This window comes from Melanerpes formicivorus, unplaced genomic scaffold (genome assembly GCF_026170545.1).
Source record: "Melanerpes formicivorus ecotype bairdi unplaced genomic scaffold, bMelFor1.0.p_v2 SCAF_83, whole genome shotgun sequence".
Taxonomy (NCBI): Eukaryota; Metazoa; Chordata; class Aves; order Piciformes; family Picidae; genus Melanerpes; species Melanerpes formicivorus.
In genome coordinates, this window is record NW_027142435.1 from 908507 (window position 1) to 1151289 (window position 242783).

General features: G+C 63.9%; 15 protein-coding genes and 1 long non-coding RNA gene across 39 annotated transcripts; 8 read left to right on the forward strand and 8 right to left on the reverse strand.

Moving 5' to 3' along the window:
- Nucleotides 1–2141: 2141 nt before the first annotated feature.
- Nucleotides 2142–41502, reverse strand: LOC137454672 (uncharacterized). 9 transcript variants are annotated; one of them, XM_068164821.1, is made up of 9 exons: nt 36637–36923; nt 35644–35836; nt 34888–34940; nt 15390–15776; nt 8796–8925; nt 8637–8698; nt 7991–8087; nt 7269–7474; nt 2142–3036 (listed from the first exon to the last, which is right to left on the reverse strand). In XM_068164821.1, exons 4-9 carry the CDS (start codon nt 15434–15436, stop codon nt 2919–2921), a joined length of 660 nt encoding a protein of 219 aa, XP_068020922.1. In that variant the 5' UTR covers nt 15437–15776; nt 34888–34940; nt 35644–35836; nt 36637–36923; the 3' UTR covers nt 2142–2918. The 9 variants fall into 9 exon arrangements, 1 of the variants encoding a protein (XP_068020922.1); XR_010990663.1 differs by lacking the exon at nt 7991–8087; XR_010990660.1 differs by lacking the exon at nt 7991–8087 and having other exon boundaries at nt 8464–8698.
- A 1019-nt stretch (nt 41503–42521) lies between these two features.
- MEF2B (myocyte enhancer factor 2B) lies at nt 42522–54182 on the reverse strand. 2 transcript variants are annotated; one of them, XM_068164894.1, is made up of 9 exons: nt 54019–54182; nt 47111–47190; nt 46409–46612; nt 45910–46038; nt 45668–45827; nt 44536–44681; nt 44035–44146; nt 43844–43934; nt 42522–43406 (listed from the first exon to the last, which is right to left on the reverse strand). In XM_068164894.1, exons 2-9 carry the CDS (start codon nt 47162–47164, stop codon nt 43103–43105), a joined length of 1200 nt encoding a protein of 399 aa, XP_068020995.1. In that variant the 5' UTR covers nt 47165–47190; nt 54019–54182; the 3' UTR covers nt 42522–43102. The 2 variants fall into 2 exon arrangements, with proteins under 2 accessions (XP_068020995.1, XP_068020994.1); XM_068164893.1 differs by having other exon boundaries at nt 43844–43937.
- Nucleotides 54183–57449: 3267 nt separating this feature from the next.
- TMEM221 (transmembrane protein 221) lies at nt 57450–63117 on the forward strand. The gene is made up of 3 exons (XM_068164895.1): nt 57450–57964; nt 61362–61447; nt 62285–63117. Exons 1-3 carry the CDS (start codon nt 57654–57656, stop codon nt 62773–62775), a joined length of 888 nt encoding a protein of 295 aa, XP_068020996.1. The 5' UTR covers nt 57450–57653; the 3' UTR covers nt 62776–63117.
- A 473-nt stretch (nt 63118–63590) lies between these two features.
- On the reverse strand, nt 63591–68960 carry BORCS8 (BLOC-1 related complex subunit 8). 2 transcript variants are annotated; one of them, XM_068164899.1, is made up of 5 exons: nt 68861–68960; nt 67953–68137; nt 66672–66736; nt 65907–66014; nt 63591–64311 (listed from the first exon to the last, which is right to left on the reverse strand). In XM_068164899.1, the coding sequence occupies exons 1-5, from the start codon at nt 68895–68897 to the stop codon at nt 64269–64271; spliced, it is 438 nt and encodes a 145-aa protein (XP_068021000.1). In that variant the 5' UTR covers nt 68898–68960; the 3' UTR covers nt 63591–64268. The 2 variants fall into 2 exon arrangements, with proteins under 2 accessions (XP_068021000.1, XP_068021001.1); XM_068164900.1 differs by having other exon boundaries at nt 63593–64311; nt 67953–68065; nt 68861–68959.
- RFXANK (regulatory factor X associated ankyrin containing protein) lies at nt 68670–76165 on the forward strand. Of its 3 annotated transcripts, none has more exons than XM_068164898.1 (10): nt 68670–69263; nt 70507–70721; nt 70956–71036; nt 71676–71756; nt 72501–72566; nt 72950–73050; nt 74384–74509; nt 75196–75262; nt 75470–75550; nt 75845–76165. In XM_068164898.1, the coding sequence occupies exons 2-10, from the start codon at nt 70514–70516 to the stop codon at nt 75850–75852; spliced, it is 819 nt and encodes a 272-aa protein (XP_068020999.1). In that variant the 5' UTR covers nt 68670–69263; nt 70507–70513; the 3' UTR covers nt 75853–76165. The 3 variants fall into 3 exon arrangements, with proteins under 3 accessions (XP_068020999.1, XP_068020997.1, XP_068020998.1); XM_068164896.1 differs by having other exon boundaries at nt 75837–76164; XM_068164897.1 differs by lacking the exon at nt 68670–69263 and adding an exon at nt 69443–69544 and having other exon boundaries at nt 75837–76162.
- Nucleotides 76166–76609: 444 nt separating this feature from the next.
- Nucleotides 76610–78528, reverse strand: NR2C2AP (nuclear receptor 2C2 associated protein). Its single transcript, XM_068164901.1, has 6 exons — nt 78482–78528; nt 78207–78253; nt 77913–78003; nt 77724–77829; nt 77254–77322; nt 76610–76966 (listed from the first exon to the last, which is right to left on the reverse strand). Exons 2-6 carry the CDS (start codon nt 78245–78247, stop codon nt 76851–76853), a joined length of 423 nt encoding a protein of 140 aa, XP_068021002.1. The 5' UTR covers nt 78248–78253; nt 78482–78528; the 3' UTR covers nt 76610–76850.
- A 6589-nt stretch (nt 78529–85117) lies between these two features.
- On the forward strand, nt 85118–100554 carry NCAN (neurocan). 3 transcript variants are annotated; one of them, XM_068164890.1, is made up of 15 exons: nt 85118–85320; nt 91063–91142; nt 92254–92655; nt 93239–93413; nt 93502–93629; nt 94072–94365; nt 94695–95543; nt 95631–96842; nt 97287–97403; nt 97643–97756; nt 97994–98152; nt 98235–98317; nt 98412–98556; nt 99357–99539; nt 99662–100554. In XM_068164890.1, the coding sequence occupies exons 2-15, from the start codon at nt 91070–91072 to the stop codon at nt 99850–99852; spliced, it is 4125 nt and encodes a 1374-aa protein (XP_068020991.1). In that variant the 5' UTR covers nt 85118–85320; nt 91063–91069; the 3' UTR covers nt 99853–100554. The 3 variants fall into 3 exon arrangements, with proteins under 3 accessions (XP_068020991.1, XP_068020992.1, XP_068020993.1); XM_068164891.1 differs by having other exon boundaries at nt 85120–85320; nt 99658–100554; XM_068164892.1 differs by lacking the exon at nt 85118–85320 and having other exon boundaries at nt 90941–91142.
- Nucleotides 100555–101803: 1249 nt separating this feature from the next.
- Nucleotides 101804–107091, reverse strand: HAPLN4 (hyaluronan and proteoglycan link protein 4). 2 transcript variants are annotated; one of them, XM_068164826.1, is made up of 5 exons: nt 106960–107091; nt 106554–106671; nt 105741–106103; nt 104532–104834; nt 101804–103048 (listed from the first exon to the last, which is right to left on the reverse strand). In XM_068164826.1, exons 1-5 carry the CDS (start codon nt 106978–106980, stop codon nt 102708–102710), a joined length of 1146 nt encoding a protein of 381 aa, XP_068020927.1. In that variant the 5' UTR covers nt 106981–107091; the 3' UTR covers nt 101804–102707. The 2 variants fall into 2 exon arrangements, with proteins under 2 accessions (XP_068020927.1, XP_068020926.1); XM_068164825.1 differs by lacking the exons at nt 101804–103048; nt 106960–107091 and having other exon boundaries at nt 103915–104834; nt 106554–106752.
- A 1509-nt stretch (nt 107092–108600) lies between these two features.
- On the reverse strand, nt 108601–112842 carry TM6SF2 (transmembrane 6 superfamily member 2). 2 transcript variants are annotated; one of them, XM_068164824.1, is made up of 10 exons: nt 112709–112842; nt 111490–111593; nt 111279–111376; nt 110995–111098; nt 110493–110575; nt 110264–110388; nt 110057–110158; nt 109865–109957; nt 109656–109775; nt 108601–109304 (listed from the first exon to the last, which is right to left on the reverse strand). In XM_068164824.1, the coding sequence occupies exons 1-10, from the start codon at nt 112798–112800 to the stop codon at nt 109098–109100; spliced, it is 1128 nt and encodes a 375-aa protein (XP_068020925.1). In that variant the 5' UTR covers nt 112801–112842; the 3' UTR covers nt 108601–109097. The 2 variants fall into 2 exon arrangements, with proteins under 2 accessions (XP_068020925.1, XP_068020923.1); XM_068164822.1 differs by having other exon boundaries at nt 111490–111596; nt 112709–112841.
- Nucleotides 112843–115284: 2442 nt separating this feature from the next.
- On the reverse strand, nt 115285–137215 carry SUGP1 (SURP and G-patch domain containing 1). 2 transcript variants are annotated; one of them, XM_068165052.1, is made up of 14 exons: nt 137135–137215; nt 136498–136669; nt 134568–134671; nt 133711–133938; nt 132083–132206; nt 131137–131240; nt 128489–128612; nt 126867–127297; nt 122465–122571; nt 121117–121294; nt 120845–120951; nt 119867–120012; nt 117206–117335; nt 115285–116184 (listed from the first exon to the last, which is right to left on the reverse strand). In XM_068165052.1, exons 1-14 carry the CDS (start codon nt 137157–137159, stop codon nt 116158–116160), a joined length of 2007 nt encoding a protein of 668 aa, XP_068021153.1. In that variant the 5' UTR covers nt 137160–137215; the 3' UTR covers nt 115285–116157. The 2 variants fall into 2 exon arrangements, with proteins under 2 accessions (XP_068021153.1, XP_068021154.1); XM_068165053.1 differs by lacking the exon at nt 137135–137215 and having other exon boundaries at nt 132083–132261; nt 136498–136586.
- A 385-nt stretch (nt 137216–137600) lies between these two features.
- MAU2 (MAU2 sister chromatid cohesion factor) lies at nt 137601–157103 on the forward strand. Its single transcript, XM_068164914.1, is given in 20 exon segments — nt 137601–137639; nt 137641–138033; nt 138164–138181; nt 138784–138849; nt 140115–140210; nt 141100–141194; nt 142043–142070; nt 142161–142316; nt 143112–143258; nt 143954–144044; nt 144576–144679; nt 145694–145771; nt 146530–146595; nt 146972–147055; nt 148374–148423; nt 148897–148974; nt 149273–149384; nt 150699–150789; nt 151909–152036; nt 153642–157103. Coding segments are annotated over 20 exon segments (1995 nt in total). The 3' UTR covers nt 153717–157103.
- Nucleotides 155656–160363, reverse strand: LOC137454716 (uncharacterized). The gene is made up of 3 exons (XR_010990672.1): nt 160241–160363; nt 159011–159168; nt 155656–156771 (listed from the first exon to the last, which is right to left on the reverse strand). It is a non-coding gene; the product is annotated as an uncharacterized lncRNA (long non-coding RNA).
- A 1198-nt stretch (nt 160364–161561) lies between these two features.
- GATAD2A (GATA zinc finger domain containing 2A) lies at nt 161562–214498 on the forward strand. 6 transcript variants are annotated; one of them, XM_068165058.1, is made up of 12 exons: nt 161562–161640; nt 190694–190766; nt 197998–198269; nt 203741–203870; nt 204521–204652; nt 206285–206374; nt 208707–208838; nt 209807–209974; nt 210739–211015; nt 212074–212363; nt 212897–213077; nt 213757–214498. In XM_068165058.1, exons 3-12 carry the CDS (start codon nt 198007–198009, stop codon nt 213885–213887), a joined length of 1794 nt encoding a protein of 597 aa, XP_068021159.1. In that variant the 5' UTR covers nt 161562–161640; nt 190694–190766; nt 197998–198006; the 3' UTR covers nt 213888–214498. The 6 variants fall into 6 exon arrangements, with proteins under 6 accessions (XP_068021159.1, XP_068021158.1, XP_068021161.1 ...); XM_068165057.1 differs by lacking the exon at nt 161562–161640 and adding an exon at nt 174009–174220; XM_068165060.1 differs by lacking the exons at nt 161562–161640; nt 190694–190766 and adding an exon at nt 174009–174220.
- A 5932-nt stretch (nt 214499–220430) lies between these two features.
- Nucleotides 220431–222417, forward strand: NDUFA13 (NADH:ubiquinone oxidoreductase subunit A13). The gene is made up of 5 exons (XM_068165074.1): nt 220431–220568; nt 220705–220783; nt 221071–221142; nt 221226–221295; nt 222124–222417. The coding sequence occupies exons 1-5, from the start codon at nt 220475–220477 to the stop codon at nt 222241–222243; spliced, it is 435 nt and encodes a 144-aa protein (XP_068021175.1). The 5' UTR covers nt 220431–220474; the 3' UTR covers nt 222244–222417.
- A 692-nt stretch (nt 222418–223109) lies between these two features.
- Nucleotides 223110–231026, forward strand: YJEFN3 (YjeF N-terminal domain containing 3). 2 transcript variants are annotated; one of them, XM_068165070.1, is made up of 6 exons: nt 223110–223214; nt 226745–226853; nt 228374–228484; nt 228586–228699; nt 229576–229726; nt 230809–231026. In XM_068165070.1, the coding sequence occupies exons 1-6, from the start codon at nt 223168–223170 to the stop codon at nt 231021–231023; spliced, it is 747 nt and encodes a 248-aa protein (XP_068021171.1). In that variant the 5' UTR covers nt 223110–223167; the 3' UTR covers nt 231024–231026. The 2 variants fall into 2 exon arrangements, with proteins under 2 accessions (XP_068021171.1, XP_068021172.1); XM_068165071.1 differs by having other exon boundaries at nt 226748–226853.
- Nucleotides 231027–232052: 1026 nt separating this feature from the next.
- On the forward strand, nt 232053–238192 carry CILP2 (cartilage intermediate layer protein 2). The gene is made up of 9 exons (XM_068164787.1): nt 232053–232305; nt 233023–233121; nt 233385–233657; nt 233918–234100; nt 234306–234464; nt 234578–234838; nt 234972–235080; nt 235165–235322; nt 235420–238192. The coding sequence occupies exons 1-9, from the start codon at nt 232053–232055 to the stop codon at nt 237804–237806; spliced, it is 3882 nt and encodes a 1293-aa protein (XP_068020888.1). The 3' UTR covers nt 237807–238192.
- Nucleotides 238193–242783: the final 4591 nt, after the last annotated feature.

Below are 242783 nucleotides of genomic sequence, written 5' to 3' on the forward strand. Positions count from 1 at the left end.
AGCATCACGAGGGGGATCTGCAGGCACCTTGGCTGAGCTCGGAGTCATGTGGTGCTGTGACAGCCCTGCCCTGCAAGGAGCACCCTCTCGCCTTGCTGGGGTGCTGCAGGGGTGCTGGTAGGTGCCCCTGGTCCAGGCAGGGCGCTGGTGGCCCCGAGGGGTTGCCATGGATATCGATCTCCCAGGCGACAGGATGGTTTCCCACTAGATGTCGCTTCTGCCCGCGCCCCGAGCATCCCCCGGGGCTGGGGTGCCCAGAATTGGGGGGTACCACATCCCCCTCTCCACCGTAGGCACCCCTAGGGCAGCCTGAGGATTCAGCCCCCCTTATTGCCCCCAATGCCAGCCTTGACCAGCAGCCCCTCGGCCAACAGTGAGGAGGACTCAGCGAGTCTGATGCCAACAAATCCCTTAGCTCCCCAAAAGTGGCCCAGCCCTGGTTGCTCCCCGGCTAGGAGGCAATCCTGCCCATGTCCTGGGGTGTCCCCCCGGCCCAGTGCCCCCCAGCCCTTGCACTGGGAGGCAGCATTGGCTGCGGGGTCTGCACAAACTGGTGGCTCTGGAACGAATGCACAGCCCCAGGACCCTCACAGCCCCCACAGCGTCAGCTTTCAGACACAAAAAAAGGAGGGAAAAAGATGGATGCTTAGGGCTCTGCCCCCCCTCCAGCCCGGCTGCCCTCCCCCAGGACACAAAAGCCCTTTGAGGGCTGATTTTACACCGCGGCTGCCGAGCGCCCGAATTAGCATCAGCAAAAGCAGCTTCTCGCAGCCGGCGCTGTCGCTGCTGCAAAGTCAGGGAGTTAAGGATGTGTCCCTGTCCTGCACCCAGTGAGGAGGTGCCAGGCCCAGCGCGGTGCCCACACTCCCTGCGGGGACCCTTCCTTGGAGGGCTGCTGCTGGGCAGCCACTCGGTGCCCAGCGAGGCGCAGCCGATGCCCGGACACTCAACCCTGCGCGGGGGAACCCCGCGGGCACCGCGGCGCAGGGACGGATTTGGGGTCTTCCCCACCTCTGGGTGATGCTGGGGGGTGGGCAGCTGGCACGCTGGGAGCCGGGCCGTGCCCGTGCCCCCCCTGAGAAGTTTCCCATTTCGCACAAAGGCGGCGGCGGCGGCGGCGAGCATTGTCCGGGCTGCATCGCATTACCCAGGGCTGCCGGAGCAATCCCTTGTATTTCACCCTCCATTGAGCAGCTGCCTGTGTATATTTTCTGTGTTGCACTTTTAGCATGACAAAAGGAGAGGGCCTGTGAACTCCTTGCTCTTCAGACCTCTCCGACATGTCCCCTGAGCGGAGCCCCCCTCGGTTAGCATAACAAACTGCCACGTTCCCTCCGACCTGCTCCGGCTCCCCCCTCCCCGCCGCCCCCCGGCCCCCTTCCCCCGGGGTAATTTAATGTGGAGCTCAATATTTGGGCGTCTGGGTCGCTGGCGGGGGCTGGCGAGCGCGTGCTCGGAGGGGTTTGGAGGCTGGGGGGTTTCGGTGGGGATGTCCTCTGGATGCCTGCTCAGGTCCCCACGTCACCCACCCTGCGCTTAGCTGGTTGCCAGAGGCTGCGGTGGGACCTTACAGCCCTCCCCGGGGAAGACTCTGAGCCCCAGCTGCGCCCGAGGCCGGCTCCGTGGAGCCGCAGTCCCCAGCCCCGGTGGTGCCACTGTGCGTGGTCCCTCTTCTGCTCCTGGAGCTGCAGGGCTCCAGGCTCTGATTTTGCCTTGAAATTTCGACTTAAAGACGGAGAATTGGATCGGTGGGGCCGGAGCGAGTGCCAGAGGCAGCGGCGGCAGCCGGGGCTGGAGCAAGCAGTCAATGCGCTGGGAGCTGCATTGACCTCCCGAGTCCCTCCCGAGTCCCTCTTTCCCCAGCCTGTCCTACCCTGAACCTGGGCTGCTCCTGCCCCTCCCTCCCAGCCTAAAGAAGGGACAGGATATTGTCCCCTCCAGGTCTGGGACCCCTCTGGTCACCCCTGCCCTCCTCCGGCAGGGCAGCACGGGGATGGGGAGACGAAGGCTCAACCTGGGAAGGAAGCAGCCCAGGGAGCAGCTCAGGCAGGGCTCGGGGGGGTCCTGCAGGAGAGAGGCAGAACTGTGCTCAGACGAGAGCGGCGCAAGGCAGAGCAGGCTGGACACGGCCCGGGGGCTGTCAACACCTTTAATGCAGGGCTGGAACGCTGAGGGGACAGCAAAGGCTGAGGGACCTGGGGCTGAGAGCCCGGAGAAGAGCAGCCCCAGAGGGCATCTCAGCAATGCTCAGCAAGAGCTAAAGGGTGGGGGGCAAGAGGCTGGGGCCAGGCTCTGCTCAGTGGTGCCCAGGGACAGCACAAGGGGCAAGGGGCACAACCTGGAGCCCAGGAGGTTCCATGTGCACAGGAGGAGAAAGTTGTTTGGTGTGAGGCTGCTGGAGGCCTGGGGCAGGCTGCCCAGAGAGGTTGTGGAGTCTCCTGGTGTGCAGAGCTCCCAACCCCGCCCTGGGCACTGTGCCCCTGGGCAAGCTGCTGTGGGAGCCCTGCTGGGGCAGGGGCTTGGGCTGGGTGATCCCCAGAGGTCCCTTCCAGCCTCTCCATGCTGGGGTCCTGTGACTTCTCTTTCCTCTCCTCTCGGTAGGCTGCAGACTTCCTCCTCCCAGCCTCTCAGCTTGGTGGCAGCAGCTCTGTGTCCCTCAGCTTCCTGGGAGCTCATCTCGTGGTCTGTGCTCCACGGCTGGCACCGAGGTGTGGGGCACCCCCGGTGGGACCCCCTAGGCACTTGTGGCTTCAGCTTTGGGGCTGCTCCTATGGGGAAGGAGGAGCAAACCCTTCCCCCGGGGATGGGAGCAGCATCTGCGCAGATCCTTCCCAAGCTTCAGCCTTGGCTCCTCTCCAGCACCCCTGGGTGTCTGTCCATCTCCCCTGCTAACACCAGGAGCTGGGGTGAGGCCAGCCTCAGCCTGGGGAGAGCTGGACACGATGGCAGCTCCTCACTGCTGTCCTTGCTGCTGGTCTCTCTGGGGGGGTCTTGACGCCCCAGCTGTGGGGTGCAGTCAGCACAGCTGTGGGGTGCCTGTGGGGGGACACACACAGGGTTAGCCTGCAGCAGGTCTTTGCCATCCCATGGTGCTATGACCTTTAAGATCACTGACTCCAGCTCTTGACCCAGCCCTGCCAGGGCACCACCAACCCATGGCCCTCAGCACCACATCTCCACAGCTTTGAAGCCCCCCCAGGGGTGGGGACTCCACCACTGCCCTGGGCAGCCTGGGCCAGGCCTGGACAACCCTTTGGGGGAAGAAATTGTTCCTCATGGCCAACCCAAACCTCATTGCTCTTTTCCAGCCAAAACAATTCCATGATTCTCTTCCTCTGGGACGCTGCAAAGCTGCTGGGACACAGGGAGGATGCTCACTGAGGGAGGGTCCCCTGCAGACCCAGCCTTTCCCACCACAATCCCACGTCAAAGCCTCTCCCCAGGTCCCCCTCTCCCCTCTCGGGCGCTGACAATGCCCCATCTGTGTCCCAGCTCAAAGGAGCCTTGTCCAGGGGATGCAGATGCCCCAGATCCCCTCTCTGCAGCCAGCTGCCTGCCTTCCTTCTGGGATCAGGGGCACAAGCAGGGGCTGCCCACCCTCCCCAGGAGCTTGGGGTTCACTGTGCTGCTTTCTCTGCCTCTCTGCAGCCGAGGGGGGGCCCTGCCTGCCCCCAGCCCCACGGGGTGAGACCGCTCCAGACAAGCAGTGCTTGGCACAGGGATAACCAGGGTGGGGGCAAGGACCTCAGCAGCTCTTCCACAGCAAGGGGGAGGGGAAGGGCTGGATCCCTGCCACACACAGGGTGAATTTCACTGATAACCCGGGGGGGGGAGGGAGGGAGGGGGTTGGGCAGAACCCCCTGCTCCAAGCTGGGACTAAAGCAGGAGTGACCCCCAGGAGCCCTGGGACAATCTGTGGGCTCAGCACCTTTGGTGGGGGGACTGACCCCCACGAGATGTCTGCAACAGGGGGAATTGGGGTGCCCGGGGGGGGGGGCTGGGCTGTCTCCTCCTCCCCCAGCTGCCCTGCCCTCCCCAGGCTGGGAACAGCTTGAGTGTCCAGGCAGGGAATTCATTTAAATAAATTTCCATAGGGATTAATTTCCTTCTTCCCCAGCAGTGTCTGCCTCTGCATGGGAAAATCTGAGCCTGGTTTGGGGGAGCTGGGGGGAGGAGGGGGTGGGGGTGGGGGCCACCTTTCCCTCCCCTTCATCCCTCCAGCTCCAGATTCAGGAAGGTTTGGAGCCCATCCTCCCCCACGAAGGAGCCTGACCCCGTGGGTGCCCACTGCCAGAGATGCTGGTCCTGAGCAGGGGAAGTCATCAAGCACAGAGCCCCCAGAGCCCCCAGACCCCTCCACTTTCCAAACAGAGCTACAGGGAGCCCAGAGGTGATGCTGGGTGCCCTGAAATCTCCTCAGGGACAGAGATCTGGGCTGGGGATCCCTGGGGTTTGTCACAGCTGGGAGTCCCTCAGCAGCAGGAGCCTGGTCCTGGCCGTGCCCCACAGCAGGGTTTGCCCTGTGGTCACCTGGCCTGGGTCCTCCTGCACCCCAGACCTGCAGTTTGCTTTCTGGTGCCCCCCAGGCACAAACCCACAGAGGGGCTGGGATGAGGAGGAGGGAGGTGGCAGGAGCTTCTCCACCCACACTGGTGGCACAGAGAGGGGGGCATGGGGATGGCACCAGCAACCCTGCTGCCAGACATTCCCACACCATGGGATTGTTCAGCCCATGGGTGTCCCCCCCCCAGCTCTGCTCACCCCCAGCCTCCCCCACAGGGATATTGAGGGCTGGGATGGGAAAAGCACCCCTGGAGCAGCCCCAGGGTCTGGAGGCTTGGAAATCCCAGGAGGTTGCCTTTCTCAGGAGCCCCTGCACAGGGGGAGCCCTTGGAATGGGGAGAATCTGCAACCCCCCCTCGCCAAGTGAGCTCAGGAGCATCAGAATGACAGACACAGGGTTGGGTGGGTTTTTTTCCCTGGGATTTGGGGTTCAAAGCTGGATTCAAACAACAGCAGTAAATAAATCAGGGCTGGTGAACACTTGGAAACAAGCAGAGCTGTCAAATTTGGGAGGTTTTAAGGCTCCTTCAGGGCACAAATTGCTGCAAGAATTTGTTAGCACTGCAGCAAAATGGAAGTGTGGCATGGAGGAGAGATTCCCTCCTGCTCCTGGGGAGGGGGAGAAGGGCAAAGCCACCCAGGCCACATCAGCCAGGGGGCTTGCAGCCACAGGAATGCTGAGCTGGGGCTCGAGGGTGGAAAGGGAGGACCCTGGGTGATTCCTGGAGGGAATGCTCCTGGGGAAGGTCTGTGCCAGGAGCCTGCCATGGCCTGCAAGTGCAGACAGCAGAGCTGAATCCCTTGCTGGCTCTCCCTCAGCCAGCAACAAAGCCACTGCTGGGTCCAGCTCTCACTGAGAGCTTTTGACACCTAGAGCCAAAAGCTCTTTCCCTTTGGCTTTCCTGCAGGAAGCCCAATTCTGAAGTGGCTCACAGGCCCCTCTGGTGCAGCCAGCCTGCAGCAGGGCAGCCCCCACCAGGGGCTCAGACACCTACTCCTCCTCAGGCTTGGTGCTGCAGCAGCCAGCAGCAGCCAGCTCTGCCCCAGGGCCCTGCACATGGTCTCTGTGAGTTCCAGAGGGCTTGGAGATGTGGAGAAGCAAGGAAAAGCCTACAGCCCCTGGCCTGCAGCCCAGAATAGGCACCCCTGGCCCATCCCAGGGTGGGCAGCCCCCATGGGTGCTGAGGGTCTGGTCCATGGGGCAGCACCCAACTGAAAGGAGCTGAATGAAGGATTTAAGGCGAAGCTCAGCATCAGGATGGAGGTTCCTGCTCTTTGCCATGGAAACAGCGTTGCTAAGGGATTGCTCAAGAGGGAGTAACACAGGCTAAAAAGCTAAGTTCTGTGGCAGCAGGATTGAACCCCCAGCCCTGGGGCTGAGGGGGGCTGGGTGAGGGGGGGGGCTGCCCTGGCAGCAGTTGCCACAAGCAGCTGAAAGTTCTGCATCTATATGGAGGAACTTATGGCACAGTGAGGATTTGGCACAGGGCAGGGAGGGTTGGGGTGGGCACAGGCTCCCTGGGTTTGCTCCAGCACAGAGCCAGGGATGTCACCTGGCAGACACTGCAGGCATGAAGGGGAGTGTGGCCAGCAGGTCAAGGAAGGTTCTCCTTCCACTCTGCTCTGCTGTGGAGAGGCCACATCTGGACACCTGGATCCAGTTCAGGGCTCCCCAGCTCAAGGGATAGGGAACTACTGGGGAGAGTCCAGGGAAGGCTACAGAGCTGCTGAGGAGCCTGGAGCAGCTCTGTGGGGAGCAAGAGCTGAGAGCCCTGGGGATGAGAGCCTGGAGCAGAGCAGCCCCAGAGGGGAGCTGAGCAATGCTCAGCAAGAGCTGAAGGCTGGGGGGCAGGAGGCTGGGGCCAGACTCTGCTCAGTGGTGCTCAGGGACAGCACAAGGGGCAGAGAGCACAATCTGGCACCCAGGAGGTTCCACCTGAGCAGGAAAAAGTTGTTTGGTGTGAGGCTGCTGGAGGCCTGCAGCAGGCTGCCCAGAGAGGTTGTGGAGTCCCTGCAGAGCTTCCAACCCCCCCTGGGCACTGTGCTCCTGGGTAAGCTGCTGTGGGAGCCCTGCTGGAGCAGGGGCTTGGGCTGGGGGAGCTCCAGAGGTCCCTTCCAGCCCCTCCCTGCTGGGGTTCTGTGCCATGTTAACATCTTCACCCCAAGGGATTACAGACACCAGCACTGCCCTCTGGCAGCAGGTGCAATGTCAGGCTCTCCCTCACTGCCTCAGTTTCCCCTTCTGCAACACCACCGTGGTTGTCACCACCACGATCACCTTATCCTCCTGGCACCCTCCCCGGGCACCCTCCCCGGCACCCTCCCTGGCACCCTCCCTGGGCACCCTCCCCGGCACCCTCCCTGGCACCCTCCCCGGGCACCCTCCCCGGGCACCCTCCCGGGCACTCTCCCCGGCACCCTCCCCGGGCACCCTCCCCGGCACCCTCCCCGGGCACCCCCCGCATCGGGGGACACCCACTGAACATTATTCATTTTATGGGCATGGGGAGAGGGGCTGGGTGAGGAGGGGAGGCGCGGGGGGGGATAATACAGGCAGGGCCACCTCTGACCTTGACCCCCGTCCCGGCTCCCCGCGGCAGCTGGGCCGTCTCGCCTCCGCCGCAGCTCAATGGGAGCTTTGTCTGCGCCCGCCGGCCCCGCGCGGCTCCGTCGCCCCCAATAATATTTATGGAGTCGGCAGTCACCTTCTCCCCCCTGCTCCCTGCAGCTCAGCAACAGCCGGGCTCGGGCAGATCCAGGGAAGCTGGGGATTTATCGCCGGGGCTGTCGCTGCGCCCCGGCCCCGGCGGGCGCGGAGCTGCGGTCCTGCCCCTCGCAGTGCCTGGGAACGGAGGACACCTCCGGCCCCGGGCCGGGTCCTGTCGCAGCCCTCAAGCTTCGGAGGTCTTCCCTTTAAAAAAGGAGCAAACAAGTGGAGGGAATTGTCTCTCTTTCCCCAAATCCAAATCCCAAAGCTGCTCTCTTCCCAAACCAGCCTGAGCATGGGTCCTGTTCACAGCCCTCAGGCTTTGGCTCTTCCCCTTGAAACTCCCAAACGCTTTAAAGCAAACGGGTGGGGAAAGCTTCCTGCTTCTCCCACATCTTCCCAAGCTACTCTGCTCCCAAACCAGCTGTGAGGAGCTGGGAAAGGTGGTAGGAAGCAGCTACTGGTTCGGTGCACTGGGGTTTTGCTCGTTGTCCAACTCCTCCATCAATCCAAGCAACCAAAAGCTCTTTTCCAGAGCTCCAGCAAAGGACAGTTTAGAATCCTGCTGCTGGAGATGCTGGTCCCCTGCCCACGGAGGGATTTGGAGCCTGCCCTGAGCCACCAAAGCCTCTGGAAGCTCCCTCAGCATCCCAGGCTCCAAAGCAGAGGGTTTAAGCAAAGCTGCTGGTTCAGGAAGGGATGGAGCAAGGGAACCTTCACCTTTGGGGAAGAAAGAGGAGGACTGGTGGTGGTGAGGGACAACTCCTCCCAGGTGTGGATCCCTCTCCCTGCAGAGCTCTTTGAACTGTACTCAAACCTGTGAAGGAGAGGGACTCTGTGGGCAGGAAATTGGTCCAAATTGGACTGGTTTGGCTGTATCCTGATGCTCTAACTGAACAGGAACTGCTCAGGGGAGTTGGATGGGGTGAGAGCTTCCTGATGTGGATCAGACACTGAGTGATGGGGAATCTCTCCTGTCCTGCCCTGCTTCATGGGGGAAAGCCAGCCCAAGAAGGGGGAAGCCAGCCCAGGAAGGGGGAAGCCAGCCCAGGAAGGGGGAAACCAGCCCAGGAAGGGGGAAGCCAGCCCAGAACAGGGGAAAGCCAGCCCAGGAAGGGGGAAGCCAGCCCAGAACAGGGGGAAGCCAGCCCAGGAAGGGGGAAGCCAGACCAGGAAGGATCCAGGAAATCTGCCATCATCTGCTGAGAAATCCTCCAGTCTGAAGCGAGCCAGCCCATGGCTGAGTCCAGACTGGAGTGGAGCATCCCTCCAGCACCTACAGGTGCTGGCTGGGTGCTTCCTTCTGCTAGCTGAGCTGGGGAGTGAGAGGCAGGACGATGCTGGGCTCCTGGGCATGTCCACAAACCTTCCTGCATGGAAAATCCTCCTCTGGGGCTGTTCCACCCCAATGCTGCATTTTCCCTGGAGCTGGAGGGGAAATGGAGCATCCTGAGTCACAAACGCGGCACAGGAGAGAGGAGGAGGAGGAGGGAGGCTAGGGAAAGCAGAGCTGTGATTGCCATACCTTGAGCTCCTTTACAGCTGATCCACAGGGGAACAACCTTGGTCCCCCTGTTCCCATTGCACTGGCACAGCCTGGGGAAACAGGAGCGTCCCTCAGCACCACTCCGGATTGAACTGGGGCAGCTCTCAGCCTGTTTAAAAGAGAGAAGCGTTTTACTTTCCTCCTCCCGCACTGGCTATGGGTCAGAAGGTGCCACGGAGCATCCTGCCGATGCTGGATGCCGGCTGCGCCTGCACAGCCCGGAGCCGCCGCCGCTTCCCGGCGCCACGGCGCGGGGGCTGGCCCTGGCTGCGCCGCAGAGCATCTCCCTTCGGCTCATGCAGCTCATTCCCATTCTCATTCCCGTTCTCATTCCTATTCCCATTCCTTCCCCAGGGCTCCTTCAGGGAAATGCTGTCTGACACCAGCCCTTGAGCACCGGTGGCTGGAGATGGATCTGGAGTGTCACCTCCTGCCCCACCGCCGCCCTGCCCAGCCCCGCGGCGGATGCGGGGGAGACAGCAGAGCCTGGTGAGTGCAGGAGGATGGAAAAGGAAAGGTCCTGGCAGGGAAATAGAAATGGATTTGGGGGAAGCTGGAGCACCAGAGCTCCTTGTAGTGATAGCATGAGAAGGAATGGATTGAAACTTGAGGAGGGCAGATTGAGACTGGAGATGAGGAAGAAATTCTTGCCAGCGAGGGTGGGGAGACTCTGGCACAGGCTGCCCAGGGAGGCTGTGGATGTCCCTTCCCTGGAGGTGTTCAAGACCAGGCTGGATGAGGTCTGGAGTAACCTGGGCTGGTGGAGGTGTCGCTGCCCAGGGCAGGGGGTTGGAACTGGATGACCTTTGGAGTCCTTTCCAACCCAACCCACTCTGGGAATCAAGGAATCCACCAAAGCTTTTGTGTTGCTCCCCAGGCAGGACAGGAGCAGCCAGGTGCTGCAGGGATCACCACAACTGTCAGGATGGATTTTGGAGATGCCTTGGACACCCTGGCTTTAGCCCAGAGGGGAAATGGGAGTTTCCCATCCCTGGGGAGATGAGGCTGTCCCTGCAGCTGGGCTGCAGGAGGAAGCTGCAGGGCACTGCGCCATGCCCCAGCCACGAACGCCACCAGGCCACGAACCACCTCGCCCAGAGCTGAAGCCAGCAGGACAGGATGGGACCACAGCTCCTCAGCAGCCTCTCCCTCCCTCGCCCAGGGCGGAGGAGCTGCGGCTGGGAGCCGCTCCCCGCGGGCGGGTGGGCGCCGGAGGGTGGCTGCGTGCGGAGCGGCACCGCCGGCTTGCTGAGCTCGGCATAATTGTGGGCCAGGCGCGGCGCACATGCTGAGCGCCGTAATTACCAACCAGCCTCCGCTGCCAGGCCCTGCCCCCCCGCCACAACGGCAACTTGATTATGATTGTGGTGGCTAATTTTGTCTGGTGCATCCTGGGCATATGGGCCCCCACCTGCTCTGAATATGCAAACGCTGCTGATTTGCTCCTGGCCGCCGCTCCGAGCCGGGGCCGTGGGCAGGCAGGGAGGGGGGAACCTGCCCACAGCTGGGAACAAAGAAACCCCACGTGATGGCGTGGGCACAAAGAGCTGGCGGCACCAGAGCCGCACGTGGCATGGCAGGGCATGGCAGGGCATGATGTGATACGGTATGGCATGGCAGGAGGTGGTAGGGCACGGCGTGGCCTGGCCTGGTGTTGTTGCCCAGGAGGTGGTGGAGTCCCCAGCCCTGAAGGAGTTCAAGAACCATGTGGCCATGGCACCTGGGGCCACGGTTTAGTGGCCATGGTGGGGTTGGGATGATGACCTTAGAAGGCTTTTCCAACCAAAATGAGAACCTCCCTGCTCCACCCTGGTTTTCCCTCTTCACCACTGGACACATCCCTCCTCCTGCATCCCTCCTCCTGCATCCCTCCTCCTGCATCCCTCTTCCTGCATCCCTCTTCCTCCATCCCTCCTCCTGCATCCCACAACTCTCATCCCACATCCCTACATTCTGCATCCCTCATCCCACATCCCTACATCTCTCATCCCACATCCCTACATCCCACACCCCTACATTCTGCATCCCTCAGCCCCACATCCCTCTTCCCTCATCCCCTTCCCTGCCCCCAGGGCAGGTCGCAGTGTGCAGCCCTGCAGCCTTTGCTCAGCGATGCCTCTAAAAGCCTCCACCCGCGGGTGAGGGGCAGCTGAGGTGGTCCCATGTCTGCTGTCGGCAGGGGGGGATCTGGGGGGGCTCTGTGCCATGCTGATGGATAATTGGACAGGCAGACAGACTGACAAGGATCCAGATGGATGGATGGATGCCACGAGGAGCCGGTGACAGATAACTAGGCAGATGCTAATGGGCAGCACAAACAACAGCTCAGGCTCTGCTAATTCCCACTGTAATTTTTAAGCTCTCTCTCCATCCTCCCCCCCCTTCTCCCCCCACCCCCAATTCTATCCTCCCCCTCCCTCCTCCCCAGCTCCCACTGGTGCAGCCATCACTTGGAGCTGGGGGGGTTGTTTTTTCTGTGCTGCACAGAAATGGTTGGTGAGGGCTCTGAGGAACAAGGAGCAGCAGGGAGCTGAGGTGGGCACCGGGGGGGGGGGGCGGGGGGGGGAGGGAGGTGGGGAACCCCCTGGGGTTACCCCGGGGAGCAGCCAGAGCTGGGCTGGGTGGTTTGGGCATCTCCATCCCTGCTGCCCCCTCCCCGGCCCCGATTGGTTTCTCAATTAAAGAAAGCCACAAAAGGAGAAGCTTGCTGCCTGGCTTTGCCTCTGTTTGGGGTTTCTTGAGGCTGGGAGGAAAATTGTGAATGGAGGGGAGGAGGCTGAGGTGGCTCCGAGCCGCGGAGAGAGGCTGAGGAGACAAAAGAAAGCAGCTCCGCTCCTTCCCTTGCCGCGGGGGATCCACGTGGTGGGCGTGGGCAGGCTGGGGAAGTGGGAAGGGGAGAGGAATCCTGCGGGAGGGCTCTGGGCAGCACCCACACCAAGGTCTGCAGCCCCCTGCTCCCCGGCCTCCTGCCACCCCTGGGTGCTGCTCAGCCAGGGTGGGCACTGGGTCACCCACCATGGGTGCTGCTCGCTTCTGATGGGTGCTGGGCACCCGTGGGGGGTGCTGGCTCAACCCTGATGGGTGCTGCTCGCTCTTGATGGGTGCTGGGCACCCGTGGGGGGTGCTGGCTCAACCCTGATGGGTACTGCTCGCTCTTGATGGGTGCTGGGCACCCGTGGGGGGTGCTGGCTCCACACTGATGGGTGCTGCTCACTCTTGATGGGTGCTGGGCACCCGTGGAGGGTGCTGGCTCAACCCTGATGGGTACTGCTCGCTCTTGATGGGTGCTGCTCACCCACCACAGGTCCTGCTCACCCACCATGGGTGCTGCCAGCTGCAGTGGGTGCTGCTCACCTCTGAGGGGTGCTGCCAGCTGCTCTCCTGGGCCAGGCCCCTTAGCCAGGGCCCTGCTTAATGAGACCTGGGCTGCTCCAGGGCCTGGAGCCAGGGCCTGGAGCATCCTCCCCTGGGTACCAGGTCCACGACCTCCTGCTCCTGCTGCCTGGGCTCTTCTCTCTCCTCTCTGCTTTCTTTCCTGCCCTGCTCTCCGGATTTCCCTCTTCTTCCTCACCCTGTCTCTTTCCCTGCCCCTTGCCCTCTCTCCAGGGCATCTTCTCTCCCCTCTGCCATCCCCAAAAGGGATCCCCCATGGAGGAGAAAGCCACAATTCCTCCCTTATTTCACCCAAACTGAGGCCAAGGGGGCAGCTGGGGACAATCCCTGTCCCTCACTCAGGCACAGCAGCCTCGGGGACAGGGTGGCTGCAGTGGCTGCTGGGGGGGCACATCCTGCTCTGCTATGTAGGCCAGGGCCAGCTCAGGCAGGGAGCCCAGCCCTGGGGGTCCCCTGCTGAGCAGCCACCCAAGATCACACCCTGGGAGCCTCCTGCCCCCACCCCATATTAATACACCCCCACAGCACCACAGACACCCCCAAGTGTGCCTGTATCCCCCCCAGCCCTGTCCTGCTGTGGGGCTGCCACAGTTCACATTTTCCCCACTAATGATCCCAAATATTCCCATTTTTAAAGCAGCTGATTCCAGCCCTCAGCTGGGAAAGTGCCTGGGGGCTGCTCTGAGGACTTCCCAGCAGCATTCTCCATCTCCTTCCTGAGCTTTAGGAGGCAAGTGGGGAAATAAAGGAGAAATGTTTTCCTTCTAAACCCAGAGAGGTGCAGTGACAAACCCAGGGACAGGGCAGTGACAAACACCCCAGGGACAGGGCAGTGACAAACCCAGGGACAGGGCAGTGAGAAACACCCCAGAGACAGGGCAGTGAGAAACACCCCAGAGACAGGACAGTGACAAAGACCCCAGGGACAGGGCAGTGACAAAGACCCCAGGGGTAGTGCAGTGACAAAGACCCCAGGGTTGGTTCCCCCCTCCTTTTTTCCAGGTGTTTTCCACCATCCACCTCAGATGGAGAAGGACTCAGCAGTGCTGGCTGCGGGGCAGGGATGTGGGAATGGTGAAAGCTTTCATTCCCAGCTCCTTTTCCAGCTGTAGGTGCTGGAAGCTCCTCCAGCTCTTGGGTTCTTTTCCTTCCCATCCCCAAACACCCTGGGAGCCATCCCCAGACAGCTTCACCTGCCCCTGCTCAGCAGCCAAGGGCAGCACCTGGGGCACACCAGGACCTCCATGGCCCTTAACCACCTGGAATTAAGGGATAAGATTGGGAATGTGAGGGTCAGGCAGGCTGCAACTGCAACCCAGCCTTTGGGGAGCTCATTTGGGACCAATTTCTCGCTCCCCAGAGTCCTCCTTTGGGACAGCCACCCCCAGCCCTTGGCTATTGACTCCAGGCCCTCCTCAGCCTGTATCCATCAGGGTAAAAGGGATAATATTGGGAATGTGAGGATCAGAGAAGCTTAAAAATGGGATAGGGCTGGGCAGGGAAAGAGGGAGAAGCTTCAGACACAACCCAGCCTTTGGGGAGCTCCTTTGGGGGCAATTTCTTGCTCCCCAGATTTCTCCTCTTGGAAAGCTCCCCCCAGCCCTGCACCTGGCTCTTGGCTCCAGAGCCTCCTCTGGCTGCATCCTCTGGGGGGAAAAAGGATAGAATTGGGGCTGGGAAGATCAGAGAAGCTTAGAAAGGGAATCAGATTGGGAATGTGAGGCTCAGAGAAGCTCCAAGCACAGCACAGCCTTTGGGGAATTCCTTGTGGGGCAAACCCCCAGATCCCACTTTGCCCTCTGGGGAGCTGCCCTCACCCCCCCAGGAGCGTTTGGCTTTGGTGGGGGGAGGCCAAACGAGCGCAGGCAGAGGCATGGACACAGCTGCTGGGCCCAGAGAGAGGGATGGGCTCCTCGGGATGGGCAGCAGTGGGCGTGGGAGGGGCGGGGGTGGCAGTGCCTGGGCGAGGAGCAGTTGCATTAAGATGCAGGAGAGGCTCCTCGGGTGCAGGAGGCGGCGGGGGAAGGGTTAAGGGGCGGCGGCAGAGAGGGGCGAGAAGAAAGCCTGAAGAAAAGAAGGGACCTGGAAGCACCACCCGGGCGGGGGCTTGATGGCTTAATTACCATATTCAAATCTAATTAATTCCCCTTTGCATAAAAAGGCCACGGCGGGCGTGGGACCAGCCTTGCAGATGGCGTCTCAGGCTCAGCACCATTTTGGGGGCTGCCGGCCATCTTAGGGGGAGGAGGAGGAAGAGGAGGAGGAGGAAGAGAAGGAGGAGGATGGTTTCACCCACAGCACCAAGCATCTGCTGGGGGCACCCCCTGGGCATGGGGCTGGGGTGGCTGCTGGCACCGGCGAGCCCCATGGACCAGCACTGATTCGGCTTTGAGGAGGAAGAGGCCAGGAGAAAGCAGGGGGGGTGAGGGATGAAGCCAAAGTGGATGGGGAGGGGGGGGGTCAGCGCGGTGGGGCAGGCTGGATGCGGCTCTGCTCTAGTCCTTGCCCGTGGCAGGGGGCTTGGCACGGGATGAGCCTTGAGGTCCCTTCCAACCCTGCCAGTTCTGGGGCAATCCAGGGCTGTTGTGAGCCCTGAGCCCTCCCCTGGGGCTCTCCCTCCCATTCCCACGTCCCAGGGTACCCAAACGGGGTGGTGCCAGTCCCTGGGCGGGGGGGGATGGATGTGGGGAGGGATACTGGAGCGGGTGGGTGATGGGGAGCCCCTAAACCCCAGCATCAGCATGGCCCTGTGCCATGGGAGCATCCCAGGTGCAGAGGGTGAAGCCGTGGGGATGGAGCCCACATCCCCCCCGGGGGGAGAGAATCCCTCCCTGCTGAGCACATCCCAAACACTCTCCTGCACTGCTGCTGCTCTGGGGGGGAATGGGGAAAGAATTCCTCCTCTCCTCCTTGTGAAGCAAATCCCTGCCTGGAAAGCAGCCCTGAGAGCACAGGCTGCCAGTGGGCAGCCCTGCAGTGCCCCTCCTGCTGCCAGCCCCTCCTGCCCAAGGGGGAAGTTGTTTGTCCTGATGCTTTGGACGTCACAGGAGAGACCTTGGAGGGGTGAGGTGCACAGGGGGCTGTGGGGTGGCTCCTGGGGGGAGGTTAGTGTGGAGACCTCAGTGCCAGCAGGCTGGGCTGGTGGGAGGGAAGAGGAAAGCAAGAAAAGCCCAAACTTACCCCACCCAGCAGGTCCTTGAGCATCCTTGGAGGAGCAGAGGGAACATCTCTTGCTTGGCTGCACTGGCACTGCCCACGTCGTGGAGGGCTGGCACCAAACCAGCCTGTCCCCAGCAGCCACCTACGACTCTGCTGCTTCAAGCTCATCTTGGGAGCTGCCCCTGCCCAGCCCAGTGGCTCCCACCGGCAGCAAAGCCCAGTCCAAGGCATCCAGGGGCTCCTCCAGTCCTTCACTCCCAGGGTGAGGCTGCTGTGGGTGGTGGCCCCAGGGCTCTCTCTCTGCCAGCCTGGCTGCTGCCCTGCTCTCTGGCTGCTTCACCCCATCCCTGTCCCTCCTGACGGCTGCTGCTGGGCCACGGGGAGCAAAGCAAGGCAGGGATCTGTCTCCTGCAAAGAAAACAGGCAAAGCTGTCACCTCCACAGCACACTGAGCACCCCCAAAGCACACTGAGCACCAGCACAGCGCACTCAGCACCTCCAAAACACACTGAGCACCACCACAACTCACTGAGCACCACCACAGCACACTCAGCACCTCCACAGCACACTCAGCATCTCCATAGCACACTGAGCACCTCCACAGCACACTGAGCACCCCCAAAGCACACTGAGCACCTCCACAGCACACTGAGCACCTCCAAAGCACACTGAGCACCAGCACAGCGCACTCAGCACCTCCACAGCACACTGAGCACCAGCACAGCACACTGAGCACCTCCACAGCACATTGAGCACCTCCACAGCACACTCAGCACCTCCACAGCACACTGAGCACCTCCAAAGCACACTGAGCACCTCCACAGCACACTGAGCACCTCCACAGCACACTGAGCACCTCCACAGCACACTGAGCACCTCCAAAGCACACTGAGCACCTCCACAGCACATTGAGCACCTCCACAGCACACTCAGCACCAGCACAGCACACTCAGCACCAGCACAGCACACTGAGCACCTCCACAGCACACTCAGCACCTCCACAGCACACTCAGCACCTCCACAGCACACTGAGCACCTCCACAGCACACTCAGCACCACCACAACACACTGAGCATCTCCATAGCACACTGAGCACCACCACAACACACTCAGCACCTCCACAGCACGCTCAGCACCTCCACAGCACACTGAGCACCTCCAAAGCACACTGAGCACCAGCACAGCACACTGAGCACCTCCAAAGCACACTGAGCACCAGCACAGCACACTGAGCACCTCCAAAGCACACTCAGCACCAGCACAGCACACTCAGCACCTCCACAGCACACTGAGCACCTCCACAGCACACTGAGCACCTCCAAAGCACACTGAGCACCAGCACAGCACACTCAGCACCTCCACAGCACACTGAGCACCAGCACAGCACACTCAGCACCTCCACAGCACACTGAGCACCTCCACAGCACACTGAGCACCACCACAGCACTCTCAGCACCTCCACAGCACACTCAGCACCTCCACAGCACACTGAGCACCAGCACAGCACACTGAGCACCTCCAAAGCACACTGAGCACCACCACAACACACTGAGCACCTCCAAAGCACACTGAGCACCACCACAACACACTCAGCACCTCCACAGCACACTGAGCACCACCACAACACACTCAGCACCTCCACAGCACACTGAGCACCTCCAAAGCACACTCAGCACCTCCACAGCACACTGAGCACCAGCACAGCACACTCAGCACCTCCAAAGCACACTGAGCACCTCCACAGCACACTGAGCACCTCCACAGCACACTGAGCACCTCCAAAGCACACTCAGCACCTCCACAGCACACTGAGCACCACCAAACCCACATCAACCAAGACCACACCCACGCTGGTCAGCTCCAGAACCACCCCAGTGAGCATCCCACCCGATATCCCACCAAAGGTCACCTCCCCTCCCTGACCCAAACAGGAGTTACAGGGTGGCAGAGGGTTTGTGTCCCCCTTATCCAGCTCCAGCCCTTCCAGATCCCTCCTGGTCACCATTCCTGAGGATGGGATCAGCAAAACCTCCAGGAGATTCATCCTGGGGCTCTCTGTCCCAGCCCGTGGAAGGCTGCTGGGATAATCCCTGACTCCAGCAGAGCCAGAGCAGGATTCATCCCAACTGGGCTCTCATTTTGGCAGTCCTGAGCAGGTCTCTCTTCCTGCAGCATCCCCAGCTCCAGCACCTTGGATAACTCAGGCATGGGGCTGATATGTGGATGACAGCAACATCCTAGCTGCTCCGGGAGAGGAAATCCAGCCCTGGCAGCATCCAGCTGGGAGAAGCTCTGGAATGCAGCTCAGCCAAGCAGCCAGCTCAGGAACATGCTAAGGTCATGTGTGTGCCACACAGCCTCACAGCCTCCACGGGCAGCAAACCCTGCTGAAGGGACTTCCCATTCACCCCACAGGATGTGGAAGGCCTTTGGGTGCTGAAGTGCTGGGATCTGAGCTCAGCTCTGTGCCAGTGTCAGCATTTCATGGAAGCAGGGAATTGCTTCCCAGCGTTGTGGCTCTGCCCTTGCTGCCAGCTGCTCAGGGGACCTCTGCCAGCCCAGACTGGCCCCGAGGGCACCAAAGTGGAGACCCCCAGCCCCCACTGCGCCAGGAGTGAGCTGATCCCACCCTGGCTTCAGCGAGGCAGCGGCAGAGGCACTGCCAGCCCAGGCTCTGCATCCCACCGCTCCCACCCCGCTCGCGGGTGGCATTTGGAGGTGCCACCAAGCCCAGGGCAGGAGGTGGCATCTCCACAGCACGTTCCCGCCCTCCCCCTCCCCCCCTTCCTTCCCCAGGATATTTGGCTGCTGTTTTGGGGGCTGCACACGGGGTGAGCGCCTCCGGCAGCAGCACGCAGGGGGAATCCCGAAGGCAGGGCCCGGGTGAGGTGGGGCTGAGCCGGGAATAGCTGCCGGGATGGTTGGGATGGGATGGTTGGGGTGGCCTGCGGAGTAATTATCTCATTGGGCAACTAATACCCTTTCAGCGGGAGCGGGGTGGGGAGGCATTGTTCGGGCTGGGGGATTACATCAACCCGGCTGGAGCAGACAATGTCCTCCCCCTGGGAAGAGGCAGCTCAGCCCCAGGGGAGGGGAGGGAGGCAGAGGCTGAAGCTGTCTCAATTAGCGAGTGTCCCAGTGAGGAAGAGGGTGGTGGGGGCTCATGGAGAGCGGGGGGGGAGAAAGAAAGCATCATTAACCCTTCGTGCTCCTTCTGTGAGGGGACTCAGAGAGGTGGTGGAGTCTCCACCTCTGGCGTCATGGACACCATCCTGGGCACTCTGCTCTGGGAGATCCTGGACTGGATGATCTCCAGAGGTCCCTTTCAGCCCCCACCGTGCTGGGATTCTGTCACTTCATCCTTCACCCCTGAGGGGACAAGGGGCTGCCAGGAGGGCTGGATGTGTCCCCTCCTCCCTGTGATGCTGAGGAAAGCAACCGCCCAGAACTCCTCTGCTTTTGCTGCCTTTGTTTGGGTTTGGTTTTTTTCCCTCCCCCTTTTTGACAGCCCAGTCCCAGCCCCTGCCAGTGCCAGCCCCTGCCCGTGCCAGCCCCTGCCAGTGCCAGCCCCTGCCAGCCTCCCTGGGCAGCAGCAGCACCTTGGCCACTTTGTCCTTGTAGTGATTCAGAGAATCACAGAATTGGTTTGGTTGGAGAAGATCTCAGAGCTCATCGAATCCAACCTTCGACCCTACCCCGCCATGGCCACTGAACCCTGGCCCCAGGCACCACGGCCGCAGGTTTCTTCAGCACCTCCAGGGATGGGGACTCCACCACCTCCCTGGGCAGCCTGCCCCATGCCTCAGCACCCTTCCAGCCGGGCTGCAAGCAGGACATCTCCGTACCCCCGACCCCGAAAGAGCCACAGGAGTGACAACCTCCCCCCCCGCCCCCAGCAGCAGGGGCACAGCCAAGCCTTGGCACCCCTCTGAAACAGCAGCAGGGCCCCAGGGCCGGCGGGCAGCACCTCCTCGCTCTGGCTGCTGCGGGCTCAGGGCTGCTTTTGGTCGGGTTCATGACAAGTCAGGCGTGAGGCTGGCAGGCTGGTGGCAGCCTCCACGCCAGGCTCCTGGCGGAGCTGAGGGGCTGGCTCCACCTGGCCCTGGCCATCCGTGGGGTGGGCAGGGGCAGGGGCTCCCAGCTGCCATACATTTTTAAATAAATGAATAATACATGGCAGGGGTGATAAATAAATCACGGGCACACATCTGAACTTAGCCTCTGAGAAGCATCCTTCCAGTTCAAAAGGAGAGGGGTGCAGGGGAACGGGGGGAGGGGGGCTATGCATTTTGAATGGGCTGCCATCAAGTGTCAGGGCTTGGCAAGGGAGAGATGGAGCAAGAGGGAGGGGGGAAGGGATAAAACCAGCCCTGACACAACCCAGGGAGGGATGAACACGAAGGCTCTCGGCCACCCCAAGGGTGGCTTGGCTGGGAGCAGGCAGTGATGGTACCCAGGGCTGTGGATGGCCCTGTGCTGGGCATGGAGGGCAGAGTGTGAGCCAAATTCTTTGGGAGGAGGAGGATGGAGGGTGCCAGGGTAGGAGGTGAAGGAAGCCCCCAGGAAGGAGGAGCAGTGCATGGAAGGCCCCAGTCCTGTCAGCCCTGGCTGTGCTGAGGAGAATTCCTCATTCAGCACAGCAAAAGCAGCATTTGTGGCCCCATAAAGAGGTGGATGGCCCTGGAAGGTGGCCCTGGAAGGTGGATGGCCCTGGAAGGTGGATGGCCCTGGAAGGTGGCCCTGGAAGGTGGATGGCCCTGGAAGGTGGCCCAGACAAATAGAGGAGGTTTAGAGAAGTGGAAGGTATGAGCTGGGAGGTGAAGGGGAGAAAGATGCTCAAGGAAAGCTCAGCAGGGGCATAACAAAGCATCCCAAGCAGGGAGGAGGTGGCAAGGCAGAGGTGGGTGGGAGGTTGGTGACAAGGGGACCACATTGTCACCTCTTTGGAGGGAGAATCCAGAGACTCCATGCCAGAGGAGCTGGGAGGGGCTGGGATTAGCTCTGGGGCTGCTTCAGGTCCCTGCATGAGGCAGCTGACAGCATTGTGGCTACCCTGAAGTGTCCCTGCCACACACAGCCATGCACACTGGTGTCCCAGCCATGTGCAACCATGTCCCAGCCATGCACACAGGTGTCCCAGGACAGGGTCCTGCTGAAGCTCTCTCCCTGAAGCCCAAGAGCCACAGAAGCAACTTGAATTGCTCACCCAAAGAGCTGCTGCTGGCTCACATCACTAAGTGGCTGCTGATTTATTAGGCTGTGATTTAAGGCAGAAGGGTTTCAAATGAACTCAACCACCAAGCCCAGGCAGCAGAATAAACAAGGCCCTGATTTATTTGCTACCCATCTCTTGGCAGATGCCTTCCTGGGCCAGCAGCACCACAGGGGAAGGAGGAAGAGGGAACCACTGGGAAATGGGGAGACTGGGAGGGGAGCATCCCCTTCACCCCTGCACATCCCTCTGTGAGAGCTGCAGAGCAGCCCCACCTGCACCCTGCATCCCCCAGCAGCACAGAGCATCCCCCAGACCCTCTCTCCAGTGGTGGGGTGCATGGGATGGTGACAGCAAGAGCGGGGGCAGGTGTGCCCAAGCCCAGGCCTGCTGCTCCATGCAATGTCCCCTGGATCCTCTCCCAGCCCTGGGGCAGCAGGGGATGGTGACAGTGGCAGCAAGGACAGGAGCAGCACTGGAGCTGCAGAGCTCACTGAAAATTTCAGGCTTGGTGGTGGTGGTGGTGGGGAAGGTCTGAACCTGTCCCCAGCAAAGACCTCAGCTTCATCCTCCCACCAAGCAGCCCCCAGGCCACCCCCTCCCCGGCAGCGATCAGCCACACTCCCGCGAATGCACAGAGCTGAACTGGGGGGGGAATGGCGCTAGTTCATGCCCCCCACCCCACCCTCCCCTCCATCGTTCGCCACCATCTGAGCGCCGGGTGTCAAACCCCCGCCAGGTCCCATCTGCAGGCCCCGGCCACCGCCGGCGCATTCCTGCGAGCCAGCCCCGGCGCAGCAGCTGCTGGCCAGAGCCGGCGGCCACCACCACGGCGCAGCCAACTCCTCTTGACCTTACTGGTCAGGTGTTGGGTGGCTGCTGAGGGGGCGGGGGGCGGGGGTGGGGGGGATAGATACAAAAAACCCCTCCCCATCCAACCCCCTTCGGTGTCGCCAGCCGTCGCCGGGGCACGGGGAGGGGTTTAATGCAGCAGGGACCATAATGGGGCCGGCTGGGGGAGCGAGGGGCGAGGAGAAATTAGTGTCAGAGTGTGTGCGCCTTAAACAAACCTGCGGCGGGGTGACGGGAACGAGGGCACAGCCTGTGTCTGTGTTAGTGATGGGATCTGACCTCGCTGGGAGGGCTCCTTCCCTCGCTCCGCTCCTCTGGGCGTGGGAAAAAGGCCTGGGCTCTTTTCACAGCTGTTCTCGCTGCTGCACTGAGCTAATGGAGGGGCTGCCCAGCTCCCTCCTCCCTCCCCCCCCACCCCCCTCCCCGCCGCCTTTTCAGTCCTTCAGCAGGGGAAAGAAGAAGAAGAAGAAGAAAAAAACCCCGCACCAAAAACCCAACACACACAGGGGGGGGAGGAAAAAAGCCCCAAACCCCCAGCCCCAGCCCCAGCCCCTTTCAGAGTCCCTTAAAAACACACCGCATTGTTCCCTCCGGCAGCCCCTTCGGATGCCACTCCCCGGCGGCTCCCAGCCCCTGCTCGGCTCCACGTGCACACGCGTGTGCAAGCCCAGGCCTGCGTGGGAGCACACGTGTGCCCCCCCCCCCCCCGCGCTGGGTTGGGGTTGGGTGAGATTTCAGCCTCAAAGTTCCCTCTGGAAGGGTCTGGTTGGAGCTAGGGAGAGAGGAAATGTGGAGCACAACCAGAGGCTTTCCACAGCCTGGGCAGCCAAGATCAGAGAATCCCAGGGTGGGTTGGGTTGGAAGGGGGCTTCAAGATCAGCCAGTGCCAGCCCCCTGCCATGGGCAGGGACACCTCCCACCGGCCCAGGCTGCTCAAGGCCTCATCCAGCCTGGCCTTGAACAGCTCCAGGCAGTGGACATCCACAGCCTCCCTGAGCAGCCTGTGCCAGGCTCTCCCCAGCCTCACTGGCAACAATTTCTTCCTCACCTCCGGTCTCAATCTGCCCCTTCCAGTTCCAATCCATTCACTCAGCCCTAAAGTTCACACTGCAAGGGTCTGGTGGGGCTGGGGGCAGGGGGAAGCAACGTGGAACCAAAGAGGCTTTCCACACCCCAGGCAGCCAAGATGCTGTTGGTGCCTCCAGAGCAGACCCTGCCATCTCTCCAAGCTGGTGCTGATGCCACCAGTCCAAATCCATCCATCTCCCCAAGCTGCTGCTGCTGCTCCCGGTTCAGGCCCTCCCACCTCTCCCTTTTACCTTTATGCTTCAATTCTGCCATAAGAAGTGAGCCCAAATCAGCTCCTGTCCCTGACTCACAAACCCAGGGGCTCAGAGCAGGAGGGACGTGTGCCTGATGGCTGCACCCTCAGCCACGACCCAGCCATGGGCACTGATGGAGACCCTGAACGACTCAGCACCACCTTGGACCCTGCCCTGCTTTCCCAAGCAGCCTTTGACCCTCCAGGAGCAAACATTCCACCTTAAATCCCTGCCTGGCAGACAAAGCCATGGAATTCCCTGGGGATGGAGGTGTCTGGGGGCCCTCCCAGCCTGCTGCCCTCCCAACACCCATCCCGTGGGTGCCCCCAAAATTCCCCCCCAGCTCAGTGGGAAATCCAAGATTCCCAGAAGACAATAAAGAGCCACAGAAGGATCAGCCCTCGCCTGGCTTCCCGGGGAATTAGGGCAGAGAAAGTCTGGGCTCAGCCTCTCGGGGACGGCAGAGCCGGGGGGGGGCTGCTCCTCAAAGCTGGTGAGACACAAATCCAGCCCCCCCCAGCCCCCCCAGCCCCAACCACCTCCTCCTTTGTCAAGCCCCAGCCCCAGAATAACCTCAGGATCCTGCTTTTCATTCCAGATAAATCAACACATTGCTGCTGCCACGCAAACACCATTCCCAGAGGCTGGAAAACCCCGGGATGGAGGCAGCCCAGCCCACAGCAGGGAATTCTGGCAGCAGTTTGGGGGTTTGGGGGGAGCAGTTGGGGGTTGGGGGGAGCAGTTGTGGGTTTGGGGGAGCAGTTGGGGGGTTTCTGGGGCGGGGGGTGGGGAGCAGTTGGCTGTTTTCTTTTGGGAGCAGTGGGGGATTTTTTTCTGGGAGTGGCTGGGATTTTGGGGGGGAGCAGCTGGGATTTGGGGGCATCAGTTGGGATTATTTTGAGAGCAGCTTGGGGGTTTTCAGGGAGCTGTTGGAGATTTTGGGGGAGCAGTTGGGTTTTTTTGGGGGGGGAGCAGTTGGGATTTGGGGGGGAGAGAGCAGTTGGGGTTTTTTTGGGGAGCAGTTGGGATGGTGTTTGAGAGCAACTGTGGTTTTTGGGGGGAGAATTGGGGATTTTTAGGTCAGCTGCGGTGTTCTGGGGGGATTTTGGGGGGGGAGGGAGCAGCTGGGATGTTTTTTATGAGAGCAGCTGGGATTTTTGGGGGGAGCATTTGGGGGAGCAGCCAGGATTTTCGGGGAGCGGTCAGGATTTCTCGGGAGGCATCAGCGCCTGGTGCCGGCAGCAGGACAGACAGCAGGACAGCATCCTGGGGGCCCTCTCCTGCCTCCCCGCGTGTTTTTCCCGCTGACCTTTCCCGGCCGCTCTGACGAATCCCTTCTGACAAAGCCGGCACCGCCGCACACCTTCCGCCCTTGCTCCGCGCCCGGCGCGGGGACATCGCCACGGGCGAGTCCCTGTCACCGGCTATTAGGGCGAGAAGGTCTCCGCAGCCACCCTGCTCTTTCCGCATGAGCACCAGCGCCGGTGCCGGGCAAGGGGCGGGGGGTGGTGGTGGTAAGGGGAGGCCCTCTCGGCCCCCCCAGTGCCCCCCACTTCTGGACGCAAATCTGCTCCAGGAGCCCCACGCGGGGCCGTGGCGGCTGAGGATCAGCCCCCAGCGCTTTGAAGCCACCGGATGGAGACGGCGCTGCAGAGCCGTGACCTACATTCGGAGCCGCGGCTCTTCCCGCGGGTGGGTGATGCCCACGCGTGCCCGAAGCGAGGGGACTCAGCCAACCTTCTCCCCCCCCACACACACCCCAGAGCCCCCAGAAGGCTTTCCCCGCTCTGGGCGTGGGGAAGGGGAAAGGCTTCGTTGGATGCTGCTGGGCTGGAGCCATCCAACACCCACCTCGCTCCTCTGGCTTTTCAAACATTGCCTTTTCCTGACTGGTTTTGACTTCTCCACCCAGCGCAGCCGCGGAGTTTCCATAGAAACATGAAGATATTAAACTATAAATAATAATTTCTCCATTAAAAAAAAAAAAAAGGGAAAAAAGAAAGAAAGAAAAAGGAAATAAAAGGAGGGAAAGAAAAAGAGAGGAAGGCAGCAAAGCCTCAGCACACCGCAGGGGCTTGGGGCTGGGGGACAGAGCCCAAGGTCCCCAGGGGAATTTTGTGGGGAGATGTTGGGATTTTTGTTGAGGCTGAGGCAAGGAGGTTATCACTGCCCGGGGCTAGCAGCTGGGGTCTGGGGGAGCAGTGGAGAGGTCTGGGGGAGCAGTGGAGGGTCTGGGGGAGCAGCAAAGGGGTCTGGGGGAGCAGTGGAGAGGTCTGGAGGAGCAGTGGAGAGGTCTGAGGGAGCAGTGGAGGGGTCTGGGGGAGCAGTGGAGGGGTCTGGAGGGGCAGTGGAGGGTCTGGGGGAGCAGCAAAGGGGTCTGGGGGAGCAGTGGAGAGGTCTGGGGGAGCAGTGGAGAGGTCTGGGGGAGCAGTGGAGGGGTCTGGGGGAGCAGTGGAGAGGTCTGGGGGAGCAGTGGAGAGGTCTGGGGGAGCAGTGGAGGGGTCTGGGGGAGCAGTGGAGAGGTCTGGGGAAGCAGTGGAGAGGTCTGGGGGAGCAGTGGAGGGGTCTGGAGGAGCATTTGGGTTTTTTTCAGAGCAAATTGGAATTTTTTTGGGGGGGAGAAGCAGTTGGGAATTTTTTGGGAGCAGTTTGAGGTTTTCAGGGAGCAGTTTGAGGTTTTTTTGGGAGCAGATTGAGGTTTTTTTGGGAGCAGTTTGAGGTTTTTCTGGGAGCAGTTTGAGTTTCTTTGGGAGTAGTTTGAGGGTTTTTTGGGAGCAGTTTGAGTTTCTTTGGGAGCAGTTTGAGGGTTTTTTGGGAGCAGTTTGAGGTTCTTTGGGAGCAGGCAGGGTTTTTCTGAGGGCAGTTTGGATTTATTGATGCAATGGATTAATTCTGTGAGCACTTTGGATTTTTTTCGGGGACCTGTTGGCATTTTTTGGGGAGCAGCTCTCCCTGCTCGTAGCTTCTGATCTCAGCCCTGCCCCTCCCAAGCCTGCATCCAGCAGCACCCCTCCAGCACTGGAGGAGGACCAACTGCTCTCACTCTTCCTCCACCGCTTCCAGCACCTGGTTTAGCCAGGCTGGAGCTTTCAGGCTGACATCTATGGAAGTGAGGAGCCGAGGAGCCGGCCGGGACCCTCTCCAGCAGCTCCGGTAAATAAAGGGAAGCTTCCCCGGCGCGGTGACACCTGCCTGACGGGAGGGAATTGCTATTTACTGCTGCCCGGTCAATACTTGGCTTTAAAACGGCCTAAAGTTAAACACATCAGCGGTTTTCATTCCCTGCTGCCCCAGGGATCTGTTTTTGTCCGGAGCTTTTACCCTTTCTGTCGCTTTAAGTGATACTTTTGGTCAGAAAGGACTCTCTCTCTCTCTCTCTCTTTCTCCTTCCTCCCTCCCTTCCTCCCTTCCTCCCTCCCTTCCTCCCTTCCTTCCTTCCTCCCTTCCTCCCTTCCTTCCTCCCTTCCTCCCTTCCTCCCTTCCTCCCTTCCTCCCTTCCTTCCTTCCTCCCTCCCTCCCTCCCTCCCTCCCTCCCTCCCTTCCTTCCTTCCTTCCTTCCTTCCTTCCTTCCTTCCTTCCTTCCTTCCTTCCTTCCTTCCTTCCTTCCTTCCTTCCTTCCTTCCTTCCTTCCTTCCTTCCTTCCTTCCTTCCTTCCTCCCTTCCTTCCTCCCTCCCTCCCTCCCTTCCTCCCTTCCTCCCTTCTCTCAAGTTGGAAAATCATCAGCTTGTGGTGGGAAGAGAGAGAAAGGTTGGGGGCTGGGGGTTAACATGAGGATCCCCTCACCCAGAGATGGGTTTAGCAGCCCAGGCTGGAGCCACGACCTTTGCATGGTGCCAGCAGCTGGCATGGCTGTGGAGGTGGCTCCCAAAACCCAGCCCCAATTCAGAACCCTTGGCAGTGGGAGGCAACCTTAGGTGCTGATGTTTTCAGGGCTCCAGCAGGTGAGGTGCTGGCCCCAGCTGAGCTTGGTGGCAGCAGTGGGGAGGGGGAGGTGTAGCTGATTCTCAAACCCGGGGACAGACCCTGCCCCCCCGAGCTGGCAGAGCCAAGACAGGGCACGACACCAGCCTGGCATCCCGACAGCCAAGCTAGTCATGAGCTCCCTCTTCCCATCTCCATGGGGAGCACCCCATTGCCCCCAGCTCTCCCTGCTGTGCTCTTTTCCTGGTGCTGGGGCTCAGGTCCAAGCCACCAGCACCAAGCCCAGGGCTGAAAGCCAACCCCCCCTGCCCCCCCAAAGTAGCTGGGCAGAGCACCCAGGATTATCCCCAACGCAGCAGCCCCCGGGAACAAGATTGCAGCTTAGGGCCTAATGGAAAAGAGGAGAGAGATGGGATTAAAGGACAAATAATGACAATTTCCTGAGTGGGGCAGGGGAATGAGACAGGGATTAGCATCCTCTGTGCCAGCAGCCCCCAGGCCCTCTGGGCAGTCCTGGATCCACACTCAGCATCGCTCCCATGGTGGCATCATGAGGCCTTGGGCAACCTGCTCTGGTGCCAGCTGTCCCTGCTCGTAGTGGGGGGTTGGAACCAGGTGATCTTGGTTATGGTTGGACTCAGTGACCTTGAAGGTCTTTCCCAACCATAATGATTCTCTCATTCCATGATCCTATGACTCAAGGTCCCTTCCAACCCAACCCATCCTGTGACCAAACCCTGCAGGGATGAGCCCAGCTTGTCCCAAGCATGAAGCCGTATTCCCAGCACTGCATCCAGCCTAAGCACCAACCACATCCCAACCACTTCCCAAACACATCCCAACCACATCCTAACCACATCCTAACCACATCCCAACCACTTCCTAACCACATCCTAACCACTTCCCACCCACATCCCAACCACTTCCTAACCACATCCTAACCACTTCCCACCCACATCCCAACCCCTTCCCAACCCCTTCCCAACCACATCCCAACCCCTTCCCAACCACATCCTAACCACATTCCAACCCCTTCCCAACCACATCCTAACCACATCCCCCCCACATCCCTCTTCCCCCTCAGGCGGCCGGCGCAAGGCGAGGGCGACGGCGCAGATATTTGCCGAGTCGGCGATTTTTCCCTCCCCTTGCAGGTACTGGCTGGGAGGAATTTACCAAACATTCTGCAGGGAGCAAACCACTGCAAGGCCAAACTTCACTTGCAGGAGAAGCACAAACCCCCAGAATAAACCTGAAAGGCTTCTTTCTGTTGCCTTGGGTTGCAGGCGCGGCGCGGCGCAATTGGCTGCTGCCCGGGAATGGATTCAGTTGCTATGATACCAAGTTTGCTTTTAACGAACCCCAGAAAATTAATGGTATTCAGCAGATAAGTCCTTAAAGTGGAACCTATTTTAAGAAATTCTTGCTGAATGGTTTACAAGTAGTCAGGAGGGAGGGAAGGAGGGAGGGAGAAGGTTTCCCGAGCATGGCCGCAGCCTTTGCGGCTTCCCCTCCGCCCCGTGGGCTGCCCAGGCTGTGCGGTGTGGGTGCTTTGGGGTACAGCTCAGCCTGGGACTGTGAGCAGCAAGGGTAGGATTGGTGCACAGCGTCAGCTCATGGTGCTGTGCGTGGTGCATCCCTCCCATTGCTGCTTGGATGCTGCTTTTCATCCTCCCAGTTGTCCCCGCACAGCCTCAGTGCAGCTGAAATGCTGCCAGTGGCTTCCTCTGCTGAGCCACAGAACCAAGCCCGGGCAGGTCAGTGCCCCAAACCCTGCCCAAACCTGCTCAAACCCTGCCCAAACCCTGCCCAAACCCTGCTCAAACCCTGCTCAAATCCTGCCCAAACCCTGCTCAAACCCTGCCCAAACCCTGCCCAAACCCTGCTCAAACCCTGCTCAAATCCTGCCCAAACCCTGCTCAAACCCTGCTCAAACCCTACACAAACCCTGCTCACACCCTGCTCAAACCCTGCCCAAACCCTACACAAACCCTGCCCAAACCCTACACAAACCCTGCTCACACCCTGCTCAAATCCTGCCCAAACCCTGTCCAAATCCTTCTCAAACCCTGCTCAAAGCTTGATCAAACCCTGCTCAAACCCTACTCAAACCCTGCTCAAAGCTTACTCAAACTCTACACAAACCCTACTCAAACCCTGCCCAAACCCTGCCCAATCCCACACATATAGCCATGGGATTCATGTCTTGGAGAACCTGAGCTGCTCCAAGTGGGCATGGGAGACCTGCTCCAACACAAACCTGCCCTGCCTTGGAGGAGCTCAGGAGCCATCCCTTGGAGGAGCTCAGGGTAAAGGATCAAGGATTTGGGGAAGGTTTTCCTTCCTCCTGGTGCAGTGCTGCATTCCTCCAGCCCTGTGAGCACGGCATGGGGTGGCACTGGCTATGGGATGGGACACATGCCCTGCTCCAGGGACCTGAGTCTCCACCAGGGACACAAGCTGGTGGCTCCATCCACCACGGCAGCTCCACATTGTGCTGCAGCAAAGAATCTCCCCCAGCTCAGCATCACCATGCCTATAGCATCCCAGCTCCTGTCTCCATCCCTGAACCACAGACACTGCACAATGGACCATCTCCTCTTGATCCCACACCATATTTTGGGGTGCACAGAGGTCATTCCCACTTTATCCCACACCACATCTCAGATTCACCTCCTCCCTGCCTAGCAAAAGGCCAAAACTGACTTAGTCTAAGCTGGTGGTGCAGCAGGATCAGTGCCAAGGATCACAGAGACCCAGGAGGGAGGAAGGTGCACCTCAACCTCATGCACCCCAAATTCCTGCTCTGCTGCAGACCCCAGTAACATCAGGTGACAGAGAAGCTGCCAGCCTGTGCAGCAGGCAGGAAGCAGAGGGCAGGGAGAGGCTTCTGGAGTGAGGGAATATTGATTTCTGGAGCTGGGGCTCTTCCCCTTCTCCCAACCCAGCCAGGGAATGGCTGCACCAAAGACCTGAGCAGCGAGGAGGGGAGACCTGCCCTGGTGCCACCTCCTTGCTCGCACTGCTGGCCTGGCAATGTCAGGGCCTGATCCTGCAATGGTCCAAGCACATGGGTGCCTGGGGCCATCTGTGGAGCCTACTCACTGACCACTTCCCAACGGCCAAGAGCACACAGCTGGACTCTTGCAGCCATGGAAGGGCTTCCCTCGCTTCCTACCCCACTCTGCACCCCGAAACACTCCAGAATGCACCACTCCTTCCTTCCTTCCCTGAGCTTCCCAGGAATAACTGGGCACCACTCAGCCTTTGGGGGCTGGATCCTCTGCTCCTGCACGGCCCAGGAACGTGGAGCTCAGTGCCGCACCGCCAAGCCTCGGCGGGCATCACGGGCACCGAGAGGAGCCAAAGGGGAGGAGGGAGCTGGCTGCATGCAGCACCCCCAGTCCATGGGTTTGGGGAGCACAGGGAGGGTCTGTGGGGGAACTGGGGAGAAGGCTGAGATTGGAGCACCTTGGAGTGGCGTTCCCAAGTGCCCAGCTCCAAAGAACAAAGCTGCAAGCTCTCTGCAGGCGCAGAAGCACCGAGCGCCGATGATTTATTTCTCTTCCCCAGTAGAGAACCCGGCCTGGGGAAGGGGTTTGAGCTCAGCTCCAGTCTGCATCTGCTGATCTACTGAAGCAACTTCCCTTCTGCTTGGTTACAAAGAAGGTTTCTCAGGGGGGGTTATTTCTGAGCTGCCCCCATTTCATCGCTTCTCTGGCACACCCCGGCGCGAGCGAGCTGAACTGAGAACGTGGCAATGGAAACTGCGGCCAAAAAACCCCAAACCACTAAAAAACACCCTAAAAAAACCCCTGAAATCAAGGTTCTGAGGAACCCTGATGGTGCCCTGAGGAGCCCTGATGGTGGCCTGAGGAGCCCCAGCTTGGTCTCCATGCAGTCACCCCAGCACAGGCGCTAGCTCTGGGCCTCGCTGAAAACGACTCAAGACAAAACCCCTCTGCGATTTCCGAGCCACGTTTGGCTTCCAAGAGCTCTTCCCCCTTGCAAAGGCAGCTGGGACCAGTGCCCCGGGGAGGCTGGTGGCCACTGAGCCCTTCTCCTGCTGGGAGGGCAGGGCTCTTCTGCTGGAGAACAGCGAGTGGGTTTTTACATTCGGTTCTCTAGCTTTATGATATCACATACACTCATACAGCTAGATAACCAAAGAGAAAAACCAACCCAGGTCCTTCCCGAGCGGGCCCCGGCCCCGGCGTGTGCCCAGGGGTGTTCTGCTCCAGCGCTGGAGCCGCCCCCAGGGTGGCCACGATCCGTGCCCCCTTGCCACCAAGGCTAGAGGAACCCAAAGGTTTCGGTGGGAGAGAAGGAATCTGCTCCCAGCACCTTGAGACGTAAAATGCAGCCCCGGCGCTGCCCGAGTGCCCCACGGCTCAATGTCTGCACCCCAAAGGGGACCTGCAGCCTAATGGGGCCTCAGCCCCTCTCGGCCCCACCACGGCCCAGGGGCCATGGTCGGGCAGGATGCTTCCCCCAGGATCCATCCTGCGGCCCAAGGGATTTGCCTCCTTCGCAGCCCCAAATTCTCCCCAGACCCGCCCGGAGCCTGATCCCACTTCACATTTACTGTAAATCACTGGCACGGAACTGCTGAGTCATGAGAGTGGTTGGGGAAGGGAAGAGTCCAACCAAAAGCCCCCCTGGGGGGTTTCCACTGCACCCCCATTCTGCCTTCCTCATCCTCCTCTTCCTCCCGCAGCCGCTCCCCGCAGCCGGGCCCGCACCCCCGGGAGAGATCCAAACATATCCTGGGGCTCCAGGCCCTGAATCTCACCGCGGAGTCCACCCTGCATGCCCTGGGGTGGCCCCGTCCCTGTCCGCAGGGACCCTGCTCCCCGTCCGGGAGGCTGCGGGCACCGGCTGCGGGCACCGGGCGGGCCGCGGCGGGGGAAGCTGCCGAGGAGGCTCCGGTCGTGCGGCTGCTCGGGGGAAAACTCGGCGGAGCGGCTGCTGCCGACCCGCAGCGAGGGAAGGGGAGAGGACGCGGGATACGGGGAAGGAGACCCGGGAAGGGGTCCCGGGGATGGGTTCCGGCGATGGAGGGGGGGGTACCTGCTCGCCCCGATGGCGCCGGTGCTGCACGCTGTCGCCGTCGGCTCCGAGTCGCCGAATCCCTCCCAGGCTGACAGGGTGGGGAGGAGGCTCGGCCCGGGATGGAGGCTGGATGCTCCCGCTCGGTGCCAGTGCCGGTGCCGTGTCCCACTCCCTGGTGCCTCTAAAGTTGAGGCAGAGCCGGCGGCGGGGGGCTGGCTGGAGGGCGGGGGAGGGCGGGAGGAGGGACGGGGCGGCCGGCGGGGACAAAGCCCGAGCGGCGGGGCTGGGACAGCCCGGGCGTGGGGCCGGGGCAGGGGTCACCCCTCAACACCTCCTCCCCTTGGGGGGGGGGAGGGGGGAGTTGTGCCATTCGCCACGGCTGCCGCTGTCCCTGGGGGCCCGCCCGTCTGCTCACCCCGGGCCCCCCAGGACCCAGCCTCCCCCAGCAGCCGGCCCGCCCCGTCGGGGAGGCGGCGGTGCCCCGGGGGTAACCCCGCTCGGGCAGGGCTGCGGAGGAGCCAGCCCCCTCCCTCGGTAAGGGCTGAGTTAAGCCCGACGTGCCCAGGGAAGGGAAAAGCCCGGGGATAGGTGGTGGGGGCTGCCGGACTCTCCCGTCGGGGCTGCTCACGGGCCCCGGAAAGGGGAAATACACAACTGCTCGGGAGTAAAACCGGGATGGACCCACCTCCATCCCGGAGGGGAACGGGGTCCCCGACCTCGGCTCTGCCATCCGAAGGGGGACATGGGGCCCGGGACAAAGCTGGACCGCGGCTCGGGGGGCGGCGGGGCAGAGCCCGGGGCGCGGGCCGAAGTCCGGCTCCACGTCCCCCCCGTGCGGCCGGTCCCGGCCGGTCCTGTCCCGTCCCGGTGCAAAGGGACTTACTCCGCTCCCCCGGTAACAGCGGGACAACAGCGGCCAAAGGCGGGGGCGGCGAGGAAGCGGTGGCCTTTCCCCGGTACCTCCATCCGCCTCTACACCGGGAGCAGACCGGTGGGCACAGCCGTAACCCCCGCGTGCACACATCCACCCAGGGGTGCCTGGGCACCCCCAAACCCCGGTGCACGCCCAGGGCCGTTCACGCCAATGCCCGCACACTGCTGGTCACCCTCACACTGCCTCCCGCATGGCTCCGCACTCCCTCCACGTACACCCACGGCCCCGCACACCCCACGCAGGATCATCCTGGCTCTCCCCAGTATCTTGTACGCCCCTGCTGCCTCTCCACACCCCACATCACCACCCCAAACCTTGCCCGGTCCGCCGGGCTCCTCAGCCCTCCTGGGGCTGTCTCGTCGCATCTCGCTCTGGTGAAAAACGGCGGAAAACGAATCAACCAGGCGGGCACAGCACCAGCCCCGGGCACAGCACCGGCCCCGGGCACAGCACCGGCCCCAGGCATGACACGGGCCACGGCAACCAGCCCCGGGTCCGGGCATGACGACAGCCCTGGGCACAGCACCGGCCCCAGACACAGCATCGTGCCGGTGCCCCGGCTGTGAGCAGCAGGGCCGGGTGGGCAGCAGGGCCGGGTGGGCAGCAGGGCCCGGTTCCCGCTCACAACGCTCCCGGTTTCGGGAAGAAGGAACGGATCCGTCCCGGTCCCCGTTGCCCACACTCGCCCATTGCTATACACCCACCTACAGATACAGCACCTACGTCCCTGTCTGTGCTGTACCGAGACACCGGCGGAGATGCCAACCCGAAGCACCGGGAGCTCTCCAGGAGCTTTCTACCCCGTACCGGGAATCCCTAGGCTCGGGGAGCCCTTGGCAGGAGCCCCATTCGCTCACGGCTGCCTCGGCACGGCGGGGAGCGGGCGGAGGCTGCTCCCGCCGGCACCGGGCACCGGGAACCGGGGGCACCGGCCCCGCCGCTCTCCGTGGTGCTGAACCGCGGCCGACGCCGTGCCCCGGGGCTGGTCGTGGCGGTGTCTCCTCCGTCCTTCTCTTTCCAAACCACTGCTAATTAATCGTTATCATTGCTATTAATTATTGGTGTTATCATCCCTACGGTTCCCGGTGCTCCGGTGCACCGCGGCAGGGCCAACCGTTCCGAGCGGGAGGATGGTGCCAGTGAAGCCTCCAGGTGCCAAATGAACGGATCCTTTCCCCCGTAACACCCCCGGTAGCTGCCGCCTGCGCTTCCCCACCGTGGGTCCGCACCGAGCGTGGGCCGAATCGGTGCCGTTACCTCCGCTGCCGAATTATCTTTCTTGCCCGGCCCCGGCAGGCTCGGCCCCGCTGCCGTCCACACTGCCCTGGGCACAGTCAGTCCCGGTCCCTCTCCGTCCTCACGGTGAGTTCCGTTACCGAGTGCCAGGCAGGTTCGGCTGCGGTTCCACCCCAAAGGGTAAAATCCCAACAACGGTCGCAGCCCAAAAGCTCCGACCGGGTCAACGAACGGCACCGGCAGAGCTTCACCGCCGCCCCGGCAGCACCCTCCAGCCTGGGCCCGGTTCGGGGAAGGGTCAAAGGTTGTTTCCCCCTCTGCAGCATCCTCACCGGCCCCGTTAGCCCTCTGTCCCCGGGCCCGGTATGCACGCGCAGGGCCCAGTCGGGCCCCGGCAACCCGGTTTGCTGTGTCCGGTCGCCGGTGCCTTCATCCCGAGGCTCCCGGTCCCCGAGGGAGCGCGGGGCAGCTTTGGCAGTACCGACGCGGGAAAAGGAGGCGACCCACGCGTGTCCGCGGAGAAAGCTCTACGGGGGCCGCCTGGCTCAGTTCCTCCCTGGCACTTACCGAGCTGTCGCCCGCCTGTGCCCCTCGTCCCGGTGGCTGCGGGTGCTGGCACCGGCCCCGGGGCCTCTCGTGCCCCCGTTCTTCCCCTCGTGTGAATCAAATACCTTCACTGCAGCAGCCATGTTGGGCTCCGGTACGAGCACGGCGCTCACTGCAGGAGCCACCGGCCGCCTCGGCGGGAAGCAGCGCGGCTGGGCTCGGCTCTGAGCGGCGCGGCGGCCCCGCTTCCTATCAGAGAACCGGAGCCCGGCCAGCCGTCGGCCTCCCTTTCCCCATCGTAACGGGGGATGCCGCCGTGTGCCAGCTAACTTCACCCTGTTACCGGTAACGCCACTAACTGCGAGTCCCGCACCTGCCCCGGTAGAACCGGCCGCGTCTCTTTGGAAAAGAGGTTGGAGAGGGGGATGGGGAGCCGCGGTTACCTCCGCCGTGCCCGGTGTGCCGGTGTCCCCCAGTGCCGTCCGGTCGAGCCTACCTGGGGAGGGAAAGAGAGAGAAGAGACGTCAGGAGCAGCCGCCGCCATCGCTCCAACTTGGAGCAACTTTCCCGGCGAGGCTGGCAGCGGGGGCGGGGGGGGTGGGCGGCGCTGGAGCCCCTGCCCGGTCAGCCGGCACCGGTCCCACCGACGGGCAGGGCGTGGGATATCCTTAAACCCATCCCTTCCACCCGTGAAGCGGAGATGCCCACCCCCTCCCGCGCCCCGGCCCTGCCCGGGACACGGCCTCTGCTGCGGCGAAATAGATGAACGATGCCCTCCGATGAGGGGCAGCCCCACATCCAGAGTTTTTCTGTCTGTCTGTCCATCTTTAGCGGGCGAGGGGCGGCCTAGCTACCTCCGCACCGCGGCCATCGAAACATCCCCGGGCATCGGAGCGTCTCACCGGGCAGCCGCCGCCGCTCCCCGGGCAGCGAAGCCGCTCTCGGCCCTGCGCCCTTCTAAAAGCATTTTTCAGATGATTTCTTTTTCTCCCCCTTTCCCTCCTCCTCCCCCCCCAGAGAATTTTCTCCCCTCTTTTTCTTTTTTTTTCTCTTCCCGCCCCATTTATTTTTTTCCCTCTTTTATTTTTCCCCCTCATTTGCTCCCAGAATTAATTCCATTTAAACCACGACGACTCCTTTCCCTCCACATCCCCTCGCAGCTTAATTCAACCAGCACCGCTGAGCGCGGGGGTCCTGACCTTGAGGAAAAGGGCTCCCCGAACCCCCCTCTAAATCCAGCCGAATTCCTGCCGGCCTGGGAATATCGATGCGGGCGAAATCTGCAGATTTCACCGATTTTTGATGATTTTCTTTCCTCAGCCGCTGGCACCCAAAGGTGTTGTGGCAACAAAGAGCGGGAGGCTATTTGACGCTTCGATTTTTGGCCTGTTCCTGTGCAGAAATAGCCCCCCCAAAAAACCCCTTAACGCTTTGGGCATTATCTCCCCCAAACTGCTCCCATCCTGCCGCAGGAAATCTCAATTTACCGGGAATATTTATCCCCCCCACCCGCGCCCCGTCCCTGCTAAACCCGTCGGACGACGCAGACAGGCAGCACCCACTGAAATTAATAGCGAGGAGGGAGAGTGGAAATCAACCCACAGCCTCCTCAGCCCAATTTGGTTTCCCCTTCCTCGCACGGCAAAGATTTTCTTTTTCCTTCCCCCACTCGAGGGGGAAAAAAAAAACAAACCCAACGGCGTGGAGATGCCCGCGGTGCCCAGCCGGGCAGAGCCGGGCGAGCCAGCACTGCAGCCACCCCCCTGACTCTTGCAGATGGGCAAAACTCCTCATAAATCAAAAGCATTGATATTTTTTGATCCCGGCACGGCAGGTTCCGCCGCGGCCCTTTTGCGTGGGGGATTTTATTGATTTAGTTAACATTTCTCCCCCCCCCCCCCCCCCCCCCCCCGCTCGAGTTGGTTTTCAGTGGGGTTTTTCGGTTGGGTTTTTTTTTCCGTTGGGATTTTTTGGGTTGGTGAGGGTTGGGTTTGGGTTTTTTTTTTTGGATGGATACGACCTCGCACCGAAGGGAGATGCCCACACAACGCAGCACCCCTACACCTCCAGCTCCCTACTTCTCTTTTCTCTTTTCACCACCTTCCCCACCCCCTCAAAAACAAAATAACAGAATGATATCATGAATAAAGAAGAGCGGCAGAGAGGGAACCGCGGCGCCGGCAGCCCCTTACCTCGGGCACCAGGCAGGGCAGGGCTGTCCGTTCTTACCGGCCCGGGGGGCTCTAAATCCCGGGGGTGGCTTTTGTGAGTTGGTCGGAGTTTCCCCGGGCTGTCCCCTTTTGTGTCCCGTGGCCATCTAGAGGCCCTTGATTAATTAATTTCACACCGCGGACTCGGCGAGAGAATTTTCCCACCCAAATAAAAATAATAATAATAATAATAATAATGATTAAAAAACCCCCAAAACACACACACACACAAAAAAAACCCCAAACCAACCCCAAACAAAACCAAGTGACCGAAGAGATGTGAAACCCACCCCCCACACACCCCGGCCTTCCCTCCCCCCCCCAAAAAAAAAAAGAAGAGGGGGGAAAAAAAGAAGAAGAAAAGGAGTCAACATCAAGTTCAACAGCATGCGGGGAAGGGGAGAGGGGGGGTGTGAAAAAAACCAACACATACAACAACAACAACAACAAAAAAGAGGGGAAAAAGGAAAAAGGAAAAAAACAAAAAAGCAGCAGCGGAGCTTATTTCCATCACAATCGCGTCTCGAGCGGGGCCGGGCGGGGGGCGGCGGGCGGCGGCCCCCGCGCCCCCTCCGCGCGTTCCCAGGCTCCGAACAATCGCGCTCTGTTTGCTTCGCACATGCCGGCGTTTGGGCACGGAGGCTGCCTTGGGATAACAGGAATAATGAGGAATGGGGAGCGGAGGGGAAGGAGAGGGGGGCGGCGGGTGGGATAGAGGAGAGGGTTGGGGGGGGGGAAGTGATGAAGGGTTGGGGGGGGTGGAAATTGGGATGTGGGGGATTTTAAGGACGGAGGGCAGCGGAGGCTGAGCGCACCTGGGGGACCGGTCGGTACCGACCTGTTGAGTCCCAGCTCGGGAGAAGCCGGTGGAGTTTGTGGCGAGAAGTGGGATGGGAAATGGGAAACGAGGGGGGCGTGGGGGGGTCCCCCAAAGCTGGGAGGGGACGGAGTTGGGCCTTGACGTGGCGGGGTGATACTTTTCCCTAAGTTTGGAGCCTCCTGCACAGCCCCAGCCACGCATTTTCCCACAGCACAGGGGGAGCTAAGGGTGCTTGTCCCGGGGGAACGGAGGGTCTCTTCCCCTCGGGGGGAGCGGGGTGGGGGGGGTGGGGGGGCTGAAGCCCGGGGTGGCCGAGGCGGTGGAGGACGTGTCCTGCAACCCAAACAGCTCGGCTCCGCCGGGCATTGTCCCCACGGAGCCCGTGGCCATTGTTCCCGACGCTGCGGGAGCCAGAGGGAGGGCAGCTTTCCACGCCTCGCCCCCCCACTTCCCCCCCCAAACCTCCCCTCCACCCCCGACACTCACACCGGGCTGACGGGACCCACGGTCCCTTAATCCGGGGAGGGAGGCAAAAAACCCACAACAGCCTGAAAGGAAGAAAAAAACCCAAACCACCCCCGCCCCACTAAAAATAAGGCCCGGGAAGGGAACCGGGGGGCTGCGGGTGCTGGGTACCCTCCTTGCAGACCCGAGGGGCTGCGGGTGCTGGGTACCCTCCTTGCAGACTTCCTCCAAGTTGGGAGAAGCTGGAGCAGGGAGGAGCGAGGAAGCTGCCGGTGCCCGCACAGCCCGGCCCCACCGGCGGGCAGTGCCCGCTGCCCGCTGCCCCGGCCCGGGCAGTTGAGTGCGGGGCAGGGAAAGAGGAAACCAGAGGTGGAAAAGGGGAGGGAAGAGGGTGAGGGGGGGAAATTATTTACCTCCCTCCGCATATCTGCATCCATTAATGACTTAGCGTGAGCCGGGACACCGGCGACCACCGGGGTGGGGGCTGGAGGTGTAGGGGGGGAGAACGCGGTGCCCGGAGTCATCCAGGCGATGCCGGGGTTGCGTCTCCCGGAGAAAATCGGGAAGGAGAAGCAGGGGGTTGCGGGAAGCGGAGCAGCCCCCCGCCATCACGTTGCCTTTACGTGGGGTTAAACAGATAACGTCCACCGGGGGCTTTAACACCGGCAACCCTCCACACACTGAGCCCGGCTAGCCCCGACCCGCCGCCTCCGTGCCCTCGGCGAGGGGTTGGAGGGGGCCGGGTTGGATTCCACCCAAACATCCATTTTGTCCCTTTTGGAAATGGAGATGGGAGAGAGGAGGGGAAAAAAGGAAAAAAAAGAAAAGCCTTTTTTTTTCCTCTGCTTTCTCCATATTTTCCTACGTAAGGAATGACGTCCTGACGTCGGGAGCGGGATAGGTTAGCCCTGAGCTGGGGGGAATGCACCGGGATGGGGGGGGCAGAGGCGGGAGGGGGGGAGCGTGGGGGTGGTTCTAGCAGCACAACCTAAAAATAACGGAGATTTCATTATTAAAAAGAAAATAAAACAATAATGCTCAAGCCGGTGGCACCAAACCGGCAGCCAGGACGGATTTGGATCACCCTCCCCCACACCCCCAACCTCCCCGCCCCACGCCGCGCCCCCATCCGGCCCCGGGGACCGCGGGACCGTCAGAGCATCCCACGGATCCGGTGGGAAGGTGTCTGGGGTGGTGGTTGGGGGTCCTCCTTCCTTTCCCACCCTCCTTCTCCTGGCTAAGGCTGCGGCAGGATGCGGGGAGCGGGCAGGGGCACCCCCCGCCTCCTTCCCCGGTGCGGGATTATGCCGTGGAAATGAAGCAGAAATTGGCTATTTTTCAATTAAACCAAAAATTTCCTGTCCCCTACCCCCGGTATTAGCACCTCCAAGCTCGGAAACGACCGGGAACGGAACCGCCCTCTGCCCACACCGCTCCTCCGGTTCTCTGGGGTTTTCGGAGCGCGTTAAAATAAGGGGGGGATGCCGGACCCCTGCCTCCACCGAGCCGCGGGACCTGGCTGGCCCGAAGTGGCTGCAGCCCCCGGAGCCGTCGGGATGCTCCTCACACGCCGCGGAGCCGGGACCGGGCCGGTGCCCTGTGCCCCTGCGCTCCCACACCGCAGCCCCACCTGTCCCGGTTAGCGGCAGCCCCCGGGCCGGTGTTGCCGGGGCAGCCGCCGGCTCCCTGATGAGCTCCGATTGTGCATTTCTCCCTCAACGAATATATTCTCCCGGTGGGCCTGCAGGGGACCGGGACGTGCTGCCGCCGTTGCCCACCGCCCATCCCATCTAACCGGGGCTTCACGGGGCCCCGGACGGTCGCTTCTGGTCCCTTCCGTCCAGAATCTACACGTCGGGCACCCCAAATCCTAGGTCTGGTCCCGGGAATACCACCCCTGAGAGAGGGCTGCGACCCCCGCTCCCGGCGGCGGTGCGATCCCCGGGCTGCTCGTTCCCACCTTCCCCAGTTAAAGACTCTCGGGGCTGGGCCTGGCTCCTCCAGCCCCCAGGTGTCCGTCCCATTGCCCCCAAATCCGGCGAGGGGAGTTTGGGGAGGGGGAGTTATTTTGGCTCCCGGTACCGTTTTGATCAAAAATTCATTCGGAGGTGCTCGGCGCAGCGCCATGAATATTTCAGGGCCTTTGCTAAACAACAAAGTGGGGGTTTGGGGAGGATACACCGGAAGGAGGGGCAGCCCCCCTGTACCCCGTTTGGTCCCGGTTTATTGCGGCGGGGAGGCGAGTGGGGCCCGGACACCTCCGTCCCCTCGGGGTCGGGGCTGCGATCTCTCGTCCCCAGCCCGGGGCTCCGTCCTGCCCCGTTATAAGGCGTGAAACGGCTCTGGGAAAGCCGGGAGCGGAGATCGGCTCCCGGTTGGAGCGGGTGGCTCGACCCGTCCCGTCGGGTCGCTGCGGGGACAAGCAGCGTCCTTCCCAGGGGCCAAAGTGACAACCCGGAGCCGCTCCGGGGTTCCTCCGCGGTCACGCGTGGCAGTGGGGCTTTAAGGGACCACCCACGCCCGACTCCCAGAGCCCGGGACGGGCTCTGTGCTCTGCTGGGCGATGGCAGCGGGCGGACCCCATCCCTACCCGGGATGTACCCTCGGGGACATTCTGAAGGACGAGGACCATCAGCCCAGCGCCCTCTCCACCGGCTGGGATCCGGCGACACGGGGCTGCTTCCCCCCGGCTTTGAGAAGGGGTCGGTCCCCCCCAAACCAACCCACTCGCCTTTTCCCCAGCGCGGGGGTACCCTGGCTACCAAGTCCACAGCCCCCCCGAACCGGGGTGCAGAGCCCCAGCAGCGCATTCCCCCTCAGACCCCAGCTGCGGGAGAGGAACCGGCACCGACCAGGAAACAAAGCCCCACCTGCTCCACAGCCCCGAGCACCGGAGCCCAGCACCCTCCCGGAGCAGCGCAGCCCCCGGCCCTGCTGGGCCTGCAGGTAACTGGGGGCAACTCCCTGTCCAGCTGGGAAGGGGATGTGGAGCCACAGGGATGGGGAGGTGGCCCAGAGCCCTCCACAGCGGGCTGGGCCCCTGTGGGATGGACTGGGGGCCACCCGGAGCAGACGCAGATCGTCTCTCCCCGTTGTCATTCCCACTCCCCCCCGCAAAAAATAGTAAATCTGGGGGGCCGTGGGTGTCACCTTTGGGTCCAGAGGCTGTGGGGTCCCTCTGCCTCCACTGAGCTGGGAAGGTGCTCAGCGGATAGGCAGCGGCATGAAGATAGGGGCAGAGGGCAAGAGCAACCTCCCTGCATGACCGAAGTGGGGCTGGGGGCACCCCAAGGCACACGCCCCCTCCCCTAGTTTAAGCCATGCCGCAAGGGGGTGTTGCTGGACCTGCAGGGAGCTGGGGGGGGGATGCTCGGCTCCGGTCGGCTCCGCTGCTGCCCCCCCGCATCCCACCGGCCGCTTCCGGGCCCCTAGGGTGGGGATGTGACCGATCCCCCCCCAGAGCCCCAACCCCTCCCCGGGGGCTCACCTCACCCTGACATTTCCTGGCTCTCCCCTTCCATGCCAGCGGGTTGCCATAGCAAATCTAAATCTCACAAACAAAACGAGGAGGGGAAAAAAAGGCTGATTAGCATATATTCAAATGAGCCCTGCCATAATGCACACCATAAATCATGCAGTCATTGCTATTCAATCAGTGCCTCTTACCCCAGCCCCCAACACTTGCACCCTCTGCCTCGCCTCCCCTTGCCTTCTAAAGCCCCCCCCAGCCCCAGAGGTGACCCAGGAGGGGGTCCACCGGTCTGGGCTGCAGGGGGGATGTGGGCACCTAGGCCAAAGCCCCTAACCAGGGCAAACTCTGCCCAGGATTCCTCTCCCACCTGTGCTTTAATCCTGGGGCTTGGCCACCAGCACTGCCCTGCTGCCAGCACCACAAAGGGGCCCAGTTCAGTGCTGGTGAGCACCCAGCTGACCCCCCCAGACCCCCACCTGATCCCAGCCCATGGGTGCCCAAGTAGTGCTGGGGGGGAACCCTCACCCCCCAGAAAGCCGCAGGGGCTGCTGGCACTGCAAAGCCCTGGTTGCCCATTGCACCTCCCAGCAGCGTGGCCAAGACCTCAGCCATGGTCATGGCCACAGGCACGGCCATGGCCACACTCAGCACGCCCCAAGAGACTCTCCCCCGGGCCCAGCCTAACCCTCAGCTATGAGACTCAGCTCACCTGGGCCGGGCCCACGCCCCTAAATCACCGCTGCCCCTGCTCCCCCCTCCCCCCCGCTGATCTTAAGAGCACAGAAGGGTTGGTTTGTCCTCCTCCCGGCTCTAGCCTGCAGCACCGAGACCTTGTGAGCAGCTTTTTGGGGGTGTCACAGAGAGCTGGGGGGGGAAAGCAGCACGGCTGGACCCCAGGGGCCTGGCCAGAGCCGGGGGGGGGGGGGCAGGCTGTCACCTTCCTTGCTGGTTGGTGACACTGGAGAGAAGGCTCTGAGCCCGGGGGACAGTGAAGCTCAGAGGGAGTGGGGGGTCAGGGCTTGTGGCACTCCTCCCCCCGGGGACATTAATGATCTGTCACCTCCTTAGGTACCCCAAGAAGCTCACAGCAGACACCCCGACACCCCCAGTTCTTTATTGGTGAGAAGATAATAAATAGGGGAAAAAAGCCCCTGGGCTGGGGTCGGGGGGAGCAGCATCCCCCACCCCCAGCTGCCTCCCTCCCTCCCTCTGCCATCCCTCCCACCTCGCTGTGGGGTTCTGGCAGCTACACATGCCCACCCCCCCGCCCCCCATCCGCATAAAGCTGGGTGCAGGGGTGGGCTGGGGGGGCGCAGGCTGGACCCTGCCGGTGCTCTCAGTCCTGCTGCCACCCCGTGGCACTCCGCAGCCATTCCCGCGCTGGGAGCAGGCTGGGACAGACGCGACCGGGGCCTGGGGTAGCGCTCCTGGCCCCTGGGGTCCCGGCTTGGCAGGGCATTGCGGGGGGCTGAGCTGCGGGGATGGCATGTTGGGGGCATGGGGGTGAGGAGGGGGTTTGCCAGCGGATGCAGCCCCACGCTGTGGGACCAGGACCCCATCCCTGACATCCCCTCACCCCCAGCAGCATTGCAAGGGGCACAGGGGGCTTTGTGGGGGTCTGAGGATGGGGGTGAAGAGGGGGCTCCCCTCGTCCACCCCCCCGCCCCCAGCACCCTGCTGTCCTGTCCTTGCTATCTCTGCCAAGCGTCCATGGCCTGTGCCCGTCGTGTGGGCACCGGGACCCTCTGCTCCTCTGCCAGCGGCCGGGGGGTCCCCAGGGGGTAGGGGTACCCCTTGGCATAGTCGTCCCCTGGCTGGAGCTCTCCAGAGCCTCCTCGGGAGGCATCACTCAGGGGGGGCAGGCTGGCCAGGGGGTGCTGGGGGGTGCCCAGTCCCGGGGACACTCGCTCCGACTTGATGCTGATGGTTTGGTGCTGCGGGGAGGTGCTGGGGGCTGGGCTGGGCTCCTCGCTGGAGACAACTCTGCTGCCGACCCTGGGGTGAGAGGGGAGGAGGAGTGAGGCTGGGACTCCACACATCCCCCACTGGGGTGTGCAGAGTGGGCAGAGGCTGAGCTCACCCCCTGAGGGGGCTGAGACTCATCCCATGTGCCAGCTCTGAGCCAGCCAGGCACTGCCCATCTGGCTGCTGGGAGCCTGGTGTGTGGCTGGGGGGCACCTGGGGACCAGGTCCCCTGAGGAACCAGGCTGTAAAGGGCTCTGCCAACAGTGGGGGGGGGGGTCCTGGGGTGACCCATGCACCCCAGTTTTAGGGTGAAGCTGGACAGAGCCCAGCAGGGCAGGTGGGCAGCTGCACCTTGAGTGCTGGCAGCAGCCATGGCTGGGAGGTGGCACCCATGGGTGCAACAGCTCCCCAGAACAGGTCCATCCCCACGCCCAGTCCCTCACCCCAGAGCTGTGCCCCATCCTCACCCCAGTGCTGCCATGTCCCGGGGGTGCTGCCAGGCTGCTGGGCTGGGCTGCAGGAAGCCAGGGGCTGGGGGGGCCTCACCAGCCCCAAATTCTGCTGAGCAGGAGAACGAGAGTGAGCGGGGGGGGGGGGGGTGTCTGTGGGCAGGGTGGGGGTGTCCATGCTGTCCTGGGGCCAAGAGGTGAGGACTCACCTGCCTGGGATGGGGTGAGGAAGGAGAAGCCAGCGAGGCCATGGCCTGGGCTGCCAGAGCTGCCTGGGGTGAGCAGGGGGCTCAGGGGCTGCAGGCTGGGGTACAGAGGCCGCTGTGGGAGATCAGGGTGCCCCCCGTCAGGACTCCTGCTGCTGACCCTCTGGAAGCTGTCCCCAGCCCTTCCCACCCCCCCACGAGGACCTTCTCGTTGAATTTGGGGAGGAGATATCTGCATGGTCCTGGGGACACCGTCACACCCCTCACCACCACCCCTGCTGCCCCCTCCCACGGGGACACTGCTGGGGAGGGAGTGCCCAAGGCCACCAAACGTCCTGCTGGCAGGGACCCCACGGCCCAGGGTGTCTCAGCCCCCTGCCAGAGCACCAGGGACCCCCCAGGGACCCAGCCCCCGGAGCAGGAGCTGCAGATCTCGGGGGGCTATCAGCATCCAGCCTGGGCAGTGGGTGCTACGGGCCTGGTGCCCCGCTCCGTGGCACTCACCGCTGCGCTGGCACCGCTCCTGCCGCTTGCCAGGCTGCCGTGGCCCTCCCCGCGCCGAGCCTCCGCCCCCAGGTACAGCGGGGGAGGCGTCTTGGTGGCCAGGGCCCGGTTCAGGCTGCCGGTGGGGAACAGGGGGTAGCTGAGACCTGGATGGACAGAGGGACAGGGGAATGCCCGGGGTGGCCATGAGGGGTGCAGGGTGCTCTGGCCCTCGGGGGCATCCCCCTGGTGCCTGGGTGGCCGCCAATGCCAGCTCGGTGCCATGCTCCAGCAAACCCACACCCTGCTGGAAGCCTTCGGTGCACCTGGGCTGTGCTGGCCACAAGCTCCGAGAGGAAGTGATGGTGGTGGCCACCTCCAGCCCTGGGGCCAGGAGGCTACAAACCTCCCCAGATGGAACCTCCTGTGGGGAGCACCCTGGGCCTGGCTCCCCACAAAGCTGCTAGGACCTGCTGTGGGCATATCCAGCGTGCCCAGAGCCACCACCCCACTCCCATCCCAAGAGATGGGGCTGCTGCATGCCCACATCCCATGCTGGGAGCATCAAAAGGCCACCCCAAGACACCTCTCACCCACCCAGGAGGTTTCCACTGGTCAGTCCCCACCCCAGCACGGCACTGCCGCCAGCCCCAGCCTGGTGCCGTCCCACTCGGCAGGATGAGGCCCTCGTACCCAGCTCTGAGATGCCCCACAGGGAGGGAGCTGCAGGCAAGAGGAGCTCAGGGTGCTGGGACCAGCTGGGTTCTGGGTGCCAGCAGGGTGCAGGAAGCAGAGGGATGGTGGCAGGGGACGGTGTCCCCACAGCTGCAGCGGCGCTGCCAGCCCACGCAGCCGCCCCGGCCCCGCTCCTGGCAAGTCCCAGGAGGGGCTGTGAGAGGAGCTTTGCATGTGGCTGGGAAAATCCCCACGGGGCTGGCCAGGACTGGGTGCCCATGGCGGGGGTGGCATGGACAGGATGCCCATGGCAGGCGTGGGGTACTCACGGTGGGCACAGAGAGCCCATGGTGAGGACAAGAAGCCCACACAAGGACAGAGGGTTCACGGGGTGCAAGGATAGGGTGCCCGCGGTGGGAATGGGGTGCCCGCGGTGGGAATGGGTGCAAGCACCCCTGGGTGGTGAGTCCAGCCTTACCTGGGGGCAGTGGTGCCGGGGAGCGTCCCGGGGGCTTTGATGCCGGTTTGAAGGCAGGCAGGCGGCCCTGGCTCTGCGGGGAGCTGCTGGCACTGCCCAGGGACAGGTCGGTGCCCGGCGGGGAGCTGCTGTAGGCTGCTTCAGGCAGCGGCGCTGGGCTCTGCGGGGTGAAGCGGAGGTGAGACACAGGGAGGGGACCCCCGAGGACCCTTGGGGGACACTGTGGCACAGCAGCAACTCACATAAAACCTGGGCCGTGCCACCGACAGGTCCATGCCCTCGCTCAGCCTTCGAGCCTTCTCCCCAGGGTCCGGCCCCTCGTCCAGCTCCACCTCCTGGCTCTCCAGCCCCAGCCCCTTGCGCTTCAGGGTCTGCGGGGGGCAGGGTGGGGAATAGAGGATCAGAGAGTCAGAGAATCCCTGAATCAGAGGACCATAGAATCATAGCCTCAGAGAACCACAGAGCTGTCAGGGCTGGAAGGGACCTCTGGCATCCCCCAGTTCCAGCCCCCTGCTCTCCACCAGCGCAGGTTGCTCAGAGCCACATCCAGCCTGGCCTTAAACACTCCCAGGGATGAGGCTTCCACCACCTCTTTGGGCAGCCTGTCCCAGCGTCTCCCCATCCTTACACTGAAGACCTTGGTGCTGGGCTGGGGGTGCCCAGGAGCCTGCCCGTGCTGCCCCCTGCCCGGGCTGCCCCCTGCCCGGGCTGCCCCCTGCCCGGGCTGCCCCTGGGGGGTACCTGGAGGATGTCAGAGTTGGTCCTGCTCTCGTGGGGCTCGCTGTACTCGGTGTACTTGAGCAGGACCCTGTCCATGTCGCTGCTGGCGTACTGGAAGAGGCGGTTGGTGCTGTTGAAGATGATGAGGGCGATCTCGCAGTCGCACAGCACGCTCAGCTCGTAGGCCTTCTTCATCAGCCCGAACTTGCGCTTGGTGAAGGTCACCTGTGGGGCAGGGAAAGGGATGGGGGTGCTGCAGCCCACCCTGACCACCCCCTCGACCCCTTCCCTGCTGCATTGCCTCGGGCTGGAAGGGACCCTCGAAGGGCGTCTTGTCCGACCCCCCTGCGCTCAGCCAGAGCAGGCTGCCCTGGGACACAGCCAGTTTGACCTCCAAGGTCTCCAGGGCTGGGGTCTCCACCACGTCCATGGGCAGCCTGCTCCAGTGCTTTACCACTCTCCTTGTAAAGAGCTTCCTCCTTAAAGCACTTCCTCAGGGACATGGCCCCAAACCTTCCTCCTGGACCCCCAACCCCTCTCCAGCTCTGCAGGATGAAACCAACCCCAGGATACAGCTCCCAACCCTCCTCTTTTGGGCCCCCCAAGCCCTCTCCAGCTCTGGAGAACCCAGCACCCGTGAGGAAGGTTGGAGCAGAGCAGCTTTGCCTCCCGTGGTGGCCTGGTGCTCCCTGTGTCCCCCCCTTGCCCCCAGGCAGCTCTCACCTGCCGGTTCCTCTGATCCAATATTCTGCTGATTTGGATTTTTTTCCGACCCATTTTCCCCTTCTCCACCTGAGATGAGCCTGGGAGAGAGCAAGAAGCCCCTGAGCTGCTGGGGCTGGCCCAGGTGAGCATCCAGCCCAGCACCACACACAGCTCCTCCCCCCCTCCAGCAATGAAGGAGTTTCACTGCAAGGCACAGAGAGGAAGGGTTGGCTGTGGGGAGGGAATGTCAGCGGCCTCCTGGCGCTGTCAGCAGAGCTGCTGCAAAGTGGAAAGCCAAAGAAAAAGTGGAAATTCTGCTGGGGCACGTGGGGAAAAATCCCCTCAGCTCTGCCCAGCCTGCTCCACCACCCCAGCTCCAGCCCCCTCAGCCCAGCCCGGCCCCAGCACCTGCCTGAGCCGGCCGGCAAGCCTCAGCGCCACCGCGGTGCCAGCAGCCTCGCCGGGGGCAGGGCAGCAGCCTGGGCAGCGCCAAGTGCTCACCCGAAGCCGAGAGGGCTGCTCGGAGCCTGCCCCATGCTCTGCTGCTCTTCACCTTGGCGTGGGGAGGGTGGTTTTGAGGGAGCTGGGCTGGCCCTGGGGAGGGTCCCTGGGACCCAGGGGGCTGGGCCCAGCCTGGGGCTTGTTTGAATTTGCTTTGCTCTTGTGTTTTTTTTCCTTTCCTCTCAACCAACACCAAGAGACTAAATTTGACCTCCACCATTCGCAGGCCAGGAAGTGGCTGCCTGAGGAGAAGCAAAGCGAAACCACCCACCCCTGCCTGCCACCACAGCCAGTGCCAGGAAGGGCCAGGGGGCAGCAAGGACCCCCACATCTCACCCCACTTTCGGGGTGCCAGCACCCATCACAGCCTGCCACTGGGCTGTGACACCCACCTGTGACATCCCCCCCTGCTGCCACAGCAACCCAGCTCTTGCTCCTCTGGTCATGCCCCGGCTCCACTCACCCCCAATCCCACCCTGGGGCTCCCCAGAGCCTGGTACAGAGCTACAGAGCCTGGCACTGCTCCCAGTGGGACCCTCGCCCCCAGCCTCCCCACCCCAGCCTGGCTGCAGGCCTGAGCCAGCTTGGTCCCCGCGCCACGGCCACGGGGCAAGAGCTGAGCTGGGAGCACGCTGGGGCTGGGGGCTCCGTGCTGAGGCTCCCCCAGGGCCAGCAGGCACCCCCAGAGCCCTCCCAGGGCAGGGCTGCAGGCGGGGGGGCGCAGGCTGGGGAGCAGCCGGGCCCTCTGCTCCCGCGGTGCCCCAGCCTGCCCTGCTTCCCCCCTCTCGAGCACGCTGCCATTTGCCATCTTGCTCAGCTGCTATATTTAGCTGATCAAAACTAATTTTAATTTCTGGAAGGAAATTGCTGTGCTGTTCCCACGGCCTGGCTGCCACCCTGCCCCCCGGGCCCACGCACGGCACCAAGGTGCAGCCCTGCCGGGGGGCGCCAGCACCGCCCCGGCTCCCCCCCGGCCCCGGGGACAGCCAAAGGCTCCCTGGTGAGAAGGGAAAGCTTTGCCCAACCATTTCTGCTGCCCTGGGGCTGCTCCCCTGGCACTGGCACCTGTGGCATGGCAGCGGGGCAGGGCGTCCCCAGGTGGCTCAGCTCCCACTGCCCTCTCCCACCCTGCAAGCTTTAGTTTGGGGTGCAGAGAGAGGAGGTGCTCCTGGGGGGGCTCTGGCTCACTGCTGGATTTGGCCCTTTGGGGTCAGAGGCTGTGGGTTCCCATTTCCCTGTACAGCCTCAGCCCAGGGGGGATTCTTCAGGGTGCTGGGGATGGCAGGATGTGTCCCCCCCTACTCTGCAGTGGGCACAGGAAATGCTTGCCAAGGGTGCCCTCACCTCCAGCTTCTTGTATGCTGTGACAGCCAGATCCCTGCTCCAGCACCCCAGCTGCTACCAGGTGGAGAGCCCTGCACTGGGACTGATCCTGCAAGTCCCTGCCTGCCCCAGGGCCTGGCTGTGTCCCCTGCTGTGTGCTGCTCCATGACAGGGGACAAGAGACAGGGGACAGCAGCCACCCTTGAGTACCATCACTGCACTGAGCCTAGGAGGAGCCACATCTGCCCAGGCAGGGTGCTCAGGGGGGCCCAGACCCATGGAGTGATGCTGAGGGGGTCCTAAGGGGATACCAGCACCCGTGGGGTGATGCAGCGTGGGGGCCAGCCCCGAATAGCACCCAGGGGGTGGGAGGCAAGAGGAAGCAGCAGTCACAGCACCACTGGGGACGAGCTGAGCACTGCTGTGGCCAGGCCACCACCAAGGGTGCTGAGGTGACTCCTTCCTGTCCCTCCTCCCTGTCCCTGCCACCGGGGACAGTGCCGGAGGCCTGGTGCAACACCCGGGGTGGTTTCATCAGCTGCTTCCCCACGCAGCTCCTTGGGGCTCCTCTGCTTCTCCCAGGGCACCTCCTGGGCTGCTCACCCACCACAGCCACGTGGCACCCACGGGGACATGAGCAGGGCCTGGGCAGGGCCATTGCTGGCAGCAGCAGTGTGCCAGCTGCTGGGGGCTTGCTGGGCAGGGGTAGGATTTGGGCAGGGGAGGGGTGGTCTCCAAAAGCGGGGGGCAAGGGCAGCGATGTTCTCCGGGGGCGGGGAGCAATGGGAGGGAGGCTCACCAGGAGCAGGGTGCCAGGGGAGTGAAGCTCTCCGGCAATGGGTGCCAGGGGGCGATGCTCTCCAGGAGCATGGTACAAGGTGGCTGCCGTGGCAGGTCCTGCTGCCTCGGGCACCGCAGTGCGGCAGGGCCCGGGGCTGGGTTCCCCCCGGGCAGGTATTAAGGGCTGGGAAGGGAGGGGAGGATCTCACCCTGGGCTTTAATTGCTGCAGCAGGCGATGAGCTGATAGAGCAGCGCTGAGGCTGCAGGAGATTATCACAGCCAGCAGCCCTGGGCACTGCCACCTCCAGTGAGGTGGCATCCTCCCATCCTGTCCCCATGGCCAGGGCCAGCACGGGGGGAGCAGCCTGGCTCCCATCCAGTGAGAGCTCATGGCCCTGAGCAGGAGGGTGCAGAGCTGGGGTGCTGTCGCCCCACAGCCTCTCATCAGACCACAGATCAGAGGATGTTAGGGGTTGGAAGGGTCCTCTGGAGCTCATTCAGTCCAAGCCCCTGCCAGAGCAGGAGCACAGAACCCAGCCCAGGGCACACAGAACACATCCAGACAGGGCTGGGAAGGCTCCAGAGGAGACTCCACAACCTCTCTGGGCAGCCTGCTCCGGGGCTCTGGGAGCCTCACAGTGCAGAAGTTCCTCCCCACGCTGAGGTGGAGCCTCCCGTGCTGCAGTGTAGATCCATTGCCCCTGGGCCTGTCACAGGTACAGCTGAGCCTGTCCCTGTCCCCTTCCTCCTGACCCCCAGCCCTCAGATATTCCCAAGAAAGCTGGGGAGGGACTTTTGAGGGTGTCAGGGAGGGACAGGCCTGGGGGGGATGGAGCAAAACAGGAAGTGGGGAGATTCAGATTGGATGTTAGGAATAAACTCTTCCCCATGAGGGAGGTGAGAGCCTGGCACAGGTTGCCCAGGGAGGTGGTGGAAGCCTCATCCCTGCCAGGCTGGATGTGGCTCTGAGCAACCTGCTCTGGTGTGAGGTGTTGGAACTGGATGAGCCTTGAGGTCCCTTCCACCCCTGACAATTCTCAGTCTTCTCTCCTCCAGCTTCACCCCCACAAGGTCCCAGCTGGCACAAACAGCTCCTGCTGAGCCATGGCGCTGGGGGCTCAGCCACGGCCTGGCCGCAGGGATGAAGCAGCCCTTCAGCATCATCCCTGTGAAGGAATCAACTCAATTTCCTGCTAAGGAAAGAGCTCTTGAGCCTTACAAAACCTTCCAGGGAGGAAAAGTTTCTCTCTCCTGCCTGTGCTGGGCAGAGGCTCCAGTGCTGCCTGGCATCCTGCTGGTTTTCCCTGCCTCCCACTCAGGTTTATCTTTAGCCTGGGCTCTCTGCTCGCTTGCACGCACCCAACTCACTTCCACACCCTCACCCTCACCATCCCCTTTCAACAACAAGATATCACCCTTGGGCTTTCTGATCAACCCCCCTGGATCCTCTGCATCTTTTAAGAGTCATTTGTATCCCTCTGGAAGAAGCTTCCCCATCCCAGCTCCTAATTCACGACGAGAAGCCCCTGGGGAACGATGTGGTGCAGAGCCCCAGAGGGATGCTGGGAGGGTTCTGGCCTTCCCTTTGCCACCTTTCTATCCCTCTCCATCCCTGACTGATCCCAGAAATGTTAACTCCATCAAGTTCAGCCTCAAATAAAACAAAGCATGAAGGGTTATTAGGGGAGTGCTGGAGTGCCTCCAGGCCGCTCCAGGGTCCCAGCACTCCCCTAATAACCTCAGCTTAGGATCCCTGAGCCCCCCAATGTTTCAGCCACCCACTGCTGGCCTTCAGCATCTTCCCAGAAGTGTTTTGTTGCAGAAGAAGGGGGGGTGGGGGGTGGGGGGAAGGCCATGATTAAAGTGAAAGAGTTTCCATCCCAGCTTATTATTTTTTTTCTTCCTTAAGGGAAAGTCTGAGCCAGGAGAAGCCAAATCCCAAGGGGGAACCAATCCAGAGGTTGCAACGTTGGGGGACTGGGAAGGCTTAAAAGGGGTCTTTGAGGGCCACCCTGTATGGTGGGACCACATCCATCCCTGGCTGGTGCTGTCCTTCTCCATCTGCCCAGGTCTCAGGGGTCCCCTAGGGTGGGAGAAGCATCTGGAGGAAGGGAAAAAGTCGAAGCTGAGCAGTTTGTGCTGGGACCTCCTGCTTTTTATAGGTTGTTTAAACAACTAACCAGTAGGAACCAGAGCAGGGCTGCCAGGGGAGCGGGGAAGACGGCAGGAGGGTGTTGGGAAGCAGGGGAGAGGAGAATCTGGAGGGGATGGGGGCCCAAGAACACTTCGGGGTGCTGGGGCCAAGCACTAAGACTTCCTCCACCTCATGAGCATCACCCAAGAGCCAGCAGAACGCTTCGGGGGGTGGGAGTCATAAACCATCCAGCTCCCCCCATCACACACCATGCCTGCCCATGGCATTGCCCTCTGCCCATGGCATTGCCCTGTGCCCCTCCAGAGCCAAACCCAGGCTTTGGCTGGGCTCAGGCCACCACCCAGCCTCGGCTCCATCCCTCTGGGGGTGACACAGACCGAAAGTCCCCCAGGTCCCATGGCCTGGGGCCGTGGGGCGCAGCGTGGTGCTGGGTGGAGGCTTTTCAGTTCCCAAATGACTGTGTGGAAGTGAGGGGGGAGGGGGGTGAGGACTGAACCCCCCCCCAAACCCATGGCAGCTCCTGCCCCTGGGAAGATGGACAGACACATGGACCAGGGGCCAGACCACCTTTTGGCTTGGTGTTGGCAGTGCTGTTGGCTGCCAAGGGAAGGCTCAGGCTGTTCCCATGGGGCTGGGCTGCCCCACGCTGCAGCTGGGCACTTCTGTGGGCAGTGATGCCCCTCTGCTGCTGGAGGCTCAGCTGGGGGCAGCCAGAAGTTGCTGGCATCCGGCCTGAGCCCATCCCTGTGGCCTTAGGGCTTCGTGGCCACAGACCTGGCTTGCTCCTGACTATCCCAATGTAATCCTTGTGAAGAGGAAGGAATTCCAGAGCTCTCAAGCACACTGATTCCCTCACCCCAATCCTTCTGGGCCCCCCCCCACAGCAGCATGGCAGCCCCCATGGCAGCACAGATCTTCCTCCTAGGTGCCAGCAGGAATTCCCTTCCCTTTGCACCACTCAGAGGCCCCCAAATCCATTCTCCTTCCCCTCTGCTGCCCTGCCCAGCTCTCAGCACTGGGATATCATCAGGGATCCGAGTTTGGAGACAAGCAGGGAAATTTCACACCCCCAGCCAAACCTGGAGCCTGATCTACATCCCAACCCCACCCCCCCTTCCCCCCGAGCAACCCAGGTCTCCCTCACACATCACCCACGTGTGACGTGTCCAGCTGGCAGCCAGAGCCATGGCACAGGGCCAGGATCCGGCTCCCTGGGCGGGTCGCCCACGCTCCCTTCCCAACCGGTGCCCACTGGGATGCGAGCAAGGGGCCAGGGCCCCATCACCTCGCGGGGCACATCCCGGCCCTCCTGCTCCCCCGCCGGCTGCCAGGTTGATGCCCTCCCCGCAGGCTCCCAGCCCCAGAGCCAGCAGCTCTGGGAAACTTTTCTCTCCTTAAAAGAGCAAAGCCCCTGGGATGGAAGCCGCTGGAGGAGCCGTGGGGTCTCCGCGGGGGCAGTGAGGGAGGGAGCCCCGCGGGTGCTGGGGCACGCTGGAGCTGCCACATGCTGGGCAGAGCCGTGGACGTGCCACATCCCCGCCGGGCAGCGTTAGAGCTCCGTGTGCCGTGGGGTGCCAGACCGCTGTGCCACCCCCAGCAGAGCCGCGGGGACCCCAGGGCCGCCAGCAAGGTTAGTCCTGGCCCAGCCAACAGCCCCGCGCTGCCCTGCCTCAGTTTACCCCCTACACGCTGGGCTCGGCCCCAGCCCCAAAGGCCTCGGTGAGCCCCGGGGGTGGCGGAGGTGGGGAGGGGACAGCGGCGGGACAGGGCGGCTCCAGCCAGGCTGCATTTTGGGTTCAACCCGGGCGTTCCTCGCTGCTCAGACACCAGTAAAAATAACCTCCCCGAGCTAACCACAGGCTTTTTATAGCTAGCCCGGGACGGCGGGGCGGGGGACGGGGCTCTGCCGTACCCAGGCCAGCCCGTGGGGCGCCAGCTCGGCCGCACCGGCTTCACCCCGGGACAGACACTGCTCCCCAAACCCCGTGAGCCCCGACGGGGCGGCCGGTGGGATGCTCAGGGCTGTCCCTCCGTGGAGGGCACAGAGACGGGGCTAAGGGTGCACGGTCACCACTGTCCCCCCTCTGCGTTACCGGTGACACCGAAGAGTGGCCGTGTCCCGGTGCGCCCCCCGCCCCCCATCACCGCCCATCCCGGGACACTCACCTGGACAGCGACTCTTCCTCCTCGGCAGCTCCCCACCGGCCCGGCCGCAGGTTACCGGTGCTGCAGCGGAGCCGGCACAGCTCCGGTGCGGCCCCGGTGCTGTCCGGTGCCGGTGTCGGTGCCGGTTCGAGTCCCCCGGAGCAGCCGCTGCCCGCCGCCTGCCCGAGCACCGCCGGCTACATTTGCATAACCCAACCCACAACCGGATTATATTTGCATAACCACGCCCCGTTCATTCATATATTTGCATATATGTGCCAGGCTCTCTTACTATTGGCTGCAGACACAGTGGTTATTTACATAGCCACTCCCCCAGCAGGGCTGGGGAGAACTAGCGGGACTTGAGGGGACTGGGGTGCGAGGGATGGGGTGAGGCTGAGGGGAACCTGGGGGGATGAGGTTGGGGGGATTTGGGGTCAGGGATAGGAGTGAACCTGGGGGTGCCTGGGGGGTGGGATGGGGTGAGGCTGGGGACACTTGGAGGGCTGGGATAGAGGTGAAATTGAGAGGACTTGGGGGAGTGAAGTAGGGTAGAGGCTGGAGGGAGTTGTGGGGGACTTCAGGGGTGGGATAAGGGTAAAGGTGAGGGGACTTGAGAGGACTGAGATGGGGATAGGGCAGAGGAGGGCATGGGTGAGTTAGTGAGAATTTGGGGGGCTGGGATGGGGGTGAAGTTTGGGGGGGTTCAGGCTGAGATGGAGGGGTCCAGTGCTGTGTTTCCTGGCACCCTTCCCACTCCCAGCCTGGGGAGGGTGGAAGAAAAGTGCTGTGCCCTGGAGCATCTTGAGCAGGGACTGGAGGATGGAGGTGGCAGTGGGTCCTGTGGCCTGAAGCCTGTGAAGATGACACAAAGTGGTCTTTGCAGAGTGGAGGGAGGCAGGCACTGCACTGGCACACGGTGACAGGCACAGGGACAGCTTGGGCAACCTCACAGCAGAGCTGGAAGTCAGGGTTCTGGCTGGGGGGGTACAGAGTAGCCAGGTTCAGAAGCTGCTGGTTCTGTGCCTGGCTCCAAATCTGGCCCCAAATCCATCCCTGGAGAAGGCACTGCCCAGTTCATGCTCCTGCTCTGCTCCTGTCCTTGTGTGACCTCTGTCTGGGCCGGGACAAAGCCAAGGTGCAGCCACAGGGGTGGCCGTGACCATTCCTCTCTGCTCTGCTGTCCCCAGACCCATGCTCTGCTGGCTGCTGTGTGCCAGGGGCTGGGTGGCCATGCCGGGGGGGGTGGTGGGGGGGGGTGTCCTGCTTCCTCTGCATGGAGATGCTGCAGGGGTGCCCAAGAGCTGCTCCATGTGGGGTTCCCGCCGGGAGCATCCTTGTTTACAGCAGCCAGGGGGAACTGATGCAATTCCCAAGCTCCCCTTTCGTGAGCAGGACCTGGGCAGCAGCTGGGCAGGAGGTTGTGGAGGCCTCACTGGAAATCAGCTCCCACCCCAGCCCCGTGGTGGGGACACATCCAACCCTGGGCTTCCTGGGGGTCTGATCCCAGGTGGGCAGTGTGGGAAGAGGGGCTGGAGAGGCTGGGACAGTCCTGGAGAAGGCTCTTGGTGCAGGCTGGGCTGGCAGGAAGGAGAAGGCATCTTCCTTAGAGCTGCTTTTAATGCTCCTGATTTATGGAGTGCTTCAGAGTGCAATTAGCAGGCTGTTAATTAGCCCTGCTCATAATCCTAATTGATCCTGAGGAGGAGGTGGGAGGGAGGGCAGAAGACCCAAAGCATCTGCAGGGCAATGTCCTGGCAGCTGTGGAGTCAGAGTCAGTGTCCAGAGCCCACATCTTGACACGGGACAAGGATTGGGGTCACACAGGGTGGCCCTTTGCCAGCCCAGGGCATGGCACCTCCCTGCCCGGTGCCCTTCGCCTCGGGCTTCCCGGGGACCTGGCCAAAAGTTGCCTCTAGCAGCTGAACCTCCTCTGTGGGTGCAGGGGACACCCAGAGCCCCCAGGTCAGGATGTGCTCGGGCTGAGCTCTGCCCAGCTGCTCCCTGCAAGCTCCAGGTCGGCAGCTTGAAAGCTTTGAGCTCCCTCTTGAGGCCTTTCCTGCCCCCAGACCCGGGGGGTTTGGGGACCCAGAGCAGCTGAATGTCCCCCGGCACTCCGCACCGTGAGCGACACAGCCGGCAGGACGCGGCTGAGCCCTGGCACTCTCCCGGCCACAGGAGACTGTCACCAGGAGCTGCTCTGGGGACTCCGTGCCAAGCACCAGTGCCACGGCCCCGTGGACCGACTTTCCCCCCTAGACAAAAATGTGAGGGGGGTTGGAGCCAAGCCAGGAGCCAGCCCCGAGCTGCCTGCCAAGGCCAACACAGCAGCGTTCAAAATAGCGCCGTGTCCTGCAGGGCTCCGGCCGGGAGCGCAGGCTGCCAGCGGGCACCACCCACGCAGGACGGGGCAGGCTCTGCCCCACGGAAAGGCCAGCCCGTCCAGCTCCCACAGCCGGCCCTGGGCACGGGCCCAGCTGCTGATGCCACCGGGCCGGGCCCTGGGCACGGGCCCAGCTGCTGATGCCACCGGGCCGGGCCCTGGGCACGGGCACAGCTGCTGATGCCACCGGGCCGGGCCCTTGGCGTGGCGCTGGCGCGGCCCCCGGGAAGCCCCATCCCGATGTCCCCTTGGCCCACACGCAGGGAAATCGGGAGAGGAACTTGGGAAGGGGAGACTCTGCCTCAGTTTCCCCACTGCTGCCGAGGCACAGGGGCTTTCCCGAGCTACCAGGGGATCTGCAGAGCGAATATTCCTGCCTTAATCCTCCTTACTCCTCCCGGTTCCCAAGGGAGGGTCTGCTGGCAGGGCAGACCCCAGGGGGAAAGGCGCTGCAGCTTCCCAGGATATTTATAAGCCACGGGAAGCTGGAGACAGCCCCGAGGGCCGCTGGCTGACGGCAGCCCCTCGAGGGTCCCTTCTCAGCCGTGTGAGACTGAGAACATTTTGGGTGCCAAATGTGCCTCTCCCCGGGGAGAAGGAGGCAACAGGATGTCCCCTCCGCCGTGTCCCCTCCTCCCTGGGTTAGGCTGGGGGGGATCAATCCCAGGAGTTTGTCCAAGATGAGGAAAACCAGGACTGAGCCTGGGACCGGGGAGAGCCGAGGGGAGGGCGGGAGCCACCTCTCGCAGCAGCCTCAGCGTCCCTCTGTCCGTCCACCCTCCCGTCCCTCCGTCCATCGCTCCGAGCCCAGACCCACCCTGGTCCCGGTCTCTCTGTCAACCCCACTTCAAGTCCCCACCGACCCCAGGAGGCTCCCGGGGCCCCGTCGGGGGGTTGGATGCTGGGCGGAGCCTGGGGTGGGGGGGTCCCGGCCTCGGAGGAGCTGCCGCTCGGGCTGAGGCCCCTGCGGCGAGGGGCTGTACCGGGAGGCAGGACCGGCCCTCCCCGGTCCTCCCCGGTCTTCCCTGGTCGGGCAGAGGCGGAGAGAGGCGAAATTCCGACGGGACCGCAGCTCTCGCCGCGCCGAGCGGCGCTCCCGGCCCGGTGCCGGTTCCCGGCTCCCCATCGCGGGTGGACCGGGGACAAAGCAGACGCAACTTCGGCGGAGCGGGGCTGGTCTGCCAGCCCAGAACCCTCCCTAGTTCCTGCTGCCTCTTCATTTCCCGGTTCTCGGTGCCCCTCCCGGACCACGGTTCCCGGTACCGGCCCCGCCATGCCCGCCACCTACCCGCAGCGAGCCCTAACGGTACTTCTGCTCTTCGGGACCCTGGCCGCTGCCATGGCCCTGCTCGCCTCCAGCCTCATCTTCCAGCTGCCGTCGGGAAGGCCTGGCACAGGTTCCGGTGCTGGTTCTGGTCCCGGTACGGGGAGAGGAGCTTTACCGGAGCCTGCTGCCGCCGTGCTGCTGCCGGTGTCGGCCGTGCTGGCCGCGCTCTGCCTGGTACTCAACGTCAGCTGCCTCCTGCTCTGCCTCCTCCACGGCTACTTCAGCACCGAGCTGTGCCGCGGGCCCGGGCTCGACCGGTGAGAGCTGCGGGGACGCCGGAGGGACACCAGGGCTTGGGGGTGCAGGAGGGTTATAGGGGCACTGGGGCTTGATGGTGCCAGGGTAGGTGGGGGGCATCAGGACTTTAAGGTGCAGGGAGTCATGGTGGGCACTGGGGTGCAGGGGGTGCAGGGGGTTCTGGAGCCCCAGGGATGCTCAGAGGAGTCTTGGGCAGCAAGGTGCTGGGGGGAAGCAGGGACAGTGGGGTGCTGTGCAGGGTGGCATCACTATGGTCCCTCTCGGGGGGTATAGGAGCCTGTGGGGTCACACCAGCCCTGCCAGCCCAGCCCAGCTCTGGGGCCAAGCAGGAAAGTTGTGCTGGGCCTGGCCATGGTGCCCAGCAAGTTTGTCCCTTGGCAGGATGGGCTCTTGGGGTGGCTGCCAGGTGAGCACAGAGCCCTCAGGTCTGGGGCCATTAACCACCGACATGTGTTGACTTAATGATTAGCACCAGCAGGCACCTGCTGCTCCTGGGCTGTGCCAGCAACACTGTGGGCAGCAGGACCAGGGCAGGGATTGTCCCTCTGGACTCAGCACTGGGGAGGCCACACCTCGAATCCTGGGTTCAGTTTTGGGATCCTCACTTCAAGGAGGACATGGAGGGGCTGGAGCAGGTCCAGAGAAGGGTAATGAAGCTGAGGAGAGCAGGGCTGGGGAGGAGCAGCTGAGGGAGCTGGGGGTGTTCAGCCTGGAGAAGAGGAGGCTGAGGAAGACCTCATTGCTCTCTGCAGCTCCCTGAGACCCAGGTCAGGGTTGGACTCCTCTCCCAAGGAACAAGTGACAGGATGAGAGGAAGTGGCCTCAAGCTGCCCCAGGGGAGGTTTAGGTTGGACATTAGAAGAAACTTCTTCCCTGGAAGGGCTTTCAACAACTGGCCAGGCTGCCCAGGAGGTGGCTGAACCCCCACCCTTGGAGGTGTTTCAGAGCCCCAGAGCTGTGGTGCTGAGGGCCAGGGCTCAGCCCCAGCCTCGATGGTTAGAGAATGGTTGGAGTAGAGGATCTGAAAGGGCTTCTCCAACCCAAACAAAATCCACTCTGTGATTCTATTCCCAAAGCAATTCCTCTCTCCTTCCCCCATGGCCACCTGGGCTGGTTCCTCTTCCCCAGCGTCCTGGGTTGAAAGCAAACCAAAACCAACTTGAGAACAGTCAGATGCAGAAGCATCTCGGTGCCAAGAGGTCTGCACATGGAGATCCCTCTGTGTAGCTCACACCATGGGGCCAGTTTTGGGACCACACCGCTCTGACTTCAAGCCTAAACCCAATTGAAGAGGCAGTGATACTGTCTCAGCAGCTCCTCTTGTCCCTAATTAGACAACCCCAATCAATGCCCCCAGCTCTGCCTGGAGCAGGGTGGCTGCAGCTCAGCAGGGAGCAGCAGCAGCTCCTCTCAGCATCCTCCAAGCGAAGCCAGCACTCAGCTAATGAAGGACAACAAAAGGTTTCTCAGGACACAAAGATCCTCACAGCAAACTTTGCTCTCCTTCTTTGGTGGCAGTTTGGTTTCTGCTGGCAACCTGTGACAGCAAAGAAGTTCCTCTGGGCTGGAGAAGTTTCTCTTGAGAGCTGGGGTGGGTTTGTGGGCAGGGAAATGCTCAGGGCTTTGAAGCTGGGGGTGTGTGTCTGTGCCTCTGTGATTCTGTGTGTCTGTGTGTGTTCAACTTGCCCTGAGTGGGAAACAGCAGCAGCAGTAATCAGGGAGCCAGATGCAAAGTCACAGGCAGGGAGCTGGCAGTGCCAGGCGTGGGGCAGCCTCCTGTTCAAGGGCAGAGCCACCAGCCCTGCCCAGCTGCAGCCCCTGCTGGGAAGCTCTTCCCAAACAACATTTCTGAGCCCTGCTGCCCAGCCCCAGAGGCTGCTGCTGGCCTTGCTGCAGGGGCTCTGGGACCTGGGCTGGTCTCCTTCTGCCCAGGATCCCAAGCTGCTGCTTCCCCTGGCTGCTCCTCAGCTTCCCCGAGGCTTACTCCGTGCTGGGGAAGCAATGGCCTCAGGTTGCTCCGAGGGAGCTTTAGGTTGGACATTAGAAGAAACTTCTTCGGTGGGAGGGTTCCCAAGGACTGGGACAGGCTGCACAGGGAGGTGGTCGAGTGTCCATCCCTGGAGGTTGTGGGGAGAGGGGAGGCTGCTCCGGGGGCTGCCCCATGGCAGGGGATGCTGGCAGGACACAGCCTCTCTCCCGCGGGCCGTGGGGCACCGGTGGCTGCCATCTCCTCGTGGCCTGGCCCCACCGGGTGCCCATTTCATTAGGGGACCTGCTCACGTCCCGGGGACCTTTCCCACGTTGGGCTTGTCACACTGGATTAGGGCTGCGCTGCTCAGAGCCGCCCTCAATAGCCCGGGCCAGCTCCAAACAAAGTCCTCCTCCTGCCTGCTAATCCCCCTCGCGCTCAGGTAATTAATGAAACAAAGCTGCTGCTCTTCCCGGCCGCGGCGAGGAGCGGGAGCGGCTCCAGGGCTCCATTAACGGCTCCGGCAACGACAAACCCAGCCCGGGAGGAGGGGAGGGGGCCAGGCCATGCTCTGGGAGGTGTGGGGGCACAGCATCCTCAGCTGCTGAGTTCACTCCCTGCAGCAGCAGGAGCTTCTCTCCCGGCACTCACGTTCCCAACCCCCTGCTCACCTATCTGCTAACCTCCACCTTGGCCACCCTCTGCTGTGTCCCCACATGACCACATCCTGCCCTCCCAGTGAGCAGAAGCATCCTCTGGTGCCAGCAGCCTCCAAAGCCCAGCGAGGGCTGAGGTTTGCCAGGTCAATTTGGCTCCCAGGACGCCCAAGGAGAGCTGCTGGTGGCTTAGGGAAGAGCCTGTGGGTGGAAAGTGCCCGCAGCAGGCCGGTGCTGGGTGGGGAACAAAGGCCCTGCTGGGAAGGAGCTGAGCTTTTGACATGTTGGAAGCACAATTCAAGGACTAAGCCCCTTGCAGACAAAAGATTTGTAACCTGAGCTGAGCACAGAAATCCAAGCCCAAGGGTGAGGAGAGAACCTGACCTTGCTCCATTCAGTGCCCAGCACCTCCCTTGTTCTTTCTGGAGGGAGGAGATTGGGCTTGAGCCTCAGTTGTGTTCCTTTTGCTCTTCAGGGCTTGCAAATCACCTGCAAAGAGCCTCCAGCCCTTTGTTTTTCCTGAGCTCCTGCCCCTATCCCAGCAGGAAGGGCTGGGAATGTGAAGTGATCTCCAACCCTTCTGCTGCAGAGCTGGGAGACCGCAGCAGAGAGCTCCCAAGCTGAGCAGAGCTCTCTGGGCTGGAGGCCTGGCTCTGAAGCTCTCCTCTGCTCGAAGCCAGCCCTCAGCAGGGGCCAGAGCGTTGGTGCTGCTGCTGTGTGAGCCCAGGAGCAGGAGGCCTCACAGAGGTTGCCTTTCTCTGCCACTTGCAGGGCAGATTGGTTCCTCCTGGACAGCAGAGCCGTTCGCCACGCTGCCATCGGCCTCTTCTGCTGCGGGGTCTCAGTCTACCTCACAGGCAAGTTCCCCTCTCCCCCCTCCCCAGCCCAGCCTGGGCAGTGCTCTCACAAGCCAAACCATCCACCCTCTGCTGGCTGCTGGGGAGCTGCTGAGGTTCTCCTTCAGCATCAGGTTTGGTTTGCATGAACCTTCTCCAGCAGGCTGCAGCCTGCTCCAGAGGTACTCTGTTCGCAGGGGGTGGGACTGGAGCATCTCCAGAGGTCCCTTCCAACCTCCACCACGCTGAGACCCTCAGATGGCCTCAGGTTTGCAGGTCTAAAGCAAGGCTTTGGTCCTTCTGGTTGCTCAGAATCACGGAATGCCAGGTTGGAAGTGACCCCAAGGATCATCTGCTCCACCCAAGCTGATGGTGGAGCTGAGAGGAGCTGCCCCAGCACCCTGGCAAGCTGAGACTTCAAACTGCCCAGTGGAGGGGGAGTTCCCAGTCCCAGTTCCCACCACTTCCCAGTCTCAGGAAGAGTCCCATGGGAACATTTTCTTCTGGAGTCCGAGGGGAATGTCCCCAGCAGCTCCCTTTAGATGAGGCACAAGGAAGAAACTCTTCCCCAGGAGGGTGCTGAGGCACTGGCACAGGCTGCCCAGGGAAGTTGTGGAGGCTCCAGGCCTGGCAGTGCTCAAGGCCAGGCTGGATGTGGCTGTGAGGAACCTGCTCCGGTGGGAGGTGTCCCTGCCCACGGCAGGGGGGCTGGAACTGGCTGATCTTGAAGGCCCCTTCCAGCCCAGCCCAGCCGATGAAAGCCTTGTGCCCGGCGCCCCCTGTCCCTCCCGGGGGACTCCTCGTCGGGGAGGCTGCATCCTGCGCCGTGCTGGGACGTGTCCTGTGCTCCCCTTCCAGCCCTTGCCATCTACATGCTGCTGCTGTTCGAGCTGGAGGCTGGCATCGCCAGCGCCTGCATCCTCTCCTCGGGCATCGTCGTGCTGCTGCTCTCGGTGGCCCACGCCCTGCTGCGAGCCTCCCGCCGCGCCCGCCCCGAGCCCTCCCACACCCTCTACGAGAACGACTCCGCCCGGCACGGCGGCGACTCCGCCGGCGACCTCAACAACAAGGCCGTGGCCCCTGCCCGCCCCCGCCCCGAAATCCACCGGGAGTTCTCCTTCCCTCCTTTCCTGGAGCGCAGATCCCAGCTGGGCTCCGCAGCCAGCAGCAACCTCTCCTCCTCCGGGGAGAAGGAGAGCTGCAACCTGCCCAGGGCGCACAGGACGCTGGCGGCAGAGCCTGGGCTGCTGCAGGCGCAGGGCAAGCCCTGGAACGGAGTCACCCAGGAGATGAGGAACGTCCTGGCCAGGAAGCCTGGAGCCTCAGGCAAGGACTCCACGCTGGTGTGAGTGCCAGGGGCACTTGGGCGCCTCAGCCAGGGCAGGGGCAGGCACCCCCGGCCAGGGGCAAGGTTTGTCTCTCTCTCTGGAGTTCAACATAGGCTCCCTCCCCCCAGCAGGGCCCTGGCTGCTTTGCCACCCTCTCTGCTCCCCCCTGGGGGCTCTGCAGCCCCTGCTCAGTGTCCTTGGCTTCTTTTGCTGAAGAGACCTCACCTGCACTCCGTGCCAGGGCCCCCAGCCCCTCCTGCCCCTGGAGCTCACCCACTGCAGCCCCCTGCCCCAGCAGGGCTCCCCCAGCAGCCTGCCCAGGGGCACGGTGCCCGGGGGGGTTGGGAGCTCTGCACACCAGGAGACTCCACAGCCTCTCTGCTCCAGGCCTCCAGCAGCCTCACACCAAAGGAGTTTCTCCTCCTGCTCAGGTGGAACCTCCTGGGCTCCAGTTTGTGCCCAGTGCCCCTTGGCCTGTCCCTGGCCTGCCCCCAGCCTCCTGCCCCCCCAGGCCCTTCAGCTCTTGCTGATGGCAGCACCACGCTGGCTCCCTGCCCAGCTCCTCATCACCCAGCAACAGTGAAACACTGCAGGCTGTGCAGGGGGAGGCCCCTGCCTCAGCTGCCCCCTCAGCTCCTGTGCTGCCCCCCTGGCAGACCCCTGCCACCCCAAGCCCAGCCCAGCCCCTCTGCCAACAGCCTGGCACCGCTTTGAGCCCTGCAGCCTGGGCATACCCCTCAGCAGAACAGAGCTGGGGCTGCCAGGAGGGCTGGAGCTGTCTCATCCCTCTCCAAGTGCCCTCCCAGCACAGCTCTGCCTCTCCCTGCTGGAGGGGGGCTGAAGAAGTCCTTTTTTTGTTGCTTTATTTTGGTTTCCTTTCTTTCCTCACTTGAAAGGCTTCAGCTCTGCACAGCTCTGCTGTGCTCTGTGCCCTCTGAAGCAGGTGGAGCCAGCAGGCTCCAAGACCTCCCCCCCCACCCCCCCAGCCTGAGGCCAGCAGCAGGGGAAGGTCTGCAACAGAACTTTCTTGCTCTTTCTTCTCTTTTTTATTCTTGTTCTCCCTCCATCCAAGCTCAGCAACCCCTTGGCAGGCAGATGAAAAACTCTCCTTGCAGGGAACAAAGCTGAAGTGTGCCCATGGCAGCTCCATGGAGCCACCTCCAGAGCACTGCAAGCCAGCCCCAGGCCCTCTGAAGGCATTTCTGTGGCCAAGAGGCAGAGAGGGGAGAAAACAAAAAGCCAAACAAAACAAACCACCTCAGGAGCAGCTGAAAGGAGCTGGCAAGGACAAAGCCACCTCAGCTCCCCTCTGTGGGGAGGGACACAAGTGCTCCCCACAGGCAGTGCCCACCCCAGGGGCAGGGATTTGGCTGCTCCCTGGGAACAGAGAGGCAGGCAGCAGCCTGTGGCAGCTTCCCAGAGGGAGGAGGTTGGTTTCTTACTCCTCCCCGTGGCTGGAGGACACAGAACTGGGCTGGAGAAGGCAGCAGAGGATGGGCAGAGCCTGCCTGGAGTCAGGAACTGGCTGGAGGGTTCTTGGCTTGTGGAGCAGCAGTGCTGGGAGGAGAGAGAGAGAGAAGGCAGAGGCAGAGCTCAGGAAGGACTCCCCAGAGGTGAGGAAGCTGCCAGGAGAGCAGCTCAGACAAAGCAACCTTTGAGGAGTGCTGCCCAGGCCACAGAGCAGCAGCCAGCAGCCCCCCTGGGTGCTGAGGCAGCAAACCTCACAGCCACAGCACCACCAAAACCCCCAGGAATGCTGCTGGGCAGCACAGGGACCCTGGCAGGCAGCTGGGCACAGCTGGGAGCTGAAGCAGAGGTGGCCAAGGCAGAGGCACTCTGCAGACAGAGGCTCTCTGTCCCCTGAGCTGCCCCTGCCAGGGATGGGCAGCTGGGAATTCCTGCCCCCTGCCCAGGCAGCCTCCCACACTGATCCCATCCTCAGGAAGGACAAACAGCAGGCTTGGACACTGCTGGAGAGGTCTGCAAGGGATGGGTTGGGGTGGAAGGGATCAGCCAGCTCCAGCCCCTGCCATGGGCAGGGACCCTCCCACCAGCCCAGCTTGCTCCAGGCCTCATCCAGCCTGGCCCTGAACAGGCTTGGAGCCTCCCCAGCCTCTCTGGGCAGCCTGCTCCAGGGCCTCAGCACCCTCCTGGGGAAGAGTTTCCTCCTCCTGCCTCATCTCAGCCCAGCTCCAGCCTGCAGCCATCACTCCCTGCCCTGCCACTGCAGCTGGGCTGGAAGGGACCTGCCAGGCTCCCTGGGCAGGGACACTTGCCCCCAGCCCAGGCTGCTCAGGGCCTCACCAGACTCCAGATGCCTCTGAGGCAGCAGAGAGCTCTCCCAGACCAAACCTCCCTTTTGAGGCAAGGAAATAAAGGATTTCCCAGCTCCCCTCCTGTCCCCAGGAGTCTGCTTCCCAGGGAACAAGGCCAGGAGGTGAGGGGGAGGCTCCCAAACAACAGCCTGGAGTCAGCACTGCTGGGCACAGCTGCACTGGGCTGCTGCCACCAAAGCCTCTGCCAGGCAGGATGGTGACAGAGAACCCTGGGTTGGGAGCTCAGAGCTCATCTCCAACCTCCCCTCCATGGGCAGGGACAGCTCTCAGCTACTCAGCTGCTGAAGGCCTCATCCAGCCTGGCCCTGAGCACCCCCAGGCAGGAGGCAGCCACAGCCTCCCTGGGCAGCCTGGGCCAGGCTCTCACCACTGGTACTGAGGAACTTCCTCAGCTCCACTCCAACCCTGCTCTGCCTCAGCTCCAAACCCTTCCCCCTGGGCCTGGCTCCAGACCCCCTCAGCAAAAGTCTCTCTGCAGCCTTCCTGCAGGATCCCTTCAGGCAGCTCTGAGGTGCCCCTGGAGCCTTCTCCCCTGCAGGCTGCACAGCCCCAGCTCCCTCAGCCTGTGCTCAGAGCTGCTCCAGCCCTGGCAGCATCCTTGTGGCCTCCTCTGGCCTCACTCCTCAGCTCTGTGTCCTGCTGCTGCTGGGGAGAGCAGAGCTGGAGGTGAGGGCTGAGCAGAGCAGAGCCCAGGGGCAGAGTCCCCTCTGCTGCCCTCCCTGCAGCCCAGCACCCAGCTGCCTGCTGGGGCAGTGCTGGCCCCTGGGGAGCTGCTCAGCACCCATGGGTGCCAAGGTGCCAGCTGGCCCTGGTTACCTGCGGCCCTGGGCAGCGTTCAGCTGCTCCTTGGTGGCTGTGGCTTGCCTCAGCAGGCTGTCAATGCTCCTGAAGTACACACTGCTGTCAGCCATGCTCTTGATGGCACTGCAAGAGAGGAGGGCAGGGGGCAGAGACCTCAGCTTCAGCCTCTCCACACTCTGGGCTCAGTGTGGGAGAGCAGCAGAGCTGGGGGGGGGCTTGGGGCACTCCTCAGCAGGGATCTTGGAATCCAGCATGGGGAGGGTGGGAAGGGAGCTCTGGAGCCAGCCCAGCCCAGCCCCTGCCCCAGCAGGGCTCCCCCAGCAGCCTGGAGCTCCCCCAGCCCCAGCCCAGCCCCTGCCCCTGCAGGGCTCCCCCAGCAGCCTGGAGCTCCCCCAGCCCAGCCCCTGCCCCAGCAGGGCTCCCCCAGCAGCCTGGAGCTCCCCCAGCCCCAGCCCAGCCCCTGCAGGGCTCCCCCAGCAGCCTGGAGCTCCCCCAGCCCCAGCCCCTGCCCCTGCAGGGCTCCCCCAGCAGCCTGGAGCTCCCCCAGCCCCAGCCCCTGCCCCAGCAGGGCTCCCCCAGCAGCCTGGAGCTCCCCCAGCCCAGCCCAGCCCCTGCCCCTGCAGGGCTCCCCCAGCAGCCTGCCCAGGGGCACAGTGCCCAGGGGGGGTTGGGAGCTCTGCAGGGACTCCACAGCCTCTCTGGGCAGCCTGCTGGCAGGATCAGCTTTGTCTCCACCACAACCCTCCTCCTCCTCCTCCTCCTCCTCCTCCCATCCTGTACCTGCAGGCATACTCCACAGTGTAGATGGCTCCTTGGCTCTGCTCCTCCCAGCTCTGCATGTCAGACTAGGGAAGAAGGGAAGAGAGGAGAAGGGATGAGGAGGGCAGGCAGCACTGTCAGGAGCACTCTGGCCAGCCCCAGCCCCCAGGCAGCTGAGTTCTGAGGTTGCAGCTCAAGAGGAAACTGTTCAGAGGTCCTGAGGCAGCTCAGCCACTCTCTAGGAGCCATTCCCCTGGCAGCTAAGCTCTTCTGCTGGCTCCTGCTCAAGCCAGAGGGAATCCAAGGGCCTCCTCCTGGGGAGTGCAGGAGGTGAGGTAGGAGCTTGGGCTGGCTCCAGAATCCTTCCTCCTGTCAAAGCCTGCCCTGCTCAGGGAGCTTCACCACACAGCTCCCCAGCACAGGAGGCAAGCCCCAGCCTGCAGAGCTGCTCTGGAGCCCTGCAGCCTTCCCTGGAGCCTGAGCTCGCCCCAGAGGCTGACAAACCTCCACCTGAGGCCAGCTCCTCCTGTCCTGTCCCCTGCTGCCTCCAGCCTCCCCTCAGGGAGCTGCAGAGAGCAGTGAGGTCTCCCTCAGCCTCCTCTTCTCCAGGCTGAACACCCCCAGCCCCCTCAGCTGCTCCTCACCCCCAGACCCTTCCCCAGCCTCCTTGCCCTCCTCTGGGTCTGCTCCAGCCCCTCTGTGTCCTGCCTGGAGTGAGGAGCCCAGACCTGAGCCCAGTGCCCAGTCCAGGGGCACCATCCCTGCCCTGCCTGGGAGCAGAGCCCCACAGCTGGGGGAGCAGAGCCCCACAGCTGGGGGAGCAGAGCCCCACAGCTGGGGGAGCAGAGCCTCACAGCTGGGGGAGCAGAGCCTCACAGCTTGGCTCTCAAGTTCCTCTCCACAGGTAAATGTGCCTCATCCCTTCCAGCTGCCCTCAACCCCCTTCTCCAGCCCCCCTCACCTCCCCATCTCCAGCCCCCCTCACTCCCCCTTCTCCAGCCCCCCTCACCTCCCCATCTCCAGCCCCCCTCACCCCCCCTTCTCCAGCCCCCCTCACCCCCCCCTTCTCCAGCCCCCCTCACCCCCCCCTTCTCCAGCCCCCCTCACCTCCCCTTCTCCAGCCCCCCTCACCTCCCCTTCTCCAGCCCCTCCATCCCCTCCAGTCTGCCTTGCTCCCTCCAGCAGGGCTCCCACAGCACCTCCCACCCTGACAGCCAACTTCTTCCCCCCCCGAGGGAGGTGAAGTGGGGGCAGGTGAGTGCCTGTGTCCCAGGAGTGGGGGCAGGGGCAGGGGAGCCTCACCTTGTGCTGGGCAAGCTCTGGCAGGGACCTCCTGACGTGCTCCTGCAGGCGGTAGAGGGCCACGGAGGGCTCGTTGGCCAGCACGTAGATGCTCTCTGTGAACTTGTCTGTGACTGCACCGACAGCCAGCAGCGTTAGGGAGGCACAGGCAGAGGCAGCAGGCAGCTGGGGCTGGGAGGGCCTGGCTGTGTTCCCAGCGCAGCAGCGCAGAGGCCAAAGCAAAGCCCCAGCGGGTTGGGAGCATCAGCCTGGCACAAAGGATCCGAAAGCAAACTCCCCCCAGGCAGCTCTGAGTCCACTCTGCAGCCAGGGCTGGGAGCAGCCTCAGCTGTGCCCACCGCGGGGGGGCGCTGTGCCCATCGCTGAGGCTGTGCCCATCGCTGAGGCTGTGCCCATCGCTGAGGCTGTGCCCATCGCGGGGGGCTGGGGGCCGTGCCCATCGCTGAGGCTGTGCCCATCGCTGAGGCTGTGCCCATCGCGGGGGGGGCTGTGCCCCTCGCTTGGGGGGGCTGGGGGCCGTGCCCATCGCTGAGGCTGTGCCCATCGCGGGGGGGGGCTGTGCCCATCGCTTGGGGGGGGGCTGGGGGCCGTGCCCATCGCTGAGGCTGTGCCCATCGCGGGGGGGGCTGTGCCCATCGCTGAGGCTGTGCCCATCGCGGGGGGGGCTGGGGGCCGTGCCCATCGCTGAGGCCGTGCCCATCGCGGGGGGGGCTGGGGGCCGTGCCCATCGCTGGGTCCTTTCCGAGCGCAGCAGCCTGGCTGCCGCTCCTGGCCCAGCCGGCAGTGCCGGTCCCGGCCTGGAGGCTCTCTGCCTCCTCACCACTCGCGACTCCTGCCGCGGCTCCCTGCCCGCGCCCTGTCGCGACTCCCTGGCCCCTGTCGCGACCAGGCCCCGCCGCGGCTCCTACCTTTCTTCACCTTCAGCTGCATCTCAGGCTCCTCCATCCCTCCGCAGCCACTTCCGCTTCCGGCGGTGCGCCGCAGAAAGGGCCCCGGCCGAGCCCCGCCGCGGGGCGCCCCCGCAAACCGCCCCGGCTGGAAACACCGCCCGGGCCCCAACGTTCCCCCCTGCCGCTCCCCCGCGCCCGATACCGACCGCCCCCCAGCCCTGGGCTGTCCCCCCCGCCGGCCCGGGGTCAAGCCCACGCCGCGGGCAGGCACCGGAGGTGCGCGGGCTCGGCGCCCCCGGGCTCGGCACCCCCGGGCTCGGCGCCCCCGGGCTCCGGCCCCTGTGTCCCCGCCGCGGCCGGAGCCGCTCGCCGCCGGCGCGGAACGTGGAGCTCCGTGCGGGACGAGGACAAATGGAGGGAGGTTGGTTCTCGGGGACCCCCACCCCGCCCGTGGGGACTTGGTGCTCCATGGCCGCCCTGCCGCCGTCCCACGCCGCGGACTGTCGCTGTGGTGCTTGGCTTTCCGCCTCCCCCTGCCCCCCCCCCCCCCGCCGGCAGCGGGCAGGAGCAGCTGGGCTGAGCGGGGACGACCCCCGCCCCGTGCCCCCCATCCCCCTCGGGCAACCCCCAGCAGCACGGCTGAGCCCGGAGGAAGGGGAAGTGCTGGGGCAGGAGGCGGCCGTGCGCTGGGGGGTGCCGGGGGTGAGCTCACGCTCGGTGCCGGGGGGGGGGCCGGGGGGGTGCTGGGGGTGAGCCCACGCTCGGTGCCCGGGGCGGTGCCAGGGGGTGCCGGGGGTGAGCCCACGCTCGGTGCCGGGGGGGTGCCAGGGGGGGGCCGGGGGTGAGCCCACGCTCGGTGCCCGGAGGGTGCTGGGGGGGGTGCCGGGGGTGAGCTCACGCTCGGTGCCGGGGGGGGTACCAGGGGGTGCTGGGGGTGAGCCCACGCTCGGTGCCCGGGGCGGTGCCAGGGGGTGCCGGGGGTGAGCCCACGCTCGGTGCCGGGGGTGCCGGGGGGGGTGCTGGGGGTGAGCCCACGCTCGGTGCCCGGGGGGTGCCGGGGGGGGTGCTGGGGGTGAGCACACGCTCGGTGCCGGGGGGGGTGCCAGGGGGGGGCCGGGGGTGAGCCCACGCTCGGTGCCCGGGGGGTGCCAGGGGGGGGCCGGGGGTGAGCCCACGCTCGGTGCCCGGGGGGTGCCGGGGGGGAGCTCACGCTCGGTGCCCGGGGGGGTGCCAGGGGGTGCTGGGGGTGAGCTCACGCTCGGTGCCGGGGGGGGTGCCGGGGGGGTGCTGGGGGTGAGCTCACGCTCGGTGCCCGGGGGGTGCCGGGGGGGGCCGGGGTTGAACATCGGTCATCCCGGGAGTGCCGAGGCGGGCAGGGGTGGCTGGGAGCGGCTCGGGGGCGGGGGAGCTCCGGGGGGCTGGGGCTGTTCCCCCTCATCCAGCCGCGCTCGGTCGTGCTCGCGGTGGTCCCAGTGCGGCTCCACAGCCCTCCCATGATGGAAGCTTTTGCGCGGAGGGGGCAAAGGGGACCCCAAACTCCGCTTCCAGCGTGGAGGAGTTTGGGAGCCACAAGCGCTTGGTGCTGGGCGCCTCCCCCCTGCTTCCCTCTCTGTCCTGGGAGAGGTCTGCACTTCCCTCCCCTCCAACACCTCGTTTCGTGGCAGCTGCCCCATGGAAGGTGAGGAAGCAGCCACTCGTCCCGTGGAGACCCCCCCAAACCGTGAGGACACGCAGGAGCTCCCCGAGGGGGCTGAGAGTGGAGGTGAGGCAGCAGCAGGCACAGAGGAGCTGGCTGGGGGCAGGGACGCAGGGGACAGCAGTGCCCCCCCGGGCTGCCTGCGGCGGGACCAGGATGTGCCAGGCGTGGAGCCTGGCGACAGTGAGTGCTGGGGGGCCCAAGGGGGGAGGCCCAAGGGGGAGCACAGACGGGGCTGGGCTCCAGCTCCTGCCCCGGGCTCGTCCTGCCCCGGGCTCGTCCTGCCCCGGGCTCGTCCTGCCCCGGGCTCGGGCTGCAGGGGCTGCTGGCCGGCTCTGGCTGTGCCCCGGGGGGAGCCCAGCCCCTGCTCCCCAGCAGGCACAGCAGAGAGCCCTGAGGGCTGCGGTGCCTTTGCAGGGGGAGCAGCCTCGGGAGCAGCCTCGGGAGCAGCGCCCTCGGCGGACAGGCAGAGGAGCAGCCAGCCCTCGGTGCTGGACAGTGAGTGGTGCAGCCCTGCTGGGAGGCAGGCAGAGCTCACCTCGGGCTCTCACCCCAGGAAAGCAGCTCCAGAAAGGTCTTTTTGTGCTGCTGGTCTCCCCCACCAGGGGCAAGGCCAAGCCCAAAGCCACAGCCTGGTGCTGCCTTGTGCCAGCAGCCAGAGGTGGATGCAGCTCCATGCTGCCAAACCCTCCCCCTCTCATTAACCCTTGAATGACTTGTGGGGAACACTCTGAGATGTCCAAGTGGAGCTCCTCAAGGGTGGGAAACAGGAGGCTGACCTCCAGTGCCTCCCCCAAGCTGTCCTCTGCACTGCCTCTGTGCAGTTATGCCCTCAGTGCCAGGCCCCTGACTGCTGTGGTGCCCCAGAGGGGCTCTGCTCCTCCTTGGGCAGCTGTTTTGGGCTGGTTTGTCTTCTCTGCTCAGCTCTTGCTCAACCCTCAGCCCCCAGCCTCTTTACCTGCGAGGCAACAATTCCTTCTGTTGCAGGAATCAGTCCTTTTCCCCTGGGGGCAGGGGGGGGACTCCTCAGAACGGGTGCAGGAGAGCTGAGCTCTGCTCAGGCTCTTGGCCTCAGCTCAGTGTGGCTGCTCCTTGTGCACAGAGCAGTGCCCTGAGTGTCTGCTCTCCCTGGGGCAGGCTTCCCCCTGAAGCACTCCAACACTCTGACCAACAGGCAGCGAGGGAATGAGGTCTCAGCCCTGCCAGCCACGCTGGACAGTGAGTACCTTAGGCCCTGCCTCTCTGTGGGGTGCACTTGGGGTGCAGAGGGACAGCAGGATGGGAGCCTCCATCCCTCTCCTGCTGCCACGCTGCTCAGTGCCCACTGGGAGGGTCTCTCAAGCTGCTCCTTGTGCTGCTGCTCTCAGCACTCACTGCTGTACAGCAGGAGGTTGGGTTAACCATCTGAGGTTTTGGGGTTCAGCTGGGTGCTGGTCCCAGACCTGCAGCCCCCCAGGCCCCTGCAGGCAGTGGGTGCTGAGCTGGGGAAGGTTTCTGCATCAATGGGAGGCTGCACTTTGGATCCTGGGCTCAGTTTTGGGCTGCTCACTCCCAGGAGGACATGGAGGGGCTGGAGCAGGTCCAGAGAAGGGCAATGGAGCTGGGGAAGGGTCTGGAGAAGAGGGCTAGGGAGGAGCAGCTGAGGGAGCTCTGGGGCTGCTCAGCCTGGAGGAGAGGAGGCTGCAGCCAGGTGGGGTTGGGCTCTGCTCCCAAGGAACAGGATGAGAGGCAATGGCCTCAGGCTGCCCCAGGGGAGGTTCAGGTTGGCCATGAGGAGAAACTTCTTCCCTGGCAGAGTTCTCACAGCCTGGCCCAGGCTGCCCAGGGGGGAGGCTGAATCCCCAGCCCTGGAGGTGTGCAGGAGCTGTGTGGATGTGGTTTGATGGCCATGGTGGTGCTGGGCCAGCAGCTGGACTCAGTGACCCTGGAGGCCTTTTCCACTGACTTCTTCCTCCCCCCCAGCACTCTCCATCCACCAGCTGGCTGCCCAGGGGGAGCTCAGCCAGCTCGAGGAGCACCTTCGGAAAGGTACCCTGGGGCTCCCCCTCTCCCTGGGCCCCTGGCTCCCCCACCCCCAGGGCCCTTGGCTCCCCACCCCCCCCCCCCCCCGACCCTTGGCTCCCTCCCCTGGGCCCCTGGCTCCCTCCCCCCCAGACCCTTGGCTCCCTCCCCCCCAGACCCCTGGCTCCCTCCCCCCCAGACCCTTGGCTCCCTCCCCCCCAGACCCTTGGCTCCCTCCCCCCCAGACCCTTGGCTCCCTCCCCCCCAGACCCTTGGCTCCCTCCCGGGCCACGCAGGGACCTTTGGGAAGCCCTTGCCTCAGGCTCCCAGCCCCTGCTGCTTTGCTGGGAGCAGGGGGAGCGGAGGGGCCTTGCTGTGGCTGTTGAAGGGGTCCCCCCCCGCTGGTGCAGGTGAGAACCTGGTGAACAAGGCTGATGAGAGAGGCTTCACTCCCCTGCTGTGGGCTGCAGCCTTCGGCGAGATCGAGACCGTGCGGCACCTGCTGGAGTGGGTGAGGCCAGGGGCTCAGCCAGCACCTTGCTGACAGCAGACTTCCCCTCCAACCTCTGGGGCTGCCCAGCACCATCCTGGCACCATCCTTGGGCCACACTCCCCTGGTACCAAACAGGACACATTTGCAGAGTGCTGACAGCTCAGCTGCTGCTGGATGCTGCTCCCTGTGGGGCTGGAGCTGAGGCAGGGGCAGGGAGAGCTCTGTCTGGGGCTGGAGCTGAGGGGGGAGCAGGGAGAGCTCTGTCTGGGGCTGGGAGCTGAGGCAGGGGCAGGGAGAGCTCTGTCTGGGGCTGGGAGCTGAGGGGGGAGCAGGGAGAGCTCTGTCTGGGGCTGGGAGCTGAGGCAGGGGCAGGGAGAGCTCTGTCTGGGGCTGGGAGCTGAGGGGGGAGCAGGGAGAGCTCTCTCTGGGGCTGGGAGCTGAGGCAGGGGCAGGGAGAGCTCTGTCTGGGGCTGGGAGCTGAGGCAGGGGCAGGGAGAGCTCTGTCTGGGGCTGGGAGCTGAGGGGGGAGCAGGGAGAGCTCTCTCTGGGGCTGGGAGCTGAGGCAGGGGCAGGGAGAGCTCTGTCTGGGGCTGGGAGCTGAGGCAGGGGCAGGGAGAGCTCTGTCTGGGGCTGGGAGCTGAGGGGGGAGCAGGGAGAGCTCTCTCTGGGGCTGGGAGCTGAGGCAGGGGCAGGGAGAGCTCTGTCTGGGGCTGGAGCTGAGGGGGGAGCAGGGAGAGCTCTGTCTGGGGCTGGGAGCTGAGGCAGGGGCAGGGAGAGCTCTGTCTGGGGCTGGGAGCTGAGGCAGGGGCAGGGAGAGCTCTGTCTGGGGCTGGGAGCTGAGGCAGGGGCAGGGAGAGCTCTGTCTGGGGCTGGGAGCTGAGGCAGGGGCAGGGAGAGCTCTGTCTGGGGCTGGGAGCTGAGGGGGGAGCAGGGAGAGCTCTGTCTGGGGCTGGGAGCTGAGGGGGGAGCAGGGAGAGCTCTGTCTGGGGCTGGGAGCTGAGGGGGGAGCAGGGAGAGCTCTGGGGCTGGGAGCTGAGGGGGGAGCATGGAGAGCTCTGTCTGGCAGCCAGCAATAACTGTTTGGGTAATTAGCTCTCTGCTTATTGGCAGTTTGAGGCCAGGCTGCTCACTTGGGCCCTGCAAATGTGCTCAGCCAGGGCTGCTTGGCAGCTCAGGAACTCACTGCTGCTGGGCTGGCAGCTGAGCTCTGCCTGGGGGCCAGGTGGGGTTGGAATCTCCCCAGAGAAGGAAGACTCCACAAGCCCTCTGGGCAGCCTTTTGGGGCTGTGGAGTCTTCCTTCTCTGGGTTTTAGAACCCTTCACAGAAGCTTCTCCTCCTCCTCCCACCCAGGGGGCTGACCCCCATGCCCTGGCAAAGGAGAGGGAGAGTGCCCTGGCCCTGGCCAGCATGGGTGGCTACACTGACATTGTCACCATGCTGCTGGAGAGGAATGTGGACATCAACATCTATGACTGGGTGAGTGCCACCAGCAGCTTCAGAGCTCACCTAGGTCACCCCCTCCCACCTTGGCAGCCACCAGCAGGCTGCTCACAGCCCCCAGACAGCCTGGGCTGGGCTGGCTCCAGCCCTGGGGCAGCTCCCAGCCTCTCTGGGCAGCCTGGGCCAGGCTCTCCCCACCCTCAGGGTCAAACCTTTCTCCTTTCTCCCCACTCTGAATCTCCTTCTATCAGTTTCAAACCACCCTCCCTCCCACCCTTTGTCCTGTGCCCAGAGGCCCTGCTCAGGAGTCTGTCCCCAGCTCTTCTGATCTCCCCTGGCCACCAGAAGGTCTCCCTGGAGCCTTCCCCAGGCTGCACCACCCCAACTCTCTCAGCCTGGCCTCACAGCTGAGGTGCTCAGCCCTGGGATCCTTTGTGTAGCCTCCTCTGGCCCTGCTCCTGCTGGTGCTGAGGGCTCCAGGGCTGGGCTCAGCACCCAGGGCTGGGCTCAGCACCCCAGGGCTGGGCTCAGCACCCCAGGGCTGGGCTGGATGAGAGCTCAGAGCTCACTGTGCTGCAGGCAGAGAGCAAAGCACCCAAGCCTCACCCAGGAGGGGCTGGCACAGGGGTGCCAGTGGGCTGGAGACCCCCCAGGAGGAGGAGGTGGGTGGGCAGGGGCCAGGGGCGGGCAGCAGTGACCCCAGCTGCTGCCCTCCCCTGCAGAACGGTGGCACCCCCCTGCTCTACGCCGTGCGTGGCAACCACGTCAAGTGTGTGGAAGCTCTGCTAGGTACTGGGCTCCAGCTGGGGCTCCCCCCCAGCCCTGCCCCTGGCAGCCACCTCTGGGACAGCCCCTGGGGGGGCAGGCACTCAGCTTTCCTCCCCACCCCCAGGCTATGGAGGGCTGCCCAGCCAGGATGGGCAACTTCTGGGGTGTCCTCACCTCGAGGGGACCCCAGGGTGTGCCTTGCCCTGACCCCCACTGCCCTGCCTGCAGCTCGAGGTGCTGACCTGACCACAGAGGCAGATTCTGGCTACACCCCAATGGACCTGGCTGTGGCCCTGGGACACAAGAAAGGCAAGTGCCCTCCCCCCCAGCCTGGGAACCTCCAGGCAGTTCCCAGCCTCCAGCCTTGCCTGGGGCTCCTCCTGACCACCTCCTGCAGCTCCCTTGCTCTGCCAGGCAGAGAGCAGAGCCAGAGGGATCAAGAAGGCTCCTGCTGGCCTCTCTCCCCCTCCAAACCAGAGCTGTGCTGGCCCTGGGGAGCTGGGGGCATGGAGAAGGAGGTTCTGCAGCCCTGCCCCCAGCAGGGTGGGCTCAGGGGTTTGGCTTCCCTGGGTCTGACCTCTCTCCCCTCTGTCAGTCCAACAGGTGATTGAGAGCCACATCCTCAAACTGTTCCAGAGCAAGAAGCTGGAGTGACCCCAGCCTCAGCCCAGCCTCAGCCCAGCCTCAGCCCAGCCCTGCTCCTCTGGGACCAGCCTGCCCCACACCAGGCACTGACCCCAGGCTGCCAGCCAGGAGCAGGTGGAGGAAGCTGGCAACCAGCTGCCTGTGGTGGATCTGTGCCACTCCTGCAGGGTGGCACAGCCACAGTGCCCCCAGGGGCCCTGCCTGGGCTCCTGTGTGGGCAGCCAGGTGCTGCACTGTTGGAAGTAAACTCTGAAGCAGCCTCCTGCAGCCCTGTCCAGTGCCAGTGCCCAGCACCAGCTCCTGGGCCAACCAACCTCTCAAAGCCTTCCCCCCCCTCCCCAGGGCCCTGGTGCTCCTCCACAGAGCTCAGGGGAGAGGGAAGTTCTCTCTTATGCCCAGAAAGGTGCCAGGGCCTCCCAGCACACGGCCAGGGAAGCATCCAGAGGCAGGAGGGAAACCCAGCAGCAGGCATCCCCCTGGCAGCAGGGCACAGCATGGTCCAGCCCAGTGCTCCCCTCCTGTTCCAAACCCTGTGAGGGCACAAAAAGCCACTCCAGGAGGTCCAGGGGAGGGGTTAGGAAGGGTGGGAGCCAGCCAGAAGGCACAGCACAGGGAGAGGACACTGCTGCTGCTCCAGCTGCACAGCCAGGGCAAGCCCTGGGAGGCACAGTCCTGAGGTGCCACTCCCCCAGGGGGCAGCCAGGAAGCAGGGAGGGCACCAGGGAGGGCATCAGGGCATCATTTATTGCTGCTGCCACAGGCTGTGTCCCACCAGAGGCTTGGAAGCAGCTCCTGGATCTTGTGTCCCTCTGTCACTGCCCTCCCCCGGGCTGGGGGTCCCCTCTTGGTGCCTTGGGGTGCACTCTGGTGCTGCTGGCAGGGTTGGCTGGGCTGTTGCCCCTCTCCAGGGGGGTACACAGGGGATGGGGCAGTGTCCTCCCCAGCACTGTCCCTTGCTGCTGCCTTAGAGCTTCTCCCCCAGCAGGCCCAGGTGGTAGAGCACAATCCTGCCAAAGAAGTCAGTGCTGCTCTCAAAGGTGATCTTCAGCTTGTCCAGCACTGTCTCCTCCAGCTGGAATCTGTGGGGGGCCCATCAAGGAGCAAAGCAGGCAGGGGGGGGGCACCATGACACGGGGGGGGGCACCATGACACGGGGGGGGGGGCACCATGACACGGGGGGGGGGGCACCATGACACGGGGGGGGACCTGCTCCAAGAGGGCCCAGGTGGGGCTCAGACCCTGCTGGACCTCTGGGTTTGCTTCACCTCCCTTTGGTGGTGGCAAAGCTCAAATCACAGCTCTGCCACCACCCCCCTGCCCCTCCACCCCCAGCTCTGGACCCCCAGCCCAGGCCCCAGCAAAGGATATCTGCATGGCATTGGTGTCCTCAGGGTAGAGGTGTGAGATCTTCACCAGCTCCTCACCTGCTCTGCAGCCTGGGGAGCGTGGAGGCAGCTGCAGGAGGGCTGCAGTGCTGGGGGAGCCTCTGGTGGCTGCCCCAAGACCCCAGGGCTGGGAGCAGAGCTCCATGGGATGGACCTGCCTGCACCCCAAACCTGCTGGAGACCCCCAGGGCCTTGCTAGCCAAAGAGCCATGGAATGGGTTGGGTTGGAAGGAACCTTGAAGCTCAGCCAGCTCCAGCCCCCTGCCAGGGGCAGGGACCCCTCCCCCCGGCCCAGGCTGCTCAGGGCCTCACCCAGCCTGGCCCTGAACAGCTCCAGGGAGGGCACATCCCTCCTGCTCCAGCCCAGGGCCTCAGCCTTTCTCTCAGGTTGTGGGTGCAGGTAAACTGAGGCAGGGGAAGCCTCCTGCCGTGGCCCCAGCCCAGCTCCTCACCTTCCAGCGTGCACAGCCGGCTGGAGAATCCGCCCTGGAACTGGAGGTGGAGCTGCGAGACCTTGACGCTGCTGGGGAACTCCAGAGCCACCCACTGCGACGTGCCCTGCGGGCAGGGGGGGGCAGCGGGGCTGTGGCACAGCTCCTGGCCCCCGCCCCCCCCGCCCCCCGTGCCCCCTGTCCCCTGACCTGGTCGGAGTTCCAGCAGGTCTCCTCGCTGGCGTCGAACATGTGCTGCTTCCCGAAGCGCTTCCCGTCCCGGTTCAGCACGGAGCTCACCCTGCGGGGACAGGGACAGCGCCGCGGGACGCCGCCCGTGGGGACGGCCTCAGCCCCGGGGCGGGCACCTCGCTGCCCCCCGGGCCCCCGGGGCGGGCACCTCGCTGCCCCCCGGGCCCCCGGGGCGAGCACCTCGCTGCCCCCCGGGCCCCCGGGGCGGGCACCTCGCTGCCCCCCGGGCCCCCGGGGCGGGCAGGGACTCACCGCGTGGCCGTCCCGGCACAGATCAGCGGCTCCAGAGGCATCGCTGCCTGCGGAGAGAGGGAGGGCAGCCAGGGGCGGCAGCAGGGGGGCACCGGGGACCACCGAGCGGCACCGGGGACTCCCCGAACATCACCTGGGACCCCTGAGCTGCCCTGGGGACCCCTGAGCTGCCCTGGGGACCCCGGAGCAACACCGAGGATGCCTGAGAAGCGCTGGGACCGTCGGTAGCGCCCCCACCACCCCCATTCCGCTCCCGTCGGACCCCCCTCGCTCACCACCTTCCCGGTGCAGGAAGCAGCGGAAATGCTTCCCGGGACCGCCCCCAGCCCCGCCCCGCCCCGCCCCGCCTCCCCGGTGCCGGTGGCGGCGTGGGGGGACCGCCCGGCTTCCCCCCGCAGCCTCCTTCCCCAGCGCGGGTGAATGCAGCACCCTGCAGCCCCCCACCCCAACCCAAGCAGCACCCCTAGCCCAGCACCCCCGGGGGTCCCATTCTCCACAATTCCCCCCCCCGCTGCTCGACCCCCGCTCCGCACCTCCAGCAGCCTCCCCCCCCGGCCTTTGTAGGGTCCTGGGGATAAGGGTAGCCCCCTACACCCCCTGGCCCGTCTCCAGGGGGGTCCCCACCGGCTCTGGCGGAGGGGGGCTGGGTGTCCTCCCGGGCCAGCTCGGTAGGTGGCGCTGGCGGAGCGCGACTAGGAACAGCGCGGCGGGGAGCGGGGAAAGGGACCGCAGTGAGGGGCTGCGGGGACCCGGGCACAGCCTGGCAGCCCCCAGCATCCCGGTGTGCTCCAGCATCCCTCAGCATCCCACAGCATCCCGGTGTGCTCCAGCATCCCTCAGCATCCCTCAGCATCCCTCAGCATCCCGGTGCGCTCCAGCATCCCACAGCATCCCACAGCATCCCGGTGCGCTCCAGCATCCCTCAGCATCCCCCAGCATCCCGGTGCGCTCCAGCATCCCTCAGCATCCCGGTGTGCTCCAGCATCCCCCAGCATCCTGCTGTGCTCCACCATCCCTCAGCATTCCTCAGCATCCCGGTGTGCTCCAGCATCCCCCAGCACCCCTCAGCATCCCTCAGCACCCCGGTGTTCTCCAGCATCCCTCTGCACTCCAGCATTCCTGAGCATCCTTGTGTGCTTCAGAACCTTTGCCCAACCCGGCAGGACCACCCCCAGCCAGGGCTGAGCTGCCCCCCTTGGATGCAAAGGAGCTGTGGGGAGGGCCTGGGACACCTCTGTGGGGAGAAATCCCTCACGATGCCTCCCCCTCCCCCCCTAACACAGCACCTGCTTTAATTGGTCCTTCCGTGGCTCCCCCACAGCCCTGGCTCCCTGTGAAGCTGCCCCAGTGCCCCGGGATGTTGCCCAGCCCTCACCCCATGGTGGTCCTACCACATCCCCAGCTGCCCCCTCCCCATCCCCCTGCTCGGGGAGGTGATGGCACAGCAGAGCTCTGCAGCAACCCCCCCGGGGCAAATCTCCACGCCAGCAAAAATCAAAGCAGCCAAGATCTGCCCTCGGGGGGCTGGGCTGGCACAGGGCCGGCGCTGGGCACACGCGTGTGCCCCTGTGTGCACGCACACGTGCTGACATGCACCGCTGTGACATGCTTCATCTTCCTCCTCTTCTCCTCCTCCTCCCCCGCTGAGTTGCGCCTGAGGAATTGGGTCAAGAGCAGCAGGAGCCTCACTTGCCCCGCGGCTCAGCGCCTGCTGGGGAGGGGGCTGCCATCGGTACCACCGCCCCCCGCCTCACCGCCTGCCGCTGTCTGTCCTTGCCACACCGACCCCCCTGACCCCTGCCCGCCTTGGGGCCAGCACCGCAACCGCTGGGGGCTCTTCGGCCTCAGCATCTTCCTCGCTGTCGAGGAAGCAGGCGGGCGGCTAGCGCGGCCGGGAGCGGCTTGGCGATGGCGCTGGCTGCCGGCTGCCATCCAGCCAGGCACTCAGCCTCACTCCGGGGGGGGGTCCTTTGCGTTTTATCCAAGAGCTAATGGAGAAACCGGTGCCAAACCAGGCGCCGGCACCGGTCCAGACCCCCCGCTCTCCCGCCGGGATGCTGGCGCCGTGCCGTGCCGGCGGCTCAGGAAACGGCTCCCGGAGCCTTTTGGCGGGGGGGGGGGGTGCGGTGCTGGAGGGGTGAGGTTTGCTGAGCAACCCCCGGCTGGCACCGGGAAGCTGCTTCCGAAGGAGCAGAGGGTGCTGTGCCCCCCTCCCCCGTCCCTCGCTGTTAATTACTGGTGCTAATTGATCTCCACTTCCGCCTGTGCACCGGAGATCACCGGCACAGGGCCCTGCCTGTTCTCCGGGCTCTGCCTTTATCCTCGCTTCGTCTGGAGGGTCTGGGAGGGAGGGAGGGGGCAGGATTTGGCAGAGCGGGTAATTAGCGCTAAATAACAACGCTAATTAATGCTAAATAACGACGCGGTGGTGACACCTCCGAGCCGGGAAGGAGCCGCGCAGGGCGGCGATGGGCAGGTCCCTCTGGAAAGGGGATGGGTAACAGGGATGCAATTATCATCAGCTGCTAATTGCCCTGGGTGTGAACCAGAAACCAGAGGTTTGTCCCACCGAGGTGAGGGCTCTGGGTGGCTGCGGGGCCGGTGCCCCCCTCGGCAGTGCCACCCTGCTGGAGCTGTGGCACCTCGGCCGTGAGCAGGGGCCGGGGGTCGCTGTGCTGCTAACGAGCTTGGCTCTGCCGGCAGCTGCTGCTGGGTGCTCCCACGCAGGGGGGGAATCGCCACGCCGGCTAACAAACCTGTGCCCCACCGCCCCTGCTGCTGACTGGTGGCACTGCCAGGGAAGGGCTGACCCAGGCTGGGGTCCCTCGCATCCCCAGCCCAGCCCTGTGCCCACCCTGCCATCTGTTCCCCCCACACCGCCCACTGGAGCTGGTGGTGCATCGCGGGGCAGGGCGAGGACCTGCCTGTGGGCGCCGGGCTGGGGGCACTGCCGCCTGGGAGAGTCCCTGAAGGAAGGGCTGCGCTGGGTCGCGGCGTGTGGGGGTGGGGGCTGGCGGGTCTGGGTGCTGTGGGAGGGTGCCGGAGTGGGTCCGGCTGCCGGCAGGGGGAAGGGAAGGAGGCAGTTGCCATGGAAACAGAAAATAAAATCAATGCATCCTGCCAGGGCTGGGAGGGAAGCAGGGCCTGGCCCGGGCAGGGTCCCTGTGTCCTCAGGGGGGGGTGCTGCAGCCCCCAGCCCGGACCCCTCCAAGCCCAGCCCATGCCACAGGGTAGCTTTGGCGCTGGCCGAGAGCGGAATCAAACCACAGCCTGGGCAAAGAGGGCAGCATGGAGGGGAATCCGTGGTGCCAGATCTCAACCCATCCCCTCTGGACCAGACCCTGGGTCAGAGCATCCTGCCCCGCTCCAGCCCTGGCTTTGCACCAGCGGCTCTGCGGCTCACGCTGCCATGGAGCTGTCCGTCCGCCCATCCCTCCGTCCGTCTGTCCTCCCGCTGCCGGTCCCCGTGCCAGTGCCCCGAGCGCTGGCCCCAGCTGCGGTGGCAGAGTGCTCATTAATGAGGCTCTTTCCCCATGAATGTGGCAGCTCTCCTGGAACCAGCTCCATCAGGCGCCCGCGGACCTGAGCGGAATAACAAACGGCTGCCTTGGGGCACGGGATGGGGTCCCCTCCTGCACCCCCCCCGCAGGCACCCGGGGCCTGTGGCCTCGATCGCGCTACGGGGAGCCGGGGAGCCGGCGGGAAGGTCCCTGGCACCCCAGGAGCCTGGAGCTCAGCACCCGTGGGACGGCAGCCGCTCAGCACCCTGCTCACGGCAGCGCAGCGCCGGCTGCCAAAGCGGGCAGCACCGGAGCTCAGGAGGCTCCCAGCTTCACCACCCCACCAGACTGGGGCTGACAAAGGTGCTCCGCTGCCTGCTCTCACAGGGCCAACCCCTCCACCCTCTTCAGGGCTCTGCAGTGTCCCCACACCACGAGCTGGCCACAGCACCTCTCTGTTACGGCTTCTGATGAGAGCAAGACCTGGCTGAGATCTACCCAACCCCTGGCAGAAGGCTCCTGGTCCCTCTGCTGTCCCCTGCGCGGCTGGGGCCAACCCAGGGCCACGCTGGAGCCGTGATGACCTTTCCAGCCCCACGCTGGAGCTGGAGCCCCCCTGGGTCTCCCTGGGGGCAGCAGTTGGTGCCCACCTCTTCACGGTGGGTGCCCCTCATCATCCTCCTGCACCCCAGTTGCTGGCAGCCACCTCCCCGTGTCCCTGTCACAACAAAGGAAAACATCTCTGGCTGGAAGCTGCGGGAGGGTCGTCACGGCAACACTGCTGCAGGATTTCACCAGAAACCCAACGTTCTGCCTCAAAAAGGCTCTGAGTCCCTGCTCATCCCGGCAGATACCACTGCCAAACCCACCAGGGCTGGGGGACAAGAGGGTGGGACGAAGGCATGGAGGCACCCCAACAACTGCTGCTGCCCCGGGGGTCACCCAGCCTGTCCTCAGTGGGGCTGGGGATGTGGAGTGCAGCAGGGATGTGGCCTTGTGGGAGCAGCTCAAGGCAGAGCTGGGGGTGCCTTTGGGGTGATGCCACCAGGGTGGGCTGGATGTGGGAGTGTGGAGGGGACCCTGAGCCAGGCAAGGATGGGGCCATGGGGCCATGGGGCCATGGGGCCATGGGGACATGGGGACATGGGGACATGCCTCTGTGCTGGATCTCCCACCCAGGCAGAGGGGTGGCCATGGTGGTGTGTTGGGGCTCCAAACTGGGCCTGGGGGATGAGGGAACCTCATGAAGTCACCTCAGAGGAGTGACCACCCCCGGGACCAGCACTGGGGCTGCACACTGGTGCCAGCAGAGGAGCTGGGCAGCAGCCCTGCAGGGTGAGCTGTGGTCCCCAGGCCTGTGGGGGGAGGAGAGGGGTCTGTGAAATGCCCTCCCTGAGCCGTGCTGGTGGTGGCTGTCAGAACATTCACCTCCCATAACTCACCAAGGCAAAGGGCTGGTGGCCCTGGGAGGGGCACAAATGGGTGTCCAGGCTCCAGCTCGGTGGCCCATGGAGGGGGTGCTGGAAAGCCTCCTCCTGCTGCTGGGTGTGAGAAGGAGCTGGATGAATCCATCTGCTCCCTGCCCCCTGCATGATCTCTCAGGCAGATCAGACCCCACCAGCTCCGTGGATGAAGCTTAGGAGAAGCTGAGGAGCAAGAGGAAGGGTTTGGGAAGTAGCCAGCGTGGAGTGGAGGGGGGGGGTGGGAGGCTTGTTGGCCAGTTTCACCCAAAAGGGTGCTCAGCACCAAAAGACACCCAAAACACCCCCCCAAGGGGTGCCCAGGGCCATGGGGGAGTGTTTGGAGCTGGCTTCATCCCACCACAGGCAGGCAGAGGTCCTACCTCCACCACAAGCCACACTCATCTGTGCTGGACCATGGAGATGGTGCAGCACCCTCTATCCACCCAGCCACCCAGCCACCCAGCCAGCACCCATGGGTGCCATTTCCAAAGCTGGACTGATGGACTGATGGATGGAGGGATGGAGGGATGGAGGGATGGAGGGATGGAGGGATGGAGGGATGGATGGATGGAGGGATGGATGGAGGGAGGGATGGATGGATGGAGGGATGGGTGGAGGGAGGGATGGAGGGATGGGTGGATGGAGGGATGGAGGGATGGGTGGATGGAGGGATGGAGGCAACCTGCTCTGGTAGAAGATGTCTCTGCCCATGGGGTGGAACTGGATGATCTTTAAGGTCGCTTCCAAGCCAAGCCATCAAGTGACACCACCTGGTTCCACTTGGAGCAGGAAGAAGCTGGGATATCAAACTGCTGCCAGATCCCATGGGACCCTCTCCCCAATCCTTCTTGGCAAAGACCATGGAGTGGGGAGGAAGAAGGGGGAGGAGACACACACACAACCTTAACCCCTGCCACTGTGGGCACCTAGATGTGAGGCCAGGGCCACCAGCTGCAAGGGGCATAAAGAAAGGGGAAACAGAGGAGCTTCTGTGAGCTCAGGAAAGCTGAGGGTATTCCAAGAGGGATGAGGAGGGGGTCACAAAAGGCAGGAAACGCCAGGAAAAGTCTGGCACAATGGAGTCAGGAAATGAGAACTTTGCTCTCTGGACTCATCCTCCAGGAAAAAGAAAGGGAAAGGGGGGAGTGGGGGTGGGGGGGGAGTGGAGAAGGGTCCTTGCCAAGTGGGGGGAGACAGGATGGCATTCTCCATTCACCCCTGAGAAGGTGATGACCTCCCCACCCCAATGCTCAATCAGCTCAGGGGTGGGTTCCCCCTCATCTTTTGGGGGGGGTCGTTGCTGGTATTGAAGCTCCCTGGAGGTCTCACCTTGGAGTGGATTTTTTTTTTGGGGGGGTCAAGCCTTCATCCCTCTTCAGCATCTTCCAACCCCTCTGCACCCCCGGACGGCCCCGGTCGGGGCCGTCCGGGGGTGCAGAGGGGTTGGAAGATGCTCCCCTGGGTACCTCCCCCCTCCCCAGCCCTCTACCAAACCCCAGCTGCTGGAGGGGGGAGCTGGGGTGCGGTGGGGCCAGGGCGGTCCCGGTTTAGGGGGTGCGTGACCGCGGTTTGGGGGTAGGTGGCTTCGGTTTAGGGGGGCTGAGAGACCTAGGTTTGGGGAGGGGGTTGCAGCCTCAATTTAGGGGGGCGGGGGAGACGGACAGCCCCCGGTTTAGGGGTGAGCGACCCCGGTTTAGGCGTGGGGGGAGGGAGGCAGCCCTGGTTTGGGGGGTGGCGGATTCGATGTGGGGGGGGGGGAGGGCAACCCAGATTTAGGGAGGGGGTTGGCTACGGTTTAGAGGGGGGACGGCCCCCGTTGGGGGGGGGGGGGGCAGCGCATGCGCGGCCGCCCCTCGCCCTGCGCCGGGCAGCGCTGGGGGCGCGGAGCGGGCGCGGGTTCGCCGCCGCCGCCGCTGCAGGCAGGTGCGAGCGGGTGGCACCGGTAGCACCGGCGGGGGGGGCCGCGCCTGCCGCTAGCCGCGATTGGCCCGGCACGGCCCGGCTCGGCCCCCTCCGCGGGGGGAGGGGGTCTGGCCCGTTGAACCCCCCCCTTCAACCCTCCGAGCCCCGTTTTTAAGCCCCCGGTGCCGGCGGGGTGCTCGGGCTCCACCGGCGGCGATGACCCCCTGCGAGCCGTGAGAGCGGCCCCAGGTAGGACCCGCAGAGGCTCAGGGACCGGCTCCGGTACCGGCAGCGGCTCCGCCCGCGCCGCGCCCCCGCTGCGGTGCCCGGTGCCGGTGGGAGCGAACGGGGATGGGGAATGGGAACGGGAACGGGGATGCGGAACGGGGAACAGGGCTGGGGAACGCGGAGCAGGAACGGGGATGGGGACGGAGACGGGGAACGGGAACAGGGATGGGGACGGAGATGAGGAATGGGAACGGGGAACGGGAACGGGGGCTGAGGACAGCGGTACCGGTACGGCAGGGGTGGGATGGATCCGGGCTGGGGGACACGGTGGGGACGACGCAGCTGTCAGGGCTGGGGGGGACACCGGCATGAGGGACATGGGGATGGGGGACACCGGCATGAGGGGCACAGGGCTGAGGGACACTTGGGGGACCAGGAGGGACCAGCATGAGGACTGCTGGCCCTGGGGGGTTGTAAATGCTGTGTCCGGGGGCTGGGGGACTCTGAGGGGACTGGGGCTGGGGACAGTGGAGCAGGAGTGAGGTTGGAAGCACCGAGGAAGGTGGACAATGGGCCTGGGGACTGTGGAGGTGTGGGGACACCGGGACAGGGTGACACTGGAGCCACACGGACAAGGGACACTGGGGGAGGGGGGCAGGGGCTCTGAGGCTGACAGGGCTAGGGGACAATGGCACTGTGGCCAGTGGCACAGGCAGGGGGCTGGCAGGGGGCAGGCAGCATGGTGAAGGGAGAAGGGGCAAGAGGTGGCAGGAGGGCAGCAGGGGCTGGCAGGGGGCTGCCCACCAGGAACTCGTCCCCTGGGAGTGCCTTGGACCCCTCCCCTGCTTTGACCCCCCCCGGGTTCCCACTGGTGCTGCTGGTGATTCCCGGGCAGGGAGGGAGCTGGGAAGTTTGGCATCCCCGAGGTGCCCCTGGCTGCCAAGGTGCCAGGCAGGGCTGACAGCACAATGCAGGCTCAGCACTGTGGGCAGAATGAGGCCCAGTTGGCATTGCCCTGAGGCTGTGTTGGGTGAAGAGAGGGATACCAGAATGAATGGAGGGGTTCTGGGAGGGATGGAGGGGGACTGGGACAGGCAGAGGGATACTGGAATGTACAGCAGTGGGTGCAGGTACCAGAGAGGGGTTTGTGCCTGTTTGGGGGCTCCCCACTCCCACACACCAAGCTGGGGGGGCTCAGCAAGCCCAGCACCAGTGAGGAGGACGGTCCTGGGGGCCCAGCTCTGTGCCTGGCCCTCCAGCCCCCAGCCTTCTCCCCAGTTCTGCTGCCAGGCACTGGTGGTGCTGTGCTGGGGAGTCGCTCACCAGCCTGTGGCCAAACCACTCAGCCTGGGGGAGGATTTGCCAGGATGCTGCCCCAGCTTTGGGGACACTGAGGTTGGGACTGGGGGCAGTGGGGATGATGGGGATGGAGCTGGGGGGGGGGGGGTCAGGAGTGAGGTTGTAAGCACTGAGGCAGGTGGACAATGGGCCTGGGGACACTGGGGTCGTGGGGACTCCAGGACGGGGTGACCCTGGAGACAGCAGGAGAAGGTGGTTCCAGCTCCCTGTGGAGAGAGAGAAAGCAGGAAAAAAGAGGAAATAAAAGGAGAGGAAAGGGGGGGGGGGGGGGGGGGGGGGGGGAAGAAAAAGAAGGAGGAAAAAGGAAGGGAGGAAAAGAAGGAAAAAATAAAGGGAAAAGAAGAGGGGGGGAAGGGGGGGAAGGAAAAAGCAGAGGGAAAAAAATCGAAGCTGAAGGCTGCAGACTGTCTGCCTAATAAAAATCACACCCGGGAAGGGCCCATATTGGAGGGGATCACAGTTTGCCGAGGTGCTAATTTATTCTCCCCGGCTGGGGGGGGCGCGGGGAGCATCACGTTGCTGTGAGCTGGGAGCTGTGACGGCAGCGAGCTGTGCAGAATTCCTTTGTTGTGGGCAGAGAGGAGGGGACGCGGAGCTCGGCCCCGTCACAGGGCTCCCGCTGCAGCCATGCAGCTCCCCTGCCCCCCACCCCCACCCCCAGTGGGGGGGACCCTGGGTGGACACCCCCTTCCCTGCCCCGCTGGGGTGGTAAAGGCATCGTGGCGCTGGGAGGGAGGTGGGTGATGGGGGGCGGGGGGGGAGGGTTGGTTGGTGGGGTTAGGGCTGGGGGGTGTAGGACGAGCCCTGTGAGGGGGGCGCGGTGGGTGGGTGGGTGGGCACCGGAGGGCTCTGTGTGTGCTGGTGGCATTGGGGCCGAAGTGACCTGTGGGGACAGCAGCGGTCACAGGGGCTGCACCCTGGGTCCAGGGTAGCTTGGGGCACCCCCAGGGCTGAGGCAGCACGGGGCGGGGGGGGGGGGGGCACCCATGTCCTGCTGCATGCTGCCTGTGGGGGGGGTCAACCAGCATCCCCCCGCTCCCCTCTCAGCCATCCCAATCTGGTGCCCCCCACTCTATTGTCCCGAATGTCCCTTCTGCCCTGGGGGGACACCTGGGGGCCGCAGCCACCCCTGTCCCACCGCGGGGCTCAGGCCGGGGGAAGAGGAGACCCCGAAAGCGGCCGGGGCGTCCCGGCGCCCGGTGGGCTGTGAGGAACGGAGCTGGGTTTCAGCTGGAGCTAATCAGCAGCCCCGGATCTGCATATTCATGAGGCAGATGAATTATTCATGAGGTGACAGCTAGTGACAGATGTGAAAATGTTCGCCCGGCGGGGGGGGGGGGCGGCTGCGCCCCGGCGTTATTTTAGATTCCTCTCCTCTGCCGTTCCCCCACTTGGGGCTGGGGGACACGGGGGGACAGGGACACGGGGGACAGGGACATGCTCCTGCCTGGCACTGCTGCCTGGCACTGCTGACATCGCCGTGCCCTGCACTCATGGCATCGCCCTGGCTGCAGGGAGGGAAACCCCCACGCTGTGAAATTCATCCCCCTGGGCTCCCAGTGGCATTGGGCAGTGCCAGCTCCCAGTGCCACCCTCCACACCTCGCCGTCACCGCTTGGCACGGCTGAGCTTCCGTGGGGCCCCGGCCAGATCCTGACCCAGCGGAATGGTGCTGATGGTGCTTCCCCAGCCTGGCACAGAGGCTGGTGGTGCTTCCCCAGCCTGGCACAGGCTGGTGGTGCTGAGCCATGCTGGCAGCAGCATCCCCCTGCCTGCAGTGGGAAGCCAGGGCCGGTGCTGGCGGTGCCATGCGGCTGGGACTCAGCCGTGCCAGCCCGGGGCTGCCTCACCAGAGCTGCCGGAGCTGGGCTGTGGGTGCGTGGAGCAGCAGGAGGTGGGAGGGAGGTGGTCTCGGTGATGAAGGCAGCACCGAGGCCGTGGGGCTGATGCCTGGCACAGCGTGGGGGTCCTCGCGTGTGGAGGTGGCACCGGCAGGGCTGGTGGCTGCGGCGACGCTCGTCCTGACCTTGGGATAAACTTTGTGCTGGCTCAGCACAGCGCAGGGCTCGGCGGAGGCAGCAGCCGGGGTGCGTTCAGGGGCTGGGGGGGGCGGTAAGGGGCTGGGGGTCCGGTGAGGGGCAGGTGGGCAGAGAGCACGGCGAGGAACCTTCCTTTGTCACTGCGGTGCCAGCAGGGCCGCGCTTGGAGGGCAGAGGAGCCCCAAAGGATCATCAGGCTGGGGCTGTGTGTCCTGCCCCCGAGCTGGAGGGAGCCCAGGACCCCCCCAGCCCGCAGCCTTCAGTCCCCAAGGGGGCCGCGGGGGCTGCTGTCAGGCTCAGCCCTCCCCAGCGCGGCTCCTGCTCTGCTGCAACAGCAAAGCTGCAGAACTGCTGATGTCAGGGGAGGCGACGGAGCAGGGAGAGCTGCACAGCCCCGCGCCCCCCCGGCCCCAAGCACCCAGCTCCTTGCTGCCAGCAGCCACTCTCCTGGTGATGCCAACCTGGGGGGGGTCACCAGTGGGGTCGAGGACCACGGTCTCATCCCTCTCCCCACCCCTCTCCCCAGCCCTCTCCCCACCCCTCTCCCCAGCCCTCTCCCCCCGGCAGGCCCTGCACGCAGCTCCCCAGCAGGCTGCGAAGGTTGCTCGGTGGTTTTCAAGCCCAAAGAGCAACTTTCTTGTTTCACATTTAAATAAACTTGGGGCTGTTTGCTCAGCCAGGAGCTGCTCCCAGCTCAGCAGCTCAGGGTAAACAGCTGAGAGAGAGCTCCCAGGAGGGCTCCACTCTCTGGCTCCCTGGGAGCGCTCCTGGATCCCTTCAGCTCCTTCCCTCATCCCTCCATGCATCCTCCTCGTGGCCATGAGGATGAGGCCTTGAAGTTTGGAGCACTCTGCCCCAGGGCTGAGTGTTTTGGGTGTCCCAATTCCATACCCACCGCTCCCACCCTGACCCACCCCACCCCCCACCTACCCCCCCATCCTGACCCCACCCTCCCCACCCTGGCCCCACCCACTATCCCCACACTGGCCCCACCCACCATCCCCACCCTGACCCCACCCCCCCACTGCCCACCGTGTCCTGCTGTGGGCGCCTGGCAAAGCCCTGAGGGCAGGCAAGAAGCCCCCCCCGGATCCCTCCCAGGCTCTGGTGCTGGTGGTTTGTGCTGGGGTTGCTCCTGACCACCCCAGAGGTCAGAGTCAGGATTCCCACGGGGGGGAGCTGCAACCCCCCAAGTCCAACCATGCCAAGCAGTTTATTTCCCTGCTTCCTGCAGGAAGAGGTTTGGTGCTGCCGAGGCCGCGGGCTGGGGGAATTCCCTTCCTGGAACATCTCAGAGCAGGGAAGATGGAGCTGCCAGGGTCCTACTCCAGGGCTTTTGGGGCTCCCAGGGCTGGGCAAAGGCACCTCAGGAAATTCCCTGTGGCTGGGCTCAGGTCACCTCATCCTTCAGCAGCAGCTGGTTTAGGGGCAGGAAGCTCCACGGAGCTGCTGCAGGAGGGAAGGGACTGCAAACATTTTCCTCTCCAGAAGAAAGAAGACAACCCCCAGTGCCTGCCCCCCTCCCAGAGCCCTTTCCCCGCATGGAACACAGGCTGGGGGCGGGGGGGGTCCTCCTTTTTTTCTCACAGCTTTGCTCTTTCTTGGCTATTTTTGTCCCATAAAAGCAGAAGGGACAGAGCAAGGCATCAAGGGCTGGAAAATGGAGCAGCAGGGGTGGGGCTGAGCTGAAGCCTCAGCTCCAGGCAGCTGGGATAGGGATGGGAGGCTCCTGCTGTGTCCCCTGCCAAAGCTGAGTGCCCCCCAGTTTGCTGGGCTGGGGGCAGGGCTGGTGTCAGAGCTGGGGGCACCTGTGTGCTGCAGGGGGGGGGCAGCACACCCCAGTATGGGATCTGCTGCTGTGTGGAGGAGCCTGGGTTGGGTAGAAACCCAAAGAAAGCCCAAGAGGGGCTGGGGGGGGGGGGGGGGGGGGGGGAGTTGGGTGATGGCTGTGCCCATCCTGGGTGATGGATGTGGTGGGAGCCAGGTGATGGTTGGGGTGGGACCTGGGTGCTCCCAGCACCACCAGCTCCAGCCTGGGATGCTGTGGGGTGTCCCACCTCCAGTGGGTGCCAGGCTGTCACTGTGGGTGGCACTGGTGGCTGGGGGCACTGAGGGACACCTCAGTGGGGTGGCTGGGGGCCTGGTGGGTCAATGGGTGGCACAACAGCCTCCAGCCAAACCCAACATGAGCTTCATGCCAAGGGTGAAGCCAAACTCTCTCCAGGCTGGGGGCACCTCGCTGGGCAGGGCTCACCCTGCTGGGGGGAGGCTGGGGTGGGCCCGTGGTGGCCCCATGGCGATTTCTGTCCCCAGATAAGCAAGGAGTGGGTGAGCAACGCCCCCAGCCCCCTGCTGCTCCCTGCAGGTCAAGGATGGTCCATGTGATGGGGGATGCCGGCTGCTGGCTCCTGCTTGGGCTCTCCCTGCTCCCCATCGCTGCCCTGGGTAAGTAATTAGTGAGCAGCAGAGGCTGAGCTGTGAGCCGTGAGGAGCAGTGGGGGTCAGGCACACGGGGGAGGGCTCAAGCTGCAGCCCCCTCCCCTCCCTACTCTGGGCTGCAGAGGATTAGTGAGGGAGAAGGCCCCCAGGCGACCTTGGACCTCCCACCCTCTGTGCTGGGCTCCCTGTAGAGGCAAGGACCTTAAATCCTTAATCCTGCTGCCAGCACCCCCAGACTCCTCCCTGCCAGGCAGCTGAGCCCCCCCGGGGATTTGTCTCAGGGTGGGGGCATCTCAGCACCCTGCTGCATGCAGGGGGGGCTTTGGGATCCCCCCCAGTGCCCTCCTCATGTGTGTCCTGGTGAGCAAAGGGCTTGGGGTGCGATGGAGGATGGGGGGAAGGTGCCAGGGGGGGATTAGTGGCTGTCCCCCATGCCCAGCTGGCCGGGCTCTGCAGGGGGCACCCCCCGACCCACCCCAAGGCAGGGAGAGCTGCAGCACAGGGAGGGGGGCAGGGATGTGAGGCTGGTGGGATTTGCTGCAGTGGAATCCTGGGGCAGGATTAGTGCAGCAGGAGGAGGTCGTGGTGGCCACCATGCTGTATCCCAGCCCGGGGATGGCCACAGGGCAAGGATGGCACCAAGTGTTTGGGGAGGGGTGGGCAGTGATGATAGCCCCCAGGGGGGGACCCTTGGGGGCCGAGCAGTGGCAACAGCCTGGCAGTATCTGTGGAAGGGACTGGAGGAGTTGGGGCTGTTGAGCCTGGGGAAGAGAAGGCTCCAGGGAGACCTCAGAGCAGCTTCCAGTAGCTGAAGGGCTCCAGGAGAGCTGGGGAGGGACTCTGGACAGGGGCTGGGAGTGCCAGGAGGAGGGAGCTGGGAGAGGGGAGATTGAGGCTGGGGATGAGGGAGAAATTCTCTCCAGTGAGGGTGGGGAGACTCTGGCACAGGTTGCCCAGGGAGGCTGTGGCTGCCCGCTCCCTGGGGGTGTTCAGCACCAGGCTGGATGAGGCCTGGAGCAGCCTGGGCAGGTGGGAAGTGTCGCCGCCCACGGCAGGGGGCTGGAGCTGGCTGATCCCAATCCCTTCTGTGTCTCTCTGCCCCTGTGCTCTGCGGCAGGCTCGCAGGCCGATGGGAAGGTGATCCACATCAACAGGGTGCAGCACCAAGCCGTGCGAGTGGGGCTGGGGGAGCCTGTGGCCCTGCCCTGCCTCTTCTTACTCCACCCCTCCGCCTCGCTGGGGCCCAACGAGCCCCCAGACCCACCCCGAGTCAAATGGAGCAAGGTGCGCTCGGCCGACGGCCAGAGGGAGGACATCCCCATCCTGGTGGCCAAGGACAACGCCGTCAAGGTGGTGAAAGCCTACGAGGGCAGAGTGTCGCTGCCCGGCTACCCCCGGGACCGCTCCAACGCCACCCTGCTGCTGCGCTCCGCCCGGGCCAGCGACGCGGGGCTGTACCGCTGCGAGGTGGTGGCCGGCATCGAGGATGAGCAGGACCTGCTGCCCCTGGACGTGACGGGTGAGCCTGGCACCGCGCCGCGGGGCTGGCATTGCCGGCAGGGCTGCAGGGGCACCGCGGATGTCGTGGTGGGGGTGGCACGGGTGCCTGCGAGCCCTGCGCCCCCTGCGAGCCCTGCACCCTGCGTGCTTCATGTACCCTGACGAGCAAGTTGTGCACCCCACGTACCCCCTGCACCCCATGTACGTCATGCACCCCCTCCAAGCTATGCCAACTCAGCACCCATGCCCCCCATGCAAGCTCTGCATCTCGTACAGGCCCTGTACCCCCTGTACTTCATGCACCCCAGGTGAGCTGGGCACCCCATGCACCCTGTGCCAGCTGTGCACCTTGCACCCTGTACAAGCCTTGCACCCCATGCACCCCTGCAATTCTGCACCCCGTGTGCTCCATGCACCCTCTACAAGGTGTGCAAGCCCTGCACAGTGTGCCAGCTGTGCACACCATGGATGCCTTACCCCTCATGCCAGCCCTGCAGCCCATGCAATTCTGCACCCCCTGCACCCCTTGCTCCCCATGCACCCTCTCCGATCCCTGCAAGCCCTGTGCCCTGTGCCAGCTGTGCCACCCTCTGCCCTCCCAGGCGTCGTCTTCCACTACCGGCCCGCGGGTGCCCGCTACGCGCTGCCCTTCGCTGCCGCCCGCCGCGCCTGCCAGGACAACTCTGCCACCATCGCCTCCCCCCAGCACCTCCAGGCTGCCTTCGAGGACGGCTACGACAACTGCGACGCGGGCTGGCTGGCAGACCAGACCGTGAGGTGAGCCTGTGGCACGGGCTGGCGGCTGGGCACCCCCTCGGCGGGCACGGCCGTGGCGCTGAGTGCCCGCTGCGCCCCTCCGTGGCAGGTATCCAATCACCCTGTCCCGGCCTGGCTGCTATGGAGACCGCAACAGCCTGCCCGGAGTGCGCAGCTATGGGCGCAGAGAGCCCCAGGAGGAGTACGACGTCTACTGCTACGCCCGGGAGCTGCGAGGCAAGGGGTGCCAGGCTGGGTGGCTGGGTGGGTGCCCAGGGGCGCCAGGGTGATGGCTGTGGTCAGGAGCGTGGGTATCTCCATGCATGTCTCTAGCGTCAGGGCACAGGAGAGGAAATGGCCTGAAATTGTGCCAGGGGAGGGTTGGGTCTGAGATGAGGAAAAACTTCAGGGGTGCAAGAGTGGTCAGGGGGTGGCACAGGCTGCCCAGGGAGGTGGTGGAGTCCCCATCCCTGGAGGGGTTGAAGAAGCCTGTGGCCATGGCACTTGGGGCCAGGGTTTGGTGGCCATGGAGGGGTTGGGTTGCTGCTTGGACTGGGTGACTCCACCACCTCCCTGGGCTCCACAAAGAGACCTCCACGGAGCACCACTCAGCTCCAAGCCGTTGGGGTCACCACCTCCCGCCACTCCCCTGCCCCCAACGGGCTCTGCTCTCTCACAGGGACAGTGTTTTATGCCACCGTGCCAGGGCGATTCACCTGGCACGGAGCACGGAGGCACTGCCGAAGCCAGGGAGCTTCGCTTGCCACCACCGGGCAGCTCTACCTGGCCTGGCACGGTGGTCTGGACCAGTGTGACCCAGGCTGGCTGGCAGATGGCAGCGTTCGCTACCCCATCAGGACCCCCCGCAGGAAATGCGGCGGCGAAGCCTCGGGGGTCAGGACCCTCTACCAGTTCCCCAACCGCACTGGGTTCCCCCCTGCCGCCTCCAGGTTCGATGCCTACTGCTATAAAGGTAAGAGGGAGCAGCTGTGATGCCAGCACCGCCATCCCTCCCCCATCTCCGCCTCCCCCCGCCCAGCCCTGGCCCTTCCTCCCTCGGGAGCCGGTGGGCATGGCCGGGAAAATTGCTGCCGATGAATAATTAATTGGGGAATTAATGAGACAAATGAGGAGAGCTGCGCGGGGAAGGGAGCCCAGCTCCACACATCACCCTGGGATGGAGCGAGGCTGGGGGCTGCAGTGCCCGGTACCGAGCTCTGGGGTGGGATGTGCGCCCCTGCTCGTGCCCAGATGCCAGTCCTGCCCCTCGGTGCCCGGCTGATGCCTGTGGTCTCACCACAGCCGCGGGGCAGAGCAAGCAGGAGGAGCCTGTGCTGCCCATGCCCGACCCACCGGGCAGTGACAACGTCTTGGTGGAGCACGGAGAGGACCTGGGCACGTCGGGGGACACCCGGGACACCCCACGCGACCGCTACGGCCTCTTGCCACAGCCGGAGCCTGCAGGGCTGGGCGGGGACGAGGACGAGGACGAGCAGCTGCGGCTGGCGAGCGGCAGCCCCACAGCACCGCTTGGCGACCTCCCTGGGGCTGCACCCTCAGGAGCAGCTCACGGCCCGGGGGTAGGCGATGGCACCTCCCTGCCTCCCACCACCACCTCCTCTCCTGCATGGCCCCATGAGGACGAAGTTCTCAACGTGGTGGACCAAGCACCGGAGAGCTCCTGGCAGGATCCATCCAGCACCAGCCCAGCACAAATGGTGGAAGGTCTTGACCCTGAGGAGCCTCCAGCTGACCTCCTGCCACGGTCCTCCCAAAGCCCAGCTCAGGCGCGCGTCACCAGCTCACCACCAACACCTCCTGAGCTGGGGACAGTCCTCAGCACGGCAGCAGAGACGTCCAGCACGGCAGCTGCCGGCTCCCACCCCCCGCGCAGGAGCAGCTACCCTGGGCTCAATGGGCGATACTTCCAGCTGCTGAGCCGGGACCCACCGGTGGCGGCCAGAGACCCCACGGTGGCGGCCGGGGACCCGGTGGGGACAGTCACTCAGGCCCCCGTCGTGGCCCTGGAGCTGAAGGAGTCCGCAGCCAACACGGTGGAGACTTGGAGCATCCCCCGGGCTGGCACCAAGAGCCCGAGGCGGGCGGGCACCTTCTCGCCCTCCAACGCCGTGGAGGAGGAGATCGGCCCCGGTAAGCCATGCCCCAAAGCGGCCTGGGGGGGTCCTGGTGGGGGTCTGCACCAGCTCAGGAACCCCATGGCTGTGCCATCTCTTGCAGAGCTGATGGCACCGGCCGCCGCTCCGGTGTCGCCCTCGCCACAGGCGCCTGCCTGGGGGGACTCACCGCGGTGGAGCCCCCGCATAGCCCCCCGCGATCCTGAGGGACCTGCGCGGACGCCCCCTTCGCTGCCCCCATCCCTGCCTGCCCCCACGGCTCCCCACGGTACCCTCGGCCACCGGGATGTGGCCGCGGCCGAGGCTCAGCCTCACATCCCCAGCGCCCGTGGGGACTCCCCTCAGCCACCCGCGGATGCCACCGAGGACTTCTCCGGGGACGCCCCCTCCCAGCCGGGCAGCAGCTCCACCCCGCCACGGCCCCCGCTGCCCCCGCTGCCCCCGCTCCTGCTGGTGGCCGAGGGCCCTGAGGTGGCCTCGCAGCCCCGTGGTGACCACGGTGACAGCCGCGGGACCCCGGGCTCGCTGGAGAGGCAGAGGAAAGCGCTGACATTCTTCGACCCTGCCGAACCCTCCATGGGGCACCCCCCTACCCCCAGCCCCACCGAGACGGCTGCTCTCCAGCCCCAGGGAGGGCTGAGCCCCACAGCTCCCCACGGAGCAGCCGAGCCACCAGCTGAGCCCAGCCAAGAGCAGGCAGTGGGGGCTGGGGAGGCTGGGAATGGCCAAGCCAAGGCAAGTGGTGGAGCAGCCGAGTCCCCCCCGGCAGGGGATGTGCCCTCACCTTCGCCTCCCCCTATGGCCAGAGAGGTGACCTTCCAGGCCAGCACTGAGCAGCTGGCAGAGGTGGAGGCGATGGAGCTGGCAGCCGAGGAGGGGTCCACAGGCTTTGCCCCCATGGCCCCGCAGCCCACCAGCCTCTCTGTACCGGGGCTGGAGGCAGCAGAACATCTCCTGCCCCCCCAAGCCCCTCGCCAGCCCCTGGCCAGCCCTGGCCCCTCCAGTGTCCCGAGCCACCAAGATCCATCCACAGCCCCCGGTGAGGAAGATGCCTCTGGGGAGGCAAAGAGGGAAGAGCCCTCAGTGCCCCCCAGCTCGGCCACCCACAGCCCCTGGCCATCGCCCACCACCCCCTACCCATGGGTGTCGGAGTCCCCAGGCACAGGGCTGCTCTTCGAGCTCTCCACAGCGGCTGAACTGGGGGGGCTGGGGGTGTCCCCACTGCTGGATGCCGACAGCGGGAGCGGAGAGGAGCCAGGGATGGAGGAGAGGGAGCCGCTGGTCTGGGCGGGCACCAGCAACACCACCCAGCACGGTGAGCAGGGTGCCGCGGGCACCCGGAGCGGATGGGCACAGGCAGGAGTGGGCTGGGGGCGGGGAGGACCTCGAGGTTGACTTCCCCCCGAGTTCAAAAGGTTGTCACAGCCTGGTGCTGAGCCGGGGGGGCGGGGTTAGGGTGGAGGGGGTTTGTGGGGTGTCTCTGCTTCCATCTAAATTAATGTAGTAGTGGGGAGTTACCGGGGAGTGTGGTGGGCTGGGGGGGGTCTGGCAACGGGAGCTGGGAAAGCAGCCTCGGAAATGATTACTACTGCTACTATTATTATTATTATTATTATTAATATTAATAATTAACAACCATAATATTGATAAAATAACAATAATTATTTAATAATAAGTATTTAATAATAATAATAATAGCTGGAGAGGCGGCTGCGGGGGGGCACACATGGCACTCAGGGTGCCCACTCCCACCCTCCAGCTCCAGCGGACCCCTGCCAGAACAACCCCTGCCTGCACGGCGGGACCTGCCGGGCCAACGGCACCGTCTGCAGCTGCGCCTGCGCCCCGGGCTTCACCGGGGAGAACTGCGAGATCGGTGAGGCCCGGGAGCATCCCACGGGATGGGCGGGATCGGGCCCTGCCGGGGTGTGCCAGCGTGGCATGGGAGTGGGGCTGGCAATGGGGATCGAAGTCCTCTGCTTAATGTCTCCATCCTTGGTCCCCAATGATGTCTCCATCCTTGGTCACTGGCGCTGGGGCAGGCGGGGGGGGCGATGGGCTGAGGGGGTGGGTGGGAGTCTCAGGGTGCCCACAGCTCCCGTTGTGCCCCCGCAGACATCGATGACTGCCTGTCCAGCCCCTGCCAGAACGGTGCCACCTGCATCGATGAGGTCAACTCCTTCACCTGCCTCTGCCTGCCCAGCTACGGCGGCAGCCACTGCGAGAAAGGTGGGGACGGCGCCCCCCTCATACCCCCTGCCCCCCCGGGTGTGTCACCATGGGGTGGGTGAGACCTTCATGGGGACACTGCCCAGCTCCTGCCCCCTTGGGGATGAGCGCGGGGAGCTGGGGTGGGGGCGCAGGAGTCCACCCCTGCAATGGGGAGCTGCTCGAGGTGCTCCGGGGCTGGTCCCCTCTGATGTCCCCACTGTCCCCACGGGCTGGTCCCCTCTGATGTCCCCACAGACACGGAGGGCTGCGACCACAACTGGCACAAGTTCCAGGGCCACTGCTATCGGTACTTCGCCCGGCGGCGCTCCTGGGAGGAGGCGGAGCGGGACTGCCGCCGCCGCGCCGGACACCTCACCAGCATCCACTCGCAGGAGGAGCACAGCTTCATCACCGGTGCGGGCTGGGGGGGCGCGACACCCACCGCACAGCGCCCAGGGGTGCTCTTCGTGCCAGCCGTGGCTGCTTCTCTCCACAGGCTTCGGGCACGAGAACACCTGGATAGGGCTCAACGACCGCATCGTGGAGCAGGACTTCCAGTGGACCGACAACACCGGCCTGGTGAGGGGCTGGGGCGTGCGAGGCGGGGCTGGGCTCGGGGTGCAGGGCAAGGGGGGGGTCCAGGGGCTCTGACCCCTCTGCCCTGTGCCACCAGCAATACGAGAACTGGCGGGAGAACCAACCCGACAACTTCTTTGCTGGCGGTGAGGACTGCGTGGTGCTGGTGTCCCACGAGATCGGCAAGTGGAACGATGTGCCCTGCAACTACAACCTGCCCTACATCTGCAAGAAAGGCACAGGTACCGTCCGCCCCGGCCCCCCCAGCCGCATCCCTGTCCCCAGCCTGCAGCCCCTGGCATCCTCGTGCCACGGCCCCCACGATCTTCATCCCACAGCCCCTTACATCCCCCTCCTGCAACCCCCAGCCCCCCCAGCCGCACTCCACAGGCCTCATTGTCCCTATCCTGCAGTTCCCAGCATTCCCATCCGCATCCCACAGCCCTCACCATCCCCATCCCACATCCCAGAGCTCCTGGCATCCTCATCTCCATCCCACAGCCCCCAGCATTCCTATCCCACCATGCCCGACTCCTCCTCATCCTCAGGAAGCCTCTCCTCATCCAGGGGAGCTCCATCAGCTCATCCTTCATCCCCGTTTTCCTTTCCCCGCAGCCAGTTCTTCCCTCTCACGTTTTAATTTGTTTGATTTGCCACCATTACAAACCATTAAGCTCCCATCCCTTATCTGGGAAGCGACATTAACCTCCCGCTGCTCCTCGCCAGCCCGGAGCGTGCCTGCCTCTCCCCTGGCACCTTAACGAGGCGCTCGCCCTGGGGAGGTCATTAATTAACCGGTCCGGGGGAACACCTCACTGCCACCCCCACGGGCGGAAGGACCCTTCCTGAGGAACCCCAGGGTGCCAGCAGCAAGGTGTCCCCTGCTCCTTTCCTGCTTTGGGTCCCACTCGGTGCTTTGTCCTCTCTGCCGGCCCCGGGGAAGAGCTCATCCTGAAGAACCCCAGGGTGGCAGCAGCAAGGAGCCCCCTTGCCCCTTGCCGATGACAAAGCAGGTGACGAGGGTTTGTGTCCCCCCCCCCAGTGCTTTGTGGGCCCCCACCCGAGGTGCCGAACGCCTTCACGGTGGGGAAGAAGAAGGAGAAGTACCCCATCCACTCCAGCGTGCGCTACCAGTGCCAGGAGGGCTTCACCCAGCGCCACGTCCCCACCATCAAGTGCCACAGCACCGGCAAGTGGGACCGGCCCAAAATCCTCTGCACAAAACGTGAGTGGGGGCGGAGGGGTCTGGAGAGATGGGGGGAGGTGGGAGGGGGGGAGTGGAATCAAAACACCCCTGGTGAGTTCCTGACCCCCCTGGGTCCTCTCCCTTCCCCCCCTGTTAGCCAGGCGGTCGCACCGAGCGCGGCGGCACCACCACCACCGGCACAGCCACCCCCACCACCAGCACCACCACCACAAACCCCGCAAGGAGCGGCGAAAACACCGCAAGCGCCTCCGGCTGGACTGGATGGAGGAGGGCCACTACTTCTAGAGCCGGGGGACGAGGAAGCACAAAGGTCCCCGACGGGGTGTGGTGACATTTCCCACCCCCCTCCCGCCCCTCTCCTCCTCTTTTATAGCCCTTCCTCCCCACCCCCGTCCTTGGCTTTAGCTCCTAGGATTCCCGGCCCCGTAGGGAATAGGATCCGGAGGGGGCGGCTGCGTGTGCGTCCCCAGCCCTCCCTGCATGCCCCACGCTCAGCCCCCCCAAACGGGGGTCGAGCCCCCAGCCCCACACAGGGTTTCCCCTCCCTCATCCCTGCGTGGGGGCTGTTCCCCGGCTGGGCTCTGGTGCCCCCTCTCCAAACTGGGGGGTGTTAATCTGCCAGCCCCTCGCCTCCCACCTGGGCCATCCTCTCCTGCTGGCCCTGGGTGACTCTGGTTTTTTAGCAGCCCCCTCCCAACCCCACCGTCCGGCCCCGGCACCTGGGGCGTCCCTGTGGGGGGCACAGGGTGGGGACACGATGCCGCCGGGGCTGATGTCTCACCCTGCTGCCTCCTTGGGGGTTGGTTTCTCATTATTTTTTGCCCCCTCCCCTCCCTTTCGGTTGGTCGTGGGGTCCCCGTTGGAGTCGGTGTGTGTGTGTGTGTCCGGCGCTTCCTGATCTGCTGTTTGCGACGTGACTGCCGTGTCCCCAGCCCCCGCCCCCAGCCCCAGCCCCCCTCCCCTCCCCCCCCCCCCCATTTCTGACTCTGCCTTTCTGTACTGCTGGACATTTTAATAAATTTTTTTAACAGTTGAGAGGCTCCAACCCTGCTCTCCCCTTGGGGGGGCCCTTGCCTCGGCCAGGCAGTGCCACTGCTCTCCATGAGCCCCACGGAGGGGCTGGAGCAGGTCCAGAGAAGGGCAACGAAGCTGAGGAAGGGTCTGGAGAGCAGGGCTGGGGAGGAGCAGCTGAGGGAGCTGGGGGTGCTCAGCCTGGAGCAGAGGAGGCTGAGGAAGACCTCATTGCTCTCTGCAGCTCCCTGAGAGGAGGTTGGAGCCAGGTGGGGTTGGGCTCTGCTCCCCAGGAACAAGGGACAGGATAAGGGGAAATGGCCTCAGGCTGCCCCAGGGGAGGTTTAGGTTGGTCACAAGAAGAAACTTCTTCACTGGAAGGGTTCTCACAGCCTGGCACAGGCTGCCCAGGGGGGTGGCTGTATCCCCAGCCCTGGAGGGGTCTCAGAGCCCCAGAGCTGTGGTGCTGAGGGCCATGGCTCAGCCCCAGCCTTGGCAGAGTTGGAGTGGAGGATCTGAAAGGCCTTCTCCAACCCAAACCATTCCACGACTCCATCTGGTTCCTCTCACCACCACTCAATGAATGCTCAGCAAAGCTGATCCCTCCCCAGCCCTGGTGCTCATGAATCACCCTGGTGATGTCCCCAGAGGTGTCACCAGTGGGGAGCAGCGTGGCCACAGCTTCCCCTGCCAGCCCCACTCGGATGCTGATGAATTTATCCCTGGTGCTGCCTGTGTTCCATCAGGGGTGCAGGGGCTGCAGCCCCCATCCTGGCTGCCATCCATCAGAGTGTCAGCTCCTGGCACCCACAGTCCCCACTGTCCCCTCCTGGGTGTCCTGGCGGCCACAAGTGTCACATCCCAGCAGCTATTTATTGTCTCCAACGCTGGCAGGCACCGAAGGTGATGAATGGCCAGGACTCAGCTGCACCAGGCATGGAGGAACCCCCAGCCCCTTTGGCGTGGGGAACCCTGGGGTTGTGCCCTCCCCACGGTGGCTCCTGGTTGCTGCCAGCTCCGTGGTGCCCAGAGGTAGCTCTGCTGATGCTGCTCCTTGGATCTGCTCCTGATAGCTCCGAGAGGATGCTGCAGCTGGGCTGCTCCCAATGCACCCAGCTCCAGCTGTGAGGGTGGGCACAGGGGGGCCAGGGGGATGGGGAGCTCTGAAGGGCTTTCAGGGGCATGGCACAAAGTCTCTTAGGCACTCAAATGCCCCTTGAGGCTGGCACCAGCAAAGGAGACACAAGAGCCCAGCTCAGCTCTCAGAAGCAGCCGAAGCTTTTATTTCATCTACGTCCAGCTCAGGAGCGCCAGGGCTGCAGAAGCCTCAGGGTGGTGCCCAGCCAGGTGGGCACAGGGGATGGTGCCCACCCACCACCTTCCTGCCCATGGTGCTGGCAGCTTCTGCCCCAAGCCAAGCATGAAGGAGCTGCCCAAGCCCCTGGGGGTGCAGTGTGTGGCCCCTTGGCTCACCCAGCACCAGCCCCATGGGGTGGCAAGCAGCTGCATGCGGGTGCTGGAGGGGCTGTGGGTGCTCCCCCAGCCAGCCAGGTCGAATGAAGCCAAGCCTGGTGCCCCCATCCCTCACCCTAAAGCCTGCCCAGTGCCAAGGAGGGGGGTTGGGTATGAAGAGGAAGTCCATGGCAGGTCAGTCCCCCTGCAGAGACCTGCTGCCCCCACCATGCTGGTTGCCCACGGCAGCTCCTGGCGGGGGTTGGGGCTGCACGGCCCCGGGGAGAGCGCAGAGCTGCGGGGAGGACATCGAGGCGGGGGGAGGTCCTCAAGCCTGCTTAGCTCCGGGTGGGCTTTTAGCACATGCAAGCCGCTGATTGAGAAGCAAGAACTGGAGTAAACGGGGAGCCAGCCCTGGATCCGAGCGCAGGCTCCTGAAGTCCTTCCCCTCCCGCTGCCTCAGTTTCCCCAAGCGACCCCGGCCTCTGTCCACAGCCCGCGGCACCAGCGCCACAGCGGGCAGCACACTGGCACCACGGCGGCACCGCAGCGGGCACCTCTCCCAGTCCATCGCGGGGGCTGCCCGCAGCTCCCCACGCTGCCACGTCCCAGCAGGCAGCCACGCCGGGGAGCCCAGCACAGGGGCGAGGGTGGGATGACGTCCCCCCTACAACCAAGTCTGGGGGCGGGGGGGCATTGCTCCCGGTAGCGAGAGAGGGAGCCTCACACGCGATTGGGGTGCCCCCCGCCAGCCAAGCCCTTCTCTGGGGGGGTCTCCCCGGCCGCTTTGAAGCAGTAGACCCCGAAGAGCTTGTACTTCTTGTCGGGGAAGCCCAGGTTGCGCACGCCGGGCTCGGCGCCGCCGCAGCGGGCGCGGGGGTTGACGATGGGGTAGCGAATGCTGCCGTCCTCCAGCCAGCCTGCCTCGCAGCGGTCCAGCAGCTGCAGCTTCCAGGCGGCGTAGAGCTGCCCCACCTTGGCCACCGCCGCGCCGTTGTTCTTGCAGGCTTGCACCGCCTCCGGGTAGCTCAGCTTGCGGTAGGTCTTCAAGAAGTAGACTTTGCCTGGGGGGAGTGGAGGAGGGAGGGAAGGAGGACTCGAAGCAAGGCGGGGGGGGAGGGGTTGGTGTTGGGGGATGTGGATGAGGTGTCCGGGTGGTGACACCGAGTTGGGGTGGGGCTTGGCTGGATGGTAAGGAAAGGTCTACAGAGCAGTCTGGGTGGGTTGGGTTGGTTCACAGATGCAGAACATCATAGTTCTGGGTTGGGTTGGAAGGGACCTCAAAGATATCCAGTTCCAACCCTCCCTGCCACGGGCAGGGACAGCTCCTCCTAGCCCAGGATGCTCAAGGTCTCATCCAGCCAGATGTGGTTGGTGCTGGCACCTGGGGGGAGTGGGAGGTGTGTGGGATGTGGTGCAAGCCTTGTGAACTCTCCCCAGCACGTTTTGGGGGGCTGGGGTGATGGAGGGGATCAGCTGGGGAGGCTCTGGGGAGGCAGCACCGTGGTGAGGGCAGATGGATGGGGGCTGCACTGGTGGTTGGTGATGGCTCCTGGTGCTGATTCCAGCTGCTATTCATCCTGCTGCCACCATTAAACAAACATCAGCAGAGCCCCCCCCAGCCCCCAGGCTCTGCCAGCCAGGAGGAATTTACAGAGCCTGGAAGCCTTCCTGGCTCCCATCTGTCTTGTGTGGCCCTGGCCTCATCCATCACCCAGCACGCTGCCTGCTGCAGCTACCTACATCCCTCGCTCCTGCTGGGAGAGGATGGGGCTTGCTAAACCCAGGTGTCTCACCCCAAAAAGTGACGGGGCCAGATCCTGGTCCTTGCTAGAACCCCAGCTGGATGTGCTGGGGAGCCCAGGGCAGGGCCATGCAGCTGCATCCTGCTCCCCCTGGGTCACAGAGGGACAGAATGTCTGGGGTTGGAAGGGACCTCTGAAGGTCATCCAGAGCTGTGCCCTGCAGCCAGCAGGGACAGGTACAGACACAGCCCTGCAGGAGGTGGTGGAGTGGTCATGGTGCTGTGGGGTTAATGGTTGGACTTGATGATCATAGGATCATCATAGGATGGGTTGGGTTGGAAAGGACCTTAAAGCTCTTCCAGTTCCTACCCCCTGCCATGGGCAGGGCTCTCTCCCACTACATCAGGTTGCTGAAGGCCTCATCCAGCCTGGCCCTGAACACCTCCAGGGAGGAGGCAGCCACAGCTTCTCTGGACAATCTCTTCCAGTGCCTCACCACCTTCCCAGCAAAGAACTTCCTCCTTACCTCTGATCTCAATCTCCCTTCTTCCAGTGTGCAGCCATGACCTTGGAGATCTTTCCCAACCTTCAGGATTGATCCCCAGCTCCATCAGGCTGCTCAGAGCCCTGTCAAGCCTCACCTTGAGCACCTCCACGGACGTGGCCTCCACTACTTCCCTGAGCTGCCTCACAGTACAGAGCCTCTTGCTGTCCATCATCACGGGAACCTTTCTGACCTCCCCAAGCCCAAAGGGGAGAGCTCCATGCCTCAGCCTCGCCCCCCTGAGCCCCAGAGCCTTACCATTGAGGTTGGAGGTGAAGCAGAAGGCGTCGTAGTGCTCGCTCTCCTTGTGCCGGTAGCCGTAGTTGCGGACTCCCACCGGAGTGTCCTTGCGGCCGCACTCCTCCCGGGGCCGGGAGATTGGATACTGCACGGAGCCATCCTCCAGCCAGCCTGCGTTGCACCAGTCCATGCCCTCCAGCCAGGCCTGGTGCAGCTGGTCGTGGGAGGCCAGGATGCCATCCTGCTCCAGGCACGCCTGCTGGGCCTCGTGGAAGTTCAGGGTGTAGCGGCCCAGCCGTGGGTGGTAGGGGAAGATCACACCTTGGGGGGTGGAAAGAGGAAGGGCTGGGCTGTGGGGTGGCCTTTCTCCCATCCCATAATGATTGGGGTCACCAGCTCGAGGCACTGGGAGTGCCTGTGCCCTAGCAGCTGTGGGCTGGGGGGTGGCTGTAAAGCCTGGTGAGGACAAGCTGCCCTTGAGCCTGCTCAGGGAGTTTGGATGCCTCCAGGCTTGGCTCAGAACCACATCCTGGTGATCCCCACATGGGGACACCCAAAGTGGCAGAATCCCAGCAGGGAGGGGCTGGAAGGGACCTCTGGAGCTCACCCAGTCCAACCTCCCTGCTTCAGCAGGGCTCCCACAGCAGCTTGCCCAGGAGCACAGTGCCCAGGGGGGGTTGGAAGCTCTGCACACCAGGAGACTCCACAACCTCTCTGGGCAGCCTGCCCCAGGCCTCCAGCAGCCTCACACCAAAGGAGTTTCTCCTCCTGCTCAGATGGAACCTCCTGGGCTCCAGTTTGTGCCCGTTGCTCCTTGTCCTGTCACCACTGGAAGAAGCCTGATCCCGTGTCCCGTGTTGATCAGCTTTGCTCAGATCCCCCTCAGCCTCCTCTCCAGGCTCAGCAGCCCCAGGTCCCTCAGCCTTTGCTCTCCAGAGACATTCCAGCCCCCTCAGCATCTGTGTAGCCCTTTCCTGTTCCCTCTCCAGCAGTTCCCTGTCCTTCTTGACCTGGGAAGCCCAGAACTGGACCCAGTTCTCCAGACAAAACCTCACCAGGGCCAAGTATGGGGAAAGAAGAACCTCCCTTAACCCGAGGGCCACAGGCTCCATGCCCTGCAGGAGACCATCGACCCTCTCGGCCCCAGGGGCTCTGGCGTTCACCATCGACCCGGCCGCAGCTCATCCCCACCCCTCTCCATCCTGCCTGGCTCAGCCAGGCGGCTACCTTCCAGGTCCAGCTTGACCATGCCGGCGTCATCCTCCAGCTCGTTGGTGACCTCGCACTCGTAGCGGCCGTAGTCCTGCAGGGTGACGTTGCGGATGATGAGGGAGGCGTCCCCCAGGCCGTCCTCCTGCAGCGCCGTGCGCCCCCGGTAGCTGCCGAACGCCCTCCGAGCCTTCCCCAGCGCCACGAAGACGTCCACGAAGGCCATCGGCTCCGTCACTTTGGTCCACTTGAGGCGGATCTCGGCCGGGTCGTGGGCGGAGACGTCGTAGTGGTAGCGGCAGGGGAGGATGATGGTGCCGCCGCGGTGTGTCACCACCTTCCCCGGCGCCGTCTGCACCACCACGGCCCCGCTCTCACCCTCTGCCGGGGACACGGAGCTCAGGGCACTGCCTGTGCCCAGGGCTGGCTCCACCTCCATCCCAGTGAGACCCAACAGGCGGGCAGGACCCGCGGCGGGGGCAAAGCCGCGGGTGGTGCGGCTCGGGGACCACTTCTGTGGCAAATTTCTCTCTTTTGGGGACTTTGCAAACCCCGAGGAGGGTTGGGCAGCTTCTGGCCAGGGCAGGAAGGACGCCGTGGATGTCCCTCAGCCCCTGGTCGTGCTTTAATGGTTATGAAACCAAACAGCCTGAGGGCTGCAGGACAGATGCCCCAATCCCACCCTGCCCCATCCCACCCAACTGTCTTCTCCTGTCCCACCCCACCCTACCCCACCCCACCCCACCCAACTGTCTTCTCCTGTCCCATCCCACCCTACCCCATGCGGGGGTCCATGCCAGCCCCACACTGGGGACCCCCCACCCCACTCACCCATCACGTGCACCACCTTCTTCCTCCCGCGGGTGCTGGGCAGCGCATCCGAGGCCAGGACAGAGGCAAGGAGCAGCAGAGCTGCTGGGCCAGCGGCCCAGGGGCCTTGGGGACGCATCTGGGGGGGGAGGGGGCAGCAGAACCGCTGAGCATCCTCTGGACCCTCCAGGGAGGGACCCCACAACTCTGCCTGAGCCCCAGTTTCAAAAGCCCCGCCCTCCCCCCCCCCCCAGCAGTGGCGGTGGTGCCCACTCTGCACCCTATGGTGCTGTCACCCCTTGTGGGGGAGCCCCACGCCCCATTTCCCACCCCAGCCAGGGAGGGGGGGACCAGCAGCGCCGGGTCCTTGCCTGCTGCCCCAAGGACCGCCCCCCCCGGGCTGTGCCAAGGCTGAACTCCAGTTCACCTGCTCGGTTACAGCCCCCATGAATATTTCATGGCACCGCGGCGGGCTGGCTCTCCTGGCATGGTTCTGGCACCGCTGGCACAGCCGGAAACTGAGCTGATTGGGGGGGGTCGGATGTGGCTGCTGGACCCACCGCACAACACCCCATACCCCCCCCCCCCCCCCCGGGGACAGCCGGAGGGAAAGGTCTCCCCCGAGGGACCGTGACCCCCCCACCCCCAGCTGAGCTCCGTGTCCTCGGAGATGCCCCAGGACCCAGCCCAGGAGCCTGGATGTGCTCCCCCCGCCCTCAGCTGTGGCAATGAGACCCCCACACACCGCAGGGGGAGAAGGACAGCCACCCCTCGTCCTGTCCGTCCCCCCCGGGAGCACCGGGGACTGGGCAGGGGGCAGAGGGACTGGGTAGCCTCACCCGGGGGTCTCGGTGCCCGGTTGGGTGGCAGAGGGACAAGGGCAACGCAACCCCGGGGGTCTTGGTGCCCAGTTGGAGGAATTGGGAGCGGGACAGCCCCCTCTGGGGTCCCGGTGCCCTGTCGGTGGGTAGGGGGGCTGTGACAGACAGTTCGGGGGCCCGGTGCCCGGCCCCGGGGCAGAAGGATCGGAGCAACCTCCCCGGTGGTCCTGGTGCCCGGTCAGAGCGCAGAGGAACCGGGGCAGCCCGGCTGGGGGTCCCGGTACGCAGTTCGGGTCAGGGAAGCAAACCAGTCTCCCCGAGGGTCCCGGTGCCCGGTCGGGAGCGGAAGGGCCGGGGCTGTCCCCGCAGTGCCCGGTCGGGGCAGGGGGAGCGGAGCAGCCCCGGCCCCCCCGCGGTGCGGTGTTGCAGTGCGGGACACTGCGGCGGCAGCCCCGGAGCTGCGGGACGCCGGTGGCCGGGAAGCGGCAGCGCAGCGCAGGGCGGAGGAGAACCGGCCCGGCCGCCGCACCGGGAGCAGCCCCTGCCCGGGGTCCCGATCCCGAGGGGTGGGAACTGTCCCGACTCCCCCCGGTCGCAAGGCAGGGAACGGAGCCTCCGCAGCTCTCCCCACCCCCGCTCCGCACTTACCGTGTGTCCGCCGGTGCCAGCCCACGGGAGGGGCCCGGCCGCAGGAGCGCTCCGGTGCCGCCGGTACCGCCGGTGCTGCCGGTGCGGCTCCGCGCAGGGGGCGGCACCGGGAGCTCGGCCCGGCCCTACCCCGGTTCCCCGCGCTGCGCAGGGCCGTCGGCTCGCCAAGGTCACCGGTCCGCTCGGCGCTGGCCCCCGGTGCTCCCCGGTACTGCCGGGACCCCGGGACCCCGCGGAGTAAGAGAAGTTTTGCCGCTAAATCCCCCCCAGACCCCACAAGGGCAACCCCACCCTGCAGCCAGCACCCCCCCGTCCCACGTCACACCCACCCATGGGCACCCCCTGCCACCTTTGCCCACCGGCGGGCACCCTTGGCACACTCAGGGGCACCTCTTTCCCTGCCCACCCCTAGCAAGGGCAGCACAGGCAGCAGGAGACCCCCAACGCCCCCAGCCTCTGCACCCCAAAAGCCAGGAGGGGACAAAGCCAAGACGGGAGGAGGTCAGGAGCTGCCCCAGCCCCGGGCAGGGGGTGGGGGATGTGGAGGGGCTTGGGGCTCTGGCGTGGGGGTGACCCCCGAGCCGCAGCCGGGGCAGGGCTTCAGCAGCCACAACTTTGCTCCTTTATTTTGTAAACAGTTCTCCTGGCATGGTCACACTCGGGGGGGGGCGACCCCCACGGCCCCCAGAGACCTACTGGGGAAGGAGTCCACAGCTTCCACCCCCCCACCACCCCCCCCTTCCAACCAGTGAGCTCCATCCTCGCTCCCAGCCTGGGCACCATGGCTGCAGGGGGGCAGCCCCAGAGCACCCCCAGGGGCTTCTCCAGGCAGCCTCGAGGACCAGAGCATCCCTGGGGACATCTCTGCCAGCTGGGTCCCAGCTGCAGCAGGGAGATGGGGGCCAGGCAGCAGCCCCCTAGGTTGGGCAGGGCACTGCTGCCACTGCTGCCACTGCTGCCACTTGGCACCACTAATGTCACTGGTGCCACTGGTGTCACTTGGTACCACTGGTGTCACTGCTGCCACTGGTGCCACTGGTGTCACTTGGTACCACTGGTGTCACTGGTGCCACTGGTGTCACGGGTGCCACGGCTGTCACTGGTGTTTCTTGCTGAAGTGTGAGCTGGCAGGAGCGGAGGGCAGGAAGAACGCTGGGCAGAGCAGGCAGCGGAGGGCCAGGAGCTGAGGCACCAGGGCGTAGAGGAGGTTGGAGAGGAGGAAGCTGCCCCAGGCGTCCTCGGGGGTCTGGTAGGGGAAGGGGGTTCGGCCGTGCAGCGAGGAGCCCACGTGGGAGAACTGAGCCTGGGGACACAGGGCGAGGGGGTGGCACTGGGAGGATGCCCAGCGGTGCCCACCCAGGCACCAAAGGGTGTCCGGAGGAGCACAGCCCCGCGTCCTGCCTCTACCCCCGCAGGTCCTGCAGCCTATTTCTGTGCAGCCAATCCCTGGATCCGCTCAGATCCGCCGAGGCCAAAGCAATTAGCGGGCAGCGGGGGTGGGAGCTGCTCCACATGCTGCTGAGGGCGGGGGCGGATCTGTGTCCCCCCAAAGGCTCAGCCCTGTCCCCCCACTTGCTGGGCCCAACCCTGGGGTCCTCCCTGGACCGGCGGTGGGGTCCCGCTGTGGTCCCCCCAGGGATGGGTCACCGCCTACCTGCGCCACAGCGCCGGCGAACACCAAGCTCCAGTCGGGCAGCCAGGAGCAGCCAGGCAGCAGCAGTCCGTAGATGCAGAGGAAGAGGAAGGGGAGGAAGTAGAACAAGTAGATCAGCATCTGGGGGGACACAGACACACGCATGGAGAGGGTCACCCCAGCCCTGGCAGCGCCAGGGGGGCTCCAGCCCCATCTGAGCCCCCACTCACCTGCACTTTGGGGTAGGCGACAGGGTCCCGCAGGTAGGGCTCCTGCTGGTAGCCGTACTCGAAGCAGGAATCAGCCGGGCAGTCCAAAACCACCTGGAGATGTGGAGGTGGCCATGGGGCAGGTGCACCCGCACCCCCCCCCGGGACGCCCCCAGCCCCTGCAGGACCCTGGGGAGGGGTCCCAGCACGCACCATGCCCCTGAAGAAGGTGAAGGCAGCGGTGAGGAGCAGGAGCAGGAGGAGCAGCACGTCCAGGGGCCGCCGGTACAGACGCTTCCCTTGCTCCTCTGCAATCTGGGGAGGGGGCAAACCGCTGGATTTTGGGCCCTGCACCCCCTCGTACTGCCCCGGGATGGCTCCCAGCGCAGATCCCTGCCCCAGACCCAGCTCCCAGTTCACCTTCTCGGGGCTGAGGCCGGGCAGGACCTTGGGCTGCTGGAAGAGCTTCATCCCAGCCCAGATGGGGATGAGGAGGTAGGGCAGGTTGAGGAGGAAGCCAGGGCTGAGGTCGGAGCTGTATTTCCCTGGGGAAGGAGAGCACAGGGTGGGGGCACAGTGGGACAGAGGCAGCCTGGAGGGATCAGCAGGGGCTGGCTGTGGAGCTGGATCTCCTTCCACATTCCCATACCTAGCAGGTTCCCAAGGAGGAAGACCACGATGCTCATCAGCAGGGAGCCCAGCCAGAAGAGACCCAGGCTCCTGTAGCTCCTTCTGCAGGGGCAGTGGGGGTCAGGCAGCTCTGCAGGCTCAGAGCTCCTCCTCCTCAAATCTGGGGTCCTGCTCACCCATTTGGGACCCTCCCCACGAATGTGGGACCCTCCCCGTGAATTTGGGACCCTCCCCATGAATTTGGGACCCTCCCCGTGAATTTGGGACCCTTCCCATGAATTTGGGACCCTCCTCACGAATTTGGGACCCTTCCCATGAATTTGGGACCCTCCCCACGAATTTGGGACCCTCCCCACAAATTTGGGACCCTCCTCACCAATTCGGGTCCTTCCCCACAAAATTGGGACCCTCCTGGTGAATTCGGGACCCTCCTCACAATATTTGGGACCCTCCTCAGAAACCTGTGGCCCTCCCACCCCCGGGAGCCCCTCCTCGGCCTCCTGCCCCCCAGCCCTGCCCACCTGTGGCCGATGGCAGCGATCATGGCCAGGTAGAGGCCGTAGTGGACGATGCCATCCCAGTAGCAGATCATGATGCCGTGAGCTGTGCGCAGGTAGGGCTCACCCTGCCCGGCCACAAGAGAGGAGGCCACATAGGGGGGGGGGCAGGCACCTCCCCACGCCCCCTCCCCAGCGGCAGGCAGCTCCATGCGTGGTCCCTCTGCAGCAGAAGCAGAGCTGGGAGCTGGAGCAGCATCCCTGGGCGCATGGAGCTGGCCCAGGGGAAAGCCCAAGCCTGGAGGTACCTCTCTGACATAGACCTCCATGAAGCCAGAGATGAAGCCATCCTCCTCCAGAGAGACGATCAGGTCGACGACAGAGATGAAGGAGAGCACCACAAAGACTGGGGGACAGCCAAGCAGCTCTGGGCATGTCCTCCAGCTCTCCCCAGCTCCCAGATCTGTGCCCCCTGCCCCATGGTGGGATCGATCCTCACCCCCCGGGGGGGACACTCACCACAGAACAGAGGGTTCTGGAAGTGGCTCACTCCAGTCACAAAGAAGATGATGAAGAAGAGGATGATGAGCACCAGCAGCTCTGTCAGCACCAGTGCCAGGGGGCTGCTGCAGGACAGTTGGAGAGCTTCAAGCAGCTAGGCACAGCTGGGGGGGGGTGAAGCCTCATTTCCCCCCATCCCCTCTTTGCCCCCCTCCCCCTCCTTTTGAGAGGTCTCTGCTGGAGCAGCAGGAGCAGCAGGAGCAGGTCACAGTGCCCAGGGGAGGTTGGAGGCTCTGCAGAGAAGGAGGCTCCACAGCCTCTCTGGGCAGCCTGCTCCAGGCCTCCAGCAGCCTCACACCAAAGGTTTCTCCTCCTGCTCAGATGGAACCTCCTGGGCTCCACTTTGTGCCCCCTGGCCCTTGTCCTGTCCCTGGGCACCACTGACAAAAGCCTGGCCCCAGCCTCCTGCCCCCCAGCCTGGAAGCATTGCTCAGCACTGCTCAGATCTCCTCAGTCTGCCCTTCCCTACCCTCCCTGAAGAGGGGAGCCAGGAACCAGGGAGGTGCTCACTCACGCTGGGGGAGTGGGGCTGCCAGGGACCCCCCTGTGCCACACGTTGTGCAACGAGCCTGGGCACCCTCTGTGTGTGTCCAGTGCTGATAACAGGACCCAGCAGCCACCAAGGCAGCCAGGATCCACCACAGCAAAGTCCCAGCTCCCAGTGGCCTTCCCATGGGCTCAGCCAGGGCAGGAGAACTGGGACTGAGCCTCCTCCCCTGCCCCAGGCTGGACCCCAGGCCCAGCACAGCCTCAGCACTCTGCCCTGGACACCTCTCCCCCTCCCCAGGTCCAGGTGGGACCCAGGGGTCTGTCCTAGCTGGGATGGTTCCCATCCTCCTTGGACAGAGGCTTAAACTGGGTCAGATTGGATCCTTCACCCCAGCCTGAACCGGACCCAGCACCCAGAACAGCAAAGGACAGGACTCAGCATCCTGCCCCGGACACTGCTGCCCCCTCCCCAGGTCTGGGTAGGACCCAGAGGCCCACCTCGGGTGGGAGGGTTCCTCGGGCAGAGCCTTGTCCTGGGCCCGATTTGGTGCTCCCATCCCAGACTGGAGTCAGGATCCAGGACCCGAGCAGCACAGGACCCAGCAGCCTGCCCCGAGCTGGCCCTCAGCATCCCAGCCCCAGAGCTGTGTCCCAGGTCCCCAGAGCTTGGTCCCAGCCCCACACTCACTCGGCCAAGGCGGTCGCACTGTTGACACCGAAGGCCACGGGGATAGCGAGCAGGGAGGGGGCCAACACCCCCGGCACGGCCGGGAGCTGCATCCCCGGCCCCGCTGCCGCCGCCGCCGCCGCCGCCGGACTTTGGCCCCGACGGCAGCGGAGAGGCAGCGCCCTTAAAGCGCCAGGAGCAGCCGGGGGGAAGGTCCCGGGGGGTGTAAGCGGGAGCTGAATGCGTCCACCTCCATCCCAGGGTCTTTGCTGGTCCCCCGAACAGCCCCAGCGGCGCTGGGGGCTGTGGTGCAGGGGATAAAACCACTCCAGAAGGGGTTTGAAAGCTCAGGGAGGGACAGGGGGTTGGTGGTTGCCTTCCCCCCACAATCGACTGAGGAAACCTGAAGCCCTCAGAAGAGCCAGGGGGAGGACACAGCTCTGCAGATGTGAGAGAGGAAGAGCAAGGAGCAAAGCAGATGAGAGCCACCGGCTCAGCCCTGCCCTCGGGAACGGACTGGAGCCAGCGGAGCAGCAGCTTCCAGCTCCCTGTGTGCCGCTGGGAGCCCGGCGCTGCCCGGACCCCGGCGCTGCCCCGAGCGGCTCCCCTCACGCTCTCTGCTCAACACTTGGGCGGCTGAGGGCGATGAGAACCAGAGCAGCCCTGCAGGGAAGCACTGCGGGGTGCTGGCGGGTGAGAAGCTGGAGATGAGCCAGCAATGGGCAGCCACAGCCCAGAGAGCAGAGCAGAGCCTGGGCTGCGGCAGGAGCGGCGTGGCCAGAGCTGGAGAGAGGATCCTGCCCTCGGCTCAGACCTCACCTGCAGTGCTGTGGCCAGACGTGGGGCCCTCAACACGAGGAGGACAGAGAACTGATGGAGAGGGTCCAGAGGAGGCCACAAAGATGATCAGAGGGCTGCAGAACCTCCCCTCCCAGCCTGGAGAAGGGAAGGCTCTGGGGAGACCTGGGGGCAGCCTTCCAGTAGCCGAGGGAGCTCCAGGAGGGCTGGGCAGGAGCTGCTTCCAGGGGCAGGCAGCAGCAGGGCAAGGGATTGAAACTGGAGCAGGGGAGATGCAGGCTGGACAGGAGGGTGCTGGAGCACTGAAGAGGTTGCCCAGGGGGCAGTGTAGGCTCCCTGGAGTCGTTCAGCCTGCTCCCCTTGGCAGTGCCCTGCTGACTGCAGGGGCTTGGCCTGGCTGAGCTCTGAGGTCCCTTCCAGCTGGATGCATTTTGTGATTCTAGGATTTTCTTCCCCCTGGGCACACTGAGGACCTCCCCCTGCTGCTTAGCAGCCCCCAGCAGAGCTGCTCAACCTCTCCCCCTCCTCACAGCCCCTTCCCAGCAGTGCTGCTACGTCACCTCACTCTTTTGCCCTCTTGCTTCAGAGTCCAGGGCTGAGCCAGCAGCTCTGCCCTTTGCCCTGGGCTTGTTCCATGGAGCTCAGCTGCACCCTGTGTGCCTCAGCAGCACCCAGCTGGCTCAGCACCACGGAGGGGGTGCTCAGGAAGGGGTGCTCAGGAGGGGATGCTGAAGGGGAGCAAGCCTGTGAGCAAGCAGGGCTCAGTCCTGGGGCTTTGCAGCTGAGAAGCCACCCAGAAGCCAGCCCCTGGCAGAGGAGCAGCACAAAGAGCAGCTGGCACCCTGGGGAAGCAAAGGGGGAGCTGGGGGGAAGTGGTCTCTTGTCCCAAGGAAGGAGGGAGGGGAGAAGAGGCAATGGCCTTCACTTGCCCCAGGGGAGGCTGAGGTTGGGCTTAAGGAGAAACTTCTTGACTGGAAGGGTTGTTGAGGCCTGGCCCAGGCTGCCCAGGGAGGGGTAGGATCCCCAGCCCTGGGGGGCTGTCAAGGCCAGGGAGAGGTGGTGCTGAGCTGGCAGTGCTGAGCTGGCAGTGCTGGGTTAAGGCTTGGACTCAAAGATCTTAAAGGACTCCTCCACCCAGACCCAGTCCCTGATTGCCAGGGCAGGAGCTCTGCGCTGGAGCTGCTCAGTGCAGGGGGGTGCAAGGTGCTGACTCCTCCTGGTGCTGCTCACAGCAAAGCCCTCAGGCTCCAACTGCTTTTATTTGACCCTCTGTGGTTAAGAAGTTAACAACAGAGAGCCACAGCCCTGGGGGTTGGAGTGGGGAGGGGGAAACAAAGACAATGCAGCCCAACCACCCAGCCAGCTCCCCAGCCACTCACCCAGCTCCCCAGCCACCCACTCAGGCTCCCCAGCCACCCACCCAGGCTCCCCAGCCACTCACCCAGCTCCCCAGCCACCCACTCAGGCTCCCCAGCCACCCACCCAGGCTCCCCAGCCACCCAGCCAGCTCCCCAGCCACCCACCCAGGCTCCCCAGCCACCCAGCCAGGCCCTCAGCCACCCAGCCAGGCCCTCAGCCACCCAGCCAGGCTCCCCAGCCACCCAGCCAGCTCCCCAGCCACCCACCCAGGCCCCTCAGCCACCCACCCAGGCTCCCCAGCCACCCAGCCAGCTCCCCAGCCACCCAGCCAGCTCCCCAGCCACCCACCCAGGCCCTCAGCCACCCTCAGTTTGTCTCCTCTAAGCTGTCTGGAAGCAAAGAGCTCTCCAGCAGCCCCCAGCAAGCCCCAGGCTGGAGGCTAAGGAAGAAAGGACTTTTATTGTATTTACAGAGTGGAGGACTCCCCTGGGTGGCTGTAGAGGCTCTCCTGACCTTGGGCCTTGGCTAAGCTGTGCTGGAAGGCTTGGCCCTTCCTCACCCCCAGCCACACAGTGTCAGCCAGGCTCCTGCTTCCCTGGGAAGCTGAGGGTGAGCTTAGTGTTCAGGAAACCAAGAGGCTGCTGCCTCTGAAGGGGAAGGAAGCTCCCTCTGCCCCTCAGCCACGCTCCAGCCTGAGCCCCCACTCCTCTTCCCCAGGGCAGAGGTGAAGGAGGAGGCACTGGTGAAGGTCAGGCCTCAGTTGTGGCTCCACAGCAGCAGCCAGAAGCCAGTTCTTGAGGGAGCAACCAAGAGCCTGACTGAGCAACAGGCCCCAGAAGCTGGGGCTGAGCCAGGCCCTGGTTGTGTTTGTCATTAAAGACCCAAACAAAGCCCAGAGCAGCACAGACTGGAGGGGATCTGGGCAGGATCTGCTGCTGGGCAAAACCAACTGATAACAACTCCTGGGCTGCTCAGGAGCTGGCACTGAGCTGAAGACAAAGGAGGTCCCTGAACTGTCCCCACTGGGGTCTTTGGTGCTAGCTTTCCACTGGCACCGTGTCAAGAGCTGCCTCCTCCTCCCTGAGCACCACCCAGGCCCTGGTGGTGCCCCTGGAGTGTGCTGTGAGGGGAGGGCTTCTTGCTGGCCTCTCTCCTGGGTGGGAGGTGGCCTTGTGGCTTCCAGGTTGTCACAGCATGAGCAAAGGGAGAGGATGGTGATGGAGCTTGGGAACATCTCACAGGGAAAAGACAACTGCTGGGGAAGAGACTTTTGCCTTTTCTCTCGTTGTCCTCTTCCCCCCTCCAAAGCAGGCTCAGTAGTAAGGTCTCCTGGGGTTGTTCTGGGGGGAGCAAGCAGGAGAGAATGAGGCTCAGTGCTTTGTCCTGGCACAGCCACCAGCATCTGAGCTTCAGGAGCTGCCACAGCCACCAAAACCTGGCAGCTGGGGCAGAGAAACCTCAGCTCTGCCCACCACAACCAGAGCTGATCCAGCCTGGCCTGGAGCAGCCCCAGGCAGGGGGCAGCCCCAGCCCCCCTGGGCAGCCTGGGCCAGAGCCTCCCCAGCCTCACTCTCCAGAGCCTGGGCTGGGTGGGCAGAGGCTCTCCCAGCTCCCCCAGCCCCAGCCTGGGCTGGGTGGGCAGAGGCTCTCCCAGCTCCCCCAGCCCCAGCCTGGGCTGGGTGGGCAGAGGCTCTCCCAGCTCCCCCAGCCCCAGCCCTGCAGGCAGCAGGAACAGCCCCAGCCTGGGCTGGGTGGGCAGAGGCTCTCCCAGCTCCCCCAGCCCCAGCCTGGGCTGGGTGGGCAGAGGCTCTCCCAGCTCCCCCAGCCCCAGCCCTGCAGGCAGCAGGGGCAGCCCCAGCCTGGGCTGGGTGGGCAGAGGCTCTCCCAGCTCCCCCAGCCCCAGCCTGGGCTGGGTGGGCAGAGGCTCTCCCAGCTCCCCCAGCCCCAGCCCTGCAGGCAGCAGGGGCAGCCCCAGCCTGGGCTGGGTGGGCAGAGGCTCTCCCAGCTCCCCCAGCCCCAGCCTGGGCTGGGTGGGCAGAGGCTCTCCCAGCTCCCCCAGCCCCAGCCCTGCAGGCAGCAGGGGCAGCCCCAGCCTGGGCTGGGTGGGCAGAGGCTCTCCCAGCTCCCCCAGCCCCAGCCTGGGCTGGGTGGGCAGAGGCTCTCCCAGCTCCCCCAGCCCCAGCCCTCCCCTCAGCCTCCCTCTCTCCTCTCCCAGCTCCAATCCCTGGCTCCTCAGCCTGCCGCTGCCTTGGCCGAAGCCCCTGCCCGGCTGCCCAGGAGCCCCTTGAGGCCCTGGGGGCTGCCCTGAGGCGTGCTGGAGGCCTGGCTGAGGTGCTGGGGTGGGCAGCAGGCCTGGCTCACCAGGGGGTTGGGGCGGAAGCGGTAGGCCAGCATCATCCTCTTGCGGAAGGCTTCGTACTCATCGTCCTGCTTGGTCAGCTCCGCCGGGCGGTCGATGCCGAAGCCAGCCCCGTCCACCGAGGTGGTGCCCCTGGAGGGGAGCAAGCAGGCAGCCTGGGCACGGCCTGGGCACGGCCTGGGCACGGCCTGGGCACCGCCCCCAGCCCCCACCCCCCCCCGCGGGGCTCAGGCTCCGCCGCCCTGCGCAGCCCGGGCCAGGCCCTCACAACCCTTCCAGCCAAGAAGTTTCTCCTCATGTCCAACCCAAACCTCCCCCGGGGCAGCCTGAGGCCATTTCCTCTCATCCTGTCCCTTGCTCCTTCGGGGCAGAGCCCAACCCCCCCCTGGCTCCCAGGGAGCTGCAGAGAGCTCTCCCTCAGCCTCCTCCAGGCTGAGCAGCCCCAGAGCTCCCTCAGCTGCTCTCCCCCAGCCCTGCTCTCCAGACCCTTCCCCAGCTCTGTTGCCCTTCTCTGGACCTGCTCCAGCCCCTCCATGTCCTTCTTAGAGTGAGGGCCCCAACACTGAGCCCAGGATTCCAGCTGTGGCCTCCCCAGTGCTGAGTCCCTGCCCTGGCCCTGCTGGTCCTGAGCCAAGCACTGGGAGAGCTTCTCCTGCTCACCACCAGCACCTTGCTGCCTGCTGTGGGCAGAGCTGAGGAGCCAAGGCCTGGGGAGCAGCAGGCAGCAGCCCCCAGAGCTGCCTGAGGGCAGAGAGCTGAGCTCAGCCCTGTGCCTGGCTGCTGCTGGAGGCAGAGCAGCCAACATCCACTCACTTAACCTTTCCAGCTGCAGCCCCACTCTGGCTGCTGCCTGCTGCTGCCTGGCAGGCTGACCTTTGGCAGCCAAAGCCTGGAGGTGCTCCCCAGGCTGGCTGGAGGCACATGGAGCTGTCAGACAAGGAGCTGCCTCCCATTCCTTCACTCCAGAGCAGCCCCAGGGTGCAGCCAAGCCCCTTCCACCCAGCCTTGCACCTTCCCATCCCTGCCAAGAGCATCAGAGGAGTTTGGGTGGGGAGGGAAGGGCTCTTTAAAGGTCATCCACTCACAGTCACAGAGCTCTTTAGGCTGCAGAAGACCTTTCAGATCCCTGAGGCCAACCATTAACCCTCCCCTGCCAGGTCCACTGCTCCCTCAGGGCCCTCAGCACCACATCCCCACAGCTTCCCAAGCCCCCAGGCAGGATCCCAGCACTGCCCTGGGCAGCCCTTCCCAGGAAGGAATTGTCCAACCCTAACCAAGGCTGCTCTGCCATGCCCAGGGAGCATCACCTCTGTGCTGACCCCAGGACAGCCACCAGGCCCCAGGGTGAGCAGAGACCCCTTCAACCAGCCCACCCAGTGCAGCCAAAGCTGCAGCACAGCCCTTGGGAGGCCTGCAGAGAAGGCTCCAGGGGCAGCTCAGAGCTGCTGCCAGGGCCTGGAGGGAGCCTGCAGAGAGACTTCTCCTGAGGGGGCCTGGAGCCAGGCCCAGGGGAAGGGTTTGGAGCTGAGGCAGAGCAGGGTTAGAGTGGAGCTGAGGAAGAAGTTCTTCAGTGTGAGGCTGCTGAGAGCCTGGCCCAGGCTGCCCAGGGAGGCTGTGGCTGCCTCCTGCCTGGGGGTGCTCAGGGCCAGGCTGGATGAGGCCTGGAGCAGCCAAATGCAAGCTGAGAGCTGTCCCTGTCCCTGGCAGGGGGTTGCAGCAGATGATCTTTGAGGTCCCTCCCAGCCTGAGCCATTCTGTGGCTCTCAGCCCTTGGCTGCACAGCAGCTGCTTCCCCCCTGCTCTCTGCCAGCCTCTGCTTCACCACAGCAGCTTTTGCTCACAGCCCTTCTCTGACCCAGCAGGCAGGAGGTGCAGAGAGCTCTTGGTGAGGGGGAGGAGAGCTCTGGGGAGAGCCTCTCCCTGTGCACCACAGTCCCTGATGCCTAAGCAGGCTCCAAGGCTGAACAACAGTTCAGAGCCCCTTCCCATCCCCCAGTATTTGCTTCTGAGGCTGAGCATATGTCACCAGCAGCTGAGCCACCCAGGAGCTGCTCTGTTCTGGGGCAGAGCTCTCAGGAAGCTGCTTTGGGGCTTTTTTCCTTCCCCCTGACACAAAGGTGAAACCAAATCAGAGAAAGCTCAGTGCAGAAGGGAGGTCAGGGCCAGCTGCAGGCTCCCCCCAGAGCTCTGGGCTGGCCTGCAGCAGCCCTCAGCACACAGAGCTGGCAGCAGGCAGGCACTGATGGAGCTCCTGATGCTCAAGGCTTGTCCTTTACTGCCTAACTCAACCCAGGCCTTTGAAGGCTTTGGCTTAATCCTCACCTGCCCTGGGGGAGCTGAGCAGCAGGCAGAGCTTAGCTGCAGTGGGGAGGAGGCAGCTCCCAGCTGAGCCAACCATGCAGGCTCCCAAGCAAATGCTCCTGGCTCAGCTCACCCCAAGACACCAACCCAGGCCTTGCAGGGGAAGGGGGGGCAAGGGAACCCCAGGTGAAGCAGAAACCACTTCCCCCCTCCCCCACCCCTTGCTGTGCTGCTTCCATGCTCTGCCCAAGTGATGAATTGCAGCCATGCTCCCTGCAGCTGCTTCCAGCAGCCCAGCTCCAGGAGCATCATCAGTTACCAGCCCAGGAGGAGAGGACTCAGCTCAATAGACCTCTGCTTACTTGCTGACTGGGTTCTTAATCCCCTGCCCATCTGAGCCAAGGCCTTCTCCTTCCTTCCAGCCCATCTTCATCAGCATCTGGTAGCCAATGTTCTCCACAGTCAGCTTGAACTCTTTGTACTCAGAGTAGTCTGGCTCCCTCCCTTCCTGCAGGGACAGAGAGGGCTGGGGGTGAGGCTGGGTCTGCACCTGCCTGGGGGGCAGAGGAGGGGAAACCCAACCCAGCCTCAGCTACCCAAAGCTTGGAAGGTCCTGGGCAGCTAGGAGAGTGTTTGGCACTCCAGGCCTGCACCAGCACAGAGCATAGGTAAAGGATGGACTGGATGGGACCTTGAGCAGCTTGGCCTAGTGGGGGCTGCCCCTGCCCTGGCAGGGGGCTGGCAGCAGATGGTTTCTAAGGTTGCTCCCAGCCCAAACCATTCCATGCTGGCAGGGGGCTGGGAATGCTGCTGGGAGATTCAGCTGAGGAAGAAGCAGCTCCTGAGTGTAGAAGCTGCTCAGTGGCTCAGAGCTTCAGCCCCTCCTGCAGCCAGGATCTCCAGGGGACATCAGGCCCCACACTGCTCACAGCAAGACAGCAGGAGGGCTCTGCCAGCAGCCACAGGCTCTGCAGGTGAGGAAGAGCTGGCAGGCACCAAGTGCCCTGCTGAGGCTCTTGGAGGGTTTCTGCCTTTCTCCTCACTGCAATCACCTGGATAAAGCCTCAGACCTGCCTGGCACCAGCAACCACTTCTGGGGAAGAGGAGCAGCAAAGGGAGGGAGGGCTCAGACCCAGGGCCCCCAGGGGCTGCTCTCTCATTCTCCCAAGAGCCAACACCCAAAGCCCTGTGCCCTCCGGAAGGGAGAGAGCTCCCAGGGCAGGGGCAGCAGAGCAGCTAAGTGCTGTGGGAGGAGCTCAGCAGCTGGAGAGCCTTCCCCTCCCTGCCGTGGGCCGAGCCTGAGGCACTGCCACCACCCTGCCAAGTCCCTGCTGCTTCACCTTCAGTGCCTTGAATGTCTCCATGAACTTCTCCAGCTCATCAGGTGGAAGGAAGTCCCCAATGAAGTGCTTCCCTCTGCCCATCTGGGTCAGCTGCTCAGCCCACTCTGCCCAGGACACAGAGGAGAGAAGGCAGCCATGAGGCACAGCTCCCAGCCTGGGGCCAGAGCCCTCCTGGCACCAGAGTCACCATGCCCCCTCTCAGGGCAGCTGCCAGCCCAAGAGCATCCCCTCAGGCAGCCCTGGGCTGGGGCCCAGCAGCAGCCTCTCACCTCTGGTCTTGTCCATCTCCATGCGGCGCAGTTGGTGCTCCCAGGTGCCCAGCTCGCTGTCCACCTCCTCGTCGCTGTCGTAGCCGTGCTGGTGCTGCTGGATGGCCTTCTCCCACATCAGCTGCATCTCCTGCATGGCCCTCTTGTGCTTCATGATCATGTCATACATCTGCTGCATCTGGGGGGAGGAAGGAGGCAGCCCCGTGGCAGGCGGCGGAGCTCCGCGCTGCCCACCCCGGGGCGGCTGCCCCCAGGAGCTGCTGCCAGGAGCTGCCCCCAGGAGCTGCCCCCAGGAGCTGCTGCCAGGGCTGCCCCCAGGAGCTGCTGCCAGGGCTGCCCCCAGGAGCTGCCCCCAGGAGCTGCCAGCAGGAGCCCCCAGGGGCTGCCCCCAGTAGCTGCTGCCAGGGCTGCCCCCAGGAGACCCCTAGGAGCTGCCCCCAGGAGACCGCTAGGAGCTGCCAGGAGCTGCCCCCAGGAGACCCACAGGGGCTGCCCCCAGGAGCTGCCCCCAGGAGCTGCTGCCAGGAGCTGCCAGCAGGAGCCCCCAGGGGCTGCCCCCAGGAGCTGCTGCCAGGAGCTGCCCCCAGGAGCTGCCAGCAGGAGCCCCCAGGGGCTGCCCCCAGGAGCCCCCCAGGAGCTGCTGCCAGGAGCTGCTGCCAGGAGCCCCCCAGGGGCTGCCCCCAGGAGCCCCCCAGGAGCTGCTGCCAGGAGCTGCTGCCAGGAGCCCCCAGAGGCTGCCCCCAGGAGCTGCTGCCAGGAGCCCCCCAGGGGCTGCCCCCAGGAGCTGCCAGCAGGAGCCCCCAGGGGCTGCCCCCAGGAGCTGCTGCCAGGAGCTGCTGCCAGGAGCCCCCCAGGGGCTGCCCCCAGGAGCTGCTGCCAGGAGCTGCTGCCAGGAGCTGCTGCCAGGGCTGCCCCCAGGGGCTGCTTCCTGCACCACAGGCTCCTGCAGATCCACGTGGGGGTTGCTAATGCCAAACATCAGCCCCAGGCTTTGCCAGGAGCCTCTTCCCTTCTGCCAGAGCTCCTCTCAGCCTCTCCCTGCTGAGGGAATCTCCCTCCAGGACTCTCCCTCCCAGCAGACTCTGCAGCAGCAGGGAGCAGCTGAGTGGACCTCTGGCAGCAGATGTGACCCAAGAGACCTTACAGAGCTGGGGGGCAGTGTGGCAGGGCAGGAGCAGGCTGGCTGAGCCCCCTCCCCCCCCAAGCCCCCTGCTGGCTGCAGCCCCCCAGGCTGAGGCCTCCAGCCCAAGCCCAGGAGGTTCCTTTGCTGCCTCCAGCTCCATCCTCCCCCCTGGCCCAGCCACGCTGCACCACCAGCTGAAGGCAGAAACCACCTCAGGGACCTTACCTCCTGCTGCTCCTTCAGCTGCTTCTTCTGGGCATCAGAGAGCTCTGTCACCCCCACCAGGCCAACTGGCTTCCCCTTCTCATAGCCAAGCCCCTTGAGGTCCTGAACTGCACCAAGCACAGGTTAAAACACTTCAGCAGGAATCCAGGAGAGATGCTGAGGCCACAGGAAGCACACCTAGGGGTCCCCAGCTGGAGCTCTGCACTCATCTCAGGGCTCTAGCACTGAGAAACTCCCAGGAGCAACTCTCTGGGAGCAGGAGGGGCACAGGGGCACAGCTCCTGCAGCAGCCAGCTGAGGGAACTCCCTCACCACAGCCCAAGGCTCTGCCTGGAGCATGGAATCATGGAATGGGGTGGAAGGGACCTCAGAGCTCGTGGGCAGGGACACCCCCACCAGCCCAGCCCAGGCTGCTCAAGGCCTCATCCAGCCTGGCCCTGAACACCTCCAGGCTTGGAACTCCAAAGAGAAAGAAAAGGAGGAAGAGAGAGAGAGAGAGAGAGAGAGAGGGAGATGGAGAGCAGCACTGCTGAGGCTGCACAGAAAGGCTTCCAATGGAGGCTGCCTGCAGGCCTGGGTTGGTCTCTCTGGGGCAGGGCTGGCAGCTCCCCTCTGCAGCTCCCCTCTGCAGCTCCCCAGAGCCCAGACCCCAACAACTCAATGCTGGGGGGGGACTGAAAGCCACCCCCCAGGGGCAGCTGGGAGCAGGTCACACTTTGCAGCACAAGGAGCAGGATTCCTGCACTGGGATGGAGGTCCAGGCTCCAGGGGAGGGATGCTCCATTCATTATTCATTAGCTATTAATTATGAAGCCTGCCATTAACAGGCTCATTGTTCAGGGCACCCAGGGTCTGCACAGCAGTGCTAATGAAGCCCCAGGGCTCAGCTCCTCTCCTCCTCTCCACACTCAGGGCAATTGATCTGAGCACTCTCAGCTCCCCTCCTTCCCCTGCCTGCCAGCCCAGGCCTCCTGAACTCCAACCTGCCCAGGAGAGAGGGGGAGGGGAGGCAGCACATCCCCCCTCCCCCCCACACCTCAGCTCCAGCCTCTGCACACCCCCCCAGGCTCTGCAGGAAGAGTTATGTAAAGCACTGCAAGAGGTGTTCCAGGAGCAGAGGGAGCAGGGAGCAGGCTCAGGGCTGGGAGGGACACTGGGCAGCTCCCAAGAAAGAACTGATAGGAAATCAATGCCTTGATCAGGGCTGTGCCTGGGGAGGGCAGGCAGGCACCACCCCCTCCCCCAGAGAAGGGGCCTGGGCCTGAGGCACTCCAGCAGCAGGCAGGGAGTCACCCCTGGGCTGAGGGCATGGGAAAAGCTCTCTCTGAATGCAGGGAGGAAGCCTCTGCCCTTCACAGAGGTCAGCAGCTCGCTGGCTGCACTCTGAGCTGCACAGCCAGCCAGGCTAAGAGCCAGGCCCTGCCCTGGGGGCCCCAGCAGCTGGGCCCCTGCCAGCACAGGCGAGGCAGCACCTCAGGGGAGGAAGGTGAGGCTTGAAGCAGCCCCCCTGAGCTGCCAGAGAGCCAACTGCTGCTGTGGGTGCTGCTCCCTGGCAGCCTCCCTGCTGAGGGGGGCTCAGCAGGCACTGCAGGCACTCAGCTCTGCTGGGGGAGGCACTGCCGGGGGGGTTGGGCCCCAAATTGTGACAACAGAGGAGAAGCAAAGCTCCACCTCGAGTCCCCAGCTGGAGGTGGCAAAGTCTGCTCAGCAGTGACATCAGCCCAGGGATCTGCATGGAACTGGGCAGGAGAGCAGCTGCTGCCAGGGGCTAGCAGCAGGCACAGACTCTGCAGCAGGCAAGCAGCAGCCTCTCAGCCTCCTGCTCAGCAGGAGCAGGCCTGGGGAAGAGCCATTGATTCCTCTCCCTTTTTCCCTCCCCTGGAATGAGATCAGCTCTGCCAGAGGGTGAATGGTGCAGTCTGGCTGCAGCATTGGCAGGAGACTACCTGCAGGTTCATCCCTTTCCCACACCCCCCAGGAGGAGCCTGGAACCAGGGAGAGTCCTCTGAGGACAGCAGCAGAAGCCTCTCAGCCTCTCTTCTGCTTCACAGCCTGAAGATCTTCCTCAGTTAAAACTAATCCCAGCAGGGAGGGCTGGGAAGAGACCTCTGGAGCTCCCCCAGCCCAGCCCCTGCCCCTGCAGGGCTCCCCCAGCAGCCTGCCCAGGGGCACAGTGCCCAGGGGGGGTTGGGAGCTCTGCACACCAGGAGACTCCACAACCTCTCTGGGCAGCCTGCCCCAGGCCTCCAGCAGCCTCACAGCAAAGGAGTTTCTCCTCCTGCTCAGATGGAGCCTCCTGGGCTCCACTGTGTGTCCCTTGTGCTGTCCCTGGGCACCCCTGAGCAGGGCCTGGCCCCAGCCTCCTGCCCCCCACAGCTCCTTCAGCTCTCACTGAGCATTGCTCAGCTCCCTCTGGGGCTGCTCTGCTCCAGGCTCTCAGCCCCAGGGCTCTCAGCCTCTGCTCCTCCCAGAGCTGCTCCAGGCCCCTCAGCAGCTTCCTGGCTCTCCCCTGGGCTCCCTCCAGCAGTTCCCTGTGCCTCTGGGGAGCCCAGAGCTGGACTCAGCTGCCCAGCAGTGAGCTCAGCAGGGCAGAGCAGGGGGGGGAGGGCCTCCCTTGCTGGCCTCTCCTCTCCATGCTCCTGATTTTTCCTTAATGCAAATCAATTTTAATCAGCCCCAAACTAACTCAGTAAGAGGGTTCAGGAGCTCCTAATGACAGCCTGTAATTAGCCCAGAGTTCACTAATTGCTCTGCTCTCAGCTCAGTCCCTGCAGTACAGATGCAGCTCAGTGTTGTGCTACCAACACCTTTAAGAGGAGCTTTGTCCCTGCCCCCCAGGGTTCAACTTCTCCTCTCCAGGACTCTGATTTACTGCTGGGAGTAGATGGCAGGGGAGGGAAAAGCCTAAGCCAGAACAGCCCTCTGCTAATTCCCAAAGGGGTGCTGGGGATAAAGGACTGAAGAGCTAAATCCTTAGGTCCCCCAAAGCTCTCTGTGCCACTGCAGCCCTCCAGAGGAGCAAGGCTGGGCCCCAGAGCTCTCTGCACCTGCCAGGCTGGAGCTGCTCACTCTCAAACAGGGATCAGAGCATCTGCAGAGAGCAAGGCAGAAGAATCCTTCCCCTGCAGGGCCTGAGCAGGGCATTAGTGCTGGATCTGCTCTGCCCCTGCAGAGCCAGCCAGGCCCTGCCCCACCCAGGGCAGACTTCAGCAGGGAGCCTGCTGGAAGGAGCACAGGGACCCCCCCAGGCCCCAGCAGGAGGCAGGGGGAGGCAACCTGCTGCCTGTTTGGATGGCAGCTGCCCAGCTCCAGCCCTGCCTGCAAGGGCAGAAGCAGAGCTGCAGAGGGACAAAAGCCAGGAGAGGCTTCTGCAGCCTCCTGCCTCACCCTGAGCAGCAGCTCAAGGGCAGAGGGAGCTGCTCAGGCTCCCCTCTTGTCCTACCCATGGGAGATGTGGAGCCAAGGCCTCTGCAGGGGGCTGTGCTCAGGAGGTGGAGCTGCAGAGGAGCTCTCCTCAGCTACACCTCCAGTGCTGGACTGGGAGCCCCAGCCAGAGCTGCCCTGAGCACTGCCAAGGAGCTGCCTGCAGCACCTGGGGAGCAGCTGCTCCCCACTCAGCCTTCTGGGGGGCAGGGATGGAAGTGCTGCCCAGGAGTTGATCCCACCCTGGGGAAGGAGCACAGCTCAGCCCTGGCTGTTTGTTTTCTGACAGCCTCTCTTCCTCCAGTGAAAGAGCCCTGAGGAGTGGAGAGGCTGAGGCTGTAATGAGCTGGAGCACAGCAGGGCTCTGGAGGCAGCTGGGGAAGGATCAGACCCAGTCCCAGTGTCAGGCACACAAAGTGCTTGGAGCTTCCACAGGGCAGTGAGCTGCTAGGCCTGGCTGAGAGGCAGGGGGCTGGCAACCAGGGAGGTGACAGCAGGAGGGGAGGCTGCCTGGGGGCTGGCCCCACACTGGCAGGAGGGGAGGCTGCCTGGGGGCTGGCCCCACACTGGCAGGAGGGGAGGCTGCCTGGGGGCTGGCCCCACACTGGCAGGAGGGGAGGCTGCCTGGGGGCTGGCCCCACACTGGCAGGAGGGGAGGCTGCCTGGGGGCTGGCCCCACACAGGCAGGAGGGGAGGCTGCCTGGGGGCTGGCCCCACACAGGCAGGAGGGGAGGCTGCCTGGGGGCTGGCCCCACACTGGCAGCTGGGCTGAGGCACAAACAGCTGCCCAGGGAAACCAATTACCCCAGCCCCATGGCCCAGCTCCCCCAGCCCCACTCACTGCCCAGCTCCCCCAGCCCCATGGCCCAGCTCCCCCAGCCCCACTCACTGCCCAGCTCCCCCAGCCCCACTCACTGCCCAGCTCCCCCAGCCCCACTCACTGCCCAGCTCCCCCAGCCCAGCCCCCAGCCCCACTCACCTGAAAGAGGGGAGGGAGAATCCAGCTGCTGGACAAGCTGAGGGAGGGGCAGCTCCACCTTGTCCTCCTCTGGCCCCCACCTGCTCTTCCTCTTCTTTTTGGTGGTGCCTGCAGCAGGGGCTGGGGGGGCTGGGGGGGCTGGGGCAGCTGCTGTTTGCTCAGGGGGGGTCGTGCAGGACGCTGAGGGCGAGGGCAGGGCCGGGGGCACAGGGGAGGGCACAGGCAGAGGCGAGGGCAGGGGCAGAGCCGCAGCGGAGGGCAGGGGCACAGGGGGGCAGAGGGGTGCTGGGGAGGCCTCAGGGCTGCTCTTCCTCTTCAGGCTGGGCTCCCCAGCCGGGGGGGCACACCCGGGGCTGCCCTTGGCCTTCCGGAACTCCTCCAGCTTCTGCCGGTAGTATTTGTAGCCTCTGCTGTGCGGCTCCCGCAGAAACCTGCGGGGGAGAGGCAGCTGGGGGGGAGCCCGGGGGGGGGCAGCAGCCCGGGGGGAGGCAGCAGCCCGGGGGGAGGCAGCAGCCCGGGGGGAGGCAGCCCGGGGGAGGCAGCAGCCCGGGGGGGAGCCCGGGGGAGGCAGCAGCCCGGGGGGGAGCCCGGGGGGGAGCCCGGGGGGGGGCAGCAGCCCGGGCGGGGGGCAGCAGAACTCGCTCCGGGCCTCGGCTCCCGCAGCGCTGCCGGGCGCTGCCTTGCTCCGCGGCGCCACCCCGTGGCCGTGCCCCGCAGCGCAGGCTCCCAGCGCTGTCCCGGGGCAGGATCTCAGCCCCGGCCAAGCCACAGCCGGTCCCGGGGCCAGGCTGGGCTGCACAGCGTCCTGGGAGCTCTGCGGGAGTGCAGGCTCCTGCCCCAGCACCCACAGAACGCTTTGGGTTGGAGAACCCTTTCAGAGCATCCACTCCAACCATTCTCTAACCACCGAGGCTGGGGCTGAGCCCTGGCCCTCAGCACCACAGCTCTGGGGCTCTGAGACCCCTCCAGGGCTGGGGATTCAGCCACCCCCCTGGGCAGCCTGGGCCAGGCTGTGAGAACCCTTCCTGGGAAGGAGTTTCCTCTCAAGTCCAACCTAAAGCTCCCCTGGGGCAGCCTGAGGCCATTTCCTCTTGCCCCCTCACTTGTTCCTAGAGACCAACCCCCAGCTGCCTCCAGCCCCATGTCAGAGAGCTGCAGAGAGCCAGAGGGGCTCTCCCCAGCCTCCTTTTCTCCAGGCTGCACAACCCCCTCTTGCTCCTTCAGCTCTTGCTGAGCATTGCTCAGCTCCCCTCTGGGGCTGCTCTGCTCCAGGCTCTCAGCCTCTGCTCCTCCCTGAGCTGTCCCAGTCCCTTCATCATCCTCACAGCCCCTCTTGGACTCCCTCCAGCGTTTCCCTGTCTCAAACTGCCCCAGCACTGCCGGTGTGGCCTCAGCAGGGCAGAGCAGAGGGAGCTGAGACCCTGCCTGGCCCTGCTGGCCACTCTCCCCTGACACAAACCAACCCTCTCCCTCTCTGTGCCTCCCAGCCGCCCAGCAGGGCCCCGCAGGGGCAGGAACCCCCCAGAGCAGCCTGGGCACAGCCTGCTGAGAGCTTCCCCCCTCCAAAGCAGGCAGGGCCCCCTCCCCCAGGCTGTGCTGAGCAGCAGGGGCTCTGCCCTCACCTGAAAGCTGGGTTCTCTCTGGCATTCTGCAAGGCAATAGCTTCCACCTCGGGCCCCCCGTCGGCTATGAACCTGGCCAGGGCCTCGGCTGAGCTCTTGGTCTCTTCGTCCTCTGGGGGTGAAACTTTAAGCAGGCTGTCAGTACTGGGCCCAACTCACACAAGCAACAAAGCCTATCTGCCTCTAAGGACCCCGAGAGCAGAATAAGGGCAAAAGGTCGAGTTTCAGTCGGTTTGTGAGCAACACAGCAGCCAAACAACAGCCCAGAGGAGAGCTCAGAGCACAGATCAGGAGCTGGGCAGCAGGGGGGAGCCCTGCAGCACAGCAGCTGCCTGGGGGCCAGGGGCAGAGCACAGCAGATGAGGGCAAACCAAGCTTTGGCCTGCCAGAGTGGGCACTCAGCCCCTCCCCAGCCAGAGCAAGTCTGCTCCTCCCCCCCAGGCTCACATCTCAGCCCCTGCAGTTGCCTCCACGTCAAGGCTCTGCCACCCAGCAGCCCCAGCAGGCCCCAGGGGCAGCAGGAAGTCTGGCTCTGCACTCCCACTGCAGGGATCACACAACTCCCAGGGCTGGAAGGGACCTCAGGGCTCAGCCAGTCCCAACCCCCTGCCATGGGCAAGGACCCCTCACACTGCAGCAGGCTGCCCAGAGCCCCCCAGGCCTGGAGCTTGTGCCCTGCCCTCCTGCCCCCCCCCCCAGGCCTGGAGCTTGTGCCCTCCTGCCCCCCCAGGCCTGGAGCTTGTGCCCTCCTGCCCCCCAGGCCTGGAGCTTGTGCCCTGCCCTCCTGCCCCCCCCAGGCCTGGAGCTTGTGCCCTCCTGCCCCCCTAGGCCTGGAGCTTGTGCCCTGCCCTCCTGCCCCCCCAGGCCTGGAGCTTGTGCCCTCCTGCCCCCCCCAGGCCTGGAGCTTGTGCCCTCCTGCCCCCCCCCAGGCCTGGAGCTTGTGCCCTCCTGGCCCCCCCAGGCCTGGAGCTTGTGCCCTCCTGCCCCCCCAGGCCTGGAGCTTGTGCCCTCCTGGCCCCCCCAGGCCTGGAGCTTGTGCCCTCCTGCCCCCCCAGGCCTGGAGCTTGTGCCCTCCTGCCCCCCCAGGCCTGGAGCTTGTGCCCTCCTGCCCCCCCCAGGCCTGGAGCTTGTGCCCCCCTGCCCCCCCCCAGGCCTGGAGCTTGTGCCCTCCTGCCCCCCCAGGCCTGGAGCTTGTGCCCTCCTGCCCCCCAGGCCTGGAGCTTGTGCCCTCCTGGCCCCCCCAGGCCTGGAGCTTGTGCCCTGCCCTCCTGCCCCCCCAGGCCTGGAGCTTGTGCCCTCCTGCCCCCCCCCAGGCCTGGAGCTTGTGCCCTCCTGCCCCCCTAGGCCTGGAGCTTGTGCCCTCCTGCCCCCCAGGCCTGGAGCTTGTGCCCTCCTGCCCCCCAGGCCTGGAGCTTGTGCCCTCCTGCCCCCCCAGGCCTGGAGCTTGTGCCCTCCTGCCCCCCAGGCCTGGAGCTTGTGCCCTCCTGCCCCCCTAGGCCTGGAGCTTGTGCCCTCCTGCCCCCCAGGCCTGGAGCTTGTGCCCTGCCCTCCTGCCCCCCCCAGGCCTGGAGCTTGTGCCCTCCTGCCACCCCCCCTGCCACCCCCCCCGCTGCTGCCTGCTGCAGGGAGGGGCTGAGGGACAAAGGAAACCTCAGCCAGGAAGCCCCAGAGCTGAGCAGCAGCAGTGGCTCCTGCAAGCCCAAGGGCCTGGGGCAGGCTCTCAGCCATGCACTGAGAAGGAGCCAGGCAAATCTGCTCCTGACCACCTGGGATGCCCTTTGCTCCCTGTGCCACTGCCCCAGGGAGCTGGCACAGGAGCAGGGCACACCCTGAGCAGGTCACAGCTTGCCCTTGCCCCAGTGCTCCCCACCTGGGCACCGTGGAGACCCTGCCCAGGGCCCCAGCAGTCAGCTGCTGCTGGCAGCCAGCTCCTGCAGCCTGCTGATCCAGGATGTGAGCTGGCAGCTCTCAGCTGAGCTGCACCAAGGCTTCCTTCTCCCTTGCTGAGTGCTTCACCAGGGCCACACAGCAGCCCTGGGCTGGACTGGGAGCTCTAAGTGCCTGAGCTGTGGAGCTCACCTCCTGCCCCACAGCTCCCCAGAGCTCCCAGCAGCTGCCTGCTGCCAGAGCAGCCCCTGGAGCCGTTCCCCCCCCTGAACACAGCCTCTGCTGTGCCAGGGGCTGTGTGCCAGGCAGGAAGGGACAGCTGCAGACATGGAGTGGCAGCAGGAGTGGGGACTCAGCTCAGCAGAGCAGGCTCTGCTACTCAGCACAAGCCAAGGACACCACCTGGGAAGCAGCCCTTGGCCTGGATGCATCCTGAGGGCTGAAACACCTCCCAGAACTGCCCCAGGGCAGAGGCATTTGAGCTCACCTGCAGCCCCTGGGAGGAGTGGAAGTCTCTTTGAAGAGCCTCCCATGCCCTGGGGGGCAAGGTTCAGCTTGGTGCCATCCCCAGGGAGGCCTGGAGCCACCTCACCTCCTCCCCCCTCTCGTTTGCAGGCAGCACCTTGCCAGCCAGCCCCCTGCAGCCAGCTCCAGCCCAGCCTCACCAAGCAGCTCCAGGCTCAGCAACTCCAATTTCACTTCACTCAAGTCCAACTGCACCTAGGGAACGCTCACCACCGAGCCCAGCCCTCAGGAGTTACCTTTCTGGGAGGAGGAGGTCTGAGAGCTCTGAGTCTCCTTTCTGATCTCTGCCACTTTCTTTCTGTAGTAAAGGAACTCTCTGCTGTTCTTATCATGCAAAAACCTGGGGGGAGATGGAGAGGGGAAGAGAGTGGGAAGCAGGCAGCAGCAGCCCAAGCACCAACACACAGGAGGTGACCCCTGCCAGGCTCTGCTCCTGCTCAGGTGGAGCCTCCTGGGTGCCAGGCTGTGCCCCCTGCCCCTTGTGCTGGCCCTGGGCACCACTGAGCAGGGCCTGGCCCCAGCCTCCTGCCCCCCACAGCTCCTTCAGCTCCTGCTGAGCATTGCTCAGCTCCCTCTGGGGCTGCTCTGCTGCAGGCTCTCAGCCCCAGGGCTCTCAGCTGCTGCTCCCAGAGCTGCTCCAGGCCCTCAGCAGCTCTGCAGCCTCCCTTGGGCTCTCCCCAGCAGTTCCCTGCCCCTCTGGAGCTGGGGAGCCCAGAGCTGGCCCCAGGCCTGCAGCAGTGAGCTCAGCAGGGCCACAGAGCTCTCCCCAGCTGCTCCTAACCCCTGTGCCCTTCCCCTCAGCACCGCCACGGCCACCAGAGCCAGCACCACCAGAGCCAGCACTGCCACAGCCAGCACCAGCACAGCCACCAGAGCCAGCCCCAGCACTGCCACAGCCAGCACCAGCACTGCCAGCACCAGCACAGCCACCAGAGCCAGCCCCAGCACTGCCAGAGCCAGCACTGCCACAGCCACAGCCGGCACCGCTGCTCAGCCTTCCGCCCCGGACACAACAAGAGGAGACTCAGGGCAGCCCTGCCCAGGGCCTGGTTTGAGCAGCACTAAGTCACTTCACAGAAGGCTCAAAGCCCTCCAGCCAGCCCTAGAGCAAGCTGCAAGCCCCAGGCAGTGCCAGAGGCCAGGCAGGGCAGGGCAGGGCCGGGCAGGGTGCAGCACACTCACCCAAAGGCTGGGTTGTCCTTGTAGTCCTCCATTGCAAGCTTCTCCAGGGCTGGGCCCCCCTCAGCCACGAACCTGGCCAGCTTTTCCACCACCTGCCGAGTCTCCAGGTCCTCTGGGGGTAAAACTTTAAGCAGGCTGTCAGTACTGGGGCTCAACACACACCAAACAGCACAGGGACACTACTGCCACACACCAAGAGCAGAAGGGGGAATGGGAAGAGAGAGGATGAGATGTGGGACCCAGCCTCGGCAGCTGAGCTCACCACAGCCCCTGGGGCGCCCTCAGCACTGCTCAGCATCTGCTCTGCAGGCCTCCAACGAGGAGCAGCACAAGGGTTGGCCTCAGCACAGCCCAGGCTGCAGCCTCAAGGGCAGGAGGGTGTGAAAGGAGGCTGCAGTGAGGGGGGGTTGGGTTGGGTCTCCTCTGCTTGGGATCAGGCAAGAGGAGGAGAGGAAATGGCCTGAAACTGTGCCAGGGAAAGGTGAGGCTGGAGATGAGGAAGAGTTCCTTAGCTGCAGGAGTGCTCAGGCCTGGCACAGGCTGCCCAGGGAGGGGCTGGAGTCCCCAGCCCTGCAGGTGTGGCCATGGCCTGCTGGCCATGCTGGTGCTGGGCTGCAGCTTGGACTCCACCCCAGAGGCCTTCCCAGCCCAAGCACTTCCAGGACCCTCTGAGTTGCTCCTGGTGGTTGTGCTGCACACAGCAGCGTGGGGAGCAGCAGCAGGTTGGGCTCCACAGGCACATTACTCACTCAAGATGCCAGGCTGCAGGCCCAGGGCATGGCTCTGCACCCAGCTGAGGGAGAGACAGCTGCAGCCAGAGCCCAAGGGCAGAGCTCTTCTGATCGACCAAGCAAGCTCCACCCAGAGCAGCACAGATCTCCTCCACAGGGATCCAGAGACTGCTCAGGAGCTTGCCTTGACAATCCAGAGGAGAGAGAACTTCCTGGGCTCCAGACAGACCTGGTTTGGCCATGGGGAGGGAGCCAGCTGCCAGCTGAAGCCAGGCTGGGGCAGGAACAGTGCCCAGCACTCAGTCCTCAGTGCTCCTGGTGAGGCTTTGGAGAGGTTCCCCAGCGTCAGTTGGAGTCATGTAGTCCTCAGGGCCTCTGAGGAAGCTCTTGAGAGGTCCCCAGTGTCAGTTGGAGTCATTTAGGTCTCAGTGCTCCTGGTGAGGCTTTGGAGGCTCCCCCAGCATCAGTTGGTGCCATTCAGTTCTCAGAGCTTTCTGAGGAAGCTCTTCAGGGGTCCCCAGCATTATCTGATGCCACTTAGTTCTCAGTGCTCCTGGTGAGGCTTTGGAGGGGACCCTCAGCATTATTTGAAGTCATTTAGTCCTCAGTGCTTCTGATGAAGCTCTTGAAGGCTCCCCAGCATTATTTGGTGCCATTTAGTCCTCAGTGCTCCTGGTGAGGCTTTGGAGGGCTCCCCCAGCACTAATTAGCTCCCCAGCCCCCCCTCAGTTGCTGTCACAATGCAGAGATCTACTCCCAGGCTGCTCAGAGCACAGAGCAGCAACTCCCAACCCAGCCCTGCCCTGGGGGCCAGGACTGAGGGAACCCTCAGCCCACTCCCACTGGCTTCAAACAGCCTGAGAGCCCCAGAGGGGCCAGACCCAGGCTGCCACCTACCTTTAATCTCCAACCACTGCTCATAGTCCTCCTCCTCCTCCTCATCTGGGGACTGGAAGACGCTGAGGCGGTTTGCCACAGGGCTCTGCTTGGCGTGGGAGTAGTTCCTGGCCTGCTGCAGCATACTGCTGAGGACCTGCCCTGGCCTCTTCCCAAACAGCAAAGGTCTCTTCCCCACATGTGGTGCAGAAGCATTTGTTGAGTGGTTAGTGGAGCTTGGGGGAGGTTCTTAAGGAAGCAAAACAAAACAGAGAGAGAGAGAGAACTCCTGTGAGCCCTGAGCTGCTCCCAGCCCAGGCTGCAGCCCCCCCAGAGCTGCAGCAGGCTGCCAGTGGCAGGCTGAGCTTAAGGCACTGACTGGTCAGAGCTGCCAGGGCTTGGAAATGGCCTCCAGTTGCCCCAGGGGGGAGTTAGGGTGGCTAGGAGGAAAAGTTTCCTCACTCAAAGGGTTCCCAACTGCTGGAGCAGGCTGCCCAGGGAGGTGGTGGAGTCACCAACCCTAGGGGAGCCCAAGTGTGTGGCTATGGAAGCTGGGGCTGTGGCTTGGTGGCCACAGTGGTGCTGGGCTGATGCTTGGACTCCACCTCAGAGCTGCTTTCCAGCTCCATGACTTTTGCAGAGCCAGCAGGGAGATGCTTGGCTTCCCAGCACCCCTGGAGGGAAAGAGCAGAAACCTCCCTGCTGCAGCTCAGCCTCCAACCCCCAGCCCCAAGGGCTCACCGTGGCTTTGGGCCTCACTCCTCCTGGTAACAGCTGCCAGCAGGGGCTGCCTGGAGCCCACCCCCAGAGGCAGCTCACCCCCAGCTGCCTGCCAGCAGGAGCAGGAAGCCCTCCTGGGGCTTCAGAAGTCGACCTACCAGGAGCTGACTTCTCCTTCTGCAGCTTGAGAAACTGCTGGAGGAAGCTGCCATCGTTCACAAACTTGTTGGAGACACAGCCTTCACCCTCAGAGCCATCCTCCCTGGGAGGGAAAGGAGAGCAGGTGATGGTCCTCAGCCCCCTCCCCCAGCCCCCTCCCCCACAGGCACTGCTGCTGACCAGGCACCCAGAGATCTCCCTCCTCTGACACCTCCAAAACACCTCCCTGCTTGGGGCATTTCCCCTCTCTCCTCCTGGCTTCCTGCCTGCAGCCACTTCTGGTGCCTCTGCTCCACTGCCCTGCTTCCAGGGAGCCCAGGCAGGAGCTGAAGTGGAGCACTGGGCCAGCTCCTGGGAGTCCCAGTCACAACAGAGAGAGCAAAGCAGGAGTGCAGCAACCCCCCCTGCACACAGCCCTGCTGCTGGCAGCTCCCTGCCCGGCTCCAGCCACAACAAACCTGACCTGAGCCCAACCCCTGCAGCCTCCCCAGCGCCTGTGCCTGCAGAGCTCTGCCCAGCTCCTCCCTGCCCCAGCCTGCCTGCCCCCTGCACCTCCCCTGCCCCAGCCTGCCTGCCCCCTGCCCCAGCCAGCCTGCCTGCCCCCTGCCCCAGCCTGCCTGCCCCCTGCCCCAGCCAGCCTGCCTGCCCCCTGCCCCAGCCTGCCTGCCCCCTGCCCCCAGCCTGCCTGCCCCCTGCACCTCCCCTGCCCCAGCCTGCCTGCTCCCTGCCCCCTGCCCCAGCCAGCCTGCCCCCTGCCCCAGCCTGCCTGCCCCCTGCCCCCAGCCTGCCTGCCCCCTGCACCTCCCCTGCCCCAGCCTGCCTGCTCCCTGCCCCCTGCCCCAGCCTGCCTGCCCCCTGCCCCCAGCCTGCCTGCTCCCTGCCCCCTGCCCCAGCCTGCCTGCCCCCTGCCCCCAGCCTGCCTGCCCCCTGCCCCAGCCTGCCTGCCCCCTGCCCCAGCCTGCCTGCCCCCTGCCCCAGCCTGCCTGCCCCCTGCCCCAGCCTGCCTGCCCCCTGCCCCCAGCCTGCCTGCCCCCTGCCCCAGCCTGCCTGCTCCCTGCCCCCTGCCCCAGCCTGCCTGCCCCCTGCCCCCAGCCTGCCTGCTCCCTGCCCCCTGCCCCAGCCTGCCTGCCCCCTGCCCCCAGCCTGCCTGCCCCCTGCCCCAGCCTGCCTGCCCCCTGCCCCAGCCTGCCTGCCCCCTGCCCCAGCCTGCCTGCCCCCTGCCCCAGCCTGCCTGCCCCCTGCCCCAGCCTGCCTGCCCCCTGCCCCAGCCTGCCTGCCCCCTGCCCCAGCCTGCCTGCCCCCTGCCCCAGCCTGCCTGCCCCCTGCCCCCAGCCTGCCTGCCCCCTGCCCCAGCCTGCCTGCCCCCTGCCCCAGCCTGCCTGCCCCCTGCCCCAGCCTGCCTGCCCCCTGCCCCCAGCCTGCCTGCCCCCTGCCCCAGCCTGCCTGCCCCCTGCCCCAGCCAGCCTGCCCCCTGCCCCCTGCCCCAGCCAGCCTGCCCCCTGCCCCAGCCTGCCTGCCCCCTGCCCCAGCCAGCCTGCCCCCTGCCCCAGCCAGCCTGCCCCCTGCCCCAGCCTGCCTGCCCCCTGCCCCAGCCAGCCTGCCCCCTGCCCCCTGCCCCAGCCAGCCTGCCCCCTGCCCCAGCCTGCCTGCCCCCTGCCCCAGCCAGCCTGCCTGCCCCCTGCCCCAGCCAGCCTGCCTGCCCCCTGCACCTCCCCTGCCCCCTGCACCTCCCCTGCCCCCTGCACCTCCCCTGCCCCCTGCACCTCCCCTGCCCCAGCCTGCCTGCCCCCTGCACCTCCCCTGCCCCCTGCACCTCCCCTGCCCCAGCCTGCCTGCCCCCTGCACCTCCCCTGCCCCAGCCTGCCTGCCCCCTGCCCCCAGCCTGCCCCCTGCCCCAGCCTGCCCCCTGCCCGGGCGCCCCCCACGCACTCTCCGAGCAGAGGGAGCTGCTGGATGCTCAGGGAGTTCTGCCTGGCCTGCTGCTCCAGCCGCGCCTCGATCTCCCTCTTCTTCTGCGCTATCAGCTCCTCCTGGTGCCGAATGTTCACGTTGGTCTTGGCCGACTTGGGCTGCGTGACCCCGAACCAGCGGCTCTCCTTGCCTGGGGGCAAGCGGGGGGCTGGAAACCCGCACCCAGCCGCTCGGGGCCTCCCCGGACCCCCGCCCCGCCGCGTCCCGCACCACTGCCCCCGCCCCGCACCGCTGCCCCCCGCCCCGCCGCGTCCCGCATCGCTACCCGCGCTCCGCACCGCTGCCCCCCGCCGCGTCCCGCATCGCTCCCTCCGCACCGCTGCCCCCCGCATCGCTCCTCCCGCCCCGCCGCGTCCCGCACCGCTGCCCCCCGTTCCCCCTGCCGCGTCCCGCACCACTGACCACTGTCCCCCGCTCCCCCTGCACCGCTCCCCCCGCACCGCCGCCCCCCCCCACCGCCCCGCTGCCCCCCCGCCCACACCTCCCCCTCCCTGCGGGCGGGGAGCGGGCGGGAGCCCGCCGCTCATCCAGGCTGCTGCGCGGCCCCAGGGGGGCGCGGGGGCGGCGCGGGGGGGCTGGCCGGGACCGGCCGTACCTGGCGCATCCCTGGGGTTGTCCATTTTGGAGCTCCCGTCCCACAATGCACCGCGGGCGGCGCGCGGGCGGCGCCGGCGGCCCTGCCGCGCAGGCCTCTGGGAGCTGTAGTCGGACGGCGCCGAGCCGGGCGCCGCCTGCCGCCTCGCGCCGCGCCGAGGGCTGCTCCGGGGCGCTCAGGCCGGAGGGCCACGGGGAGGGCCGCGGGGAGGGCCGCGCTCCTTCCCCGGCTCCTTCCCCGGCTCCTTCCGCGACTCCTCCGCCGCACAGCCCGGCGGCGCCCGTCGGGGGCAGCTGACTACAACTCCCGCGGGGCTCCGCGCGCCCCCCCGCCTCGCCCGCGGCCGTTTCCCGTCGGCGCCCGAGGCGCGGCCCGGCGCGGCGGACTGCATGTCCCGGCGTGCCCCGCGCGCCGCCGCTCGCCCCCGCCCCGCCCCTCCCGCCCGTGTTGTCGCGGCGGCCCTGAGATGGCGGCGGTGGCGGCGGGCGCGGCGGGATCGGCGGCCGGCGCGGCCCCCCCCGCAGCAGCCGCCGCCCCAGCAGCAGCCGCAGCCGGCGCCGGGCGGCGCCGCGGGCTCCGGGGAGGCGGGGGGCGGCGGCGGCGGCGGCGGGGCCGGCGGCGGGGGGGGCGGCGGCGGCGGCGCCGGGCCCGCGCCGGGGTCGGGGTCGGGAGGCGGCGCGGCCGGGGGCGAGTCCTGGTACCTGGCGCTGCTGGGCCTGGCCGAGCACTTCCGCACGTCCAGCCCGCCCAAGGTGCGGCTCTGCGTGCACTGCCTGCAGGCCGTGCTGCCGCGCAAGCCCCCGGCCCGCATGGAGGCCCGCACGCACCTCCAGCTCGGCTCCGTGCTCTACCACCACACCCGCAACGGCGACCAGGCCCGCGGCCACCTGGAGAAGGCGGTGAGGGCCGGGGGGCAGCGGGGGGCAGAGGCGGGCGGGGGGCAGCGCCGGGGGGGGGGCGGTGGCGGGGCCGGGCCGGGCCGGGGGCCGCGCACTAACCTCCTCTGCTCTTCTCTCTCCTCTCTTGCAGTGGTTGATATCGCAGCAGGTATCCTTCCCCGGCCGCCCGCCGCAGCTGCGCAGCGCCCCGGCAGCGAGAGCCTGGCCCCGGGGCGGGCTGGGGGCTGGGACTGGGGGCTGGGGCAGGGGGCTGGGGCAGGGGGCTGGGGCTGGGACTGGGGGCTGGGGCAGGGGGCTGGGGCAGAGGGCAGGGGGCTGGGGCTGGGAGTGGGGGCTGGGGCAGGGGGCTGGGGCTGGGACTGGGGGCTGGGGCAGGGGGCTGGGGCAGAGGGCAGGGGGCTGGGGCTGGGAGTGGGGGCTGGGGCTGGGAGTGGGGGCTGGGGCTGGGGGCTGGGGCAGGGGGCTGGGGCTGGGACTGGGGGCTGGGGCAGGGGGCTGGGGCTGGGGCTGGGGCAGGGGGCTGGGTCAAGGGCAGGGGGCAGGGGGCTGGGGCCGGGGCCGGGGCCGGGGCAGGGGCAGGGGGCTGGGGGCTGGGGCAGGGGCCGGGGCCGGGGCCGGGGCTGCCCTCCCTCTCACATCCTCCCTGCCCGAGGTCGCCTCGGGGAGCGCTGCCCTGCGGGGGGGAGGGGCGGCAGAGCTGTTGCTCTCTCTCGGGCCCAGGTTTGTTTCTCCTTAACCCTGCTGCTCTAGATCCCCCAGTTCGAGGATGTTAAGTTCGAGGCAGCCAGCCTCCTCTCCGAGCTGTACTGCCAGGAGGTGAGTGCAGCCAGGCTGCCGCAGGCTGGGGGCCCGGGGGGGCTCTGGGGGGCTCTGGGGGGCTCGGGGGGCTCAGGGAGGGCTGCAGCAGTGTGAGCAGGGGGCAGGGAAGTGTCAGCAGCGAGGGCCTGGGGGGAAGTTGCTGCTGCAGCTTCAGTGCAGGCCTTGCACAGCAGAGGAAGTTTGCTTGGCCAAAGTGTTTCTCTAGCCCAGGCTGAGACAAAGGCTGACCTGGGGGGGGAGGGAAGCAGAGAGCTCTCCTCAGGCTTCTGTTGTGTTTCAAAGCTCTTTAACCTTTCCAAAGCCTTTTCACCTCCCTGGAGGTGCTGCAGGCCAGGCTGGATGTGGCCTGGAGCAACCTGGGCTCGGTGGGAGGTGTCCCTGCCCGGGGACCTGGCTGGTCCTGAGGGCCCCTCCCAACCTGACCCCTTCTCTCACCTCCCAAACTCCTCTTGGCTTCCTCTGGAGCAAAGCTTTGCTCTCCCTCTCTGAGGGCCTGGTAGGAGAGTGGCTCAGGGAGCTGAGTGAAGCCCCTGGGGCAGGAGCCTCTCCCTTCCTCCCTGCTTTGGTGCCTGCAGCCTGAGGAGCTGGGGGTGGGCAGCAGGCAGGAGCAGCTGGGGGGTGGCTGTGGGGGGTGGGCAGGGTGGGGTGGGCAGGCTGGCAGCAGGCTGGAGCAGCTGGGGGGTGGCTGGGGGGGTCAGCAGGCTGTGGTGGGCAGCAGGCTGGGGGGTGGCTGTGGGGTCAGCAGGCTGGGGGCTCAGCAGGCTGGGGGGTGGCTGGGGGCAGGCTGTGGGGTGGCTGGGGGCAGGCAGGCTGTGCTTAGCAGGCTGTGGTGGGGTGGCTGGGGGCAGGCTGTGCTCAGGCTGTGCTCAGCAGGCTGGGGGGTGGCTGTGGGGTGGCTGTGGTGGGCAGGCTGGGGGGTGGCTGGGGGGTGGCTGTGGGCAGGCTGGGGGCAGGCTGTGCTCAGGCTGTGCTCAGGCTGTGCTCAGCAGGCTGTGCTCAGCAGGCTGTGGTGGGCAGGCTGGGGGGTGGCTGTGTGCTCAGCAGGCTGGGGGCAGGCTGGGGGGTGGCTGGGGGCAGGCTGTGGGCAGGCTGGGGGCAGGCTGTGCTCAGCAGGCTGTAGTGGGGTGGCTGGGGGCAGGCTGGGGGGTGGCTGTGGGCAGGCTGGGGGCAGGCTGTGCTCAGGCTGTGCTCAGCAGGCTGTTGGCAGGCTGGGGGCAGGCTGTGCTCAGGCTGTGCTCAGCAGGCCGTGTGGCTCCTTGCAGAACTCGGTGGACACAGCCAAGCCGCTGCTGCGCAAGGCCATCCAGATCTCCCAGCAGACTCCCTACTGGCACTGCCGCCTGCTCTTCCAGCTCGCCGTGAGTCAGGGCTGGGGGGCAGCCTGGGCTGGGGGCAGCCTGGGCAGGGGCAGCCTGGGCAGGGGCAGCCTGGGCTGGGCCCAGGCACAGAGGGGCCAGCAGAGAGCTCTGCTTCCCTTAGAAAAGGCCTTTCCCTCCCCCTGCAGTCTGTGCTGCTAGGGAAGGTTGTGCTCTGAGGCAGCCATCCCTGGGGAGGCTGGGAGGGAGGGAGGGAGGAAGGATCCTTTCACTTTTCATCCCCCCAGGACTGCAGCATCTCTCCTCTGGCTGAGAGAGCTGGGGCTGTGCAGCCTGGGGAGGAGAAGGCTCCAGGGAGAGCTCAGAGCAGCTTCCAGTAGCTGAAGGGCTCCAGAGGAGCTGGGGAGGGACTCTGGACAAGGGCTGGGGGTGCCAGGCCCAGGGACAATGGCTTGGGGCTGGGAGAGGGCAGACTGAGAGTGGAGAGGAGGAAGAGATTCTCTCCAGTGAGGGTGGGGAGCCCCTGGCCCAGGCTGCCCAGGGAGGCTGTGGCTGTCCCCTCCCTGGAGGTGCTCAGGGCCAGGCTGGATGAGGCCCTGAGCAGCCTGGGCTGGGGGGAGGGGTCCCTGCCCGTGGCAGGGGGCGGGAGCTGGCTGAGCTGTGAGGTTCTCTCCACCCCAGCCCATCCTGTGGCTGTGGGTCAGAGGAGCTGTGGGTGCTGTGGGTGCTGTGGGGCTGGGCTGAGCCTCCTGCTCGGCAGTGCTGCAGCCTGGGCTGTGCCAGCTGCTCCTGCACAGGCAGCTCCCAGCAGGTGATGCCTGCAGCAGGCTGGCTGCTCACAGGCCGGGCCCAGGGGGGGTCAGGCTGGTCAGGGGGTGCTGCTGAGGCCCCCAGAGCAGGGGCTGAGCTGCTGTGCTGTCTGTCCCTGCAGCAGCTGCACACCCTGGAGAAGGATCTGGTGTCTGCCTGCGACCTGCTGGGCGTGGGGGCAGAGTACGCGCGGGTGGTGGGCTCGGAGTACACCAGGTGAGTGCCTGCCCTGCCCTGCCCTGCCCTGCCCTGCCCTGCCCTGCCCTGCCCTGCCCTGCCCTGCCCTGCCCTGCCCTGCCCTGCCCTGCCCTGCCCTGCCCCCCAGCTGCTTTGGCTTCCTCTCCACAGCTCCCCTGGGCCCCAGGATGGAAGGGAGCTCAGAGCTGCCCTGCCCCAGCCTCCCCACCGTGCCCAGGGACAGCTCTGAACTGCACTCAGCTGCTGCAGGCCTGCCCCAGCCTGGCCCTGAGCACCCCCAGGAGGAGGCAGCCACAGCCTCCCTGGGCAGCCTGGGCCAGAGGCTCAGCTCCCTGGGGCTGAAGAGCTTCTCCCCCAGCTCCAGTCCAGCCCTGCTCTGCCTCAGCCCCAGCCCCTGCCCCCTTGGCCTGGCTCAGACCCCCTCAGGAAGCCTCTGCAGCCTTCTGCAGGCCTGGGAGGGCAGCTCTGGGGGCTGTGCTCACTGGATGCTTTGGAAGCCAAAGTGCTGCTCCTGGCAGTTCCCTCAGAGCTTCTCCAGCTCTGTTTTTCCACTCTCTTAAACCCAACCTCATTCAGTGAGGCTCTGGAGAGTCTTCCTTCAAGCTGAGCTTCAGTGATTGTCCCAGCAAGTGTCTGCAGCAGCCAGCCCAGGCCTGGGCACAGAGCTGAGAGCTGAGCTTTGGGTTCCTGAGGCTGGGACTGAGCTGTTCCAGCAGGGCTTCCTGTGCTTCCTCTGCCTGGGGCCTGTGCTCTCTGCTCTGTCCTCCCCCAGGGGCAGGTTGGGGTCTGCTCCCCTCAGGGGTTTGAGGCCCAGCTGCAGTCTGAGTGACTTCCCTGGAGCCTGAGCTGGTTGTGTTCTGTTGCAGGGCTCTGTTCCTGCTGAGCAAGGGGATGGTAAGTTGGCTGTGCCTCTGAGCTGGGGCTGGGGCTCAGGGTGCCTGAGGTGTGGCCCCCAGTGATGTGTGCTGCTGTGGTGCCTTGCAGCTGCTGCTGATGGAGAGGAAGCTGCAGGAGGTGCATCCTCTGCTCACCCTCTGTGGGCAGATCGTGGAGAACTGGCAAGGCAACCCCATCCAGAAGGAGTCCCTGAGGGTCTTCTTCCTGGTGCTGCAGGTCACTCACTACCTGGATGCAGGGCAGGTGGGTGTGAGCTGGGCCTGCTGCCCCTGCCCCCTGCCCAGCCTTGGCAGGGCCCCCTCCCACCAGCACTGCTTGCTCAGGGCCTCATCCAGCCTGGAGCTGCTCTGGGCAGCCTGCTGCAGGGCCTCAGCAGCCCCCTGGGGGAGAGCTTCCTCCTGCTGCCTCACCTCAGGCCAGCTTCCTCCCCTCTGCAGCCTTCCCCCCTGCCCTGTCCCTGCTGGGCTCTGCACAGAGCCCCTCCCCAGCTCCCCTGCAGCTCCTCAGGCACTGGAAGCTGCTCTGAGGTCTCCCTGGAGCCTCCTCCAGGCTGCCCAGCCCCAGCCTGGGGCCTGGCCTCACTGCAGAGGTGCTCCAGCCCTGGGGTCTGCTCTGTGGCCTCCTCAGGAGCCCCTGGGGCTTGCTTGCCTTGGCTGGGAGCAGGGGGGCAGCAGCAGGGGTGTGCAGCAGGGGGGAGCAGCAGCAGGGGGTGCAGCAGGGGGCAGCAGCAGGGGGAGCAGCAGGGGCTGCAGGGGGGCAGCAGGGGGCTGCAGCAGGGGATGCAGCAGCAGGGGGGGGCAGCAGGGGCTAGAGGCTGTGCTGTGTGCTGTGTGCAGGTGAAGAGTGTGAAGCCCTGCCTGAAGCAGCTGCAGCAGGGGGGGCAGCAGCAGGGGGCAGCAGCAGCAGGGGGGAGGCAGCAGGGGGGGCAGCAGCAGGGGGGCAGCAGGGGCTGCAGGGGGGCAGCAGGGGGCTGCAGCAGGGGATGCAGCAGCAGGGGGGGCAGCAGGGGCTAGAGGCTGTGCTGTGTGCTGTGTGCAGGTGAAGAGTGTGAAGCCCTGCCTGAAGCAGCTGCAGCAGTGCATCCAAACCATCTCCACCCTGCATGATGATGAGATCCTGCCCAGCAACCCTGCTGACCTCTTCCACTGGCTGCCCAAGGAGCACATGTGTGTGCTGGTCTACCTGGTGAGCAGCTCCCCCCCTCTGCTTGGGCCCCAGGGAGGCCTGGAGGGGACCCCTGGAGCTCCCCCAGCCCAGCCCCTGCCCCTGCAGGGCTCCCCCAGTAGCCTGCCCAGGGGCACAGTGCCCGGGGGGGTTGGGAGCTCTGCACACCAGGAGACTCCACAGCCTCCCTGGGCAGCCTGCCCCAGGCCTCCAGCAGCCTCACACCAAAGGAGTTTCTCCTCCTGATCTGATGGAGCCTCCTGGGCTCCACCCTGTGCCCCCTGCCCCTTGGCCTGGCCCTGGGCACCCCTGAGCAGGGCCTGGCCCCAGCCTCCTGCCCCCCACAGCTCCTTCAGCTCCTGCTGAGCATTGCTCAGCTCCCTCTGGGGCTGCTCTGCTCCAGGCTCTCAGCCCCAGGGCTCTCAGCTGCTGCTCCCAGAGCTGCTCCAGGCCCTCAGCAGCTCTGCAGCCTCCCCTGGGCTCTCCCCAGCAGTTCCCTGGGCCTCTGGAGCTGGGGAGCCCAGAGCTGGCCCCAGGCCTGCAGCTGTGGCCTCACCCCCAGAGAGGGAAATCTCTGCCAGCTCCTGGCCTGAGCTCCCTCTCTTCCTCTGATTCCTCCTGGATGATCTCAGGGCTGCTTTGAGCAGCTGGGGAGCTGTGTGAGCCCCCAGGCCTGCAGGGTGACTGCAGGGGCTCTTTGCTGTGCTCTCTGGCAGGTGACAGTGATGCATTCCATGCAAGCAGGGTACCTGGAGAAGGCTCAGAAGTACACAGACAAAGCACTCATGCAGCTGGAGAAGCTCAAAAGTAAGGCTGAGGCTGAGGCACTCTGCTGCAGGCTCCCAGCTGCTGCTGCTGCCTCAGCCCAGGCCAGGAGCTCAGCAGCTGCCCTGAGCAGCCTGGCTCAGCCTGGGCTGTGCTGAGCCCAGAGCTCTGCTCTGCAGCTGGCAGGCAGGTGGCAGAGCAGGGCCTGGGGCAGTGGGGCTGTGGCTGCTCAGCTGCCCTGCCTCTGGATCCAGGTTTTGGTTCTCCCAACCCAAGCTGTGCTCCCCAGGGAGGCTTTCCTCAAGTGGTGCTCAGCCCTCCTGCCCCTGGCAGCTGGGGCCTGCTGCCTTGGGTGGGCTCTGGGGCTGTGCTTTGGGTTTAGCCTTCTGTCATCCTTCCTGTGGCTCCTGGCAGTGTGCAAGGCTGCTCTGGCAGCCAGCTCCTGCAGCAGGGCCACTGCTCAGCTCCCTGCTGAGCCCTGCTGAGCTCCCTGCAGCTGGGGGCAGGGAGGCTGCTTGGCCAGGGGCTTGCTGCTGCCTGCCCCTCCCTGAGCAGGGACCTTTGCCATTGCAGTGCTGGACTGCAGCCCCATCCTGTCCTCATTCCAAGTGATCCTGCTGGAGCACATCATCATGTGCAGGCTGGTCACAGGCCACAAAGCCACAGCCCTGCAGGAGGTAAGGAGGGGCTGGCAGCACTCCCAGCTCTGCAGGGGCAGCTCCTGGAGCAGGGCTGCTTGGGCCCCTGCTGGGGAGCACCCTTGGGCTCCAGGGGGATCCCAGCAGTGCTTAGCCACTGCCAGGCCTCAGTGCTCAGCACACTGAGACTCCAGAGCTGGGGAGTGAGCTCCTCTCAGAGCTGTGCTTGGGACACTCTGGGGTTGTGAGGGAGGCAGTGCTGGGCTGGGGGCTGCAGCTGGCAGCTTCCTCCTGCAGCCTGAGCCCCACAGGGGCTTCACTGCTCCCCAGCACAGCTTCCCAAGGCTTTGGGGCTCCCTCCCTCTCTGTTCTCCTCCTCTCCCAGGGTTCTGAGAGGAGGAGGAGGAGGAGGAGGAGGAGGGGGACACTTGGTGCCCAAACTCAGCTTGTCTCCTCTCCCCTCTCAGGCACTTTGAAGCCCTCCTCACTGCTCCTGTGTTTGTAGGCTGTTCTGTGCCTCACCTCAGTGTCTGCCTCCAGCTCTGCCCTCACTGGGGGGAAGCAGCTTCTGGCTCCTGAAGCCCTCCCAGGCACAGCCCTGGGCTGGGTTTTTCCTGCTGCTTGCAGCTCAGGTCCTGAGGCTCCCAGCAGAGCTTTGGGATCCTTGGCTGCTGCTGCTGCAAAGCCAAAGCAGCCCAAGGCAGGGTGAGGCAGCAGGGCCTGGAGCCTGGCTCTGCCTGGGAGCAGCAGGCTCTGAAGCCCTGAGGGGTGGGATGTGAGCAGGATTCCCCAGAGCTTTGGGCTGGAAGGGAGCTCAGAGATCCCCCAGCCCCAGGCAGGGGCAGGGACCCCTCCCAGCAGCACAGGCTGCTCAGGGCCTCACCCAGCCTGGCCTGGGGCAGCCCCAGCCCCCCTGGGCAGCCTGGGCCAGAGCCTCCCCAGCCTCACTCTCCAGACTTCCTTCCTCAGCCCCAGTCTCAATCTGCCCTCCTCAAGCTGAGAGCTTCACAGCATCAGATGCAGACCTTAAGGCAGCACTTTTTGCCCCAACAGATCTCCCAGGTCTGCCAGCTCTGCCAGCAGTCTCCCAGGCTCTTCTCCAACCATGCTGCCCAGCTGCACACTCTGTTAGTAAGTGTCCCCAGGCAGCAGTAAGCTTCTAACCCTCTGGAGGACCCTGCCCAAGGCTCCTGCTCCCAGCTTGTAAGTGCAGAGTAAGCAGAGAGGCAGCCAGGAGGATCTGCTGGGTAAGGGCTGTGTGAGCCAGGGGCAGCCCTGCTGGGGGCACTCACAGCCAGGGGGGCTCCAGGGAGCCCCAGCCTGGGCTGGGTGGGCAGAGGCTCCCCCAGGGACAGCCCCAGCCTGGGCTGGGTGGGCAGAGGCTCTCAGAGCTCCCCCAGCCCTGCAGGCAGCAGGGGCAGCCCCAGCCTGGGCTGGGTGGGCAGAGGCTCTCAGAGCTCCCCCAGCCCTGCAGCCAGCAGGGGCAGCCCCAGCCTGGGCTGGGTGGGCAGAGGCTCCCCCAGGGCCAGCCCCATCCTGGCCTGGGTGGGCAGAGGCTCCCCCAGGGGCAGCCCCAGCCTGGGCTGGGTGGGCAGAGGCTCTCCCAGCTCCCCCAGGGCCAGCCCCAGCCTGGGCTGGGTGGGCAGAGGCTCTCCCAGCTCCCCCAGGGCCAGCCCCAGCCTGGCCTGGGTGGGCAGAGGCTCCCCCAGGGGCAGCCCCAGCCTGGGCTGGGTGGGCAGAGGCTTTCAGCTCCCCCAGCCCCAGCCCTGCAGGCAGCAGGGGCAGCCCCAGCCAGAGCAGGTTGCTCAGAGCCCCAGGCAGCTGAGCTGGGCTGGCTCCAGGGGGGGCAGCCCCTCTGTGGGGCCTGAGGCATCTCCTCTCTCCTGCAGGGGCTCTACTGCATCTCTGTCAACTGCATGGACAATGCAGAAGCACAGTTCACTACGGCACTGAGGGTAAGAGCTGCTCCCAGGCAGGCTGGGGCTGGGCTGCTTGCAGCTCTGGGGCTCCCTGGAGGGTGGGAGGGGAGTCCCCAGCTGCCCTGGGTCAGTCCACAGCTCCCAGGGTGGGCTGGGTTGGGAGGGACCTTCAGGATCATCCAGCCCCAAGCCCCTGCCAGAGGCAGGGACCCTCCCCCAGCCCAGGGCCTCCCCAGCCTGGCCTTGGACACCCCAGGGGGGGCACTCCATGGCCTCTCTGGCCAAGCTGCTCCAGTCTCTCCCCTCCCTCTCTCCCCCTCAGCTCAGGAGGCTTTCAGGCTGCTCCCCAGGAGCTGAGCAGGCTCTGGGGGAGCTGCTGCAGGCCTTGACTGTGGCTCTGCTCCCTTCCCAGCTCACCACACACCAGGAGCTGTGGGCATTTATTGTGACAAACCTGGCCAGTGTCTACATCAGGGAAGGGAACAGGCACCAGGAGGTGAGTTGGGCTCTCCCCTGAGCTCCTGGGCACAGGAAGCTGCCTGAGCAGATCCAGCATGGAATGGGTTGGGAGGGGCCCCAAAGCTCCTCCAGCCCAAGCCCCTGCACTCAGCAGGGACATCTCCCCTGGAGCAGGCTGCTCAGAGCCTCCTTGAGCCTGGCCTGGAGTGTCCCCAGGGATGAGGCCTTGAGCACCTCCCTGAGCAGCCTGTGGCAGTGCTTCAGCAGCCTGCTGGTGCAGAACCTGCTCCTGAGAGCCAGCCCAAGGCCTCTCCTTTCAAACCTTTGCCCCTCAGCACCTCAGGCCTTTGCAGGCAGCTGCTCTGCAGCCTCCCTGCAGCTCCCTTCCACCACCCTGCCTCAGCCATTGGCTGCAGCCTCCCTCTCCAGGTGGTTCCTTGCGTGCCAAAGCCTCCCAGGCTGGAGCTGAGCCCCCAGGAATAGCTGTGTGGAGGTGGTGGTTGTGCTGCAGGCTCTGGCACTTCACCTTCTGGTGCTCTGCCTGAGCCCTCAGCAGAAGCTTCCCACAGCCAGGCCTAGAAGCTCCTTGTGGAGGAGCTGTGGCTGAACTCTTCCACCCAGGGAAGGCTTCAGCCCCACACAAGCTGTGCAGCAGCTGAGAGCAAAAGCATCACTGAAAACTTGGCCCTGGGGCTTGTCCTCACTTCAGCTTCTGCTTTTAGTGCCCTGCTGCACTGTTTGCTGCAGCAGCTGCAGAGCCTTGGGAGCCAGTGGTGGCAGAGTGCAGGAGCAGAAGGGCTGAGAGCTGCTCTAAACCTTCAGGCTCAGGCTCCAGTTGGGCTTGAAGGCTGCTGGGGCTGAGCAGCAAAGGAAAGCTGAGCTGGGGCTGAGCCCTGCTGGGCTGGGGCTGAGCTGGGGCTGTGCCCTGCTGTGCCCTGCTGAGCTGGGGCTGAGCCCTGCTGGGCTGGGGCTGAGCTGGGGCTGTGCCCTGCTGGGCTGGGGCTGAGCTGGGGCTGAGCCCTGCTGGGCTGGGGCTGAGCTGGGGCTGTGCCCTGCTGTGCCCTGCTGAGCTGGGGCTGTGCCCTGCTGTGCCCTGCTGGGCTGGGGCTGTGCCCTGCTGGGCTGGGGCTGGGCTAGGGCTGTGCCCTGCTGTGCCCTGCTGGGCTGGGGCTGTGCCCTGCTGGGCTGGGGCTGGGCTGGGGCTGTGCCCTGCTGGGCTGGGGCTGGGCTGGGGCTGTGCCCTGCTGTGCCCTGCTGAGCTGGGGCTGTGCCCTGCTGGGCTGTGCCCTGCTGAGCCCTCCTGGGCTGGGGCTGTGCCCTGGGCTGATGCTTTCTTCTCTCCTTCCTCTCTGCAGCTCTACAGCTTATTGGAAAGGATAAATCCAGACCATAATTTCCCTGTGAGGTGAGGACTGCAGACCCTATCCTGCTGCTCCAGCAGCCTCACACCAAAGGAGTTTCTCCTCCTGCTCAGGTGGAACCTCCTGGGTGCCACTTTGTGCCCCCTGCCTCTGGTGCTGTCCCTGGGCACCCCTGAGCAGGGCCTGGCCCCAGCCTCCTGCCCCCCACAGCTCCTTCAGCTCCTGCTGAGCATTGCTCAGCTCCCTCTGGGTGCTCTGCTCCAGCAGCTTCTTCCAAGGCAGAGGTTTTGGGCACTCATTAAATGCAGAGCTTGGAGATCTGCTGCTGGGGCAGGTCCCTGGGGGCCTGCAAGGTGCAGCCCCCCTCAGGGCTCTGCTCTCAGGCCCCTGCTCTCAGGGCCCTGCTCCCAGGCCCTGCTCCCAGGCCCTGCTCTCAGGGCTCTGCTCTCAGGGCCCTGCTCCCAGGCCCTGCTCCCAGGCCCTGCTCTCAGGCCCTGCTCTCTCTCCCTCCCTGCAGCTCTCACTGTCTCCGGGCAGCAGCCTTCTACATCCGAGGTCTCTTCTCCTTCTTTCAAGGAAGATACAATGAGGCCAAGTGAGTACAGAGCCCACAAACCAGAGACTGAACCAAGGGGCTTGAGAGGAGCAAGGAGCCCCTGGGGCTGCCCCTCCAGCCTGCCAGCCCTGCCCCTGCTGGGCCCAGCCCAAGCGCTGTGGTGCTGGGGGCAGAGCTCCGGGGCCGGCCTGGGGCAGCTCTGCTGGGGGCTGGGGGCTTTGCTGAAGCTCACCTTCCATCCCTCAGCACTGAGAGCTGCTGGGGGGGCTCAGGTGGCTCTCAGGGCTGTGTCTGAGGCGAGGCAGAGATTCCTCAGCCCCTTCTGCTCCCCTGGCAGACGATTCCTGCGGGAGACGCTGAAGATGTCCAACGCGGAGGACCTGAATCGCTTAACAGCCTGCTCCCTGGTGCTGCTGGGGCACATCTTCTATGTGCTGGGCAACCACAGGGTGAGTGCTGAGCACCCCCAGGGTGAGTGCAGCTCCCTGGTGCTGCTGGGGCACATCTTCTATGTGCTGGGCAACCACAGGGTGAGTGCAGAGCACCCCCAGGGTGAGTGCTGAGCACCCCCAGGGTGAGTGCAGCTCCCTGGTGCTGCTGGGGCACATCTTCTATGTGCTGGGCACCCCCAGGGTGAGTGCTGAGCACCCCCAGGGTGAGTGCTGAGCACCCCCAGGGTGAGTGCAGAGCACCCCCAGGGTGAGTGCTGAGCACCCCCAGGGTGAGTGCAGCTCCCTGGTGCTGCTGGGGCTCATCTTCTATGTGCTGGGCAACCACAGGGTGAGTGCTGACCACCCCCAGGGTGAGTGCTGAGCACCCCCAGGGTGAGTGCAGCCCCCTGCTGCTGCTGGCCCAGGGTGAGTGCAGCTCCCTGGTGCTGCTGGCCCAGGGTGAGTGCAGCTCCCTGCTGCTGCTGGCCCAGGGTGAGTGCAGCCCCCTGCTGCTGCTGGCCCAGGGTGAGTGCAGCTCCCTGCTGCTGCTGGCCCAGGGTGAGTGCAGCTCCCTGCTGCTGCTGGGGCACCACAGTCTGCCCCAGCTCTGCTCTTCCCCTCTCAATCCTCAACTTGCTGCTACAGAAGATGAATCACAGAGTGGTTTAGCTTGCAAGGGACCAGTCCCACTGTCCCTGCTGTGGGTGGGGACACCTCCCACTAGGTTAGGCCTCATCCAGCCTGGCCTGCAACACCCCCAGGCTTGGAGCCTCCCCAGCCTCTCTGGGCAGCCTGCTCCAGGGCCTCAGCAGCCTCCTGGGGAAGTTTCCTCCTCCTGTCTCATCTCAGTCCAGCTCCAGCCTGCAGCCATCACCTCCTGCCCTGGCACTGCAGGGCTTTGTGCTGAGTCCCTCTCTAGCTCCCTTCAAGCCCTGCAGGCTGCTCTCAGGCCTCCAGGCCTCTGTGTGCAATGATTTGGTTTGAGGGCTGCCTGCTGTGCCACCCGAGGCTGGCAGCCTGCTGACCTCCCTGGGTCCTTGGCTCTCCTGGAAGGGTTCCTCTGAGGCCTGGGGGCAGCTGGAGAGAGGAGAAGCTTCCTGCCTGGGGAGGGGCTGTGGCTGCAAGCTCCTTGGCTCTCAGGGATGAAATGTGTCATGGGCACAGATCCCTAGGCCAGAGCAAAGTCCCAGAGCCAGGATGTGTTTGAGTTGTGCCTCTGAGCCCTTGCAGCCATCCCCACAGCCCCCTCTGCCCCCCAGTTCCACACCTGGGGGCAGGGAGGGTTTGAAGCCCCCAGCAATCCCTCTGATTGTGCTCTCTGCCCCTGAGCAGGAAAGCAATAACATGGTGGTGCCAGCCATGCAGCTTGCAAGCAAGATCCCAGACATGTCTGTGCAGCTCTGGTCCTCAGCTCTCCTGAGAGGTAAGCCAGGGAAAGGCCCTGCAGCTCACAGGGCCTTGGAGCTGAAGGCTCTGGTGGTTGAGAGCAGCCAGGAGGCTGCTGCTGCTCACTCTGCTTCTGAAGAGATTCACAGGAGGGGCTGGGCTGGAAGGGAGCTCAGAGATCCCCCAGCTCCAGCCCCCTGCCAGGGGCAGGCACAGCTCCCCCAGCCCAGGCTGCTCAGGGCCTCATCCAGCCTGGCCCTGAGCCCCCCCAGGCAGGAGGCAGCCCCAGTCTGCCCTCTCCCAGCTTCAGTCCATTCCCTCAGTGAGCAACTGGAGCCAGAGCTGCTCCCAGGGGCTGCTCCCAAGGGCTGCTCCCAAGGGCTGCTCCCAGGGCTGCTCCCAGGGCTGCTCCCAGAGCTGCTCCCAGGGGCTGCTCCCAAGGGCTGCTCCCAAGGGCTGCTCCTAGGCCTCTCCCAGAGCTGCTCCCAAGGGCTGCTCTCAGGGCTGCTCTCAGGGCTGCTCCCAGGGGCTGCTCCCAAGGGCTGCTCCCAGAGCTGCTCCCAGGGGCTGCTCCCAGGCCTCTCCCAGAGCTGCTCCCAGGGGCTGCTCCCAGGGCTGCTCCCAGGGGCTGCTCCCAGAGCTGCTCCCAGGGGCTGCTCCCAAGGGCTGCTCCCAAGGGCTGCTCCTAGGCCTCTCCCAGAGCTGCTCCCAAGGGCTGCTCTCAGGGCTGCTCTCAGGGCTGCTCCCAGGGGCTGCTCCCAAGGGCTGCTCCCAGAGCTGCTCCCAGGGCTGCTCCCAGAGATGCTCCCAGGCCTCTCCCACTAGATGGTGCTGGGAGCTAACAGGACCAAGCTGCAGCTGCCCTGGGGCTTTTCTGGCTCCCTGCTCCCAGGGCTGCTCTAATCTGGGCTTGGGTAGGTGGAGACTGAAGTGAGCCCAAGGCTGCCACCAGAAGCCCCTGGGAGGGGGAGGCTTCCCTTGCCCTTGGCCCCCTGGCCCCTGCCTCTCTGGGGGCTGTGTGCCAGCAGGGCCTTGGCTGTGCAGCAGGCAGCAGCTGGGGGCAGAGGCTCTGCAGGCAGGAGCTGGGCAGCTGGCAGCAGCTCAGGGGGTGAGAGCTGAGGGCTCTGGGTGAGGTCACCACCTGCCTGCCTTGCAGACCTGAACAAAGCCTGTGGCAATGCCATGGATGCCCATGAGGCAGCCCAGATGCATCAGAACTTCTCCCAGCAGCTCCTCCAGGACCACATTGAGGCCTGCAGTCTTCCAGAGCACAATCTCATCACGGTAAGAGCCTCAGCCTGCAGCAGGGCAGCAGCCTGCAGGCCAGCCCCAGGGTGCTGTGCTTCCTCCTGCTGAGCAGCCCTGGCTCTCAGCTGCCAAAGTCCAGGCTGCTGGCTGGCCTGGGCTGCTACCAGCACAGGAAGTGGCTCACTGCATTCCCTCCCTCTGAGGCGTTCCTGGGGGGCAAGGGCTCTGTTCCTGGGGGGCAAGGGCTCTGTTCCTGGGGGGCAAGGGCTCTGTTCCCTGGGGGGCAAGGGCTCTGTTCCTGGGGGGGCAAGGGCTCTGTTCCCTGGGGGGGCCAAGGGCTCTGTCCCCTGGGGGGCCAAGGGCTCTGTTCCTGGGGGGGCAAGGGCTCTGTTCCTGGGGGCCAAGGGCTCTGTCCCCTGGGGGGCCAAGGGCTCTGTTCCTGGGGGGCAAGGGCTCTGTCCCTGGGGGGCAAGGGCTCTGTTCCCTGGGGGGCCAAGGGCTCTGTTCCTGGGGGCCAAGGGCTCTTGAAGCCTGTTCTTGGTACTCCAGGCCTTGCCTTTGGGCTGGCTTTGGGAGCAGCTCAGCACTTCAGCTGGGTGCCAGCTGCTGCCAGAGCCTGGCTGTGCTCCCAGGGTTGCTGTCTGGGTCACTCACTTTGCCTCCTGGGGGAGTGTTCTGGTTTGCCCTGCTGGGAGCAGCCTTCTGCTCTGTGCTCAGCCTTCAGCTGCCTCTGCTCATCCCACTGCTCTCTGGAGCTGCATTTTCACCCAGAGCAGCCTCTGCTGCCTGCAGAGCCCTGGGGTGCAGCTTGCTTGGGGCTTTCCTGCTGCCCTGCCCAGCAGCAGCATTCTGGGCTCTGGTGTGAAACTATGGGATGGTTTCCTCAGCTGCAGCTCAGCAAGAGCTTAAGACCACTTCCTGCTGGGGGCTGAGGTCATGTCCATGAGGGAGTGCAGGATGCTCTGAGCTCCCAGCATCACCTCTGGGGAGAGGAGAGGAGAGGCCCAGAGGAAGAGGCTGGCTGCTGGCTTCACCCCCCAGGAGGTCCCAGGGCTGGGGAGGGTTGGAGGTGTTTGGGGCTCAGCCCCTGCTGCCAGAGCTGCCCCAGCCAGGCCCTCCCTCCCCTGTCCTTGCCCTGCCTTTGTGTCTGGGCTGGATAAGGAGTCTGGAGGGGGGAAGGGGATTGAGAAGCCAAAGTGAATCCTGCTGCCTTGAGAAGAGTTTGGCCTAAGGGCAGAGGCAAATGCTGGAGCCAAGGGAGGAGTGAGGAGCTCTGGGAGCTGCAGCTCAGTGCTCCATGGCTCCAGCACAGCCCAAGCTGGGTCCCTGCTTCCTGCAGCTCTCCTTTCCCATGCTCAGACAGCTGGAAGCTTCCTGCCAGAGCAGGAGATGCTTTCCCTTGACTGCCACTCAGCCCAGGTCCAGCAGAGCAGGGAGCCAGGTTTGGAATGATTGGCACAGCCTGGAGAGCAGCACTGGCAGCCCCACACCCAAAGCAGAGGCAGAGCTGCCCCCACTGCTCCTGGGGGAAGCTTTGAGGCCTCTGGAGGTAGCCAGAGGAGGCAGCAGCCAGGCCAGAGGCTCTTCCTCCCCTCCCTGGGCAGCAGCTGTAGGATCCTCTTGCTCTTTGTTGTCTTGCAGTGGACAGATGGACCACCCCCTGTCCAGTTCCAGGCACAGAATGGACCCACCACCAGCTTGGCCAGCCTCCTGTGAGAGCAGGATCACTCAGCAGGACACTCTGGTTCCAAAACAAAACAAGTAAAGAGAAAAGAAGGAAAGGGAAGGAAAATGCCCAGAAAAAGAGAAAAAAACAAAAGAAAGAGGAAAAAAAAAGAGGAGGAACAGAAGTGCTCCTGCAGAAGCTTCCTGCAGAGGCAAGGCAGCAGAGGGCCTCTGCCAGAGAGGGCCCTGGAGGCAGAGAGGGTGCAGGAGGCCAGTGAACATTTCCTAGCCTTGAGGAGGGGGCAGCAGGGCCCTGGAGTGGCAGCTGCTGCTCTGCTGAGGTGTGAGGCTGCAGCTGCTGGCTGCAGTGTGCTGCAGAGCTGCAGTGGGCTGCAGAGTGCTGCAGTGTGCTGCTGCAGTGTGCTGCAGAGCTGCTGCAGTGGGCTGCAGAGCTGCAGTGGGCTGCAGAGCTGCAGTGTGCTGGGCTTGGCCTGCTTCCCTCAGGAGAGAACTGAGCCTGAGTCCCAAGGACACTTGGTCCTTACCTTGGTAGCTGCCTGCTTTTCCCCACTGGGCCCAGGAGGGGAAGAGGACTCCCCCAGTGCTCAGCACCACTTGGATCCTCAACACTTCTTCCCCCCCTTCCCAAGCCCCTCCCTGGAGTGGGACCTGAGCTGCATTCTGTGCCCCTCCACTCTGGGTGAGTCCTTGGCTCCAGTGAGGGATTGGAGCTGCCCTCAAGTTCTGCATTTTAGGCTTTCTGAGGTCATTTTCCTTCCTTCTTGTCTGCAAGTGGCTGCCAGTGCTGCCTGGGGGCAGGGGGCTCAGGGGGAGAGGGGGAGGCAGGAGCAGAGGGAGGGGCAGGCAGGAGCAGAGGGGTGAGAGCTGAGTGTGCCAGGCAGGGGCCTGCTGGTGCCCCCCAGCTGTGTGCTGCTGCCCCAGGAGCAGGCTGCACTCCCAGGGCAGTGTGTAGCAGGCAGCCACCCCCTCACCCCTCCCAGGGGTTCCCTTCTGCCTCCCCAGCCTGCTGCCCAGTGCCCCCTGGGGAAGGCAGAGCCAGCCCAGAGCAGCTCTCTCCACCTCTGGCTACTTTGCCATGGTGTCTACTGAAGGAGGAAAGTTCTCCTCCTCCTCCTCCTGTCCAGCCCCTGCCTGGGCCCAGCAGCTGGGGCCCAGCATGTTGTGTCCTGCTGCAGCCCCAGGCAGGGAAGGCAGCATCTGTGCCTTAACCATTTGTACAGTCCCAGCTGAAGCAGGGAGCTCAGGCCCAGGCCCAGCATAAGCCACAGGCTTATGAGGAAGCCTAAACTCTGGAGCCTTGCCCTGTGGCAGTCACCTTCCCCAAGTCCCCTGCCTCAGCTCTCCCCTTTGCCCCAGTTCTGATCTCCCCAGCTCTGCCTCCCCTGCAGCTGCCCCCCCAGAGCAGGAGAGCTGAGGCCCAGGCTGCTTGCTGCAGCAAAGGGGCAGAGTTGGTTCATCCCCTGCAGCTTCAGAGCCAGGAGCTGTGCCCTGGGAAGCCTGGGAGCTTCCTGGGGCTGAATAAAAGTCTTTTGCTCTCTTGGTAGCTCTGCATATTTCTCTCCCAGAGAAGGGGGAAGGGGAAAGGAATCTGCCAGAGCAAATCCCTCTGGAGAGCTTCCTGTGGCTGCCTCTGTGCAGGGAGAGAGGCAGCATCTGCCCCCCCAGGCCTGAGGCTTTGATGAGAGGCACAGAAGGAATCAGAGAAGGCTTTGGGTTGGAAGGGAGCTCAGGGATCTCCTCAGTCCCTCCCTCAGGGGTGACTCTGCCTCAGCCTTGGCCCCTGCCTGGCACTAGCTCAGACAGCTGCTGTGGTTCAGCTCCCTGCTGGCTGAAGCTGATGGGGCAGGGACCAAGGGGAGTCTGGGCCTGCCCTGCCAGGCAGTGCTGGGTTAGGTCCTGTCCTCACCCACCTGCTCTTGTCACCACCTCCAGGCCTTGGAGCTGGGGTAAGGAGAGGCCTGCTGCTGGGTTTGCAAGAGAAGAACTTTAATCCAGCTGAAATTCTGCCTTGGAACTCAACCCCAAACCCCCCAGGAAGCAAAGGCTGAGTTGGGAAGGAGGAGGTTGGTGGCAGCAGGCAGAGAGCCCCAGCCTGCAGCAGCTGCTCTGAGCTGGAGCTCCATGGCTGCAGGCAGGCTGCACCCTGCTGTCCCCTCCCAGGGGAGCTGCCAGGCTGGCAGCAGCAGGAGCCAGCTCCATGCCAGCACCTGGGTGCTGCCCCAGGGCTCTGCTTTGCTGAGGGGAGCTGGGGTCCTGCTCCCTCCCCTGGCCTGGCACAGAGCAGCTTGGGTGGAGGAGAGCTCAAGAGCTGCCCCCTGCTTGGGCTGTCAGAGGGTGCCAGGAGGGGCTGGGCTGGAGGGGAGCTCTGGAGCTCAGGCAGCAGGGACCCCCCCAGCCAGAGCAGGCTGCTCAGGGCCACATCCAGCCTGACCCCAGATGTCTCCAGGGCTGGGACCTCAGCACCCCCCAGGCAGGGAGGGACTTCCTGCTCAGGAGGGATGAGGAGAAGCTCCCCTGGGAAGGCTGATCCCCAGGGGCTGCTTTTAACTTCCCCTTCTGGTTTGTGGGGCAGCAGCAGCTCCTGGGCTGCTCCCCCCAGGAGCTCATTGAGTTGCTGGAACTCAGCCTCCCTTTTCAGGCCCCTCCTCTCAGCTCTCTCCTGAGAGTGCTCCTAGCAGTTGAGGAACCACCAGGGACTGAGTTGTCCTTCAGAGCCTCCCCAAGCCCTGCTCAGGTGACCCCAAGCATTCTCTGGGTTGTCTTCTGTCACCTGGGGCTGTTACCAAGGTGCCCATCACAGCTCTAAGGACTTGCTTCAAATGCTGGCCTGAAGTGCTGCTTCTCCAAGGCAACAGCAGACCCAGGCTGGGGAGCTGGGGGCTGGGCTGGGGTTGGGCAGTGGGCAGCAGGTGAGATGTCCCCCAGGGCCTGCTGAGGTCTCCTGACCTTACCTTGCTGCCCAGGGCCTGCAGAGCTGAAGGCTGTGTGGGCAGAGAGCTCTTGGCAGGGGCAGCTTCCTGGCTTCTCCTTGGGGATACTTCTGTGAGCTGCCTGCTGGCTGCCTCAGCTCCCTGCTGGCTCTGCCCTGGGGAGGGAAGGAAGCACTTGAGGGAAAGGTTCCATGGAGACCCTCCTGAGCAGGCCCCCTGCAGCAGCTGAGCTTGGCCTGCCAGGGGGAAGCAGCTGGGAGTTCCCCACCTGCCAGCTCCAGCTGGGCTCTGGCTGTGTGAGGACAGCACCCAGGCAGGGCCCTGCTGCCCCCTCCCCCAGGGAGTCCTGCTCCTTCCCCAGGCCCCCTGCAGAGTGCCCCCTGCCCAGGTGGTGACTTTTCTACCCCAGAGCCCCCTCCCCTGGTACCCTGTACAGAGCTTTTTAACACAACTTGTACATTAAATTATTTAATAGTTTTGCCTTTCAGTATCTTTTGTATGCAGCAGAGATTAAAAGGAGAACAACCCCCAGCTGAAATCCTTCCTGCTTCTGGGGGCTGGGCTGGGTGGAAGCTTGACCAGGAGGCACAGAGAGAGGTTCACAGCTGGGGAGTCCTCAGCCTGACTTGGCCTTGACCCCAGCTGAGTTCTAGTCCTTTCCTGTGGGCCCTTTGAGTTCTCTCTAGGAGCAAAGCAGTGGAAGCCTTCACCTCTACAGCAACAGAAGGTAAAGGGAGTGGAGAGAGAGGACAGCTTGGGGCTGGGGTTGGGGTTGGGTTGGGTTTTGTTGTTTGGGCTTTTTCCCCCTCTAATATTTTTCCAAGAGCAGCAAAAACTTAACCCAAGAAGCCTCTGAGCCCTGCTTGGAGATAGTGCAGAGGCTTCCCCCTGCTACAGCCTGAAGTGTTTGCCCTCTTGGATTCCATCTCTGGGAGGCCCACAGGAAATGGAGAGCACTGTGGTGGGACTTCAGCTAAACTTGGTCAAGTTTCTTCCCCCCTCCCCCCTGTCTGCACTCCCTGGGCTGCCAGCAGCAGAAGTGGAGTGATGGAAGTGGGGCCTCAGAGGCTGTGCTGGGGGCACAGCAGGAGGTGCCTGGGGGCCTTCAGCATCTTGATGTCACTTCTCATGTGCTGGAAGTAAAAGTGGTGCTGGAGGGAGGTCAGGGAGCAGAGAGGGGCAGGGGCTGGGAGGGACCCCTGGAGATCACCCAGGGCAGGTCCCACAGGAGCACATCCGGGGGGGGTTGGAAGCTCTGCAGGGAAGGAGCCTCCAAAACCTCTCTGGGCAGCCTGCTGCAGGCCTCCAGCAGCCTCACAGCAAAGCAGCTTCTCCTGTGCCACTGAAGTGCAGAGCTGAGTGACCTCCCTCCAGCAGGCTGCTGCTCTTCCCAGCAGAGGGGGGAGAGGGAAACTGCCAGAAGCTGGGAGGAAGCCACCTCCTCTCTCTGCTCTTCTGTCTCTTGCTGAGTCCATTCAGCTGTCTCCTGCAGCCAGCCTTGGCCAGGTCTGCAGGAGAGCTGTTGAGTGCTTGTGGTGCAGCCTGGTGCCCTCTGCCTGAGCTGCTGCCCAGGCTGGCACCAGGGGCTGGCACTGGGCTGGCACTGGGCTCCTGGCTGCTCCCTTTCTCTTTCCTCATTCTCTATATGAGAAGAATGTTTAAATAAAGCTGAGCTTCCACTGCTTCAGGCAGCTTGTGGCATGGCAACCCCTGCAGCTGCCCTGCAGGCAGGGACACCTCCTGGCACTGGAGCTGCTGCAGGCCCTGTCCTGCCTGTGGGGCAGGAAGGTGCTGGGGAGGGATCCTGGCCCTGCCTGCACCAGGAACCAGGATTTCCTGCTTAAAGACATCCACCTGAGCCCCAGGAGCTGGCTGAGGGGGCTGCCAGCCTGCTGGGAGCCTGGGGCCAGCCCCAGGGGGATGGTCACACACCTGGAGTGCTCTGCTCTGGGAGGCCTGGGGTCAGCCAAAGCTGTTGGGGATGGTCTCAGACACCTGGACTGCTCTCACTGGCCTGGGACAGAGCTTTCATTGCAGCTGTGCCCTCAGGGAGGCTGCTGAGAGCATTTGCTCCTCCTGGGGTAAGGGAGGTTGCTTTCTGCTGTCTCAGCCCCAACTTTCATGGCAGCTTCTCTGCAGCTTTGAAAGGAAGAGGAAAGCTGCTGAGCTCCCTCACCTGGAAGGGACACTGGGAAGAACTGAACATCCTAGGCCTTAGCAGCAGCAGACTCTCCCTTCCCAAAAGCTCCTCCAGGCCAAGCTGGTCCCTTGAACTTCATCACAGCAGCCAAGCAGGCTCTGTCCCAACCCTGGGTGGGAGCATTTTAACCCCAGCAGCAGCTTGTTTCCTGCCAAAGGTAGGACTGGGCTATGCTGACACCACAGCCTCCTTACCCTGCTCCTCTGCAGCTCCTTCCTCAGCAGAAAATTCACATCTGGTTGAAGTGGAACCATCATCATCATCATCACCTCCTGCCTCATCCAGCTGTTGCTGGGGCTGACTCTGGGATCTTCTCCTGGCACAGGATGGCCTTTGGTGGCAGAACTCTCCCCTGAAACACATCAGCAAGAGGTACAAAGAAGTTTGGTGCTTGCCCAAGAGATCTGGAGACACATCCAGAGTGGATCCTGTTTGTGTGTCACTGCCAGAGGCTTGCCAGCAGCTGCCAGAGGCTTGCCAGCAGCTGCCAAAGCCAAGGGAAGGCAGCCTGCTGCATGGCAGGTTTTGTCAAGTCCTTATTGGTTTATTCCTCCTGAACACTTAGTTCCAAGCATGAAAGAGGAGAGGGAAAAAGCTCTTCCAGTCCTTGCTAGGACTCCTTTGCAGCTGGCAAAGCTCTGCTGTCACCTTGCTGGCCAAGCCAGGACAAGGAAATAAAGTCATGGAAGAGGGTTCTGGGAATAACCTCAGCCAGCTCCAAGGTACTAAACTGCCCCTTGTGCTGGACCTGTGCTGAAGCTCCTGCTGAGGGAGCAGGGAGAGCTGCAGCCTCTGTGGGGATGAAAGCAGCACTTCAGAAGGATCCAGCCCCGAAGTTTTGCATGGCCTGAGGGGAAGCCAGGGGCTTTTAGTGCCTTGGGAGAGGCATCAGCTGCAGTAAGGACTGGCTGGGAGGGAGCTGTGCTTTTAACCCTTGGTGAGCTGGAGCTAAAACTGGCCTGGCCAAAGGTTCTTCATAACCAAAACAAACCCCAAAGCTTTGTGTTGGGTCTTACAAAGGAGACTGAGCTGGGAACAGAAACGGGGAACCTTTCACTCAGCTCTCCAGAGTTGTGTTGGAGCAGCCCTGGAAGCTGAGCAGGCTCCAGCAGCACAGAGTGAGGGAAGAGGCCTGGGTTCAGCTCTGCTGCTGCTGCCTCGTTGAATCATGCAGGTGGGAAAAGCCCTCTCGGATCATCAAGTCCAACCACCACGGCGGCCACTAAAGCACGGCCCCAGGTGCCAGGCCCGAGGTCTGCTGAGCAGCTGCAGGGATGGCGACTCCCTGGCAGCCTCTGCCCACCCTGGCAGCCGAGGAACCCTTCCTCCATGCACCCCCGCGCTGCCCTGAGCCGGCAGCTCAGATGGCATTGCTGGTACGGAGTGAGCTGCTCCGGGAGCCCTGCGGGTAAGAGCTGATTTACCAAAGCCTCCGCTCCCGGTCGTGCCCCGACCGAGCCGAACGCAGCGGCGGAGCTCCCCGCGGCTCAGGGGTTAACGAAGCTCTCCCCGGCTGCCGCGGGGCAGATCCTATCGGGGCCCTGTCGGAGGTGCGGCCGGCGGCTGGGGAAGGGCTGCGCACCCCTGACCCAGATCCGCGGGGGAAGCAGATGAGTCACCCCCCGCGGGCCGGGGCTTGTCCCGCCGCGGCCTGCCCCCGCTCCGCCCGCCGCGGCCCCGGGCACCGAGGCGGCCGCGGAGCGCCCGGGGGGGCGAGACCCGGCGCGGCGCTTCTGCCCCCTCGCCACGCTTCCCGCCTCACGACCCCGCCGCCGGCCCCTATCTGCAGCCCCAGGCCGGCCTGGGCGGGCGGATAAGGGCCTCCCGGCGCGGCCCCGGCCCCTCCCCGCGGGCAGCGCATCACCTCAGTCGGCCTCGGCGCGGCGCCGGCCGGAGAGGGCGGGCGGGGGCGGCCGGGCCCTGCCCGCCGTGGCGCTGGGGGGGCAGCGGAGCCCCGCTGCTCAGAGCCCGGCCCGGCCGGGCAGCGGGCCACGCCCCCTGTGCGCCCATTGGCTCCTGAGCCTCCACCCACCCGGCGATGCTCGGGGCTCATCGGTTGGGCAGCGCGTCAGTCTTAGCGCTGCCCCGCCTCTTTTCCTCACCACTTAGTAGGTGGGCGGGCCGAGGGCTGACCGTGCTTTGTGATTGGCTGAAGCGCGGACAACCCTAGTTTTTGATTGGTGCCCGGCGCCATCAGTCTTTCATTTAAAAAAACTTAATGATAATTAAAAAGCAAACAAACAAACAAAAAGAAACCTCGAGCCCGCTCCGCGCGCCCCCAGTGATAGGATCATTAGGAAAAAAACAAAGCAAACAGGTCGGGGCGGGAAAGGAGCAGCGGAGCGCGCGGGGGCGCAGAAAAAGTTGTGTTTGGGGCTTTTCTATTCCTCCAAATCTGCCTAGCAACCGCGGGGGGGGGCGAGGGGGGCGGGAGGGAGGGGAAACAAATTCCCCAAACCGCCACAAACCAACCAAAACCCGCGGCTCGCGCCAAGGTGACGGTTGGTGGCGCGCGCGCCACCCGCGTGTCCCCTCCCGTCTCCGTCCCCCCCCCCCAGGGGGAGTTCCCGCGCCCGGCGGCAGCGCGCGCACGGGGCGGGCACGAGGCGGGTCTCCCTGCGCGCGCAGCGCTTCCCCCCCCTCCCCCTACCCCCCCCCCCCAGGTCCCTCCTCCCTTCCCCCCCCCTTCCCCTCCTCCTCCCCCTCCCCCCCCCCCCTCCTGTCAGTGGCCACCTGAGGGAGCCGCCTCCCCTCCCCCCCCCGGCCCCAGTCCGGCCCGGGCCCCGCTGAGGAGGAGGAGGCGGCTCCGAGGGGGCTGAGGAGAGTGAGTGACACCGCCGCCCCCCCCCGGCCCCTGGGGACCCCGGGGAGGGGGGGGGTCGTGGCGAGGCTGGGACACGCGCACACCCCCAGCCCACCTCCCCCCCGAGGGGGCGAGCGGCTGAGGGGAAGGGGCGAGGAGGGGCGAGGAGGGGCGGGGAGTGGGGGTCGGGGGCACTGCGGGGTACGCCTGCGCCCCCCCCCCGCGGGCTGCGGGGCTCGCGGCGGGGCCGGCGGGGGGGGGGGGGGCAGGGCCCCGGCGGGGGCCGCGGTGGGAGAGCGGCCTGGGAGGGGCGGCCACAAAAGGGGGGGGGCGGGAGGGGGGGCTCCGTGTGTGGGGAAAGGTTCGGGGGGGGGTGCGGGGGGGCTGTGTAAGTACGAGGGGAGGGTGGGCACGGCCGAGGGGGTGCCAGGGAGGAGCGAGAGTGCATCCTGGGAGTTGCCCGATAGGCACAGCACAGCCGCCGGAGCATGGCAGCAGAGCCAGATTATGAGTCCCGGGGACTTGGGCGGGCGGGGGAGGGGAAGTGGGGGAGGGGAGGCAGCGACCGATGCTGAAGAGGAGGCATCCGGGACGCCGCCGGGGGGCTGGCCGGCCCCGGCCCGGCTGGCAGCGGGGGGAAGGCGCTGCGGGAGCGGGGCCGGGGGGCAGCGAAGGCAACCGGCAGCGCCCAGCCGCGGGGGGACGGGCACCGAAAAGTGGCAGCGAAGTTCTGAGCCGACAGAAGGGCCCCGAAAGCGCCCCCGGGGGGTCCGCTGGGGGAGGGGGGTCCGCGGCACCCCCGGGAATCAAAGCGGGAGGTGAGGGCAGGCAGGGTGAGGTCACTTCAAAACCGAGGGGACCTGCTGAGCAGGAACAGCCGCCCCGAAAAAGCAAACCGGAGCGACCCAAGCCCTGGCTGCCTGCTGGAGAGTGCCAGGTGGGCTGAATCCGCGGCAGGGCTCGGAGGTGGGTGGAGGTGGTTGAAGTGGGGCTGATGCCCCCCGGGAGGAGCCCTCCCTAGCCCCTGTGCCTAGAGGTGTGTGGAGGCTGTGTGTGCGCCGAGGAGGCTTCGTCTGCACCCGTCCGAAAGCCCCGCGATTGCCTTTGCCTCGCTGCCTGCTCCTCTCCTGGCAGTGCCTCAGCTGTCTCTGCGAGTTTTGGGGGTTGGGTGGTGTGGAGGCTTTTTTGTCTGGCTGGGGGCGGGGGGGATTTAGTTTGTACGCAAGACAAGCTCTGTTGAAAATAAAGTTATATCCTGTCTGTGGTCTGCCACCTTCTCCTCACCCCCCCAGCCATCTGCCATCTCACAGAGCCGAGCTGGAGGGCTTCTTCCAAAATCTTCATTCATTAGTAATTTCCTAGCTGCTGCCTTCCACTCTCTCTTTCTCCCCCCCCTCCCTCCTTGTCTTCGTGATTGTAAGCGGGGAGGAAGAGCTGAAGAGAGCTGGAAGGGAGCATTTGGCCCTCTGTGAGCTGTGCCACTTGCTGGGGGGGGGGGGGGAGGAAAAACTACATTGGTGGTTTGTTAAGGAGTTAAACTTGAGAAGGTTTTGAGTCTTCACAGCAAATGTAGGAGCCAGTTTCAAAGGAGAAATGGGTGAGGGGAGGAAAGGGAAGGGAAAGGTGCTGGAAGTAAAGGAATTAAGGGAAGGGAAGGGTAAGGGAAGTAAAGGAATTAAGGGAAGGGTGAGGGAAGTAAGGGAAGAAAAGGGAAAGGTGCTGGAAGTAAAGGAATTAAGGGAAGAAAAGGGAAGGGTGAGGGAAGTAAGGGAAGAAAAGGGAAAGGTGCTGGAAGTAAAGGAATTAAGGGAAGTAGGGGAAGAAAAGGGAAGGGTGAGGGAAGTAAAGGAATTAAGGAAAGGGAAGGGTAAGGGAAGAAAAGGGAAAGGTGAAAGCAGGCAAGAAAAAGGGTGAAAGAAATAAGGGAAGAGAAGAGTGAAAGGGAAGAGAAGGGAAGGATGAAGGAAGTAAGGGAAGCAAAAGAAGGGAAGGAGCTGAACTAAGGGAAGCAAAAGGTTTTGTTCCTGCTGTAGCTGCTCAGGAGGGAGTAGCAGAAGTGTTTCATTGGAGCTGGCTGAGTGCAAAGTGCTCCTGGACGCAAGGAAAATGCTCTGCAACCCTTCAGTACTTTTCATGACTGCACCAAGCACAAAGGTGCCTGGAGGACACTGTGTGGGTTTAGGGGGCAGCCCTCCCCTCAGCTGCAGGTTTGAGCCTTGCTTCCACCCTCAGTCTGAGTGGTCCAGATGACTTCTGTGAGTGAGCTTCCCAGGAGCTGAGCTTCCCAGGAGCTGAGCAGTGCCTTGCACCAGCCTGAGCACGCAGGCTGTGCCAGGAGGCACTGAGGCTTGCAGGGCTGCAGCAGCTGATGTCTGCTCAGGGAGAGCTGGGGCTGTGTACTCTGGGGGAGAGCAGCCTGAGCGGGGATCTCAGCACTGCTGATGAAGACCCAGAGGGTGGGAGTCAGGAGGATGGCACCAGGCTTCTGTCAGTGGTGCCCAGTGAGAGGACAAGGGGCAGCAGGCACAAGCTTGAACACCAGAAGCTCAGCTGAACACCAGGAGGAAGTTGTTGAATTTAAGGGTAGTGAAGCACTGGAGCAGGCTGCCCAGAGAGCTGGTGGAGTCACTCCAGACCCACCTGGATGTGCTGCTGTGTGATCCTCTCTAGCTGGCCCTTCCTTGGCAGGGGGGTGGCCTCAGTGATCTCCAGAGGTCCTTTCCATTCAGTGTGAGCACTCAAGTGGAGGCCAGCTTCCCTCTGTGTGTGCCCCTGCTCCCCCAACCCTGCTGTCCAAGGGGCTCCTGTGTGAAGGGAGCAAAGTGCTGCAGGCTGTTCCACGTCCCCCCCTTGGCTTCATTTGAAACACCTTCATCCCCAGTTGCCATGAGCAATTTCAGAGGGTCCTGCAAGAAGCAACTTGTCTGTGAGCAGAAAGCTCCATCCTCTACCCCCCACCCTCACAGGCAGAAGTTCTTTGCCCAGCTGCTGAGTGATGGAAGCTGGAGCAAATGAGAGGAAGATGGTCAGTGTGTGGTGGCAACCCCTTGGCTTTGGGTGCAGAAAGACCCCCCCCAGAGAGCTCCAGAGGCAGGAGCAGCCTTGGCTCCGTGACTGGCAGCATGACCTCCAGCAGGGTCTCTCCCTAGCTGTTGGGTTGCCCCAGCTTTTCAGTGCAGGTGCAGCAGGGCCCTGGGAATCCCAAAGCCTCTGCAGTGTTCCTGCAGCACTCGGTGTCTCCACAGAGCACCTGAGCCCCAGGCCAGTTGCCTTGGCCTCCCTCTGCAGACCAGTTAAAATAGCCTTCAACAATTGATTTATATAACTGGACTAGCTGGGGAAGTGAGAAATTTCCTTCCTCCTAGGATACAATGCCAAGGATGTCAAATCCCCAGAGGGGCTGATGATAAGAACTGGGCTGTCCTTGCTGTGCTGCTAGCAGAAAAGGAGATGGTTGCTCCTTGGAGCCCTGGGGCTGCTCCTCTGCCACTTCTCTCTCCTCCCTCCTGGTCACAGGTGGCCCTCCAGCCCCAGAGCAGGGCTTGGCACCTTGGTGATGAAGGACCAGCCTCTGACGGAGCAGCCTTCACTGATGAAGACCAGGGGGCTCCTGAGGTGCATGAAGTGTGGCCAGCAGCTTGAGGGAGGTTCTCCTCCCCCTCTGCTCTGCCCTAGTCAGGCCACAGCTGGAGTGCTGGGGCCAGTCCTGGGCTCCCCAGTTCAAGAGGGACAGAGAGAGCCCAGCAGAAGATACCAGGATGCTGAGAGCCTGGAGCAGAGCAGCCCCAGAGGGGAGCTGAGCAATGCTCAGTGAGAGCTAAGGGACCTGTGGGGGCCGAGAGGCTGGGGCCCAGTGGCAGGACCAGGGGCACAAACCGGACCCCAGGACTTCTGTCAGGCCAAAGCAAGAAGCTTTGTGAATCCCTTTCCCTTGAAATCTGCCTGGAATAAGGTAGCCCAGCAATGATCCCATCCATCCTAAATTTAGAAGGAGTCTAATTTTCAGCAGGAAAGCAGGTTACAGAGCTGACCTAGTACAGAGCTGTTGGGGGAAGAGAGGAGGCTTCATGGACCCCAAGTCAGCATGGGGCTGGGGAGAGCCTGCTGAGTTTTCTGTGCTGAGAAGAAACATCTCATGCCAGGAGCCCAGAGTTAGCAAACACAGGGAGGAAACACGGAGCAATGCTCCCAGTCCTCATGAAAGGAGAGAGGCTTCCCAGCTGCACTGACTGAAACCTGGCTGTGCTGCACAGACCTTTGGCTTCCCATCAGCCTTGCTGCCTGTGACATCATTTATGGGCAGGCTCCACCAGCATCTTCCAGCCACCCAGGCAGGCCCTGCAGTGCCAGGGGACACAGGGCTGGGGCAGCCACCCCTTGAGGAGCACCAGCCCCAGCCAGAGCAGGCTGAGCTGAGGCTCAACTGGCAAACCTGCATTCACCTCTGGGAGCTGTTGGAGGGCTGCAAGGATCCACTCCAGCGGCTCCATGGCCCTCTGGGGCTGGGGGCACCAACCTGGATGCAATGCAGCAGTAAGACTGAGCCAGGAAGCTGGAGAAGAAAAGGCTGCCTTTGGTTTGCAAAATCATCTCCCTTTGTCCTGGCCAGACCTAAGGGTGGAGTTTGTCCTGGTCCTGCAGTGGATGTTAGTGCCCAGGGTTTAGAGGATGGATCTTAGTGGAACCAGGCATTGCAATGCTCTGCACAGCACTGGAGAGCCTCCTGCTCAGCACCCTGCTCAGCACCCTGCTAAGCACAGTGGCATCATGCAGTGAATAAGGCTGAAGCAGATCCCAGCTGCTTGCCTGTCTCCATCTGCACTGGGTTTGTTCCTTAGCTGTGGCACAAGTCACCAGAACTGTGCTCTGGAGCCAGGGTCCTGCATTTTCACCCAGACTCTGGGGGTCTTGCATGGGCAGAGCAGAGGATTGATGCAGACCCCATCCCACCAGCTCTTGGCTCCTGTTAGCCCATCCTGAGGGATCTTCAGCCAGCCCTGGGCTGTTGAAGCACAGGGGAGGGTGGATGTCACAGCAGCCAGGCAGACAGATCTCTGATTGTGTGGCTTAATCTCCAGCAGGAATCTGTTCTGATGCTGGGTTGAGGGCATAAGCTACTGGGAATTGCTGAACTAGGGCTGAGGAATTTAGGTGGAGTTCTGCAGGCTGCAGCTCCAAAGCCACTCACCTCGTGGAAGGCATTCCCTGCCCCGAGACACTTCCTCTGCAGCTCTGAGCTGGGAAAACAAACCCTTCCTCAATCAGCCTTTTCTCTGCCCGCTTTGCCAACTGCTGCACACTGACTGGGGGTTTGTTCGGCTCTGATTAATGACGAAGTGCCATTAGCAGTGACACCCCCGAGGCGGCGACAGCCCCCCCGCCACGGCCCAGCCCTCTGCGAGGGACACAGCCCCTGCCCGAGAGCGCTGCTGAGCGCCGGCCCCTTCCGAGCTGACCACCTGCAAAGGCAGAGCTCAGCTGAGCAGCACCAGGCTGCCTCTGCAAGGCAAAGCCTTTGGTGCAGCTCCTGCAAGCAGCACCGCAGCAGGGAGGTCTCAGAGGCAGGGGGAGAGAGAGCAGAGTTTTAATCCTGGTGTCTACAGTGCTGCAGGACTTCCAGATCTGCTGCTTAAGCCCAGAATCCCAGCGGGGAGGGGCTGGGAGGGTCCTCTGGAGCTCCCCCAGCCCAGCCCCTGCTCCAGCAGGGCTCCCACAGCAGCCTGCCCAGGAGCACAGTGCCCAGGGGGGGTTGGAAGCTTTGCAGAGGAGACTCCACAACCTCTCTGGGCAGCCTGCTCCAGGCCTCCAGCAGCCTCACACCAAACAACTTTCTCCTCCTGTTCAGGTGGAACCTCCTGGGTTGCAGTCTGTGCCCCTTGTGCTGTCCCTGGGCACCACTGAGCAGAGCCTGGCCCCAGCCTCCTGCCCCCCACAGCTCCTTCAGCTCTCACTGAGCATTGCTCAGCTCCCTCTGGGGCTGCTCTGTTCCAGGCTCTCAGCCCCAGGGCTCTCAGCCTTTGCTCACAGCAGAGATGTTCCAGGCCACTCAGCAGCTTTGTGGCCTCTGCTGGACTCTCTCCAGCAGTTCCCTGTCTCTCTTGAACACCCAAAGCACACCCAGCAGCCTCTCTGGTGCCCTGAAGGACAAAAGCTGGGTTTGGAGAAGAGCTTTTGGTCATTCTTCTCCCACATTTGGTGAAAAGTAGCAGGTTTGTGAGGTAGTTTTTGTATTTCCAACCCCCCTTACCTCTAACTCTGGGGCAGGGAGGACCAAACCAGTCTCCAGCTGGAGGAGAAGGCATAAATGCTTTCCTTGTACTTCCCCACAGCAGTGGGGAGAGAGCTGCTCCCCTGTTGGGCTTCCAGAGTATCTGGACACAGGCACCCCATGCAAATTAGCAATTAACTCTCTTTTAATCAGGAGGCAACCAGAAAAGTTACAGACACTTGGAAGTGCTCAGCAGTGCCCTTCATGCCTAGAAGCACACAGGCTGGGAGCACCACAGCCCTGCAGCTCTGGGAGGTGAAGAGCTGGCAGTGAGGGACCTGGAACGCAGTAGGTGGGGGAGAGGTGAGAGGAAATTAGCATCTGAGTGCCCAGCCTGAACGGGGCACAGCCCTGATGGCATCCAGGAGGGATGGCAGAGTCCCCCCTGCTGCCAAGCAGCCCACAGGTGGGTAGGGAAGGATTCCATGCTGGAGAAGAGACTCTTGGACCAACATTTCTCTTGTGCATAAAATGATGAGGGAGGCTCCTCAGGGCTCCTGGAGTTCCTCTGCTTCCTGGGAGCTCCTGGATTCCTTTTGGTGCCTGGGAGCTCCTGGATTCCTTCTGGTGCCTGGGAGCTCCTGGATTCCTTTTGGTGCCTGGGAGCTCCTGGATTCCTTTGGGCTCCTGGGAGCTCCTGGATTCCTTTTGGTGCCTGGGAGCTCCTGGATTCCTTTTGGTTCCTGGGAGCTCCTGGAGTTCCTCTGCTTCCTGGGGGCTCCTGGATTCCTTTTGGTGCCTGGGAGCTCCTGGATTCCTTTGGGTTCCTGGGAGCTCCTGGAGTTCCTCTGCTTCCTGGGGGCTCCTGGATTCCTTTTGGTGCCTGGGAGCTCCTGGATTCCTTTGGGTTCCTGGGAGCTCCTGGAGTTCCTCTGCTTCCTGGGAGCTCCTGGATTCCTTTTGGTTCCTGGGAGCTCCTGGATTCCTTTGGGCTCCTGGGAGCTCCTGGATTCCTTCTGGTGCCTGGGCTCCTGGATTCCTTTTGGTGCCTGGGCTCCTGGATTCCTTTGGGTTCCTGGGAGCTCCTGGATTCCTTTTGGTTCCTGGGAGCTCCTGGAGTTCCTCTGCTTCCTGGGGGCTCCTGGATTCCTTTTGGTTCCTGGGAGCTCCTGGATTCCTTTGGGCTCCTGGGAGCTCCTGGATTCCTTCTGGTGCCTGGGCTCCTGGATTCCTTTTGGTGCCTGGGCTCCTGGATTCCTTTGGGTTCCTGGGAGCTCCTGGATTCCTTTTGGTGCCTGGGCTCCTGGATTCCTTTGGGTTCCTGGGGGCTCCTGGATTCCTTTGGGTTCCTGGGAGCGCCTGGAGTTCCTCTGCTTCCTGGGAGCTCCTGGATTCCTTTGGGTTCCTGGGAGCTCCTGGATTCCTTTTGGTGCCTGGGCTCCTGGATTCCTTTGGGTTCCTGGGAGCTCCTGGATTCCTTTTGGTGTGTCACAGGTGTGACAGTGAAGCAGAGGCTGGCAGGTCCAGATGAAAAAGCTGCTTGGGCCTATTCCATGACTGATCCAACCAGCAGGAGCTGATCTCTCTGTGGGTGTGCAGCCAGGGACTGGAACTCTGTGGAGTTTTCTACAACTAGTTAATTCTTTTAAGCAGGGTCAAGTGCTGATGAGCCACATGCCAGTGAGCAGCAAACAAGCCAGAGGTGCTTGTTTACAGCCAGGCCCTCCAGTAATGGCTCCCTGCTCTGACTCACTGCTCGCCAGCAGAACACCTTGTGTCCCAGGCTGCAGGTCAGAGGATGAACTGAGCCCAGGCAGGCTCTGCTGCTGGACCAGGGCAAGATCTTCTGTGGCAGGTCCCTGGCTACCAGCAGGGCTGGGTGAACTTTGTGCTCTCCCACTGCCGAGCAAAATCGATAGTCCATGAGGCACTGCTTGAAAGTGGAGCAAAGCTCCCGGAGTAGCCACTTCCAACCATCAAAGGGCTAATTAGGCACAGATAATGACCCACTGGAGGCCCCATCTCGGGCCAAGCAGGGCCTGGCTTGCATCCCCTGCTCTCCCCCTTGCCTCCAGAACTCAGCCTTGCCTTTCCTTCAGTTCCAGAAAGATTCATTTCCATTTTCATTCAGGGTCATTCACCTCACTGCTTAGATGGTGGAATTGTGCCTCCTTTCCCTCTTGCATCCTGGGCCAGACCCAGATGGGATGAGAGGGAATGGATTGAAGCTTGAGGAGGGGAGGTTGAGACTGGAGATGGGGAAGAAATTCTTGACAGGGTGGAGAGCCCCTGGCACAGGCTGCCCGGGGAGGCTGTGGCTGTCCCCTCCCTGGAGGGGCTCAGGGCCAGGCTGGATGAGGCCCTGAGCAGCCTGGGCTGGTGGGAGGGGTCCCTGCCCATGGCAGGGGGTTGGAACTGGATGATCTCTAAGGTTCCTTCCAACCCATTCTATGATTCCATGAATCCCACCACGACCCCCAGGTATCCTGGGCAAGCTGCTGTGGGTGTGCTTTACAGGGCTGTTGGACTGGGTGCTCTCCAGAGGTCCCTTCCAACCCTTCTCAGTGCATGATTTAGTCAGATCATTTCAGATCTGCAGCCAGCAGAGAAACCCCAAAGGCAGGCTGGGCAAGGTGCTGAGGTTTGCTTGCTGGTGTGCTTGTCCCTGTGTCAGCCTCCAGGTCAGCACACTCAGCCCTGAGCTCTCCTGCAGGCTGGCAGTCAGGTGAGCAGCACAGATAAGGGTGCTGGTGCCATGCAGCTCGCAGACACACTGCTGCTGAGCTCTTGGTCCTCTGGACCATCAAACCAACCTCAGAGCTGCCTCCTCTGCCTTCCCTGCAGCCTGTATCTGCCTCAGAACCCGTCTGGCCTGTTTGGTTGGCCAACATTAGCATGTTCCCATGCAGCCTGCATCTGCTGCTGGCTGCAGGGAGATGACCAAGTCTCCCAGATCTGCCTTGAGCTTTCCTCCTTCTTCTTTGACCTACATTCTGGTGAGCACTGAGACAAGGCTTAAGCACGTTCCTCATTCCTGCTTCAGGGACAGCTGGGATTGTGCCTGAGCTCTTTGGGGCTTTTTCCCTCTCTCTCAATACCAAATTTTGCTGTGGCTGCAGTAAAATTGAGCTTCCTGCTGCAGGCTGGGCTGGGTGGGGTGTTCCTGATGAGGGTAGGTAGTGGAGTGTCAAAACATCACAGAAGGGGTTGGGTTGGAAGGGACCTTGAAGATCAGCCAGCTCCAACCCCCTGCCACGGGCAGGGCCAGCTCCACCAGCCCAGGCTGCTCAGGGCCTCATCCAGCCTGGCCCTGAGCACCTGCAGGTGGATCCAGGAGGGCTGAGGTGCTTGGTGCACTTTGTGGGCTTCACGTCTGGGATGCACCTGGGAAACACTTCAGGAAGAACAGCTTCAGAGTTGGGCTTTGTGCCTCCAGCAGAGAGCTGCTTCTGTGAGGAGCTGGGGGGGCTGCAGCAGAGCCAGGGCTGTGTGGCAGCAGAGTCCCTGCGGTTTGCTGAGCCTGAGGGGCAGTCAAGCCCAGATGGGTTCTGAGGGCCACTGGCTGGTTGGATCTTTGTGGTTCACCTCTGTCAGGATGGAAAGGGCTGACACAAACAAGAGAGGAGCTGGGTGCTGTGTGCCACCAGCCCAGCTGGGACAGCTGCTGGGGACAGCTTCCCCCGGGAGCCAGCCGGGCGCTGAGCTGGGAGTGTCAGCAGCAGAGCACAGCTGCTGGCCTGCTCGGAGCACTGTCACCTTGGTGACACACCCCAGGCTGTGCCAGCCCCGGTGGAGGCAGCCAGCAGCCTTCCTGCTCCCTTCTGACCATGGGGAGGCTTTCCTCAGGGCCGCAGTGAGCAGTGGGGAGGTAGCAGCCTGCTGGTGCTGCTGCGCTGGGCACCGGCCGCCGCCTGGCCAGGGGGGCCTGGCAGCAGTGTGGCTGCTTGGCCTCTCTGCTTCTGAACTACTGGATTTGAATTCAAGTGGAGCTTTTAAGTGAGATTAAAATCCAATCATGCTAATGATAGAACATTGTCTCTTTTAATCAAGGTGTAACACAGGATTGCTTTGGTTGGGAAAGCCCTTTCAGATCCTCCACTCCAACCCTTCTCTAGCTCTGCCAAGGCTGGGGTTAAACCATGGCCCTCAGCACCACGGCTCTGGGGCTTTTAAGCCCCTCAAGGGATGGGGATTCAACCAGTTTTTTGTCATGTCCAACCTAAACTCCCCCTGGTGCAGCTTGAGGCCATTTCCTCTTGTTCTGTTGCTGGATGTTCTTCTGAAACACCTCCAGGGATGGGGATTCACACTGGTGCTGCTCAGATTCACTCTGGTGGTGCTCAAATTCGCTCTGGTGATGCTCAGATTCACTCTGGTGCTGCTCAGATTCAGATTCACTCTGGTGCTGCTCAGATTCACTCTGGTGCTGCTCAGATTCACTCTGGTGGTGCTCAGATTCACTCTGGTGGTGCTCAGCACCTGAGCAGGTAGTTAGGAGGTGCAGAGTCCCAGAAAGGGGACTAGTCAGATGAAAGGTGCACTGGCAGCTGGCTGTGGAGATTGTTTGGTGCTGTTCTAAATAGGAGAGGAGAGCATGGTGCAGCAATCCTCTCCTCCTGGCAAACCCTCTCCACCTGGCAGAGAAGTTTCTATACCCAAACAGGACTGAAATGCCATTTAGCAGCGACTCTTCCTGGTCTCTTGGCCTTGCTTGGCCCTAAGCAGTGTCAGCTTCACTTGTGTCTGAGCACAGGAGGAGCACCACCCCCAACATTCTTCCCCCAGCCCCAGCTCCTTCAGAATTTGGCAGATCCAGGTAGATTGATGAGGTTTTGCTCTGATTTGCTGGGCTTTCACAGGAGTAGCTTCACTTCAGCAGATGTTGTGAGCAGGTTCCCTCAGGCTCCCTCTGTGCTTCTAGGAACACCAAGCCCGTGGTCCTGATGGAGCCACCAAGGTGCCACCGAAACCACCTCAGCTCCTGCCTCTGTGCAGCAATTACAGCACGGATGCACCTTCCCGGTGACTGAATCATTGCTGCTCCACCCAAACCATCCCCCAGCAGCAGCTCCTCGCTCAGATTGGAACTTTGCCCCCCCAAAGGAGCCAATCTTTATTAAAAGAGGGGGGCTGGGGGGAGGGAAGCAGTCGCTGGTCGTCAGGCACAGCCCATTCTGAAGCCTTTGCTTATTTGATGCTTTAAGTCTGCGGGAGGATCTCTGTGCACTCTTGACTGACTGTAGACGGATGGTTCGGTTTCTAGCCTCACGGTTACCTGATCTATTTCGGCCGAGAGTTGGATTTCTGAGCATTTTAGGGTATTTTCAGGCTGTTTTCTGCCCCCTGCCCCGCCGGGAGCTGTCACTAGTAGGAGCTACCCTGAGCCTCTCGGCTGTGAGGAATTAGCTGTGTCTAAGTTTGGGCTGCTCAGAGCATCTCTCTCCTGAGCCTGTGGAGCTCAGATGGTCTCGCTCAGACTTGACCGTCTGCAAGAGCGATTCCAGCGTCCAGCCGAGCCTGTGGTTCGCCGCCGGCCGCCCACCACCCGCGATCGGCAGCCGGGTCTCCGAGTCTCGGTCTCTCTGCCCGGAATACGCCATCCGCCCCGGGCTGGCTCCGTGCTACTCTTTGCCCGGTATCTTTCGGCAGCCGGCAGCGGCGGAGCCCGGCAGCAGCCCGCTGCTATCCGTTTCCCTTCATCAGCGCCTGCAGACGCTCAGGAAGGAAAGCGATGCAGGGGTCCCTGGAACAATCCGTGTCAGCGGAAGGTCCTGCCGCCGGCCCGGCCCCGTCGCTCCCCCGGCAGCTCCCCTCCGCCCGCTCCGAGAACAATGCCCGCCCGGGCCGGGGCACGGAGGCCGCGGCGGGGCCGCTCCTGCCGCCGCCGCCGCCGCCGCTCCACGTGGCCCCGGAGCTTCGCTGCAGGACCCGCGGCCCCCGCCGGGGCGCCCCCCGCCCGCGGCTCAGCCAATCCCCGCCCGCCTGACATCGTGCCGCGACCCCCTCCGGCCAATGGTGCCCCGGGTCACAAACCTGCTCCACCATTGCCCGGAAGCGGCTCCGGGTCCCTGCGCGCTGCGGTGCGGCCGCCGCTGGCAGCCGCTGCTCCTCCTGCGCTCCTGCCGCCGGCCGCGGCCCCGCCGCTGCGCAGGACCGGCCGCCCCGTGGCTCGGGCCCCGCCGTGCGCATGCTCCGCCGAGTGACGCCGAGACTCCATGTGTGAGAAGCGCATTATTTGGCAAGGGGAGCCGCGGCCGGGAGGATTAGCTGGGGGATCCCTTGGCGGCGCGGAAAAGGGGGCGGCGAGGAGCGGGGAGAAACCGACCGGCGACCGGGAAAACGGCACCGGCGGCGCCCAGATGCGCGGGGATCGGCCGGGAGGTGCCGCGGCGTGTGAGTTCCTAGATTAAAAGTTCTCGTTGGGTTTATTGTCTTGGGGAGGGAGAGGCGGCGGCTGAGTTATTTGTGCCAGGGGATGCGGGCGAGCTCCCGGGGCAGTCCTGGCAGCGCTCGGTCCTGCGGGCACGGCGGGGCAGCCCTCGCCTGCTCCGGGACAAGTGCAAAGTCCAGCTCGCCGGCGGCGGGCGGACCGATGGGTTAATGCCTGCTCGGGAAGGAGTCGGTGCCCGTGCCCGGCGGGGGGGGGGGGGCGGGGGGGAGCGGGGCTCTGAACGTGCATCCTCGACGGTAAAGCCAAAAGTTTGGCGGCGCGGCGCTTCTCCCGAGCCCGGGGCCGAGCTCCCCGGCTCGCCACCGGCTTTTGTTCAGCAGCCTCCCAGGCGTTTGTTTCGGAAAGTTGTTGCGGGCTTTCCGCCGTGCTGCTTCCTCTTCCTCCTCCTCCTCCTCCGGGCCGGCTCCTGGCGAGGGCGCGGAGCTTGGGAGCACCCCCTCCTTGCCCGGGCTCTCGCTGCCCCCACGCCCGGCTGGCACCGAGGCGGCGGGACCGGCCCCGCGGGGGCCGCGCTGGGGGCTGAGCGGCCGCCCCGGGCAGCCCCCGCCCCGGGTAGCCCCCGCCGTGGCACTGGCCCGGCTGGCGGCCAGCCTGCGGCCGCTGTCACAATAAGAGTCCCCGCCCGCCCTTCCCGCGGCTCAAGGTGCACCGGGCTGCGGCCCCCGGTGCCGTGTCGGTAACGGGGTTATCGGCCCGGGGCTCGCCGGCTGACCCGCCCCGGGCCGCTCCGCTCCTGCACGTCCCCGCCAGAGGAAGCGGGCAGGATTTGCCCCCCGGTCGCGATAGTCCCCGGCGCTGCCCAGGCACGCATCGTGCGCCCGGTATCCGGGAACTGCTGCCGGATTGGCGGAGGAGCCGGGGCCCGGTGGCTGGAAACTGCCTGGTTCCCGGCTCTGGGCACACTTCCCTCTGCAGCGCAGCTGCTCGCCCTGCCTTTATGTTGTGTTGACCCGGAGGTTTTACTTTCACTTGGCCCTTTCTGCCCCCCCAGCCCTCCTCTCGCTGTACTTCATGCAGCAAAGCCCTGTCCCCAGGACAGCGGCTGGCGGCCAGCACACAGCACTGCCACGCTCCACGGCAGGCATGGCCCAATCCTGCTTTCTCCCAGCTTCTTTCGCAGGTGCTGGAGGTTCCTCTGCTCCCTGCCCGGCTGTGGCTGCGGCTGGCAGCTGAGGTGGCAGAGCTGCTTCTGGAGACAGCCACACAGGAAGTGAACCGAGAGGGGCCTTTGGGAATCCCAGCCCTGCCAGCAGGCAGGGAGCTGCCCAGCAGCAGCTGGAGAGGAGAGCAGAGCCCTGCTTGCCTCCAGACAGACCCCTGGCCAGCCTCGGGGGCAGGAGGAGCCCTGGCTGGGAAGAAGCAGGGCTGTGGGAGAGGTGCTGTTAGGTGATGCAGGACCCGAGGCAGGAGGGGGCAGAGTAAGGAATGAAGGGCTGTGCAGCACGTGGAGAGCTGTTGGTGCCTCTGGGCTCTGTGGTGGCCTTCTGGCAGTTGTGCTGCTCTGCAGACCCGGAGCTGGTGACCACCAGGCTGGTTCCACAGTGTCTTGGGACAGGGCCCCCTGGGATGGGGCAGCGATGCTGCACTGAATCCCTCTTCCATGGGAGGCTCCTGGCCCCCTGAGTGCTGTAAGGGGGGGACCATGCTGCCTGTGGAGGGTAGAGCTGGCTGCTGGTGGGGACCTGGCAGCCCTCAGAGTGTCACAGGCAGGGAGTGCTGTGTTCCTGGAGATCATGCTCCAGTGCTTGCCCCTCTGGCATAAGCTTTGGTGTGTCTGGATTGTCAGGCTCTGGACAAAGCCAGGAGTGTGATGTCCTGGAGGCAGTGAGGCTCTGTGGTTGAGTATCTCAGACAGGATCACAAAATGTGCTGCTCTGGGGGCTGGGAACTGTTCACTCTGGGCTCTTTTCCTCCCTTTGGCTATCAGGGGGGAAGCACAGCTCAGCATGTGACCCTTTGTGGGGGAGCAGCAGCCTGATGCTCTTCTGACTTCTCTTTGGAAGAAGCAAAGGTTCACAGATTCCCAGCAGGGGTTAGCTTGGAAGGGACCTCAGAGATCATCCAGTGCCAGCCCCCTGCCATGGGCAGGGACACCTCCCACCAGCACAGGCTGCTCAGGGCCTCATCCAGCCTGGCCTTGAACACCCCCAGGCAGGGCACAGCCACAGCCTCCCTGGGCAGCCTGGGCCAGAGCCTCCCCAGCCTCACTGCACAGAATTTCTTCCTCATCTCCAGTCTCAATTTCCCTTCCTCAGGCTTCAGTCCATTCCCTCTCATCCTGGCACTCCCAGCCCTTGTCAAGACTCCCTCCCCAGCTTTCTCAGCAGTTGTTAGGCTCTGGTTGGACTTTTGAGTGTGAGAAGGACCAAGTTCAGTGCTGGAGATACAAACCAGCCTGGTGAGTCTTGCTGGGGGAGGCTGAGTTGTACCTCTGCTCACCCTGCATCCAGCCATGGAGCAGGATGGATGGAGCCCAGAGGTGGAAGAGCAGAGGAGCAGCCAATGCCATCCCTGAGAGCATTACATAGTCATGAGGTGACATCAGGGGGTGGTGATGCAACCCTGCTGGCAGATGATGCACTGGCAGGGAGCTAATGCTGGAGCCTCCTGGAGCTGCCTTATGACTTCTGGGGGTAATTACAGGCTGGGAGTCACACATGGAGCTGGATCCAGTCACTGGTTCCAGTGCAGGTAGCACTGTGTGAGCTTTGTGGCAGGTGAGGGGAGGCTCTGGGGTCGCTTTTTGGCAGCACACAGGCAGCAGGCCCAGGGTTTGACCCTTGTAGGTCCTCTCTGCACAGCCTCAGGTTTGGACTGGACTTAGCCTTCTGCTGTCAAAGGAGCTGTAGTGGTGGAAGGGACTCTGGGCTTACTCTTTTATGGTCTTACACTTCTCTTCTGGGTGTGCTCTTCATGAGCCCTACCCATCCCTGGGGGCTGGGAGCATTCCTGAGTCACTGCCACTGGAGGGGGGGAAGGAGAAGGAAGGATGCTTGGGATAAAGGCAGGCAGCTTCTGAGGGCTTTGGGGTAGTGCTGGAAGAAGGATTTCTGCCATCAAGCCAGAAAGGATGATGCCACATTTGAGATCTTAAGCTTCCAGTGGTGCTCCTTGAAGTGGTGTCCATGGTGTGCAGTCCCTGGCCAGGCACCAACCAGCCCAGAGTCATAGAATTGTTTGGGTTGGAAGAGACCTTTGAGGTCACTGAGTCCAGCCTTCAGCCTAGCACCACCAGGGCCACTAAACCAAGTCCCCAGGTGCCATGGCCACCCATTTCTTCAACACCCCCAGGGATGGGGACTCCACCACCTCCCTGGGCAGCCTGTGCAGAGAAATTGTTCCTGAATCCAACCTAAACCTCCCCTGGTGCAGTTTCAGGTCATTCCCTCCTCTCTGTCCAAGGGGTTGGGAAGGATGGAGCTGGAGGGGGCTGCAGAGGTCAGCCCAGCTCAGGCTCCCTGCTTGGATGGAGCAGGCAGCCTCTGTCTGATGTCTGAGTGGCAAGTGCTGTTGTGCTGACTAAACTTGGGATGTTTTCCTTGGGCATGTTTTGAACCACAAGCTTCTAGATGCCATCTCTAGATGCTCCTCACTGATAGGAGCTCCTCTGTGCACTTGCACATCTGAAAAGCCAACCCTTTGGGCAGCAGAACCTGGGGGGAGGGCTTGGTGCAGATGTGAACTGTGAGCTCTGCCCAGGCTTGGATGCTTTGGCTTCTCGGTGCTGAGGTGTGTGACAGGCAGGGCTTTTGATCCTGCTCTGGGTGCTGCTCACAAAGCTGGAAAGCAGACTCCCAGGCTGTGCCTTCCCCTCTTGGGTTGAAATCCAACTGAAGTGAGACAGGGAGCTGCTGGGGAGAGCCCAGTGGGGGCTGGGAGGATGATGAAGGGACTGGAAGCTCTCTGCTGTGAGCCAAGGCCCTGGGGCTGCTGAGCCTGGAGAAGAGAAGGCTGAGAGGTGACCTGAGCAGTGCTCAGCAAGGGCTAAAGGGTGGGGGGCAGGAGCCTGGGGCTGGGCTTGATGAGTGGTGCCCAGGGACAGAGCAAGGGGCACAGACTGGCACCCAGGTTCCATCTGGGCAGGAGGAGAAACTCCTTTGGTGTGAGGCTGCTGGAGGCCTGGGGCAGGCTGCCCAGAGAGGCTGTGGAGTCTCCTGGTGTGCAGAGCTCCCAACCCCCCCTGGGCACTGTGCCCCTGGGCAGGCTGCTGGGGGAGCCCTGCAGGGGCAGGGGCTGGGCTGGGTGATCCCCAGGGGTCCTTTCCACCCCCAACCACTCTGCAGTGCCATGGGGAGGCCTTTGCTAAGGAAAACACTGACTTCCAGAGGAGGTTTCCTCCATCCCCTCCAAGGAGCCCAACCTCACAGCCCCCTTGCAGGCACTTCTGGCCTCCAGTTTCCCTTTCCTCACCACCACCCTCCCAGGCCTGGAGCCCTCTCCCTGCTGTACTGTTCCTGGAGCTGTGGCAGCTCAGATCTGGAGGATGTGTTTATAGGCCTGGGGAAGTAAGCAAGGTTTGCTTTAGTGTGTGGAGCTGTGGTGCTGGAGGGAGCTCAGCACAGGCTCTGTGGCCCACTCTGGGAAGTGCAGTGTGGTTAGCATAGCTCATTGATTGTGAGAGGGGAGGGCAAGGGGGGAGGAACAATGGTGTGTGAGCACTCAGCCCTCTGCCCCTGGCATCAGGCACCACAGCTGCCAAGGGAAGGATGTGCCTCTGGTGGCCTGGGGGACTCCAGAGCAGCCTTTCCCTGGATGGTTCCACCAGGCTGGCCCTGCCCTCCCTCTGCTGCTTGGTTGTGCTCTGTGCCCTTAAAGCTGAGGAGCTGGAGGCTGACACTTCCTCTGTGGGCATTCTGCTCACTTGTGCACCCAGGCTGGGCTGGATTGGTGCAAAGCCTTGGCTGGGGATCCTTTTGTAGCCTTCCTGGCCTTCTTTTCCCCTTCCTCTTGGCTCTGCATTCCCATGGCATCCCTTCTGGGGAACTGGACATCTGTTGGGTGTCCAACCCTGTCCTGGGCTGCAGCAAAAGCAGAGAGAGCAGCAAGATGAGGGAGGGGATTCTGTCCCTCTGCTCAGCTCTGGGGAGATCCCACCTGCAGCCTGTGTCCACTTCTTGTGCTGGGGGCACCAGGGCATGGAGCTGTTGGAGTGGATCCAGAGGAGGCCACAAAGATGCTCAGAGGGCTGAGACCATCCCTGTGGGGCCAGGCTGGGAGAGCTGGGGCTGTGCAGCCTGGAGAGGAGAAGGCTCCAGGGAGAGCTCAGAGCAGCTTCCAGTAGCTGAAGGGCTCCAGAGGAGCTGGGGAGGGACTCTGGACAAGGGCTGGGGGTGCCAGGCCCAGGGACAATGGCTTGGAGCTGGGAGGGGGCAGACTGAGAGTGGAGAGGAAGAAGGAATTCTCTCCAGTGAGGGTGGGGAGGCTCTGGCTCAGGCTGTCCCCTGCCTGGAGGTGTTCAGCACCAGGCTGGATGAGGCCTGGAGCAGCCTGGGCTGGTGGAGAGGTCCCTACCCCTGGCAGGGGGCTGGAGCTGGCTGAGCTTTGAGGTCCCTTCCACCCCAGCCCATTCTGTGTTGACTCTCCATTAGGGGTTCCTGCTTTACTCCTTGTGCACCCTCTGGGGTGGTTCAGGTCTCTGATCTGCTCTACCTGCTCAGCTCCATTCCCCCTCCCTGCCCCCTGCCCACCAGGACCTCCTTGTCAGCTGCACCCTCTCCCTTTTCAGGTGGGGGAAAGGAGGGAGCTGCCCCAGGCAAGGGAGGGACAGAGCAAAGGTTAAGGTTTATGAATGCAGTTTCCTCTGGTGCTCAGCACTCCTCCTCTTCCTCCCCCCTTGCCCCTGCCCCCATCCCTGCCTCTCAGTGCCCTTGGCTGTGCTCCTTGCTGTTTGACTTCTTGCTGTGTCAGGCCTCGAGGCTCTGCAGTGGGGCAGCAGCACACAGCTCTCCTCTGTGTCCCTGTGACCCCAGGAGATGTGGCTGCCATGGGGCAGGGAGGGGTTGTCCTGCACAGCTTTCCTACCTCTTCATTGCAGAGCTCCTGGAGCTGGGGCCCTGGAGCTGGGGCCCTGGAGCCTGCTGCCCTCTCTGCTCCTCTCCTGTGGCAGCTGGCTCACCTGGTGGGCACAGCTCACACAGTGCAGTGCAGAGGCTGCTTGGGGGGGGGAAGCCAACCTCTGGTGGGGCCATGTGGGCTGGATGGGATGAAGTCAAGGGGCAGCAGGGCAGTTCTGCCCACTGCTGCTTGTGTGAAGTCCTTGAGGAAGAAAATGTTAGAGTGGCACTGGGAGGCCATGGAGAGCCTTCCCTAGGTGAAGCTGGGGCAGCCTTCCCCTCCTTGGCTCTGCTCCCAGGAGGCTCTGGCAGCCCCAGCTTGCAGTGTGAGCACAGGATGGGGCTGGTCAGGAGCTGCTGGATCTCAGAGGGGGGGATGGGCAGCGCCCCTGCCTCAGTCCCCCTTGGAGATGGAGCTGCTCAGGACCTGCTGTGTGCTGTGGGGGCTTCTTGTCACCTTCCCCTTTGCTCCCCTGTCCTCTCTGGGGGAGAAGTTTCAGACTGCCTGGAGGGAATCACTTCAGGCTCTGCAGGCCTTGGCTGCCCCAGGGCTGGGAGCTGTGTTCACAGAGCTAGGGAATGGGCTGGCTTGGAAGGGACCTTGAAGCTCAGCCAGCTCCAGCCCCCTGCCATGGGCAGGGCCCCCTCCCACCAGCCCAGGCTGCTCAGGGCCTCATCCAGCCTGGCCCTGAACAGCTCCAGGGAGGTGTTGCAAAGGAATCATCCCAAGTGCAGTGTCCCAGCAACTCCTTTCACTTCCATCTTTGTCTGCCTTTGGCTTTTGTCTCTGCAATGGTTTAGGTCCTTGCCATCCCCTTTTCCAAGTGGCAGCTCCTGGGAGCCCAGATGAGGAGAGGGGCAGGGGAGTCAGCAGGCTCCCCTTGGGGTCTGCAGTGGCACTGTGCTGTGTTAGGAAGTGCAAGCAGCCTGCAAGGCTGGCAGAGGAGAGCTGACAGCCAGGGCCAGGCTCTGGGGGCCAGGCTGGGGGTGAAGGAGGGGCAGTGGTGGGGAGCTGGCAGCCCCTGCCCCAGGGGAAGCTGAGGCCTCACTCCAGCTCCTGTGCTCACAGTTCAGGGCTTGGTGTCTTTGGTCCTCCCAGGCCAGGAGAGTTGGAGCTCTCTGCAGATCCCTCAGCAGTGGTGAGCCCCTGCCAGGGGCAGGGTTGGCTCTGTGCCCCTTGTGCCCAGGTGTCCAGAACTCCTGGTGGGACCCCTGGCTTTTGGCTCTTCTTTTGATGAAGGCTCAGTTGCTGCTTCTCCTCCTGGACAGCCCTTGGACACCCATCAGACCATCTGGGTCCTCCCTCCACCTTCTGCTTTGGGCATGAATCAACTGATCTGCTGGTCCAGACCTGTCCTGAGGGTCCCTTCCCCTTTGGATGCCTCCTGTGGCTTGTTTTGAGCAGGGCCTTGAACTGAGTCATGGAAGTGGAGGCTTAAAGTGCTGCAGGCCTCCCAGGCTCCTCAGGTACCAGAGAGCCATTTCCCATCCACAGCCCTGAGTTTGTCTCAGCCTCTGCTGTTTGTATCCCTACCAAAGCCTTCATCTGACCTTCTCTTCACCCTGAGGTGAGCACTTCAGCCTCTCTTCATGCTCCTGCTGCTTTGTTTCCTCTCCTGCTCTCTCCCCTCCCTCCTTCCTCTGTTTTTTCTCTCCCCAAAGCACCACAAAGGATGGTTTGCAGTTTCCCTGGCTGGCTGTGGGGCTGGCTCTCCAGCTGAGGCAGTCTGAGGGCAGGTTTGCTTTCTCCAGCTGCTCTGGCTCTCAGTGGAAGCTTTGCTGCTGCCATGCTTGGAAGAAGAGCTGGTCTCCAGTTCCTCCAGCAGTCAGGGGGTGACTGAGGCCTTGAATGCAGTTTCCCTGCTCGTTTGCAGTGCCCTGTGGTGGACTCTGCTGCAGCCTGGGGGGGATCAGTGTGAGCTCCTCACATCTTCTGCTCTCGCTGTCTGATGCATCACCTTCTGACTGGGGCTGCATCCTGGGTGAGCACAGCTGGGACTAAACCAAAAAGCTGGACCCAGGCTGAGACAGGAGGTGAGGAGGAAATTGCTTGCAGTGAGGCTGGGGAGGCAGTGGAGCAGGTTGCCCAGGGGGGCTGAGAGTTGTGCCCCCTGGAGCTGTTCAAGGCCAGGCTGGATGAGGCCTCCCTGGAGGTGACCAGCAGTGGTTTGTCTCTTTGCTTGGCTTAATGCTGCAGCTCCTGAAGCCCTTCCAGACAGCAGAAATCAGTCAGAAAGTGGAATTGTTGGCTTCCAGGCTCCTGATTTCCCTGCTGCTGGAGCAGGAGCTGGTGCCCTGGTGGCTGTGCCCAGCCTGCTGGTTCTGAGCCCCCCCTGGGTGATCACGAGCTTGGGAATGCTTGCAAGAATTAGAGGAAGCAAACTGCAGGCATTCAGCTCTAATAGGATCTGGGCAAATCCTGGCCCCAGCAGAATTAGGGGCTGTGGCCATGTGTGTGTGCCCCCAGGCATGCTGAGCCACCCACTGAGCCCCACAGCCAGCACAGACTGACCCTTTGCTGGGCCTTGGTGTGAAGTGAAATGGCAGCAGTGGTGTCCTGCTCTGGGGGCATCCCCTGGCCCCCACAGCTCCTTCAGCTCTTGCTGAGCATTGATCAGGTCCTGTCAGCCTTCTCAAGCTCTCAGCCCCAGGGCTCTCAGCCTCTGCTCCTCACAGAGCTGCTCCAGGCCCCTCAGCAGCTTTGGAGCCTGCACTGGGCTCTCCAGCAGCTCCCTGTCCCTCTGGGCCTGGGGAGCCCAGAGCTGCCCTGGCTCTGTAATGCCCTGAGAGGAGGCTGCAGCCAGGTGGGCTTTGGTCTCCTCCCCAGCAAAAAGCCACAGAGAGGAAATGGCCTCAGGCTGCCCCAGGGGAGGTTTAGGTTGGACTCCTTCCCTGGAAGGGTTCTCACAGCCTGGCCCAGGCTGCCCAGGGGGGTGGCTGAATCCCCAGCCCTGGAGGGGTCTCAGAGCCCCAGAGCTGTGGTGCTGAGGGCCAGGGCTCAGCCCCAGCCTTGGCAGAGTCAGAGATTGGTTGGGCTGGAGGAGCTGGAAGACCTTTTCCACCCAAAATGATTCTGGGACTCAGTGTGAGGTGGGAGGTGTAGTGCTGGGGGGTCTGGCACCTGTGAGCTGGGTGGTGGGAAGAGCTCCACAGCTCTTCCCCTTCTGAAGGAGGTGAACTCTGTGCATGAGATCTTGCAGCAGCTGTCAGAGGCCTTGTGGTTGTGAGCAGACCCTGGTGTGCACTGCAGGAAGCTGGGCTCTGGGCACACCTCAGACTTGTTCCCTGCAGCCTTGAGTTCATCTGTTGCTGCAGAAGGCTCTTCAGAGTGCCCTGCTTGTTCTCCTCCCTGCAGCTGAGCTCTGCAGAGGGGGATGTGCCCATCCCTTCTGTGGGACTGCCTCGAACCCAGGAGCTGCTGGTCCAAGCAGCAGCCAGCACCTGGCAGTGGCAGAAGTGGCTTGGGGGCAGGAGCAGGAGACTCCTGCCAGCTGGGAGCTGCTGGGTCACTGAGTTCTGAGCTGCCAGAGAATGGTGATGAGGATGATGATGAAGGCTCTGGAAGTCATTCAGTGAGGCTCCTTTCAGTATTGCTGTTGATCCCTGGGGACATTCAGATCCCCAGAGCTGATAGGAAGATCCTTGCCAAGTGCTTTTTGGTGTGGTTGGGACACCTCTGGTTGCTGCCCCCCCAGAATCCCCTCCTGCTTTGGGGCCAGTTTGGTGTCCACACAAAGACCTGAGGCTAAGTTTTGCCTTGCTCCTCTCCACTCTGCTGCTCCTGGCTCAAGGGGCTGCTTGGGGAAGGGGCTTCCCAGTGGGAGCTGCCCATGGCAGGAGGCTTGGAGCTAGGGGAGCTTCAAGGTTCCTTCCAAGCCAGGGCACTCAGTGCCTGAGGTTTGGTAGCAGTGCTGAGGCTGGCTGCAGGCTGAGCCCCTGGTGACAGCAGTCAGCTCTGGGCTCCTTCTCCCTGGCAGCTGCAGGAGCAGAGGCCAGGGCTCAGCCCCCCAGGCTGGGCTGTGCTGCAGCTGTGCTGTGTGGAGGTGGCTGCTGCTGCTCAGCCTGCTTTGATCTCAGCTGGGGGATGCTCCTCTGCATCCAGAGCAAGTTCTGTGTGCTGAGGCCTCTGAATTAATGAATGATGGTGGCTGTGCTTGGCTTCCCCTGTCAATAGGTGTGGCTGCTGGGCCCCTGCCAGGGCATTGCCTTCTTTGGCTCCCTGAGAGGTGGCATCCTCCACACACCCCCCCTGGGTTAGCTTTGGAAATGAGAGAGCTGGGGAAGGCTTCCAATGGCTGCCACGAAATCAGGAGCTGGTGGGCTCCAGCACCCTCCTGCTGAGGTTGAGGAGGTGTCCTTAGGGGAGGATGGGATCTAGAGCTGCCCCAAAAGGTGAGAAAGAAAAAGCTTGCTGCTGTGTCCTCAGGAGCTGATGCTGCCAGCCAGGTGAGAGAAGTCACTCTGGGATCTGGCTGAGTGGCCCTGGTGGTGCTGGGCTGATGGTTGGACTTGGTTCTTGGAGTCACAGAATGGGTTGGGCTGGAAGGGACCTTCAAGATCATCCAGCTCCAGCCCCCTGCCATGGGCAGGGACCCCTCCCACCAGCCCAGGCTGCTCAGGGCCTCATCCAGCCTGGCCTTCAGCACCCCTGGGGAGGGAGCAGCCCCAGCCTCCCTGGGCAGCCTGTTCAGGGATCTTGGAGGTCTTTTCTAACCAAAATGATTGAGGAGGCCTCAAGCTGCTGGCTTTCAGTGGCTGCCAGGTGCTCAGCTGAAGCCAGTGGCATGTGGTGAGCCCAAGCTGGCTGCCCAGCACAGCAGAGCCTCCTTGCAGCAGGTGGTGGTGAGGCAGAGGAAGGCAAGGCCCAGATGCAGCATTCCAGAGCACACTGAGTGCTGCCCCAGCCCTGAGGAGCCTCCACCTCAACCTGGGGAGAAGCTGCTTTGCTGTGAGGCTGCTGGAGGCCTGCAGCAGGCTGCCCAGAGGGGCTGTGGAGTCCCTGCAGAGCTTTCAACCCCCCCTGGATGTGCTCCTGGGTGACCTGCCCTGGGTGGTGCTGCCCTGGCAGGGGGGGCTGGGCTGGGTGATCTCCAGGGGTCCCTTCCAGCCCAAACCCTTCAGTGACTGCTGAACTGCCCCCAGCTCTGCTGGGAGGTGAGGGCAGCACAGAAGCAGAGGGAAGGTCTCTCCTTGGAGCCCCTCCCTGCGGTGTGCCAGCCCCGGGCACCCCCTGGCTCTGCAGGGGGCAGCAGGCGCCGGGCAGCAAAGCCTTCTCCTGAGGAGGGCTGTGCAGGGTGAGCAGGGCGAGCAGGGCCAGCAGGGTGAGGTGGTGGCAGAGCAGCTGGTGCCCCCCGGAGCAGTTTGTCCTCTCCCCCTGCTGTCTGCGGCGCTGCCCTCGCTGGCTGGCGCAGGCTGCGGTCCCTGCCTGGGGTCCCTGCCTGGGGTCCCTGCCTGCCCCCAGGCTTAGCCACAGGGTCCCTGCTGGCCCTGCCAGCTCCTGCCAGCCGCCCCGGGGGGCTGGGGATGGCCTGGGATGCAGGCTGGCCAGGGAGTCCTCTGTTGTTTTCCCCCTGGAATTCCGGAGTGGGGAGGGGAGAGACTCTTAATTTGTAACAGGTTTGATTTGCAATCTGACTTGTGGACAATGAAGGGCATTAATGAGCAGCTGGAAGGAGCTTTTGGCCTTCCTAGGAGGTGGCATCGCGCTGGGGGGAGCTGAAGGATGGGGATGCAGGGGGTTAGGAGCTTCCACCTGAGCCTTTCAGCTGGCAGGAGTTCAAAAGCAGCATTTGGGTGCTGGGAGAGATCCCCAGGTGTGCCAGGTCCGTGGGTGAGGAGGCAGGGAAGGGCTTCCCACCCCAGGGTGGTTGCTCACAGGGCTGAGAAACCTGCCCTGGACACTTCTGTCCTGAGCTGTTGGCCTGGATGGTCTCAGAGATCTTTTCCAACCTGAACAGCTCCATGGTCCTGTGTGCAGGGAGGGATTGGTGGGTTTGGAGCACACAGGAGTGCTTCCAGTTGGTGTTTTGGGGCTTGAAACCCCCCAGGTTTGCCACTCTGGGCTCTCCTCCTAGAGCAGTGAAGTCCTGGGAGACTTCACCCCTGTGCTCAAAGAGGTTTGTGGAGCTGAAGCCTGAACTCAGGAGGCAGAAGGTAGCCCCTGGAATTCAAATGGATTCCTTCTTACTGCCTGCTGAGCAGTGCACTCAACCCTCCCAACAGGGCAGAAAGCTTTAGGTTGGTCATGAGAAGAAACTTCCTCACTGGAAGGGTTCTCACAGCCTGGCCCAGGCTGCCCAGGTAGCCCTGGAGGGGTTGCAGAGCCCCAGAGCTGTGGTGCTGAGGGCCATGGCTCAGCCCCAGCCCTGGCAGAGTCAGAGAGTGGCAGGACTGGAGGATCTGGCAGGGCTTTCCCAACCCATGCTGTGACTCCTGGTGGCTGTGCTGCCAAACCCTAGAGCTGCTGCTTGGGCAGAGGCTCACTCCTGAGCACCCACCGCGGGACTGCCTCCCCGCAGCCAGCCTCCCCGCAGCCAGCCTCCCCGCAGCCAGCCTCCCCGCAGCCAGCCTCCCCGCAGCCAGCCTCCCCGGGCAGCTGCAGCCAGCCTCCCGGCAGCCAGCCTCCCCCGCAGCCAGCCGCCCCGCAGCCAGCCTCCCCGCAGCCAGCCTCCCCGGGCAGCTGCAGCCAGCCTCCCGGCAGCCAGCCTCCCCGCAGCCAGCCGCCCCGCAGCCAGCCTCCCCGCAGCCAGCCTCCCCGGGCAGCTGCAGCCAGCCTCCCGGCAGCCAGCCTCCCCGCAGCCAGCCGCCCCGCAGCCAGCCTCCCCGCAGCCAGCCGCCCCGCAGCCAGCCTCCCCGCAGCCAGCCTCCCCGGGCAGCTGCAGCCAGCCTCCCCGCAGCCAGCCTCCCCGGGCAGCTGCAGCCAGCCTCCCCGCAGCCAGCCTCCCTGGGCAGCTGCAGCCAGCCTCCCCCGCAGCCAGCCTCCCCCGCAGCCAGCCTCCCCGCAGCCTGCCTCCCCGCAGCCTGCCTCCCCCGCAGCCAGGCTCCCCGGGCAGCTGCAGCCAGGCTCCCCGCAGCCAGCCTCCCCGGGCAGCTGCAGCCAGCCTCCCCGCAGCCAGCCTCCCCGCAGCCAGCCGCCCCGCAGCCAGCCTCCCCGCAGCCAGCCTCCCCGGGCAGCTGCAGCCAGCCTCCCGGCAGCCAGCCTCCCCCGCAGCCAGCCTCCCCGCAGCCAGCCTCCCCGCAGCCAGCCTCCCCGCAGCCTGCCTCCCCGCAGCCTGCCTCCCCGGGCAGCTGCAGCCAGCCTCCCCGCAGCCAGCCTCCCCGGGCAGCTGCAGCCAGCCTCCCCGCAGCCAGCCTCCCTGGGCAGCTGCAGCCAGCCTCCCCCGCAGCCAGCCTCCCCCGCAGCCAGCCTCCCCGCAGCCTGCCTCCCCGCAGCCTGCCTCCCCCGCAGCCAGGCTCCCCGGGCAGCTGCAGCCAGGCTCCCCGCAGCCAGCCTCCCCGGGCAGCTGCAGCCAGCCTCCCCGCAGCCAGCCTCCCTGGGCAGCTGCAGCCAGCCTCCCCCGCAGCCAGCCTCCCCCGCAGCCAGCCTCCCCCGCAGCCAGCCTCCCCGCAGCCTGCCTCCCCGCAGCCAGCCTCCCCCGCAGCCAGGCTCCCCGGGCAGCTGCAGCCAGGCTCCCCGCAGCCAGGCTCCCCGCAGCCAGGCTCCCCGCAGCCTGCCTCCCCGCAGCCAGCCTCCCCGCAGCCAGCCTCCCCGCAGCCAGCCTCCCCGCAGCCTGCCTCCCCGCAGCCAGCCTCCCCGCAGCCAGCCTCCCCGCAGCCTGCCTCCCCGCAGCCAGCCTCCCCGCAGCCAGCCTCCCCGCAGCCTGCCTCCCCGCAGCCTGCCTCCCCGCAGCCAGCCGCCCCGCAGCCAGCCGCCCCGCAGCCAGCCGCCCTGGGCAGCTGCTGCCAGCCTCCCCGCAGCCAGCCTCCCTGGGCAGCTGCAGCCAGCCTCCCTGCAGCCTGCCTCCCTGGGCAGCTGCTGCCAGCATTCATCCTTCAGAACACTTCCTCCAGCACCTTAACCTTTCTTTGCCCCAGTGGCACAGGCTGGGGCAGGAGGGGGCTGGGGCAGGATGGGGCTGGTGGTGCCTGCTGCTTCCCCTGCAGCTCCTCAGCAGCAGCTGTTGGGTGGCAGTGGAAACTTCCATGCAGTGAATGTGGGTCAGCAGGAGAGGTGCCCCTGAGCCATGGCACTGAAGCAGTTACACTGCTCCCCTGCTGTCCTCACAAGATGCAGACTGCTTCAGGGCCCTGCTGGGGGTGCTGGAGGTGCTTCCTGCACAGGGTCACTGCAGAGGCTGCCCAGAGCCTCGGGACCACCACTGGCTGCCCTCAGCTGCCCACCTCCAGGGCAGGTTGGGAGCAACGATCTCCACTGAGCCCCCAAACCTGGGCAGAGCTCTGGGGGTGCTGCCCAGGTCATTCCTTGGCCCCCTTTTGGGAGGGGAAAACCCCTCTGTGGACCACAGGGTTGTCCCCCCCGTGCTGGGGCTGCCTTGTGCCTTGCTCCCAGCTCCCAGCCCCTGCAGGGCTGCTCCTGAAGGACAAGCAGGCTGCCCAGGGATGTGGTGGAGGCTCCATCCCTGGAGGCATTCAAGATCAGACTTGCTGTGGCCCTGGGCAGCCTGCTGTAGTTGGAGGTGTCCCTGCTGAGTGCAGGGAGGTTGGATGCCCTTTGAGGGTCCCTTCCAACCCAGTGCAATCTGTGACCCTCCCACTGTGACCTTTCCCAGCCCCCTTCAGCAGTTCTCTGAGCAGGCAGAAGGATTCCTGTTTTGAAATGATTTTTGCTTAGCCACCCCCAGCCCAGCAGCATCACAGCCTGTCACAGCTGCCAATTAGAGAGGCTGTGCTGTCCCATTTGTCACCACCCAGGTCAGGGTGTGTGCTGTGTGTGGTCCTCATCCTCCTCTCCAGCCGTGGGGAAGTGTTTGTTCATCTCCAGGCCAGATGTGTGAGCAGCAGCCTGGAAGTGCTGCCCTGTCTGGTAGCTTTTACAGCCCTGTGCAAGGCCCTGAAGAAGCTACTGGGATGGGTTTCAATGGGCTTCTAATTAGGACTAATAGGATGAGCTATAATTAGCAAGACCTGCCCTCTAGATAGCTAACCAGGGAGCACAGTGCTGGGTCCATTCATGGTGGCCCTGGAGCTGCACTTCTGCTCCATTCCCTTAACCTGTGGCAACCTTTTGGGCTGCTTCAAACCAACCAGAGCTGCACTGGGCACAGCCTGCCAGCTTCTGGGGCAGGCTGACCTCTGGCTTTGGCCCAAGAGGGGACAGTGCTGCCTGGCTGGTGTCAGAGCCCTTGTCCCCCAGCCAGGGGAAGAGCCTGGGAGCTGCAGAGCTGTTGTCCTGCCTCCTGGCCAAGAGAAAATCACCCTGCAACTTTTGGAGGAGGGAAATGACTCAGTCCTTGGTGGCTTAGCAGAAATAAGAGGCTGAGCTTCCAAGGAGTGGTCTTGGCAGCCAATGTGCATCAATTACTCTGCTCCACCTCCAGCCCAGCGCTGCTGCCAGCTGCCCCAGGAGCTGCCCCTGGCCCGGGGGCAGCGTGGACCTGCTGCAGGAGCGCTGGCTGCTGGCTGCTGATCGACTTGGTTGTGTGTCTGAGTGAGCAGTGGCTGCTGGCCGTGGGCTCCTGCCTGCCCTTGCTGTGCTCCTGGGGAGGGAGCAGGTTTGGCTGGCTGCAGGCTGTGTGCAGGCTGCCCAGGGAGGCCCTCGGGTGCCCGGCCCTGGAGGTGCTTCACAGCTGTGGTGCTGAGGCCCTGGCTGAGCCCCAGCCCTGGCAGAGTGAGGGACTGGAGGGTCTGAAAGGGCTTCTCCAGCAGAAGTGACATTCTGGTTCTGCTGCACCCCCGGAGCCCTGCTGCTCCTGGCCCGGCCGGCGGGGGGGAGCTGGCGGAGAGGCTGCTTCAGGACCTGCCTGCAGCGAGCTGCTGTGGCCTTGCACTGGCACAAGTGCAGGGCTTGCTGGCCTCTGCCCCTCGAGGGGCAGCTGCTGGTCAGGAATGGGAATGCTGCTCCAGCAGGTGTTTGGATCAAGCAGAGCTGGGGAGGAGCAGTTGTTTCCTCCTGGATGTTGAGTGACCACACACAGCCCGAGGCTGTGGGGAGCAGGAGGAGCTGGAGCTTCACATACCTTTGTGGGCTGCTTTGGCTTAACTGGAGCACTCAGCCCCAGCTCCTTCCCTTCAGGTGGGATGCAGCTTCTCATCCCTCCCCCAGGCACCAGGGTGTAAGGCCTCAGCAGTGAGGGTGGGTTGGGTGGAGGTGGTTGGTGGCCGTCACACCAGGGGCCCTAATCCTGCCCTTGGCTCTCCCCTCAGGATCCTTCTGCAGTCTCTTTGTGACTTGGAGCTGGCCAGGATCCCACGTGGAACCCATGACCTTCCCTGACAGGTAGGAGCAGTGAATAAGGTGGGGATGAGCCTCTGGTCTTGCCCAGACACCTCTGTTTGGTGCTGAAAACGTGGAGATGGGCTGGGAGCTGGGGCTGGCCTCTGCTCTCCTGCACCTTCAGCTGCTGCCTTGTCCAGGAGGAGCTGTAGAGGAGCTCCAGGAGCAAGCTGGGCTCAGAATCTGGCTCCTTTCACTGAGCACTTGGTCCCTGCTCCAGAGCAGGTGAATGTCTCTGGCTTGCTGAGGGACAGAGAGGTTTCACTTCCCTTTACCTGGGCAGTCACAGCAGCTGCACAATGTTCTTGGTCTGGAACAAGAGGAGAAGCAAAAGCAGAGGCACAGAAGTTCCTCCCTTGAGCCCTTCTGTGTGCTGTGATCACTTCTGCAACCCCCACAGCAGCCTGCTCCAGGCCTCCAGCAGCCTCACACCAAAGGAGTTTTCTCCTCCTGCTCAGGTGGAACCTCCTGGCTTCCAGTTTGTGCCCTCTGCCCCTTGGCCTGTCCCTGGGCACCGCTGAGCAGAGCCTGGCCCCAGCCTCCTGCCCCCCACAGCTCCTTTAGCTCCTGCTGAGCATTGCTCAGCTCCCTCTGGGGCTGCTCTGCTCCAGGCTCTCAGCCCCAGGGCTCTCAGCCTTTGCTCCTCAGAGCTGCTCCAGGCCCCTCAGCATCCTTGGGACCCTCTGCTGGACTCTCTCCAGTATTTCCCTGCCTCTCCTGAACTGGGGAGCCCAGAACTGGAGGCCTCATCAGGGCAGAGTAGAGGGGGAGGAGAACCTTCCTCAACCTGCTGGCCACACTCTTCTGAATGCCCCCCAGGAGACCATTGACCTCCTTGGCCAGGAGGTCACTGAGGTGGAGTCAGAGGGTAGCTGCTGTCCTTTAACAAAAGGGCTTGGATTTCATTCTCCTCCGGGGGTGGCTGGGTTTTCCCTGGGGGAGGAGGGAGGGTAATGAACCAGCTCCATCCTGGACCATGCAGTGTGTCCCTCAAAGCTGCAGCTGGGGATCAGGCTCCGTGGAGAGCCAGAGGCAGTGTCCCTGTGGCAGGGCTGGGAAGGGAAGGTTGGATGCTGTTGAGGCTGGATCCTCCAGAGCAAGGCTGGGAGGAGGCATTTGGGAGACCCCCCTGGGACTCCCCTGCAGGCTTTTGTGGTTGATTGCTTTAAAATGCTGCTCTTGGCTTAGGTTTTTCTGGTAGGTTTGAAGCAAAAGGCAGCAAACTGAGCTGGGCTTTTGCAGGCAGCAGCTCTCTTGCAGCTCCAGCCACAGGCTGAACATGAGCTGTGTGGCACACTGAGCGTTCTGTGAGGAGCTGTGAATGCTTCTCTCTTTGTCACACAGAGCCCTCAGCCAGGGGGGAAGCTCCAGGCTGAGCCTGGCAGCCAAGCTCAGCCAGGAGGCGTTTGGAGCTCTTGGCTTTGGTTTGGTTTGAAGGTGAGTGTGAGACAAACCAGGAGGGGGACTCCTCGGAGCAGTGAGGCTTCAGCTCCCGGTGCTGTTTGTGGTGCTCAGAGCTGGGCTGCAGCTCCTTTCTGCAAATGTTTATCTCTTCATTTTAGTAAATATTTGGGCAGGCTGGGGCTGAATCGTTTCCTACTGCCCTGCACCCAGCTGCAGCCGCGCTGGGGAGGAGCAGCAGCCCCTGCCAGGCTGGAGGTGCAGGAGGAGCTGCTGCAGGTGCTCCTCCCCTGGAGCTGGGGATGTCCTGGCTGTGGGGGCAGCCTGGGCTGCTCTCCCCCCACTGCTGCCTGCTGGGGGTGGGCTTGGGGGGGGGGGGGGTTGGTCTCCCTGAATCGCTGCTTCCCTGCTGGCTGGGCATCTGCTCAGGAGAACTTTGCTGCCTCCAGATGCCCAGCGCTGTGTGGCACAGAGCAAACTTCTGTGGGCTCCTTCTCGTTGTTAATTGCAAGTGGTTGAAGTCCTGAGCGGCCTCAGAGCTCTTTTTTTGAGGTTGTTGTTTTGTTTTGTTTCCCTTTCCCTTGAGTGCTCCAAGGAGAGGGAGCAGGGGAGGGGGGAGGCAGGCTGGGCAGGCGTGGTGGTGGCCAGCTGGGTGAGCAGAGGCAGCTGAGCAGCGTGGCAGCCTGGCAAGGGAAGGGTTAAGCGCTGCCATTTTGTTATGTAACACCCTTAATGGACATATCAGTGAATGGCACCAAAATGGCAGGGCTTAACCCTTGGTGGGCTGCACTGCTCAGCCACCCCAGCCCCTGCCAGCTCCTCCCTGCTGAGAGCAGGGGGTGGGCTGCCCCCAGGGGCCCTTTCCTCTCACCCCCTCCTGCTCTGGGGGGGGGGTGTGCAGCACTTGGCAGTTCTGCTGCTGGGATGGAAATGATGATGGCTGAGGGGCCAGAAGGAGCACCACACCTCTGGCTGCCCTGGCACTTCCCCAGGCAAGGGCTGGGGTTTTGCTTTGGGGCTGCCCAGCTGAATTCAGCAGCAGGCTGCTTGGCTGTGCTCTCCTTTCCCAACCTGCAGAGCAGCTCAGTGTCCTTCTCCTCCTGCTGCTGCCTTCGCCCAGCCCCTCAGGACAATCAGATCTGCTCCTTCCTTTGCCTTTCTAAAGTTTGGGTTGGCTCTCTGAAGTTTCCTTGGCCCCACACCAGGGTCCCCCCTTGCCTGGTGTGCAGATGAAGGCAGCTGAGCACCCTGCAGCCACCCAGGGCAGTGTGCAGCATTCTCCTGCTGCCCAAGGGGGAACCAAAACAAACCCCAGAACAGCTCTTGTGGCATAGCAAGGAAATCAGCTCAGCTGCATCCTCCCACTGCAGCTCTTCACATCCTGCCAGGAGAAACTCATCCCTGGGTGCTGTGAGGAGGGAGCCTGGGGGTGGTCCAAGGGGGCTGCAGGGGCTGTGCTCCCAGGAGGGGCTGCTTGTGGCCAGCTGCCTGCAGAAGGGACTCAGCTGAGTGGCTCTGGATGTGCCTTAACCTTCCTGCTTCCTTCTCTCCAGCCTTGCCTCTCGTTCTTCTCTTCTTCCTCTTTTGTCTTCCTTTGCATCTTTTTAAATCCTCTTTTTCCACCACCTTTTCTTTAGCTTTTTGTCCTTTCTTCTTTGTCCCTTTTCCTTGTCTATTTTTATTGTTTCTTGGCTTTTTCACTGCCTTTTTGTTCTCTTATTTTGCTTCATTTTCTTCTTCTCTTCCCTCCTCTCTTCTTCTCTCTTCCCTCCTCTTCCTCTCCTCCTCCCTCCCTCCCTACTCTTCCGTCTCTTTTTATTCTCTTGTTCCTGTTGTTGTTTTTTTCTCTTTTCCCTCCTCCTCTCCTCTTTTTTTGCCCTTTTCTCTTTTTCCCCTCACTTGCTCTGCAAGTTTCCAGCTCTTGCTGGGGCAGGAGGTTGTTGATCTTTGCTTTTGGCTACCCAAGGGAGGCTCCCATCACGTAGCTGCTGGGGCAGTGTGTGGCTGCAGTGGGATTGGAGCCTGGCTGCAGCTGGGCTGTGCTGGGCCCATATCTGCTGCCAGAGCCTCACCAGCACTGCTGATGGCTCCAGCACAGCTTTGGGATCTGCTTCCACTTCAGTCCTCTTCCACTGCAAGCTGTGCAGAGCTGCTCTGGGAGGGGGCTCCTTGGCGTTGGCAGGAGGAAGTTGTAAATCAGGAGCAGGAGAGGAGGTGATGTGGATGGCTCTGGGGGTGCTGGGGGGGAGTGGATGGCTCTGGGGGTGCTGGGGGGGAGTGGATGGCTCTGGGGGTGCTGGGGGGGAGTGGATGGCTCTGGGGGTGCTGGGGGGGAGTGGATGGCTCTGGGGGTGCTGGGGGGGAGTGGAGGTGCCCTCAGCAGCACTGCTGCTGTGGGTTGTTGAGTGTGGCTTTGCCTTTGTGCACCCTGGCAGTGTTCTCTGCTGCATCCAACCTGCTCAGCTGCCACCCCAGCTGGCTGAGCTGGGCACAGCTTCTGCAGCTGCTGGAGTTTATTCCAGGCTGGACCTCACATCTGGAAAAAGCAGCTTGAAAGAATTCATTTCCCCACTCTTGGGGAAGTTTTTTCCTCCTCTGTCACTTTTCCCTGCCCAGAGCAGGTGGCTGCTGGGCTGTGTGGCACCAGGACCCTCCTGGCCACTGCCTGAGTTAAACCAGGGCTGGCTGCTTGGTCTTCTGCTCTGCTCTTTGGAGGGAGGAAGGCTTCAGAGGATGGCAGGAGAGCTCTGCCCCATGGGAAGCACCCAGGTGGCATGCCAGGCACAGGTGGTGTTGGCTGGGCTGGGGAGGGTTGGGGATTTTCCCTGCTGTCTTTGCTTGGAGGAATTTGTGAGCAGGCTCCAGGCTGAGCACTGCCATGAGCTGCAGCCCAGGTTGCTGCCTGTCTTTTATGGGCCAGCCTGAAGTGCCTTGGCTTGGGCCTGGTGGTTAATCTGTTACAGTGCTCAGGTCCTGGCTGCTCCACCCCAGGCTCTGCCATTCCTTGCCATGAACCCCAGAGCCTTCCATAAAGCTTCAGGGCTGGCTGTGGGTCATCCTCCCAGAGCCTCCCCAGCCTCACCCCAGAGGCTTCCTTCCTCCTCTCCCAGCTCCCAGCCCTTGCCCCTGGTCCTGGTGCTCCCAGCCCTTGCCACAGGTCCCTGCCCAGCCCTGCTGGAGGCTCCCAGGTGCTGGAGGCTGCTCTCTGTTTCCAGGCTGCTGTGCTGGTGCTCAGCCTGCCTCCAGGAGGCCTTCCCAGCCCTCACTGTGTGCATAACTAACCAGGAGGGTTAATAATGGCTTCATTAGAACCGAATGAGGAAGGGGGGGGCCGTGGCTGTTCTCTGCCTCCCCCACACCTCCTCACAAGTCAGAGGGGGGAGGAAGGCTTGAAATAAAGAAGTGAATCACTAAAAAGGGTTAATGAAGGGTTGATTAATGAAGGGAAATTAGGAAGAGGAGGGGTGTGGCATTTGTCTGCCTCTCCCCAGCCCCAAAGCCAGCGGGGGGGGGGGGGGGGGGGGGGGGGGAAAGGCTTGAAATGAAGAAAGAAAGAAATGGAAGGGGCTGATAATGGGTTAATGAATTACAAGTAAAGCAGGAGGCTAAACAAATGCAAGGGTTAATAATGGGTTAATTAATGGGGGGGGGGAGGGGACAGGAGGGGAAGAGAGGGATTGGGACTTTCTCTGCCTCTCCCTCCAGCCCAAAGCAAACTGGCTGGGAGGAAGGCTGCAAATAAACAAAGAATTGGAGGAACAAATAAGTGAGGGATTAAATAAATAACAGGATAAACGAAATAATTAATTAAGGCCATTAGCAACACTTTCATTAACTTAAATCATGACGAGGGAGGAGGGGATGTGGAACCTCCCTGCCTCTCCCTGCACCCCCAAAGCAAAGCAGCTGGGGGGGAGGCTGCAAGCAAACAAATGAAAGAGATACAGAAGTGGATAAAAGAAATGAATGAATAAAATAAAAGGGTTAATGAGGAGTTAATTAATTGGGGGGGGCGGGGGGGGGAGAGGGGGACTTGGAATTTCTCTGCCTCTCCCCCCAGCCCCAAAGCAAACCCAGGTGGGAGGGAGGCTGGAAATAAGCAGCTGAATGGATGAGTGAATTGATAACTGAGGAAAGGGTTAAATGAATAAGAGGAGAGGTCAATGCAATAAATTAATGCAACGTTAATGAGGGGTTAATTAATTAAATCCAATTAGGAAGGGGGGTGGGGGGTGGGGGGTGTCATTTCTCTGCCTCTCCCCCCAGCCCAAAAGCAAAGCGGGAGGGAGGGAGGGAGGCTGGAAGTAAAGAAAGAAAGAACTGAGTGCTGGGTAAATAAATAAATAAAGGAGGGCCGGCAGGCAGGAGCCCAAAGGGTTAATGAGAGGTTAATTAATGCAATTAGGAAGAGTGGGGGCGGGGTGCGGCATCGCCCTGCCCACACCCCAGAGCTAACCGGATGGGAGGAAGGCTGCAAATAACTCACTGCAGGCAGCGAGGAGCTGCAAGGGTTAACAAGGGGTTAATTAATTAATTTAGGGGGGGGGGAGGGAGGGGGCCGGGGGGGGAGGGGGCAGCGCTCTGCCTCTCCCCACACCCCAATCCCTGCAGGAGCAGCGCCCGGGGGTCCCCCGGCGCCCTCCAGAGGGGCAGGGCAGGGCAGGGCTGCCCGGGGAGGAAGAGGAAGAGGAGGAGGAGGAGGGCTGCCGGTGCCGGGGTTGGCCCCGCTGCCTGCTGCCGGCTCAGACTGGTTTCTGGAAAGTGCTTTTGTCTGGCAGGCTGCATCCTGGGAAGGGTCATGTGGAGCCCAGTGATGTCATGGGATCAAAGCCTGACTCGGCTCGGCAGCCGCCCGCATGGGTGCCCGCAGGTACCCCCTGCCCCAGGTGTGCCAGCGCCACCACCGCCCCCTCCGGCTCCCGCAGCCAAGGGCTCAGCCAGCCTGGGTTCCCTCGGCCTTGGCAGCAGCCTGGCTCTGCTCCAGGAGGGGAGAAGAAAGTCCTAACTCCACTGCTGTCAAGAGCTGGGGGCAGTCTGGAGGGGCTCCCACTCACGGGGGGAAGAGAGGATCCAAAGGTTCCTTTAGGTCCTTGAGAACCTTTAGGTCCTTGAGAACCTTTAGGTCCTCTCTTCCCCAGCGTGGAGAGGTCCTTTAGCTCATCTCCATCCTCCCCCCTTGCCGTGGAGAGGTTCCCATCACAAGGGAGAGATCCCTTAGGTCATCTCCACCCTCCCCCCTGTGCTGTGGAGAGGTCCTTGAGGAGCTCTGGACACCTTGGTTTGGTTTTTGGGGAGGTTTGGTTGCTTTGGCTGAACACAAAGTCATCGAGGCCAGGGTGCTGCTGGCTGCAGGGCTGCAGGTAGGGTGGGTTGAGCCCCAGGGTGCTGCTGGCTGCAGGGCTGCAGGTAGGGTGGGTTGAGCCCCAGGGTGCTGCTGGCTGCAGGGCTGCAGGTAGGGTGGGTTGAGCCCCAGGGTGCTGCTGGCTGCAGGGCTGCAGGTAGGGTGGGTTGAGCCCCAGGGTGCTGCGGGCTGCAGGTAGGGTGGGTTGAGCCCCAGGGTGCTGCTGGCTGCAGGGCTGCAGGTAGGGTGGGTTGAGCACCCTGCTGCTGGGTGGGTTGAGCCCCAGGGTGCTGCTGGCTGCAGGGCTGCAGGTAGGGTGGGTTGAGCACCCTGCAAACCTTTTTATTGCTCCTCCTGAGCTTCTTCTGCAGCAACCTGGACTTTGTCCTCTTTGGAAACGGAGGATTTGTGTCCAGCTGAACTCATTTGTTGTTTCCTCTCTCCTCTTCTTCTTCTCCTTCTCCTCCTCCTCTTCCTCCTCCCCTCACCCAGAGCCTCACAATGACAGAGGAAGCATGCAGGACACGGAGTCAAAAGAGAGCCTTAGAACGTGAGGTCCCTCACAACGATGTGGACAGCAAGAAGCTGAAAATGGAGAAAGGACTCTTAGGCACAGATTTAAATGCTGAAGGGGACATGAAAATCAAACCAGAGCCTGGAGCTGGCAAGGTGCAAGGCTTGTTGAAAGGTGGAGAGGTGAAAGCAACCATCAAGGTGGAGGTGCAGACTGGAGACGAGCCTGTGGACATGAGTACCTCAAAAGGGTGAGTTGCAAACCTCCCCACCCCCAGGGTGTGGGCCAGCAGCAGAGGGGATGTGTGGGCTGCTGGTGCTCAGGGGAGCAGCTCTCTGCCTGCTGGCAAGCTGAGAGGGTGGAAAGCTGAGGTGGGGGCCACAGCTCTGGCTCTTCACAGCAGGTTGCAATAGCTGCTCCTCTGCAACTTCCCTCCTGGTGTCTGCTGAGCAGCTGAGGGAAGAAGCATCCTCTGGGACAGGAGAGTGGCCAAGGCAGGAGCTGCATTTTTTGAGCCACTGGTTGAGATTGGTGTGAGGAAGAGAGGGTTGGGTGTGCTTGAGCTGGGAGAGAGGAGGAAGAGCAGCTGCTGGTTGGCTAACCAGAGGTTGAACTGCAGCCTGCTTCCTCCTGGCAGAGCAGCATCTCCAGCTGAGGCTGACTTCAGTAAGGCCTTCAGCAACCTGGTCTGGGGGAAGGTGACCCTGCCAGGAGGGCTGGAACTGGATGATCTTCAAGGCTCCTTCCAGCCCAAACCATTCCATGACTTGATGAACTCTTCCTTGTCCCTTTGGCAGCAGGTTGATGGAGAAAGCTGGAAGCTGTCACCTGCCCTCTCCCAGGCTGCTGGAGGAGCTCTGGTTTTCCACTTGGGTGCAGTGAGCAGGGCTCCTGCAGTGGAATTTCTCTTGGACAAGCAGCAGAAGTTGGTTAAAGTTTAGGGAGGAACTGCCATCAAACATCCAAGGCAGCAGGCAGGAGCAGCCCTCCACCCCTGCCCCCTCCACACAGGCATTCCTCAGCACCTGATAAGATCTGGGCTTTGCAGTTTCACACCTCAGACCTGCACTGCTCCAGCTCCTGTGGCCCAGATTCCTTACTGCCAGAACTCCTCCACTCGTTTTGTACCCAGCCCCTGCTCCTTCTCACCCAGCACCAGCTGGGGGCAAAATTCCAGGCTGGATTCTAGGGATGTGCCCTCCCTGGAGGTGTCCAGGGCCAGGCTGGATGAGGCCCTGAGCAACCTGGGCTGCTGGGAGGTGTCCCTGCCCATGGGGGAGCAGTTGGAGTAGATGATCTCTGGGGTCCCTTCCAACCTGAGCCCTTCCAGGACTCCCAGGCTCTGGGGTCTGGTCCTGCAGGGTGCCCATGGCCACAGTCCCTGCACAGCTCCTCTCCTGGAGCAGCAGTGTGGCCCTGAGCAGCTGGGATGCAAACACCTCCAAGTGACTGCAGGCTGAGGTGGAGGCCTCTTGTCTCAGGCTGAGTCTGGTTGCTTCTCCTCCAGCAGAATAAACCTGGCCCTGCTGGGGGAGGTGGAGCTCCCTTTCATGAGGACTTCTGTTGTGTGGGGTTTGAGCTGTGGGATTCACCTTCCCCAACCTTCCCTCTTCAGAGCAGTTTCCCTGCCAGCTCCCACCAGAGCTGTGTCTCTAAAGCTGATTTTTGAGGAGAGGAGAGACACAAAGAGCAGCTGCTGGAGAGGCCTCAACCCCTGCAGCCTTCTTGGGAAGAGCTCCTGCTCGGTGCTGGCTGGGCCCTGGGCTTTTCACCTTCACACCTGCAGAGCTGTAGACATCATCTTTGCCTTGGGAGAGGTGGCCCAGCAGTGCTCCCTGTGGAGCTGGGGGAAAGCTGATTGAATCCAAGCCTGGCTCAGGTTGGAAGGGAGCTCCCCACCATGGGCAGGGACAGCTCTCAGCTAGGCTCAGCGGCTCCAGGCCTCATCCAGCCTGGCCCTGAGCACCCCCAGGCAGGAGGCAGCCACAGCCTCCCTGGGCAGCCTGTGCCAGAGGCTCAGCAGCCTCACACTGAGGAACTTCTTCCTCAGCTCCACTCTGACTCTACTCTGCCTCAGCTCCAAACCCTTCCCCCTTGGTACCCTCAGCAAAAGTCTCTCTGCAGCCTTCCTGCAGGATCCCTTCAGGCCCTGGCAGGCAGCTCTGAGGTGCCCCTGGAGCCTTCTCCTCTGCAGGCTGCACAGCCCCAGCTCCCTCAGCCTGTGCTCAGAGCTGCTCCAGCCCTTGCCATCAGTTGATGTCCATCCAGGGTTTGCAGCACACAGCTGCCACAGCTCTGCCTCCAGCAGCTCTGCCTCCAGCTTCAGCCTCTGCAGCTTTCTGAGGCTTTTTTTGCTTTTCCTTCTAAACCTTGAAGTCAAACTTTAAAATAGGATCTGCCCTGAGCAGGTTTGCTGCTGCCAGAAGAAACAGAAGCAAGTCTGTGGTGGTGGGAGGCTTTTGAGGAGAGGTCACCCAAGGCCAGCCCACAGCCTTGCTCCCTCTGCCTGGCGCTGCTGGGAGCTGGCTCTGCTGCTGTGTCATTATCCCAGCCCCACTCTGGCAGGGGAGGGCAGGGAGAGGAAGCCTCCTCCTGCAGGCCAGGGCTCACTTGCAGTGGGAGGGTAAGAGTTTTGCTTGTGAGGACACTGATTTACACCAGGCTGGGTGCTGGAGGCATGGATTCTGCCCGGCTGAGCTGCATCCTGACCTCTTACTCTGCTGTCAAGCTCTGCTCTCCCTTTGCTCTCTTCTCCATCTCTGCTGGGATGTTCTCTTCCCCTTCTGTACACAAGAGCCATGGAGCCATGGAATGGGTTGGGTTGGAAGGGATCTTGAAGATCATCTAGCTCCAGCCCCCTGCCATGGGCAGGGACCCCTCCCACCAGCCCCAGCTTGCTCAGGGCCTCATCCAGCCTGGCCCTGAACACCTCCAGGGAGGGGACAGCCACAGCCTCCCTGGGCAGCCCTTGCCAGAGCCTCACCCCCCTCACTCTGGAGCTCACCCACTCCCACCCCCTGCCAGAGCAGGGCACCCACAGCAGCTTGCCCAGGGGCCAGGGGGGGTTGGAAGCTCTGCACAGGACACTGCACAGCCTCAGCTGGGGCAGCAAGACAAAAGCTTCCTGACTTCCTCTGGCCCAGCTCAGTGGAAGCAGACCTGCAGGGCTGGATTCAGCCACCTGCCCTTCTTCAACCCCCCACAGCAATGCAGTGTCCCCCAGGGAGGTGGCTGTGGGCTTGGGTTGGTTTTTCCTGGGCTCTCTGATTGCTGCAGGACCCAGAGGGAAGCTCCTGGCCACCCTGCCACGACTGCCCCTTGTGCCCTGGGGCTTTGCAGCCTCTCTGTGGCTGGGAAAGGACCTTCAAGATCATCAAGTCCAACCATTCTGTAGCTCCACCAGGGCCACCCCTGCACCATGTCCCTGGGCAGAGGACCTTGGCCCTGTTCTCAGTGTTCTCAGGGCTGTGGGAGGTCTGTGCTTGATTGACTCCCCATTAAACTGTGGTTTAGGGCTGGGGATGCCTGGCTGGGGGGAGCTGGGCAGCAGCTTTCATCCTCCAGCACAGAGAGCAAAGGCTGGAGACAGCAGCACTTAGGAGAGCTGAAGGGAGAAGAATGGAAGCAAGGCTTTATTTAGCTGAGGGATCTGCCTGATGGCTTCAGAGGAGGAAGGTCAGAGGCTGGGGGCACTCAGCCTGAATTCTGAGCTGCTGGTGGCTGGGTTGTGCTGCAAGTGGTGATGTTTCCATTGTCTGCTTGATTTGGAGACATCTGCTTTGGATTTCTTGCTCCACACACAGGGTAACAAAAGAGCAAAGCCAGCTCCTCTGTGCAGGGCTGCTGGGCAGGGGCCTGCTCTGCATGGCTGCAGCTCAGGCCTGTGCCACCTCCTTCCCCACATGGTCCTGCTGCTGAGGACATCCATCAGGGAATGCAGTGGCTGGGAAGGGACCTTCAAAGGTCATCCTCTCCAACCCCCCTGCAGGCAGCAGCTCCCCCCAGCTAGAGCAGGGTGCTCAGAGCCTCATCCAGCCTGCCCCTGGGTGTCTGCAGGGAGCCTCCAGGCCCTCCCTGGGCAGCCTGTTCCAGGGTCCCACCCCCCCCACTGTGCAGAACTTGTTCCTGATGTCCAGCCTGGATCTGCCCTGCTCCAGTACCAATCCCCTGCCCTGGGGGGCATCCCCTGCCCTGGGGAGCAGCTCCTGCCCTGGGGAGCAGCCCCTGCCCCTTGCCCTGCTGCTGCCTGCCCAGGGGGGGCAGCTCCTGCCCTGGGGAGCAGCTCCTGCCCTGGGGAGCAGCCCCTGCCCCTTGCCCTGCTGCTGCCTGCCCTGGGGGGCAGCCCCTGCCCCTTGCCCTGCTGCTGCCTGCCCTGGGGGGCAGCCCCTGCCCCTTGCCCTGCCGCTGCCTGCCCTGGGGAGCAGCTCCTGCCCTGGGGGGCAGCCCCTGCCCAGCTCTCCTGGCAGCTTTTTGGTGCTTTTCTTGGCCCTTTCTCCCTTCCTCTCTTGAACTCCCCCAGGCAGCCCTGGGCAAGGAGCCAGGGGGTGCTGAGGCCCTGGGGCATGGCCACTCCATTTTCTGCAGCAGCACCTGAGCCTCACCTCACAAAATGAAGGTCAGGCTGGGCCCAGCTGCTGCCAGGCCGTTGCCAGGCTGTTGCCATGGTTTCTGTCGTGCCAGGTCACGTGCCAGGGGTGTCACATGAGCCGGGGGTGGCCCTGCTCTGGGTGCTGCCATCTGGAGCAGGTTCAGCAGAGCTGGGCAGAGGGAGGCTGGGCTGGAGCAGCTCAGGGAGGGCAGCTCCAGCATGGCCTCTCCTGGCAGCTCCCAGTCCCACCAGCTGCTGGCTGCTGCCCAGGGGGGGGGACCAAGGCTGCCTGCTGCCAGTTGTCATCTGCAGCCACTTCAGAGCCTTTGCAGCCCCTCCTGGCTGACTCTGCAGCTCTTGGGGTGGGCTGCTCAGGGGGGGAGCTAGGCCTTGGTGAGCTGCTGCAGGGATGCTCAGAGCTCCCCCTCCATGGAACTCAGCTGCCCAGGGAGCTCAGCTCTCCCTGCTTTTCATCAGGGACTTGACCACAGAGCCTGAGCAGGAGCAGCCAGCAGCTGACTCCTTCAGTCCCTCCCATGGAGCTGTCCCCTCCAAAGGCCTCATCCTGCTGCTGCCTTCCCCTTCCATCTGCAGAGGGCTCCTGAGCCAGTCAGGGCCTGGCCCAGCTGGGTTGTGTCCCTGCTAGGAGCGACCTGAGCCGGTCTGGTGCCTTCAGCTGCAGGAAGAAACTGGAGCTGCCTGCCCCTGGCTGTGGCCCGGAGGCAGCGCGGCTGGAGGGCTGCGGCTCACTGGCTTGCTCTGCCCTCTAGAGGACACTGCGCAGCTTCCCTCCAGCTCTGCCACTCGCCTGCCGAAGGCTTTGGCTTTCAGCTGTGTTTTCATGGACTCCTGGAGTTGGTTCAGGTGGAAAAGACCCTGAAGATCATCAGGTCCAACCATTAACCCAGTGCTCACTGCTGGCCCTCAGCACCACAGCTCTGAACCCCCCCAGGGCTGGGGGCTCCACCGCTGCCCCGGGCAAGTCCTGGCCTGGGAAGCTGAAGAGCCCTAAGGAGGGCAGAACCTGAGCTCCCCCATGGTGGAGGGGTTGGGGTTGGCCATGCTGGCAGTGGGCAGTGGCTGGTTCTTGGTTTCCTCAGCTCACCCTCTGCCCCCTCTGCTCTGGCCTGCAGGGAGCTGAAGAGGGAGAAGCGAGTGCCCTCCCCGGACGTCATCGTGCTGTCGGACAACGAACCCTCCAGCCCCAGGATGAACGGCTTGACCAAGCTGGCACTGAAGGAGACCAACACAGAGGCACTGATGGTGAGCAGCCCTGCCTGGGCACTCTTCATAGAGCCAGAGAATGGGCTGGGTTGGGTTGGAAGGGACCTTCAAGATCATCCAGTTCCAGCCCTCCCTCCCCAGCCATGGGCAGGGACACCTCCACCAGCCCAGGCTGCTCAGGGCCTCATCCAGCCTGGTGCTGAACACCTCCAGGCAGGAGGCAGCCACAGCCTCCCTGGGCAGCCTGTTCTGGAGTCTCCCCACCCTCACTGCACAGTCTCCCCACCCTCACTGCACAGTCTCCTCTCTCCCAGCTCAAAGCCCTTGTCCCTTGTCCTGGCACTGGAAGCCTTTGTCAAAAGTCCCTCCCCAGCTCCAGGGGGGGTTGGAATCTCTGCAGAGCAGGAGACTCCACAGCCTCTCTGCCAGCCTGCTCCAGGGCTCCAGCAGCCTCACACCAAAGTCTTTTCTCCTCCTGTTCAGGTGGCACCTCCTGGGTTCCACTTTGTGCCTGCTTCCCCTTGTCCTGCCAGCGGGCAGACCCTGCCCCCTTCTCGCCCCCCACCCTTCAGCTGTTGGTCACCATCACTGAGATCCCCTCCCAGCCCTCTCCCATGCTGTGAGTTCTTCTCATAACCTGTTTGATGTCTTCTTTGCCCCTGCTGCATTGCCCACCCCTGGCCCTGCAGAAGAGCAGCCCTGAGGAGCGTGAGAGGATGATCAAGCAGCTCAAGGAGGAGCTACGGTTAGAGGAAGCAAAGTTGGTCCTGTTGAAGAAGCTGAGGCAGAGCCAAATCCAGAAGGAGACCACTGCCCAGAAGGTACTGCTCTGCCTGCAGGTGCTCAGCAGCTCAGCCCTGCAGGTGGAGGGGACAGCCTCTCAGTAGTGCTGGCAGCTGTCATGAGCTGTGCAGCAGAGTAGCTCCTGAAGGAAGAGTCTCACTTGTCCTGAAATCTTGATGGCTTCTTGGGGGCTGCAGCCTGGGGTCCTGGGCCCTGCAGCCTGGGGTCCTGGGCCCTGCAGCCTGGGGTCCTGGGCCCTGCAGCCTGGCCTGGGTTTTCCATAGATTCATGGAATAGTTTGGGTTGAAAGGGACCTTAAAGATCATCCAGTTCCAACATCCCTGCCATGGGCAGGGGAGACCTCCTACTAGCCCAGGCTGCTCAAGGTCTCATCCAGCCTGCCTTGAGCACCCTTGGAGCAGGTTCTTGCAGACAGGTGGAGCTCAGCTGTGTGAAGCCCAGGCTCTGGGGGCTGGCGGCCAGGGGCTGGGTTTGTGCTGTGTGGCAGAAGCCAGCTCTGCATTCCAGCTGGCACCAGGTGCAGTCTGTGGGCAGCCTCAGCATCCCCCAAATCCCAGCAGCCTGTGGGAGGATTGGTTCAGGCCTCCCAGCCTGAGCTCCCTTCCTCCTCACCCATCTCACTTGGCAGCAGAGTGCTGGGAGGAGAGCACAACCCAGCTGAAAATCCACTTCCTCCTGGTGCCAGAGCAGTTCCCCAGCACTCTCCTCAGGCTGGCACTGCAGGCTGGGGCTGGGGGGTGGCAGGAGGAGAGCAGAGGAGGTTGCTGAGCCCCCACCTGCTGTCAGGGGACACCTAACCCCTTTCATCTTCCAGCTGAGGTGCTGGACTTGGTGCTGGGCATGAGGTGCAGGCTGCAGTGCACTTCCCAGTCCAGCTGGGTGCTGAGCCAGCTGCCAGGGCTGCTGTTGGTGGTTTGATTGGCATCTTCCTCCTGGACTTGTGAGTGCAGCTGATGCCAGGCACCTGCCTTGCTCACCTGAGCCATGAGTCTGTGGCAGCTAAGGAGGGTGAAAGGGCCTCTCCCAAGCTGCTTCATCCCTGAGGTCTTCTTTTGCCTCTGCATTGTGCTTGAAGCTCATTAGAATCCTTGGTTCACAGACTGGGAGGGGTTGGGAGGGACCTCCAGAGATCACCCAGTTCAACCCCCCTGCCAAAGCAGGGCACCCAGGGCAGGTCACACAGGGACACAGCCAGGTGGCTTTGGGAGCTCTGCCCAGGAGGAGACTCCACAGCCTCTCTGGGCAGCCTCACACCAAAGCAGCTTCTCCTCCTGTTGAGGTGCAGCCTCCTGTGGTTGAGTTTGCATCCATTGCCCTCATCCCATCACTGGGTGTCACAGGGGAGGTGAGGCTGGTGGTGAGGGGGGGTCAGAGTGAGGTGGGCTCTTAGCTGGAGTGCTCTGCTCTTGCTGTCTAGCCTCTTACTGCCTGCTTTAATCTCCTCTCTCCTCACCTCCTAATCCCTTCCCCCAGAGCTGCATGTTGAGGTGCCTGGGGGAGGGGGAAGGCCACAGCCCTTGGAGATTGCTCTTGCTGAGCTGCAAGGAGGTAAAAACTCTTTGTTGCCTTAGCTGCTGTGATTCTGCTGACACTTTTCCCCTCCTCTGCTCTTCTTTCTGTTTTGTTGTTGTTGTTCTCTCCTCTTCCAGCCTGCTGGTTCCCCTGGGAGTGCTGTGGCCACCCCTCCGCCCTTGGTGCGGGGACCGCAGAGCGTTCCTGCTGGCAAAGCAACCCTCCAGGTCAGTGGGGAGGGCCAGGCTGGCAGGCTCAGGGCATGGAGCAGAGGAGAGGGTGCACAGGACAGGGCAGGCAGGCCCCTCCTGCTCATGGCTTGGTGCCAGGGGGAAGATTCCTGGTTGGACCTCCCCCAGGCCCCCACTAGCAGCTCTGTGAGAGGGATTGGAGTGGGGATGCAGGCAGGAGGGCTCTCAGCAGCTTGTTCTGCAGTGGCTGATCCTCCTGATCCACTCTGCTGGGGATGAGATCCCTGCCAGGACTGAGGACCTTTGGATGCCTTGGGAGTTAGGGCTGCTGGCAGCCCCTCACTGTACCTTCAAGAGACTTCCCTGTGCCTCAGGGAGGTTAACTAAGAGCCAGGCAGCTCCTTTGGTGGCTGCGTGGCACATGGGCATGGAATGGGTTGGGTTGGGTTGGAAGGGACCTTCAAGCTCCTCCAGCCCAACCCCCCTGCAGGCAGCAGGGACATCCCCAGCCAGAGCAGGTTGCTCAGAGCCCCCTCAGGATCATGCAGTTCCATGGCTGGAGACAGCTCCTGCTGCACCAGGGTCAGGGAATTGCTTTGCTTGGAAAAGACCTTCAGGGTCCAAGCACCAACCAGCCTGCTCCAGGCCCCATCCAGCCTGGGTTTCCACACTGCCAGGCTGGGAGCCTCCCCAGCTCCTCTGAGCAGCCTGTTCCAAGTGCCTCAACCACCCTCCTGGGGAGGAATCTCTTCCTGGTGGCAGGAGAGAGCTTGGCTCAGAGGAAAGGAAATGTTGCAAAGCCCTGGGAAAGGAAAACCCAAATCCAGAGGTGGTTGACATCTGTCAGCCTCACCTGGGTCTGGAGCCCAGGCTCTGCTTTCCCTTTGGAGTTGAAACCATTTTGGGTTATTGACTAACAAACCTCAAAGTGCTTCAGGACAAAGCTGCTTCCCCTGCAGGATGGTCTCAGGATCCCCCTCCAGGGGGCTGCAGTTGAGGGAAGGGGCTGGGGTGCTGCATTTGCTCTGCATCCAGGAAACACTGCCCCAGGTCAGAGCAAGCTGGAGTCACCTCCTCCCTGGGGCAGGGACAGCACTTCCAGAGGAGCTGAAGCAAGAGGTTAGCCTTCAGTGGAACTCTGGTTGGGCAGAGCAGAGAGAAGGCAGCTGAGGAACCAGGAGTGGAGTTCCTCTCTCTTCATTTTTGTTGGTGTTTGGGCAAATTAACCTCCAGCTGCTTTGGCTTGGCTCTAAAAACTTACTAATGCCTGGGAGGAGGAGTGGGAGTGGACATTGAGGAGGAGGAGTGGGAGTGGACATTGAGGAGGAGGAGTGGGAGTGGACATTGAGGAGTGGGAGTGAACATTTAGGAGTAGAGTGAACACTTGGAGCAGGAGTAGAGTGAACATTTGGCCTTCAAGTTGAAAGGCAAACCCAGAGTGGATGTAGCTCCCCAGCAGGCAGGCAGGGAGCTGTGTGTGCAGCTGGGAGCTGTGTGTGCAGCAGGAAGCTGTGTGTGCAGCTGGGAGCTCAGCTCTGGCAGCTTTGGTGCTTGCAGGAGTTTTGTCTTCACAGTAGTGAGCATCTGGGGGCCTGAGTGAGGGAGGTGGCCAGGGGCATGGAGCCCCTGGAGAGCTTTGCTGCTCCTCAGCAGCCCTCACCCAGCGCTGGTGGTGAGCAGGGCTGGCAGTGGTGCATGGACCCCAGCACCTCACAGAGCACCATGAGAAGCTTGGAGGATTGAATGCAGTCTGCAGCCCCCAAAGGCTACAATTTTCCAGCCCTCTGGGGCCTGGTTCCTTTCCTTTCCCATTGTTACTGTCTGAAGCTTTCCCCTTTTCCTGCCTCTCTTTTCTCTTCCCACACACACAGGTGCCCAGGGCTCCCTTCCCCACCTTCTGCCTCTCCAGCTCCCCTGCCCACTGCTTCCCCTGGAAGACTCCACTTTGTGTTTCCCTTTTCCCTCACTCCCTGCCCAAATTCTCTTCTTTTTCCCTTTTATTGATCATTTTGAGCACTGCCTGCAGCAGCCTGGCCACCTCTGGTCCTGCAGCCTTGCCCTTGGCTCCAGCCAGACGCCACAGCCATCCCACCAGCCAGGGAGAAGAGCTGCACTGTGTCCCCTTCCCTCCTCCCCCCAGGTGGCTGTGCCTCTGTGCTGTGTCCCAGCAGTGGGAGGGCAGTGGAAATGTCTCCCAGAGCTGCTCTTTGCCTTCTGAATTCTGTGCAGGATGAGAGCAGTCCCTGAGCAGGCAGCCAGGCTGGCACCACATCTCCATGGCTGCCTGAGGTTTCAGGAGCTGCTTGAGCATGGCCTGGAGCTCCAGCAGGATGAGACCACCTCAGGAACCCCTCTCCCTCTTTTGCAGACCTCCTCTACACGTCTCCCAGGCACTGTCATCCCTCCTCCCTTGGTCCGTGGAGGGCAGCAGAGCTCCTCCAAGCTCGGAAGCCAGCAGAGCACGCAGATAGTGATGCCTCCCCTGGTCAGAGGAGCACAGGTGAGTGTCTGCCACGGGCTCCAGCTGCTCTGCTTCCCCTGAGCACACCTCAGCTCCCTGCTCAGTCATCTCTGCTTGTCTGGAGGAGCTCTTGCTGGAAGGAGCACAGCCAGAGGTGCTGCTGCTGCCTCCCCCCCCGACACAGATCCTGCAGCACTGTGAGCTGCTGTCCCAGCTGGGCAGGGAAGCCCTGTGGTGGTGCAGGAGCCTGCCCCAGCTGCTTCTCTGAGCTGTGCCACAGCAGCTGCTTCACCATTCTGAAAGTTCAGTTCCAGCTTCCAGCTGCTCCTTAGGAGCCTTTCTAAAGCCTCATGCTGGGAAATAACTTCCTGGAGTCACAGCATGCTGTGGGTTGGAAGGGACCTTCCAGGTCACTCAGTTCCAGTCCCCTGCCATGGGCAGGGACACTTCCTCCACACCAGCTTGCTCCAGGCCCCATCCAACCTGCAGGCTTGGAGCCTCCACAGCTCTGAGCAGCCTGTTGCAGGGCTTCAGCACCCTCATGGGGAAGAATTTCTTCCTCATGTCTCATCTCAAGCCAGCTTCTTCCAGTCTGAAGCCATCAGCCTTCATCCTGTCCCTGCAGGGCTGGTACAGAGTCCCTCTCCAGCTGCCACAGGAGGTGGGGTCGGAAGGGACCTGTGGAGGTCCTTTGCCATTAAAATAAACCACCTGTGTATTCTGCAAGAGATTTGCCTCAGAAACTCAGGGGTTTGGGCTGGACTGGATGACCTCTAGAGGTCCCTTCCATCCCAGAGCATTCCCTGACTGCTTGAGACAGCTGCTGGGGCTGGCAGCCGCTGGCTCACGCAGGAGCATCTCCCTCCGTGGCACCTGCCCACGCTCTCAGGGCTGTTCACTCTCAACCCTTTGCACTCCCTGCCTGCCTCACATCATCCCATCCCAACTTCCACCCTCCACCTCCTTCCCCACCCCCAGCCCAGCAGCCCATTTCTGTCTCTCCCCAGCAAATCCACAACATCAGGCAGCACTCCAGCACGGGGCCCCCCCCGCTGCTGCTGGCGCCGCGCGCCTCGGTGCCCAGCGTCCAGATCCAGGGGCAGAGAATCATCCAGCAGGGCCTGATCCGTGTGGCCAACGTCCCCAACACCAGCCTGCTGGTCAACATCCCACAGGTGAGTGCTGGCAGGGGGTTGGGGCCCTTCAAAGGAACTCATTGAGCTAAGGCAGCAGCACCCACAGCAGCTTGCCCAGGGGCACAGTGCCCAGGGGGGGTTGGGAGCTCTGCACACCAGGAGACTCCACAACCTCTCTGGGCAGCCTGCCCCAGGCCTGCAGCAGCCTCACACCAAACAACTTCTCTTCAGATGGAACCTCCTGGCTTCCAGTTTGTGCTCAGTGCTCCTTGGGCTGTCCCTGGGCACCACTGACAAGGGCCTGGCCCCAGCCCCTTGCTCACCAGGCTTTAGCTCTTGCTGAGCATTGCTCAGCTTCCCTCTGGGGCTGCTCTTCTCCAGGCCCTCAGCCCCAGGGCTCTCAGCCTTGGTTCCTCCCAGAGCTGCTCCAGGCCCCTCAGCAGCTTCCCAGCCTCTGCTGGACTCTCTCCAGCAGTTCCCTGTCCCTCTTGAACTGGGGAGCCCAGAACTGGACTCAGTCCTCCAGATGTGACCTCAGCAGGGCAGAGTGGAGGGGGAGGAGAACCTCCCTCAGCCTGCTGGCCACACTCTCCTGCTTGCCCCCCAGGAGACCATTGACCTTGCTGGCCAAGAGCAGCACACTGCTGGCAGTCAGAGGCAGCAGTAAGCTCTGGGGGCCACCAGCAGCCAACCTTCGGCACAGGCAGACGGAGCCAGGCCGCTTCCCTCCCTCCCAGCTGGTGTCTCCAAAGTGCCAACCCCTCTGCTGCTGGTCCCTGAGCTGTGTCCTTGTCTCCTCCCAGGCTTCCCCCACTTCAATCAAAGGTACCACAGTGACATCTGCTCAGGCCAACGCCACCACCACCAGCGCCGCTTCCATCAACTCCAGCGAGTCCCCGGCCAGCCGCCAGGCCGCTGCCAAGCTTGCCTTGAGGAAGCAGCTGGAGAAGACCCTCTTGGAGATCCCTCCTCCCAAGCCTCCTGCCCCAGAGATGAACTTCCTGCCCAGTGCAGCTAATAATGAATTTATTTACTTAGTTGGGTTGGAAGAAGTTGTGCAGAACTTGCTGGAGACTCAAGGTGAGGCTGAGCACCAAAAGTGTTGCTCCAAGGCGAGGAGAGAGTCCCTGCCGCCTGGGCTTGCCCTCAGCGGCAGGGAGCAGGGGGCTTGGGCTGCCTCAGCTGTCACACTCTGCCACAGCCAGGGTTCACAGCCTTGGGTAATTCCCAGGCTGTTTGATTTAAGAGTCTAAAACAAGTAGGCAGAAACAGGAAAGGTTCTGGTTTCTGAGCCTGGGCACTGGAAGGGTTCCTGAGGGCACCACATGGTCCCCAGAGCTGTCACTTGCTGGCATGCAGTCATGGAGTGGGTTGGGTTGGAGAAGCCTTTCAGATCCTCCACTCCCAACCATTCTCTAGCTCTGCCAAGGCTGGGGCTGAGCCATGGCCCTCAGCACCACAGCTCTGGGGCTCTGCGACCCCTCCAGGGCTGGGGATTCAGCCACCCCCCTGGGCAGCCTGGGCCAGGCTGTGAGAACCCTTCCAGGAAAGAAGCTTCTCCTCATGTCCAACCTGAACCTCCCCTGGGGCAGCCTGAGGCCATTGTCACTTGTCCCTGGGGAGAAGAGACCAACCCCACCTGGCTGCAGCCTCCTTGCAGGGAGTTGTAGAGATCCAGGGATCGAGCCGAGCTGAGCGGGGCTGAGCCGAGCCGAGCTGAGCTGAGCCCAGCCGAGCTGAGCCAAGCCGAGCCCAGCTGGGCTGAGCCGAGCCGAGCCAAGCCGAGCCCAGCTGGGCTGAGCCGAGCCGAGCCGAGCTGAGCCAGGCTGAGCTGAGCCCAGCCGAGCTGAGCCGAGCCGAGCTGAGCCGAGCCGAGCTGAGCCGGGCTGAGCCGAGCCGAGCTGAGCCCAGCCAAGCTGGGCTGAGTCGAGCTGAGCCGAGCCAGGCCGGGCTGAGCCGAGCTAAGCCGAGCCCAGCCGGGCTGAGCTGAGCCCAGCCAAGCCGAGCCGAGCTGAGCTGAGCCGAGCTGAGCTGAACCGAGCTGAGCCGGGCTGAGCCGAGCTGAGCTGGGCTGAGCTGAGCTGCGCCGGGCTGAGCTGAGCCGAGCCGAGCTGAGCCGAGCTGGTTGTGCCCCGCAGGCAAAGTCTCCGTTGCTGTCTCCTCGCGGGAGCCCTACCTGTGTGCTCAGTGCAAGACTGACTTCACCTGCCGCTGGAGGGAGGAGAAGAACGGCACCATCATGTGTGAGACCTGCATGACCTCCAACCAGAAGAAGGCGCTGAAGGCCGAGCACACGAACCGGCTGAAGGCTGCCTTCGTCAAGGCGCTGCAGCAGGAGCAGGAGATCGAGCAGAGGATACTGCAGCAGGCTGCGTCCCCTGGGCAGACCAAGGCAGACTCCATCGTGCAGCACCATTCCCTCAAACAGGTACAGCTCCTCCACCAGGCCCTTCCCCCCTGGCCTCACTGCTGCTGGCAGGGAGGGCTCCTGGGGGTTGCAGGCGTGGAGCTGAGGTGGGAGCTGAGCTCCACAGCAGGGTGTAGCTGAATGGGAGCTCAAAGCCAGGCTGGTCGCAGTGGGGTCTGGCCTGTGGGGGTCTGGTACTGAAGCTGTGATAGGCAGAAGGCTGTGGTGGTCTTCTGCAGTCACTGTGATTGGCAGAGAATCCCAGACTGGGTTGGGAGGGACCTTCAAGATCTTCCAGTTCCAACCCCCTGCCACAGGCAGGGACAGCTCCTACTAAAGCAGCTTGCTGAAGGCCTCATCCAGCCTGGCCTTGGACACCTCCAGGCTTGGAGCCTTCACAGCTCCTCTGGGCAACCTCTTCCAGTGCCCTGAAACTCTCCACAGGGCTGTGCAGCCAGAAGGGGGCAGAGGAGCAGTGAAGCCCCAGCAGGGGTTGTGGTTCTCTGAGAGGCAGGAAGCTGCCAAGCCTGCCTCACCCTCTGCTCTCTTGCCAGAGTTCCAGCCAGATGTCTCGAGGTCCTGGAGCCCCCCGAGGGGTGCTGCATGCATTTAGCCAGTCCCCCAAGTTGCAGAATGCCTCTGCAGCAGGCCTGGGGAGCAGGCCAGGGAAGCATGGCGAGAGAGCCGTCAGCAAGGGCAGTGCTGCTGCCTGGAAGAAGACTCCCATCAGCACAGGTAGGGCTTTCTGCTCTCAGATGTCTTCTCCTTGCCCTGACCCTTGCTGCACTCTGTCCACAGTCCTCTGGGTAAGGATGGCTTCTCCTCAGTGCTCCTTGCACCCCAGCACAAGCAAGGTGCTGCTCTCACTGCTGCTGGTGGTTTATAGAATCACAGAACTGCTTCAGGTGGAGAAGGCCTCCAAGCTCTTCCAGTCCAACCAGCAACCCAACACCACCATGGCCACTAAACCATGGCCCCTGAATGCTGGGACATCCCCAACCAGAGCAGGCTGCTCACAGCCCCAAACATCCTGACCTGCACTGGCTCCAGGCATGGGGCAGCTCCAGCCTCTCTGGGCTGCCTGGGCCAGGCTCTCAGCACCCTCAGCATCAGCAATTTCCCCCTTTTTCCAGTCTGAACCTCCCTCTTTCAGTTCCAAACCATCACCCCATGTCCTGTCACAGCAGGCCCTGCTCAAAGGCTTGTTCCCAGCTTTCTGCTCACTCAGTAAGTCCTGGAAGGACTTCTTGTGGGGTGCAGAACCTTGGTCCTCTTTGCTGCTGGGAGCTCCGAAGGTATCCTCCTGCTGGCCAGCAGAGCTCAGCTGATGGTTGTGGGCAGGCTGTGGTGTGAGCAGGGAGGGTTTGCCTCAGGGCTGTCTCACACTCTGACCCTTCTCCTCTTCCCCCTCCAGGTGGGGCTTTGCCCTTTGTCAATCCCAGCCTAGCTGTGCACAAATCCTCCTCGGCCGTCGACCGCCAGCGCGAGTACCTCCTGGATATGATCCCTCCCCGCTCCATCCCACAGTCTGCCACGTGGAAATAATGCAGAGGAACACCCCAGAGGAGGAAGACTTTCCTGTTTCTGCCATCCTTTTTATACCACAGTACAGTGGAATCTGCTTTAATCCCAGCTGGATATGCCCCAAGGCTTTCTAGGATGCGAGAAGCCCCACTCCTGCCCCCGCCGAGCGCCGCTGCCCCCGCGGGTGGGGGACAGACTCCAGCTCCCCTGGCTGATGGACTGATGGTGAAGGCTGCCAGGGAGGAGGAAGGATCCTCTGGTTTCCTTTTGTTTTTCTGGGCTTTACATATTTAGTTTGGAATTATTCTTACTGGGCTTTTTGTTGTTGTGGAGGGGTGTGGGGGAGGAGGCAGCCAAAGGAAGAGGACCACCCCCAGATGACTTCCCTGCCTTTGGCTTCCCGAGGACTTCACCACCACAAGGCTTCCCTTGGCTGTGGCCTTTGGATGGCAGTGGGAGAGGAGAGGAAGAGAGAGAGAGAGAGAAATTTCAACCCCAAGTCTTTGCAGATGCATTTAGTGAGCCAGGATGATGTTTGCTTTTTTCTTCCCTGCCCCTCCTCCAGCCAGGAAGGCAGCCTCCAGCTGATGATATTTCACAGTCTCCTCATGATAAAGAAGTGCAAACCCACAGCCCAGTTGAGTATGGCTTTGGTTTCCTCCTTCTCTTTGGGTTTCTCTTTCTCCTGTTGTTGCTTTTTCGTTGTTGCTGCCTGAGGGGGACTGTGGCTGCCACCGTGGTGGTGGTGGTGGTGGGGAGCCGGTTGCAGGAGCCCCTCAAACCTTGGTTGGATTCTGGGTTTGGAATTGACTTTTGGAACTGTTTGGTAGCCTGAAAAGGAAACAAGACAACAGGTTTGATTCACTGACCAGCCAAAACAAAACCCAAACCACCTTGGGCTGGGCTGTGGAGTTCAGTTGTTGGGCCTGGGCCTTCTCCTGTGTTCCCAGAGACTTCCAAGTGGAACTGGGGGGAGGGGGAGGGGGGGGTTGGACTCTTTATTTTATGTTTATTTTCTTCCTTTTGGAGGGGTTTGGGGTTTGGGGTTTGGGGGTTTAGTTCATTATTTTTTTTTCTGTTGTTGTTCTGAGCAGTTTTACTCAAAAACAAAACAAAGCAAAACAAAAAAGTTCAAAATAAGAATAATAATAATAAAAAAAAACCAAAACCAACAAAAAAAGAGCAAAAAGAATAAAAAAACCAAAACAACAAAACAAAGCACACAGGGCAAAAAAAAAAACCAACAAAGGAGGAACTGCAGAAGCTGAAAGCAATCAGAGTGGAGGGAGCAGAGGAGCAGGAGGGTGGCCTCAGGGCTCTGGCTCCTTCCTCCAGCCACAGCCACCCAGGAGCTGCTTTGGGCCTGTGGGGAGGGGCAGGGGGGGTGGGGGCAGGACTCTGCCTACCCTGACCCCCCCCCAGAGCTGCATTCTTCAGGCACCCCAAGCATGCTCCCCTGCCTGGCACTGCAGCCTTGCCACCAGAGCTTCAGGCAGCCCGGCAGGGTTTTGTGGGGAGGGTTAAGACATTGGAGGGGAGGGAGGGAGGGGGAGGATGCCACAGGTTAACCCCAAACCCATCTAGGGCTGGGCTGGGCTGGGCTGGGCTGAGTTTCCTCTCCTTCTCATCCTTTCCCCCTGTGCTTCTCCCAGATGAAAAGGTGAACTCCACGTGGCAGCAGTCCCTGCCTTACTCTGCTTTATGCTGCATGTCAGTGCTGGCTCCCAGTGCTGATAAGAGTTCTCTGCAAGATTTCTGTCTCTAGAGATCTATATATAAAAGAAGAGGGGAAAAAGGGGGAGGGGGGAGGGGAGAGGGAGAAACTCTTCAGCCAAAGCTGATTCTATTTTCTGAGCAGTTGCTGTTAGATCTGACCCCAAACCAAGCCCTGGACAGGGTTGTGTCCCCGCCCAGTTTGGATCTAAATTGCCTAATGACAAAAAAGCTTCCAGTTCAAGCCCCTCCCTCCCCCCCCTCCCCTTTTTGTTGTTGTTGTTGTGTGAATATCAATATTTAGGCACTTGGGAAACCCTTCTGTAGGCTTTAGCCAAACCTGGCTGCAACCCACAGGAAAAGGTGGAGGGAAGGTCTCTGTGGCTGCATAACCCCCCCAGAGGCTGCCCATGGGAAACTTTGGGTTGGGTTTTGGGGTGGCTTTGTTTCTTTGTCTCTTAAGAGCTCCCTGGGGATGAGAGGAGCTTGGCTTGAGAGTTGAATTTGGGTCTCTTTGCTTCTGAGGTGCTTTGGGTGGGGAGAGGTGGAGGGAGCAGCAAGAGAGGGGAGTGCAGTGCATTTTGCCTTTGCACTTGGAGGTGCTATGAAAACAAACCCACCAGGAACCAAGAATTCAGTTCTTCACCTGGGTGGAGGTTTTTGGGGGGGAGGGATGTCCCCCCTTCTCTGCTTGTTGATATCTTGCTGAGGACTTTGGTGCTGTTAAATTGCCAGGGAAGAGTTTGGATTAAAAACACCATCACAGAAAACCCTCCTGCAGCAGTCCTCTGGGAGGCCTGAATGCTCCACAGGCCCTTCCCAGGGCTCCCCAAGCTTTCCCTTCAGCTGGTGGGGCTGGGGAGAGCAGCAGAAGGCTGAAACTTGGGTGGCTTAAAAGCTGTGCCAAAACCTCTTTGGATTCCCTCTCCCTCTGCCCTGGGTCCGGAGGGCAGCTTGGGACTGCAGCACAGGGGGTAGGGGAGACTGAAAAGAAACCTTCAGCCCCCAGGCAAAGCTGCTTTTGGAGGTGGAGGGCTGAGGCCAAAAGGGAAACCTGCACATTTTCTGCCTCCCCAGCAAAGCCAGGCCAGAACCAAAGCTCACAAACAGGATTGGTTGGGAGGCTGTGGAAGTGAAGCAGCAAACTGCAGGAGGATGCTGAGGGCTTCAAAGTGGCTTTGATAAGGTTTGGGTTTTCCCCTCTGTGGAGAGCTGCAGGAAGCTCCTGGAGGTGTTTCTGGCCCTCTCTGTTGGTGTGAAGTTGAGAGAGAGATGCCCCAGGGGCAGGAGACTCCTGGAGGTGTTTCTGGCCCTCTCTGTTGGTGTGAAGTTGAGAGAGAGATGCCCCAGGGGCAGGAGACTCCTGGAGGTGTTTCTGGCCCTCTCTGTTGGTGTGAAGTTGAGAGAGAGATGCCCCAGGGGCAGGAAGCTCCTGGAGGTGTTTCTGGCCCTCTCTGTTGGTGTGAAGTTGAGAGAGAGATGCCCCAGGGGCAGGCTGGGTGTGGTGAATGCCACAATTTCTCCTTCCTTTGGGGGCCAAATGCTGCTGGGCTGGTTGAGGGCAGGCAGCTGGTCACAGAAGGTCTCTCCAGCTTTCCTCCTCCCCCAGCTCTGTGGTCCTCTTCCTGGAGGCAAAAAACCCACCCCCAAGAAAAACAACAACAACAAGAAAACCCCACCTAAACCCCCACCAAAAACCTTAAAACCCAACAACAACAACAACAAAAAACCACCACTAAAATCCACCCCAAAAAAATGAAAACCCAACCTAAAAACCACCACAAAACCCCAGGGAAAACCAAACCTGAATGGAAATCAAACCAAACCCTTGGGACCCACCACAAAAAACCCTCAGAAACCTGATCAAAACTGTTAAAAACTCAACCAAAAGCTTCAAACACCCCCAAAAAAAAATGAAAACAGCCCCCCAAAAATTACCTGAAAGCTCCACCAAAAGGCAAAGAAAACAAAAACAACTTCAAAATCCAGCTCCTAAAACCCAGCCACAACCAAACCCCCCCAGGAAGCCAGAGGGGAGCCCTGGGCTGGAGGAGGCTCAGGTGAAATCCTTGGGGAGGTGTGAGGAGGGAGGAGAGGCTTTGGCCACTCTCCCAAGACCAAACCTTTGCTTTCTTTCTCCTGCTGCCCTGTGTGAGCTTCCTGTCCCCCCCCCCCAGGGGCTCTGAGCTGTGCCACCAGAGCTGGCCCAGAGGGAAGTCCCCTCCAGGGGCTCTGAGTTGTGCCACCAGAGCTGGCCCAGAGGGAAGTCTCCCCCAGGGGCTCTGAGCTGTGCCACCAGAGCTGGCCCAGAGGGAAGTCTCCCCCAGGGGCTCTGAGCTGTGCCACCAGAGCTGGCCCAGAGGGAAGTCTCCCCCAGGGGCTCTGAGCTGTGCCACCAGAGCTGGCCCAGAGGGAAGTCTCCCCCAGGGGCTCTGAGCTGTGCCACCAGAGCTGGCCCAGAGGGAAGTCCCCTCCAAGGGCTCTGAGCTGTGCCACCAGAGCTGGCCCAGAGGGAAGTCTCCCCCAGGGGCTCTGAGCTGTGCCACCAGAGCTGGCCCAGAGGGAAGTCCCCTCCAAGGGCTCTGAGCTGTGCCACCAGAGCTGGCCCAGAGGGAAGTCTCCCCCAGGGGCTCTGAGTTGTGCCACCAGAGCTGGCCCAGAGGGAAGTCTCCCCCAGGGGCTCTGAGCTGTGCCACCAGAGCTGGCCCAGAGGGAAGTCTCCCCCAGGGGCTCTGAGCTGTGCCACCAGAGCTGGCCCAGAGGGAAATCCCCCCCAGGGGCTCTGAGCTGTGCCACCAGAGCTGTCCCACAGCCACCTCCTTGATCCCCTTCTGGAATTCCAACATCAAATCCAAGCTCTCTTTGTTAAACTCCCTCACAGCCCAAGCCTGAAGGTGCTGCTCCCCAGTCTTGCCCTGCACCACAAACCTCCTCCTCTCCTCCAGGTGGAGCATCCAGCAGGGGGTCCTGGCCCTCCCCCTCCCCTCCCCCCCTCCAACTGCTTCGCCGCAGAGCTGCTGCATGAGCTGGATTGACCTTGCCCGGGCGCTGCTTGCTTCCCCCCTCTCCTGGGGAGAGGGTTTAGAGCAGCGCTGGTTCTTGCAAGCCATAATTAACCTTTCTTGGAGACCTTGCAACTGCAACTGCAGGATTTTATAATACAGTCAGATAATGGAAAACACACAAAAAAAACCCAACCCCAACAACTATTGTACTTAGATTTTAGCAACTTGTGAAATAAACCCTTGGATTTTCATTTGGAAGCTGTGGCAGTGTGGGAGCTGTGTGCTTGCTTTGGATTTGACTCTCTCTGGTTGGGGCTGTTGAAGACTCTAAGGCAGCAGAGAATGCAGGGGGCTGGAAGGGACCTCTGGAGCTCATCCCCAACCCCCCTGCCCCAGCAGGGCTCCCCCAGCAGCCTGCCCAGGAGCACAGTGCCCAGGGGGGGTTGGGAGCTCTGCACAGACTCCACAGCCTCTCTGGGCAGCCTGCCCCAGGCCTGCAGCAGCCTCACACCAAAGGAGTTTCTCCTCCTGCTCAGATGGAACCTCCTGGGCTCCAGATTGTGTCCCTTGTGCTGGCCCTGGGCACCACTGAGCAGGGCCTGGCCCCAGCCTCCTGCCCCCCACAGCTCCTTCAGCTCTCACTGAGCATTGCTCAGCTCCCTCTGGGGCTGCTCTGCTCCAGGCTCTCAGCCCCAGGGCTCTCAGCCTCTGCTCCTCCCAGAGCTGCTCCAGGCCCCTCAGCAGCTTCCCCTGGACTCTCTCCAGTAGTTCTCTGTCTCTCTTGAACCAGGGAGCCCAGACCTGCACCCAGTCCTCCAGATGTGGCCTCACCAGGGCTGAGATGCAGAGGAAGACCCTGGTTCAGGATGGGACAAGGAGCAGGTCCTGTGAGGACCATGGAGCACCCCTGGGCTCACCCCCAGCTCTCCTGGCCAAGCCTCCCTGTGTGTGGGGGCAGGAATCCTTCCCCCGTCCCATGGGGCTCTGGGAGCAAAGGAGCACCAGCAAAAGCAGGGAGCTGCTTCTGTGGGGCTCAGCCCAAACCTCCCCCCTTGCTGGGGTGCCCTTTGCCCCCCACCCAGCATCCCAGTGGGTGGCATTGGCTGTGCCATCTGCAAAGTCATTAAGTCCTTGCTGCAGCTGAGGGATTATGGCTGCTGATTAGAGCTTAAGGGACGAGTGACCTTGATCTGAAGTGGATGAAAAACCCTCTTGGGGGGCTGTGAAGTGCTGGGGGGGGAGGGTCCTCACCCTGCTCCTGGGACCCCCAGGTTGGCTGCGTGCTGGCTGGGGGGATCTGGGGTGTGAAGGGCTGTGGGCGGGGGGCACACTGCCCAGGGCACGTTCCCTGCTGGGGGCAGCTTTGGGGGGGCACATTCGCACGTGGGGGGGTCGGTGGTGCTCAGGGACAGGACAAGGGGCACAAATTGGAGCCCAGGAGGTTCCATGTGCACAGGAGGAGAAAGTTGTTTGGTGTGAGGCTGCTGGAGGCCTGGGGCAGGCTGCCCAGAGAGGTTGTGGAGTCTGTGCAGAGCTTCCAACTCCCCCTGGGCACTGTGCCCCTGGGCAGGCTGCTGTGGGAGCCCTGCTGGGGCAGGGGCAGGGCGAGCTCCAAGCTGCTGGGGGAACCCTGCTGGGGCGGGGCTGGGCTGGGGCTGGGGGAGCTCCAGAGGTCGCTTCCAGCCCCTCCCGGCTGCGGTTCTGGGCTCCGCCGCTCCGGCTCCCAGCTCGGTGCTGCCCTTCGGCCGCCGCCGGCAGCGCTCCCCGGGGCGGGGGCAGTCACGTGACGGTCCCGCCGGCAGCGCGCCCCGGGGCGGGGGCAGTCACGTGACGGTCCCGCAGGCACTTCCGGTGCGCGCGGCGGAAGTGACGTCGCGCGCGGCCGCCGGGATGGCGGCGCCGAAGGTGAAGCAGGACATGGCCCCGCCGGGGGGGTACGGACCCATCGACTACAAGCGGCACCTGCCGCGCAGAGGCCTCTCAGGTAGGCGGCGGCCGGGGCGCGGGGCCGGGCCCCAGAGCTCCGCCGAGGAGGCCTGGCCTGACCCCGGCCGGCGCCCCCCGCTGCCTGCGGCCCCGCTGCCTGCGGCGCTCAGCCCTCTCTCTCCCTCGCCGCGCAGGTTACAGCCTCTTCGCCATCGGCATCGGCAGCCTCCTGCTGGGCTACTACACCCTCATCAAGTGGAACCGGGAGCGCAGGTGCCGCCCCATGTCCCAGGGCCTCCCCCGGTGTCGCCCCGCGGCTTTCCTCCCGCACCTCGCCGCCCCTCCCGCTTCCCCCTCCCGCTTCCCCCTCCCGCGATTCCCCTCCCCACTTCTCCTTGCCCCCCCTCCGGCTCCCCTCACGCTACCCCCTGGGCCTCACCGCTTCTCCTACCTCCTCTTCGCGGTTCCCTGCCCGGGATTTGCTTTCCCCGCATCCCGGGGCCCCCTGCTCGGCCCTGCAGCCCCCCCCGAGCGCTGACCCCGGCCCTGTCGCGCCGCAGGCGGCTGCTGATCGAGGAGCTGGAGTCGCGGATTGCGCTGATGCCGCTGCTGCAGGCGGAGTCGGACCGCAGGTACCGGGGGAGGGGCTGGGCCCAGGGGGTCCTCAGCGGGCAGCGCATCCCCTGCCCGGGGCTCAGCCTCCTCCTCTCCGCAGAACCCTGCGGATGCTGCGGCAGAACCTGGACGAGGAGGCCAAAATCATGAAGGATGTTCCTGGCTGGAAGGTTTGTGACCCCCCCGGGTGGGAGGTGCTGGAGGCTGCCCCTCGGTGATCCCTGAGGCACCCGGGGCAAGACCCCGACCCCGGGGGCAAGAACATGGGAGCAGGACCCCAGCCTGGGGCAGGCACCCAGCTGGAGCAGGAAGCAGCTGGGGCAGGGACCCAACCACCCCGGCGGGGTTGGAGCCACCTTGGTTCCCTTGGAAAGCTCAGAAACCAGGGGGCAGCCCCCCCGGGGGCACAGCCTGGGGGTGAAGCTCATTGCCCCCCCCCCGGGGCACAGCTTGGGGGTGAAGCTCATTGCCCCCCCCCGGGGGCACAGCCTGGGGGTGAAGCTCATTGCCCCCCCCCCGGGGGCACAGCCTGGGGGTGAAGCTCATTGCCCCCCCCCGGGGGCACAGCCTGGGGGTGAAGCTCATTGCCCCCCCCCGGGGGGCACAGCCTGGGGGTGAAGCTCATTGTCCCCCCGGGGGGCACAGCCTGGGGGTGAAGCTCATTGCCCTCCCCCCGGGGGCACAGCCTGGGGGTGAAGCTCATTGCCCCCCCCCCCCGGGGAGCACAGCCTGGGGGTGAAGCTCATTGCTCCCCCCCCGGGGAGCACAGCCTGGGGGTGAAGCTCATTGCTCCCCCCCGGGGCACAGCCTGGGGGTGAAGCTCATTGCCCCCCCCCGGGGCACAGCCTGGGGGTGAAGCTCATTGCCCCCCCCCCCGGGGCACAGCCTGGGGTGAAGCTCATTGCTCCTCCTGCAGGCACGGGCTGGGGAGGGGGCAGGGCGTGGGGGGCTGCTCCCCTGCGTGCCCCCTGCCCCCCCAGCGCTCTCCCCCCTCCCAGGTGGGTGAATCCCTGTTCCACACCGACCGCTGGGTGCCCCCCACGGTGGATGAGCTCTACTACCTGCGCCCCCCCAGCGAGATGGACAACGAGAAGTTTGGGCTGCAGTACTATGTCTGAGCAGGGCTCCGCCCTGGCTCCGCCCTGGCTCCGCCCTGGCTCCGCCCTGGCACCGCCCTGGCACCGCCCTGGCTCCGCCCTGGCACCGCCCTGGCTCCGCCCTGGCCCCCCGGCACCGGCAGCTGCCTCTCCCAGTCTCTTGTTATTAAACCCCCCCAGAGCTGTGGTGTTGGATGTGGTGTCCTGTGTGTTCCTGGCCCCCTTGGGCCCCCCCGGGCTCTCTGTGGCTCTTCCTGCCCCGACCCCCCCGGGGCTCTGGGCTTTGGCTCCCAGGGCTGGGGCTTGGGTGGGAGATTGGGGCTGGGGGCTGCTGCTAGAGGTAGTTGGTGACGGGGGGTGGGAGTGGGGGGTTGCCCACCCTGCCAGCCCTGCCAGCCCTGCCAGCCCTGCCTGTGTCCTGCAGGGGGGATGTGGCCCTCTGGGTCTTGGGGGGAATTGAGGGTCAGGGGGAACCACTCTGAGCTCTGGCAGAGGGTCTGGGGGGTTGGGGGGGCACTCCAGGCTCACCCTGCAGTCACTGACCCCCAGCTGTAGCCTATCCCTGGGGTGTGGGAAGCTGAACCCCACCCCTGGGGGTCCTTGATGCATTCCCCTCGCTCGTGGGAGGGGGCAAAGGGGCTTCCCGCTGTCACTGCGGGCTGGGGGGGGGCACAGATGTGATTTCTGTTTCCCCCCCCTCCCCCTTCCCTGGGTGTTTGCTGCGCGGTGTCCGTACCCGGCGGCAGCACCGCCCGCGGGCGGGGGGCTTGGGGCGGGCCGGGGGCCGGGACGATGCTCCCGGTGGATGGAGAGAGGCTGGGGGCGGGAGGTGGGGGGGGCGAGCGGGGCGGGGGCAAACCGGAGCCACCTCCCCCGGGTGGCACCGCTAAGCAGCGGCGGGATCTGCGCTGCCGCCGCTCCCGCTGTCCCGTGCCGCTGCCCGCTATGAGCTCCGCGACCGGTCCCGTCCGGGACCCTCCTCGGTACCTCAGGTGAGAACGGGACCCCCCCACGGGGAGCTCCCACATCCCCATCCCGTCTGTGGGGAGAATCGGCAGCCCCGGGGCAGGGGTACCGGGGTCTCACCGCACGATGCCGCTCACCGTGCACCTGCACCGGGGCCGCCAGGGTTCCCCTCCCCGGCACAACCGGGACCCCCGCAGCTGCTCCCCTCCTCTGGCTCACCCTGGGCTGGTCCCCGGTCCGCAGCGCTGTGGCCAGTGCCGGCTCCCCGCGTGACGCGGGGGAAACCCCTGGGGGCTGCTGGGGTCCCGGTGGCGAGGCAGGACCCCCCGCTGCCCCGAGACCCCCCCTTGGGTCCGCTCCTCCTCACTCCGTGATGCTTCTCCGGGCAGGGACACGTCACCTCCGTGTCCCGCCGCTGTCCCCACGCGTGTCCCCCGGGACGGTCGGTACCCCGAGGCCATCCCCCCCGCCCCCCAGCTTCTCGCGCCCCCCGAGCTGGGGGGGGGGGCGAAGGGGCCGGTACCCAAATAGCCTCCGTTGCCAGAGCAACCGCATCCCGGATCTCCATGGCTGCCGCGGGGACGGCTCCGGCAGCGGCCTCGGCGCCCAGCGGAGCCGCGGGGGGGACCGGCCGGGGCGGGGAACGGCGACACCGGGACACCCTGCTGCCGGGGAGGGACGGTGCCCGGGAGAGGAGAGCCGGGAGGGACCGAGCGGTGGGCAGGGAGCTGGGATGTGGAACAGGGATTCACAATGGGAAGGCGGAGCTGGGATGTGGAGCCGGGATGTGGAACTGGGATCCACAGTTGGGATGCGAGGCGGGGAGAGGGAGCTGGGATGAGAGAAGGACGCACAGCTGGGATGGGGAGCTGGGATACGGAACCAGGGAAGCACAGCTGGGATGGGGAGCTGGGATATGGAACCAGGGAAGCACAGCTGGGATGGGGAGCTGGGATACGGAACCAGGGAAGCACAGCTGGGATGGGGAGCTGGGATACGGAACCAGGGAAGCACAGCTGGGATGCAGAGCCCGGCGTGCCCGGTTCCTGAGGCCAGGGAACGGGGTGGGGGACACACAGGAGGGATGCCCTTGAGCCCCCCACCCATCAGCTCCTCTGAGGTCCCTGCTGCAGCAGCTGCCCACCGTCCCCTCCGGAGGGCAGCGGTAACTGGGATGAGCTGGGGCAGGCTGGGATGAGCTGGGGCAGGCTGAGAGGAGCTGGGGCAGGCTGAGAGGAGCTGGGGCAGGCTGGGATGAGCTGGGGCAGGCTGAGAGGAGCTGGGGCAGGCTGGGATGAGCTGGGGCAGGCTGAGGAGCTGGGGCAGGCTGAGAGGAGCTGGGGCAGGCTGGGATGAGCTGGGGCAGGCTGAGGAGCTGGGGCAGGCTGAGAGGAGCTGGGGCAGGCTGAGAGGAGCTGGGGCAGGCTGGGATGAGCTGGGGCAGGCTGGGATGAGCTGGGGCAGGCTGAGAGGAGCTGGGGCAGGCTGAGGATCTGGGGCAGGCTGGGATGAGCTGGGGGAGGCTGGGATGAGCTGGGGCAGGCTGAGAGGAGCTGGGGCAGGCTGAGAGGAGCTGGGGCAGGCTGAGAGGAGCTGGGGCAGGCTGGGATGAGCTGGGGCAGGCTGAGAGGAGCTGGGGCAGGCTGGGATGAGCTGGGGCAGGCTGAGAGGAGCTGGGGCAGGCTGGGATGAGCTGGGGCAGGCTGAGAGGAGCTGGGGCAGGCTGGGATGAGCTGGGGCAGGCTGAGAGGAGCTGGGGCAGGCTGGGATGAGCTGGGACAGGCTGAGGAGCTGGGGCAGGCTGGGATGAGCTTGGGCAGGCTGAGAGGAGCTGGGGCAGGCTGGGATGAGCTGGGGCAGGCTGGGATGAACTGTGGCAGGCTGAGGAGCTGGGGCAGGCTGTGCTCTCCTGGGTCTCCCCCGGGCTCTGAGGGGTATTTCCCCCCGGCCCCAGGCCCTACACCATAACCAACCTGCGAACCCCCGGGGAGGGCTCTCTGCACCCCGAGGCATTTGCGGGGGACGCTGCTCCCTGTGCGAGCAGCGAGTCAGGAGCCTGGGAGCCCCGCGACGTGTGTCCCCCCCCTCGCTGGGGACAGTGCCAGGACAGCAGGAGCCAGCCCGGGCCGGGGCCCAGGTTTTGCTGCCAGCAGCGATTAGGGGACAATGTTCCCGGAGCAGATGGGGGGTGTCAGAGCCCGAACGTGTCTTTTGTTGGGTGACCAGCCACACAGCTGCGCTGGCACCGGGGTGGGGGACACCGCGGGGGCTGGATTGGCCTCTCTTCCCCCCTCATTTGCCCATAGGATCCTGCGGTGGGGCTGGGACTGGGCTGGGACTCACTAGAGGGCACCAAAGGATTGGGGACAGAGATGGGATGGGATGGGATGGGTGGGGAGGGGATGGGATGGGATGGGATGGGATGGGATGGGATGGGATGGGATGGGATGGATGAGATAGGATGGGCTGGGTGGGATAGGATGGGGCAGGATGAGGTTTTTATGGGGGTCTACCAGGGTACTGGGGGCACCTGGGGTCTGCCAGGAAGTGCAGGGTGTGGTGGAAATGTTGGGGGGATGCCTATAGGGGCAGCCAGAGGCTGTGGGGTCAATGAGATCTGTCAGCACGGCAAGGGGAGGGGTCTGCGGGGTCTCTGGGATCTGCCACAGCCAGCAGGCATGGTGGGTCCGTGGCGTTTGTCAGGGAAGGGGGTGCGGGGGGTGGGGGTGAGGCAGGATGGGCAGGGAATGGGGGGAAGCCTTTGGGACCTGCTAGGACACTCGGGGGGCAGCCTGGTGTGGGTTCCACTGGGACGGGGGGCTCTGGGATCTGCCAGGGCACCAGGGGATGTGGCTGGTCCACCCCACAGCCAGGGACCCCAGCCCCACAGCCAGCCCCTGGGGCCAGTGGCACCAGCAGGGGGACAGCAGGTCCCCTTCTTGGAGACTCAGCAAGATGTGAGTGTGTCGGTGTGTCGCCCCCGTCCGTAAACACCCCCCCCCCCCAAACAGGAGCATGGCCAGGGCTGGGGCACCCCGATTTCAACCTCGGGGCTGTGGGATTGTTGTCCCTGGGCCACCAGGATCCTAATGTTGGCCTCTTGTGGGGCCAGACTTGCCCCCATCCGTGCGGGGGGGGCCGGATCCGGCGCGGGCTGCTCGCCTGGGCGCAGGTGAGCCAACAGATGTGAGCAATTATTGTCCAACCCGGAGCCTCCGCGGCCCTGCCAGCTCCTGGGCTGAGCAGCGGAGGAACAACCGCAGCATTGTTCCCTTTTATGTAACAGCCGCGGCCCCCCCCAGCCCGGGGGCGCTGCCAGGGCTGCGCCTCGCACCGAATGCAGCCCCCACCCCGCGGTGCTGAGCCCCACACCTGAGTGTCCCCGGCCCCGACCCGCTGGCCGTGCCCGCCCTCAACCCTACAAGCCCCCGACCCGCCCGCCAGGTGCCCCCGAGCGTCCCCTGCCCCAGAACCAGGGTCACAGAGAGGTCTCAAGGGGCTTGGTGCCAAGGGCGGGGGGCGCCGCGGTCCTCACCGGTGTCTGCTCCCCCTGCAGCAGGGCGGAGGCTGAGGCCATCGAGAAGGAGCTGCTGGAGGATTACCGTTTCGGGCGGCAGCAGCTGATTGAGATCTGGGGACACGCCTGTGCCATGGCTGTCACCAAGGTGAGCTGACCGACAGGGCTGGCGGCCCCGCGCTGGGGCTGGGGGCTTCCCTGCCGGCCGCTCTCCCACCCTCGCCTTGGCCCTCTGCCAGCCCCAGACCACGGGGCCAGGGGACAGCCAGGGCACAGCCAGGGCACAGCCAGGGCTCAGCCAGGGCTGCTGGACCCCAGTGGAGAGGGAAGCTGCAACCTCACCAAGGCTTTAGCCCCCCCCGGGGGCTTCTCTTTATTCGCCCCGGGGTGAGTGTTGCTCACCTGGGGCTGGGGGTTGCGTGGCAGGGGAGGGGACGCTCAGCACTTCCTGGCGCGTTGGCAGTGCCAGGCACCAGCTGCCTTTGCTGTGTGCAGGAAGGAAGACACTGGGGGGCTCCCCATGCCCCCCATGCCCTGGCAATGCTGTCCCCTGTCTGCTGGGAGAACTGGGGGCCAGATGTGAGGAAGAGGAGGAGGAGGAGGCAGCATCAAGGGCAGCTTTGTGCCTCGGAGCCTGGGAGCTCCTTGCCCGCCTGGCTCAGCTTTTCCGTCGGAGGTGTCTGGGCTGTGCCCTGCCCTGCTCCAAGGGCAGAGGAGTTTCCTGAGCAGGGAAATATTTGGGTGTTGGAAGCTCTCTGGATCCTGGGGTTGCCTCAGGGCTGCTCCTGATGCCATGGTATGAAGCTGGCCACCCCTCCAGGGACCCCCACACCACAGCATCCCTGGCACCACTGCCAGCTGTGCTAAGCATCCTCCTCTTGAGGCCAAGCATCCTCCTCCTCCTCCTCCTCCTCCTCCTGATGGGGCTGAGCCCAAGAGATCATCCATGGACCCCAGCTTGGGCATCCCCCATCCCAGCTCAGGGTCCCCAGCATTGTGCCCTCCTGGCACGTCCCCAGGAGGCCGCTGGCAGCATGGGCAGTGCTGGGGTAGGACCAGGGCCAGGCAAGCATGGCTCTGGCTGGGCCATGCTGCTCAGGTCGCTGGCACTCAGACGGGCACAGGAGCCAGGCTCTGAGAGCAGGAAAAATCCTGTCAGGGGATAAACAGAACCTCCCTAGGCAGCTGCTGCTCTGTGCAGCATCACCACCCCCCTGCCCACTGGCCAGGAGCCCTGTCCTGCATGGGCATCATCCCTGTCCTGGGCATTGTCCTCAACCCACCTTGGGCACCTTCCCCATTCCCCCCTGGGCATCATCCTCATCTCGCTGTGGGCGCTGTTGGCACTGCACCACAGGAATCATCCTCATCCCACCATGGGCACCATCCTTATCTCCTCTTGGGCACTACCCTCATGCCCCTATGGATATCATCCTCACCACACCGTGGACACCATCTGCATCCCACCGCGGGCACCAACAGCACCCAGCCTTGGGCATCACCCTCAACCTATCCTGCCCTGGGTGCCCATCCCACCGCCCAGCAGCACTTCCTTACTATGGGTCCATTTGTCCCCCAACCCCCAGTGCCCCTGCCCCAGGGTGCCCTCCCCAGGGCTGTGCCAGGGCCGGCTGGTGGCACAGCCTCTCCTCCTCCTCCTCTCCTCAGGCCTTCCCTCTGCCGTCGCTGCCGCGCAAGCAGCCAACGGTGCTGGTGGTGTGCGGCCCGGCGCAGAACGGAGCCATCGGGCTGGTGTGCGCCCGGCACCTGCGCATCTTTGTGGGTATCTCACTCCCTTCCCCCTCCTCCTGCCGCTCCTCGTCCCAGAGCGCCGCCAGTCTCCACCCCCTCATCCACCCCCTCTGCTCTCCACCCCCCAGGACTACGAACCTACCATCTTCTACCCCAAGCGCTCCCCGGACCCCCTGTACCGCGACTTCACCACCCAGTGCGAGAAGATGGACATCCCCTTCCTGTCCTACCTGCCCACCGAGGTGAGCCCGCCGAGACACCGACCACTGCCACCACCACCGCTACAGCCACCGCTGCCACCACCACCACTGCCACCACCATTAACACCACTGCCACCACCACCGCTGCCACCACCATTAACACCACTACCATTAGCACCACCAAAACCATTAACACCCTTGCCGCCACCGCCACCACCCTCACCACTAACCACCACCAACACCACAACCATCATCATCGCCACCGCTGTCACCACCAAAACCACCCTCACCCTCACCACCCCCAGCTGACGTGGTTGGGTTTGTTATTCCTTTTTTCCTTCACTTCCTCTCCCCCCCCCGCCCCCGGCCCAGCCCTCCCCACCCCTGCCTGTGCCGGCAGCCCGGGGATGCCATGAAATCCAGCGGCTGCTGCCGCGGCCCCCGCCAAGCGCCGGCTCTGTTGTTGTTGGCAGCGCCGGAGCTCGGCGGCAGCAGGAATGCGACCTGAAAGCCTTGCCCTGGCCGGGGCCACGCAGCTCGGCGTGCCGGGCTCTGCCCCCCCCGGCTCCGGCCCCCCCGGGCTCTGCCCTGCCAGCGCTCCCCCTCCGTGCCCTGTCCCCCCACACCCCGACCCTTGGCCTCAGCTTATGGGGAGGGAACTATTTTTGGCAGCACTTCCAGGTGAGGCTCTCGAGGCAGGAGGGGAGCCCCCTGCGATGCTTTGTCCCATGCTGGGGGGAACCTTCTGCTCCCCCTGTCTGTGTCCCACCAACCCCTGGCCTCAGTTTATGGGGGAGGGACATTTTTTGGCAGCACTTCCAGGTGAGGCTCTCGAGGCAGGAGGAGAGGATCCCTGCCTGGTGCTCGAGGGGGGACGTTCTGCTCGCCCTGTGTCACCTCTCACCCTACCCCCCCCAGGTGCAGCTGATCAACGATGCCTACAACGCGGTGGTGGACGCGGTGCTGGGCGCCGAGGCGGAGGCCGGCGAGGGGCGGGAGCCCTGCGCCGCCATCCTGGCCACCCTCAAGCACGTCCGGATCCCGATCGTCAGCCTGGATGTGCCCTCAGGTCTGGCACCCTTCAGGCCTCTCACCTTGGTCACCAGCATGGCATCACACTGGGCAGCGCCCTGACGCCTTCCTAGGGTGGGAACAACCCTGGAGACTCCTCCACTGTCCCCCCTGGGGACCCCCAACTTTGTCTCTTCGTGGTGCCCTCCCTGAACAACCTTCCCTCCCCCCGCCCAGTGGTGACCTCCCGCGGTGAGGACACCCCTGGAGTCTCCCCCCTCCACCTTCCCTCCTCATGGTGCAACAACAACCCTGGGACACACCACTCCCCCTCCCCCCCAGTGTTTCCCCCACCTTGGTGGCCTCCCTCGCAAGAACAACCTTGGAGGCCAACCCCAACTTTCCTCCCTGGGGACCCCCCACTTTGCTTTCCCATGGTGTCCTCCCAGGGTGAGGACAACCCTGGGGACCCCCCCATTTTCTCCCCCCCGCCTCCCCGAGGCCGCAGCCCTTGCCAGGCGCTGGGGCTGGCTCTGCAGATGCACTCCGGGCATCCACGGTAAATAACAAACTCCCGGAGCTGAGACATGATGTAATTTGCAAACACCCTGGTGTCTGGTGGCCAGGCCTGGAATTGTCATCAACCCCCCCGGCCGCGTGTCCCCCCCTCCCGCCGCCCCCCCTCCACCAGCCGCAGGAGCAAACAGGAGCCCTCGGCACGGCCGCTGGTGAATCCCCACCAAGAAAAACCTAACCCGGTGCCAAACCGCGGCCAGAGCCACGGCGGTGATGCTGCTGTTGGGGGGGACACCGCCACTGGGAGGGGACACCCACCGCCGGGGGGCGCCAACCCCGTCCTCCCCATCTCCAGCCACCCCACAGCCCCCCCCTACCAGCTCAGAGCTGCCACCAGCACCCTGCCCCTTGGGGACCCCTCCACCATGACCAGACCCCAGCTGCACGAAGGGGGTTTGGGGTGACACTGGTGGGGGTGTCCTCACTGTGTCACCCTCCCCATCACACCCCAGTGCCACAGGGCACTTCATACCCTGCAGGGCAGCTGGGGCCATGGGTGCAAGGAGCTGTGCCCGGCCCCGAGCCCGGCCCCGGCTCCTCACGGTGCCTTTTGTTCCCTCGCAGGGTGGGATGTGGAAGCTGGCAGCAGTGGTGGCATCAGCCCCGACGTCCTGGTGTCACTGTCAGCCCCCAAGCAGTGTGCCCGGCGCTTCCTGGGCCGCCAGCACTTCGTGGCTGGGCGCTTCCTCCCCTACGATATGCAGAAGAAGTTTGAGCTCAACCCCCCCGAGTACCCTGGCACCGAGTGCGTGGTGGCCCTGGCAGCACCCCGGGAATAAAAGCTCCTGGTGGCTCCTCCCTGGGGTTTGTGTCTCCGTGGGGACAGGGGGTGAGGGATGGTGACCTGCTAAGGGGGTTTGGGCTGGGGGCTTGGGCTGGGGCCAGCCCCATGTGCCCTCCGTGCTGGGGAGCTTGGCCTCGTGTGTGGGTCGAGCCCCCCCACGCATGGCTTAAGCTCTGGAACCTGTCACCAGCCTGCTTTTGGGGACAGACTTGCTGTGACCGCGGACATGGGCAGCCCCTGGTGGCCCACGAGTGGCGTTGGGGTCCCCACACCACCCCCATAATCTGAAACCCTTCAACGTGCTGGGGAAGGATGCCAGGAGCAGCCCCCTGGCTGTGGGGTGGTTAACTAACCAGGAGGGTGGGGACAAGCCGCCGCTGGGGACTGTCCCCACCTGTCCCGCTGGAGAAGGTGCTGCTGAGCCCCCCTGGAGCGCTGGGAGCTGCCTCCCCCCCGCACGGTGCAGCTGGAATTCCGGGGAATGCAGGGAATGCGCCGGGATTTCCGCTGGCGGGGCTGCGGGAGGGGGCTGCGGTCCCCAGCTGGGGGGCGTCTGGGGTCACCTTGGGGGGGTGGGGGTGGGGTCTTCACTCTGTCACCCTCCCCAGCACACCCCAGTGCCACTTTGCAGAGGGTAGTCCCCAGCTGGGGAGAGGAACTGGGGTGACACTGAGGAGGGGTCTGTCCCACTCCCCCTCCCCATCATACCCCAGTGCCACTGGGCACCTCGCACGGGGCAGCTGGGGGCCACGGGGGCACCGAGTTCTGCCCGGCCTCAGCCGCGGCTCGGCCCCGGGCAGCTCCGGCACACCCCACACGTGGCCCAGGTCACGGCGCGGGCGCCCACCGGCCCCCACCGGCGGGTGCCAGGGGAACGTTGGCACCTTGACCCCAACCGCAGGAGCGCCGAGGCCGGGCTCGCGCCGCTTTTTTCCCTTCCCTCCCCTCTTCGCATTCCCAAACGCATCCAATTTTAGCAGCTCTGCACAAACAAAGCCCTCAGGTTTCCCGGGCTGGGGCGATGATGAGCGCCGCAGCGAAGGCTCCTTCCCGCTCCCCGCCTGGCACCCGGCCAGGCCCAGCAGCGCCGGCGGCTGCCGGTGCCAGGACTCTGCCGTCTGACGGCACGAGGGGGAAAGGCCTCCTCCTATATAGCCCCGCGGTGCCACCGCGCTCCCAGTCACCGCCTGACCTGCCACCACCTGCCCGGGCAGCCATGGGCGAGCTGGCGCTGGCCCTCCTGGCTCTTGCCACCCTGCATGGTGCCAGGGCATCAGGTAAGACCAGGGCTGCCGTCTAACCGTGGCATGGGGACCTGCCACCCGTGCCGCTGGCATCCCTGCCCTCCCTGGGGCTGGAGGGGCAGGATGGGGACGGGGGCTGAGCGCTTGCCAGACGTGTGCCGGGGGCAGATGTGTGCCAGGGTCCGAGGTGTGCCAGGGATAGAAGCGTGCCAGGCTCAGAGGTGTACCAAGGCTGTGGGCACAGCTGGGGACAGTCCCTCTGGCATCTGCTGGTGGGAGGACGTCTTAGTGAGGCTCAGCCTGGTTTTGCCCTCCCTGTGGCTGTGTCACTGGAGGGACAGGGACGTGCCCCGTGCCCAGCTCCCACCAGCTCTGGCACCGGAGGGCTCAGCGCCTGAGGGAAGCCTCGGCCACCCTGGCTGCTCCATGGGGATATTGCCGCCCCCCGCCCCCGATGGGAGCCTCACCCCCCCCGGGAGGTCTCTACAAGGTGTGGAGGGCAGCGTCTGTGTGAGACTGAGCTGGGAACGTCCCCAGTCCAGGGACAGGATCCTTCCACCTGCAGAGCAGGGGCTGGGACAGATCTCTGCCACCCCCACGTCCCTGCCAACCAGGGAGGGGGCAGGAGGTGGCACGGCTGAGTTCCCCCCACCATGAGATTGCTACTGGTGGAGGGATGGTGCCCACTGCGTGGTGCCCTGGGGAGGAGGTGCCCCCACGCTGGCTGCTGTCACCTTGTGCTTCTCCCAGAGCCCCTGGAAAACGACTCGGAGCCAGGCAAGAGCGGAGCAGCAGCCAAGCCCTGGAAAGCAGCTCCCAGCCTGGCAGAGCTCGACCTGGACACGGCAGGTATGGCATCCCCCGGGCCTCCCGCAGGACGTGCTGGCATCCAGGACACTCCAAAGGGGCTGCCTGGGTCGATGCCCACCAGGGACCCTCGCAGCAGAGATGCCCACCCCTGTCCCACCCCACGCCCCCCGGTGCCCTCCAGCCCCTCACACTTTCATCCCTCAGTGTGCCCAAGCTGCCCCCAGCCCCGGTGGCGCCTCGGGGTGCTCGGGGGTTGGTGGGGCTGCTCTTGCCGCATGTGCTCAGGGCTCTCTTCCCCCCAGGCAGAGGAGCTGAGTGGACATCCTGGTTCAACATCGACCACCCTGGTGGGGATGGGGACCACGAGAGCTTGGCTGCCATCCGCTTCTACTACCGTGGCCGCGTCTGCCAGCGCCCGGTGGCCATCCAGGCTCGCACCACCGAGTGGGCACTGCCCGAGGAGGTGGGCGAGGTGGTGCACCTCAGCCCCAAGAAGGGCTTTCACTGCCTCAACAAGGAGCAGCCTCAGGGCAAGACCTGCTCCAACTACCACATCCGCTTCCTCTGCCCGCTGGGTGAGTGCCTGTCTACCCCCCCGTGCCCCACCTCACCCCCTGGCACCTTGCTGGGGGACATCCATGCCCTCTTTTTGTGCTTGTCACCCACCCTGCTGCATCCCATTGGGTGCTGCTGGAGCCGTGCCTACACCAGAGCCCCTCCTACTCCAGCGGCCACCCTTGGGTATACAATGCTGGGCATCATCTCGTGGGCACAGTGCCCCCCACGGAGCTGGTGCAGGCGGAGGGTCCCCAGCTAACACCTCTGCACCCCCCAGAGCACATCTACTGGTCTCACTGGTCCTCCTGGAGCCCCTGCTCACGCAGCGCCTGCGGCACCAGTGGCATCCAGACCCGGACCCGCCGCTGTGTCAATGCCAAGCTGGTGGTTGCCCTCAAGGAGCTCAAGTGCAAGGGCAAAGCTGTGGAACGTCGGCCATGCAGTGCCGGCCCCTGCCCAGGTAGGGCCCCCGGTGCTCCCCCCCGCCCAGCTCCACTTCTGGCCCCTAGTGCCAGCTGTGAGGGGTCCCTGGGGCTGTTGGCATCGGTGAGATGGATCTAGCTGGGCACAGACGGCTGGATGGAGCCTCCCCAGCTGGGGGCCGCCCTGGGCTGGGGGCTGGTGGGGAGTATGGTGCCCTATGTCCAGCTGGCATCTCCCCTCAGAGTCAGTGTGGACGGAGTGGGGCCCCTGGAGTCCCTGTACCCACAGCTGTGGCAGCGCCGGGACCCGGGTCCGGCGCCGCAGCTGCAGGAAAGCCAAGAAGGTGCCATGCAGCGGCCGCCCCTCCGAGGTGCAGAAATGCCCCCCCTCGCCCTGCCCAGGTACCTGCCCATGGGGACGTGGGGACGACCCTCCCCAGTGCCCCTCACCCGCCTGGCCCCGCTGTTGGCCGTGCCCATGACCGTGGGGTCTGAGCGCCGGTGCCACCCCGCAGCCTGCCCTGAGCACACACTGCAGGGCACCATCACCTCCGCCGCCGGCGAGGCGCTGCCGGATGCCCACATCTACCTGGAGGGCCGCGCCCTGGTGCCACTGGCCCGCAGCGATGCCCGTGGGCACTTCACTGTGACGGGGCTGTGCGAGGACACCGCGGCCAATGTCAGTGCCCACCGGGAGGGCTTCGCCCCGGGACTGGCACCCATCATCTCCAACGGCTCTGGTGTGGCTGTGGCACACGTGGTGCTGCACAGGCTGGGTAAGCGTCATGGTATGGGGTGGGCACCGAGCTGGGCACCCCTCGAGGGAGCTCCCTGAAGGGGAGTGATCTTGGGGGGGGGGGTGGTGTTGCCATGTCTCGTTGTACCCTCTGCCATCTTCCACCCCTGCAGAGAAGCCTTACATGGTGCTGCACCCCAAGACCAAGGTGAGGGTGGCCGGGCAGGAGGTGACCTTCTGCTGCAAAGCTTCGGGCACCCCTGTGCCCAAGAAATATTACTGGTGAGCCAAGTCTGGGTGGTGTAACGCTGAGACTGGTGGGGAAAGGCAGCCCTGGCCACAGCCCCACCGTGCCCATCCCCACAGGTACCACAATGGGACACTGCTGGAGAGGAAGCTGCATGGCTACAGCAGCCGCCTGGCACTGAAGGGGCTGGCACTGGAGCAGGCTGGCACCTACCACTGCAAAGCCAGCAGCGAGGCTGGAGCCATCAAATCTGCGCCGGCACAGCTCACGGTGCTGGGTGAGGGCAGGATGGGCTGGGTGACCCCCACCACCACCACACTGGCGTGGGGATGCCGCCCTAACCCTCCATGTGTGTCCCTCCGTGTGTCCCCCAGCCCAGGGCCAGCAGAGCTGCAAGTCAGAGCCCGAGCCCAGCCTGGTGGAGCTGCCCAGCGAGTGCCCACAAGATGCCACCGGCTCCCGGTACTACAACGTGGGTCGCTGCCCGCCTGCCCCCTGTGCCAGCGGCGTGGGCAGGCACTCGGAGTGCGGGGCGGACGCGGGGCGCTGCTGCGGGGTGCGGAGGATGGAGCTGAGGGACGTCCCCTGCGCCGGCTTCTCGCTGCCCATCAAGGTGGTGGCTGAGTGTGGCTGCGGACCCTGTGCCCAGCCCCGCGTCCTGGTGCAGGGCCGGGTGACGGCTGCCGACACGGGCGAGCCCCTGCGCTTCGGGCAGATCTTCCTGGGCGGGCGCAAGGTTGGCTTCACAGGCTACAAGGGCTCCTTCACCATCGAGGTGCCGCCGGACACCCAGCGCTTGGTGGTTCGCTTCGTGGACCGCCAGCAGAGGTTCGTGGATGCCGTCAAGGTCCTGCCCTTCAACCGCCGCGGCGGCGCCGTCTACCAGGAGGTCAAGATGCTCCGGAAGAAGGAGCCGGTGGAGCTGGACGGCAGCCGCCTCAACGCCATCCCTCTGGGGGAGGACAGCGGCCGGGAGCCCGTCGGGGAGCTCATTCTTCCCGCTGGAGCCTTTCTGCGACCCTCCGGGGAGGTCTTCAACGGCACGGTCAAAGCCAGCGTCACCTTCCTGGACCCCAGGGATATGGCGACGGCCAGCGCCGCCTCCAGCGACCTGAGCTTCGCCGACGCCGAGGGGGACATCGTCCCCCTGCGCACCTACGGCATGTTCGCAGTGGAGTTCCGGGAGCAGGGCAGCGGCGCCGCGCTGCAGACGGGGCCGGTGGAGGTGCGGATGGACGCGGGGCAGGTTTGGATGCCGGAGCACCTGCAGAAGATGAAGCTGTGGTCCTTGAACCCTGAGACGGGCTTGTGGGAGGAGGAAGGAGTCCTCCAGCCGGCCGAGGGGAGCCGGAGCAAGAGGGAGGAGAGGACCTTCCTGGTAGGCAACTTGGAGATCAGGGAGCGGCGCCTCTTCAACCTGGACGTGCCGGAGGACCGCCGCTGCTTCGTGAAGGTCAGGGCTTACAGCAACGAGAAGTTCAACCCCTACGAGCAGCTGGAGGGGGTGGTCGTCAGCCTCATCAATCTGGAGCCCCAGCCCGGCTACCCCACCAACCCGCGGGCCTGGGGGCGCTTCGACAGCGTGGTGACAGGGCCCAACGGCGCCTGCCTGCCAGCCTTCTGCGACGGGCAGCGCCCCGATGCCTACTCAGCCTACGTCACCGCCACGCTGGGTGGGGAGGAGCTGGAGGCCGTCGCCTCCAGCCCCAAGCTCAACCCCGGCGCCGTTGGGGTGTCCCAGCCCTACCTGGGCAAGCTGGGCTACCGCCGGTCGGACCACGACGACCCCGACCTGAAGAAGACAGCTTTCCAAATCAACGTGGCCAAGCCCGACCCCAACAACGTGGACGAGACCAACGGCCCCGTGTACCCCTACCGCAGCCTGCGGGAGTGCGAGCAGGCGCCCGTCGGTGCCAACCACCTCCGCTTCTACCGCGTGGAGGTGGACAAGTACGAGTACAACGTGGTGCCCTTCAAGGAGAGCGACCTCACCTCCTGGACCGGCGACTACCTCTCGTGGTGGCCCAACCCCCAGGAGTTCAGGGCTTGTTTCATCAAGGTGCAGATCGAGGGGCCGCAGGAGTACATGGTGAGGTCCCGGAACGTGGGGGGCAGCCACCCCCGCACCCGGGGGCAGCTCTACGGGCTGCGGGACACCCGGAGCGTCCGGGACATGCTGCTGGAGAACACCTCGGGAGCCTGCGTGGAGTTCAAGTGCAGCGGGATGCTCTTCGACCAGAGCCTGGTGGATCGCACCCTGGTGTCCATCGTCCCCCAGGGCAGCTGCCACCGCAGCGCCGTCAACAGCCTCCTGCGGGACTACCTGAGCCGGCACCCGCCCGTGGCGGACAACAACCACACGGCCGCCTTCAGCATGCTGGCACCCGTGGACCCCCTGGGGCACAACTACGGCATCTACACCGTGACGGACCAGAACCCGCGGCTGGCCAAGGAGATCGCCATCGGCCGCTGCTTCGACGGCACCTCCGACGGCTTCTCGCGGGAGATGAAGGCTTCCGCGGGCACCGCCGTCACCTTCACCTGCCAGGAGCGGCCGGCGGGCCGGGAGAGCTTCTTCCAGCGCCTGCTGACGGCGCCCGCCGAGGCCCTGGAGGAGATCCGGCGGGAGATGGGCGCCAGTGGGATGCGCGGAGCTCCGCCCGACGTCATGGACTTCGCTTCCGGTGCCCCCGGCCCCACGGCCCCCCGCCGGACCCCCAGCAGCCGGCAGAGGGTGGGCCAGACGAGGGGGCAGCCCTGAGCACCGCGGTGCCCCCCACCCCGGTGTCCCCGCCCAGGATCAGCTCTGCCCTCCCTTTCCCCGTCGCTTTTACTCATTATTAATGGCCAAGGAGGGGCCACGCGTGGGCACCCTCCTGCCGCGGGGACGGGGGGGCAGGGACTGCTGGGGAGTGGGCAGGGGGGTGACGGCGGGCAGCCCCCACCAGCCTTGCCCGTTCTCCCCTCACCCAGGTGCTGTCCCTGCCCCTACCCCCAGCCCTGTGTGGGGCAGCTTTTGGTGCTCAGCCCCTGGGGACCACGGTGCCGGTGGTGCCAGTGGCAGAGGTACTGCCGGTGGTGCCAGCGGTGCCAGCGGCGGAGTCGTGGCCCCGTGGGGGTTATTTAAATAAAATAGAATAAAAGAGGGGGTGGAAGAGAATAGGGGAAGGGGCTGGGATGGGGAGGGGTCCCGTGCCAGGCACTGTGCCCCATGCCCAATGGTGGAGCTCCTGTGTGCCCGAGCTGGGGCTGCTGCTGGCCGAGGGTGGCAGGAGCTGGCAGCACTCACTGCATCGCTGCCCAGTAGGGCATCTTTTGGGGGGAAAATGCTTCCTCTGTGCCCTGCCCTGGCATGGTGTGGTGCCAGCTCTCCAGCTGTGGTGCCAGCTCTCCTGCCATGGTGCCAGGTCTATGGCCATAGGATCAGCTCTCTCTGTAACACCAAGTCTCCAGCCATGATCCCAGCTCTCCAGCCATGGCACCAGCTCTCTGACCACGGTGCCAGCTCTTCAGCCAGGCACAGGGGCTTGGCAGAATGCAGGGCACCTGGGATGCCAGGCTCAGCCCCCACGACCTTCACCCAAGCTCAGTGCCGAGCCTGACGCTGCACCACTCTGCTGCCACCAGCCCTGTTCGACCCCTGGGGAGCATTTTGCCCTTTGTCCCAATCAAAAGCCCCAAACCACCCCCAAAAATTCCTTTCCCCCTTCCCCAAGCCCAGGACCCTCCCACCAAGTCCTGGGTGCCCTGGGGCTGGGGTGGGGGTGGTGGCAGGAGGTGCCCCCCTGGCAGCAGTGCCCAGGGATCTGTACATTATTTATTACCAAATATAGTTGTGTCCACACTCCCCTGGCTGCTGGGCTTCTCCTGGGGGGCAGGGGGGGGTCCCCAGATCTCTGTGTGAGTCCTCCCCCTCCCCAAATCCCAGTTCCTCCCCCTCCCTGCACGGTAGCACCGTCCTGGCCGTTGCTGTTTGCCTTGGGACCAGCTCAACCAGTTGGCAGTGGGGGGGGGGATCCATGCCAGCTCCCTGCGGCCGGGGGACGTGGCAGCCATGGGGGGGTGGCGGGGAGGAGCCCCATCCTTTTCCCCCCACCCCAAGCAGCACCCACGGGCTGTCCCCAGCTGGGGTGCTGGGCAGTGTGTCCCTCTGTCCATCTGCTGTCTGTCTGTCCCCTTTGGCTCACGGCACTGGGGTGGTTCCACAGGCGTGTTGTGCCCCCCACGCCCCCCCACCCCACCCCCCCCGGCCCTCTCCCACCCCCAGCTCCCAGTGGATGCTGTAATGGAACAATCTGGGTTTGTGAGGCCAAATCCAGCCCCCCCACCCCCTCCCCGCTCCCGGCACAACAATTTCCCTTTTACAACCCCGGGCTGGCCACACCACAGCATTTTTGTCACCCTCCCGCTGGATGTGGCTGCTCCAGAGATCAAAGGGGACGCGGAGCCCCCGGCGGGGGGCGGGGGGCGGGGGGCAGGGAGGTGTTTGCCAGACCAGTGGCCAAATCCCAGCTCCACTTCCCACCCTTCCTGGATGGGAACCCAACCCGGGCCAGATGCTGGCACGAAGCACAGCATGAGGCACCCCAAAGGCTGGGACCCCATCATGGGGCTGCCACCCCCCCCATAAAAAAACCCCAGACCCTGGGTGCCACCTGGATGCTGCCAGCTCCTGGGTGCAGCCTGCCCATGGGCTCTTGTCCCTGGGTGCTGCCTGGCCCTGGGTGCCACCAGCCCGTGGGTTCTTGTCCCTGGCTGCTGTCAGTCGCTGGATGCTACCTGGCCCTGGCTGCTGCCAGCCCCTGGGTGCTGCCTGCCCTTGGGTTCTTGTCCCTGGGTGCTGTTTGTCCCTGGGTGCTGCCTGCCTGGGTGCTGGGTGCTGCTCCACTGGGTGCCACATCCCCCCCCACAATGGGGGAAAGCTGCTGAATGGTCACTTGTGGGCATAGCTGGTGGCAGTGCCAAGCTGTGAGGGAGTTCAGGGAGTCAGGGTGCCAGGACATCAGATGCCACTGTGCCAGGGTGCTGAGGTGCCAGAGGAAATGCCAGGGGGCAGGGTTGTTTTCCACCATCTGGTTGGCTTGGTCAGAGGCAGCTGCATGGGGAGGGCAGATGGAAGCAGCTCTGCTGCTATTTATGGCATCAGCAAGAAAAATGGGGCTGAAAAGGACAAAAAGCAACCAGCTGGAACCTCCCCAGGCTGCAGCCCCTCCACCCTGCTCCAGATCCCATCCCAACACCAGCCAGGGCCCCCAGCAGCATGCCAGGGGTGCTCTGGGCATCGAGGCTGGGGGGAGATGGGTGCAGGGCAGAGCCAAGGGCTCCCCCCACTACCCTGATCCCAGGGACAGGCAGAAGGAGCTGAGGGCACACAGGGGATGTGCCAGGGATGTGGGAGGTCCATGCTGGGTGTCCAGCCCAGCCCCACATTCCCGAGGGCTGGAAATTAGCCCAGGGTCAGGGGCTGGGCTGGGGGCTGCCGCCAAAACCCTTCCCCTGCAAGGTGTGAGACCCTCCAGGCAGGCACTGGACCCACAAACCTCATCCTGAGGGTCCTGCACCCTCCAGCCCTGGGGACAAGCAGCCTCTTGGTCCCAAATTCCCTCAGTGTTAGGTGGGGCCAGACCCACCCCACATCCCCCACCCCCAACCCATGTGCTGGGGAGCAGCATCAGGTACCAAAACCACCCCCCCCAGCCCCTCCCAGCTTCCAGGCAGTGCTGAGCTCCATGGTCCAGCCCTGGGCTGAGCATCCCAGGCTGCCAGTGTGGATGGGATTTGTCTGGAATTCTGCTGCTCGTTAAGCAGGAGCCACCAGGAACCAGCTCTGAGTGACCCACAGCAGCTCTGGAAAGGGGTACCCGGGGGGGTGGAGCCCCATGGAGACCCCCACATCACACCTGGGCTAGAGAAACCAAAGGCTTTCTGCAATACAACAACTTTGGAGGTCAGAAATCCTCTTTTGGGGCCTTCTGAGGCCTTGGGCAGCAGGCAGGCTCCAGGCTCAGCTCCACACTGGGCAGGGGAGAGGCTGGGGATGGAGGGAGGACCCCCCCCAGCTTTGGGCAGGCGATGGGGTGCAGTGGATGCCAGTCATGGGTGAGGTGTGGGTGCAACACTGTCCTGCTCCCCACTTTCCCCCAGCTCTGGTGCATCCATCCTGCTCCTGAGGTCTCTGGGAGGCAGAGACAGGGCTGGAAGCATCCCAGGATCCCTCCTGGATGGCAGGACCATGGGATGCAGGTGAGGGGGCACAGTGAGGACCCAATTCTGTGCCCCACAGCGATGAGAAAGGCTGGTGGAGGGCAGGAGGGTGGCAGTTCAACTGCTTCTTGTTTTCCCCTGCCCCAAACCCAATCCAACAGCAGGGAAGGGAAAAAGGAACCTGGGAGCCAGCAGCTCCCATCCCAGTTAAGGACACAACTGAGCAGGATGGGGCTGCTGCCTGCTCAGCACCCTCCCAACACCATCCCCACATCAGGATGCATCCCCTAAAACCCCAGCTGGCCCCACAGCGAGGAGGCAGCCAGGGCAAGGGGTGGGGGTGTCACTGGGCTGCTCCCCACGAGCACGTTCCCAGCGCTGGCCTGGAACAAAAGCTGCTCTGGAGCTGCTGCAGCACTTGGGAGCTGGAAAGGGCCCTGGGAAGCTGCTGCTGCTGCTTTGGCTTTTTCTTTTCTTGTTAAATAATGGAAAATCTAATGACAGGGCTGAGATTAAAATCAGAAGAGCAAGCAGCCCCAAAGCCAACCCCAAACAGGAGAGAAGCCCGCGGCAGAGCCTGGGAGGGAACAGCCTCAGGCAAGGGAGGAAAGGGAACAGCCAAGGTGCTGAGCCCCCACCCCAAGGGGTGCTCCAGCACCTCCCCAGGGCCAAGCCACAGATGTGTGGGGTGTAGAACACCACTGCCACGGCAGGAGCTGAGCCCCTGTGCTACTCACAGCCCTCCAGCAACCCCCAAATGTTCTCCCTCCTTGCTGGCTTCACTCCTTCACACCACGGCCACGGGCCACATCCTGCCTGGGGCTGCAGCTCCAGGGAGTGGTGCAGAGGGGGCTCCTTTGCCCCTTGCCCTAAGCTGGAGCATCCTCAGGAATCCCAAACCAGAGCATGCCTGGGGGCCCCAAACAACAGCAGCCCCAGGGGCCTCGAACTGAGGAATCCAGAGCACTGCTGAGCTTCCTTGGACATCCCACATCAGAACATCTCCAGGGGCCTGGAACAGCCCTGGGGACCCCAAACCAGAGTATCCCAGGGGTGCTCAAATAGCAGCATGCCCAGGAACCCCAAACTGGGACATCCCCAGGGATCTGGAGCATTCCTGAGCTTCCAGAGCATCTTTGGGTACCCCCAAATGCAGCATCCCCAGGAACCTCAAACAGAACCATTCCCAGGAATCCAGAGCACTCCTGGGGACCAAACTGGAGGATCCCTACAAATCTGGATCATCCCGGGGCATCCAGAGCACTCCTGGGCATCCAAAGTATCCCAGAAGACCCCAAACCAGAGCACCCCTGGGGACTCCCAAAGGGCAGCATCCCTGGGGACTCCAAACTGGAGCATCTCCAGGTCACCCCGAGCATTCCCAAGCATTTGCAGCATCCCTGGGCTTCTGGAGAATCCCTAGGGACCCCAAACAGGAGCATCCCTGGGCACTCAGCCACGGGGGGCCCACGGGAGGTGCCAGCTCCCCATCTGTGCCGCGCTGGTGGGGCCAAACTGGATGCAGCTGCTGAAT

What these genes read in the sequence shown, in the direction of transcription:
- RFXANK (XM_068164896.1), top strand. Translation starts at nt 70,514, where the DNA reads ATGGAAGGTGAGGAAGCAGCCACTCGTCCCGTGGAGACCCCCCCAAAC. An exon ending in CCTGCCAGCCACGCTGGACA is followed by an intron (nt 71,757 to 72,500) that starts GTGAGTACCTTA and finishes CCTCCCCCCCAG; the next exon opens with CACTCTCCATCCACCAGCTG. An exon ending in CGAGGAGCACCTTCGGAAAG is followed by an intron (nt 72,567 to 72,949) that starts GTACCCTGGGGC and finishes CCGCTGGTGCAG; the next exon opens with GTGAGAACCTGGTGAACAAG.
- YJEFN3 (XM_068165070.1), top strand. Translation starts at nt 223,168, where the DNA reads ATGAGCTCCGCGACCGGTCCCGTCCGGGACCCTCCTCGGTACCTCAG. An exon ending in CCCGGCACCTGCGCATCTTT is followed by an intron (nt 228,485 to 228,585) that starts GTGGGTATCTCA and finishes TCCACCCCCCAG; the next exon opens with GACTACGAACCTACCATCTT. An exon ending in CAGCCTGGATGTGCCCTCAG is followed by an intron (nt 229,727 to 230,808) that starts GTCTGGCACCCT and finishes GTTCCCTCGCAG; the next exon opens with GGTGGGATGTGGAAGCTGGC.
- HAPLN4 (XM_068164825.1), bottom strand. Translation starts at nt 106,671, where the DNA reads ATGCGTCCCCAAGGCCCCTGGGCCGCTGGCCCAGCAGCTCTGCTGCTC. An exon ending in GAAGGTGGTGCACGTGATGG is followed by an intron (nt 106,104 to 106,553) that starts GTGAGTGGGGTG and finishes TGTCCCCGGCAG; the next exon opens with AGGGTGAGAGCGGGGCCGTG. An exon ending in GGTCAAGCTGGACCTGGAAG is followed by an intron (nt 104,835 to 105,740) that starts GTAGCCGCCTGG and finishes CCACCCCCCAAG; the next exon opens with GTGTGATCTTCCCCTACCAC.
- NR2C2AP (XM_068164901.1), bottom strand. Translation starts at nt 78,247, where the DNA reads ATGCCTCTGGAGCCGCTGATCTGTGCCGGGACGGCCACGCG. An exon ending in CCGGCTGTGCACGCTGGAAG is followed by an intron (nt 77,323 to 77,723) that starts GTGAGGAGCTGG and finishes CACGCTCCCCAG; the next exon opens with GCTGCAGAGCAGGTGAGGAG. An exon ending in GGACACCAATGCCATGCAGA is followed by an intron (nt 76,967 to 77,253) that starts TATCCTTTGCTG and finishes GGGCCCCCCACA; the next exon opens with GATTCCAGCTGGAGGAGACA.
- TMEM221 (XM_068164895.1), top strand. Translation starts at nt 57,654, where the DNA reads ATGCCCGCCACCTACCCGCAGCGAGCCCTAACGGTACTTCTGCTCTTC. An exon ending in CGCGGGCCCGGGCTCGACCG is followed by an intron (nt 57,965 to 61,361) that starts GTGAGAGCTGCG and finishes TGCCACTTGCAG; the next exon opens with GGCAGATTGGTTCCTCCTGG. An exon ending in GGTCTCAGTCTACCTCACAG is followed by an intron (nt 61,448 to 62,284) that starts GCAAGTTCCCCT and finishes CTCCCCTTCCAG; the next exon opens with CCCTTGCCATCTACATGCTG.
- LOC137454672 (XM_068164821.1), bottom strand. Translation starts at nt 15,436, where the DNA reads ATGTTCCCTCTGCTCCTCCAAGGATGCTCAAGGACCTGCTGGGTGGG. An exon ending in CAGCTGTAAAGGAGCTCAAG is followed by an intron (nt 8,699 to 8,795) that starts GTATGGCAATCA and finishes TTTCCCCTCCAG; the next exon opens with CTCCAGGGAAAATGCAGCAT. An exon ending in CAGGGAGCAGGGGGGAGAAG is followed by an intron (nt 3,037 to 7,268) that starts GTGACTGCCGAC and finishes GTCCCCCCACAG; the next exon opens with GCACCCCACAGCTGTGCTGA.
- TM6SF2 (XM_068164822.1), bottom strand. Translation starts at nt 112,800, where the DNA reads ATGCAGCTCCCGGCCGTGCCGGGGGTGTTGGCCCCCTCCCTGCTCGCT. An exon ending in CCAGAACCCTCTGTTCTGTG is followed by an intron (nt 111,377 to 111,489) that starts GTGAGTGTCCCC and finishes GCTGTCCCCCAG; the next exon opens with TCTTTGTGGTGCTCTCCTTC. An exon ending in TCACCTTCTTCAGGGGCATG is followed by an intron (nt 109,958 to 110,056) that starts GTGCGTGCTGGG and finishes CCACATCTCCAG; the next exon opens with GTGGTTTTGGACTGCCCGGC.
- GATAD2A (XM_068165055.1), top strand. Translation starts at nt 196,963, where the DNA reads ATGTGGAGCCCAGTGATGTCATGGGATCAAAGCCTGACTCGGCTCGGC. An exon ending in CCAACACAGAGGCACTGATG is followed by an intron (nt 203,871 to 204,520) that starts GTGAGCAGCCCT and finishes CTGGCCCTGCAG; the next exon opens with AAGAGCAGCCCTGAGGAGCG. An exon ending in AGGAGACCACTGCCCAGAAG is followed by an intron (nt 204,653 to 206,284) that starts GTACTGCTCTGC and finishes CTCCTCTTCCAG; the next exon opens with CCTGCTGGTTCCCCTGGGAG.
- CILP2 (XM_068164787.1), top strand. Translation starts at nt 232,053, where the DNA reads ATGAGCGCCGCAGCGAAGGCTCCTTCCCGCTCCCCGCCTGGCACCCGG. An exon ending in CCCCCCCTCGCCCTGCCCAG is followed by an intron (nt 234,465 to 234,577) that starts GTACCTGCCCAT and finishes GCCACCCCGCAG; the next exon opens with CCTGCCCTGAGCACACACTG. An exon ending in GTGCCCAAGAAATATTACTG is followed by an intron (nt 235,081 to 235,164) that starts GTGAGCCAAGTC and finishes CCATCCCCACAG; the next exon opens with GTACCACAATGGGACACTGC.
- NCAN (XM_068164890.1), top strand. Translation starts at nt 91,070, where the DNA reads ATGGTCCATGTGATGGGGGATGCCGGCTGCTGGCTCCTGCTTGGGCTC. An exon ending in CTACGCCCGGGAGCTGCGAG is followed by an intron (nt 93,630 to 94,071) that starts GCAAGGGGTGCC and finishes GCTCTCTCACAG; the next exon opens with GGACAGTGTTTTATGCCACC. An exon ending in CAGCAACACCACCCAGCACG is followed by an intron (nt 96,843 to 97,286) that starts GTGAGCAGGGTG and finishes CCCACCCTCCAG; the next exon opens with CTCCAGCGGACCCCTGCCAG.
- BORCS8 (XM_068164899.1), bottom strand. Translation starts at nt 68,897, where the DNA reads ATGGAGGAGCCTGAGATGCAGCTGAAGGTGAAGAAAG. An exon ending in GCAGCTGAAGGTGAAGAAAG is followed by an intron (nt 68,138 to 68,860) that starts GTAGGAGCCGCG and finishes CTGGGAACACAG; the next exon opens with CCAGGCCCTCCCAGCCCCAG. An exon ending in AACGCTGCCCAGGGCCGCAG is followed by an intron (nt 64,312 to 65,906) that starts GTAACCAGGGCC and finishes CTCTCCTCCCAG; the next exon opens with CACTGCTGCTCCACAAGCCA.
- NDUFA13 (XM_068165074.1), top strand. Translation starts at nt 220,475, where the DNA reads ATGGCGGCGCCGAAGGTGAAGCAGGACATGGCCCCGCCGGGGGGGTAC. An exon ending in AAGTGGAACCGGGAGCGCAG is followed by an intron (nt 220,784 to 221,070) that starts GTGCCGCCCCAT and finishes GTCGCGCCGCAG; the next exon opens with GCGGCTGCTGATCGAGGAGC. An exon ending in CAGGCGGAGTCGGACCGCAG is followed by an intron (nt 221,143 to 221,225) that starts GTACCGGGGGAG and finishes TCCTCTCCGCAG; the next exon opens with AACCCTGCGGATGCTGCGGC.
- MEF2B (XM_068164893.1), bottom strand. Translation starts at nt 47,164, where the DNA reads ATGGGTCGGAAAAAAATCCAAATCAGCAGAATATTGGATCAGAGGAAC. An exon ending in CCAACTCTGACATCCTCCAG is followed by an intron (nt 46,039 to 46,408) that starts GTACCCCCCAGG and finishes TGCCCCCCGCAG; the next exon opens with ACCCTGAAGCGCAAGGGGCT. An exon ending in GGAGCGGTGCCAGCGCAGCG is followed by an intron (nt 44,147 to 44,535) that starts GTGAGTGCCACG and finishes GATCTCCCACAG; the next exon opens with CGGCCTCTGTACCCCAGCCT.
- SUGP1 (XM_068165052.1), bottom strand. Translation starts at nt 137,159, where the DNA reads ATGGACAACCCCAGGGATGCGCCAG. An exon ending in AAGGACAACCCAGCCTTTGG is followed by an intron (nt 131,241 to 132,082) that starts GTGAGTGTGCTG and finishes ATCTCCCCCCAG; the next exon opens with GTTTTTGCATGATAAGAACA. An exon ending in AGACATTCAAGGCACTGAAG is followed by an intron (nt 120,013 to 120,844) that starts GTGAAGCAGCAG and finishes CTGTCCCTGCAG; the next exon opens with GAAGGGAGGGAGCCAGACTA.